We start from the raw sequence: 237,514 nt of genomic DNA, 5'->3' as shown, positions 1-237,514 counted from the left end.
CAAATATAAAGAATTCATCCATTATTTGATATATGGCATCTGTGTGGTGGGGACTTCAGGAAGCACTTCTGATGAAGATGGTTGCAAATGCTTCAGCCTTGTCTTGTACATTCATGTGCTGGGTTCCGTCATCAGTGACAATGGGAATGTTCATGAAGCCTCCTCCTGAAGTCATTTAATTGTTCACTACCATTCATGACTGGATATGACAGGACTACCGAGCTTTGATCTGATACATTGATTGTTGGATTGCTTATATCTATCTATAGCCTACTGCTTCTGCTGTTTAGCATGCAAGTAGTCCTGTGTTGTAGCTTCACATCTCATTTTTAGCTACACCTGGTTCTGCACCTGACATGCTCTTCTACACTCCTTATTGAACCAGGGTTGGTTTCCTGGCTTGATAGTAATGGTAGAGTGAGGGACATTTGGGACCATGAGGTTACAGATTTCGATGGAATACAATTCTGCTGCTGTTGGTGGCCCACAGCGCCTTGTGGATACTCAGTTTCGAGCTGCTAGATCTGTTCTGAATTTATGGTGGTAGTGTAACATAATGGAGGGTCTCCACAAGGACAAGGTCACTCCGACCAATACTGTCATGGATTAATGCATCTGTGATAGGTAGATTAGTGAAGACGAGGTCAAGCAGGTTTTTACCTCATGTTGATTCTCTCACCACCTGCCCCAGGCCTAGTCTGGCAGACACGTCCTTTGGTACTACCGAGCCATTCTTGATGGACATTGAAGTCCTCACCCAGAGTATGTGTTGTGCCTTTGCTTTGCTCAGTGCTCCTTCCAAGTAGTGCTCAACATGAAGGAGAACTGATTTATCAGCTAATGGAGGGCAGTAGGTGATAACAAGCAGGAGGTTTCCTTGCTGATGTTTAATGTGATGCCATGAACCTTCATGGGGTCCAAAATCAATGTTGATGATTCACAGGGCCACACCCTCCCAACTGTATATCACTGCCACCACCTCCATTGAACCTGCTGGTGGGAAAGGACGTACCCGGGGATGGTGATGTGGGTGTCTGGGATATTGGCTGTAAGATCTGATTCTGTGAATATGACTATGTCAGGCTGTTGCTTGACTAGGATGCGGGACAGATCTCTCAATTTCGGCATTACTACCCAGATGGTCGTGAGGACTTTGCAGGGTTGACAGACAGTTGTACTTTTGTCATGACCAAATCCAGCGTCTAGGTCAATGCTGTGAGGTCTGTCTGATTTTAGTTTGCATTGTGGTTTTGACACAACTGAGGGGTTACTCGGTCATTTCAGAGGGTAGTTAAGAGTCAACCAGGATGCTATGGACCTGGAGTCATATATAAGCCAAAGCAGGTATAGTTTCCTTCCCTAAAGAACATTAGTGAACCAGTTGGCTTTTTAGGACAATTTGATGGTTTCACGGTCACAATTAAGGGTTCTAGCTTTTTTATTTCCAGATTTAGTTGATTAACTGCACTTAAATCCCCCAACTGCTGTGGTGAGACTTGAGCTCACGTCTCTGGATTATTGGTCCAAGCCTCTAGATCACCAGTCCAGTAACTTAACTACTATGCTACCCAAGTTACTTGTGAACAGTAAGACCGCTATGGAAGATAATATATACATTTTACTTAGTTACATCCCCATCAAACATACAAAACAGCTGTGATTATATATAAATATTTTTATTTCTTTACGAAAATAAGTAAAACAAATTGCGATTTCAACTCCGGTAGGACTTGGGCACCATGAGAAGTGTTGCAGCGAAATTCTCCTGTAGGAGTCTATCTATAATCAGGGCAACGAAGGTCTCTTCCGATTCTTCAAACTCTTTATCTGTAACATGTGGAGGCCAGATGTTGGGCTGAAATGACCAACCTGTTGAAAGACAAGAAAAAGATCCACATCATTTATGGAATGTAGACATATCAGAACTAAACTTGCAACATCAGCTGTACCTATGACAGGTAATGTGTTATAAAACAACAACTTGCATTTTTATAGCACCTTGAACATCCCAAGGCACTTCACAAGAGCATAATCAGAGAAAATCTGACACCGAGCTAAAGGAGGAGGCATTAGGACAGGTGACCAAATACTTGGTCGAAGAGGTAGATTTTCAGCAGTCTTAAAGGAGGACAGATAGGTGCAGAGCTTTAGGGAGACAATTTCCAGAGCTTAGGGCCTAGATTTCTGGAGGTACAGCTGCTAGCAGTGGGATGAAAGAAGTGGGGAGATGCACAAGAGGTCAGAGTTAGGGAAATGCAGAGATCTTGGAGGTTACAGAAATAGGCCATGGAGGGATTTACGAACATATGAATTAGGAGCAGGAGTAGGCCACTCAACCCCTTGAGCCTGCTCAGCCATTCAATAAGTTCAAGGCTGAACTGATTACTCCACATTTCCACCTACCCCTGATAACCTTCCACCCCCTTGTTCATCAAGAATCTATCTAACTCTGCCTTAAAAATTGAAAATGGGTATGGGAATTCTAAAAATAAAGGGACTGGTGGACTGGAAGCCAATAAGGAATTCAAGAGAGCACAGTGGTGTGGATGAATGGTGCGAGTTAGGGTATGGGCAGCAGAGTTTTGGATCAGCTCAAGTTTACAGAGGGTGAAAGTTGGAGGTCAGCCAGGAGAGTACTGGATAGTCACATCTGGAAGAAACAAAGGTGTGAATTTGATGGGCAATATTAGAGGTGGAAGTAAATGGTCTTGATGAAGAAAAGGATATGGCGTCAGAACTCAGCTCTGAGTCAAACAGGACAATGTTTGCAAACAATCTGGTTCAGCCAGAGACTGGTCAGGGAGGGAGAATTGGAGATTGGGAAAGAGAGTTTGTGGTGGGAGCTGAAGACAATGTTTAATAGATGAACAGTAGGCCATTCAGGCCTCAAGCATGATGATGATAGCTGATTTTATATTTCAACTGCATCTACTCACCCTTGTTTCCTAACCATCATTACCCTTGCCTAACAAAAACCTATTAATCTCAGTTTTAAAATTTTCAATTCACCCCACCCCCCCACCCCACCCCAATGGATTTTGGGGTGGGAGAGAGATCCAGATTTCCACTACCCTTTGTGCGAAGAAATACTTCTCGACATCACCCCTGAAAGGCCAAACTCTAATTTTGTGGTTCTGGGCTCCCCCGACTAGAGGAAATAGTTCCTCACTTTCTACCCTTTCACATCTTTTAATCATCTTTAAATTATAATATAATTGGCCAAAAGCTTAACTAGAACAGCAATATAAATACTTTGGCTATGAGCAGGTCAGAGGCTGGGTATTCTGCAACGGGTGACTCACCTCCTGACTGCCAAAGCCTTTCCACCACCTACAAGGCACAAATAAGGAGTGTGATAAAATTCTCTCCAGCCGCAACTCCAACAATACTCAAGAAACTCAACATCATGCAGGACAAAGCAGCCGGCTTGATCAGCACCCCATCCACCACCTTCAACATTCACTGCCTTTGCCATCGGCACACTGTGGCAGCAGTGTGTACAAGATGCACTGCAGCAACTTGCCAATCCTCCCAAACCCACAACTTCTACCACCTAGAAGGACAAGGGTAGCAGATGCATGGGAACACCACCCCCTGCAAGTTCCCCTCCAAGTCACACACCATCCTGACTTGGAAATATATTGCTGTTCCTTCGTGGTTGCTGGGTCAAAATCCTGGAACTCCCTCCCTATTTAGTACTGTGGGTGTACCTGCACCACATGGACTGCAGCGGTTCAAGAAGGCAGCTCACCACCACCTTCTCAAGGGCAATTAGGGATGGGCAATAAATACCAGTGACACCTATGAATAATATATAAATGCCAATTATAATCACGTTTTATCCAAGTGATATGCACAACTGATTAATTACATATGAAATTGAAAGGACTGCAACACAACTGTACATGTTGATAATGAAACTAACAGACAAACCTAAGTGGCTGTGACACCTGGGACAGGTTGCCACTGTCCACGAGTGTCCAGGGAACCAGGAGAATTGCTCGTCCGCCGGCCAGTGCCTGTGGACAGTGGCTTTCTTGAAAGTGAGCACCTGGAAGCGAAGCCCCTGTGGATTCTGGAAGAGTTGCACCGGGATCCTGCGCTCCCCGATCACCGTGTCGTTCCGCTGAGCTAAAGCCAGGGAGCTGGCCACGAACTTGAGATCCCGGCTGGCGGCCACCTCGAAACCGCACGACCTGCAGAGCAAGAGCTCATCTCGGGAGCCTTCCTCCTCCTGACTGGCGTTGTGGCCGCTCACGACAGAGACTGACACCAGCAACAAAGGCACCAACACCCGCCACATCCTCCAGGCCGCTTCCCTTAAAAACTCTTTAAAATTAAAAAAAGTTATTTCCACCCCCAAAATTATTTCCAACTTTCAATGATTTAAAATAAAGATATAAGCTCCTTCAGCCACTAAGTTTAATCTGAACCTTCCCCCACGTTATTACACAGAATTTTGCCTGAAATATGTATCTTTTTATTCCCCGCCCCTTTAACTGTAGCCTTCTTACAGCTGATATTTAAATATCCTACACAAGTGAGCGAAAGATGGATCACGCTGCATTTAGAGGTTCTTGGGACAGTTTCTACCCCCCTGCTGGCTGGAGGATTCCAATTCACTGAATGGTGCTGGGATAGAAACACGCGGCACAGAGGAAGGCCATTCGGCCCAAACTGAAATGGAGCAGCCATATAAATACTATGGTACAAGAGCAGGTCAGAGACTGGGAGTTCGGTGATGAGTAACTCACCTAACTCCCCAAAACCTGTCTACAAGGCACAAGTCAGGAGTGTGATGAAATACTCTCCACTTGCCTGGATGGGTGCAGCTCCAACAACATTCAAGAAGCTTGACACCATCCAGGACAAAGCAGCCCGCTTGATTGGCACCCCATCCATCACCTTCAACATTTACTCCCTTCACCACAGACGCACAGTGGCAGCAGTGTGTACCATCTACTAGATGCACTGCAGTAACTCACCAAGGCTCCTTAGACAGCACCTTCCAAACCTGCAAACTCTACCACCTAGAAGGACAAGGGCAGCAGATACCTGGGAACACCACCACCTACAAGTTGCCCTCCAAGCCACACACCATCCTGACTTGGAACTATATCGCCGTTCCTTCACCGTCGCTGGCTCAAAATCCTGGAACTCCCTTCCTAACAGCACTGTGGGTGTACCTTCCCCACATGGACTGCAGCAGTTCAAGCACCTCACTTCCACCTTCTCGAGGGCAATTAGGGATGGGCAATAAATGCTGGCCTAGCCAGCGACGCCCACATCCCCCAAGTGAATAAAAAAAACCTTTGTGTTAAAAGTCCCAAACTCCTCCAAGTAGCAATGGGTTGGATCTTCAAGACCTTTTCAAAAATCATTGTCCTCTTCGCTCAATTCTCTGAGAACTTACAAACTGGACGTCCATGAATAAGGCAATTCCTGGTGATCCTGCTGGAGTTCTACTTCTCCTCAAACTTCAACTTTCAAACCAGCTTCAAGTTCTCGCAGCCTTTCGCTGTATCAGGCCTCTGATACAAAATATACTTTATTCATCAAAATATACTTTATTCATAAAAATATGTAAAAATTACATTCCCAAACAGTTTAAAACAGCATCAAGTCAAAAAATACAAACAGTGCAAAGATGATCAGTTTCCTTCAATACAATCATGAGTTGCCTCACAACCCTTCCATTTCATTGTCATGCCATATACATTTTTACATTTACAGCACACAAAATTTTCCCGATACAGTTCGAGGGGTTTCCCATGGATCCAGCCCCTCAGTTCAGCTTGGTGGGGGGACCTTACACCCACTGTGGTCTTTCCCCATTGAGCCTTTGCTGTGGCTGCCCCAAGCTTTAGTGCGTCCCTCAGCACGTAGTCCTGGACCTTGGAATGTGCCAGTCTGCAACATTAGGTCTCTCTTGAGGCTGCAACCACTGGTTGTCTTCCTTACCACCTGCTCTGAGGCTGTAATCGCTGGGTTCCCCTCTGACAGTCTGTCTGCCTTCAGAAAATCTGTTACATTTACCTGACCTCAAAAATCAATAGCTTATTGTTCTGTTCCAATATGCAAAGTCTGGTTTCACAGAGCCACCTGTGCCTTCCATTGTTCCCAGATGTTAACAGCTGCTTGGTACATTTGCATCTTCAGAATCCCTGACCCCCTTGTTTTTTTAAATTCATTCATGGAATGTGGGCTTTGCTGGCCAGGCCAGCATTTATTGCCCATCCCTAATTGCCCTTGAGAAGGTGGTGGTGAGCTGCCTTCTTGAACCGCTGCAGTCCTTTTGGGGTAGGTATACCCACAGTGCTGTTAGGAAGGGAGTTCCAGGATTTTGACCCAGCTACGGTGAAGGAACGGCGATATAGTTCCAAGTCAGGATGGTGTGTGACTTGGAGGGGAACCTGCAGGTGGTGGTGTTCCCACGCATTTGCTGCCCTTGTCCTTCTAGTTGGCAGAGGTCGCGGATTTGGAAGATGCTGTCTAAGGAGCCTTGGTGCGTTGCTGCAGTGCATCTTGTAGGTGGTACACACTGCTGTCACTGTGCATCAGTAATGGAGGAAGTGAATGTTTGTGGATGGGGTGCCAAACGGGCTGCTTTGTCCTGGATGGCGTCGAGCTTCTTGAGTGTTGTTGGAGCTGCACCAATGCAGGCAAGTGGAGAGTATTCTATCACACTCCTGACTTGTGCCTTGAAGATGGTGGACAGACTTTGGGGAGTCAGGAGATGAGTTACTCGCCGCAGGATTCCCAGCCTCTGACCTGCTCTTGTAGCCACGGTATTTATATGGCTACTCCAGTTCAGTTTCTGGTCAATGGTAGCCCTTAGGATGTTAATAGTTTATAAACCGAAAGTATAGGAGGGCAAAACCCATTATTTTTCAGGTGTTACCCCTGAAGTCTCTTTTTTCCCCCCAAAAAAGTCTTTAATCTGTTTTGTCTTTTAGCAGAGTGGATGTGAGGTCACTTGACCTTTCAGACTCCATCTTAAACTTTTAAAAATCACAATTTTTAAAACATAATCATGTTCCAAATTCCAGTGTTCATAACACCTGATTATTGTTTCTAAAACCTCAGTCGCCACTGATGTTAAACTGACTGGACTGTAGTTACTAGGAATGTCCTCACACCCTTTCTTGAACAGGTGTGCCACATTTGCCACTCTCCAATAATCTGGCATCTCCCCTGTAACTAGGGAAGATTGGAAGATTATGGCAAGCCCTTCTGCTAATTTCTACCTCCACATCCCTTATCAACCTGAGATGTAAGCCATCCGGACCAAGTGACCTATCCACTCTAAGTACAGCCAGCTTTTTTAGTACATCCTGCCTATCAAATTTCCATTACCTTCACCATCTCTGCTTCTATCGATATTTTATGAGCATCCTTTTCCTTAGTAAACACCAATACAAAGTACTCATTAAGTATTCTAGCCTTCCCCTGCACCCCTGAGCATGTATCGCCCTCTTTGTCCCGAATAGGTCCCACCCCACCTCCTAATACCCACTTACTATTTACATGCCGGTAGAAGATTTTTGGGTTCCCTTTTATGTTAACTGCCATTTTATTCACATATTCTCGCTTTGCCAAACTTATTTTCCTCTTCACTTCCACTCTCAACTTATTGTATTTGGCCTGGTTGTCACTTGAAGAATTCACCTAACAGGCATCATACACCTTCTTTTTTATTTCATTATATTCTCTATCTCCCTCATCATCTTTCTCAATATGGCCCTAAAGAACTCTGTCCAAGCTAAAGTTGGCAATCCACAAGGAATAATATGAACTCACTGTTTAGGCTTACACATGAAGAATATTAATATTGGCAATATTCTTCTTCTTAGGCAGTCTCTCGGGATCGAGGACGACTTGCTTCCACTCTCTCTCGATGGGTGCTAAGATGGCTGAAAAGTCCAATGCATGATCTGCAGACTCTGCCACATGAGGGGCAGATGGTGCTTGAAGGGTCAGGTAAATGAGTAGCTCGGAGGTTTGTGCGCTCCTTCTGATGCCTCCACTTCGCCTCCACGTGTTCCCTATGAAATCCCTCAAGGTGTATTTGCCTTCCCAAATGAGCTTTCTCCATCTGGGATGGTCATGAGCCAGGGACTCCGACGAGTCAATGGGCCCAGCTTTGTGAACAGGACACATCGTTCGCATGCCTGACACCAGAATCCTGAAGCAGCTGTTCTACTCAGAGCTTGGTTGCAGCAGGAGACTCCCAGGAGGACAGTGGGAACGCTTCAGGGATGTCCTCAAAGCATCTCCATACTGGCAATAAAACAAGAGAGTGGCCAGTGCTCATGTAACTGTACTTAGGAGGAAACCCCAATCTGGGACTTGGGCACACCATCCTCCAACAATGCCACTGCCTCCCAGTATTATCCTGATTTTTCACATCACTGACAGGTTATTTGGATGAGACATTAAACTAAGGTCCTGTCTGTCCATTCAGGTAGATGTAAAAGATCCTAAGGCAGTCGAGTATATGAAGAAGACCAGGGGAGTTCTCCAGTGTCTTGGCCAACGTACCACTTAAACAGATTAATAGGCAATTTATCTCAACAATGTTTGTGGGATCTTGCTGCGTGCAAATTGGCTGCCATATTTGCCTGTGTAACAACAGTGGTAACACGTTAAAGATAACTCACTGGTCATGAAGAACATTAGGACATTATGAGGATGTGAATCATAAAGGTGCTATCTAAATGTAAGTTTCTTCTTTTTAAATGTAATTTGCAAAATTCCCTCCTATGTCAACTCCATTTGTCTTCAAGCTTTGAAAATTTCCTGAAAACCCTTGCACCTTGCTATTTTTCTCCTCACCTTGAAAAGCCTCCTTAAAACCTGCCTCTATGGCTGTGCTTTGGGTAGAACTCCCATCTCTTGACCAACCCCAAGATTTTGTGAAACACCTAGCAGCATTGCATGAGGTTAAGGATGCTCTATAAGTACAACATTGCTCTGTGGATCCAGACACATTTTAATTCCTTGCTCTAGAGAGGGAGAGATGCAACGTCTGGGGGGATGTTTGAGGAATTCTGCAATCTGTGGGCACTTCAGGGACTGAAGAGCATACTGGATGCCAGATGTAATTTTATCACTTAATTTTATGTTTCCATTGTTTTATGATTTAGTTCTCAATTAATTGTACTCCTCTAAAAAGAGGGGACTTCTGTTAGGTATTTCGTTTGATGACACCGGGGAAACCCTGTGTCTCTTGGGTGTTATTAAGAAAAAGCATTTTCGATCCTGGAAATGGGTCAGGACAATGACGTCACATTTCACCCTGAGAGGGGCGGGTGGATGACGTCAGCGCGAGTTGGGGCGATGACATCATCACGCAGCTGTGTCCCGCCTTCCTCATTCCATTGGTTGGCGGTGAGGTGATTGACAACACCCCATGGGGCCTCAATTGTCCAATGGACGGCCAGTTCAAGGTTCAAATCAGGGGCGGGTGCGGTGGCGGTTGTGTCGGTCTGGGTTTAAAAATATTTCAAAGAGCGCCCGCGGGTAAACGGCGAATTCCTGAAGGGAAGAAAGGCGGCGGGAATGACCGGATAACCGACGTCTGGGGGAAAAAAAGTAGCTGAGGGAAGATGGCGGGAGATAGCCAACAGGTCAGGAAAAGTCACCGGGTGGAAAGCGGATCCTTGGAGCGCTTCAGCTCCGGGAGGCGCGACTGGCGGCAGCGGACAGTCCCCGGTGCTCTATCCACACACATAACAGTCTCGGAGTGAGCCCCATTCAAATAAACAGTGGCTCAGTGGGCAGCACTCTCACCGCTCTGAATCAGAAGGTCCTGGGTTCGATGTCCGGCTCCAAACACCTGAGCACAAAATCCAGGTTGACGCTCCCAATGCAGTGCTGGGGGAGCGCCGCGCCGTCGGAGGAGCAGTCATTCAAATCAGACCTTAAACCAAAGTTCTATCTCTCCTCTTGGGTGGATGTTCAAGAAATAGCCACTATTTCAAAGAAGAATTGGGATTATGATAGAAGAGTGGTTATGTAACTGGATTTAGTAATCTAGAAGCCTGAACTAATGATCTGGAGACATAAGTTCAAATTCCATTATAGCAACTGGGGAACTTAAAAGCTAGTATCAGTAATGGTGGCTATGAAACTACTGGATTGTTGTAAAAACCCATCTGGTTTGTTAATGTCCTTTAGGAAAGGAAATCTGCTGTCCTTACCCAGTCTGGCCTATATGTATGACTCCAGACCCACAATGATGTAAGTGCCCTCTGATGTGGTCTAGCAAACTGTTGAGTTGTTGGGGATGGTCTTGCCCGTGACACATGTCCAGTGAATGCATTTTTTTTTTAAAAAGGGGGAGTTTTCCTTGGCCATGTGAGCCGCATGGAAGATGGCAGGATCCCCAAAGACACATTGTACAGCGAGCTCGCCACTGGTATCAGACCCACCGGCCGTCCATGTCTCCGCTATAAAGACGTCTGCAAACGCGACATGAAATCCTGTGACATTGATCACAAGTCGTGGGAGTCAGTTGCCAGCGTTCGCCAGAGCTGGCGGGCAGCCATAAAGACGGGGCTAAAATGTGGCGAGTCGAAGAGACTTAGTAGTTGGCAGGAAAAAAGACAGAGGCGCAAGGGGAGAGCCAACTGCAACAGCCCCGACAAACAAATTTCTCTGCAGCACCTGTGGAAAAGCCTGTCACTCTAGAATTGGCCTTTATAGCCACTCCAGGCGCTGCTTCACAAACCACTGACCACCTCCAGGCGCGTATCCATTGTCTCTCGAGATAAGGAGGCCCAAAAGAATTTATCCTTCAACCAACATCGCATTTTAAAGAATTATCTGGTCATTATCACATTGCTGTTAATGGGACCTTGCTGTGTGGAAATTGGCTGCTGCTATTCCTACATTACAACAGTGACTACAATTCAAAAGTATTTCATAGGCTGTAGAGTGCTTTAGGCTGTCCTGAGTCTCTGAAAGGTGCTAAAGAAATGCAAGTAAAAACAGAAAATGCTGGAAATACTTGGGTTTGGCAGCATCTGTGGAGAGTGAAAGAGTTAATGTTTCAGTTCAGTGACCTTTCAGAAGAAATGCAAGTGTTTGTTTACCCAGGTCTTACTGGGTCTGAGGGAAAAACATCCCAAGCTGCTTCACGATGAGTGTGGTGCTGTGACTGTTTAGGCCAAGTATCCAGATAAGCAAGTGATTTCAGGTGCCTGCTAAATCCTGTTTAGTACTGTGGAAAAAATACTATTGATTCAGTTTGGAAAGTGATTGAAATAATCAAATGTGCTGACCCAGAAAGCCAGCAAAGCTAAGCAAGAAAGGACAACTCACGCAAATACAGGATTAAATGCAGGCTAATATGTGGGAATGAGTTAGCTTGTTACATCAAATTTTAGAAGGGCATATGTTAATGTAACATGTAACAGTAAAGATGCAACAGTAATTGGAGTGTTAGGCTTTCAACAGTGGAATAAACACCAGTAACATTAGGAACATAGAAAAGTTAGGGACAGGAATAGGGCATTTAACCCCTCAGCCTGATCTGCCATTCAATTTGATCATTTACGTTATTCAAGTTGGTATTGAGAGTAAACTATCATGCTGGTTACTTTTAAGATATTAACTGTATAATAAATAGATTGTTGATTAATTGTTGTCAACTTTGGTTCAGTTGATAGCACTCTTGTCTGGGTTAGAAGGTTGTGTAAGAACTACACTGAGGTTGATCAAATAATCTAGCTAGCATTTGGGGCAGTACTGAGGTCATTTAGCTGCATTTTTCAGAGGTGCCCACTTTCAGATCAGATATATTAAATCAAGCCTGTTCAGCCAGATGCTAAAAATGTACTTGAAAGTCCTGCCTTCATTATTATTGTTACAGGTTCTGCAATAATTTACTGGATATGACCATTTGATTTGTTGTAATTATGAAAATCCATAACCATTAATTTCAATTTTTTTTAGAGCAATACTTACCAGCTGTTGATCAGCCAGAGGCTGGACCTGGCAGAGGGAGCTGACCTCTTGGACCCAGACATGCAGCAAAAACTTGATGGAGTGAAAGATCTGATTCGGCATGAAATACAAAAGGAGCTGAAAATCAAAGAGGGAACAGAGAACTTACGTAAGGTAACAGACAAAAAAAATCTGGCGCACGTGGAAAACATTTTGAAAACTTCCAATCGCAAGTTGGAACGCCTGCACTGGGAACTTCAGGAGCTGAATGCACGAATTGTTGTCACAGATAGGGACAATCGGGGAGGTGAGTGCAACTGGCTGCTAAGCCTTGGATAGGAGGATGTAACCCTTTCTGGGTAGTTAAAGCATTAGTTATATTACTGTACAAAACTGTGATTAAAATTCAATTTAGAGTTGGATTTGTTAAGGGCAGGTCATGTCTTGCTAACTTGATTGAATTTTTTGGTGAAGTAACAAGAAGGATTGATGAGGGTAGTGCAGTGGATGTGGTCTACATGGATTTTAGTAAGGCATTTGACAAGGTCCCACATGGCAGACTGATCAGAAAAATAAAAGCCCATGGGATACAGGGGAATGCGGCAAGTTGAATCCAAAATTGGCTCAGTGACAGGAAACAAAGGGTAATGTTTTTGGCGAATGGAAAGCAGTTTCCACTGGTGTTCCACGGGGCTCAGTGTTGGGTCCCTTGCTGTTTGTGGTGTATATATTAACGATTTGGACTTGAATGTGGGAGGCATGATTGGGAAATTTGCTGATGACACAAAGATTGGCCGTGTAGTTGATGATGAAGAGGATAGCTGAGACTCCAGAATGAAATCAATGGTTTGGTTGAGTGGGCGGAAAAGTGGCAAATGGACTTCAATCTGGAGAAGTGTGAGGTAGTGCATTTGGGGAGAGCAAACAAAGCAAGGGAATACACAATAAACGGGAGGATATTGAGAGGGGTAGAAGAAGTGAGACCTTGGCGTACATGTCCACAGGTCTCTGAAGGTGGCAGGACAGGTAGATAGAGTGGTGAAGAAGGCATATGGAATGCTTTCCTTTATTGGCCCAAGTATAGAATACAAAAGCAGGGATGTAATGCTGGAACTGTATAAAATTCTGGTTAGGCCAGAGCTGGAGTATTGCATACAGTTCTGGTCACCACATTACAGGAAGGACATAATTGCTCTGTAGAGAGTACAGAGATTTACAAGAATGTTGCCAGGGCTTGAAAGTTACAGCTATGAGGAAAGATTGGATCGGCTCGGGTTGTTTTCCTTTGAACAGAGGAGGCTGAGGGGTGGCTTAATTGAGTTGTACAAAATTATGAGGGGCCTAGATAGAGTAGACAGGAAGGATCAGTTTCCCCTGGCGGAGAGGTCAATTACCAGGGGGCACAGATTTAAGGTGATTGGTAGAAGGATTGGAGGGGACATGAGGAAAAACCAGAGGGTGGTGGGTGTCTGGAATTCACTGCCCGGATCAGTGGTGGAGGCAAAAACACTCAACTCATTTAAAAGGTACCTGGATGTGCACCTGAATTGCTATAACCTGCAAGGCTATGGACCAGGTGCTGGAAGGTGGGATTAGATTGGGTGGCTACTTTTTTTTGAGCTGGCGCAGCTATGATGGGCTGAATGGTCTCCTTTCTGCCGTAACCTTTCTGTGGTTCTAACTGTATGTTGCTCATGCCCAGTTTCACAGACAACTTGTTCGAATGCTTTTTATGTCCAGTGATGACTTCTTGATTCAATTGTTGATCTTTATGGGGGTTGCGAAATAAACTTTACTCTCTTGATAGCTGAGTGACTCGGTGTACCACCCAATGTGGTAAAGTTATACTGAAGTGTGATTCCTGGCATATGGTAAGTAATATGTTTCAATTGGGGCTTGATAAGGGTGCCACAGTTGGTCTCAGACCTTGAACTGGGAAGCAAAATAAAATTAGCAAGGATTCCTATTCCTGATCACTTTCCAATGCCACTTGCTGACAAGTGCCGACATATGCAGGTTAAAACAGGTTTGACTGTGAAGCCCCCAAGTTTTTTTTTCTGCAAACAACTTTTGACTTTAAGATAAAAAGCAAAATACTGCGGATGATGGAAATCTGAAACCCAAACAAGAAATGCTGGAAATACTCCACAGGTCTGGCAGCATCTGTGGAGAGAGAAGCAGAGTTAACGTTTCACGTCGGTGACCCTTCATCAGGACAGTTCTGATGAAGGGTCACAGACCTGAAACGTTAACTCTGCTTCTCTTGCCACAGATGCTGCCAGACCTGCTGAGTATTTATAGCATTTCTTGTTTGTGTTGCTGACTTTAGGATGTCACTACTCACCTGGGTGAGTTAATGGAGGGTGCCTACAGTTATGAAACTAAAAGCAAGCACCACTGGGAGCAGAGGATTTAAAAAAAAAAGGAGCAGGGAAACTACTCCGATGGCATATCTGACTGAGGTGAAACAGATGGATACTCCCAATAATTGGAGATAATTGTTGGAGATTAGGCTGTCATGAGGAAGAAAAATCACTGGGGTTGATTCGCGATGTTTTTGAAAGTTTGCTCCTCATACCTATCCTTCACTCGACAACATTCTCTGCATAGCTTATGCACCACATGAGATGTGCACTTCACCCCCACCGTATCTTAATTCGTAAAGCTTTAACAGCATAACTGAAACTCTCATGACTGTGATTCAACGGGGAAGGACAAGAGTACCCCTCCAACTTTTCTGCCACCCCCAATGATGGGATACTTGGGAGTGCAATAATGATTTTGAAAATGTAATAGTACGAGGGTAACCTGTGCCATTCCAAGGCCCTTTCAGTATTCCATTATACTGTGTGCTATGAAAGTAACTTATGACCCATGTGTTTGTGTTGTAAGCCCAATACAATTGCAACAAGAGTAATAAATCAGAATCTACTTGGTTCCTGAAATTCTGCAGCAAAAATTAATGAGCTGTTAATAAAAATGATCTTGGGCCCATGGTGCTGCTTAGCTGAGATTTATAAATTTAATTTAATTTTTCTCTGTTGTGCAATGAAGTTGCGCTACTGTGATTGGAAGAAATTTTTTGCTTAGAAGTATGATGGACTGCGAAATTTAAAGGGGCATTCTACGCAGAACGTCTCCTCTTGGGCTATTTCTAATGAGGAATTTTAAAGGAAAGAGCATAGTAATGTAAGGAAGACTACGGTACACTGGGGCACGATTTATGCTGGTGAAAGTTAATAGAGGAGACTTCTATCTAAAGTCTATAAGCTGAAAATGTGTTTTTTCTTTATTGTAAAGTAAGAACTTGCATGACATCTTCTGTGTCAGAAGCACCCCAAAATATTTCCCAGACAATCAGTTGCTTTGAAGTACAATGAAGTGGAACTGACAGTAAAATGAATAACCAATTAATCTGTTTTTGATGTTGGTTGAAGGGATGATGTTACTCGGCTCCAGAAGTACTCCTTGCTCTTCGAAAAGTGGCATGGGATCTTTACCATCCATTTGAACCACTGCAATAGGCAGACAGTGACACAGTTTATTCTCTTATTGAGGTCAGCAACTTTAACAGTGCAGCACCCCCTAAAAATTGTAACTAAAGTTTTTATCTGTGGGATGCAGTGGTATTGGTTGCAACTGGCATTTAGGGGAATGAGAGTTGAATGAGATAGTCAGCTCAGCGGAGGTGAATAAGGTCTCTAGCTTCCTTTTAATTCTGAGTCCTGATGAAGGCCTATTGTAAGTAAACCAAGAACCTAGAGCGTCTATTGCTTAATTTCCACAGATGATGGAATGTCCCCAGATCCCTGTTGCTGGGAGCCATGTCTAACGCCTCCCAACAGTCGAATCACAGCTCTGAAGAAACAGCTAAATATTGAAATAAAGGTGAAACAGGGAGCCCAAAACATGATCCAGATGTACTCAAATGGGCCATCAAAGGTAAGATCTCTGTGCTGCAACTTCAAACATTAAGGATATTAAAGAAATTATATACTGTGTGATGGTGCATTACGACTAACATCACCTTGTACTTAGATATGTTCACTCAGGCTCTTGCATAGTTTTGATTTCTCTTTAGCTCTAGATGTTGAGATTTGGTGGAAGCTTTAATAGAGCAGGACTTGACTAGCAGGGAGTCAGAGCGGGTGCTCAGCACTGGGTATGATTTAGTCAGTGAATTAACATAAAAGACTGAAAAGTCTTAATTTTAAAACTGGGGAGCTGGAAGGAGACTAATATGTAAGATTGTCTATTTCAAGCTTAGAAGGAAGGCAATTGCTGATAAAATGGACTGCAAAGTTTGTGATGGGGAGAGTTTTGAGGTGATTGAGGGTCATCTAATTTTGGGTCCCTTTGAGGAAAGAATAAGGTTGATTTTGAAGTTAACAATTCCTTATTTTTCGTGAATCTTTTGAAAAGTTGGTAACATAAAAGTTAACTTGGTTGCATAGCTACAAAACAATGACATTTAAGGAAGGATATACTTGCACTGGAGGCGGTGCAGTGAAGATTTACTAAATTGGTCCCTGTGATGAGGGGGTTGTCCTATGATGAGATGCTGAGTAAATTAGGCCTATATTCTCTGGAGTTTAGAAGAGTGAGAGGCGATCTAATTGAGACACACAAGATTCTGAGAGAGCTTGATGGGGTAAAAGCTGAGATTGTTTCCACCGATCGAGGAATCTAGAACGCAGGGGGCACAGTCTCAGGCTAAGGGGCCGATCATTCAGCATTGAGATGAGGAGAAATTACTACACTCAAAGTGTTGTGAATCTTTGGAATTCTCTACCCCAGAGGATTGTGGATGTTCCATCACTGAATTTATTTAAGGCTGGGATAGATAGATTTTTGGTCTCACGGGGAATGCAGGGATATGGGGAGCGGGCAGGAAAATGGAATTGAAGCCCAAGATCATCCATGATTGTATTGAATGGTGGAGCAGGCTTGATGGGCCATATGGTCTACTTCTCCTATTTCTTCTGTTCTTGTGGCATAGAAATATTTGACAGGATAAGTAATTCAATGTGTTTAAGGGTTAGGGGTCTTTTGTGCTCAGAAATTCTTTGTTATATTGGCCCAGCCTTGATGTTTACCTTCTGCTGTGAGGAAGCACCTGGATTTTGTTCTGCATTTCCCACAGTGCTTCAGCAGTATGGGAAAGATTTCAGTACTCCATGCTACCAGACATCAGTGCTGCGACACTCTTGTGAATGTATTTTGTTTCTCCTCTTTGAGTCTTGGTGTCAGCCATCAAGCACCTAACTATTCTAGTCCCATTTTCCAGCACTTGGCCCATAGCCTTGTATGTATTCTGCCAAAGTCTGGTCTTGCTAAGATAAGCAGATCTAATGGCTGACAGAAATGGTAGTTTTCTTTCATGCATCTGCCTATTTTTCTCTAAGATGGCCCTAGGGTTACTTTTATGTTGTTTGCCCCATTCCTGTATGGAGGAAGAAGTGCCTGCTGCCTTTTGCACAGCAGCCAACAAGAACTTAATGGTGTAGGGAACTGAGCAACGGTGTTCCACTTCCCTATTGTTACATGACTTCACTGGAAGCTGAAAGGAAGATTCTTTTCTGCTTGTGCTAAAAAATGAGGCTCCAACAGCTGATTAATTTTTATGTCTAATTGGAACACTCTTTTTCTTAATGTTAATGGAACTTTCTTCCTCTTCACTGCAGAGAGTGCTGAAAATAAATCTGTGCTGTGATTTTTTTTTTCCAGGATCGTAAAATGCTAGCAGCAGCACAACAGATGTTACAAGACAGTAAAATAAAGATTGATATAATCCGAATGCAGATTGTTAAAGTCACTCGCGCCATGGGAGCATCTGAGGACAGCAGTGAAACTATAGGTTGGTGCCAGAAGCTGGAAATATCTGCCTATTTCACACAGTTTTTCTTTGACCATTCATTTGAAAGTGTTTTGTGAGGGTGGGGAGAGTTCTGTTTTGTTTTTTTTTCTTCCTGACTGTTGAACCACTTTGGTGGATGTGCCCCTTGCTCAGAAAACTTTGCTAAAACTGCTCTGAACCAGTAGTTGGGAACTGTGCAGCAGTGGCCCAGAACCAAATTCTGATATTTCTTCATTCTGTGAGGATGTGACTGATTACTATCCCCTCACTACATGAGGGAGGCTGTTAACTCTGAGGCATAAGTGACAAAACTGCTCTCTTACTGCAGCATTGCTTGTGTTGTAGCTGCAGTGTTGGAGCATCTGTCACTGCCACTTTGTTTTGTTTTATAATCATCTTCTCCCTTTTTCCAGTATTCTACATTTATTGCCACCAGAGAGAATGGGAAAGTGACTTTCTCACAGGATCTAACTGTCACTTGGACTGTTGATGGGTAGCTTTTAGTATTTTTCGATCCAATTTTTCCTTTTTTACCTGTGGGGAAGTACCTGACCCCTCATTTAGCACCTTTCTTCAGTGGCACAGTAGAGATGCGGACTTGACGGTGTGGGTAATTCCTCGAGCAAATCATAACGTGTCCTTTGGCACAACAGTGCGCTACCATGTCTGGTGTAGCCTTAATCTTGCTGAATTGCATGGTGCATTAATTAGAAGGTATTCCAAATTTCTCTTCATAATGCAAAAGGATGAGGCTCATCAAAAGTCATTTTGGTTAACTTTAAAAAAAAAATCTGGCCATTATATTGTACTAGCCATGTGGTTTGGCTATGGCCTGCCATCCTGAGCAAATATTTTTTTGACAACTAGATTGTTTTTTTTTAAAAAAAGCTTTGATAATCCCAAGAAAACTACATCTTATCACTGAGACTGTTTGATCTTACTTTCTACCTGTTGCGGGTTGAAACAAAGGAACCATCAGCCCCCTGGAGCTGCGAATTGAAGAACTGAGGCATCATCTCTGGGTTGAGTCTGCAATAGCAGAAGGTGCAAAAAATGCAGTGAAGTTGCTGGAAGGAAGGAAGGTGCAGGATAAGAAAGTTCTGATTGAGGTATGATGCTGTTCTAGGACAATTGCACCATTTATACTAAATGGATGAGATTGAGGAAACCTACAAAAAGTAATTTTCGAATTGGTTATGGAAAAACTGATTTAATTAGAATACATTTGGTAAAAACAAAATGCTGCAGATGCTGGAAATCTGGAATTTAAAAACAATATGCTGGAAATAGTCAAAAGCTCAGGCAGTATCTATGAAGGGAGAAACAGAGAGTTAATGTTTCAATTTGGTGACCTTTCATCAGAACTGGAAGAAGTTAAAGATTTAAAAGTTTTTAAGCAAGTGTAGACTCAGAAGAAAAAGGCAGGAGAGGGGAAGAAAGAAAAGGGAAGATTTCCGAAGGAGTGAAGGCAGGAATGAGTAAATAATAAAAGGGATGATTGTGCAAGGCAAAATAGGACACATAAGGAAAGAAAAGGTGGGTCCAGAGGAGGTGAACTAGACAGCAGGTGTTGAGAAAAAAACAGGAACAGTGGATACGATCTGAAGTTGTTGAACTCTATGTTGAATCCAGAGGGCTGTAAAGTGTCTAATTGAAAGATGAGATTCTGTTTCTCAAGCTTCCATTGAACTTTATTGGAACGGTGTAGGAGGCCAAAGATGGAGAGGTTAGAGAGGGAAGAGGGAATTAAAGTGCCATCTACTGGAAGTTCAGGTTCCTGCTTCTAGGCTGAAGAAGGGTAGAGCAAAGTGATCACCCAATCTGCATTTGGTCTCCCCAGTGTAGAGGCCACTTTGTGAGTAATGGATACAGTATACCAAGTTGGGGGAAGCATAAGTAAATCACTGATTCATCTGGAAGGAGTGTTTGGGGCCTTGGATGCTGGGAAGGGAGGAGGTGAAAGGCCAGGTGTTGCATCTCCTATGCTTGCATGGGAGGGTGCCATAGGAAGGGAGGTGGGTATTAGGGGTGATGAAAGAGCAAACCAGTGTGTCGCAGGGGGAACCATCCCTTATTTATACATTTTCGCTCTCGGAAGAAAATTCAGTCTCATTAACGTGGGAAAACAGAAGAGCAAGGCTAATAAATCTTAATTCTTTTAAAAAAAGATTTGCTTTTTTTAATCCTTTTTTATCTCGGTTTGAGAGAAATTTACATGGGGACTGATCTACAATTTGAATTTTGAAAATTTGTCTGTTTGATACATTTTTATAGTTTTCTTTTGTAAAGTTGTCATTTTCATTATTGTATTTCAGGTTCACAATCTATTGTTTTATTGATCTAAATCATGAGTATTTGTGTGGGTAATGTTATGCAAATCTTTGATTAATGCTTATGGTAAGGAAGAATTTGCATTTATATTATCTCCCAGGACATCTCAAAGCCATTAATTACTTTTGCAGTGCTGTTACTATATAGGTAAATGCAGCAGCCAATTTCTGGCAAACTACAATTAGATAATTGATCAGTTGATTTTTTTTTTTGCTGATGTTGATTGAAGGACACTGGAAGAGCTTTCCTGCTTTTTGAGTCATTCCATGAGCTCTTTAATGTCTGCCTGCATAGGTAGATGGCAATCGGTTTAATATCAAGCAAAAGACACCATCTCCCAGTGCTGCTAAATCTCTCATCTCTGCCCTTGTTGCCTTTAGACTCTTCCTGTTTAAACCCAAAAGCTCCCAACTTTTCCAAATATGTGCCTACTAGCAACTTGTTCCATATCAAGCACCACATTCCAATCCTTGACTGTATAAGCTCTCTGTTCCACAATGCATCAGTTTCAAAATCATTGCCTTCATTTATAAATCCCTTCTTAGTTTTGCCTTCCCCATTGAACCCTTTGATTTTCTCCCTGCCCCCCCCTACCAAACTCTGGCTTGCTGTTCCTCCTCTTTACTCCTCCACTTCATAACTGGTGGCAAACATTCAGCTGTCTGGGTCCCATTGTTTTAAGGAATTCTCTCCAACCTCTTGTCACTTCTCACCTGTCTTTAAAAGTCTCAAAACACATCATATGGACCAGGCTTTTGTTTCTCTTGCCATTCAGGTTCTTGCTGTCCCCTATGATATGCCTTAGGATGTCATTTGCATTTGTGGAAAAGCTTATTGACACTTGCTGTCTGTGCTTAAATGAGCAGAATGATACTTGGGCAAAGCACCAGAGAACAATTGGTGATTGTGAAATTGTGTCTCTGCATGAATCTGTGTCTTTAGGAAATGAAGGAGGAAAAAATTAGGGAGGAAAAACCTGTTCACAAACCTCAAAAGACTGCTTCAAAAGTAACGATTTTTACAATGTGCAGCAAGATTTTTTTTTAAGAAAAGAAAATTGGTTTGCATTTGACGCTAGGCGCAGTCACGGCTACAGGAGTCAGCCCAGAAAATGGATCTGCTTCGCATGTCACTAGAGTGCCGCCTAACTGAGCTCCCTAATGGTCACCCCAAGCATGAAGTTATCAAAGAAGAGCTGAAAATGGTGAATTCACCCTCCGTAGCACTAACCCGTGTCGGTGCATCGTACCTCTCACTGGCTTTTATCAAATCAACAGCACTTACAGGTAGATGCTCCTGTTTCTTCTTTCCATTTTATCTTTTTTTCGGTTATTAGGAAATGGTGCTGGCTGTTAAATTAATAGGATTGCAAGCCTCTATTAGTACAGGGTGATGCAAGAAACTGAGGGGTTTTTTTTGTATTCATTCATGGGATGAGAGGTTCGCCGGCAAAGCCAGCATTTGTTGCCCATCCCTAAATTATCATTGAAAAGGTGGTGGTTAGCCATGTTCTTGAACTGCTGTGGTCCATGTGGTGTATCTATACCCGCAGTGCTGATAGCAAGTGAATTCCAGGTTTTTGATCCAATGACAGTGAAGGAAAGACAAAATGGTTCCAAGTCAGGATGGTATGCGGCTTGGAGGGATACTGAAGGGAGTTGGAGGGAGTTCTGAAGAAGGGTCACTGACCTGAAACGTTAATTCTGCTTCTCTCTCCACAGATGCTGCCAGACCTGCTGAGTATTTCCAGCATTCCTTGTTTTTATTGGAGGGATACTTGCTGTGTGTCTGCTGCCCTTGTTCTTCTAGGTGGTTGAGGTCATGGGTTTGGAAGATGTTGCTGATGGAGGCTTGGAGAATTGCTGCAGTGCATCATGCAGATGGTACACACTGCTGCAACTATGTGCCAGTGGTGGAGGGAGTGAATGTTTAAGGTGGTGGATGGGGTGCTGATCAAGTTGGCTGCTTTGTCCTGGACGGTGTTGAGCTTCTTGAGTGTTGGAGCTGTACTGGTTCAGGCAAGTGGAGAGTATTCCACCACACTCCTTATTTGTGCCTGATAGATGGTGGACAGGCTTTGGGGAGTCAGAAGGTGAGTTACTGGCTGCAGAAGTCCCAGCCTCTAACCTGCTCTTGTAGCCACAGTATTTGTATGGCTGGTCCAGTTAAGTTTCTGTTCAATGGTAACCCCCAGGATGGTGGGAGATTCAGCGATGGTAATGCTGTTGAATGTCAAGGGAAGATGGTTAGATTCTCTCTTGTTGGAGATAGTCATTGCCTGCCACTTGTATGGCGTAAATGTAACTTGCCACTTATGTTGTCCAGGCCTGGTTGCATGCGGGCTCGGACTGCTTCAGTATCTAAGGAGTTGCAAATGGTACTGAACACTGTGCAATGTTGCCACTTCTGATATATTTGAGGGCAGGTCATTGAAGCAGCTGAAGATGGTGACTATATGTATGTATCATTTAAACACACCAGCCGCAGCCCCAGGTGGGAAAGTACCTGATCTTTGCAGGGTGCTTACCCAGTGCAACAAAGCTGTGACTGGCACTGTATTGTGTGTAGAGGATTGCAAGCATGAAACAGGCTTGTCATAATCTTGAGTAGCTGTGCTAACGCAGCATTGTCCGTTGCCAGCACAACATGCTAATAAAACTTGTTTTTTTAGTCACATGAAAACATAGTTTGCCACCTAAAACTTATGTTGGTTATTATGGTCTGTGGTTTGTCTTGGGTTTGCCCCTGCTCAAGGAATTTGTAGTCCAGGAAGCAGAACCAAATGTGGAACTATTGCCAAGAAGTGTTACTTTTTTTTTGCCATCTTGGCTTGCAGATGTTTGTGTTTCAGTTATTTGCCCTGATAGGTCAACGATGTTACTGGGTGGAAAGTGCACAGGAAGAGACTAAAAGAGCTTTTCAATCTGGTAATTAAAATGGTTAAGCATTTATCTTGATCCATAAAATCCCAAGTAGGTTGCTTCTCGGTTCTGGTTTGTTCAGATGTCTGAGTTTCTGTTGACTCTTACTTGGCAGATTGCTAGGCAGACTTTTTTTTTATTTGGAGTGCAGTGGAATTGAAGACTGGGGTATAAATCAATAAGGGATGGGCTTTTTATATTTGTATATAATTTTCTATTTAAAGAACAAAAACTTGAGAAAATCCAACTTGCGTTTTTTGAATTGGAATTCACCCTTTTACCAAATTATGCCCATGGTACTGTCCAATCTCTCCCTGATGGCTGGAGGCATGTTGTTTAAGGATTTTCTTAACATTTTCACCCCAGTGGACAAAAACCTTGGTATACAGTCCAACATGTGTCAAATCTGTGCCTGAAAACAGTACACATATTCCCTAACTACTTAATTCCACAGGTACATTGGAAGTAAAGTTGATAGGATGCCAGCACCTTCTTGAAAATGTCCCAGGTCGTTTGTGGATGGCGAATGCATCACCCAGTCTAGGAACTCCTGTATCATCTGTTAAGACACGGGCAGGGATGAATATTCACAGGCGTAATACAGCACGTCGCTACTTGAAATCAGAGGAGCCGAGTAGTGAGTATTTAGTTGTTGACATGTATTTATATATGAAAGCCTTTTTTGGGCTGGGCGTGGAACTTGTGCTCCTGTCTTATCTTGGGTCTGTACGTGCTACCCAGAGTGCAGATAGATGACCAGCTCCCCCACACCTGCCAGTCCATCCTTTTGCCTGGCTGATGGAGGTGCTCAGCACTGTTTAAGCAGGTCACCACTTTCAACTTTTTTTTTTGCAGATATATGAACGAGGAAGGAACATTATTTGAAGGTAGTGAAAGATATCTGGAGCTTGAGTTAACTGTCAGATTCTTTATTTCAGCTGAAGCGAGTGCTGTTCTGAAACTGGACAATCGAATAGTGGGACAAACACACTGGCGTCCAGTGAAGAATCAAGCATGGGACCAGACCTTCAGCATTGAACTTGATAGGGTATATAATTAATGACGCAAACTGTAATTTGCTTTGTTGGTCAGCATGGTTCAAATTCTGAATTTGCGATTCTCAATTTTATAAATGAGCAGAGCACAAAAGCAGAGGCAACAGTAAAACCTCACAACTCATTTGGTTAGGCTGCGGTTAGAATTGTATGCTGTTTTGGACACATTTTAGGAAGAGGGTGCAGCAGAGATTCACTAAGGTGACATCAGCAATGACAGCCTTTAGTTATGCGGCCAGACTAAAGAAACTGGGGCTCTCTTGACTACAACAGAGAAAGTTAAGAGGAGAATTGATTGGGGTCGGGCAGGGTGACAGGTATTCACAGGGAGGATCTTGATGAGGTAGATGGGGTCAAGAGTCAGCAGCTAGAGTGCGGAAACTTGAGATCATCACCTAAAAGGATGAGGGGAGAGGTTAGTTTTTTTTTCTATAGAGGATTTTTGGATGTGGAATGCTCTTACCAGGGGTGGTGAAAGCAGAGTCAGAATAAGTTTTAAAAAAAAAAGAAATGGACAAATATTTGAAGAAGAAAATGTTTTTTTATTCTTTCATGGGATATGGGCATCACTGGCTAGGCCAGCATTTGTTGCCCACACAAATTGCCCTTGACAACTGAGTGATTTGCTAGGCCATTTTAGAGGGCAGTTAAGAGTCAACCACATTGCTGAGGGTCTGGAGTCACATGTAGGCCAGACCAGGTAAAGATGGCAGATTTCCGTCCCTAATGGACAGTAGTGAACCAGATGGGTTTTTACAACAATCGGTGATTAGTTTCATGGCATGATCACTGAGACTAGCTTTCAATTCTAGACTTTTTAAAATTAAATAATTGAATTTAAATTCCACCAGCTACCATGGAGGGATTTGAACCAGTGTCCTCAGGGCATTAACCTGGTCCTCTGAATTACTAGTTCAGTGACACAGTGGGAATGTGATTGACTCTAACATGCCCTCTGAAATGGCTAGCAAGTCACTCAGTTGTATCTAACCACTACAAAGTCAATAAAAAGGAATGAAACTGGACGGACCACCTGGCATCGACCTAGGCACCAGAAACGACAATGGCAAACCCAGCCCTGTCGACCCTGCAAAGTCCTCCTTACTAACATCTGGGGGCTTGTGCCAAAGTTGGGAGAGCTGTCCCACAGACTAGTCAAGCAACAGCCTGACATAGTCATACTCACTGAACCATACCTTACAGACAATGTCCCAGACACTGCCATCACCATCCCCGGGTATGTCCTGTCCCATCGGCAGGACAGATGCACCAGAGGTGGTGGCACAGTGGTATACAGTAGGGAGGGAGTTGCCCTGTGAGTCCTCAACATCAACTCTGGACCCCATGAAGTCTCATGGCATCAGATCAAACATGGACAAGGAAACCTCCTGCTGATTGCCACCAACCGCCCTCCCTCAGCTGATGAGTCAGTACTCCTCCATGTTGAACAGCACTTGGAGGAAGCACAGAGGGTGGCGAGGGCACAAAATGTACTCTGGTTGGGGGACTTCAATGTCCATCACCAAGAGTGGCTCGGTAACAACACTACTGACCGAGCTGGCTGAGTCCTAAAGGACATATCTGCTAGACTGGGTATGCGGCAGGTGGTGAGGGAACCAACAAGAGGGGAAAACATACTTGACCTCGTCCTCACCAATTTGCCTGCCGCAGGTGCATCTGTCCATGATAGTATTGGTAGGAGTGACCACCGCACAGTCCTTGTGGAGACGAAGTCCCGCCTTCACATTGAGGATACCCTCTATCGTGTTGTGTGGCACTACCACCGTGCTAAATGGGATAGATTTCAAACCGATCTAGCAATGCAAAACTGGGCATCCATGAAGCGCTGTGGGCCATCAGCAGTAGCAGAATTGTACTCAACCACAATCTGTAACCTCATGGCCTGGCATATCCACCACTCTACCATTACCACCAAGCCAGGAGTGCAGGAGGGCATGCTAGGAGCAGCACCAGGCATACCTCAAAATATGGTGTCAACCTAGTGAAGCTACAACACAGGACTATCTGCGTGCCAAACTGTGTAAGCAGCATGCGATAGACAGAGCTAAGCGATCCCATAACCAACGGATCAGATCTAAGCTCTGCAGTCCTGCCACATCCAGCCTTGAATGGTGGCGGACAATTAAACAACTAACTGGAGGAGGTGGCTCCACAAATATCCCCATCCTCAATGATGGGGGAGCCCAGCACATCAGTGCAAAAGATAAGGCTGAAGCATTTGCAACAATCTTCAGCCAGAAGTGCCGAGTTGATGATCCACCTCGGCCTCCTCCTGAAGTCCCCAGCATCACAGATGCCAGACTTCAGCCAATTCGATTCACCCCGCGTGATATCGAGAAACGACTGAAGGTACTGGATACTGCAAAGGCTATGGGCCCTGACAATATTCCGGCAATAGTACTGAAGACCTGTGCTCCAGAACTTGCCGCGCCCCTAGCCAAACTGTTCCAGTACAGCTACAACACTGGCATCTACCCTGCAATGTGGAAAATTGCCCAGGTGTGTTCTGTACACAAAAAGCAGGACAAGTCCAACCCAGCCAATTACCGCCCCATCTGCCTGCACTCAATCATCAGTAAAGTGATGGAAGGTGTCATCAACAGTGCCATCAAGCGGCACTTGCTTAGCAATAACCTGCTCAGTGACGCTCAGTTTGGGTTCTGCCATGGCCACTCCGCTCCTGACCTCATTACAGCCTTGGTTCAAACATAGACAAAAGAGCTGAACTGAAGAGGTGAGGTGAGAGTGACTGCCCTTGACATCAAGGCAACATTTGACCGAGTATGGCATCAAGGAGCCCTAGAAAAACTGAGGTCAATGGGAATCAGGGGGAAAACCCTCCGCTGGCTGGAGTCATACCTAGCGCAAAGGAAGATGGTTGTGGTTGTTGGAGGTCAATCATCTGAGCTCCAGGACATCACTGCAGGAGTTCCTCAGGGTGGTGTCCTAGGCCCAACCATCTTCAGCTGCTTCATCAATGACCCTCCTTCAATCATAAGGTCAGAAGTGGGGATGTTCGCTGATTGTGCAATGTTCAGCACCATTCGTGACTTCTCAGATACTGAAGCAGTCTGTGTAGAAATGCAGCAAGACCTGGACAATATCCAGGTGATAAGTGGCGAGTAACATTCGCACCATACAAGTGCCAGGCAATGACCATCTCCAACAAGAGAGAATCTAACCATCTCCCCATGACATTCAACAGCATTACGATTGCTGAATCCCCCACTATCAACATCCTAGGGGCTACCATTGACCAGAAACTGAACTGGAGTAGCCATATAAATACCGTGGTTACAAGAGCAGGTCAGAGGCTAGGAATCCTGAGGCGGGTAACTCACCTCCTGACTCCCCAAAGCCTGTCCACCATCTACAAGGCACAAGTCAGAAGTGTGATGGAATACTCTCCACTTGCCAGGATGGGTGCAGCTCCAACAACACTCAAGAAGCTCGACACCATCCAGGACAAAGCAGCCTGCTTGATTGGTACCCCATCTACAAACATTCACTCCCTCCACCAACGGCGCACAGTGGCAGTAGTGTGTACCATCTACAAGATGCACTGCAGCAATGCACCAAGGCTCCTTAGACAGCACCTTCCAAACCCACGACCTCTACCACCTAGAAGGACAGGGGCAGCAAATGCATGGGAACACCACCACCTGCAAGTTCCCCTCCAAGTCTCACACCATCCTGACTTGGACCTATATCGCCGTTCCTTCACTATCGCTGGGTCAAAATCCTGGAACTCCCTTCCTAACAGCACTGTGGGTATACCTACCCCAAATGGACTGCAGCAGTTCAAGAAGGCAGCACACCACCACCTTCTCAAGGGCAATTAGGGAAGGGCAATAAATGCTGGCCTGGCCAGCGACGCCCACATCCCATGAATGAATTTTTTAAAAAGCCACCGTCTCCCCAAGGTAGGGAGTGAGACTAAATGGTTAGTTATTTTAGAGGGGCAGCATAGGCATGATAGGCCAAATGGTGCTGTAAAATTCATAACTAACGCAAACACACAACCGAAAGAAGCATAGTGAAATATACTTCTGCAAATTTGACATCATGGCTTTCTCCATCAACAAATCTAACTGATCCACCAGAGCTTGCTATTTGACATTGAAATATTACCAGCCCTTCCATTTGAAATGATAATGCCCTGAAGAGTATCATAATGAGGCAGCACCGTCACATAACTGTAAAGATCTAGACACTAATGACTTATCGAAGGATAGATGACTAAATTCTGCTTGCTAAAATTGTGGAATCATTGTTAGATAACTTGCTTTTATGCAGCATCTTATGTGCCTCAAGCATCCCAAAGTGCTTCACATAGGCTAGATTAGCATGCTCCCTGTTGTATAGGTGAATGTGGAAGCCATTTTGTTTGTAGCAAGGTCTCATTGACAACAGTGAGATGAATGGTATTGTTACAAAGAACAAAGAAAATTACAGCACAGGAACAGGCCCTTCGGCCCTCCAAGACTGCGCCGATCCAGATCCTCTATCTAAACCTGTCGCCTATTTTCTAAGGGTCTGTATCTCTTTGCTTCCTGCCCATTCATGTATCTGTCTAGATACATCTTAAAAGACGCTATCGTGCCCGCGTCTACCACCTCCGCTGGCAACGCGTTCCAGGCACCCACCACCCTCTGCGTAAAGAACTTTCCACGCATATCCCCCCTAAACTTTTCCCCTCTCACTTTGAACTCGTGACCCCTAGTAATTGAATCCCCCACTCTGGGAAAAAGCTTCTTGCTATCCACCCTGTCTATACCTCTCATGATTTTGTACACCTCAATCAGGTCCCCCCTCAACCTCCGTCTTTCTAATGAAAATAATCCTAATCTACTCAACCTCTCTTCATAGCTAGCGCCCTCCATACCAGGCAACATCCTGGTGAACCTCCTCTGCACCCTCTCCAAAGCATCCACATCCTTTTGGTAATGTGGCGACCAGAACTGCACGCAGTATTCCAAATGTGGCCGAACCAAAGTCTTATACAACTGTAACATGACCTGCCAACTCTTGTACTCAATACCCCGTCTGATGAAGGAAAGCATGCCGTATGCCTTCTTGACCACTCTATTGACCTGCGTTGCCACCTCCAGGGAACAATGGACCTGAACACCCAAATCTCTCTGTACATCAATTTTCCCCAGGACTTTTCCATTTATTGTATAGTTCACTCTTGAATTGGATCTTCCAAAATGCATCACCTCGCATTTGCCTTGATTGAACTCCATCTGCCATTTCTCTGCCCAACTCTCCAATCTATCTATATTCTGCTGTATTCTCTGACAGTCCCCTTCACTATCTGCTACTCCACCAATCTTAGTGTCGACTGCAAACTTGCTAATCAGACCACCTATACTTTCCTCCAAATCATTTATGCATATCACAAACAACAGTGGTCCCAGCACGGATCCCTGTGGAACACCACTGGTCACACGTCTCCATTTTGAGAAACTCCCTTCCACTGCTACTCTGTTAGTTGAGGGAAGAATATGGACCGGGACACATGGAATAGAGCCATGGGATCTTTAGCTTTATTTGTTCACTAATGCACTGAAGTGTCAAGCTAAGTCCTGAAGTGGAGCTTGAATCAACACCTTCTGATTTGAAGGAAAGAGTGCTACTTGTGGTATAATGTACATTAGCTGTTGCTGACAAGATTATGTATATAGATCTTAAACATCACAGGATGCGATGTCACGAGTCTGAACTGAACCTCCTATAGCTCAGTGTTAATGTAGATGCCTTAGAGATAAGACCCTTGTAAATAAACTCCTGTTACTTTGACCCAAAGTCTACTATCCTCATTCAGTATTAACGGCATACTGACCAGTCTGCGCCCACCGGATCATTTCAGTAAAAAAAAAAATCTTGCAGCTTGTAGATTCCTTCTGTCGTTAGACCGTAAAACTGATATTTGTTGTAGTTCTTATATTTTCCAACTGTACCAATTAAATGTTACAGAGCCACTGAGGGCGACCCATGAACCTTATCGAGATGTTTTTGAGTCTCTTATGCATATATCATCACCACAATGATCCACAGATTGTGAAATGTTTGTACTGAAGTCAACACTATGTATTGCATTTTATCTGCACTTGGCATAATCACCAGGTACACCTTGAGCAAGTAGAAATGCAGAAAGAGCATTCCTTCAGGTTCTTCACTATTAATTTGACATGCAATTCAAATGGTTGGTGTAAGAATGGAGCTGGTCTCATTGAAACATGCAAAATTCTTGAGGGGCTTGACAGGGTAGATACTGGGAGACAGTTTCCCCTGGCTGTGGATTCTGGAACTAGGGGCCATAGTCTCAGAATAAGGGGTCAGCCATTTGGGAGTGAGATTAGGAGAAATTTCTTCACTCAAAGAGTTGCAAAATCCGAAATTCTGTACTTCACAGGGCTGTGAATGCTCAGTCGCTGAATATATTCAAGACTAAGATTGATTTTTTTGACACAAAGGGAATCGAGTGAAATGGGGATAGGGTGGGAAAGTGAAGTTGAGGTAGAAGGTGAGCCATGATTTTGGTGAATAGCGGAGCAAGCTTGAGTAATGGCCTACGCCTGCTCCTATTCCTTATATTCTAACCTCTTTAACTTTAAAAAAAATTTTTGCAGTAAAGTTTTTAGCATACTTGTTTAATTGTGAGAAATTGTTATTTGCCTGATTAATGATGTGTGTCCGTATTAATTATTAACAATCACAGTTTATGTTAGTGTAGCATTTAGACTTACTCTGGGTTTTGGTTTTCTTTCTATGTAGTCTCGTGAATTGGAAATTGCTGTTTACTGGCGGGACTGGCGAGAGCTGTGCGCAGTAAAGTTCCTGCGACTTGAAGATTTCCTGGACAATCAGTGCCATGTGATGAATCTGTGCTTAGAACCACAGGGGGTGCTTTCTGCAGAGGTGAGTCTGTTCTTCCTCCTCTTTGTGCTTGTTGATCACATGCTGTGCTTTCCACTGCTCAATAGTTGACCCACTCAAGCCAATTCATATGCGACAGCATAACCTTCCTCTGAGAGACGTATGAGAGCAGGATGGGGAGATCAATGAATTTCCTCCCTTTCTATGAGTGATACTTGTCCTGCTGTCTGCTCAGGTCCAAAATGGCATGGCTGAGATTAAGAATTGTAGTGTTCAACTACAATATTAACATTCTATGGAATACTGTGCTTGAAACTGCTTTGCCAATGAAGGAGTCTTTTTTTTAAAGACAAAATACAATTTTTCACACGCATACTCCATCCATTCATGAAGGTATTGGGGATATTGTTTCATTTGTATTTTGAATATATTCAGTATGAATGAAAAGTTTTTGTGAACTCAACAATTATGTGTGAATCGTTAACAGGTGATCTTCTGCAACCCTGCCATTGACCGATACCCAAAGCTACGACGGCAGAATCGAATTTTCCCCAAAGAGAAAGGTGGGTTGTATCAATTCTAGTTGCTTGATGATAAAATATTATAGAATTTTCAAATGTAACAGATTTTTTTTATAACGCACAGAACTGTAACTTTTTTTTGTTAAATTTCAAATAGCACAAAATCTTTTTATTTTTTGGATTTTTTTTAATGATTCAAACCTGACTGCATTAAAGGAAGAAAGGTTGGCTGAAAGCTTGGGAAGAGTTGGGGGGTGGGTGGTGGCAGGGGGTTGCTGTGATGCCGTAATTACTTAGTCTGTGCATAAGCATGAGGGATGGTCACTGAAAATATTCTAACTGGAGCACCTTTATCTTTTTCACAGGGAAAAATTTTTTGAGAGCTTCACAGATGAATATTAATATTGCCACTTGGGGGCGTCTAATGATGAGTATGTTGCCTCCTTGTAGTGGCATAACAACAATGAGTCCACCGTTGCCTCCAGCCGATTCCAGTTTCACATCCCCAGCTCGAGCACCATACACTTTCAGCACCTTGTCACCAGAACCCAGGCAAGTTGTGTGATCTAAAAGCTTTTCTGTTCCTTTTGTAATGGCATCCAATGACCCTCTGCTGAAAAGTTTGTGTGGAGATTTTTGTGAGGACAGATTATACATGGCTGTGATACCTGACTCTGGATACAGTAGCATAGTGGCTGTTACTGAACTAGTAATATAGAGGCCTGGACTAATCAGACATGAGTTCAAATCCCACCACATTTAAATTCAAGTAAATAAATCTGGAATAAAAAGCCAGTATTGTTGACCATGATTGTTGTAAAAATCCATCTGGTTCACAAATGTCCTTTAGGGAAGGAAATTGTCATCCTTACCCAGTTTAGTCTGTGTTACTCAACTCTCAACAATGCAGTTGACTATTCACTGCCCTCTGAAATGGCATAGCTAGTCACTCTGATGAGCTGCCTTCTTGAATGCAATTACCTTCAAGGGCATTTAGAGATGGACAATAAATTTTGGCCTTGCCAGTGACACCCACATCCCATGAATTAATTATCCAGATTGTTGTAGGAAAGATGAGATATCGGAATTGGTTGCCATTCAAATAAATTAAAAGCTGTAGTTACAAGAACTATGATTAGCATGTGAACCTGCTGAAAAAATTCAAATTATATTTTCAGTTTCTAAAACATGCACCCTAGACTCCCAAATGTTCTAAGCAATAGTAAACACAGTCTTCCATGTGTGAGATCGTGTTTTGTCTTGGTCTTTTGTTTTGATTATTTGTGTGTGTGTGTGTCTATGTGTAGGGACTTTACACCTATCAACCTAAACTTCAGTCCAGAGCCTCCTTCCAAGCCACCTCTGCTTTTTATACATTGCACTTCAGAGGAAAGGATACTTTCACTTGCTGACAGCCAGGTAAGAAATGCTAGTTATTGGAGAAGGGGCATAGTGGAGGGAAAGGGTAATAACACTGGTGATATAATGGGTTTGGAAAAATTAGAAAATGGCTTCTAACCTTTCTTAAAAGGAAAGGGATACCTAATAAAATGCTGGGAATTTGTGTGATGTGCAGATTTTGAGATAAACATGGGATTTAAGTGGAACACTTTGATTGTAGCTGCACATTAACTTGCTAGAATCCAGGTGGAGATTGGCCAGGTTATCAGGAAAACTCCCTACTCAATATTTCTCAATCAACTAACTACACTTAAGAATAGAATAACCGGTCACTTCATCTCATTGCTGGGTGTAAACTGGCTACTGAGCTGGCCTATGTAAGTGACTCCGCTTCAAAGTACTTCATTATTTGTAAAGTACTTTGGGATGTTTCTGGTACATACGCTACTTTATTTCTTTAGAAGTGTTTGCTTAATATTTAAAAGTTGTTTAACCATAATTTGCTGTACTGTGTGATGGAATGCAAATCCATAATCTTGTTTAAGACCATATCTTGTTCAAGACCATATCTTGTTCATTCATTTCCCTACTGAAATTTTTGGTGTTCTTCAGATTATTCAGTTTTTCTTTTATATATAGCGTGCAATTGGAAATGGAACAGAAGTGATGACTCAACAGAATAACCAAGCCTTGGAGGTATCAAATCAAGCTTGGGTTACACAGAGGTAAGGACTGACCATTATCAATGTTCTGTATATCTGAACAGATAAGCAGCTCAAGTAGGTCAAGTTTAAAAGAAGTTGAACTCCATTTCAGCACTGTAAATGGGACCTCATTAGCTTGGATCTTGATCTTATTTCTTCCTAAGATGGACCTTCATTTGGTTCGTTTTAAATATTTTTATCTTGAGCAGATGTAGGATTGCTCCTCTGCACATTGTAACCTCTTGAGACTTGACACAAAATAAGGCTGGAGTTTGAAGTTAATATTTTTTTCATGAAAGCTGTAACTTGTATTGAGGTGTTATTCCATGGATTCCTGCAATCCTTCATCTCTCCCAAGTTACTATCCTTTGTGTATGAGTTGACACAGCAAATACTTTCAGGCTGTTTCACTTTGCTGGAGGAAGAAACATAGGTTAATGTTCTGAATGAGATTCTTCATCAGAACTACTGCAGTGTTAATCATTCTGTTTTTCCTTTCAGATGTTAACTGGCTTCCTGTGCCTTTCCAGCAGTTTATTTCAAAACTGGTTGATAGTTATTGGTGCAGTCCCTACTAAAATAAATATTCCAATATCTCCTTGCAGAAAGCAGACACTGCATATTGAAGATTTCTGTTGTGTTGCCTTGCTGGGACGAGGTCACTTTGGAAAGGTATGGGGGAACATTGGTGATGAATTGGGAGTTCTGGTCATCTTTCTCAGTCTATGTTTTTCAGTTTCTTGCTACTTGGCTCTTCAAACGCGTTTTACTGCTAGTTGCTTCTGTAAGTTGCAGATAGTACACAGCACTGTCTGGGATGCAAAAGACTATATTTCAAAGGCACTGATATGTGGATGGGGTTTATTTGCTTGCGTTTATGTTCTTGGCATCTCTAGTTTTCTTTCATGGAACAAAAAATGGTTTAATTTGCTGATGTGTATTAACTACAGGGTCTTCGGCACTATTATATCATTAGCATAACTTTTCCAGGTACTTACAAGGTTACGGGCTTTTAGTTTACAAGCTTTAAGATTTAAAAGATTTTCCCTCACCAGCAAATATCTTTTCTAAAACAAAAACTACAATGTCAAATACTAAAGCATCTTGCAAGCCTGAGTTGGACAAATGTTTTGATTTTTTTTTCTTTGTTCTGGAATATATTAAGAGTTATATCTTTGGCTGTATTTCAGAGCTAGACAGCAATAGAACCAACTAGAGATTCAGTGTTGGCTGTTGTAGGTTTTTGTCTGGTATGGATACCTCCTTGGGTTCAAGGATATTAGTCCCTCCTTAAGTGGATTGAGCATCTTACTTTTATGGGAATAAAAGCAAAATACTGCAGATGCTGGAAGTCTGAAATAAAAACAAAGTGCTGGAAATGCTCAGCAGGTCAGGTAGCATCTGTGGAGAGAGAGGCAGAGTTAACGTCTCAGGTCTGTGAACTTTCATCAGAACAGGCAAAGGTAAGAAAAGTATTAGGTTTTAAGCGAGTGAAGTGGGGGTGGGGGGGGTGTCGATTATGGGAAAAGCTGTCATGGGACAAAGACAAAGAGCATGTTAATGGTTATGGTGAAAGACAAAGCATTAGTCCAGAGAGAGTGTCAACGGCAGAATAATGAGCAGCTCTGTCTCAAAGCATGGAAAAACAGGCACACGGTCAAAAAATTAAAATAAAAAAAGAGAAACTTGCTACATCTACCTAAATGTTGGGCAAGTTAAGACGCTTGCAGGTTGTAGTGGCTTTGTGAAGCTGATTCCAAGAAAAATATCTGGCAGATAAAAGTGTAAGGTAAATATATGCCAAAGTAACAAAAGTCTTGAGTCTTGTATAACGATCTTTATCCTGGGCTCCTGTCTGGTTCAGCAAGTTTATCTAGAACATCTGAGCCAGATGGACCAGGAGGCCCAGTTTTATTGCCTGCTCTGTGCTGGGTTAGCTGATCTCCATGAACAGGGAAGGAATGCGACCATTTAGAAGCTGCCCTCGTGTCTGTAGATTCAGGAGGGGAAAATTTATTCGCAGCTGCTGTGCCCCCCTGCTGAAGTGTGCATATGGGTATGTGACACTATGGTAGGGGCAGAAACATGACCTTTGGCATCCTGGGATCCTCTTGTACACCTCTGGGGTTATGGGCCCTCACTTTCAGAAACCTGAGAGTTGTTGTTCTGTTCTAACTAACTTGCTCTATTCTAGGTGCTGCTAGCAGAACATAAGCTGACTAAGAAAATGTTCGCTATTAAAGCCTTGAAGAAAGAAAATGTAGTGTCTCGAGATGAGGTAGACAGGTGGGTGTTTGCTACCTGTGCAACAAGGACAGTATGTTTTTTTCCCAATTTTTTTTCCATTCTCCAACTTTACTGAGGGTATTGACTATTTTCTGCCTGGGGTATGGTGCCATAGGCATTAGGTGGTCTCAATTACCTATTATTCATACGTGAGTGTTGGCTACCATTCTCGCAGATTGACTGACTCTAGTATGTGATCGTTGCTGGAAAATGAACATACATCAGTGTTGGAGTCAGGTTTGATTTTGAAAGATCTTCGATTGCAGGGGGCATCACAGTCAAGCCTGTCAATGCATGTACGCTTTGCAGCAGCGGGTAAGAAAAGTCCTGGCTGAATTTTCTCCTGAATCGGAGGGATCAGCTAAGTCAGCACAGACTGGGAATGGAATCTGCTTGATAAACTCATTGACTCACTGGGGAGTGAGTGAGCAACAGGGAAAGTTACAATTTTTAAAAGGAACTTCTGTGTAACTGTAAACTGTGGGAAGAGTTCACACATCCTGGACCTGGATGAAGAACATGTGCTTTTTTCCCATGTGGTATATCATTGTGGGGGTGAGATCTGACTGAAAATAATTCTCAAACTTGTGAATTTGAGTATGGGACATTCCTGATCGATAATGTGCTTGAGATGTAACTCTTGAAGCTGTTTGATTCATAGCTGCTACTGATTCACATACTTTAATAACTTAGATGCAATAAATCCTCACATGGTGAGTTCTTCTCTGCTGTATCATTGTGCGGAAGCCAAGGAGTAGTGAGCAAGGGTTTTCCCCACAGGAAGGGAGATAGAAGGAGAATATCTGAGAGCTATTTGTTCACCTCTTGGTGTCTAGCTGTATTGTATAGTTGAGGCTCAGCCGAAGACCGAGTTTTCATCTGGCCTCACCAGCTCTGGGAGCTGCTTTACTGGGAGCAGCAGCAGGGGAAAGAAAGAGGGCCGATGGACAACCACTTGCCATGCATATGCTAATCTGCTAGGTAATCTACTAAAGGGGTGTATCAGAGTGAAGTAGTTTCCGAATTTGTGGCGGTCGTTGCTGGAGGATTGCAGTGGTGGCGTTCCCATTCAGTGCCGCAACAATATTTTTTTTATTCATTCGAGGGGTTTGAGCATCGCTGGCAAGGCCAGCATTTATTGCCATTTTTAATTGCCCTTGAAGGTGGTGATGAGTCGCCTTTTGAACCACTGCAGTCCATGTGGCTTCAGTACCACCACAGTGCTGTTGGAGAGGGAGTTCCAGGATTTTGACCCAGTGACAGTGAAGGAATGATATAGTTCCACGTCAGGATGGTATGCAACTTGGAGGGGAACCTGCAGGTGGTGGTGTTCCCATGCATCTGCTGCTCTTGTTCTTCTGAGTGGTAGAGGTTGTGGTTTTGGAAAGTGCTGTCAAAGGAGCCTTGGCAAGTTGCTACATTGCATCTCATAGATGGTACACATTGTGCACTGATGGTGGAGGGAGTGAATGTTTAAGGTGATGAATGGGGTGCTGATCATGCGGAGTGCTTTGTTGTGTATGATGTCTAGCTTCTTGAGTGTTGGAGCTGCACTAGTCCAGGCAAGCGGGGAGTATTCCATCACACTCCTGACTTGTGCCTTGTAGATGAACAGACTTTGGGGAGTCAGGAGGTGAATTACTCACGACAGAATTTCCCAGCTTCTGACCTGTTCTTGTAGCCACAGTATTTAGATGACTGGTCCAGTTAAGTTTCTGCCTCCAAGATGTTCATTGTGTGGGTTTCAGGAATGGTAGTGCTGTTGAACGTCAAGGGGAGGTGGTTAGATTCTCTCATTGGGGATGGTGTTATGAGAGGCTTTTTTTAAAAATCTGTTTTTAAGAACTCTTATTTAAATTGTGGAAATGGATTCATTTGGAAACCTGAAGAAATAATGGACTTTTTTTTTCCACTGGGGTCATTGAAAGGACACTTGACTGAAAACACTTAAGGAGTGCTATAACTAACCTCTGCTGGAGATCACCTACCTTAAGATAAATAAACAACAGGAACCTTGGACTAAGGGGAGATGTTTACAGAGAAGCCACGTGTCGAGGTTTATGGAGGTCAAGAGGTTGACTTTCTGTTTAGGGTTTGGATTGTTTTCAGTCCAGTTGGGGTTTGTGGGCAGTGTTTGAAAAGCAGTTGAAGGTCAGCCTGCTAAGAAAGAAACCGCAGCTCATCTTCCCTGCACCTCTGTCAGAGACCCTGAGAAGTCCAGAGTGTCAGTTCCTCTTTCGTCCTGTCTTTGGAAAAACCCTGCAATTCAAGTGTGTACTGGCTGAAACCCCTAATGCCACATTTCTCCTGGAAGCCTACCAGATGATTTCTCGACATCTCCAGAACGAACTGCTTCAGAAAAGATCCCAGTGATTCGTCACCATATACCCAGTATATGCTGTCGCCAGACCAACCGGGACAACTGACATCTTTCCATATTTTATCTTTCTTTTTCTCCAAGAATTATCAAGTATTTGGCCAAAGTATTTTTTTGTCTTATAACAGACCTCTGCAGAGAGAATTTCTGTATTTTTTTCAGTTTACGTGAGAGTTTGTGTGTGGGGGATTTTAAAAGGGAACTTTCATATTTCAGTGTGTGTGTGTTAATGCTTTGCTTCGTTACTGGATAAGTTTTGTTTTATAAACTGATAATTTTGTTCTATATTAAAGAAACCTGGTTTGTGTAGTTTATTCTGGGATAAAGAGTAGAGCATATGATTGACTGGATCAGTAACTGGGTAAACATTTAAAATATGTGTGACCTAAACTAGAAAAGACAGCGCACTCCTCCCATCTCAGTCATAACAGTGGTCATTGCCTGGCACTTGTGTGGCATGATGGTTATTTGCTATTTATCAGCCGAAGCCTGAATGATGTCCAGGTCTTGCTGCATGCGGACACGGACTGCCTCAGTATCTGAGGCATTGCGAATGGTACTGAACACTACGCAATCATCGAACAACCCACTTCTGCCATTTTGTTGGAGGGAAGATAATTGCTGAAGCAGCTGAAGATGGTTGGGCCTAGGACACTATCCTGAGGAAATCTTGCCGTGATGAACTGGGGTTGAGATGGTTGGCCTCCAACAACCAACCATCTTCTTTTGTGCTAGGTATGACTTCAACCACTGGAGAGTTTTCCCCCTGCTTCCCATTGACTCCAGTTTTGCTAGGGCTCCTTAATGCCGCACTCAGTCAAATGCTGCCTTGATGTCAAGGACAGTCACTCCACCTCACCTCTGGAATTCAGCTCTTTAGTTCATGTTTAGACCAAGGCTGTAATGAGGTCTGGAGCTATGTGGCCCTGGCAGAATCCAAACTTAACATATTGGTGAATAGGTTATTGCTGAGTAAGTACCACTTGCTAGCACTGTTAATGACACCTTCCATCACTTTGCTGATTGAGAGTAGATTGTTGGGGTAGTAATTGGCTGGATTTGTCCTTTTTATGGACAGGACATAAGGACATACCTGGGCAATTTTCCACACTGTCTGATAGATGCCAGTGTTGTAGCGGTACTGGAACAGCTACAAGGATGGAGAATAAGGTGAAGAAAACACAATTTACAAACTATCTGTGAAAGGTTTTATTTATTTTATTTATAAAGGTGTGAGAAGTGTTTCAATCTTTAAAGGCAAAAATGTTAGTGTATATTTTTTATATATGTAAATATATACGTTCATATAAATAGATATACTTGTATCCATGCTAGTGACTTCTTCATGATATCTGTTTAATTTCTTGATGAGACTGGACTAATTATTACATTTAAAATGCTATTTGCTATGCAGAAATGTGTACATACATAAATGAAGATTACTGAACTCAACCCTACTATATTTTTAAGTCTGTTACTGCTTTCTATTTTAGCCTAATGTGTGAGAAGCGAATCTTTGAGACAGCAAGTTCTGCACAGCATCCTTTCCTTGTGAACCTCTTTGCGTGCTTTCAAACCACAAATCACGTTTGCTTTGTGATGGAGTATGCACCCGGAGGAGACCTAATGATGCACATTCGTTCCAATGTCTTCTCTGAACCCCAAGCTCGGTAAGTGGTTCATGAGAATTTGGAACCTGATCCCATGTGTTGCATTGTGATGTGGACATTAGGAGGTAAGTCATTCATTCAGGGAGAAAAGGGGTACAATAGAGTAGTAGTTATACTGGACTTGTAATTCAGAGCCCTGCATTAATAATCCAGTGCATAAGTTCAAAAGGGCAGTTTGAATTTGAATTCAGTTTCTTTAAATCTGGAAATATTTTTTTAAAAACTGATCAATAAGAGTGACCATGAAGCTGCCGGATTGTCATAAAGACCCAACTGGTTTTTTTTTTTTGGTTCATTTATGTCCTTTTTAGGGAAGGAAACCTGCTGTCCTTACTTGACCAGTACTACGACAATATGATCGATTATTAACAGCCTACTGAAGTGACCTAGCAAACCACTCGGCTATTCAGGGCAATAAGGGGTGGGCAACAAATGTAAACCTCACCATCATTGCCCACATCCTCAGCGAATAGTAATTAAAAACAAAAAAAATTCAGCACCCAAGGAGGCTAAAATAAGTATTATTCATACAGAGACAAAAGGGAAAGTGAGGAAAAAGCAAGCGGGCTCATCCACTAATATTAATGTGATCTTGTGCATCAATCACTGGTAATTCTAATTCTAGAGAAAGAAATCAATAAACAGTTTTGGGTGCGATTGCTCCCTGGCGCCATAGCAAGCTGCAGAAGTTAGCTGTGATTCATTATCTAATGCACACTTTGATATGCAGCAATATCTGCTTCTGTCAAGAATGTGCCAAGGCACATTATGGACTATTGCACAACCATTCTTGTTATAGCTGCCAGTGGCTTGTTCTAACGAATGGGAGAAATATTTTCTGGCCTCCACCCTAACTCGTGCTTATGTTTTTTTTAAGCATGTCTTCCAATCACATCATAACCATCCTGTTTATTTTATTTAAATCCAATAATTTTAAAAACCTCACTGACCTAATGGTTAGTAATCAGGTGATAAATGTGTTGGTGGTAGCCAGCACTAGCAAAAATATGTTGCCTTACTGAGAGAGGAAAATAAACTTCATACCATCAATGGGATGAAATTATTTAGCTACCTGAGAGATTAAATACACTTGGGTTATGGTCCACATTAACATGTTATGTTCCCTTCCTAACAGCACTGTGGGTATACCTACACCACACAGCAGCGGTTCAAGAAGGCAGCTCACCACCACCTTCTCGAGGGCAATTATGGATGGGCAATAAATGCTGGCCTTGTCAGCAATGCTCACACTCCAAGAATTAATTTTTAAAAATACATTTATTGGGTTAATTGGTGATCTGATTTGTCATTTTCCTTCATTACTTCAAACACTCATTGTGAATTACAGCTGATCTAGTAGGAGAATCCAGAACTAAGGAACATTAAATTCAAACTTAAGAACAAGAATGTTCAGATAAAAGCTTGTGAATATCTGAGATATATAGATCACAAGGTCTTGGATGTAGAATAAATTGAGATGTTTAAAAGGGAGATATAATCACTCGGAGGTAAGAGAGATAGAAACTGGGTGGAGAGTTAGGATTAAAAAGATAAACTGCAGTGGCGGAGTTGATTGTAATAGACTGAATAACCTCTGATTTTGCTCAATGTTATCTTAATCGTAGGTAAGGTGATGAGTTTAAGAATCTGTGTGCATTTATTATTGTAATCAAATTGTCTTTAGGTTAGTGAGTGATCTTATTTTGTTGCATCTCTCCAGGTTTTATGCAGCCTGTGTTATACTCGGATTGCAATTTCTACATGAGAAAAATATAGTTTACAGGTAACCATGGCTTAAATACACTGTTGGTCTTAGTAACTCTTCACTAGCTCAGTCATTTTTGAAGAGTGTGTACATAAGGGTGAACTTAGAAACTGCCCCATTCTTATTCTACAGGATTGGAAGTTTACTTGCCATCATTGAGTGACTCTTGGCAATTCTCATCCCAGCCACTAGATGGAGGGCTCTGTGTTGTGTTGGAACTCTATGGGCTGAATTTTTCCAGCTCGCCGAAAAACGGAGCAGCGCATGCGCGGGATGCACGCCACGGAGTTGCCATGATATTTAGCACAGTGGCTCATCCACGTGGAGGGGGTGGAATGTCCACCCCGACGATTGATGTAGAGGGGGCGGGCGCTCCGTCCCGGGCAATGGTGTCTGGTGCCACTGCGCTGGTGCCAATTTTTAAAGGGCTTCAAGCCCATCAGGTCCATTTTAAATTTTTAAAGGTGCAGGTCTGTTTAAATTTAAAAAAAACTTTATTAGCATTTTCAATCTCCTCCCTGCCCCCTCCCCATGACTCATTAATTTATAAAGTGCCCTCCCCCGCCCCCCACACACAAAAAAATTTGTGTCTCAATTCCAACCTTGCCCCAACCCCAGAATTTTCTTCTCTTTAACCTTCGGCCCCTTCACAACATCCCCTCCACCAATCGCTTCAGGCTTTGCCGTTTTCTATGCCCCCGCCAACTGCCCTGAAAACTGAACTCCTCCCCTCTCCCCACCATTGTTCTGCCTCAGATCTCCAAATGGAGATCCGAAGACGTGTATTCCGGCCCTTTGCCGGAACTCATTGAAGCGGGATGGCTGTCGCTACAAGGTAGGTATTTATTCATGTTAATTCATGTAAATGATGTTTTAATTGGGCTCCTGTCGCCGAGTGGTGGGGGAGCCGCCACAAGGCCTCTCTGCCACTGGTAATATGAGGCAGGGCCTTCCTGGTGTTGAGGCCCGTGGCGGGCCTCTCCCAGAGGAATTTTCTGTGCCCCCTACCATGACTCCTGACGTCGGGGGGCTGGTAAAATCCAGCCCTATGTCTTGAGCAGGAAAGGGAGGCCAGGGCAAGAGAAGAATTAAGATTACCAGTTCCGCTGTGTCAGTTTCACAAAGATGTATTGATTCTGGATGTGGGAAGCCCAGTGCACCAACTCTCATTCTTCTGGTTGAAGTTGAAAGTGAGATTGAAGAAAACCACTGTTCGAAAGAGAGAAATTTGAGGATTTGTAGGTTTGAATTTGCATTGTACTTCTACTGTCCATTGTAGTATGCTGAGCCTGTATTTTAACAGTATAATATGTTTATTACAAATAAATTCACTTATGTTGTCTTCTGTTGGCATTTTCAACAATTGCAAAGTGCCACACTGCTGGAATCGCTTACAGGGGAAGTGATTGAAGACATGACGATGTATGTGATTTATGTAACTGATTGCATTCAATTCTACCTGCACTGCAATAAATATGACTGTAGATCTGTAACTGATTTTTGCCTTCATCTCTTGCAGGGATCTGAAATTGGACAATTTGTTAATGGATACTGAAGGTTATATTAAAATTGGTGACTTTGGGCTCTGTAAAGAAGGTAAACTTCCTTGTTTCCCTTGAAGTAAGCAAAACCAGGTTATATAATGGATTGTTTAATGCAGAGTTGTAATGAAGGCAACACGCCCAAAACATGATTGTCTTTTCTCTTCACAGATAATGACCTGTGCATTTCCAGCATTTTCTGTTTCTCCTTTTCATTTTAAATAAGCTTTCCCAATTGCCTAGTGGGTAGAGATGCTACACAAACTGGCAATATTGGCAGTTGGTCATCAGCATCTGGAGAGGTGGGGTAGGGAAATCAGTCAGCAGTCCCATTTCTGGCCTGTGACTCCTGCTGGGGTGGTGTCTGTATGTGGATGGGAAAAGCATTGGGCTAAACTCTGATGCCCCAGTGATTTGAACAGCCAAGCACCACTCAACTCTGAAATGAAGAATGGTGTGAGAGTGAGGTACTAGAGGGCTGCAGGATCATACCCCCAGCAAGAGTCAGAATCTTTTAAGAGAAGGAAGGAAAATTGAAGAATACATTGAGAAGGGAAAGAAGTGTTGGTTAATCTTAAAAAGAATGTACTTGGTTAAGAAGGTTGAAAAGTTGCAGGAGAGTGTTACATGGAGAAAGTCAAAATTGTAAGTAGAAAGAGATGATGTTGATATAGACTCAGACCAAAGGCTGATTTCCCCTGTTCTCAGTCATTTACCAGAGGAGGGCTTTCCGGGATGGGGTGTATGGGAGCCTCTTGTCAGATGGTCAGCAGGTGGCAACTGTGGCTCACGTAATCTTGTTTGCTAACCGACAGGACCCAGCAAAGGAGCGACTCCAGCAAAAACTGCTGCCTTCTTAGCAATACTTCCTTTTGGCAGCTGAACACTGCCTGATGCATGCTTTTTTTTTGATGGCTGGGGAGACGGGGGCTCCCAATCACTGGCGTCTCATGAAGCCTGTTTGTCTTCAGGGATCAGAGATGAATTTCAGAGCTTGTATTTCCTAAATAGGCCAAAATTTTGTTTTGTCTTTCCTGGGAGATATCTATCAGACTGTGCATTCCAATTCCTAGTCACTCTATTGCATTGAAGTAGTTTTTTCTCATGAACCAGAGGCAACATTTGCCAATCACCTTAATGATGTGCCGCAGCCCAAATTGAGGTTTATGTCACACTAGAGTGATTCTCAATTTTAAATATATACTCATAGTCATATACAGCATAGGAGGCCACTTGGCCCAGCAAGTCCATGCCGGCTCTTGTGAAGCAATCCAGTCAGTCCCACTCCCCCACTCAATCCCTGCAAGTTTATTTCCTACAAATGTTCATCCAATTTCCTTTTGAAATTATTTTCTCCACTTCCACCACCCTCCTAGGCAGCAATTTCCAGGTCATTGCTACTCGCTGCGTTTTTTAAAAAAAAAAGTTCTTCCTCACATCCGTCTCTTGCATCTCTTGCCCAAAACCTTCAATTTGTGTCCCCTAGTCTTTGTACCATCAGTTAATGGGAACAGTTTTTCCTTGTCTAACTTATCTAAGCCTGTAATAATTTTATATACCTCTATCAAATCTCCCCTCAATCTCCAGGTACTGCCTGTATGGAGTTTGCAAGTTCTCCCTGTGTCTGCGTGGGTTTCCTCTGGGTGCTCCGGTTTCCTCCCACATGCCAAAGACTTGCAGGTTGATAGGTAAATTGGCCATCAGCAATTACCCCTAGTATAGGTAGTTGGTAGGGAAAAATATAGGGACAGGTGGGGATGTGGTAGGAATATGAAATTAGTGTAGGATTAGTATAAAATGGGTGGTTGATGGTCGGCACAGACTCGGTGGGCCAAAGGGCCTGTTTCAGTGCTGTATCTCTAAAAAAAAACTAAAACTCCTTTTGCTCCAGGGAGAACAATTCCAGGTTTTCCAACCTAACCTTGTAACTAAAATCTCCCATCTCTGGAACCATTCTGGTAAATCTCCTGTGCACCCTCAAGGACCCTTGCATCCCCCCTAAAGTGTGGTGACCAGAACTGGACACACTACTCCTGTTGAGGCCCAACCAGAGCTTTATAAAGATTCAACATAACTTCCCTGCTTTTGTACTTAATGCCTGTATTTATGAAGCCCAAGATCCCATATGTTTTACTAACCACTCTCTCTCTCAATATGACCTGCCACCTTCAAAGATCGCTGCACATGCACCCCCAGGCCCCTATGTTCCTGCACACACACTTTTAGAACTGTGCCATTAAGTCTATATTGCCTCACCCTATTCCTTTTGCCAGAATGCATCACCTCACACTTGTCAGTATTAAGTTCCATCAGCTACTTGTCTGCCTATTCTGCTAGCCTATCTGTCCTGTTGCAGGCAGTTCGTATCACCCTCACTGTTTGACACTCCTCCAAGTTTGGTATTGTCGGCAAATTTTGAAATTCTACTCTGTATTGCAAGATCCAAGTCATTTATATATAGCAAATAATATTGAAGGAATTAAACTCTACCAAGGGCTGACTGAGTGACCCTCCTAGGCTGTTGTCTTGTATACATTGTAGCCTACAAGTTTCTTTTTAATACAGTAACTGAAGCATGTCTACTTGCAGGAATGGGTTCTGGTGATCACACAAGCACGTTTTGTGGGACCCCTGAGTTCCTGGCTCCGGAGGTGCTGACTGAGACCTCATACACACGGGCGGTTGACTGGTGGGGTCTGGGTGTCCTTATTTATGAAATGCTGGTGGGAGAGGTGAGACCTTTGACATTTCCTAGAGCAATGTGCTGTGCCGGTTAATGCCTATGATAACCCCTTTCCTGATGACAAATTTTTGATTTCAGCTGTGGGAAGGTGCTGGGGAAATCGGAGTGTCATCTGGTGCCGATTTCTCAAACTTGCACGTTGTTCACAAAACAGAGAACAGGGAGCAAACTTCCTCTGTTCTCCTGTGAATTTAAATTAATTCCAGTGAATATAATTGTCAGGTATAGCAGCATAGTGGTTATGTTACTGGACTAGCAATCAGAGCCATAGACTAACAATCCAGAGACGAGAGTTCAATCCCACCACGGCAGCTGGGGAATTTAAATTCAGTGAATTAAATAAATCTGGAATGAGAAGCTAGTCTCAGTAATGGTGAGTATGAAACTACTGGATTGTTGTAAAAACCCATCTGGTTCACTAATGTCCTTTTAAGAAAGGAAACCCGCTGCCCTTACCTGGTCTGGCCTATATGTGACTCCAGACCCACAGCAATGTGGTTGACTCCTAACTGCCTTCTGAAATGGCCTAGCAAGCTACTCCGTTCTATCAAAAACAGCTATGATGGACTGCAGTGGTTCAAGAAGATGGCTCGCCACCAGCTTCTCGAGGGTAAATAGGGATGAGCAATAAATTGTGACCTTGCCAGTGATGCCCACATCCCATGATTAATTTTTTATAAATGCTTTCTTAAAAACATTAACATTGAGAAGGCAGGTAGATCTGCTCCAGATCTCTGATTGTGCCAGTCTTGAGCCACCTACGATAAGGTTGACTTGCTGTCAATTTTAAAGTAATTATTTTCCTTCCCTTTTGGTACATTTATAAATGAAACTTAACAGCAGTGAAACATGTAGTAAAGAAAATGCAAGAATTAAAAAGATTCCGAATTTCCGTTACACAAATTAGTTTATATACCACTGATCCTTGCCTGGCCACTCTATTTTAATATAATGTGGAAAGTGATTGTGTATTTTGTTGCTTAACAGTGCCCCTTTCCGGGAGATGATGACGACGAGGTGTTTGATAGCATTGTCAATGATGAAGTTCGCTATCCGCGATTCCTTTCAACAGAGGCTATTTCAGCCATAAGAAAGGTCAGTCTGACAAGATTGGACATTTTTTTTTATTACGTGCGTGCAGCCTATTGGAAGAGAAGGAGGCTAACAGAAAAGTAAGTAAACAAGGAGTTTCATGTGACATTTTTATCCACCCTGATTGTTCTAGCTTCTGAGAAAGAATCCAGAAAGTCGCCTGGGAGCTGGTGATCAGGATGCAGAAGAGGTGAAAAAAGAGTTGTTTTTCAGGGTGAGTAATAAATACATGCATTATTGATATGCTGAATGTAATTTGATGCTTTCACTTGCCTTGTGTAGTTTCCATTTTTTATTTTAAATTTTTCATCTAGCACCCAGGCATTCTCACCTGTAACTTTGTTCCACAGGAAGTGGACTGGGCAGCCCTGTTAGCTCGAAAAGCAAAGCCACCATTTGTCCCAAAAATAAGCAGCCTAACCGATGTCCAAAACTTTGATGCAGAGTTCACGTCCCAGACACCGGTCCTTTCATCATTTTGTGACTTACGGCCACTAACTGCACAGGAACAAGCAATGTTTGAAGGGTTTGACTGCATGGCTGATCTTTAACAAGATGACTGACTTGTAGAGCTCAAATGTACTGATATGTTGCACCTTGTGAGAAAGCAGAGTGCTTGCTATAGGACGAATTGAAGCTCTTGTGGCCACAATGTTTGAAACATTTTCTGCGCACTCTCATGGCAATTTGAATGTTGACATTTAGTTTCCAAGGTGATCAGAACACTGGACTGCCAAAGTTTCATTCTATGAATGTATTTTATTTCCTTTTCTAGAATCAATGTGTGAACCTTAATCATTACAGGGAATTGATAGAATTATTCATCAGATAAGAAATGAACTATACACCATATTGGGAAGATGTAGCTCCTATGGCAACAGATGCACTTGAATTGAGATAAACTAAATCATAATGTTAAGGTTGGGGCAAACAAAAGGGTTGCTACGTCAAAGTTTTTATTCAAATGTATACCATTGTTGGTGTCTTTAAAAAGCAAGTCCATTAGTGGCCTCCTGCTTTAAAGGAAGTTCCTGCTGCAAGCACTTTTCCACAATTTTGACACTTTGGGAAATGGTTGCAGTAATAAATTGTACACACCTGTCCCCCAACACCTGTGCCTTATCCAATCCTCTATCTCCTAAAGCTGCCATCATCATTGTTCTATGATCCGGGGATCTTTCTCTGGAGCAAGACTGGCCCCATCAATTTCCCCCCCCCCCCCCCTTCATGTACAGTGCCATGCAGTGACAACTGGGCCACATCACTAATTATTGCAGGCAAATTTGGATGTGAATTGGGAGGATTTGAACTTTGTAACCTTGTAACCACAGTAAAATTCCACATGGTCAGTTATAAAATTTACTGTTTTGACCAGGTGGAGGTTAATTAATTGTAAGGAGTTTGTTCACTTGTCCTCTCTCCGTCCCCCACTCTCAAACTGGCAAGTATATTTTTCTGCCTCCTTTTTCTATTTGTTTCACTCTGATGCCTCTGGATATATTAAGTAGCCTTTTAACTTATTTTGTGAAGGCCTTTTTGTTTTTTTCTCCCTGCATGACACACCAAGGTGATCAGAACACTGGACTGCCAAAGTGGAGAGGACAGGCTGGAAAGCTGCAAGGACAGTTCAGTGTGTGCCCGTGGCTCTCTGACATTCCTTTTCCCTGCCTGCAGGGAATATGTCTTGTCTGTCTCCACAGCAGCACTGTTGAGTCCAGGAATCACATCTGCTCATTGTTCAAGCTCCAGCTCGCTGTCTTGTATGCTTTCTAACTCCAGCTTGGCTTTGTGGGGGAAATAAGTCCTTTTTTAAACAATTGCACTTAACTTTAAACACCTACTGAAATAGCTTCTTCTGTATGTGGCTTTTATTTAGTTCGTAAACATGTTTATAAACTCAGCAAAGGTTAGGAAGAGAAAAGTAGAGCACTGATATTAAATGACCTGAGATGAAGGTGCAGCAGGAATGAAGGATGTGATCTCAAGCTCCCACTACCCCCCCATATCTGTGTTTCCTGATCTTGATCATCTGCGAGTGGGAGGTTGGGTACTTTCCAAGGATGCAAAAAAAAAAAATCTGGGGCAGATTCATCTTTGGGCTGGCGTTAAATACTCCCAGTGGTAGAGGCTTCTGAGCAGGCTGCAGGCCCCACCTTCCAGCCACAGGTGGCATGTAGTCCAGGGGATGGGTAAGTGGAACTATTTGATTGAGCAAGAATTTAAAACATAATTCTGAAATCCAGGAGTACTACTATTATTATGAAGGAAAAATATCCAGCTATTTGCTTAAGCAATGTACTTTATATATAGATATATTTAAGATTAATTTTGTATGAAAAACACTATGCAGATTGATAGGACCTTCCATTTTAAGAAAGCACATTGTTCATATTTATTGCAATTTATGGCTTGTATTTTGATAAATTCACTACTGTAAAATTAAAGAGAATTAAGCACGCATTCCTGAGATACTGTTAAATCCATAGGCTTACAAATAACAATTACCTGCGGCTACACATGTACATAACAGAAGGCAACGAGAGGAAAAAATACTCTGGAAAATTTCTCTAACCCCCTCAAGCGATTGAAACCTGACCAGGTATTATCTATAGAGACGCTTCTATATGATTGTTGATACAAAGCTAGGTGGGAATGTGAGCTGTGAAGAGGACACAAAGAAGCTGCAAAGAGATGTACACAGGTTAAGTGGGTAACAAGGTGGCAGATGGAGTATAATGTGGGGAAGTGTGAGATTATTCGCTATGGTAGTAAGAACAGGATAGAATGCTTTTTAAAAGGTGTGAAACTTCTAAATGTTGTAGAAAGACTTGGATGTACTCGTACAAGGAACACAAAGTTAGCATGCAGGTACAGCAAGCAATTAGGAAGGCAAATGGCATGTTGGGCTTTATTGCAAGGGGATTCGAGTACAAGAACAAAGAAGTCTTGCTATAATTATAAGGGCTTTGGTGAGACAACACCTGTAATACTGTGTACAATTTTGGTCTCCATATTTGAGGAAGGATATACTTGCCTTGGAGGCAGTATAGCGAAGGTTCACTAGATTGGTTCCTGGGATGAGAGGGATGACCTATGATAGGCTGAATATTCTTGTTGAGAAGAATGAGAGGTAATTGAAACAAACCAGATTCTGAAGGGTCTTGACAGGGTAGACACTGAAGTTTTTTCTCTGGCTAGGGATAAGGGATCATTTAGGATTGAGATGAAGGGAAACTTCTTCACTCAAAGGGTTGTGAATCTTTGAAATTCTCTACCCCAGAGAGTTGTGGATGGTCCATTGTTGAGTATATCTAAGGCTGAGATAGACAGATTTCTGGTCTCTTGGGAAATCAAGGGATGTGGGCAACAGGTCGGAAAGTGGAGTTGAGGCAGGTCAGCCATGATTGTATTGAATGACGGAGCAGGCTTGAGGGGCTGTATGGTCTACTCCTGTCATTTCTTATGTTCTACGCCAGGGTTGTCCAACATACAGGCTGCCAAAGGTTTCCATCCGGCCCGTGGCCATTCCTCATCCACACCAGGGCTCCATGAGTGGAGATGGGAAATGTCCCTTTGTCTTCCTGCATGGCAGCCCTTTTAAAACATTGCGCTGTTAATTTCACAGATTTTTTTTAAAACCCGCCGGACAACCCCAAATCTGTTGGGAAGCACGTTCCTGCTTCAGCAGCTGTCATCTGTGAAACTCAGCATGATATTTTTAAACAAACTGATAAACCACAAAGCTGCTGTGCTGAGCACTCCCACTCACTGCAACTACCCTTGTTAAGGTCGAGTTAGCACCCACCACAACACATTTTCAGAGGCTCACTAATCTGGAAAAGAACCACCCAACATATAGTCTATGCCTACTCTTGTCAATTTTAAACTCTTCTCTACATCTTCCCCATTCTGGTAAATTGAAATAATCTCAACAGGATTCTATCTAGCTCTATTATTTTATAGACCTATCTATACATCTGCTGACAGTTGATAGCTAATCAAAATCTGAAGCATGATGTCTGCACTCTTGATCTGCTGGCTTAATGTGAATCAGATTGTGCCATTTTAAATTTCAGACTAAATAAATGGCCAGTGTTTGAAATCATGATAAATTTGAACAATTCGGTCCCTAACTTTTCATGATCCATATTAAGAGATTCAGAGGCATCACTGCTATTTTGAGATTTGGATCTATAGGGACATATTTTGAGGCACATATAATCATTCTTCACCAATTTCCCATTGGACATGTTCAATATTTGAATGTCAACAACGACAAACATTACTAACTGATTGGGACTGAAACTGAGCGGTGACCAAGATGGGCAGAATTAAATACTTGCTGGTGACACACTAATTTCTCATTACTGGGTGAAATGCACTGACCAATTTTCTCTGTTACTACTTGAGTACAATGCAATACTTTGGATTTCACTGCAGACCTTCTGTACTATGTGAACCTGTTTACTTGCACAGCAGGTTGAGGCTAGAGTGGAATGCTTCCTTAAAATAAACTTGTAGGGAGGTGTGGATGAGTAACAGGTACAAATCAAATTCTGAAAGGCAAAGTTAATACATCACAAAAGGATCTATGGTGTTCTACATGGTATAACAGCAACTTGCATTTATACAGTGCCTTTAACATCTTAAAACCTCCCAAGGTGCTTCATGTGAGCATAATAAAATTTGACACCAAGCCATATAGAGCGGTTTCTAAGGAGCATCTTAAAGGAAACGGGAGGATATAAGGGAGTTGCAGAGCTTGGGGTCTGACAGCTGAAGGCATGGCCACCAATGGTGCACCGATGGAAATTGGGGATGCCTAAGAGGTCAGAATTAGAGGAGCAGAGACCTCTGAGGGTTGGAGGGCTGGAGGAAGTTATAGAGGTGGTGAGGGCATGAAGGGATTTAAAAACAAGATTGAGAATTTTAAAGTTGAGTCCTTGTTGGACTCGAAGCTGATGTAGGTCAAAGAGCACAGTGGTGATGGTTGGACAGGACTTGGTGCTGAATCTTGATGTGATGAAAAGGAAAATATTCCTTCAGCAGGCTGAAGAGGATTGTCCTCTTGGAGCAGTCCCTGAGCTGTGGGATACATGGCCTCAAGAAACACCAGGGTATGTAATCTCTGAATTCGAGTCAAGATGATTTGAAAGAAAATATCCAAAGGTATGAGGCAAAGGTGGGTATATGGAGTTAGGTTGCAGATCAGCCATGATAGTGAATGGCGGCACAAGCTTGAGAGGCTAAATGACCTACTCCTGTTCCTATCTTCAAAGAAGTGCAAGAATGCATGTAAATTCACATGTTTAGAAGGGAGGTAGATTTATGGGAAGACAGACAATTAGAAGTAAACATATACAAACTACCACAGCCAATAAAATGACAGAGGAGACTCCTGTACCTATGAATGTAGCAGAAAAAGTGAGTATAAACTTTAGGTTTAAAAGAAATTTTCAACATTTTGAGGGGTTTTGATAAACTAGAGAGAGAAACTGTTTCCAGTAGCAAGAGAGTACCAAGGACAGAGATTTCAAGTAATTAGTAAAATAAGCAGGAGGGAGATGAGAATTTTTTTTTTTTTAAATGCAGTAAAAGTTATCATCTGGCATGCACTGCCTGAAAGCTCTGCTTTCAATGCCCTATGGGGAAAAAAATCGGGAGTGGCACGAGCTGGACTGCTCCTTTTTTAAAACAAGTGGCAGAGGTACGATGGGTTGAATGGCCTCTTTCTGTACCATATGATTCTATGATTAATTAGGAGAGAAAATGACCCTTAAACAAAATAAAAACTAATAAAATATGCTCGGGGCAGATGTGACTGTGCTAATACCAGTACTGCTACAAATACCGTTGTGCCAATTTGGGTAGATTGATATGTTGAGCGTTGTGCTCAGGGCTAGGTGGTTTTGGGTTGAAATTCGAGCAGGGTTCATTCAGCTGTTCATTCTTAGCATGTCATGGTACTGAAGAGACAGCAGGAACTGCACAGTGTGCTTCCTACACAGAGTCTCCTGGCTGGTCAGTAGTCACAATGGGGATTAGTGTTCCATCCATTGTTGAATACCTAATATAGAACAATCTTCATTGATGATCCCTCTTGCCACATTAGCGATCATGAGCTTTTTAAAAGAGTTTCCATTTCTATAGTGCCTTTCACAACCTCAGGAGTCCCAAAGTACTTTACAGTCAAGGAAGTACTTTTGAAGTGTGGTCACTGTTGTAATGTAGGAAAAATGGCAGCTAATTTGCACACAGCAAGCTCCTACAATCAGCAATGTGATAATGACCAGATAATCTGTTTTGATGATATGGGATAAGGGATAAATATTGGCCCACGAGACCAAGGAGAACTCCCTAACTCTTCTTTGAAATACTGCCATGGGATCTTTTATGCCCACCTGAGAGGGTAGACAGAGCCTTGGTTTAACGTCTCATCTGAAAGACGGCACCACTGACTGAATCATTCTAAAGAACAAAGAAAATTACAGCACAGGAACAGGCCCTTTGGCCCTCCAAGTATGCGCCGATCCAGATCCTCTATCTAAACCTGTCGCCTATTTTCTAAGGGTCTGTATCTCTTTGCTTCCTGCCCATTCATGTATCTGTCTAGATACATCTTAAAAGACGCTATCGTGCCCGCGTCTACCACCTCCGCTGGCAACGCGTTCCAGGCACCCACCGCCCTCTGCGTAAAGAACTTTCCACGCATATCCCCCCTAAACTTTTCCCCCCTCACTTTGAACTCGTGACCCCTCAGTACTGCACTAGAGTGTCAGCCTAAATTTTGTGTTCAAGTTTCTGGAGTGGTACTAAACCCACAAACTTCTGATTCAGAGCAGTGAGTACTATCCTCTGAACCATAGCTGATGTAAGTCCGAATTTCTGACTTCAGTTCAAACATCATAATTTATAAGTTTTGCAAATGAGCACAGCATATAAATTCACCTGACTAAAGTGGTCTGGTAGATTTCTGTACATCTAGGTAATTTTTTTCCAAAATTCCTTTAGATTTTTGAACGTTTTTACACCTGGTCAACAGGCATCATACAAATATTTTATAAAGGTTCGGAGATTGATGGTGTTCATTAAATTTTAAGCACATTAAGGTATCAGCAAAGGAGTTCCTGCAGAGAGATATTATTCAATGCAGCTATTGTCAAAATTTCAGATCATTAGGTTAGCGATCACTGTTAAATGATTACTGTTTCAGAGCATCCAAAAGAAACTTAGAGCTACTCTTATTTTTATTAAAGTATCAAAAACTACTGCATTAAAAGTGCGTTTTGTTAGATAACTGAGCAATCAGTGCATATTTTATCAATTTAATTAATAAAGGATGATTTCATAACAGCAATACTTCCTCCCAGAACCAGGGAGGGAGGGGTGGGGAGGAAAAAGGGAAAAAGAGCTGTGGAGGAGGAGAGGGGGGATAATCTATCACCCCTCTCCTTACTCTGTGGGGCATTTTACTGCCATTATGTTTCTGTGGAGAATGTCCAATCATCACCACCACCCCATCCCTCAATGAGGGAAGGATCTCCCACCGCTTCTGAGACTAAGTGGCATGTTGGAGAAAACATGGATGTTATGAGATCACCCACAATAAATACAATTCCAGTAAGGCAGAAAAACAAAATGGGAATTGCAGAGTAGAGTCCACGTTAAAAATGTCCCACTCACTAAACCAGCTCGTCCTCAGCTCGAAAATAAATCCTTTCCCACACAACCGTCTTGCACACGCAGAAAAAGGTCCACAGATTCCCGAATATGCCCTGGTCAAATGGGTTCTCCTCCGAGCCGCAGTGTTTGAGGTAAGAAATGCGATGGCGAGACATGAATTCCCACGTTGTGGTGTTGTTGGACACTAGGTATAAGTGCGACACCAGCAGCAGCATCACTACCACAGTGAAAATGATGATGATGATAAATGCCAACAGTAGTAATGTGTTAACATGGAGCCAGTCTTTCCACGCAGCCTCAGTATGGAACCCTGACCTGAGAGTAAGAACAATAACATTAAAAAATTGTACAGGTATTAGCCACTGCTCAGTGGGTAGCACTCTTGCCTCTTAAGAAGTTGTGAGTTCGAGCCCCACTCGAGACTTGAGCACAAAAATTTAGGCTGATACTGTACTGAGGGAGTGTTGCACTGTTGGAGGGCAATACTGAGGGGGTCTTTTGGATGGGATGTTGAACCAAGACCCTATCTTTCCACTTGAGTAGACATGAAAAAGTTCTCCCTAATGTCCTGGGCCAATATTTATCCCTCAGCCCCATTCCTGTCATTATCTCATTGCCCTTTGCACAAATTGGCTGATGTGGTTCCTACATTACAATAATGACTACACTTCAAAAAGTACTTAAGTACTTTGGGATGGCCCAAGATTATGAAAAGTGTTAGTAAAATAAAAGTTGCATTTCTATAATAGGTGCAATAAAGAGAGGTTATAGGATGGAATTACACAGAAAAGGCCATGTGGCCCATCTGCTTGATGCTGGTGTTTATGGACTACATGAGCCTCCATCCACTTTACTTCATATCACCCCTCCAATATAACCACCTATTCCTTTCCCCTTCATGTGCTAATCTAGCTTCCCCTTAAATGCAACTATGCTATTCACCTCAACCACTCCCTGTGACAGCCAGTTCCACATTCTCACCACTCTCTGGGTAAAGAGTTTTCATCTGAATTCCCGATTGGATTTATTACTGACTATCTTATATCGATGGCCTCCAGTTTTGGACTCTTCCACAAGTGGAAATGGAGATGACAAATGGTGACTTACAGCAGCTGAGAAACCTTTCAGAGGCACCATTGCCACTACTGATTCTGTACAATGTGTAGCATTCATTTTTATTTGGAGAAAAGTTATGATCGTGATTGAGTAATACTGCCTTTTACACGCCTTAATAAGGATGAAAACAAAGGCAAACAGTATCTAGAGGTATACAGTACTAAAGTGAGGAGGGTAATATTGAACTGCGCAAGGCCAGCGCTCTTAGCTAAATCATCTATTTTGCTGGATGTGAAACCATGGGATGATGAAACTGACATGTCCAAATTGGAAGAATGCGTACGTTCAGTGATAATGGATGGCTTAGTTTGGGGTGCCTCCAAACTGGTTCCCGTGGGCTATGGCATCAGGAAGCTATAAATGGGTGGTTGTTGGTCGGCACAGACTCGGTGGGCCAAAGGGCCTGTTTCAGTGCTATATAAAAATCCAAAAAAAAAAGGTTTTAGTCGGGCCACAGCTTGGAGAACTGTATACAGTTTTGTTACAGGAAAGGTAGAAAAGTAATGGGAAAGATGCAGTGTAGACTCATTGGGAGGGTACCAGGGATTGTGGGGTTATAAACAGAAACTTGAGACATTAGGAGTATTTTCCCTCCCACTACAGCTGAGAAGGTTGAGCTGTGACAAAAGACGAGATCTTCAAGATCAGGCTGAGCTACAATAAAGTAAATAATGTTGATCTTGTTTCCACTGGTTAGTGGGACTGTAAGGAGAGAGCACTAATTGAAGATAATTGCAAAACAAATTAAAGGGCGGTTAGACAAAAGATCTTTCCATGATGTGGGTAGAATGTGGAATTTTCTGGCGCAAACTGTTACTGAAACAGAGTCCATAAATAATTTTAAAGAGGAAATTAGATAGTTACATGAAAAAGAGGGATATGAGAGGAAGTAATCAGGAGAGTGGGATTAGACTAAGGTCGCTTGTAGGGAGACACATGGACAGAGGTTTGGTGGGCTTAACATTGGAATGATTACGATATCATACTCTCAGACATTATAGTCATTATGATGCAGAGGTGGCTATTTGGCCCATCAAGTCCATCTCCATCTGCAGTCCACTGGGAAGTGGAAATCTGGAACTCCCTCCCCCAAAAAGCTGTTGATGCCAGGGAGTCAACTGAAATTTTTAAAACTGAGATCGATAGATTTTTTATAAAAGCAAAATACTACAGATACTGGAAATCTGAAATAAAAACAGTACATGCTGGAAATACTCAGCAGGTCTGGCAGCATCTGTGGAGAGAGAAACAGAGTTAACGTTTCAGACCTGAAGCATTAACTCTGTTTCCCTCTCCATAAATATTGATAGATTTTTGTTGGATAAGGGTATTAAGGGTTACAGAACCAAGGTGGGTAGATGGAATTAAGATACAGGTCAGCCATGATTTAACTGAATGGCGGAACAGGCTCGAGGGGCTGAATGGCCTCCTCCAGTTCCTATGTAACTATGTTCCTATGTCCAACAGAAAAATCTCAACCAGCAAAAGGCTTGATGCTTAAAATCGAAAGGGAAGAATCGCAAGATATCCCAGCTCTCTCTCTCATACACTAAAACCCACCCACCTATCATAACCTGCATGGTATAAGTTCACACAGACTCTTACCAGGCAATGTGGAAGGCCCACAACAGGACAGCGAGTTGCGTTGTCAGGTAGAGCACAAAAAAGCGATGGTTCCTCTCCCCCACGCAGTTCTCAATCCAAGGGCAATGGTGGTCGTATCGACGCACACAATGCTGACAGGACTGGCAGTGCTTGGAACGCATGGGCTGCTGCTGGAACAAAGGATTCTCATGACATTTTGTTTTTTTTCACACCCCAATTTTAAAATTCTCATTTTGTTTTCAAATTCCTCCATGCCCTTGCCTCTCCCTCTCTCTCCAGCCCTACAACCCTCAGATCTCTGCGGTCCTCCAATTCTGACCCCTTGAACAACCCCGATTTTAATCGCTGCAGCATTGATAGCTGTGCCTTCAGTTGCCGAGGCCCTAAGCTCTGAAATAGCCTCTCTAAATCTCTCCATCTCTGTCTCCTCCAAGACCCACCTTAAAACCTACCCTTTCCTATTCTTTTATCTCCTTATGTGGCTCGGTGTCAAATTTTGTCTGACTTATGCTCCTGTGAAGCATCCTGAGACGTTATACTACATTAAAGGTGCTATATCAATGCAAATTGTTCTAATTGGCTGCTCTGTAGCAATTGGCAAAGTTTACCTAATGTAGTGTTTCGATTATTAAAATTTTTGTGCCTGGTTCTGGTAAACCCAGAGGTCGCAGGATCAAATCTCACCATGGCAATAATAAATCAAATTTACAACAAAATTGTGAATACTGTAAATTTAAAATAAAATGAGGAAATGCTGGAGATTCACAGCAAGTTAATCAGTGCCAGATAGGAAAATACAAATTAATGATTCTTTGGTATTAAATTAGGAACAGACTACACCTATCTAACCAGATTAAACAAGGTACAATTTCCCATGTCATATCACACTTCCTGTATCATGCTTCGAGCATTGCAGTTTCTTATTGACAGAAGTGAAGAAAAACCGATCACATTTCACCAGGAGCAGCTCTACAAGAGGTCCACTAGAATCAATAAGCAATATTCAGACTGATCATTATTATACAATTTAATGCTGTGCAGTACTAAGAGAACGCTGCACATCTTTCAGATGAGATGTTAAACTGTGGCCCTGTTTACCCTCCCAGGTAGACATAAAAGATCCTATGGCACTATTTCGAAGAAGAGCAGGGGGGCTCAATATTTATCCCTCAACCTAAATCACTAAAACAGATTATCTGGTCATTATTATTATTTTGAGCCTTTCTGGCAGCAGAGTTCAAGTTGATGGAATGCAAGTCTGTGCTCAGGCTTTCCCATGGTAGAAAGTCGTCTGCCTTAACTGTGCCACCAGGGAGCACTGCTGAGGTGTGGATCAAGAGAATGGGGAAATTAAAAGGTTGAGTTTCAAACCCCATCCAAAGCTACTTTCACAAAATTCCTAATGGCCAGTTAATGAAACCATAAAAGCAAAGGTCTGGAAGCAAGCCACCCATTCCTTTGTGTGGAGGATATTGTGCACCAGATCTATGAGACCAGGTGGAAAATAGTACTTTACAAAAACTGGAGCTATTTGCAAAATGAATGGGGTGAGCATCTTATGAAAAACACCTTTTTAATAGATATTTGTTGACAGTTTTGGATCAACTCTACGGGGAAACCATTTCAGATTACTAAGAGGATTTGGATAATGCAGCAACCCATCTTTTTAGGCTCTTTCTTTCCTTTCAATGGGAAACGCCTTTAATGTGTACTTTAAAACATTTTTGAAATGTAAATGTAGTGGTAAATACTGAAAGAAATTTTTTTTCACAACAGAATGTTGTTGAAAGTTTTGATGGCTCAAATAGCTGGCACATGCATGATGGGCCGAATGGCCTCTTTCTGTGCTGTACAATTCTATAATTCTATTATCACTGCTGTTTTTTTGGGAGCTTGCTGTGCGCACATTGGCTGCCGCGTTTCCTACATTACAACAGTGACTCCACTTAAAGTACTTCACTGGCTGTAAAGCATTTTGGGGCTCCCTTGGGTCATGAAAGGCACTATAGAAATGCAAGTCTTTCTCTTCATTCAGATGATGAATTTTCATTTGGTCAAAACACAGAAGCAATTTTTTTTTTTATTAAAAAGCCTAAGGAAAGAAATCCCACCTGGACCATGCAGTAGCCACAGCGCCTCAGTCTCTGTGCTTTCTGTACCACAGGAATCATCTGCTCCTTCTCATCCCCAGTACCCTGATTCCATCGAGCAACCTGGCCCTGTGAGCAACCAGCAAAAAGATCAGGAAATGGAAAACTCAAAATCTTTAAAATATCATTCAGAGCATTTCATTTCTTTTTTAAAAATTTTCATGTCAAACAAGCAAGTGAACATTAGTGAACTCACTATCACAGGGAGTGGTTAAGGCGAATAGTATGGACACAGTTAAGGGGAAGCTAGTTAAGTACAGGAGGGAGAAAGGAATAAGAAGGATACGGTGATATGAAGTGGAGTGGGAGAAGGCTCGTGTGGAGCATTTGGGTTGCATGGTCTGTTTCTGTGCTGTAAATTCTATGTAATGAGTAACATTTTTTCTGGAGAAGACAACTTTCTTTGGCTGCTCTGGGGAATCATGCAGCCCTGCCTACCCCTCGCAGCTTATGTTGGACAGAGACTAATTTACCTTTAGTTCATCATCAAATGTGACGTATCCTGGGTCCATGAGGGAGGTGATGAAGTACAGTAACATCGAACAGAAAACCAGAAGCACAAAGGCAACTGGCTGGAGGAACTCGCCATGCTCCTCACTCCGCCTCAGATCTGTAATCATCAATAAGAAAGATATGCATTTATATAGTACCTTCGAATACCTCAGGACACAAAGTCTTTTACAACCAATGAAGTACTTATAAAGTAGTTGTAGGAAACAGAGCAGCCTAATACCTAGCAGGTCAGGCAGCATCTGTGGAGAGAGAAACTGAATTAACAATGACCTTTCATCAGAGTCTTTCCAGCATTTCCTGTTTTTATAACAACTTGCATTTATATAGCATCTTTAACATAGTACATCAAATTACATCGAGTCTACAGCACAGAAACAGGCCATTCAGCCCATCTGGTCCATGTTGGTGTTCATGCTCCAGATGAGCCTCCCCCCATCAGACCTCATCTCACTCTTTCAGCCATTTTTATTTCAGATTTCTGCAGTATAAGAACATAAGCAATAGGAGGAGTGGGCCATTCAGCCCCACGAGCCAACTACGCCACTCAATATGATCATGGCTGATCTGAACGTAGCCTCAACTCCACTTTCCTGCCTGTCCCCACCCAATAACCGTCTGTGCGGAGTTTGCAAGTTCTCCCTGTGTCTGCGTGGGTTTTCGCCGGGTGCTCCGGTTTCCTCCCACCGCCAAAGACTTGCAGGTGATAGGTAAATTGGCTGTTATAAATTGCCCCTAGTGTAGGTAGGTGGTAGGGCATATGGAATTACTGTAGGGTTAGTATAAATGGGTGGTTGTTGGTCGGCACAGACTCGGTGGGCCGAAGGGCCTGTTTCAGTGCTGTATCTCTAAATAAAAAAATAAAAAAACCCTTGACTCCCTTGTAGATCAAAAATCTGTCTAACTCCGCCTTGAATATATTCAATGACCCAGCCTCCACTGCTCTCTGCGGTAGAGAATTCCAAAGAATAACAACCCCCAGAGAAATTCCTCCTCATTTCTGTCTTAAATGGGCGATCCCTTTTCTGAAACTCTACCCCCTAGTTCTAGATTCCCCCACGAGTGGAAACATCTTCTCAGCATCTACCCTGTCGAGCCCCCTCAGGATCTGAAAATTTCAATTAGATCACCTCATTCTTCTGATGAATGCAGGTCTAACCTGCTCAACCTTTCCTCATAAGACAACCTCTTCATCCCAGGAATCAACTTAATGAACCTTATCTGAACTGCCTCCAATGCAAGTATATCCTTCCTTAAATAAGGAGATCAAAACTGTACACATTCCTCTAGGTGTGGTCTCACAAACGCCCTGTACAGTTGTAGCAAGACTTCCGTACTTTTATACTTCATCCCCCTTGCAATAAAGGCCAACATTCTATTTGCCTTCCGAATTACTTGCTGTATCTGCATGCTAACGTTTTGTGATTCTGTACAAAAACATCCAGATACCTCTGTACTGCAGCTTTCTGTAGTCTTTCTTCATTTACATATGCTGTTTTTCTATTCTTCCTACCAAAGTGGATAAACTCATATTTTCCCACATCCTACTCCATCTGCCAATTTTTTGCCCACTCACTTAACCTATCTATATCCCTTTGCAGACTCTTTGTATCCTCCTCACAACTTGTTTTTCCACCTATCTTTGTATTGTCTGCAACTTTGGCTACGATACACTCAGTCCCTACATCCAAGTCATGAATATAAACTGTAAATAGTTGAGGCTCCAGCACTGATCCCTGTGGCACCCCACTAGGTACAGTTTGCCAACCTGAAAATTAGCCATTTATCACCACTCTGTTTCCTGTTAATTAGCCAATCCTCTATCCATGCTAATATATCACCCCCAACACCATGAGCTCTTATCTTATGTAATAACCTTTTATGTGGTACCTTATCGAATGCCTTTTGGAAATCCAAATACACTACATCTACTGGTTGCCCTTTATTGACCCTGCTTGTTACATCCTCAAAGAACCCTAATAAATTTGTCAAACAAGATTCCCCTTTCACAAAACCATGTTGACTCTGCTTGATTGTATGATGATTTTCTAACTGTCCTGCTACTATTTCATTAATGATGGATTCCATCATTTTCCTAATGACAGATGTTCGGCTAACCGGCCTGTTGTTTCCTGCTTTCTGCCTCCCTTTCTTGAATAGAGGTGTTGCATTTGTGGATATTACCAGAATCTAAGGAATTTTGGAAGATTACGACCAATACATCCACTATCTCTGCAGCCACTTCTTTTAAGACCCTCGTATGCAGGCTATCAGGTCCAGGGGACTTGTCAGCCTTTAGACCCAATCGTCTTCCTAGTACGTTTTCCTCCAGTGATAGTGATTGTTTTAAATTCTTCCCTCCCTTTTGCCTCTTGATTTTCTACTATTATTGGATGCTTTTGGTGTGTTCCACTTTGTTGACCGATACAAAATACCTGTTCAAAGCCTCTGCCATTTCCTTGTTTCCCATTATTAATTCCCCAGTCTCTTCCTCTAAGGGTACAACTTTAGCTACTCTCTTCCTTTTGATATACTTGTAGGAGCTCTTCTTGCCTTTTGCTTTTTGTATAAGTACAAGTTGTTGTTGGGGCACTCTTTGTATTTCGTTATATTTGTTACATTGAAAAAGTTTCACTAATACACGTTGTTGTTGTTGTAGTACTTCACAGGATCTACCACTTTACTAAAAGGAAGAATACACACTTACAGAAATAGAATTACTCTTAGAAAGGCAAACACAGTCCTGTTTATGGTAATTATAGCATCAATGATAAATTTTACAATAATAATAACCAGTAAATCGGATAATTTTATGCTGAACACAATCCCCTTCCTTTTCGGCCCTGACTGTCCTCGTCTCGTCCCTCCAAGAGGTACAGTCCAACCATGACCTCACCCGTTTCAAACAGGAAGAGAACTAACGTCACCGCCCACGTCAGCGCTGCGTGCCCGGCCCGCACCAGGAAGCCGGTGGAGAGAAAGTTCCGGAACATTCCCGAGCCGCTGCCGATCCTCGGTCTTTGCTACCGCATCGTCCCGGCGGCAATGCCGCCGTCACTTCCCGCATCGGCGGAGAGACAGAGAAGGGGGGGAGAGGGCGGGGGGAAATTGAACTAAAAACGGGAGCAGCGCGGCGGCCTTGCTGAGGTCAGGCCCCAGCACCCGCCCATCTCCAGGGAGACAGTAAACCGCCTTCTCATTGGTCAGGGTCCCAGATGTGGTTGGAGGTAAGGTCAGGACTGGATTGCCCTGCTCCTGGGATCTGGAGCTTGGAACATATTTGAAGCTCATGAATGGAAAGGTTGCATTAGTGAATCAATGACATTTATATCCAACCAGGACAAGTGTTATATCACATGGGTGGAAATTAAATTTCATTACTGGGGGTTAATAAAACAGCTTTAAGGTACAGAACTACAAAAAAACTATTTTTCTTGTTTGGCTGCATTTCTAGTTAATGTAGAATGACTCACATAATAAACGCCATGAGTCAAACAAACAGAGGGCTGAGTTCCAGGGAACAATGTCAGTTTTGGCTTGGTTAGTAACACTGTTGTTTCATAGGAATGGGAGGAGGCCATTCAGCCCCTCGACCCCGTTCTGCTATTCAGTTGGACCATGTCTGATCTGTAACAACTTTTTTTTTGTTCTTGGGATGTGGGTATTGCTGGTAAGGTCAGCATTTATTGCCCATCCCTAATTGCCCTTGTGAAGGTGTTAAGTCACCTTGAACCGCTGCAGTCCACAGTGCCAGTAGGGAGGTAGGTCCAAGATTTTGATCCAGTGATAATGAAGGAATGGCGATATAGTTCCAAGTCAGGACAGTGTGTGGCTTGGAGGGGAACTTTCAGGTGATGGTGTTTCCTTGTGTCTTCTGCCCTTCTTCTAGGTGGTAGAGGTCACGGGTTTGGAAAGTTGCTAACATCTACTCCATCTACCCACACCTTAATACCCTTACCCACAAAAAATCCATCAATCTCAATTTTGAAATTTTCAATTGACCCGCAACCTCAGCAGCTTTTTGGGGAGAGAGAGTTCCAGATTTCCACTACCCTTTGTGTGAAGAAGTGTTTCCTGATTTCATCCCTGAATGGCCCAGTTTTAATTATAAGGTTATGCCTCCTTGTTCTGGACTCCCATTCTTACTCCGCCTTCCCACCCCTCCCCTTCACCCCGCCTTCCCACCTCTCCCCTTCACCCCGCCTTCCCACCCCTCCCCTTTACCCCGCCTTCCCACCCCTCCCCTTTACCCCTAACCTCCCCTTCTCCCTCCCCCACCCCCTCGCTCCAACCCCCTCCCTCCCCCAACCCCTCTCACCTCCCCTCCTCCCCCTCCCCCCTCCCCCTATCCTCTCCCCTCCCCCCTATCCTCTCCGCTTTCCTCTCCTCCTCCCCCCGATCCTCTCCTCCTCCCCCTATCCTCTCCCCTTCCCCCCTATCCTCTCCCCGTCCCCCCTATCCTCTCCCCGTCCCCCCCATCTCCCTCCTCCACCCGCCTCCCCCCTCCCTCCTCCATCCCCCCTCCTCCTCCATCCCCCTCCCCCCTCCTCCTCCCCCTCCCCCATCCCCCATCCTCCCTCTTCCCCCATCCTCCCTCCTCCCCCATCCTCCCTCCTCCCCATCCTCTTCCCTCCTCCCCCATCCTCCCTCTTCTCCCATCCTCCCTCCCCTCCTCCCCCATCCTCCCTCCTCCCCCATCCTCCCTCTTCCCTCCTCCCCCATCCTCCCCCCTCTTCCCTCCTCCCCCCTCTTCCCTCCTCCCCATCCTCCCTCTTCCCTCCTCCCCCATCCTCCCTCTTCCCTCCTCCCCCATGCTCCCCCCTCTTCCCTCCTCCCCCATCCTCCCTCTTCCCTCCTCCCCCATCCTCCCCCCATCCCCATCCTCTCCCCTCCTCCTCCCCCCTCCCTCCATCCTCCCCCCTCCTCCTTCCATCCTCCCCCCCTCCCCCCCCATCCTCCCCCCTCCCCCCCCCATCCTCCCACCTCCCCCCACCCATCCTCCCACCTCCCCCTGACCCTGAGCAAATAGTTTATTTCTACCCAATCAAATCCTTAAACACCACAGTAGATCATCCCTTAATCTTCTATACTTGAGGGAAGTTTAGTCTATGCAGCCTGTCCTCATAATTTAACACTCTTTATTTAAGATTCAGGCAGAAGAATTGTAAACCACTACGGTATCTGATCTGATTGCCCGACACAACCCTCACTCCCTGATGGCCATCAATTCATGAAACTAACCCTAGTTCAATGCAGAAAGGTGTGCCAGCAATAGCATCAGGTATACCTTAGAATGAGTTATGAATCTAGTGAAATTGCTACAGAGGTCTACCTGCATGCTAAACACCTAAAGATTCAGACCATGGACAGAGCAATGTAATCCAACAACCAAATAATCTGAGTATAAATCTCCCTAACCATATGCAGTCATGAATGATGGTGGAACAACCAGACAACTAGGGAGCAGGAGGCTCCTTGAACATTTCATCATAAGCCATAGTGGCGAGTGCAAGGCTGAAGTGTTTGCACATGTCTTGGGAACATAGGAATTTTTGGATGAAAAAAGACCAAAGTCCATTGAGTTTGTCTTCTACCATCCTGGTAGTGCAGTGATACGATAACAAAGTTGTTGATTAAGCACAGCGATCAATCTCTAACAATGAGTCGACAACTGACCAAACATGAGGTGAGGAAAACCCCAGTGGTGGAGAGCTTTGGGAACCATAGATCTGAAGTCACCTGTTTCTCCCAAGCACGTTACACTCACCATACATCATGTCTCATACTGTACCCTAAAATATTTTCTGAAAGAAATGTATATCAAACTAAAGAGGTCCCAATGCACATCCCTTTGGGACCCCAGTGGTAGCATCCTCCCAGTCTGCTAGTAATAATTTGTTGCTGATAGTCCCTGTACTATTACTCTCTAGGATCTATTCTGACAACCAATGATGTAACCATTGAAATGACTGGGTATATAAGAGTAATCCACTGCAGCCTGCCAAAGTTGAACATTACCCTTGATGTATTATTCTGCTGCTGAGGAACAACTGTATTAATGTGGCCCTCCCATTTAAGGTCATAAAGTAAGACTCTAGTCAATAGCATTGTGCAGAGGTCAATTAGAGCATAATTGCTCATAGTGAGGGACCTTTATAACCCCTTCCCTGGCTATTATCTCAGGGTGAACCAGATGGTTCACAACTCAGCTGCCCTATTTGACCTTGAGTTGAGCTTCTGACCGCCACCACACATCCCCCTCCCCCCACTTGTATTTGTTCCCTGAATAAAGACTGCCACCCGAACATTGCTCGTTCTCCATTCCTGCTGTAACTGTGGTGGGACTCTATCGAAATCACCATGGCGTTAGGATAGAAGTCCAGTGGAATCTATAAGGAATGTGAGGGCGCTATATACATGGATATATTAGTTGCATTTTTAAATAGCAACAAAGACGTGGTATAAAACTCATCCACAACATACCTTTAATTGAACAATCTACATGTATTGTCTCATTACTGTAAACAGATTTGAGATACAAAGGTTTACATAATAAAGCACAGCATTTAAATGTTTGGTCACAGTATTGTTTTTGGTCAAAATGCCTTTTTTTCTGTCGCAAGATGCATATTGCTATTTTACATCAAAGTACAGGGCAAATCAAACAGGATTTCTTTCACCCATCTAAAAACACCATTTCAGCTCAAAAAAACAAGAGGTCATCCTGGTAAAACCTGCAGCGATTGTGGCAAAACTCAGCAAATGGAAAATTAATGAGAAATTAATTTAGATTATATGACAAAAGTAGTGTGTTCAGGAGTCATCATCGAATCTTGCAACACAGAAGGAGGCCCTTCGGCCCATCGTGCCTGTGCTGGCTCTTTGAAAGAGCTATCCAATTAGTCCCACACCCTTTCCCCACGACCCTGCAAAATTTTCCTTTTCAAGTAATTATCCAACTACCTTTTGAAAGTTATTGAATCTGCTTCCACCGCCTTTCAGGCAGCGCATTCCAGATCATCATAACTCACTGCGTTAAAAAAAAATTCACGTCTTTTCCCCGGCTCTTTTGTCATATTTGCAATCTGTGTCCTCTGGTTACCAACACTCTCTCCAGTGGAAACGGTTAATAAAATCTGGGGCTGTAATCACAGCAACAGTGACTGAACGCTACTTTTCATTGTCATTGGGTTAAATCAAAAAGAAAGAAAGACTTACATTTATATCATGCCTTTCACAACCTCAATTTGACCCAAAGCACTTTACAGCTGATGAAGTACCTTTGAAGTATAGTCATTGTTGTAGTGTACAGCAATGTGGCAGTCAATTTGCGCACAGCAAGCTCCCAGGAACAGCAATGTCATAATGATCAAATAATGTTTTTTTAGTGATGTTGGTCGAGGAATACATATTGGCTTACGACGGTGAGGTGAAGTCCTCTGTTCTTCAAAATAGTGGCCATGGGATCTTTTACACCCACATGACAGGGTAGATGGGATCTCAGTTTAATATCTCACCTGAAAAGACAGCACCTCCAACAGTGCTGCACCCCCTCAGTACTGGCACTGGGAGTGTCAGCCTGGATTACGTGCTCAAGGCTGGAGAGTGGGATTTGAACCCAGAACCTTCTGACTCAGGCAAGAGTCATGGCTAGGGCCCTACCAAATTCACGGTCAAATTTTACAAATTTCATGCGCACTTCATTTTAATAATCATGAATTTCACATATTTAAATTGTAAATTTCTCAGTGTTGCAACAACCAAAAAAGTGATCGATTTAAAGCAAAAAAAAAAGGATAAGGGAGGTTTCTGGTTTAAATTGGCATTTATTGTATACTCAAAAACTATATTAAAAAGCTGACTATAAACAGGTCACATTCGTTACTCACTGAAGTCAGTATACCACCATCAGCATGCAGGATTTGGCTTCCAAATTCTTTCACTCAAGGTGCTGCAGTAATGGTTGTGACTGTTTTTGATTTGCTCAATCTTGCATTCTCATTTGTCTGCTAATACTGGAGACAGCTTCTCTCAAAACTGCACTGGAAGCCCTCCCTCATCAACCAATCAGCGAGTTAAGATTAGATTAGATTAGAGATACAGCACTGAAACAGGCCCTTCGGCCCACCGAGTCTCTGCCGACCATCAACCACCCATTTATACTAATCCTACACTAATCCCATATCCCATATCCCTACCAAACATCCCCACCTGCCCCTGTATTTCCCTACCACCTACCTATACTAGTGACAATTTATAACAGCCAATTTACCTACCAACCTGCAAGTCTTTTTGGCTGTGGGAGGAAACCGGAGCACCCGGAGAAAACCCACGCAGACACAGGGAGAACTTGCAAACTCCACACAGGCAGTACCCAGAATCGAACCCGGGTCCCTGGAGCTGTGAGGCTGCAGTGCTAACCACTGCGCCACTGTGCCGCCCTTGTGTTAACCACTAAAACATGCAAAGTTTGCAAAATGACCTATTTCACAGTCCGTGATGCTTTTTTCATGGCCGTAAATTTGGTAGGGCCCGAATCATAGCTGATACTATAATCAATCAAATGACTATGGGTGACAGTGTAATAGGACTGAGGAGCCCTTCTCGTTAGCACATACTGTACACAGAATAAGAATGGATCCTGGAACCATAGGGTCTGGTGAGAATTGGTGTTTATAACAATGAATCTCGGAAACTCGGAATATTGAACGTTGGGATGCACGAGCAGGAATGCGTCATTAAGACGCCTTGAATCTCGCCCCTTCTCCCCATTTCCAGATCACGGGAAGTCAGGGGCTCAAGGCTTTTAGGCCGTTTGTTACCAGGCGCACGACATCTCAGACGCAGCATCGCTGTTTCTCCGGGTTCTCAACGGGGACCATCCCAACTCCGACCGCATGTCATCCGTGTATGTAGATTTTGGCCAGCGACTGTAGCGCTTGCTGGATTGTTTGTTATTCCAAATCCGGGGCTTTGTGTTCATCTGAAATACAACAACTTATATCAAAAAAACACCAGGCACACAATTCCTGCAAGACCTTTGAAGATAGTCATAAAAAGATATTTATACACTGTATACTCACCGCTTATACATTATAAATACATCACATATATTAACAGGTATGCACATTATACCTACACCATATATACATACCACATACATGATACACGCCCACATTACACATACACCTTATCACCTAAAATCCAAAGGCTGGCTATTCTGATTGTTAGAGCTTACACTTAAATACTGAAGGTATAAAAAGACTTGCATTTATATAGTACCTTTCACAACCACCAGATGTCTCAAAGCGCTTTACAGCCAAGGAAGTACTTTTGAAGTGTAGTCACTGTTGTGATATAGGAAACGCAGCAACCAATTTGCACAAGGTAAGCTCCCACAAACAGCAATGTGATGACCAGATAATCTGTTTTTGTGATGTTGACTGAGGGATAAATATTGGCCCCAGGGCACCGGAGATAACTCCACTGCTCTTTGAAATAGTGCCATGGGTTCTTTTATGTTCACCCGAGAGAGCAGATGGGGCCTCGGTTTGACATCTTATCCAAAAGACAGCACCTCCGACAGGGCAGCATTTCTTCAGTACTATCCCTCTGACAGTGCAGCCCTCTGTCAGTACTGCACTGAGAGTGTCAGCCTGGATTTTTGTGCTCAAGTCCTGAGGTGGGACTTAAACCCAGAACCTTCTGACTCAGAGGCAAAAGTGCTACCCACTGAGCCATGGCTGACAAACGTGAACTATGTTTCTAGCTGCCTAAAAATGGTGCGCATTTACACACTGAAATCTCCACTAACTGGAATCTGGCACACACGTGTTAAACATCTGGATGTGAACTTTGTGGATTGGAATTTCTAACTTTTATAGACAACTTTTATATCTGGGGTGGTGGGTTGGTTCTATAAACCTGGGGACATAGTAACAGGAAATCCAACGGGTCAAGCCTGCCGTAGATTGGTACAATCTGGGGACGGGGAGAGGGCAGGGGCGAATTGTGCTTCAGTGAACTGACCATTCACACTGGATTTCTGACAGTAATTTACAGTGTGTTGTGTAAATACCTCTGTGGGTTTAAATGTTGAGTATCCGAGCCACAGATATAGACATTCAGATCCCAACATGACCTCATCCCTTCCTATCTCTGTAACTCCTCCAGGCCTACAACCTAACAAGATCTCTGCACTACTACAATTACAACCTCCTTGATTTCCATTGCTCCACTATTGGCAGCTGCCTGGGTCCTAAGCTCTGGAATTCTCTCTGTAAACATCTCTATCTCTCTCTCCTCCTTCAGACCCTTTTTAAAACCTAGCTCTTTGACTAAGCTTTTGATTATCTGTTCTAATATCTCCCGATGTAGCTTAGTGTCAAATTTGATTAATGCTTCTGAAAAGCACCTTGGGCCATTTTACAAGGTTAAAGATGCTATATAAATGCAAGTTGTAGGTTCGCTTCCCCTGATATGTGCTGGGTTAATTGGTGGTAAAGGGGCTATCACAGTGGGAGGGGGAAGGAAATCTATTTTTTAATTTGTACCGTGACTAGAAATGATCACAACTCTCACTCACCTGCACAAACACAGCCGTGCTCATCTGAAGCGTCTCCATTCGCTCATTCATTCTTGCCAGCCAGTCCCCGTGATCCATAATCGACAGCTTGAGGTCATCATTGGCGTCCTGGATAAAATCGAACCCAATCTCGCTGCTGGGCGACAGGGCCTGGATCCCAGGAACACACAGCACAGCGCTTTCAAACATATTAAAATGATGGGCAGGAAAAGACCAGTTTCTCCATCAAGCCTGCCCCGACACTCACCATGTCTAGAACATCATGACCAGATACTTCCTATCTTCCCCTCCCCTCCCTCCCCTCCACAGCCATGTAATCTCCTTGGAGAGAAAAATCCTGATCCAACAAATAAAAGGAAACTCTGGAAATCCTCTCTCACGCCAAAAACTGACTAGGAAATCATATGGACCACAGGTTAGTTATCCGTTAATCCACTTACCTTCTATATGATACAATCTCTGTCCCAGTCAGGAACTGGTCCACGTTCTTCCTGAAGATGTACAGAGAGTCAGCAGCCACCATACCAGATCATCTGTTTTTTGGTAATGTTGGTTAAGGGATAAATATTGGCTAGGGCAGTATGGAGAACTCCTCTGCTCTTTTTCGAAATAGTTTTATGGGATCTTTTACAAACACCTGAACAGGCAGATGGTGCCTTGGTTTAACGTCTCATCTGAAAGATGCACCTCTGACAGTGCGGAACTCCCTCAGCGCTGCACTGGGAGTGACAGCCTAGATTATGTGCTCATGTCTTGGTAGTGGGACTTGAGCCCACTATCTTCTGACACAGGGGCAAGAGCGCTACCCACTGAGGCACGGCTGAGAAATTTTAACCAAGGTACAGTCATCTTTGCCCAAAATCTCGGAGAAAAGCACTGACAAAATGTTTATCTTAGTTAAATTAACACCCTCTCCCAACCCACAGAAATACATCCCTAAACATAGGATTGTAGCAATTACAAGTTAAATGATTAATGTGAAAATAAAATGTGCATTACCTCGGCAATGGAAAGTCGCAAGTGTTCCAACTTGTCAATTTGAGCCCTCAGGCGATCCTCCAGATCTTTCATCAGAGACAAGGTTTCATCGGTCTTCAGGCATTCTCTCAGTGACATTGTGAGAAGCCGCAAGACTTGCAACAGGGATTCGGTTGGGGACAAAGTAAAGGAGTTGTGTTTTATTCAACGTGCCTCAGACACTGACAATTGACAGTTTAGCTATGGTTATGTCATCAAACACTCTAGAGCTTAGAATCATGGAACTGTACAGCACAGAAAGGTGATGGAGGCCATTTGGCCCATCGAGCCTGTGCTGGCTCTTTGAAAGAGCTGTCCAATTAGTCCCACTCCCCTGCTCTTTCCCCACAGCCCTGCATATTTTTCCTTTTCAAGTATTTATCCAATTACCTTTTGAAAGTCGCTATTGAATCGGTTTCTACTGCCCTTTCAGGCAGTGCACTTCAGATATTCTGGGCAATAATCTGAGATAAATGGTCAAGGGATTTTCACAGTTCGCTTGCAATAGTGTTTTGGGTTGGGCGGAGGGGATTCACTGGGTCACTTGGAGGGCAGGGAGGGGGGTGGAATTCACTGAGTCCAGGTTGGGGGTGACTGGGCAGGGATTTACTGGGTCCTGGGCTCATTGGTGAAGCTGGAGTCTCGAAGTAACCACTGAGCTAAAGCCGGCGCCAATTTTCTAGAGATTTAAGCCCCAGGCATTTGAACAAAATAAATTCAGTCACCTATCAACAACTTTGACCCAACTTTGTTCCATTTGTTTCTCATATATAAAACATCAACAGTAGCAGGTAAAAAACATCTGTTACTCTGACCACACTCACCTGGTGGGGGTTTATTTGCTCTGCTGACGAGTGGTTGTGGTGGTAGGATAAGATGTCCTTTTGTTTCTTTCTATGTTGTTCTCCAGCCTTTTGTACAAGTTGAGTCTTTGGGGGAATGTGAAGAATTCATCCTCAATTTGGTGTTTGAGAAAAGCCAGACTGGATTCACCTGAACTGGATTGAATTGATTCAGCTGCAGTTTGGATTGATGATGAAATCTTAATTCAGAATCCATGCTGAAAAGTGGATTGGTCAAGGCATTGCCCTGAGGAATGAACCAGCGAATGGCTGTCACTTATTTTGTTTAGCTGAAACAGACGCAATGTGTTATTTTTTATTCATTCTTCTGATGTGGGCATCGCTGGCTGTGTCAGCATTTATTGCCCATCCCTAATTGCCCTTGAGAAGGTGGTGGTGAGCTGCCTTCTTGAACCGCTGCAGTTCATGTGGGGTAGGTACACCCACAGTACTGTTAGGAAGGGAGTTCCAGGATTTTGACCCAGTGACAGTGAAGCAACGGCGATATAGTTCCAGGTCAGGATGATGTGTGTCTTGGAGGGGAACTTGCAGGTGGTGGTTTTCCCATGCAACTGCTGCCCTTGTCCTTCTAGGTGGTAGAGGTCGTGGGTTTGGAAGGTGCTGTCTAAGGAGCCTTGGTGAGTTGCTGCCGTGCATCTTGTAGATGGTACACTCAGCTGCCACTGTGCATCGGTGGTGGAGGGAGTGAATGTTTGTGGATGGGGTGCCAATCAAGCCAGCTGCTTTGTCCTGGATGGTGTTGAGCTTCTTGAGTGTTGTTGGAGCTGCATCCATCCAGGCAAGTGGAGAGTATTCCATCACACTCCTGACTTGTGCCTTGTAGATGGTGGACAGGCTTTGGGGAGTCAGGAGGTGAGTTACTCGCTGCAGGATTCCGAGCCTCTGACCTGCTCTTGTAGCCACGGTATTTATATGGCTACTCCAGTTCAGTTTCTGGTCAATGGTAACCCCCAGGATGTTGGTAGTGTACATGTTCTTTCTGTCTGCAAAGAACAGGGCCCTGTGCATTAATATATGTAGGTTCCAGTATGCGCAAGTGCGCCACAGTGCGAGCCCAACTGACAATCTTAAATTGGTTGTCAGCGTAATTCTTAGCACACTGAGGATTATTTAGCAAATGTTGTCCAATCGCAGAATCACATCTAATGTTGGACACTGTGTTTTGAGTTTTGCAAGCATGGGCTGTTGAGTACGGCCTGTACCTTGCCCGTTGCAAACAGCAGAAGGGACATGTTGTTTGATACGATCCATCAGTCTTTGGGACATACGACCTATATAACTAGCATCACACTAGCACTGAAAGGGTAATGTATCCCAAAGATTTGAGCAACAGGTGAAACTAGCTGTTTCACGCTGCTACTATGCAGTAGCAACACACGTGTTCGCCACTAACAGGATGCTGCCGACAAGCCAAAAAGATGTTCTGCCTATCACACAAATGAGTAATGTGATAGATGAATTTCAATGCCAGTGCATTAAACAGGGTTCTTGAAAACGTACCTCCTCTCTATCAGGATCGGCAGGGTTTCATTTCAAATTTCCAGCATTCACAGTTACCTCTTTTTTGAGTCCCAAGTCTTCCTCTCCATCCCAGCCAGAGGTTTTGTAATGTGAAAGAGCAAATGCAGGCTTGCTGTCCAATACCAACTCTCTGCTCATCTGTGGTCATAGTTCCTCTCTCAACAGGGCACTGAGTTCAGACAGTTCAAGGGACAGACTGGACTCTGAAGACTGAGGCTAAGGGGCACTGTTTTCCTTTAGTATGTCTGTAGCAGGCTTTATTTGCACTATGGGTCTGTACAATCCTGACAAGGCACTTACCCAGCTTTTACATAAATCATAATATCATTAGTAGCATCCGCAATACTGAACATCTGTTCCTGCTGGGGGACTTTAGTGCCAGGGTTGGGGCCGACCATGACTCATGGCCCTCCTGCCTTGGGCGCTATGGCATTGGAAGGATGAATGAGAATGGACAGAGGCTGCTTGAGTTGTGTACCTATCATAACCTCTGCATCACCAACTCGTTCTTTCATACTAAACCCTATCACCAGGTTTCTTGGAGGCATCCTAGATCACATCGTTGGCACCAGCTGGAACTCATCGTCATAAGGTGAGCCTCCCTAAGCTGTGTTCAAATCACACGCAGCTTCCACAGTGCGGAATGCGACACTGACCACTCCCTGGTGTGCAGCAAGGTTAGACTCAAACCAAAGAAGCTGCATCACTCCAAGCAGAAGGGACACCCGCGCATCAACACGAGCAGAATTTCTTATCCACAGCTGTTACAAAAATTTCTAAATTCACTTGAAAAGGCCCTTCAAAACACTCCCACAGGGGATGCAGAGACCAAGTGGACCCACATCAGAGAGGCCATCTATGAGTCAGCCATGACCACCTATGGCAAACGTGTGAAGCGGAATGCAGACTGGTTTCAATTTCATTTTGAAGAGCTGGAACCTGTCATAGCCGCTAAGCGCATTGCACTGCTGAACTACAAGAAAGCCCCCAGCGAGTTAACATCCGTAGCACTTAAAACAACCAGAAGTGCTGCACAAAGAACAACCAGGCACTGCGCAAATGACTACTGGCAACACCTATGCAGTCATATTCAGCTGGCCTCAGACACTGGAAACATCAGAGGAATGTATGATGGCATTAAGAGAGCTTTTGGGCCAATCATCAAGAAGATCGCCCCCCTCAAATCTAAATCAGGGGACACAATCACTGACCAACGTAAGCAAATGGACCGCTGAGTTGAGCACTACATAGAACTGTACTCCAGGGAGAATGTTGTCACTGAGACCGCCCTCAATGCAGCCCAGTCTCTGCCAGTCATGGATGAGCTGGACGTACAGCCAACAAAATCAGAACTCAGTGATGCCATTGATTCTCTAGCCAGCGGAAAAGCCCCTGGGAAGGACGGCATTACCCCTGAAATAATCAAGAGTGCTAAGCCTGCCATACGCCCAGCACTCTACGAACTGCTTTGCCTGTGCTGGGACGAGGGAGCAGTACCACAGGACATGCGCGATGCCAATATCATCACCCTCTATAAAAACAAAGGTGACCGTGGTGACTGCAACAACAACCGTGGAATCTCCCTGCTCAGCATAGTGAGGAAAGTCTTCACTCGAGTCGCTTTAAGCAGGCTCCAGAAGCTGGCCGAGCGTGTCTAACCTGAGGCACAGTGTGGCTTTCGAGCAGAGATCGACCATTGACATGCTGTTCTCCTTCGTCAGCTACAGGAGAAATGCCGCGAACACCAGATGCCCCTCTACATTGCTTTCATTGATCTCACCAAAGCCTTTGACCTCGTCAGCAGACGTGGTCTCTTCAGACTACTAGAAAAGATCGGATGTCCACCAAAGCTACTAAGTATCATCACCTCATTCCATGACAATATGAAAGGCACAATTCAACATAGCGGCACCTCATCAGACCCCTTTCCTATCCTGAGTGGCGTGAAACAGGGCTGTGTTCTCGCACCCACACTTTTTGGGATTTTCTTCTCCCTGCTGCTCTCTCATACGTTCAAGTCTTCAGAAGAAGGAATTTTCCTCCACACAAGATCAGGTGGCAGGTTGTTCAACCTTGCCCGCCTAAGAGCGAAGAACAAAGTACGGAAAGTCCTCATCAGGGAACTCCTCTTTGCTGATGATGCTGCATTAACATCTCACACTGAAGAGTGTCTGCAGAGACTCTTCGACAGGATTGCAGCTGCCTGCAACGAATTTGGCCTAACCATCAGCCTCAAGTAAACGAACATCATGGGACAGGACATCAGAAATGCTCCATCCATCAATATTGGCGACCATGCTCTGGAAGTGGTTCAAGAGTTCACCTACCTCGGCTCAACTATCACCAGTAACCTGTCTCTCGATGCAGAAATCAACAAGCGCATGGGAAAGGCTTCCACTGCTATGTCCAGACTGGCTAAGAGAGTGTGGGAAAATGGCGCACTGACATGGAACACAAAAGTCCGAGTGTATCAAGCCTGTGTCCTCAGTACCTTGCTCTACGGCAGCGAGGCCTGGACAACGTATGTCAGCCAAGAGCGACGTCTCAATTCATTCCATCTTCGCTGCCTCCGGAGAATCCTTGGCATCAGGTGGCAGGACTGCATCTCCAACACAGAAGTCCTCGAGGCAGCCAACATCCCCAGCTTATACACACTACTGAGTCAGCAGCGCTTGAGATGGCTTGGCCATGTGAGCCGCATGGAAGATGGCAGGATCCCCAAGGACACATTGTACAGCGAGCTCGCCACTGGTATCAGACCTACCGGCCTTCCATGTCTCCACTTTAAAGACGTCTGCAAACGCGACATGAAATCCTGTGACATTGATCACAAGTCGTGGGAGTCAGTTGCCAGTGATCGTCAGAGCTGGCGGGCAGCCATAAAGGCGGGGCTAAAGTGTGGCGAGTTGAAGAGACTTAGCAGTTGGCAGGAAAAAAGACAGAGGCGCAAGGGGAGAGCCAACTGTGTAACAGCCCCGACAACCAATTTTTTCTGCAGCATCTGTGGAAGAGTTTGTCACTCTAGAATTGGCCTTTATAGCCACTCCAGGTGCTGCTCCACACACCACTGACCACCTCCAGGCGCTTACCCATTGTCTCCTGAGACAAGGAGGACAAAGAAGAAAAAGAAGACATAAATCGAGGGCAGCAGCATCAGGTGAGACTGGAAGGGTAGAGGGAGAGGGTGAAGGTCAGATTCCGTTTGACAGTGAGCTGGGGTGGGCTGAGATGGAGTGGAGGAGCCTTGAGTAGAGATCACATAACTGGGTCTGAGAATAACCTGCGGAGTGAAATTACGATGGGGTAGAAAATGAACGAAGATAGGGAGAAGAGTGCGAATAGAAGTCAAACTCTGAATCAGTGTGTCTGTCCTGGGGACGAGTGTGACAACCCACAGACAAAATAAAATTAAGAGGGAGCTGCTGTGGTTTTATCACCCACACAATCGTTTGTCAGTGATCCTTACAATCACCCCCTGGACCTCAATCACCCTCTCAGAATCAGTTCTTTTAACCGATGGGCTGAGCCAGGACGAGGTGCTGAAGAGGCTTTCCCTGACCTGCAGGAACTGCAGCAGATCTTATTCACACTGTTCTTTAAAACTCGCTAGTGCATCCTGTCGCCCGTGTGCTAAGAAAAACACACGTAAAATAGAGGGAAGGATTTCGCTGCTGGATGCAAAGTGCAGCGGGGTTCAGTCCCAATTCTGTACTGAGTTAGCTGATTGTCCAGCTGTTTCCTAGTGATAGGGACAAGCTCTGATGCTGAGCTTCCCCTACTCTGCCTCAGACCTGCCCTTTGTAGTTCCAAAAGTCCCTGTTAAATGTTTGATCTTTTTTTTAGAAAAAAGCAAACTTACTTTCAATCTTAAGGCTGATTTTTTTTTGGTCCTGATTATTGTTGAAGAATTTGACTTTTGTCCTTTTTGCAGCAAGTTTAGGTGCTGTGGAGAGGGCATCACCTCAGTTTGCAGCTGTTGCTGAGTTGGAGAGAGCAGAACGTGGGAGTCCAGCATTCAGAGCTGCAAATCACACCTTACTTCAGGACACAAAATTAAAAGCGTGTGTTTACTGCAACGCTCAAACATGTAAGGACACAATCCTTCCGTTTCTATCTCCATTTAATACAATGAGATGTATATACATAGAGGCACACGACCGGAGTTCTCCCTCGATCTGTCTCACATCCTTTCCTCTATTGTTCAGACGCATAAAAACATTACATATACTCTAAAATACTTTTAGAATGAAACCTATTCTTCTGCAATTATCTCCTTCAGCAGCTCAGAAATGTCCCGGTTTGAGCTCTTCCTACAGCTGCCAGATAGCCCTATGGCTTCGAGCATTGGCCAGTGTCAAGTACAGCTATCCTGGCGTGTGCTGAGTTAGCTGATCTCAGCTGGAGTACCACAATTAGTTTCAGTGCGTCTGGGCCGGGATAGGCGAGGAGAGGGGAGGGGGAGAGCAGAGGGAATCGAGCCATGGTCTCTGCACATAATCCCTAAAGAGCTTCTGCATGTAGACTGGGTGACGACAGTGAGCTCTGCAAAGCTAACTAGCCTGCTAACTCTAGGTTGAAGATTAGCCTCTGGATAGGGTGGGGTACCACGGGGCTGAGGATACCCGTGAATCTGTCCTCCAGCAAGAGTCAGAGCCTCCAGATAGGAGGAGAGGAGACGCAGCACCTCCGAACTATAGCATCCAACCCCTTCAATTCTTGTGCTCCTGCTGCTCATTAGCTGTTCTACATCTGCAACGTGCTGTTCAGCCCTACTCCCACTGACTACAGTATGGAGACACACTGACCCATTTTATTCTCAGTCCTTTCCTTGGCTGTTAAGAAAGGACGATCTTGTATTTCTATAGTGCCTTCACAACCTCAGGGTGTCCCCAAAGCGCTTCATAGTCAATAAAGTAGAAAATTCTATTTGCTGGGCCCAAAAGTAGCCCCACTCCTCCCCACCCTGGGTATTCCCGTCAGGGTGGGAGTAGTGGACAGTTTTTCGAGCACAGCTGGGGTTTGCACTGGTCAGATCCTCCGTGTAGCCCCCCAGGCCCCCAATTTGACCGAGAGCTGGGACCATATTATCAGGGTGTATCCTGTCAGCCCAAAGCCTGCTTTGGAAATGGCCCATTGGATTAGTTATTTTGGCAAAGGGAAGTTGAATAGGATTTCCCCATCTCACCCTAGCAAGTCAGACTCCAGATATAAAAGGGATTGGCTGGGGACTCTCCATTAGTGTAAGGTGCACTGATGGCAAAACCCCATAGCGGGAGTGCAACTGATGGCCCCCATGACCTACAGCAGCCTCCACCACTGGGATACCGGTTCCCCCTTACTCTAAAAGAGTGTAACCAGTAGTTTCCTGTCTACTTACACAAGGCTCATCAGACTGCAGCAGTCCATATGCTCCATGTTGACAATTGCCTTCTCGGGTGTGTTTAGAATAGGTAATCTCGGGATACACTGTGCAAAAACAGAGCAAGCCTTAAAATAAGAAACTACCAGGTCACTCAGTTAGACAAGGAGACAGTCGGTCCAGTGAATAGGCATCGCAGGAGTGGTACAACTGAACCTGTTTTGAGACTGGTATTTGCTGATATGGACATGAACCAGCAGGAGCAGCACTGACTGTGCACCTCTAGTGCCTTGGAAAGGCGTAAAACCCAGAAGCTGTGGCTCCACAGAAAGTGTAAAGTGCAACTGCAGCAGCTCCACGGTGTGAGTTGGAGAGCAACAGAAAACATGGCTGTGGGACCTGTGCCGGCAAGTGAAGGAAACACAATTGGTACTGAGGCTGGACCTACCCTCATGTTGTCAAACTTGACAACTGGTTCACTGACTCATCAAGTTGGATCAAGAAGATAGTGAAAAGACTTGGGGTTAGAGAAATTGTGGGGTAAAGGGAGGGCAGGTGATTAAGGACTGACAAAAAGATCAAAGAGGTAAAAACAACAATTTCCAGACAATAGATCAATCAGCTAAGTGTCAGCAGAATGTAGCTTCAGTCAAACACAGGTCTAAACCAAGTCATTGACAATTACTTGCACAACACTGCAACAGCCGCACACTCGAAGGAGTCAGTTTAAGTCTGCCTGAGCGGCATCTTAGTTTCTCAGTGGAATTACTCAGTTCGTTTGGGGCCATGCCAATGTATTATTTCTGTAATCAAATCTATTGAATTAATATTGCAGATCGATTTACAGCTGGAGTGCTTTCAGCGAGATGTTGATCTATAAATAACGTCGAGTGTAAAAAATCCTATACAAGGAATTGAACACATTCTGTACATCCAGCTGCCCTGCAGATCTAGCCCACATGCTGGGCTTCTTATTGCATCACCAGCAGCACATCAAGAACTGACACCAGCCCCCCACAACACCCCCAGTGCGTGTATACTAACAGGTACCTCAACAACAAATCATTTATTAATTATTCTGTTTGTTTTTCTCCTAAAAGTTTATAACCGTTGACATTTGAGTAACTGGCACAGCCCGAGACATTTCACAATCAAAATGATTCAAGACAAACCATGGAAGCACAATTTACAGAGGGACAGAAAGAAAGGAAGGAAGGAGGGTCATCGACAGAAAGAGAAAGCGAGAGAGAGATAGACAGAATAATGGAATGAGAAAGACAGGGATGGTGAGAATACCACAGCTAGAGATGGAAAGCAAGGGAGGGAAAGTGAGAGAAATAGAAAATGAAATTGAGAAAGCATGGAGAGAAGGAAAGTATGACAGAGAATAAAGAAAGTCAAATGGGTCAGAGGAATAGAGAGAAAAGAGCAAGAGAGAGAAAACGCTAATGCCTCATTCAATAAAAATGATGTGAATTAACATTTTCTTGTGCAACACCAATGTTTCCCCTGCGTGTCATCTGATACAGTGTGTCACGCACAGAGGCTCCTTCCTACGATGCATCTGATGCATTGTTGTGTCGCAGGTCAGAAGGTTGCTCGGTATTTACACAGATGCCACGCATGACAGGAAGTAGTGAGGGTTGGTGACAGCTCATCCTCAGCCTTTTATCTGGATGTGTCCATCCGCTCCTCTCTAAAGTTCTCGCAGAAACTGATGACCTGGCTGTTGAATGAGGATAAATTTAAGAATAATGATCAGCTTAAAACAGATTAGTAAACAGTCTCAATCGTACATTGACATTCTTTGGTTTAATAAAAGGCTGAATAATATATGGTGAGTGCATTGGAATGTTTCTGCTCATCAAAAGGTGTTTTATTTCCCCTCTACATATTGTAAGCAGAGTCAGCATTAAACAGTCCCAGGTCAAATCAAGTCAACTCAACACACACACACACACACACAGACACACACACAATGTGTTCTTTTGTTCTGACTCACCCCCCACGATGCATGAACAACATTTCCATTTCTCTCACTGGTTATCTAGTCCAGGGATATCCCGTCTTATATTATTAGGCCTGAATATGTACATATGATGGAGCTTTTGCTTGGCAGGGGGCACACTTTAAGTTTAAATCCTTGTCCCCATTAAACTGCAGAAATCTCGAGCTGCCGATACTCACAGATTTTGGTGGGTGTTCTGATTAAGGATTTATCTGCCAATGGGGCAACAGTGATAGGAACAGCCCTTTCCAAACCCACAGGCCCAGGAAATTCAGATGGTAGTGAGTAAGAAATATTCAACACAAACAGGACTGAGTTGCCTGGGATTCGAGGAAGGGAATTCTAAGGACTGGGAGGCTGTTCTAGCCCTCTGGATGCAGCTTCAACTGGATTCTACTGTAAATGGGACTGTCATTTTGGCAGTTCTGATGAAAGGTCTTCGACCTGAAACGTTAACTCTGTTTCTCTCTCCACAGATGATGCCAGACCTGTTGTGTATTTCCAGCATTTTCTGTTCTTATTACTGTCAGTTTGGGGGTGGTTTTATGTGCTTTGCCTCACAAGGAGTTTGGATTTGAGTTTGGATCTTAGGGAGAGATTCATCCCGTGAATCTGGGCCGGACTGAAACCTAGATGTCAGAGGTAAAAGGATTGGACTGAAACCCTGCCCGCCCCCCTGCTGCCCTATAAACCCCTGGCTTAACACTCCCCGAATGAGACACATTGTGAGTTTGAATGCTTTATGTACCTTGCCATTGCTTTGGTCTCTGGTCGAGCTGCATCGCTCTCGATCACTCCCTTCAGCAGTTCAATTCCATTCTCTTTTATCAGCAGTGGGCAGTATTTCTCAGCTAAGGATTCAAAACATTAAACGCAGGTTCACAAATTGCTTCAGCTCAGATGCAACACTTGAAACAGGGCTGAATTTTACAACGCAACATTTTACTTCCAACGGCAATTTCTAAAGTTTGTGCAAACCTGGTGCTTGAAATTCAACACCAGGGGTCAGACTGCAGGAGAGTGAAATATTTTTCCCTCTTCTTCACAATAATGTATCATAGAAAGGTAGAAAATTTAAGGCACAGAAGGAGGCCATTTGGCCATCGTGTCTGTGTCAGGGTTGGCAAGAGCACAAACTACATTGCCAAGCACAAGGTACTCTAGCGTTGGTGGGTGTAGTACTGAGCTGGCTACCCAGAGGCTGTGAGTTCAAATCCCTGCCATATCAAGTTGTGAAATTGCCATGAAAACCCACTAGTTTACTAATGCTGGCACAGGCATGATGGGATGAATGGCCTCCTTCTGTGCTATCATTCTGTCATTCTATGAATGTCTTTCAGGGTAGGGACTCTGCCACCCCAACCTGATCTGGCTTAGTGGCTCCAGTCCAGACTATGTGGTTAATTCTTAAACCATTCCAAACTGCTTCATAGGAGGAAAAATCTGACACGAAGCCCCATCAGGAGATATTAGAACAGGTGACCAAAATCTTGGTCAAAGAGGTAGCTTTTAAGGAACATCTTAAATGAGGAGAGAGAGATAGACAGGCTGAGTTAGGGAGAGAATCCCAGAGCTTAGGGTCTAGGAGGCTGAAGAACTTTTTTCTCTCAGAGGGTTGTGTGAATTTGGAACTCTGCCTCAGAGGGTGGTGGAGGCAGGAACATTGAATGTTTTTAAGGTGGAGGTAGACAGATTCTTGTTCGGCAAGAGAATCACCGGCTTTGGGGGGGTAGATGGGAGTGTGGAATTCGAAACACAAACATTTCAGCCATGATCTTATTGAATAGCAGAGCAGGCCTGAGGGACCGAATGGCCGAATTTCTGCTCCGAATTCGTATGTTCTTATGAAAACGCAGCCACCAATGATGCAGCAATAGAAATAGGGGATGACCGAGAGGGCTAGAATGGGAGGAGTGCAGAATCTCAGAGGGTTGTAGGGCTGGTGGAGGTTACAGAGATAGGTAGGGGTGAGGCCATGGAGGGATTCAAAAACAAGGATGAGAATTAAAGCTCTCCGAAGTTATAATAATGCACTAGCAATCTATAGGCCTGGAATAACAATCTAGAAAAGGTGAGTGTTTAAATCTCACCATGAGTGAGAGTTTTAGAATCTGAATTCTGTGAAAAATAATCTGGCAAGTAAAAGCTGTGACCAGTGAAAGTGACCATGAAATGCAGTCTGCTTTTCCACCAGGGTCAGGAGTTTGAATGGTAGCTGATTATTTTCCACCCTTGCCCAGCCTAAGGGTGTTGAGGCCAATTATAGAACCCTTGCCACTACTCGGCCTGAAGACAGCCACGCAGCCCGATCAGGGGTGTTGAATCTGGAATCCTCCTGGTTCGTAGGACTCAGTACCACACAGAGAGCCTCAGGGAAAGATTCTTCAGTCAGACATTCATGAAGCGACACAGAGGGTGAATGGGCAGGAGTCTGTACAAGGAAGGGAATAAGAGAAATTGAAATGACAAAACATTGGAGGCAATGATCTGGGTTAAAGGCCAGTTATTATTGAACAGGATTAACCGACTGAAGCACTGTCCTGTCAATCACAGGCACACAGAAACAGCGACAGGCTTGGCCTGTATGTTCCTTGATCTACCTGTCCTCTGTTTGCCAGGACCATGCACTGAATGTTACAGATTAAGAGGGACATCACTATCCAGTACTTACGATAGACAGATGTGAGGTTAAACAGTGCCCATGTTGCCCAGTGCTGGCTGACTGGAGCTACTCGCTGAGGGAGAAGGCGCAAAATTGGCTCAAACGACCTGCAGAGAGGAAGGAATCGCAGCTCAAACTGTTCACGGTGCTCAGAATATTTGGCCAAGATACCCCGCCACTGGCCAAATCTCCCCGTCACTGGCCAAAACAATTCATAGGGTCATAGAGTTATACAGCACAGAAACAGGCTCTTCAGCCCACCCTGTCCTTGCCAGCCATCAAGCACCTAACTATTCTAATCCCATTTTCCAGCACTTGGCCCGTAGCCTTGTATGCTATGGCGTTTCAAGTGCTCATCTAAATACTTCTTAAATGTTGTGAGGGTTCCTGCCTCTACCACCCCCTCAGGCAGTGTGTTCCAGATTCCAACCACCCTCTGAGTGAAAACATTTTTCCTCAAATCCCCTCTAAACCTCCTTCCCCTTACCTTAAATCTATGCCCCCTGGTTATTGACGCCTTCGCTAAGGGAAAAAGATTCTTCCTATCTACCCTATCTATGCCCCTCATAATTTTGTATACCTCAATCAGGTCTCCCTTCAGCCATCTCTGCTCTAAGGAAAACAACCCTAGCCTATCCCGTCTCTCTTCATAGCTGAAATGCTCCATCCCAGGCAACATCCTGGTGAATCGCCTCTGCACCCTCTCCAGTGCAATCACATCCTTCCTATAGTGTGGTGACCAGAACTGTGCACAGTACTCCAGCTGTGGCCTAACTAGCGTTTTATACAGCTCCATCATAATCTCCCTGCTCTTATATTCTATGCCTCGGCTAATAAAGGCAACTATCCCACATGCCTTCCTAACCACCTTATCTACCTGTGCTGCTGTCTTCAGTGATCTATGGACAAGTACACCAAGGTCCCTCTGTACTTCCTATAGTCCTACCATCCATTGTATATTCCCTTGCCTTGTTAGTCCTCCCAAAATGTATCACCTCACATTTCTCAGGATTAAATTCCATTTGCCATTGTTCCGCCCATCTTACCAGCCCAACTATATTGTCCTGTAATCTAAGGCTTTCCTCCTCACTATTTACGGCACCACCAATTTTCGTGTCACCTGCGAACTTACTGATCCTACCTCCTATATTCACGTCTAAATAATTAATGTACAGTACAAAAAATTCAAATCTCAAAACACACCTGTCACAGCCCAGAGCACCCTGTCACCGTGAGTGATTCCACTTCTCACCTGTAATTAATGTTTCTTCTTGAATTTTCATCCCAGCTGGAGATCGCTCGCCACATTCGATCCATCACTTCCACGCGCCGCGGTTCTGCAATGGCCCAGGCCTCGTCCCCATCGAATATGATGTGAGATAGAACCCCACAGGCATTGTACGACACCTCAATCCCATCCGCGTTGCTTTCTAAGAGACGGCTGCAAGAGAAACATGCGATAAAACACTGGGGGGTGGGCTGGGAATGGTGGACTTGCTGTTATAAATATGGACGCTTGTTACTATAAGATGTAGTCATGAGGTGATAGACTTTGTAGATCCATGGCCAAATGTAACAGAGCATTTTCAATGCACTTTATAAGAAGAGTAAAATGATGCAGAATAAGCCACCGCTGGGCACAGTGTCGCAGTTTAATGAAAGCCATGGTTAGTAGCGACTGGAACACAAGATTGCTTTAAGAGGAAGGTAGATCTAAGGGATACTTTTTGTTCAATATCTTCTCTTTTATAGAAAATAATATCCTTACTAAAGATTTCATCGAATCATACAGCACCAAAGCAAGCCATTTGGCGCTTCATGTCTGTGCCGCCTCTTTGAAAGAGCTGAACAATTAATCCCACTCCCCTTGCTCTTCCCCCATAGCCCTGCTATTTTCTCCCCTTCAAGTATTTATCCAATTCCCTTTTGAAAGTTATGATTGCATTTGCTTCCACCGCCCTTTCAAGCAGCGCATTCCAGGTAACAACAAATCGACACATAAAAAAAATTCTTATCTCACTCCTGGATTTTTTTTGCCAATTATCTTAAATCAGTGTCCTCTGGTTAACAACCTTCCCGACAGTGGAAACAGTTTCTCCGTATTTACTCTATCAAAACCTCTCATCATTTTGAACACCTCTATTAACCTTCTCTGCTCCAAGTAGAGTTTCCCTAGTCTCTTCATCTCTCCAGTCCCGCATTCCTGCCACCATCCTACTAAATCTCCTCTCCAAGGCCTTCATATCCTTCCTGAAGTGTGGCGCTCAGAATTTCTTTGACATTTTTCTTTGGCGATAATTTTGATTTTTTTTTGTGTCATCGTGTGAAATGGGAGACAGTGAATCAGCTGCCCATTTCACATTTCACATTTCACCCCAGTTTCATTTCCATTGCGACAGGGATGTGGAAATGATGTGAAACAGGTTTGAAGTAATTAAATGATTCATCCAGAGCTTGTGGTTCACCATATGCCTAACACAATCCGCACAGCGTTTCCCATGTTTAGTGGTACAGATGTGGTTGATCTTCACTGGGAGGTTTTGAGGTAGTTGTAACATTAATTGGCACTTACAACTGGGTATTTTCCTTGCCTCCAAGATGGTTTACACAAGATCGTGATACCAAGTTGGCAATCTGCACTTGATTAAGTGTAAGAAATGTAGGAACAAGTGTAGGCCTCTCGAGCATGTTCTGCCATTCAATTAGATCATACCTAAAATCTATCTAAACTCCATTTACTCGCTTTGTTTCCGTACATCATAATACCCAACAAAAATCTATCAGTTTGGACATTTTCAATTGAGCCCCAGCCTCTACAATTTTAGTGGGGGGAGAGTTCCAGATTTCCACTACCCTTTGTGTGTTTCCTGACATCACCCTTAAACAGCCCAGCTCTAATTTTAAGCTTATTCCCCCCCGATCTGGACTCCCCCTTTCCCCCCCACCAGAGGAAATTGCTTCTTTCTACCTACCCTAACAACTCCTTTAATGATCTGAAATACCTCAATTAGATCACCACTTAATCTTTCTATGCTTGAGGGAATACAAGACTAGTCTATGCAATCTGTCCTCATAATTTAACCCTTTTAGCCCTGGTATCACTCTGGTGAATCTGCACTCTACTCTTTCCAAGGTTAATATATCCTTGGGTCATTTTAACCTAACCCACCGGGTAGTTTAGTTTAGAGATACTGAAACAGGCCCTTCGGCCCACCGAGTCTGTGCCGACCATCAACCATCCATTTTATACTAATCCTACACTAATCCCATATTCCTACCACATCCCCACCTGTCCCTATATTTCCCTACCACCTACCTATACTAGGGGCAATTTATAATGGCCAATTTACCTACCAACCTGCAAGTCTTTTGGCTTGTGGGAGGAAACCGGAGCACCCGGAGAAAACCCACGCAGACACAGGGAGAACTTGCAAACTCCACACAGGCAGTACCCAGAATTGAATCCGGGTCGCTGGAGCTGTGAGGCTGCGGTGCTAACCACTGTGCCGCCCTTTTTTTTTAAACAATAGTGGTAGGGATTGGATTGGCAATGGAAAGTCAGGTGGGGCAGAGTATAATATGGGTGGGTGATTTCCTCCCTCGAATATCCACAAGACTCTAAAAGATGGTGTCACACTGAGAATCAATGGTCTGTATTCAAATTCACCTTTTGTGCAGGAGAGGTGTTGGGATTGACAGTTTTCACATACAGTTACCACATTCCTGTGTCTGTTAGTGTGAACTCATTGTTTTTGCATTAGTTAGGAGATGGGCCTTGCCCTATCCACTCACTACTTATATAAAATAATTTACATAGGATAGGAAAACCAGGACAGAAGGTCAGAGGTTAACCATATTTATTTATTTTTAATTTTTATTTTATTTAGAGATACAGCACTGAAACAGGCCCTTCGCTCCACCGAGTCTGTGCCGACCAAGAACCACCCATTTTATACTAACCCTACAGTAATCCCATATTCCCTACCACATACCTACACTAGGGGCAATTTATAATGGCCAATTTACCTATCACCTGCAAGTCTTTGGCGGTGGGAGGAAACCGGAGCACCCGGCGAAAACCCACACGGTCACAGGGAGAACTTGCAGTACCCAGAATTGAACCCGGGTCCCTGGAGCTGTGAGGCTGCGGTGCTAACCACTGCGCCACTGTGCCGCCCAATGTATCCTAACACATTGCAGTAGTGAGTGGGTAGGGCAAGGCCTGTCTCTTAATTAATGCTAAAACAATGAGTTCACAATAACAGACACAGGAATGTGGCAGCTGTATGTGAAAACTGTCAATCTCAACACCTCTCCTGCACAAAAGGTGAATTTGAATATACAGCAGTTGTGTGGAGCGACTGAGGAAGCCAGGATTGTTCTCCTTAAAGCACAGACAGGTAAGGGGAGATTTAATACAGATGTTCAAAATCATGAAGGGTTTTGACACAGTAAATAAGGAGAAACTGTTTACACCTGCAGGAAGGTCAGTAACCAGAGACACAGAAGGTAGTTGGCAAAACAACCAGATGGGAGAAGAGAATTTGTTACAGTGAGCTGTTACGATCTGGAATACTTTTCCTGAAAGGGCAGTAGAAGCAGATTCAATAGTAACTTTCAAAAAGGAATTGGATAAATAGTTGAAAAGAAAAAATCTGTAGGACTCTGGGGAAAGAGCAGGAGAGTGGGACTAATTAGATAGCTCTTTCAATGAGGTGGCATAGTCACGATGGGCCAAATGGCCTCCTGCTGCGCTGTAAGATTCTATGTTTCTACCTAGGAGAGATCAGCTGAGTGACTGCTCAGCTGGGGAATGATGTATTAAATGTGGAGAGGAGTGTCAAAGGAGAAGAGGAAATATTTTACACAACTGGGTGAAATATAATAAAATAAAGGAAATAGTTTGGTGATAATCCGACTATAGCATAAACAGTGATCGGAACTCAGTGTGAGGGTGCGGGCGAGGTGGAAGGGTGAAACATTATAATAACTTTATGCATCACGCACAGGTAATTTGTTCCACCTATTCCCCAGAGGTTTTAAAAAACTGACCTGAAGACACTGATGAACTGTGTGGTCATCAGGTGTGGCCGTAGATGTTTGACCTCAGCAACATTTCCCAGCAGTCCCAGCATGTTCCGGTGTAATTCTTGCTTTCCTTGGAATTCCTAGGATTAAGGGAGGATAAAGATTTGATGGAAGCGAAAAGAAAAATAGGATACAGAGTACGGATAATGAGTGTTCAGGGGAACTCTAACCTACTCCCACATCCTCCACCAATCCCAGCTGGGGTCTAACATCCGGCACCAATCACAGCTGGGGTCGAACATCCGGCACCAATTCCAGCTGGGGTCGAACATTCGGCACCAATCACAGCTGGGGTCGAACATCCGGCACCAATCACAACTGGGGTGGAATATTCGGCACCAATCACAGCTGGGGTCGAACATCCGGCACCAATCACAGCTGGGGTGGAACATCCGGCACCAATCACAGCTGGGGTGGAACATCCGGCACCAATCACAGCTGGGCTCCCACATGCTGCATCAGCCACAGCTGGGATCCTATAGCCAATCACAGCTGGGATCCTATAGCCAATCACAGCTGGGATCCTATAGCCAATCACAGCTGGGCTCCCAAAGCCAATCACAGCTGGGCTCCCAAAGCCAATCACAGCTGGGCTCCCAAAGCCAATCACAGCTGGGCTTCCACATCCTGCTCCAATTACAGATGGGCTCCAACAGTTTGCAGGTAAATGAAATTGTATAAGACACCACCACCACCAGAGGCGCAAGGGGAGAGCCAACTGTGCAACAGCCCCAACAAACAAATTTCTCTGCAGCACCTGTGGAAGAGCCTGTCACTCCAGAATTGGCCTTTATAGCCACTCCAGGCGCTGCTTCACAAACCACTGACCACCTCCAGGCGCGTATCCATTGTCTCTCGAGATAAGGAGGCCCAAAAGAAAAAGAATAAGACACCACCAGTCACATCCGTCTATCCAACTAACTGTGATACCAGCCATGACAAAACCGAGAGACAATTAAATGAATTTTCTTTCCTAAATGCATATTGCATACATAAGAGGAGAGGCGGTGGCATAGTGGTAATGGCACTGGATTAGTAATCCAGAGGCCCAGCTGGGACATGGGTTCGAATCCCACCACGGCAGATGATGAAATGAATTCAATTAATAAATCTGGAATTAAAAAGCTAGTCTAATGATGGCCATGAAACCATTGTCGGTTGTTATAAAAACCCATCTGGTTCACTAATTCCCTTTAGGGAAGGAAAACCGCCGTCCTTACCTGGTCTGGCCTACATGTGACTCCAGACCTACACCAATGTGATTGACTCTGAAATGGCCTAGCAAGCCACTCAGTTCAAGGGCAATTAGGGATGGGCAATAAATGCTGGCCTAGCCAGTGACGCCCACATCCCAGGAACAAATATTTTAAAAAAAAGCAGGGACACATGCTCAGAATATAAACTTACATTCAAACACTCAAGGAACAGCTTCATTCCATTGCAGTTTAGGAACATCTCACAGTTATCGGGAGTCTCGTCTGTAATATTCCACAGCGGAGTCTCGTCTGTAATATTCCACAGCGCACTCCATGAAAACTCCATAACCTGGTCGCACTGCCCAGACAAAGAAAGAAGGGGACAGAGGATATGGTAGAAATGTTTCTCACTCAAGTTCTAGCTCACAGATGCCCTGAACAATGCGTTAGATGGACCAGTATACAGCAGAAATTAAAGAAAAATACTGCGGCTGCTGGAAATCTTCAATTAAAAACTATTGGAAACAGCGCACAGGTCAAGCAGCATCTAAGGAGAGAGAAATAGAATTAATGTTTCAGGCCGGCGACCTTTCATCAGAACTATTGATGAAACGTTAACTGTTTTTCTCTCTCTACAGATGCTACCAGACCTGGTTCCAGCATTTTCAACTTTTAGGACAGGAGCAAACAGGTTATTCACAATTTGAGTACTGGACTTGGGAGATGAAAGCAAAATAAGTTCATAGAAAAACACACAGGAAACCGTCATTTTGCCCCCAGATTTCTCCAGAACTTGTGACTGAGTACCATGCCAAAGTGGCACGTGCTCCTGGACAGTAAGTGTCAACTGTGGGGAGGGGATAATAGCTGAGCCTCCTCGTCTTCATCCAAAGTTTGCCCCAAAATGTGTATTTTTCAGCAGGAATCAGGAGTAGGGATGCCGGACAATTTTCTATCCAGTTCTCACCAGCTCTGGATCAACTGCAGCATTTGAACTACTGGTCCTGGCTCAGGTCAGCTAGCGCCATGCAACCTGAGAAACAAACTTGTGGTTTTCTGGTCTGCCTGGCTTACAGCTGAGTTCAATGTGCCTTCACCCATGAGGCCAGTGCTAGGTAATCCATCCACACTCACTATCTGTGCTGACAGGTGAAGAACAGTTACTTGGAGTGAAATACTGGTGGACTGGCAGTGCCCACAGAACCCCAGGTTAATTGCCAGGACCTTCTGGAGAGAAGGTGGGAACACAGCGGGGAGAAGGCGCAGAACTTTCAGCTGTGGCTCAGTGGGTAGCTCTCTCTCACCTGCGAGTCAGATGGTTGTGGCTGCAAGCCCCACTCCACAGACAAAAGCCAGGCTGATACTTCAGTGCGGTACTGAGGGAGCGCCGCACTGTTGGAGGTACCATTTTTTGGATGAAGTGTTAAACCGAGATGGACATTAAAAAAATTCCATGCCCACTATCGTGAAGAAGAGCAAGGGGGTTCTACCCAGTGTCCTGGACAATATTGACCCCTCAACCAACATCACATAAACAGATTATCTGGTTGTAAACTGTTTGTGGGACCTTGCTGTGCGCAAATTGATGGCTGCATTTCCTACATTACAACAGTGGTTATGCTTCATAAGTACTTCATTATCTGTAAAGCATTTTGAGACATACTGAGGTCTTGAAAGCAGCTATATAAATGCAAGTTCTTTCTTTTCTTTTACTTACCACTTTGTCCGCCAATTTTTTCTGTATCAACTTCAACATTGTCTGGAACAAGACACAGATTAAAACAGGTCAACAGCATAGTCTGGAAGGCACATCTACACACGTGCATCTTACTCGATTGAGAAGCAGGTATTATTGCAGATGTTCTACAATGAAACCCACCACCCACGTCCTCCCACACCCCAACTGTTCAACAGGTTTGACCACTGGGAGCAGAGATTGGAATTTAGCAAATGTAACACCGCTATTCAAGAAAGGAGGGAGAGAGAAAACAGGGATGTGCAGGCCAATTAGCCTGACATCAGTCATCGGGAAAGTGTTGGAATCTGTTATAAAGGAAGTATTAACAATGTACTGAGAAAATCATAGCATGATCAGACAAAGTTAACATGGTTTTACAAAAGGAAAACTGTGTTTGACAAAGTTATTAGAGCTTTTTCAGAATTTAACTAGCAGGGTGGATAAAGAGAAACCAGTAGATGTAGTATACTTGGATTTCCAAAAGGCATTCGATAAGGTGCCACACAAAAGGTTAATAGGCAAGATAAGGGCTCATGGTGTTAGGGGTATTGGATAGAGGATTGGCTAACCAACAGAAGACAGAGAGTTGGGATAAATAGGTCCTTTTCTGGTTGGCAAGATGTAACTAGTGGGGTGCCGCAGGGTTCAGTCCTCGGGCCCCAACTATTTACAATCTATATTAATGACTTGGATGCAGGGATAGAAGGTACTATAGCCAAATTTGCAGATGATGCTAAAATAGGTGGGATAGTACGTTGCAATAAAGAAATAAGAAATTTACAAATGGATATGGATAGGTTAGGTGAATGGGCCAAAATTTGGCAGATGGAGTTTAACGTGGATAAGTGTGAGGTTATCCATTTTGGTGAAAGACTAGAAAGGCAAATTATTATCTAAATGGAGAGAAACTTCACAGTGCTTCGGTGCAGAGGGATCTGGGTGTCCCCGTGCATGAATCGCAGAAAACTAGTATGCAGGTACAGCAGGTAATAAGGAAGGCAAATGGAATTTTTGCAGTTATTGTTAAAGGAATAGAGTATAAAAGTAGGGAAATGTTGCTGCAACTATACAAGGCATTAATGAGACCGCACCTGGAGTATTGCGTACAGTTTTGGTCCCCTTACTTGAGGAGGGATGTAGTTACATTGGAGGCAGTTCAGAGGAGGTTCACTAGATTGATTCCAGAGATGAGGGGTTTGTCTTATGAAGAGAGATTGAGCAGTTTAGGCCTTTACTCTTTAGAGTTTAGAAGAATGAGAGGAGATCTAATTGAGGTCTATAAGGTGATTAAGGGGATTGACAAAGTAGACATAGAGAGGATGTTTCCTCTGGTGGGGCAATATAGAACGAGAGGTCATAGTTTTAGAATAAAGAGTAGCAGATTTAAAACCGAGATGAGGAGAAATTACTTCTCTCAAAGGGTTGTGAGTCTGTGGAATTCACTACCTCAGAGTGCGGTGGATACCGGGACATTGAGAGTAAATTTGAGGAGGAGATAGACAGATTTTTAATTAGTAATGGGTTGAAGGGTTATGAAGAATGGGCAGGAAAGTGGAGTTGAGGCCAAGATGAGATCAGCCATGATCGTATTGAATGGTGGAGCAGGCTTGAGGGGCTGAATTTCCTACTCCTGCTCCTAGTTCTTATGCAATATATTAGCATGGATAGAGGATTGGTTAACAGATGGGAATAGGTATAAATGGGGCAGGCTGTAACTAGTGCAGTGCCGCAAGGATCAGTGCTGGGGCCTCAGCTATTTACAATCTATATTAATGATTGAGGCGAAGAGACAGAGAGTAATGTATCTAAGTTTGCTGATGATACAAAGGTAAGTGGAAATGTAAGCTGTGAGGAGGACACAGAGAGGCTGCAAAGAGATACAGATAGGTTAAGTCAGTGGGCAACAAGGTGGCAGATGGAGTATAATGTGGGGAAGTGTGAGGTTATTCATTTGGTTGTAATAATAGATGAGCAGACTATTTTTAAAAGGTGTGAAACTTGTAAATGGTTCAGAGAGACTTGGGTGTGCTTGTACAAGGTACATAACATGTTCACATGCAGGTACAGCAAGCAATTAGAAGGCAGATGGCATGTTGACCTTTATTGTTAGGGGATTGGAGTACAAGAATAAAGGAGTCTTGCTACAATTGTTCAGGGCTTTGGTCTCCATATATAAGGAAGGATATATCTGCATTGGAGGCAGTACAAAGAAGATTCACTAGATTGGTTCCTGGGATGAGAGTAAATAGGGCCTATATTCTCTGGAGTTTAGAAGAATGAAAGGTGATTTCATTGAAACTTACAAGATTCTGAAGGGACTTGACAGGGTAGACACTGAGAGATTGCTTGCACTGGCTGGGGAAATCTAAAACACGGAGCACAGTCTCAGGATAAGGAGCTGATCATTTAGGACTGAGATGAGGAGAAATTTCTTCACTCAAAGCATTGCAAACCTTTGGAACTCTCTACCCCAGAGGGTAGCGGATGCTCCAGTGTTGAATATATTTAAGGCTGTGATAGACAGATTTTTGATCTACAAGGGAATCAAGGGTTATTGGGGGCAGGCAGGAAAGTGGAGTTCAGACTACAATCAGATCAGCCATGATCTTATTAAACAGCAGAGCAGGTTCGAGCAGCCAAATGGCCTGTTCCTATTTCTTATGTTATAATTACTACTCAAAAGCTTGTGGGTAAAGGACAGGCTGCAGAAAACAATGGAAAGCTGCTTCAAAGGAGGCTGATCCCTTGCGAGTGAGTTATGAGAAAAGTCTTAAGAAGCTTTTAGCTATTTTGCCGAACAAACAGATAAAAAGAAAGGTAAGATAAGACCAGCAGGGCCATTCACACTCGCTCTCTCCATTAGGTCCTACGATCTCAAGTACCAACTGTTAGCAGAGGCAACTAAGAGGTGACCTGGTAGAAGTATATAAGATAGTAAAGCATGTGGAAAACTAGACTGTGACTGAAGGATAAGGGGACACAGGTTCAAAGTAGTAAAAGGCAAATGTAGGATTGATGTCAGGAGGTTTGTCGCATGAAGAATGATCAACATGTGGAGGGTAGGCGAGGGAGCACAAAAAATCTTGGAGTCGTTTCAGAAACAGTTCGATGATGTGTAGTTTTTCAGGATGGATGAGCTAGAATTGGCAAAGTTAACTTTCTCGTCCTGGTCAAGGATGTGAGCTTCATCTCACACCAGGATCTTGAGCACAACATTCAGGCTGATATTCCCAGTGTAGTACTCAGGGAGCTATGCACTGTCAGAGGTACCATCTTTTGGATGAGATGTTAAAGCGAGGCTGCTTCTGCCCTCTCAGGTGGAAGTAAAATATCCTGTGGCAGTTTTGGAAGAAGAGCAGGGGAGTTATCCCAGTGTACTTGTCAAAGTTTAACCTTCAATCAATATTATTAAAACAGATTATCCGGACATTATGCTATTGCTGTTTGTGTGAGCTTGCTGTGTGCAAATTGGCTGCGGTGTTTCCTACAGTAAAACAGTGACTATATTTCAAAAGGTTCTTCATTGGCTTTAGAATCATAGAATGGTTACAGCACAGGAGGCCATTCAGCCCATCATGTCTGTGCCAGCTCTCTGTAACAGCAACTGACCTAGTCCCACTCCTTTGCCTTTCCCCCAAAGCCCTGAAAATATTTTCTCTTCAGATAATTATCCAATTCCCTTTTGAAAGCCACGATTGAATCTGTCTCCACCATACTCTCAGGCAGTGCATTCCAGATCCTAAACACTCGCTGCATAAAAGAGATTTTCCTCGTGTCGCCTTTTGTTCTTTTGCTATTCACCTTAAATTGGTGTCCTCTGGTTCTCGATGCTTCTGCCAATGGGAACAGTTTCTTCCTATCTACTCTGTCCAGACCCATGATTTTGAACACCTCTATCAAATCTCCTCTCAACTTTCTCTTCTCTAAGGAGAACAGGCCCAGCTTCTCCAATCAATCCATGTAACTGAAATTCCTCATCCCTGGAACCAATCTCAAAAATCTTTTCTGCACCCTCTCTAAAGCCTTCACGTCCTTCCTAAAGTGAGATGTCCAGAATTGGACACAATACAGGGAGGTTCTGAGGTTGTGACAGGCTCTATATAACGAGTCGTTTGGTCGTACAGAACTTGAGTATTGCTGAAAATAGAGACATGTTGTCGAAGCTTTTCGTCTTGCACTCATCAGGACAATTCGCAAGAATAACAATGTAAGGGAAAACAACGACTTTATACTGTATGAGAAGATTGGTAGAGGCGTTGCCATGGAGAATGCACCAGTTTACGGTGACTGACAGTTAACTGCCAAGCTTGGTTTGAAATTTAAACCAGACAGCTTGACTCTGATTGGTCAAGGCATTGCCCTGAGGAATGAACCATCGAATGGCTGTCACTTATTTTGTTTAGCCGAAACAGTCGCAATGTTTGCACCAGTTCTTTCTGTCTGCAAAGAACAGGGCCCCGTGTATTAATAATATAGCTTCCAGTATGTGCAAATGCGAGCCCTACTGACAATTTTAAATTGGTTGGCAGCGTAATTCTTAGCACACTGAGGATCATTTAGCAAATGTTGTCCAATCGCGGAATCATGTCTAATGTTGGACACTGCATTTTGAGTTTTGCAAGCACAGGCTGGTTGGGTACGACCTGTACCTTGCCCTTTGCGAACAGCTGAAGGGACATGTTGTTTGATATGATCCACCAGTCTTTGGGAAGTACGGCCTATATACCAAGCATCACACTGGCATTGAAATTCATATATCACATTACTCATTTGTGTGATAAGCAGGCCGTCGTTTTGGTTCAACAGCAGCATCCTGTTAGTGGCGTTCTGCTTGGAGCATGTTACAATAACAATGATACAATAGCACAGTGTTCTGCCCAGTTCTAAACATCACCATACTTACTGTGACAAATCCCATTTTCCCGACTGCTTCCTTGTGATCATTGTCAACTTGACAGACTAGTGCATTGCAAAGATGCACCGCTATGCGCTGGATCGACTCATCCTGCCGTGTCTGGTTGAGGATACTTAGAAGCAGCTCATTGACCCGCCGGTACTGGAACTCCAGCTCCTCGGGAATACTGAAGTTACAGAGTGTCAAACAGCAGTTCCGTTGCACCTGTGTTGCCAGGACGGAACCAAGGGTGAGAGTCAGGAGGAGTATTACTGAGCACACAGTAAAAAATCAAATGCTGAGGAGATGGTCAGTGTTAGAGGAAGGGTGGGAATGAAGGGAGGGGGTGGGGGGGGAGGGGGGAGTGAAGAGGGGAGAGAGTGAGGGATGAGAGAGAGAGAGTGAGGGATGAAGAGGGAAGAGTGAGGAGGGGTGAGAGTGAGGGATGAGAAGGAGGGGAGAGAGTGAGGGATGAGAGAGAGAGAGTGAGGGATGAAGAGGGAAGAGTGAGGAGGGGTGAGAGTGAGGGAAGAGTGAGGAGGGGTGAGAGTGAGGGAAGAGTGAGGAGGGGTGAGAGTGAGGGATGAGAAGGAGGGGAGAGAGTGAGGGATGAGAGAGGAGGGGAGAGAGTGAGGGATGAGAGAGGAGGGGAGAGAGTGAGGGATGAGAAGGAGGGGAGAGAGTGAGGGATGAGAAGGAGGGGAGAGAGTGAGGGATGAGAAGGAGGGGAGAGAGTGAGGGATGAGAAGGAGGGGAGAGAGTGAGGGATGAGAAGGAGGGGAGAGAGTGAGGGATGAGAAGGAGGGGAGAGAGTGAGGGATGAGAAGGAGGGGAGAGAGTGAGGGATGAGAAGGAGGGGAGAGAGTGAGGGATGAGAAGGAGGGGAGAGAGTGAGGGATGAGAAGGAGGGGAGAGAGTGAGGGATGAGAAGGAGGGGAGAGAGTGAGGGATGAGAGTGAGGGATGAGAGGGAGGGGAGAGAGTGAGGGGAGAGAGTGAGGGGAGAGAGGGAGGGGAGAGAGGGAGGGGAGAGAGGGAGGGGAGAGAAGGAGGGGAGAGAGTGAGGGATGAGAGTGAGGGATGAGAGGGAGGGGAGAGAGTGAGGGGAGAGAGTGAGGGGAGAGAGTGAGGGATGAGAGTGAGGGATGAGAGTGAGGGATGAGAGGGAGGGGAGAGAGGGAGGGGAGAGAGGGAGGGGAGAGAGGGAGGGGAGAGAGGGAGGGATGAGAGGGAGGGGAGAGAGGGAGGGGAGAGAGGGAGGGGAGAGAGGGAGGGGAGAGAGGGAGGGGAGAGAGGGAGGGGAGAGAGGGAGGGGAGAGAGGGAGGGGAGAGAGGGAGGGGAGAGAGGGAGGGGAGAGAGGGAGGGGAGAGAGGGAGGGGAGAGAGGGAGGGATGAGAGGGAGGGATGAGAGGGAGGGATGAGAGGGAGGGGAGAGAGGGAGGGGAGAGAGGGAGGGGAGAGAGGGAGGGGAGAGAGGGAGGGGAGAGAGGGAGGGATGAGAGGGAGGGGAGAGAGGGAGGGGAGAGAGGGAGGGGAGAGAGGGAGGGGAGAGAGGGAGGGGAGAGAGGGAGGGGAGAGAGGGAGGGGAGAGAGGGAGGGGAGAGAGGGAGGGGAGAGAGGGAGGGGAGAGAGGGAGGGGAGAGAGGGAGGGGAGAGAGGGAGGGGAGAGAGGGAGGGGAGAGAGGGAGGGGAGAGAGGGAGGGGAGAGAGGGAGGGGAGAGAGGGAGGGGAGAGAGGGAGGGGAGAGAGGGAGGGGAGAGAGGGAGGGATGAGAGGGAGGGGAGAGAGGGAGGGGAGAGAGGGAGGGGAGAGAGGGGGGGGAGAGAGGGGGGGGAGAGAGGGGGGGGAGAGAGGGGGGGGAGAGAGGGGGGGGAGAGAGGGGGGGGAGAGAGGGGGGGGAGAGAGGGGGGGGAGAGAGGGGGGGGAGAGAGCGGGGGGGAGAGAGCGGGGGGGAGAGAGCGGGGGGGAGAGAGCGGGGGGGAGAGAGCGGGGGGGAGAGAGCGGGGGGGAGAGAGCGGGGGGGAGAGAGCGGGGGGGAGAGAGCGGGGGGGAGAGAGCGGGGGGGAGAGAGCGGGGGGGAGAGAGCGGGGGGGAGAGAGCGGGGGGGAGAGAGCGGGGGGGAGAGAGCGGGGGGGAGAGAGCGGGGGGGAGAGAGCGGGGGGGAGAGAGCGGGGGGGAGAGAGCGGGGGGGAGAGAGCGGGGGGGAGAGAGCGGGGGGGAGAGAGCGGGGGGGAGAGAGCGGGGGGGAGAGAGCGGGGGGGAGAGAGCGGGGGGGAGAGAGCGGGGGGGAGAGAGCGGGGGGGAGAGAGCGGGGGGGAGAGAGCGGGGGGGAGAGAGCGGGGGGGAGAGAGCGGGGGGGAGAGAGCGGGGGGAGAGAGCGGGGGGGAGAGAGCGGGGCGGAGAGAGCGGGGCGGAGAGAGCGGGGCGGAGAGAGCGGGGCGGAGAGAGCGGGGGGGAGAGAGCGGGGGGGAGAGAGCGGGGGGGAGAGAGCGGGGGGGAGAGAGCGGGGGGGAGAGAGCGGGGGGAGAGAGCGGGGGGAGAGAGCGGGGGGAGAGAGCGGGGGGAGAGAGCGGGGGGAGAGAGCGGGGGGAGAGAGCGGGGGGAGAGAGCGGGGGGAGAGAGCGGGGGGAGAGAGCGGGGGGAGAGAGCGGGGGGAGAGAGGGGGGGGAGAGAGGGGGGGGAGAGAGGGGGGGGAGAGAGGGGGGGGAGAGAGGGGGGGGAGAGAGGGGGGGGAGAGAGGGGGGGGAGAGAGGGAGGGGAGAGAGGGAGGGGAGAGAGGGAGGGGAGAGAGGGAGGGGAGAGAGGGAGGGGAGAGAGGGAGGGGAGAGAGGGAGGGGAGAGAGGGAGGGGAGAGAAGGAGGGGAGAGAGTGAGGGATGAGAAGGAGGGGAGAGAGTGAGGGATGAGAAGGAGGGGAGAGAGTGAGGGATGAGGAGGGGAGAGAGTGAGGGATGAGGAGGGGAGAGAGTGAGGGATGAGGAGGGGAGAGAGTGAGGGATGAGGAGGGGAGAGAGTGAGGGATGAGGAGGGGAGAGAGTGAGGGATGAGGAGGGGAGAGAGTGAGGGATGAGGAGGGGAGAGAGTGAGGGATGAGGAGGGGAGAGAGTGAGGGATGAGGAGGGGAGAGAGTGAGGCAGGGAGTGAGGGGAGAGAGTGAGGCAGGGAGTGAGGGGAGAGAGTGAGGCAGGGAGTGAGGGGGAAGAGGGAAGGGAGTGAGGGATGAGGAGGGGAGACAGTGAGGGATGAGGGGAGAGAGTGAGGGTGGGAGTGAGGGGTGACGACAGGAGTGAGTGAGGAATGAGGAGGGGAGGGAGTGAGGAATGAGGAGGGGAGGGAGTGAGGGGGAGGAGGGGAGGGAGTGAAAGGGAGGAGGGGAGGGAGCGAGGGGGAGGAGGGGAGGGAGCGAGGGGGAGGAGGGGAGGGAGCGAGGGGGAGGAGGGGAGGGAGTGAGGAATGAGGAGGGGAGGGAGTGAGGAATGAGGAGGGGAGGGAGTGAGGAATGAGGAGGGGAGGGAGTGAGGAATGAGGAGGGGAGGGAGTGAAAGGGAGGAGGGGAGGGAGTGAGGGGGAGGAGGGGAGGGAGTGAGGAATGAGGAGGGGAGGGAGTGAGGAATGAGGAGGGGAGGGAGTGAAAGGGAGGAGGGGAGGGAGTGAGGGGGAGGAGGGGAGGGAGCGAGGGGGAGGAGGGGAGGGAGCGAGGGGGAGGAGGGGAGGGAGCGAGGGGGAGGAGGGGAGGGAGCGAGGGGGAGGAGGGGAGGGAGCGAGGGGGAGGAGGGGAGGGAGTGAGGGGGAGGAGGAGGCCAGTATTCGAGGGTGTGAGGCAAGAGATTACTCATGTAGGGTAATCAGGTTTTCAGGGAACTGACACAAGGATGGTGATTTTGAAATTAAGATGTGTTATGATGATGCTCACAGAGGACATGATGTTGGGATGTAGCTGAGGATACTGACTGCAGCTTGAATCAACTGAAGCTGGTGGGGGAAGGAGCAGGGAAAGGGGTTGAGGCACAGATGCCACTAGGAGAGTGTCACAGCGGCCACCAATGTGCTGTATACTTCCTGTATAAATCTTCAGCAACTGATAAACTAAACATGTAAGTGTATTTATTCTGAACAGAGTAGTGATATCTGGCCTTTAAAAACCAAACTGTTCAAGTGGACCACGGTTAAATAAAGGTAGACACTTATGGGTTGAATGGGTATATTCGTACCGTCACCTCCTGGTAGGACTCCATACCATTCAGCACCACCTGAATGACTTGCCGGCGGAGTTTGATGCTCTGCTCGTGCCGGTAGTCCGAGCCAGTCAGGTAGAAAAGAGCCGCACTGCCTGTCACCTGAACACTTTTGTCAAATTTGTGATACTTCAGTGCGGAGATCACCAGCTACAACGAAGAAACAGGAAAGATTTTTAAACAAATGTGGTCCCCTTCTCTCTATTTTATCAACAACACTGAGGTCAGCAAATCTTGAAATGCTCCTTTCTGCAAATAATCATCCCTTTACTGTCTTCCTCTCTACACCACATCTGTATTAAGATCAGATTATCACTGTAGTCTCCCACAATTTGTTTGCTAACCTTTGAGGGTTGGAAAGAAACTTCGTAAAGTTTTTCTCCCCCCTAAGTTGAAGTAAGGTAGTTTCTCCGATCCTGTGTCTCTCCCAGGTGATAGCTTGACTGTGTTAGGGCTGGGGGTTAGGGGTGTGCATGCATCTGTGATCATGCTGGCACAGGATAGGGTGATGGACCAGCTGCTCTTTTCCTGTCCTTTTCCTCCAACTCTAACTCATTCTTTCCTTGAATTTAAAACTCCTGGAACACATTACCTTCCTCAGTCTCCCCTCCCTCCTGTATCCAAAATCAATAACTTGCAGTTATATTAAAGCGTGGCTACCCGACCCGAACCCGACCAGACTCGATGACATGTGTCGGGTTCGGGTCGGGTCTCTCTTCCAGGTCCAGCATTTGGGTTCAGGTCGGGTCGGACTGGACGTGGACAGTGCTGCCTTGCTCCGGGAAGTAATCTTCAAATGAACATTCAAGACATCAAGGTGGGAAACATACAGTCCGGACTCCGCACTCTGCAGTAAACCCTGGCTACCCGACTAAACCAACTACATGTGTCGGGTTAGGGTCAGGTTGGGCATTTAAAGAAATTAAAGGACTTGGGTTGGGGTCGGATTTGCTGCTGTCGGGTTGGGCCGAGGTTGGGGTCGGGTTTGTTGTTGTCGGGTTGGGCCCGGGTCGGGTTTTAATTTTATTCCTGAGCCAGGCTTTAATTTATATAGTGCCTTTAACATAGTAAAACATCCCAAGGTGCTTCACAACACTATTATCAAATAAAATTGGACATACAAGGCTATATTAGGACAGGTGATGAAAAACTTGGTTAAAGAGTGGTTTTAAGGAGTGCCATAAAGGAGGAGAAGAGGAGGGAATTCCAGAACATCCTATAACAGATTTAAATTTAATTCAGTTTTTTAAAATTTGCTTCATTCTTTCTGAGATGAACCCATATATCTTCAGGTCAACATTCTTCAGCATCTGGAAGCCACTTTCCACTCAAGTTAAATCACAGGATGCTAAAAGCTTTGCTGGGTGTCACCTAATCACTACTTCCCGAATCACCATGCCTCTTTTCAAGCTTTGATGCGGTCACAAACCTGGGTTCCTCAGTTTAAAAAAAATATTATTTTGGAAGATTGCAAAGCCCGTTTTGTGCGTAGGATTTGCTCGGGTCCTTCCAGAACACTAATTACATCATCTTCCCTTTACAACATCAGGCTGTTTCTAGTTTTTTTGAAGGGGGAGGGGAGTTTTTTTTACTTCATCAGACCAACTTTCTCCTTGCAACCAGCTTGTGTTTTTACTGAAAACTCTCCAGAAGGAATATTGGCTTACTTAAGGAAGTTCTAACAAAGAAATTATAGATTGTTATGCTCAGAGGCCAAATTTCTTGCTATTTGCAAAAAACAGCTGCAATTCTGTATAGGGCAATGTCATTCTACCCTGAATGTACTGTGTGAAGGGAAGATCCCTGGTGCTGAAAAGGGAAACGTCACAAAGTGGATCGAGTAACAAAGTTTAGTATCAGAGCAGGCTCGAGGGGCTGAATGGCCTACTCCTGCTCCCATTTCCTATCTCGCCTTTAGGAAGCAGTGATCTCTCTACATTCAACTATTATAGCAGGCTTCAGTACCATTCTAAAACTGTCATGCCCCAGTCAACTGGACTGAACCGTTGAACCTTACCTGTAGAGCACGCAATGGTTGGTCACACTGTTCGATCCGTGCAATATCGAAGAGGTGGTTTATAGCGCGTGAGGCAATCTCTGGTCGATATTCAGTGTAAGCTTCTATGGCATTCAGGATTTGATCCTCATTTGCTTCACCAGTTATCTAGCAACAGGAGCACAATTGGTAGCTCAGTCAGCAGATCAACAAAATAAAAACCCAAACTATGCACACAGGCTCTAAAATTCTCACTATGGTCCTCTTCTATCACTAAGCAATTATATTATTAAACACACATACGCATGTGCATGGGGACACACACACTCGCACTCACACACATGGTCCAGGGTTGCAGTTGTGATTGGAAGCCTGTGACCAGTGGTGTACCACAGGGATCGGTGCTGGGACCCTTGCTGTTTGTAATGTACATTAATGATTTAGAAGTGAATATAGGAGGTCTGATCAGTAAGTTTGCAGATGACATGAAAATTGGTGGTGTCGTAAATAGTGAGGAGGAAAGCCTTAGATTACAGGACGATATAGATGGGCTGGTAGGATGGGCAGAGCAGTGGCAAATGGGATTTAATCCTGAGAAGTGCGAGGTGATGCATTTTGGGAGCACTAACAAGGCAAGGGAAATATACAATGGATGGTAGGACCCTAGGAAGTACAGAGGGACCTTGGTGTACTTGTCCATAGATCACTGAAGGCAGCAGCACAGGTAGATAAGGTGGTTAGGAAGGCATATGGGATACTTGCCTTTATTAGCTGAGGCATAGAATATAAGAGCAGGGAGGTTATATGGAGCTGTACAAAACACTAGTTAGGCCACAGCTGGAGTACTGTGTACAGTTCTGGTTGCCACACTATAGGAAGGATGTGATTGCACTGGAGAGGGTCAGAGGAGATTCACCAGGATGTTGCCTGGGCTGGAGCATTTCAGCTATGAAGAGACACTGGATAGGCTAGGGTTGTTTTCCTTAGAGCAGAGGAGGCTGAGGGGGGACCTGATTGAGGTATACAAAATTATGAGGGGCACAGATAGGGTAGATAGGAAGATACTTTTTCCCTTACAGGAGGTGTCAATAACTGGGGGCATAGATTTAAGGTAAGGAGCAGGAGGTTTAGAGGGGATTTGAGGAAAAATGTTTTCAATGTGGTTGGAATCTGGAACGCACTGCCTGAGGGGGTGGTAGAGGCAGGAACCCTCACAACATTTAAGAAGTATTTAGATGAGCACTTGAAACGCCATAGCATACAAGGCTACGGGCCAAGTTCTGGAAAATGGGATTAGAATAGATAGGTGCTTGATGGCTGGCGCGGACATGGTGGGCCGAAGGGCTTGTTTCTGTGCGTATAACTCTATCACACGCATGGCAAAATGCACACACACACATGACAGATGCACGCATGCGCACTCGCACAGACATACACGCTTACAGGGACACACATATACACGTCCTAAGTGATCTTATAAGTGAGGAACGGCCAGCCTCACTTACCTTGTAGGCAGGAATATGAGTTAGATTACATAACGTGGTGTCAAACAGTCCCAGGAACTGAAAGGATCTCTTCAGTGCACGGAATGGTTCAATGCTGCTCTTCTGTGGCTCATTACTGAATACAAAAAGCAAGCATGAGGCATATTAATGGAGTAACTGGTCCAGAGCCCCATCACATCTCAGAGAAACATCTCCAGGCCTTCACATACAATAAAATACGTTGCGCCCTGTCATTAGTAGCAATGCCTTCAGCCATCTAGACCCTAAACTCTGGAATTCCCTCCCTAAAACTATATACATCTCTACTTCTTTCTCCTCCTTTAAGGTGCTCCTTCAAATCTACCTCTTTGACCCAGCTTTTGGGTCATTGGTCCTAATATCTCTTTCTTCGGCTTGGTGTCAATTTTTGTCTGATTATACTCCTGTGAAACACCTTGAGATGTTTTACTATGATAAAGGCGCTGTATAAATGCAAGTTCTTGTTGTTTTAAAGTCCCACAGAGAGATGGATGACCGATTAAAAGATGAATGTTGGCTGGGAAACTGGAAGAACTCCCCTGCTCTTCTTCCAATAGTATCATGAGATCTTCAACATCCATTTAAACCATTAAAACTGGGCCCTGGGTTTAACCCTGTATCTAAAGGACGGCATCTCTGTCAATAGAACAATCCTTCAGTACTGGACTGGAGCGTCAGCCTACATTATGCACTCACCTCCTGGAGTGGCCTTGAACCCATGACCTTCTGACTCAGAGGAGGGAGTCTTGTATAATAACACGACCTGTGACACTATTCAAAAAAGGACAAAAAGTTTGCCCAGTGCCTTGGACCAACATTTCTCCCTAAAGCAATGCCATCAAAAGCAGATCAACTGGTCATTCATCTCATTGGTGTTTGTGGGATCTGCCTGTGCATAAATTGGCCACTGTGCTTGATTACATAACAACACTTCAAAACAATTCATTGGCTGTGAAACATTCTGAAAACTTGGTAAGGCGCAAAATGAATGAAAGTCAAAGATTTGTAAGCAGCCCTGGAAAATAGGATCAGTAAAGGTACTTTGATGTTTAGATATTTGGCTAGGCCTCAGGCCTTACCTCGCAGGGCCCAGGGCCTCATCATGACATGAGATTGCAGAATTATCCAGCATCAAGTGCCCTGAGATGTCCAATGAGACGAGGTTTTTAAGGTTCTGTACGAAGGCAGTGAGGACTTTCCGAGTCAGCTTGAATTTGTAAAAACTGGAAGTTCTGTCACGGGAAATGTCCAAATGTCTGTGAAAGTAAAATACTTTTTACATATAGCGCAAGAGTGCAGCAGGATTTTGAGCTGGGTGTATTCAGATTGCATCAAAAACTACAGTAGATTTGGTTCATTCTCCCCCTAGCCTGTCCAAGCCAAGCTTTGGTCTACCTCACAGAATTCTCCTCGGTGTCCTGGCTAATATTTATCCCTTAACCAACATCACTAAAAGACAGATGATCTGGTCATTATCACAATGGTGTTTGTGGGACCTTGCTGTGTGAATATAGGCAGTTGTGATTCTCAGCATCACTATGTACCTATTGTCAATGTTACAATACAGGAATTCTGGAAAGCTTTGAGGTTGTGAAAGGCACCATACAAATTTAAGTCTTTCTTTCAAAACGTACACTTCATAAATCTGTAAACATCTATGTTGTAAATCCTGTCATGCTGAGCAGTAAATCCTCCTCTAGGGAGTGAGGAAACTCCCAGCAAAGGCAGGGATGCAGTGAAACTGGGTCTCCCTCACTTTCCTAGGGAATTATAGCACCAGATCAGCAGAAACCCTGTGGAATTCCAATGACATTGTCATCAGGAGCGAACTTGCACTGACTTGCATTCACCCTCGTGCTTGCTGACCTATGCTGGCTCCCAGTCTGGCAAAGTCTTGATTCTAAAATTCACATCCTTATTTTCAAATTCCTACATGGCCTTGCCTCTCCCCATCTCTGTAATCTCTTCCAGCTCTATGATCCTCTGAGATACCTGCGTTCCTCTAATATTGGCCTCTTGTGAAACCCAGATTTTAAATCACTCCACCATCAATGGCTGTGCCTTCAGCTGCTGAGGCCCTAAGCTCTGGAATTCCTTCCCTAAACCTCTCTACCTCTCTCTCTTCCTTTAAGATGTGCCATAAAACCTACCCCTTTGACCAATCTTTCGGTCACCTGACATAATATCTCCCTATGTAGCTCAGTGGCAAATTTTGTCTGGTTACACTCCTGTGAAGGACCTTGGGATGTTTTCCAATGTTAAAAGTGCTATTTAAATGCAAGTAGTTGCTGCTGAGACACGGTGGTGGGGGTGGGGGTGGGGCAGGTGTGGGGAAGGAGGAATTAACATTATGAACCTCGAGCTGCCACATGACCCTGACCTGGAAGCACGTACCCCCTACCTGAGGTTAGTGAGCTGCAGGAGGACCCAGATGTGCTCCTCGGAGAGATCCATGTTGTACAGCACCAATGACCCAAGCCGCTTCTGCCACTGCAGCAGGAACTGGATGTCATTCAGCTGGATCCCAGAGAGGTCGAGTGAACTGAGAGAGGTCAGCGGCCGCAGGAGCCGGTCCACATTCACTCCGTCGGTCAAGTGACCCAAGTTGAGGAAGCGGAGTCGGTGGAAGCCGGTGAAGGTGAAGTCTCTGACAAGGACCTGCCGTGTGGGGTTCACCAGGCTTTCGTTGTCCCCCTCGCAGCCACCTGGGTTCTCCTCCTCATAAAAAATGTTCTTGCAACCAAACAGGCTGAGGGAAACCAAGGTGCTGCGGAAGTTATTCAGAGTCTGCAGGCTCTTGGCCGAAAGCTTCTCGCAGTTAACTAGGCGCAGCTCAACCAGATCCTGAAGAACAAGCAGAATTGGTAGTCACCATGGAAACAAAGTCAACGGGCAGTGAGTTACCAAGCAATAAGACACATTATGATATCTGACCTTATAACTTCTAAACACCAAAGTACTGTGGTGTAGTGCTTATGTTATTGAACTAGTAATTCAGAGACTGAGAGTTCAAATCCAGGGGGCAGTTTGAGAATCTGAATTCAGTTTAAAAGGAAATCTGGAAATAAAAAGCTGGGATCAGTAAAAGTGACCACGACGCTGTGGGATTGTCATAAAAATGTCCTTTAGGGAAGGAAACCTGCCGTCCTTATCCAGTTTGGGCTGATATGTGACTCCAGTCCCACACTAAAATGGTAGCCTCTTAACTGCACTCAGAAGTGGTCTCTCGTACGCTACTCAGTTTAGGGCAGCTAGAGATGGGCAATAAATGCCAGCGAGGCTTGTGTCCTGAAAATAACTTAAAAATAGAACTGGTCACAAAGCTCGATTAAAACCACTTGCCAATGTATTTATAGAGTTGTCTCATATTTAATGTTGTCAGAATATTTTACTCTTTCCACGTGATTTTACCAGCAACAGGAGTGGTATACACTGAAATCTTTCTGAAGTTCTTCCCCATCTTTTTGTTGAATATTTGTCTCAGTACTGGAAGGATATAGAAGCACTGGAGAATGTGCAGAAAAGATTGACAAGGATAGACCAGAATTAAGAGGATGCAACTATTAGCAAAGTTTAAGCAGGCTGGGGTTCATTTCTCTAAAAAAGACTAAGAGGAGAATCTGAGAGAGGTCTTTAAAATTCAGGGGAAGGGGTTCGATAGGGGTCATGTGGAGAAACTGTTTCCACTTGTGGGGCAGTCCAGAACAAGGAGCCGTAAATATAAGATATACAAACTATATACTGTAAATAACAGCTCAAATAAAGAATTTAGGAGGAATTTCTAGAGAGTGGTGGGAATGTGGAGCTTGTTGCCACATGGAGTGGGTTAAGAGAGCATTGACGCATTTAAGGAGATGCTTGATGCACACGAGGGAAAAAGGAATAGAGGGATACGGGGGCAGGGTGGGCTGCTAGTCAAGTACCACAACCACTTCACTACCATTTGTGTCCAAATCCCAGCATCTTCCTATTCACGATCCCTTACAATAGTACATGCTTCCCTGTGTGATGCTAAGCCAGACAAACAGGAATGTCCCAGCTTCGATCCCTGGTCTGTGCTGATTTCAACCAAGGAAGCATTGGGAATATCACAATTGGGCTCAGTGACCCCAGATTAGGGAAGGGAGAATTGGCTTTAGCTCCCAGTCCTGACCGCTACTTAGTAACATGGGTGTGTGTAAGGGATTGGGCTCAGTTTCGAGCCCCTCCCATTGCTGAATAGCCCATCGACAGTCACTGTCCCACCGTCACATATGAATAATAGCCAGGTCAGCAGGATGACTTGGGCCTTGTCAAACTGTACCCTTAACAAGGGATTAGCACCTTCATGAGGGGAAGGGATATGATCAATCATGGGAGGGTGTTTAAAAATGTAATGGCACTCATACCTGCTTAGAAAAGGCCACCAAGTCTTGATCCTGCACGATATCCTCCTGAATCCCCCTCAGATGTATGTGAGTCAGTCGGGTGCTCCGATGGTCTGAGAACAAGCTGAAGAAGCTCTCGTGTGGCTGGAAGCTGTTATCTGTGTTCACCAGGTCCATGTACCTAGAACAATCACACGTGGAGGGATAGGTCATTTTAAACTGACACAGATTGAAAGCCTGGAAAAAATGAACTGCAAGGGGAATGAGGTGACGGAAGAGAACAAAAACAAGAATTTCAGATTTCCACTACCCTTTATGGGAATAAGTGCTTCTTGATTTTGCTCCTGAATGTTGAAGCTCTAATTTTCTGGGCTCCCTCCCCCAGAGGAAATAGTTTTTTTGTATCTACCAATCAAGGACTTTTAACATTTTAAATACCCCAATCAGATCAACTCTAAATCTTGCAAACTCAAGCGAACACAAGCCAAGTTACAGCCCTCCCTGCCTGTAATTATCTTGTGAACCCTCGGCCACTTGCACTGTTGAACCATTTCCAATTTCTAAAACCATATTAACAGCAAGAGGCCATTCAGCCCCTTGTTCCTGTTCCACTATTCAGTCAAGTCATGGCTGATCTGTACCTTAACTCCATCCAGCTGCCTTGGTTCCATAACCCTTAATGCCCTTACTTAACCAAGACCTATCAATCACAGTTTTGAAATTAACAATTGAGCGTTAGCCTTAACAACTTTTTGCAGGAGAGAAAAAGAAAAAAAGGCTTGCATTTATATAGCATCTTTCACAACCTCAGGACACCCCAAAGCATTTTACAGCCTATGAAGTAGTTTTGAAGTGCAGTCACTGTTGTATTGTAGGCAACATGGCAGCCAATTTATGCACTACAAGCTCCCACATACCGCAACAGAGAGTTCCAAATTTCCATTGCCTTTTGCGCCAAGATATGTTTCCTGAAATCACCCCCTGAATGGCCTTTTCATCACTTTGCCTCCCCCTCTCTCCCCACCCTGATACTGTGCTTGGGACTCACATGTTAACGAGACGGTCACAGATCTCACTGGGAAGGAAGACGTCGGGGTGGAGTCTCAGTGTTTCGTTGTCTTGCACATAGCACAGGGTTCCCTCCAGGTTATGCAGGCAGTACTTGGTGCAAAGAGTCATCAGCGATTCGGGGCTGTACGACGCCATGTCTGGGAGCCCCCCTCACCTCCTTCAGTGCTGGCGGAGCGGTGAGACGCCGCCCGGAGCTACACGGACATCGAGAGAGCTGAGGAGATGAGGGAAAACCAACCACAGTTACCAGTCTTGTTGATTATTAATTTTAAATCAAATGAAAATCATAGAATATACAGCACAGAAGACGGCCATTCGGCCCAGTGTGCTGCCTTTTGAAAGGGCTACCCAGTTAGTCCCATTCCCCCAGCTCTTTCCCTGTAGCCCTGCAAATTTTTCTTTTTCAAGTACAACCCCAGCTTCTCTTGTCTCTCCACAGAACTGAAGTCCCTCGTTCCCGGCACCATACCAGTAAATCTCCTCTGCATCCTCCCCAAGGCTTTGGCATCCTTCCTAAAGTGTGATGCCCAAAATTGGACACAATCCTCCAGCTGACGCTTAACCAGTGATTTATAAAGGTTTAGCATAACTTTCTTGCTTTTGTACTCTGTGCCTCTATTTATAAAAGCGAGGATCCCATATGCTTTTTTAGCAGCCTTCTCAACTTGAGCTGCGACTTTCAAAGATTTGGTGTATGTGAACTCCCTGGTGTCTGTTCCTCCACCCCCTTTAAAACTGTACCAATTAGTTTATGTTGTATGGTGCAATAAGCTCAGTGACGTTCTGAGCCCTAGAGTAAACCTCAGGTTTGATTCCCAGTCTGTGTTGGGTTCACTGGGCAGCACTTAGGAGCCATTAAAATTGATCCTGGATCTAGGAAGGGGCAAATCAGCCAGGGTTTCTACCCTGAGCACTATCCAGTGGCACCTGCTGGTGGAAACTGTGTCTGCACATTGGATGAGGGTGATCTTGACACTCTCCACAGTTTCAATAGCCTGTCAATGCTCACTGTCTGCATGAATCTTGGCCACTGGGCTGAGGGAACCCAATGAGCAGCTGCTGTTCATGGAACCAACACCAGCAAAGATCCAGAACTTCAGGGAAGGTGTGGAGAAGAGATGCCATTCGGCCCATCAAATCTCATCCCTCTTCCCTGTCCCTTGGCTCAATTAGTGGAATAGAATTGGCAAAGGAATTCTCAGAAAGGGTCCTGGGTCTGATGGACGTGTCATCAATTTCTCTCCAGATTCACTCTCCCAACTAATCACTGCTTCCTCCTGACTCTCCCAACCAATCGTTGCCGACATGGTCTCCCGACCAATCACTGCCTTCTGACACTTCTGATCAATCACTACACCCCCAACTCTCCTGAGCAATCACTGCCCCCCTCCCACTGACTCTCCTGACCAATCATTGGTTCCTTGACTCTGATAAACCACTACTATCCCCAGACCTGACTTTCCCAATCTGAGCAATGAACTCTATGATGTTAGTATAGCTGGGCAGACTAAATAGCAGAAATTAAACTGAAGAAAAATGCTGCCTTAATTCAAAGTTGAACAGCATTGGGTCCAGAGGAGGTGTGGGGCAGGAGGCAGCAGCAGGTGGAAGATCACAGCTATGGGGAGAGTGGGGGACTCACTGTCTAGGCAATTCAACATTCAAACAGCTTGGAAAGTGCTGAGTGAAATTTGTTGCAACATTTAATTTGTTTAATCTGGGTGTTCATTTACCAAGTGTTCATGAGATGGGCTTGCTCGAATTGGCTTTCATTATTTACAATTAGGACAACTTCAAACCACTCACCGAGCTGTAACAGACAAAGTGAACAAGCTGAAACTTCAGGTTCAAGGAAACACTACTATACAGTGCAGTACCGAGCATTATTCAACAACACATGTTTCAACTGGAACCACCTTCTGATAAATACTGCCAGATACCCTGGGATTGTTCACCTTACAGCAGAGAAGGTTAAGGGGCAATTTAATCGAGGTTCAAAATTATGACAGAGTAAGTAAGGAAAAGCTTTCTACGGGCAGGGGGTTGTTAACCAGAGGATACAGATTTAAAATAATTTTAAAAAAGGGGAGATGGACATGTTTTTTTTAAAAACACAGCTGGTTGCATTTAAGGGGAAGCTAGATAAAAGCATGAGGGAGAAAAGAATAGAAGGTTATGCTGAAAAGGTGACATGAAGTCGGGTGGGAGGAGGCTCATGTGGAGCATAAACACTGGCACAGCTCAAATGGGCCGAATGGGCTATTTCTGTGTTGTACGCTCTGTGAATAATAATCTGGAATGCATGGCCTGAAAGGGCGGTGGACGCAAGTTCAATAGTAACTTTCAAAAGGAAACTGTATATACAATTGAAAAGGGAAAAAAATAGAGTTATGTGGAGTAATACTAATGGGGCAGGGGGAATAGCTCTTTCAACGAGCTGGAACAGCCTTCCCCTCCTCCCAAAAACCTCAACAATTCTACAAAGCAAGCCTGATATCACCTCACCATGATCCCCGATTTACCTCAACTTGTCTCCTACATCATGTCCTGCACTATGGGCCTGGCCTCTCGCCAAGGTTTCTCAAGTCGTAATACAGGGAACAGGGCCAGCCAATTTGTGCAAAGTAAAATTCCACAAACAGCAATGAAATAAATGCCCAGATCAGCTTTTTAGGCATTGGTTGAGGAATTAATATTGGCCAGAACACTGTCAAGGACTCCCCTGCTCTTTGAAATGTGCTCATAAGATCATATGTAATAGGAGCAGCAATAGGCCATTCGCAGCCCCCCTTCCCCCCGGGTCTGCTCTGCCATTCAATAAGATCATGGCTGATCTGATTGTGGCCTTAACTCCACTTTCCTGCCTGCCCCCTTTACTCCCTTGTAGATCAAAAATCTGTCTAACTCAGCCTTGAATATATTTAATGGGATCCTTTACGTCTATGGTGGGGATAGGGGTAGGAGATGGTGGTGTAGATGGAGCGAGATAGTGCAGTGATGGGGGGAGATTGGGGGGAGGGGGTTGCTAGGGTCAGAATCACATCAGGTGATGGCCCCCACAGTCGAATGGCCCACTGACTGTTTTCCCCCCTCCACAAGTCCTGGCCCTCAGGCCACCACCACCTTCTCTCTCTCTCTCTCTCTCTCTAACCACCCCGTCCCCCAAGTCTCTCATTCTACCCCAGGCCCTGCTCCCTCTCCACCCCCCACTCCTCGAGGCCCTTCACCTATTCCCGGCCCCCGGCTCCGGTCTCTTCGATCTCGATTGCCGGGCAGCCCGTGGTTCGCCCCCCACGGGGGGTGGGAAACATGCCGACCGCCCACCTGCTCCCGCCGCCGCTCCGATTCTTTTAAATTTTTCCCCCAAATGGAACTCGGTCCGTGGCTGTCAACAAACCCCAGTTCCACTTCCGGGTCACTGCACCCGGCCTGTCAATCAATAACCACTTCCGGTGTCAAACCTGTCCGTCCGCAGAAAGATCCGCTAGAAACAAATAATGATAGAAATTATAAATTCACGGTCACAACGTGCTTCTAATGAGCTATAACTGTAATTAATGAATATTGTGATTTATTCGCTTACTATACTATGCTTTAGTGGTTGTTATTTGTAACGGAGACCAAATGTTAATTAGTAAATGTCACTTTAATTTAGCCAGATTACTGACTCGAAAGGAAAAAGTATTTAACCATTAATAAACTAATATTAATACAGGGATTTTATTAAGGTCTTGTTATTTTACAGCGTGAATCCCACTGTGGACGGATAATAATTTGATCCTTTGTTTCTGGTCGGATCCCTTTCTTGTGGGACCGGTTTCCGGTAGCGCGCTGCCTGCCGGAAGATAGGAAGTCAACATGTCGACTCTCTACAAGAACAGGTGAGGAGACAAAAACATGGATCCGGGATTCTGGTCGCCAGTGGGGCTTCCCCACGGATAACAGGCCTTGTGGAAGCGGGGGCAGCGCCTGGAGGTTTCTCCTTCCCGTCCTTAATAGCTGGACAAAATATGGAAGCACATTCAGGGTAGGGGCACTGGCCCGGGCGGGGAGTGTGTGTGTGAGTGGGGTTGGGGGGTGTGAGTGGGGTTGGGGGGGGTGAGTGTGTGTCAGTGGGGTTGGGGGGGGTGAGTGTGTGTCAGTGGGGTTGGGGGGGGTGAGTGTGTGTCAGTGGGGTTGGGGGGGGGGGGTGAGTGTGTGTCAGTGGGGTTGGGGGGGGGGGGTGAGTGTGTGTCAGTGGGGTTGGGGGGGGGGGTGAGTGTGTGTCAGTGGGGTTGGGGGGGGGGGTGTGTTTGTGTCAGTGGGGTTGGGGGGGTGGGTGTGTGTGAGTGGGGTTGGGGGGGGGGTGTGTGTCAGTGGGGTTGGGGGGGGTGAGTGTGTGTCAGTGGGGTTGGGGGGGGTGAGTGTGTGTCAGTGGGGTTAGGGGGGGTGAGTGTGTGTCAGTGGGGTTAGGGGGGGTGAGTGTGTGTCAGTGGGGTTAGGGGGGGTGAGTGTGTGTCAGTGGGGTTGGGGGGGGGGGTGTGTTTGTGTCAGTGGGGTTGGGGGGGGGGTGTGTTTGTGTCAGTGGGGTTGGGGGGGTTGTGTGTGTCAGTGGGGTTGGGGGGGGTGAGTGTGTGTCAGTGGGGTTGGGGGGGGTGAGTGTGTGTCAGTGGGGTTAGGGGGGGTGAGTGTGTGTCAGTGGGGTTAGGGGGGGTGAGTGTGTGTCAGTGGGGTTAGGGGGGGTGAGTGTGTGTCAGTGGGGTTGGGGGGGGGGTGAGTGTGTGTCAGTGGGGTTGGGGGGGGGGTGTGTTTGTGTCAGTGGGGTTGGGGGGGGGTGTGTTTGTGTCAGTGGGGTTGGGGGGGTTGTGTGTGTCAGTGGGGTTGGGGGGGGGTTGTGTGTGTCAGTGGGGTTGGGGGGGGGGTTGTGTGTGTCAGTGGGGTTGGGGGGGGGTTGTGTGTGTCAGTGGGGTTGGGGGGGGTGTGTTTGTGTCAGTGGGGTTGGGGGGGGTGTGTTTGTGTCAGTGGGGTTGGGGGGGGGTGTGTTTGTGTCAGTGGGGTTGGGGGGGGGGTTGTGTGTGTCAGTGGGGTTGGGGGGGGGGTTGTGTGTGTCAGTGGGGTTGGGGGGGGTTGGTTTGTGTGTGTCAGTGGGGTTGGGGGGGGTTGGTTTGTGTGTGTCAGTGGGGGGGGGTTTGTTTGTGTGTGTCGCAGTGGGGGGGGGGTTTGTTTGTGTGTGTCGCAGTGGGGGGGGGGTTTGTTTGTGTGTGTCGCAGTGGGGGGGGGGGTTTGTTTGTGTGTGTCGCAGTGGGGGGGGGGGTTTGTTTGTGTGTGTCGCAGTGGGGGGGGGGGTTTGTTTGTGTGTGTCGCAGTGGGGGGGGGGGTTTGTTTGTGTGTGTCGCAGTGGGGGGGGGTTTGTTTGTGTGTGTCGCAGTGGGGGGGGGGGGTTTGTTTGTGTGTGTCGCAGTGGGGGGGGGGTTTGTTTGTGTGTGTCGCAGTGGGGGGGGGGGTTTGTTTGTGTGTGTCGCAGTGGGGGGGGGGGTTTGTTTGTGTGTGTCGCAGTGGGGGGGGGGTTTGTTTGTGTGTGTCGCAGTGGGGGGGGGGGGTTTGTTTGTGTGTGTCGCAGTGGGGGGGGGGGGGTTGTTGTGTGTGTCGCAGGGGGGGGGGGTTTGTTTGTGTGTGTCGCAGTGGGGGGGGGGGGGGTTGTTTGTGTGTGTCGCAGTGGGGGGGGGGGTTTGTTTGTGTGTGTCGCAGTGGGGGGGGGGGTTTGTTTGTGTGTGTCGCAGTGGGGGGGGGGTTTGTTTGTGTGTGTCGCAGTGGGGGGGGGGGTTTGTTTGTGTGTGTCGCAGTGGGGGGGGGGGTTTGTTTGTGTGTGTCGCAGTGGGGGGGGGGTTGTTTGTGTGTGTCGCAGTGGGGGGGGGGGTTGTTTGTGTGTGTCGCAGTGGGGGGGGGGGGTTGTTTGTGTGTGTCGCAGTGGGGGGGGGGGTTGTTTGTGTGTGTCGCAGTGGGGGGGGGGGTTTGTTTGTGTGTGTCGCAGTGGGGGGGGGGTTTGTTTGTGTGTGTCGCAGTGGGGGGGGGGTTTGTTTGTGTGTGTCGCAGTGGGGGGGGGGGTTTGTTTGTGTGTGTCGCAGTGGGGGGGGGGGTTTGTTTGTGTGTGTCGCAGTGGGGGGGGGGGGGTTTGTTTGTGTGTGTCGCAGTGGGGGGGGGGGTTTGTTTGTGTGTGTCGCAGTGGGGTGGGGTTTGTTTGTGTGTGTCGCAGTGGGGGGGGGTTTGTTTGTGTGTGTCGCAGTGGGGGGGGGTTTGTTTGTGTGTGTCGCAGTGGGGGGGGGGGTTTGTTTGTGTGTGTCGCAGTGGGGGGGGGTTTGTTTGTGTGTGTCGCAGTGGGGGGGGGGTTTGTTTGTGTGTGTCGCAGTGGGGGGGGGGTTTGTTTGTGTGTGTCGCAGTGGGGGGGGGGGTTTGTTTGTGTGTGTCGCAGTGGGGGGGGGGGTTTGTTTGTGTGTGTCGCAGTGGGGGGGGGGTTTGTTTGTGTGTGTCGCAGTGAGGGGGGGGCGTGCGTGCGAAACTGTTTTCAGAACACAGTGATGGGGTTGATCAGCATGTTCAAAGCTATTACAATAAGTAATTGTATTCAGCCAAAACTAAAAATTACATTGTGGGTGACCATTAGATTTACAGTTAAAGGATTGTGTTGCTGTATTTTTTTTGTATTGTCGAGATGCTGTAAAGTTGCTCCCAAACTGAATCTCCAAGAAGATTTAGAAAATAAAACTTCAAGGAGGTGATTCAGTTAGGTTATGACTGATCTGTACTTTAACTCCATTTATTCACCTTGGTTCTGTAACCCTTAATACTCGTATCCAACAAAAATCTATCTATCTCAGTTTTAAAATTTTCAGTCAGAGAATCGGTATGAGTGCTCCAATCAGCCAGGGTTTTCCTGGTTGTGGTGTGAAGAGGGAGGTGGGAACAGCATGGTGATTGGATGTAATGCCCAATTGTTACCCCATCCCACTGCTTGCTGACAGGCACCTGAAGAATGCTCACTTGGGTGAGGTACTTGAGATCTGCCATTGCCATCAGGAGAGGAAGGAAGAAAATGTAATGCCAAACAACAATTTACATTTCTGTAGCCCCTCTAACGTAGTAAAACATCCCGAGGTGCTTCACAGGAACATTGCCAAACAAAATTTGGCACCAAGCCACATAAGGAGACATTCGGATAGGTGATCAAAAGCTTAGCTGAGGTAAGTTTTCAGGAGCACCTTAAAGGGAGGGAGAGCGGCAGATAGGTTGAGGGAGGGAATTCTGGAGCTTAGGGCCTAGGCAGTTGAAGGCATGGCTGCCAATGGTGGAGCGATTAAAATTGGGGATGCACAAGAGGCCAGAATTGGAGGAGCGCAGAGATCTTGGAGAAGGTTACAGGGATCGGGAAGAGGTGAGGCCATGGAGGAATTTGAACATAAGGATGAAAAATTTAAAATTGGGGCAGAACAGCGAACATCAACTGGACATGGTGTGGGTTAGGAAGCTATGTGTTGAGTATTAGAATTAGAACATTACAGCGCAGTACAGGCCCTTCGGCCCTCGATGTTGCGCCGACCTGTGAAACCATCTGACCTACACTATTCCATTTTCATCCATATGTCTATCCAATGACCACTTAAATGCCCTTAAAGTTGGCGAGTCTACTACTGTTGCAGGCAGGGCGTTCCACGCCCCTACTACTCTCTGAGTAAAGAAACTACCTCTGACATCTGTCCTATATCTATCACCCCTCAACTTAAAGCTATGTCCCCTCGTGTTTGCCATCACCATCCGAGGAAGCTGTTTCGATGGACCAGATGTCTTTGGACCTTGAACACGAGGCGAATCATGTTGCAGACAGTGCCAGTATTGCAGGTCTCTGTTTGAAAGGACCTTTACTTATAGAATGGTATTTTCTGTTGATAGGATTGCAGAGTTCAGAGTTGCTCTGAATGAACCAGAGATCAGCCTCACCAAACTACAGGAACTCTGCTTCAGTGGTAAGGAGAATGGTCTCTCATTTCAGTATCAGATTCAGCAGAGTCGGTGGCAAGGTGCCTGTACACATTTGTAGCATGTTTCTCCTGAAGGTATAGAACCAACAATATATAATCGGTCTTCATTTTTAAAAGGAACTTTCTTCGCCTCCAATTTAAAACTGTTTGGTGCAGTGAGGTGCCGATTTACATTGAGTTCTGAAAGCCCTTTCTGGGTTATTTATAGAAATATCTTGTCTCTGATCCTCTCAACACTTCAAAGGTTGACCAGTGTGTCCCTTTAACTTGTAAACTGTAACATGTGAAGAGTCTGCCCCCGCAGAGTTGTGTGGTTCGAGCATTAACTATCACCCTTCTTCCAACAATCTGCTTTGCCACCCACAAGCTCTAATCATTGATCTGATAATTAGATAGAAATGTGAAGCACAACTCTTACTGAAAAGTACAATAAAATACAGTATATAAACCAATCAGCAAAGACTATAATGGATCAGCTACCCTTCCAAAAAAAACTAATCGGACTCTTTTATTTCCCACCTTTACTCTCTTGTGTAACTTGTAGTATTTGTTTGCATTGTAATGTGAAAAGCACAATGTGTCCCACACAAGCGCGAAGGAGATAGTTGGTCTGCGTGAGTACAATTGTAACTGCAAGTCTGTCATCTGGGACTGGGGAGGACTCCAATCAGTGATTCCCAGGAGGCGGCATGATCTCTGACAGACCTGCCGTGTATACAGACCTTTCCCTAAGTTGGGCTATTAATAGAAGCACAACAAATCTTCCAATATAATTGCAGAATGAATGTGACGATTCTCTTTGTGTTTCGCAATGCTCTTTACTGCGAGTGAGTCTGAGCTTCTCCCCGTTTCTCCTCACAGGGATTCCATCTGAAGGGGGGCTGCGCTCGCTTTGTTGGAAGGTGGGTTTTCGTTTGAGACAAAATTGAGGGTTGCCAACTCTGGCTGGATGTATTCCTGGAAGTTTCGTTACATGACCTCCCTGCTGGGTCAAAAAGCTTTTCTTCTGATCTCCAATGTATTTATAACAAATGGAAGTATTCAAAGAAAATAAATATAAAACACACTTTCCCTTCAACGTTCCAATGACTTTTCTCTCTCGTTGCTCACAGCGGTTTCTGAGGGATTAATCTTTCATTCCTGGAGGGTTGGCAACTGCACTGGGTACACAAAAAGGAAGTTTGTAAACTGAGTGTCCAAGGGGATTGGGCTGTGCAAAAACCTGTTACATGGAATCATACTTGGGGCTCGAGTTTGACTGTGTGGATTGAAATAGCTTTTCCAATTTACCTAGGAGATGTGAATGCCATGCGGGAACATTTAAAAAAAAAAAAGATATTCGACATTGTATGCAATAAATAGTACAATTTTAAAGAAGGTGCAGGAGCAGAGACCTGGGGGTTTACCTGTACGAGCCTTTGGTGGGAGGAGAAGTTGAGATGACTGTTAAAAAGGCAGTTGGGTTCCTTTTGCTTTATAAATAGAAGCAGAGAATACAAAAGCAAGGAAGTTATGCTAAATTGTAATTGATAAGTCACTGATAAAGTTATAGATTTATGAATCTCATGCAACATCTGTCAAAGTGGCATGAAAGGAATTTATGCTAACCCTTTATAAAGCTCTGGTTAGGTCTCAGTTGGAGGATTGTGTCCATTCCTGAAGGCCATACTTTAGGAAGGCTGTCAAGGCCTTGAGGGTGTAGAAGAGATTTACTGGAATGGTACCAGGATTGAGAGATTTCAGTTAATTGGAGAGACTGGGGATGTTCTTAAAGCAGAGAAGATTAATGGGAGATTTAGTAGTGATGTTTAAAATTATGAGGGGTTTTGATAGAGACTATGAGAAACTGTTTCTAGTGATAGGAAGGTTGGTAACCAAAGGACAGGGTTAAGATAATTGGCAAAAAAGCCATAAGTGGGGGGGGGGGTTGTTGAGACACTTGTGTTTTTTTTTTTGCACAGTGAGTTTTGAGCTGGAATGCATGGTCTGCAAGGGTCGAAGCAGATTCAATGGTAACTTGCAAAAGGGAATTGGATAAATACTTGAAGGTGAGTAAGTTTGCAGGGCTATAGTGAAAGAGCAGGTGGACTGGAATTAATTGGATAGCTCTTTCAGGCACAATAGCAAAATGGCCTTGTGTGCTGTATGATGCTATCATCTAAAGTAGATAGTGGCAACTCTCCTGGAGATCTGGTGAGCATCCAGCAAGGAGCTAAGCTGTGCGGACCGATAGCTCCCAGACTGATGCCACAAATCCCACCCCAACTCCCCTATTTCAGCTCAGGTGGCAGGCAGTGTTTCTGCACTGGGTCTGGGTTGAATGGGTGGAGGGAAATCGTCCAGGGTTCCCATCCCTGATCACCATAAGACCCCCCTGGCTGGAGAATGTGGTTGTTCAGATATGGTTGGGCCTGGAGGTGAGACCAGTTCTAATCGGATAGACTGTCCCATACCTGCTGTGAGGGCTCCTGTGACTGATGGCCAGTTGTATGAGGCACCAAAGGGGGTGTGTATCCAGGGGATCCATTCTTTCACCCAAGCTTCTTGACTCCTTCCCTTTCAATGCAAAAAAAAGACAGAAGAGCTATGAATTTCAATATAAATAAGTCATTAAAAGAAGTGCTGCAGGTTATTAAGGCCATAAAAAAGCAAACAAAACATTGGGATTCATTTCTGGAAGGATAGAATTCAAAAGTGGACAAGTTATGCTAAACCTGTATAGAACCTTGGTTAGACGACGCTTGGAGCACTATGCACAGTTGTGGTCTCCATGTTACAAGAAAGGTACTGGAGAAGGTGCAAAAAAGATTTGCAAAGATGATGCCAGAGCTGAGAGGTTATAACTATCAGGAAAGACTGAACAGCTTGGGGGTCTTTTCTCTAGAAAAGAGAAGGCTGAGGGGTGATGTCTTTAGAATAATGAGAGTTTCATAAGGTAGACTTAAAGTAGTTGTTCCTACTTGTGGGGTAGACCAGAACTAGGGGGCATTAATATCAGATAGTTGCTAATAAAAATCCAATGGGGAATTCAGGAGAAACCTCTTTGTGTGGAGAGTGGTGAGAATGTGGAACTCGCTACTGCAGGGAGTGGTTGAGGTGAATAGTACAGTGCATTTAAGGGGAAGCTGGACAAACATGAGTGAGAAAGGAATAGAAGCATATGCTGATAGGGTGAGATGGAGGGGTGGGAGGAGGCTTGGGCGGAGAATAAACACCAGCATAGAACAGATGGGCTGAATGGCCTGTTTCTGTGCGTTAGATTTGCTATAACAAGTCCTTGCTTGGCTGGTTCTGCCTTGTTAACATTGTTTTTTAATCATGATTTCTTGTCTCCTCCCAGATCCTCCTCAATTATCTTCCTACGGAGCAGGCCCAGTGGGGCTCCTTCCTGAAGAAACAGAGGTGAGAAGACTCTTCTCCATCAGTGCGCTTGGGTGACTCCTCCTCCTGAAACCATCAGGGCCATCCCTGTGTATTGGGGAGAGTAGCAGGGTGGGGAGGAGGAAAATTAATTGGGGCTGAACAGTCTCAGCTCTGAAATGTTAGATTCCATTCTTCTTTTAGGGGGATGAGGGGAAAGGGAGCCTTAAACTATTCTCTATGTATCCTCAGAGCTCCACCTGCGAGCCCCCACCTGCGCGCGAGGTTTGCACTTGATTTCCAGCGACTATCAGCAACAATATTCCCGTCTACACCGTCCAAAACAATACTAACTCTCTCATAAGGAAACGGTTTAGTATTTGGGGGAACAGGGGTGCTGATTCAGTACTGATCTGCTGTAAGAATTTAAAATATTGTTTCCTAATATTCATCTTGTAAAATCATTTGGGGGGGGTTTCTGTCATATCAGATATTTACAATGGATCTTTGACTAATCGAGCAGTATTTATTAAGCAGACTCAATAGACTATGGTCTCCTCCCTCTGCTGTGCTCATCTATGAAGTCTGCTTTAACAGAAAGTATATTAGGTATTACATGGTACTAAAGTGCACCATCCCACCTTTAGCGGGATGTTTTATACACCTGTCTGCAACGAGAGGATGGATGGGAGGCAGAGCAGTCATTGGGATGGTTTTTGGTATCAGGAGTCCATAAGCAGTGTGTTCTGTCGGAGCTCGTAGAATAAGGGTCTATCTGGGTTTAGCCTCATTCCGAGTGGTTTATTCAATTGCAGGGAGATTTATGCACAGTTCTTGAAGGAGATGATTATTCAGCCTGGAATCGCCAAGGCAAATCTGGGCTTCTTCCGAGAGGATGTCACACTGGAAGATCACGTGAGTCTCCTTCACAAGGGGCAAAAGGTTTAATTAGGGACTGGTTACAGGTGCTGACTACAAGTACTAGACCTTTGTGTTTGTTTCAGACTGGTAGTAAGATTGTTTAAAATTCCCTTTATATATCTTGTTCCTATTTCATAAATTTTTGCTACCCAATTCTTCCTTTTCATAAGCAGTCCCAGTAACAAGGTAAGTAGCAATGTGCTTTGCTTGAAGCATGCTCCCATCCCTCAGCAATGTTGATTCAATCCACTGGATAATGTTGGACTGTTGGCATGGTAAATCAGCCTTTTTAAACTGGCTTTCACAATGTTTAAAACAAAAGCAAGATGCTGGAAATCTAAAATAAGAACCGAAAATGCTGGAAAACACTCCACAGGTCAGGCAGCATCAGTGGAGAGAGAACCGGAGTTTTTAAGTTTCAGGTCAATGACCTTTTACCAGAACTAGAAGATGTTAGAGATGAAGTAGTTTAAGTTGGTACAGAGTCAGAGAAGAGCAGTTGGGAAGTGGGCAGGAAAGTACGAAAGGGAAGGTCTGTGATAGGTGGCGGGCAGGAGTGATCAAATATGAGAAGGGAAACAGAAAGTAATAATGAACCAGATTTCACTATAGTTCTTTATTGTGCACATAATGCAAATTAATGGATCTATTCTTTACCTGCCTGTATCCTAACTTGCAGCAAGTCTTGTTAACCCATTAGCCCCCTAGCTTGCTAACCTACATTGGCTTCTGGTCTGACAACACCGTGATATTTTAAAGTCTTGTCCTTGCTTTCAAATCCCTCCACGGCCTCTCCAATCCCTGTCTCTAACATCCTACAGCTCTCCAAGTTCTCTCTTATATTCCAGAAAGCCAGTTGGTGAAGGTTGATACTGGAGCCAAACTTTACTCAGTCTTGTATTTATTTACAGACTGAAACATTACAAGCATATACCTCCTAACTCAACCCACACAGTTTCAGTAAGTGTCTCTTTATATGTGAGACCCCAATTAATGCCCTCCACCTGCATATAATGAAACACAACTGAAATACAATTAACACTCTGCTCCTCCTGTTCTGGTTTCCTGTGCATTCCCTAATTTAATCATTCCACAGTTGGCAGCTGTGCCTTCAGCTACCTGGGTCCTAAACTCTGGAATTCCCTCCCTAAATCTCTGTCTCTCTCCCTCCCTCTCTTTAAGATGCTCCTTAAAGCCAAGCTTTTGGTCACCTGTCCTAATCGCTCCTTACATGTCTATCAAATTTTGTTTGATAAGTGCTCCTGTGAAGCACCTTGGGATGTTTTACCATGTTAAAGGTACTATGTAAATGCAAGTTATTATTGAAAAGAGATTATGAACAAAGGAACAGCAAGGGGCCATTTAGCCCCTTGAGCCTGCTCCGCCATTCAATGAACTCATTGCTGATCTGCAACCCCGCCTTTGCCCCGTATTCCTTAATACTTTTAATGAACAAAAATCTGTCAATCTCAGTTTTAAAATTAGATTGAGCAGTGGGATTTTGCTTCTACGAGTTTGGTGAACGGTTACTGGTGAAGTCTTCCTTGTGTGATTCCCATTGTGTATTTTCTCCGTGAAATTTTCCCTTTTCCTGATTTAAAAAAAAAAATCTTTTTCCCAAACAGCCCTTGAATCCAAACCCCGACAGTCGATGGAACACATACTTTAAGGACAATGAGGTTCTCCTGCAAGTAGACAAAGATGTTCGGTAAGTAGGAGAAGAAAGCGTGTAATGATGTAGCTTTCATCTCCTTGGGCCATCCACCAAAGCACCTTGCTTTTGAATTACTTTTGAAGTGTGATTGTTTTGTAGGCAAAATTTGGCAGCCAGTTTGTGCAGAACGAAGGTCCCTCAAACAGCAATGAGTTAGGAAAAGGAACAGGAGGAGGCCAGTCAATCTCCAGGCAGCTCCACCATTTCTTTAGATTCTAGCTGATCTGCACCTCAACTCCATTTACCTGCCTTTGCTCTGTGTCCTTTGGTACCCTTGCCCAACAAAAATATATCAACCTCCGTATTGATGGCTTCAATTGACCCCTGGCATCCACAACCTTTTGGGGGAGAGAATTCCACATTTTCAGTATTAATGTGGAAAATGTGGATTTGTTTCCTCAATGGTCAAGTTCTAATTTTAAGATTATGTCCCCTGATTCTTGAATTCCCCCCCGCCAGCCGACCAGAGGAAATAGTTTCTCCATATCAACCCTATTGAATCCTTTTTAACATTTTAAACTTGATTAGATCAGCACTCGTCCCCGACTCTCTTCTCCACCACCCCCAACCCCCACCCCCCACAAAGCTTCTAAACTCTAGGGAATGCAAGCCAAGTTTGTGCAACCTGTCCTCATAATTTAACCCATCTGGTGAAAATGAACTGCATCCCCTGTTTTAGTGGTGCAGACTGCCTGCTCTTTGCAGTGGTGCCATGGGATGTTTTACGTCCACTCAAGGAGGCAGACTTGACCTCCGTTTAGCATCTCGTATGAAAGGTACACACCTGACAACCTCTAGCGTTCCCTAGAGTGGAATTTCAACCCAAGATGACTTAACTCCAAAGCAGGAGAGCTGCCACTGAGCCATGCAGCTCAAGCAACACATTTTATGGTGCTATTTAAAGCTTTAAGGCATCCCTCTGCCCTGTTACACGTGCACACAGGAAGATAGCAGGCAGGGTCTGTGCATTTCCCCACAATTACAAGTAAAGCTGTTTATAATACTTCCTCTAGGATCTGGCTTTGAGGAAGGGTGAAAGCAAAGTCATTGACTCCTCCAACACTTGCAATGCTACATCACTGGTTCATTCTGCCTTTGGGAGAAGGACTGTAAAAGTGATGAGATGTTTGCTTGCGAGACTTGTGCTTGTTTTTTTTTCTCTGGATGTGGATGTTGTTGACAAGGCTGACGTTCCCAGTTGTCCTGCGAAAGTGATGGAGATGGACCTTAACCTTTACCGTCTGTGTGTATTGGTATCAATACACTAGATGGGAGTTATAAAACCATACAGCACAGAAGGAGGCCATTGGACCCATCATCTCTGAAAGAGCTGTCCAATTAATCCCACTTCTCTGCACTTTCCCCATAGCCCCACCAACCTTTCTTGTAATGCACTGTGTATTTCTTGTGTTATCACCTTAATTCGTCTCCTCCCAATTGTTTGCACCATTCTTGCTGCCTGTACCAGACCAGCACTAGTCCTTCACCAGTCTTACCTCTCCACTTTTGGATGGTTGAAATCTCTTAAGTACAAGTGGACTGAGTTTGAAAGTTTCACCTGGATGCCATTGTACTTTAAAGAAATCCCAATCCAGGATTGAGTAGCATAAATAAATGGCTGGATTTAACTGAAACTCTAATGAGGAAATCGGGTCCCCAAGCTTGTCTGGGGAGTCTCGTGTGGTGTGCTTGCAGGAGAGGGAGGAAAGCGAGCAAAAGGAGGAATTGAAAATGATTGTTGTAGGAAACTGCCTTTCTTTCTGCTATTGAAACTGCCTCTGTCCCTACCCTCAATCCCATCTCGTTTCTCTCTCCTAGGCGGCTGTACCCAGACATGGCATTTTTCCAGCGTCCCACTGACTACCCATGCCTTCTGATCATGGACCCCCAGAATGAGTTTGAAACACTTCGCAGGCGGGTAGAGCAGACCACCCTGAAGTCTCAGACTGTTGCTCACAATCGGAGTGGTGTTACAAACGTAAGGTCCTCAGTGCGGGATAATCCTTATACCTTTAATAACTGAATGGTAGTGATTTGCCAGTCTGGCCACAGTTACATTGTCTAACTCTTGCTGAGTTTAATGTTGGGCATTTTCTTACCTTTTAGGTTGTCAAACAGCTGAAGTTGCACAACCATGGAGTCCTCAACTTTATCAATCTCTTGTTCATTATATGAAGTTTCATTCTTCAATGTTATGATCAAAAGATGAGATCTGCTAGCATGCTGTCCAATACCAATACTGCCTTCATTAGTTATATGGAACACAGAAACTGGCCTTTTGGCCCAACTGGTTTATTATGCTGGTGTTTTCTTCCACATGAGCCTCCTCCCACCTTACTTCATCTCACTCAATTAGCATATCCTTCTGTTCATCTATGCTATTGGCCTCAACTACTCCGTGGTATTGAGCTCCATGTTCTCTCTCCACTTTGGATAAAGAGGTTTGTCCTGAATTCCCTATTGGATTTACTGGTGACAATCTTACATTTATACACCTCCTAACCCTCCTTCCTCCTGCCCCCAACCTCTGCAGTTTTGGTCTCCCCATAAGTAGAAACATCTTCTGTATATCTAGTCTACCAAACTCCTTTTGTAATATTAAAGACCTCTATCCGGTCACCCCTCAGCCTTTTCTTTTCTAAGGATAAGAGCCCCAACCTGTTCACCCTTTCCTGTTAAGAAGATCCGCTGAGTTCTGGTATCATCCTTGTAAATCATCTTTGCACCTCTCCAGCCTCTAACTTTTTTGTAATATGGAGACTAGGGCTGGGCAGAGCACTCTAGTGTGGTCTGACCAAGGTGTCCATACAAATTTAACGTAACTTCTGTGCTTTTCAATGTTTTCCCTCTAGAAATGAACTCCAGTGCTTTGTTTGCGTTTTATGGCATGCATCACTACTTCTAGTGATTTGTGTATCTGTACCTCCAATCTCTTTGCTCCTCTACTCCATTTATAGTTTTCCAAGGAGTATGTGGCTACGGGCCAAGTGCTGGAATATGGGATTAGAATAGATAGGCTTGATGGCTGGCATGGACGCGGTGGGCCGAAGGGCCTGTTTCTGTGCTGTATGACTGACTCCTCGTTCCTCCGACCAGAATGTACCACCTCACACCCTTTTATAAAATAAAACCTATCTATATTCTTACACCAAGTACATAAAGCTGATTAAAAATACTCTTTCGACAATACACAGGATCTTTGCAGCAGCTATTGTCAGAGTTTTGTGAATTTCCTTGCAAGCAATCCGCCTATTCTGTACATTTCTATAGTAAAATGTGTTATTTGGCCGCCCGCCAGCTGCTTCTCTCACTTTCCCCCCTCTTTTTTTTTTCCCCCATAGGTTTCCTCTCCTCGCAAAACTACCTCAGCCAATGAATACGAAGTGCTTCCTAATGGCTGTGAGGCTCACTGGGAGGTGGTCGAGAGAATCCTATTCATCTACGCCAAGCTGAACCCAGGAATTGCTTATGTTCAGGGCATGAACGAGATTGTGGGGCCTGTTTACTATACCTTTGCTACGGACCCTAACACTGAGTGGAAAGGTGAAGTTCTGAGATTGTGTCGCACAATGAAAGCCTCTAAGCTGCAAGGGCCACACTAGCTTAGAGAATGATGTATCTCTCTCTCTCCCCTCCCTCCCTCTCTTGCACACTCCACCTCCACATCAACGTGTTCTATTCCTTTCGAGCTCCCCTTAAATGCATCAATGCTATTCACATCATGTGGTAGTGAGTTCTAATCACTCTCTGGGTAAAGAAGTTTCTTAGGAATTATTCGTACTATCTGGTATTTATTTTATTTTTATTTTTTTTTAGAGATACAGCACTGAAACAGGCCCTTCGGCCCACCGAGTCCGTGCCGACCATCAACCACCCATTTTATACTAATCCTATACTAATTCCATATTCCTACCACATCCCCACCAGTCCCTATATTTCCCTACCACCTACCTATCCTAGGGGTAATTTATAATGGCCAATTTACCTATCAACCTGCAAGTCTTTGGCATGTGGGAGGAAACCGGAGCACCCGGAGGAAACCCACGCAGACACAGGGAGAACTTGCAAACTCCACACAGGCAGTACCCATAATTGAACCCGGGTCGCTGGAGCTGTGAGGCTGCGGTGCTAACCACTGCGCCACTGTGCCGCCCCTAGTTTGACTCTTTCTCCCTCCCCCAGCCCCTGCCACAAGTTTGTTTGTGTGTGTTTGACTGGTGAGTGTTGCAGCTGTTTTACTACAGTGGGGTTACCATATATATGCGAGCCTGCGCCCCCTCATTGACCATCGACCACACGGGTGTGCCTCTTATAAAAGGGGTCACTGGGTATCTAACAGGGGAACACCCCAACTGATTTTTACCCCACCCACCCAAACTAGGGGGTGCTGAGGCCAATGGTAGCACCCCACCTGCTGCCCCGGATCAAACTAGCTAACTGAGCACCTAGTTGCGATTTGAACTTGGGGCATTCCTTGTCCGTGTGGCTACTTCAGCCTTCAAGGGATTAATAAATTTTCAGAGTTTCCCATTCCCTTACTGATTTGAATAGTGCTTGGTACCTATCCTGAAGCTATTGCTTCTGTTAGAAATTTGGAAAAAATGCATCATGCCTTTTTTTTGTGTTTTGTTTCTTTCCCTGAATTATCCAGAGCATGCAGAGGCAGACACATTTTTCTGCTTCACGAACCTGATGTCAGAAATCAGGGACAATTTCATCAAGAGCCTGGATGACTCTCCGTGCGGGATCAGTTATAAAATGGAGAAGGTTTACTCCACGCTGAAGGAGAAAGACATGGATCTGTATCTCAAACTGGTAAGAATTGGTATATCGGTGGGCGGAGGTCAAACACTGGGGAGTGCTGCAAATCCCGTTCAACCAGCACTCCTGTGCTCGCTGACCTACACACTAGCTCCTGGTCCAGCAACACCTCGATTTTTAAAATTCTGATCCTGGAGTTCAAATCCCTCCATGGCCTCAACCCTCCCTATCTCTGTAACCTCCTCCAGCCCCACAACCCTCAGATCCTGCACTCCTCCAATTCTGGCTCTTGCACATCCCCAATTTTAATCGCGGTCATGCCTTCAGCTGCCTTGACTTGAAGCTCTGGAATTTCCTTCCGAAACCCCTCTGCTTCTTTCTCCTCCTTTTGAGATGCTCCTTAAAACGTCCCTCTTTGACCAAGTGTCTTCTGTGGCTTGGTGTCAAATTTTGTTTGATCGCTCCTCTGAAGCACCTTGGGATGTTTTACTACATTAAAGGCGCTATATAAATGCAAGTTGTTATATGAAGTGAGCAGAAAAATGGAACCCCCATTAATCTGTTCAGGATTGCCACAAACTGGACGCAGGCTCAAGCTTAGAAAAGAGAAGATGCACTGACTGTTTAGAGTTAACTACTTTACCCAGGGAGGTTAACATATGGAATGGATTTTTAAAATTTGTTCTTGGGATGTCTGCGTTGCTGGCAAGGCCAGCATTTATTGCTCATCCCTAGTTGCCCTTGAGAAGGTGGTGGTGAGCTGCCATCGTGAACCACTGCAGTCCTTGTGGCGTAGGAACACCCACAGTGCTGTTAGGGAGGGAGTTCCAGGATTTTGACCCAGTAACAGTGAAGGAATGGCAATGTAGTTCCAAGTCAGGATGGTGAGTTGGAGGGGAACCTGCAGGTGATGGTGCTCCCATGCATCTGCTGCCTTGTCCTTCTAGATGGTAAGAGGTCGCGTGTCTTGAAGGTGCTGTCGAAGGAGCCTTGGCAAGTTGCTGCAATCCCTCTTGGTTCTCTCATCACCTGATGCAGGCCCAGTCTGGCAGATATGTCCTTCAGGACTTGGCTAGCTCGATCAGTAGTGGTGCTACCGAGCCGCTCTTAATGATGGACATCGAAGTCCGCACCTAGAGTACATTCTGTGCCCTTGCTACCTTCAGAAGTGCTTCTTCCAAGTGGTGTTCAACATGGTGGAGTACTGATTCATCAGCTGAGGGAGGTTGGTAAGTGGTAATCAGGATGTTTCCTTACTCTTTTCAGGGAGCATTGAATAGATATTTGCAGGAGTGAACAATTTGAGGTGTCTTAATTTCCTGTGTTACAACAGTGACTACACTTCAAAAGTACTTCATTAGCTGTAAAGTGCTTTGGGACGTCTGGTGGTTGTGGAAGGCACTATATAGAATGCAAGTTTTTTTTTAGTTCATAAAGTCATATATGCATTTATATAGCGCCTATCACAACCTCAGAACATCTCAATACTGTCAATTTTTGAAGTGGTGTAATGTAGGAATGTGGCAGCCAGTTTGCGTATGTCAAGGCTCCGCAAACATTAGCGATAATGAACAGATCATCTGTTTTAGTGATAATGTTTGAGGGATAAGTATTGCCACCTAGTGGCAACAACCTGTAATTACACAGACTGTTGACATGGGAAAATTAAATGGGAAATATTGACATGCTAATTTAATAATGAGGGGGAAAATTGTCACAAAGGTGTTACCAAAAAATAGTTACAACAGGAAGTAAAGTTTGTGGATAGAAAATGCTTGTGTCACTTCAAACCTTATAAAACTGCATGATCTGACCTAACTTGAGCAAACCCATGGGAGATTTATTAGTAACAGCAACTTGCATTTATATAGTGCCTTTAAAATAGAATAGAACCAGAGAATGGTTACAGCACAGAGGGAGGTCAGTCAGCCCATCGTATCCATGCGGCTCTGCAAGAGCAGCTCACCTAATCCCACTTCCCTGCCTTTTCCCCATAACCCGGCAATTTTTTTCTCTTCAGGTAATTATCTAGTTCTCTTTTGAAGGCCTCAATTGAATCTGCCTCCATCACTCTCTTGGGCAGTGCATTTAAGACCCTAACCCTTGCTGTGTTTATTTTTTTTTAAAAAGTTTTTCCTCGTGCCACTATTGCTTTTGCCAGACACCTTAAATCGGAGTCCAAGGTTCTGAATGCTTTGGCCAATGGGAACATTTTCTCCCTATCTATTCTGTCCAGAACCCTCATGATTTTGAACACCTCTATCAAATCTCCTCCTCCTCTTCTCTTCTCCAAGGATAACAGCCCCAGCTTCTCCAATCTATCCACGTACTGAAGTTCCACCTCCCTGGAATCTCACTCATGAATCTTTTCTGCACTCTAATGCCTTAACATCCTCCTGTAAGTGTGGTGTCTAGAACTGGATACAATACTCCAGTTGAGACCAAACCAGTGTTTTGTACAGGTTTATCATCTCTTCCTTGTTTTTGTACTCTATGCACCTATTTATTAACCCTAAGGATCTCATGTGCTTTATTAACCGCTTTCTTAACCTGCGCTGTCACCTTCAATGGTTTGTACACATATACCCCCAGGTCCCTCTGCTCCTGCACTTCCTTTAGAATTGTATAGTTTATATTTCCTCCCAAAGTTTATCACTTCTCACTTTTCTGCATTAAATTTCATCAGCCACTTGTCCGCCCATAGTAAAACATCCGAAGATGCTTCACAGGAAGGTGATCAGTCAAAAATTGACACTGAGCCAAAGAAGGAGACATTGGGGTAGGTGACCAAAAGCTTGGTCAAAGAACTCAGTTTTATGGAGTAACTTAAAGGAGGAGAGAGATGGAGAGGTTTAGGGAGGGAATTTGAGTTTAGGGCCAAGAGAGCTGAAAGAATGACCACCTGAAGGAGGTGAGGTAGGTGGGGGGGGGGGGGGGTGCGGGGGATGCACAAGAGGCCAGAATTGAAAGATGCAGAGATCTCCAAGGGTTGTGGAGGCTAAAGGAGCTTCAGAAATCAAAGGGGTGAGGCCATAAAGAGTTTTTAAAAGCTAGGATGAGTGTTTTCAAACAAAGATGTTCAGGGACTGGAGCCATTGTAGGTCAGTGAGCATAGCGAGTGATGGGTGAACAGAATTGGATGCAAGTTAGGATATGGGTAGCAGAGTTTAGGATGAGCTCAAATTTACGGATGGAGGTGGGAAGTGGGGTGAAGATAAGAGACTGGCCAGGAATGCTGAATTAGTTGAGTCTAGAGGTAGCAAAAGCATGGATGAGGGTTTAAACGGCAGCTGGGCTGAGACAGAGTAGAGCCAGGCAATGTTAAGGAGGTGCAAGTAAGCAGTCTTAAATATTTTTTTACATGTAGCCAATTGGATGAATTGACTGTGTATTGATTTTCAGAGCTGATATGAATGGGATTGTTTGAGGACATGGGTGGGGTGGATGTAGAGAACATGTTTGCACTTGTGGAGGTGTCTAAAACTAGAACATAAATGTCAAGTATTTACTAATCTAGGAACGGGTTCAGGAGAAATTTCTTTGCTCAGTGTGGTTGCTCGCTGCCACGTGGAGTGGTTGAGGTTTTTAAAGAGTTGCTAAACAAACACACGAAGGAGATGGGGAATAAGGATTTGTCGCTGGGGTTGAGTGAAGTAGGGTGAGAGGAGGCCTGTGTGGAGCATAAACGCTAGCATGTCGCAACTGGGCCGAATGGCCTGTTTCTATTCTATGTAATATTTAATAACAATTCCGGCTGGGTGCCTCAGGATTGATGTGTGTCCGTACATTTTATGCTTCAGCAAGAACAGAACATCAAGCCTCAGTTTTTTGCCTTCCGCTGGCTCACGTTGCTACTGTCCCAGGAGTTCCTCCTTCCCGATGTCATTCGAATATGGGATTCCCTCTTTTCAGATGTTGACCGATTTGATTTCCTCATCCTGGTCTGTTGCGCCATGCTGATGTAAGTAGCAAACCCATGGCTTTTTTTTTGTCGGTGAAAAATCGAGGGTGAGTTCTTCCTTTTTCTAACCAGAGAAGTGACATTTTTGTGGTTGAAGTGAGGGCAGTGCCACATTTGGCTGTTAGTCAAATTCATCAGCATTGTCTGGCCTGTTTCATCAGCAGCTCCCACATGTCACCTGCTGGGCCAGGGTTCTGGCAAGAATAGACTGAGGAAACTGAGTCTCAGCTGGCAGCTTAAATAAAAGGTTAATGGCAGCCTAGTTACACGTTTGACTTTCCCCCAAGTCCTTGTTCTTCCCCCATTGACTCCCTCTGGGCAACTTCCTCCCTTTAAACCACAATTGATCCAATCAACTGTTAGACTTCCAGATTTTTTACTGCAACTAATTTAATCTGTTGTCCAGTTAACTCACTCGAACCTTCGTCCTGTCTTCCATGTTTCTATACATTTGTAACAGATGAAATAGTGTGTTACTTTAAGGCTGTGCATTAAGTGGAAGACATTGTAGAACTGGTATACTCTCGGAGAGACAGAGCTGTAACACTGCATTTGAAGAGTGGTTTTTTTTTCTGTAAGAAATAAGAGTGAAATGCTGGGGTAGAAATTGTAAATTATCCTAACCTTAAGAATCAATCATAGAAATCATAGTAATTTTAAGGCACAGAAAGAGGCCACTTGGCCCATCGTGTCTGTGCTGGCCAAAAAACAATCCACCTATTCTAATCCCACCTTCCAGCATTTGGTCGTAGCCCTGCAGATTATGGTACATGAGGTGCATATCCAGACTCCTTTTGAACGAGTTGAGGGTCTCTGCCTCAACTACCCTTTCAGGCAGAGAGTTCCAGACCCCCACCACCCTCTGGGTGAAAAAGAATTTCCTCATTTCCCCTCTAATCTTTCTACCAATCGCTTTAAATCTATGCCCCCTCATCACTGACCGCTCTGCTAAGGTGAATAGACCTTTCACCTCCACTCTATCCAGGCCCCTCAAAATTTTCTACATTTCAATCAGATCTCCCCTCAGCCTTTTTTCCAAGGAGAACAACCCCAGCCTATCCAATCTTTCCTCATAGCTCCATTTTTCCAGTCCTGGCAACATCCTCGTAAATGTCCCCTGTACCCTGTCTAGTATAATTACATCCTTTTTGTAATGAGGTGACCAGAACTGCACACAGTACTCAAGTTGTGGCTTAACCAATGAGTTATTCAGTTCCAGCACAACCTCCCTGTTATATTCTATACCTCGGCTAATAAAGGAAAGGATTCCATATGCCGCCTTAACCACCTTATCGACCTGTCCTGCTACCTTCAGGGATCTGTGGACATTCACTCCAAGGTCCCTCACTTCCTCTACACTTCTCAGTATTCTCCCATTAATCGTGTATTCCTTTGCCATGTTTGACCTCCTCAAATACATCACCTCACACTTCTTTGGATTGAATTCCATTTGCCACTTTTCTGCCCATCTAACCAGACCATCAATATCTTCTGCAGCCTACAGCTATCCTTCTCGCTATCTACCACACGGCCAATCTTTGTGTCATCTGCAAACTTCCTGATCATGCCTCCTACATTTGCATCCAAATTGTTAATAAATACCACAAAAAGTAGGGGACCCAGTACTGAGCCCTGTGGAACGCCACTGGAAACAGCCCTCCAGTTGCAAAAACACCAGTCAACAATTACCCTTTGTTTCCTGTCACTGAGCCAATTTTGTTTGTGATGTTTGTAAGGTTCAAACTGTCCTACATTTGCAGTTTGTTTGGAGCTGCTCGTTTACTTTAATTTATTTTGAGTCCCAGTCCCCTCTTTCTCAGTTGATAAAACCCACAGTAAATTAATCTGGGTAAATTTCTTTAAGCGTTTATCACGTTAATTGCATTTGTCTGTTTTGCTTGTAGTTTGATTCGGGATCAGTTGCTTGCTGGAGACTTCACTACAAACATGAGGCTGCTACAGGTGAGGGAATTCTCTCCTTTTAAAAATATAATCACTTTCTAAAATTGCATTTGAGATTCTCTAGGTTTACCACGATGCTGCAAATTAATTTGCAGCCAGAGTGTATCCTGCTTCCTTAGTTGTCGTACCTTCACGCTCCTTTCTAAGAGAAGGATCTGCAGGCTGATTAACAGACTGGCGGGGTGGTATTGTAATTGTTTTTCTATCCTCACAGTCTTCTCTTGGTGTGGAAGGATTCATAGAGTAAATAACAATCTGATGAGCTGTGACCTGAACACTCCATCCACGGCCATCTCGTTATACCAGCCGACTGGGGGGAGGGCACTTAGTCATACGAGTGGGATCCACAACCCATAAGATGAGGGGCGAGGGATCACCCACACTCACTGAATGTGAGTATCCTGTTGGATGTCAACCCAGAGCCGATGCTATGGTCTCCATTCACTGGGATTTCTGAAGTCGGGTTTGAACCCTGCTCCTTCTCACTCGGGTGGGAATGCTACCACTGAGTTAAAGGCTTGCTTTGATACCTTAGTGAGGAAGGTACGAGCATTTGCCACTACATTTTGTAGTGTTTAATGAGCTGTTGCAGCTGGCAGTCCTGACCTTCGTGGCAGAGTTAACTGCCCTCTCCAAAGGCCCAGCGTTTCACTAGCAGAGGTAGTTTCCTCAGGTGAAGGAGCCTGCCGTTTCAGGCTAGAGCACCACAAGGCCTGACCTCGCTACTCTTTGTGGCCTCCGGGGACAGTGTGAATTGCAGCATCCCTGCTACTGCAAAATGTTTTCACAGCACTGAAAGGGCAGTGGAAGCAGATTCAATAGTAACTTTCAAAAGGGAATTGGATAAATACTTGAAAAGGAGAAATGTGCAGGGCTCTAGGGAACAAGCAGAGAAGTGGGACTAGTTGGAGAGCTCTTTCAAAGAGCTGGCACAGACGCTAAGCTCTATTAATGAGGGGCATTTGCTTCTTGCTAACTCTTTCACCAGCACACAGGCTCCTGCTTGTGGGCCTGCCTCTCGTCTGCAGCTCATTCAGTACTATTTTTAAAAATTAATTCCTGGGATGTGGGCGTCACTGGCCAGGCCAGCATTTATTGCCCATTCCTAATTGCTCTTGAGAAGGTGGTGATGAGCTGCCTTCTTGAACCGCTGAAGTCCATTTGGGGTAGTTATACCCATCCTGCTTGTTGGCAGACATTTCTCTGGGTGGATTTGGTCCTGTTAGTGCCTGCCACCTGCCCCTATATTGTCTCTGCAATACTCTGTAAAACACTCCTCACTGCAACGGTTGAGGGTGAGTTGCAATGAGAGTTGCACCCATAGTTTTCTAGCTTTGAAGCCCTACCTTCTAACCCAGATATTAAAGCTATGAGCCTGCCGGTTGAAGGAGTTCCTTTGAAAGAGCTATCCAATTAGTCCCACTCCTCTGCTCTTTCCCTAAAGCCTTGCCAGTGTTCCCTTTTCAAGTATCTATCGGATTCCCTTTTGAAAGTTACTATTGAACCTGCTTCCACCACCTTCTCAGGCAGGGTGTTCCAGATCACAATTCGCTGCATTTTAAAAAAAAAAAAAGTGTCTTCCCCATCTCCCTCCGCAGCTTTTTGTTAATTACCTTAAATCTGTGTCATCTGGTTACCAACCCTCCTGCCAGTGGAAACTGTTTCTCCCTATTTGTTATTTTGGACACCTTCATTATATCTCTAAGGAGAAAAGTCCCAGTTTCTCCAGTCTGTCCAAATAACTGAAGTCCCTCATCCCTGATATCGTTCTAGTAAATCTCTTCTGCACCCTCTCTGACCTCCTCCTTAAAGTGAGGTGGCCAGAATTATACACTGCTCCACCTGAGGTCTGATCAGTGATTTATAAAGGCAAAACTTTCTTGCTTTTGTACTCTGTGCCTCTGTTTGTAAAGCCGAGCATCCCACATGTTTTTTTGCACTGCTTTATCAACTTGTCCTGTCAGCTTCAAAAATTTGTGTATGTTATATTAGCTTTGCTTGATTTTCCACCCCCCACCCCAGAGGACTTTAGGGAAAGGAATTTTTCAATCCTGTATTTTAAGGAACACTGGTGATTTGTGTGGGGAATCGGGCTGCAGGCTGCGACGGAATAGTTACAGGAAAGATGAAAATAGACCAGGGTCCATCTCGTTTGCCTTCTACCGTCCTGGTAGTTAAATGATGCAATGATAATGGAGTTGTCGTCTAATCAGCTATCAATCTTATTCAAATCGTTTCTTTTTAAACTGAATTCAAACGCTCAAACTGCAACCGTGGGATTTGTCCTCCCATTCTCTGGATAATTAAACCAGGTCGCTGGATTACTGGTCCAGTAACACAAACTCTAGCCTATTGCACCCCAAAGGTGATTGCAGGATTGAACTGAGTGGCTTTTCCTTCCTCTGATGTGTTAAATTCACTGAGGGACTGTGCTAATGAATTGTGCAAACCAGGGAGACTCATTTCCCAGTCTGCGGTGAATTAGCTGTTGGCCAGGATAGCAGCAGCATTTGAACCCCTGGCACAGGGAGGAGGAAATAACAGCCAGGATTCTCCTATCTGACTGCCTGACCTCCGCAGTCCCTCTCCCTCCCAGTGGCACAGTTGCTGTATTGAACTTACTGCAGGGAGATTGCGATTGCAAACGGGTGCCCTATCACTGTCACAGGTGGTACTGAAATTCTGGAATGTGGCATCTCGCCATCTTTCTTTACTACTTTAACTTTCACTTTACATTCCTTTCAGCCGTATCAAACTCGATTCGGCAACTTTATCTTGTAGAAACACAATCTGAGCTGGCAGATTTTTAAAATTCATGTAAAACTTTAGAAATACAAAATGTATTAATACCAGTCATGTTTGATGTCCAGGTGCAGTATAAGACTGGATTGTCTAAGTTCCTGCCATTAACATGTCCCACAGGAGATTTTGGTTCCATTTCAATTCACTGGAGAAAATTGGAAATGGTTTGATCTCGAGTGACACAGTGATGTTGGTGCAAAGCGTTGTGATTTTTGCCACTGGATGTGAACAGTGACTGGATTTCCATCCCATACTGGAGATGTCTAGGGCCAGTGAAACTGGTGTAGTTCTGCAGCACCGTTGTCGGTGCTGTAAGGAGTGACACCACGGTTAGTGAAAAATGAGCGGGTGCCACAGTCGGGATTCTGAGGAGTGGCGTTGCTGCGGAATTGTGCTAAAACCTGGAGTTGCCAAAATAGCTAGCCTGCAACACCAAAGGAAGATAATTGACCAGAGAGCAGTTGCTCAGGCCCAAGGGAGGCAATGGATACTCTGAAGGCAAGCTATCCCAAGTCTTGCCTTGAACACTGGCTGGCTGGAAAGCACGCTTTGATGGAGGAGGCTTCAGTGTGGGTTGGTGTGAGATTATTTTCTTGGGATGTGGGCAGCCCCTTGAAAAGGTGATGGTGAGCTGCCGCCTTGAATTTTGCACTGCATGTGGTGTAAGTACACCCACAGTGCTGTTGGGGAGGGAGTTCCAGGATTTTGAGCCCGCGACCGTGATATATAGGAACGATGATATAGTTCCAAGTCAGGATGGTATGTGGCTTGGAGGGGAACTTGCAGGTGGTGATCTTGATGTCCTTGTCCTTCTAGGTGGTAGAGGTCTGAGATTAGGCGAGGCAGATAAACCAGAGAAAAGAAGGAAACTGAGATACCTTTTTTAAAAAAAAGTTGGAATTAGAACAAAGAATGATGTGGGTTGGTGGGGGTAGAGACTAGGTTCACCGTTAATTAACGGTGCTATTGGGTGAAGTCTAAAAGTGACTGTCAACAGTGAGCTGAAATTCTGCTCTGAAGTTTGTATCTTGAATGATAGTGTCCTATGACGAGAGATTGAGTAGACTAGTCCGATATTCCCTAGAGTTTAGAAGCATGTCAGGTAATCTCATTGAAACATATCAAATTCTTAGAGCTTGACATAGACGCTGAGAGGCTGTTTCCCCTGGCTGAGGAGTCGAGCACACAGGGCCACTGTCTCAGCGTAAGGGATCAGTCATTTAGGACTAAGATGAGAAATTTCTTCAGTTAGAGGGTTGCGAATCTTTGGAATTTTCTACCCCAGAGAGCTGTGGATGCTCAGTCATTGTATATGTTCAAGACCAAGATCGGAAGATGAAAATAAGACTGGCAAAGAAAGAATCTGAGAATAGAATGGCAGTGAACACAAAAGGGAACCAAAAAATCATCTAGCATGTAAATAGTAAGCGCATAGGAAGAGGTGGGTCAAAGAAGGTGATGTATGCTTAGAGGCGCAGGTTGATGGTAGAATACTTACTTTGTATCTGTGTTTACTAAGGAAGAGGATGCTGACAAAATATCGGTAGAAGCGCAGATGTTAAAGGTAATGGATAGGGTGATAATTGCTGGGCGGGATGTACTGGAAAGGCATGGAATGGATAAGTTGCCTGGTCCGGATGGCTTGCATCCCAGGTAGCTAAAGGAAGTAGGGTTGGAGAAAGCAGGCTTGCCATAATCTTCCAAACTTCCCTAGATAAGGGGGAAGGTACCAGAGAATTGAAGAATGGCACATGTAACACCCTTGTTCAAGAAAGCATGTAAGGGCGTTCCTAGTAACTACAGGCCAGTCAGTTTAACATCAGTGGTGGGTAAGGTTTTAGAAATCAGGGGAAAAAAATCAGACACTTGGAAAGGGCGCAGTTTTAGACTTTGTTTTAGGAAATGAAGATGGGCAGGTGGAAAGAGTGACAGTGGGAGAGCATTTTGGTGGTAGTGATCATAATTCAATCAGTTTTAACATAATTATGGAAAAGGGCAGAGATAGAACAGGATTTAGAGTTCTCAATTGGGGCAAGGCCAATTTTACTAAACTGAGGACTGATTCAGCGAAAGCGGACTGGAAACAGTTACTTGAAGGTAAATCAGTGTCAGAACAGTGGGAGGCATTCAAAGGAGAGATTCAAGGGATTCAGAGTTCCCACAAAGAAAAAGGGTGAGGCGGCCAAATCTAGAGCCCCACGGATGTCAAGGAGCTTACAGGGTAAGATAAGGCAGAAAAGGAAAGCTCATGTCTGCCAAGAATTCAATACTACAGAAAGCTGAGAGGAGTATAGAAAGTGGAGGGGTGAAATCAAAAAGGAAATTAGGAAAGCAAAGAGAGGGCATGAAAGAATATTAGCAAGCAATATTCAGGTGAACCCAAAGATGTTTTATCTCCAAACAGATCGAATTGGTTCCCCGAGAACATTTTACTGGTTAACTACCCTATTTGCCAGAGGGCAACAGCAGCTCCAATGCAGTCTTCATTTATAATCCGTAAACAATCCATACAATCAGAGTTTATGGGGTTGGGGGAGGTGGTTGGTTGCCAGAGGAGGTTTTTATGGATTTAATTTCGGGGGGTGTCTGGGTGGTGGAGGGGTTGAAATCTTGATATTATTTTGGCTTTACAACTTGTCAGAGTAGAAAGTGGACATAGCAAGTCACACAGCAAATCCATTCCCTATGAAGGGAAACCTACTCGTTAACAATTGGAAATGTTAGTATAATTTTTCTCCTCATTTCTTCCCTTTTTTTTTAAGTTAAATTCCCTTCCATTGCATCTTCCCTCAAACACTTTGTATTTTCTTTCTTTTTCTGGCCTCTACTGCCTGGAGGTGGTGACTTGTTTTGAAACTGCCAATCTGTCCAGTCTTTACCAGTCACCTCAACAGTTCAAAAATGTGTTGTCAGACATTTAGTGACCTGCTGTCCTCGGACCTGTTTAATGTGAACTTGCCAAGATCTCTGACCTATTTCTGCATAACTTAATGTCATATTGGATTATATTTCAAAACCATAGCCTAAAACTTCCTTTCATCAAAAGTGGATGTAGTTTTTGCTGGAGTCTGCCTGTGTCTCGGCGTGCATGTGTATGTGTGTCTGCCTGGGTCCCCCTCCCTGTGTGATCCTGTTTCCCTCTCCTTCCTGCCCCACCAAACTCCCTGTGTGGGTTGTGCCCCCCCCTCCCCCACTCACAGTAGGCATAAATGGGTCATTTTCTGGTTGGCAAGATGTAACGAGTGGTGTGCCACAGGGATCTGTGCTAAAGGCCTGCCCGGGTCTGCAAATGAAACCTGGTCCGAGTCCTTTCATTTTTTTTCCCGCGCCCGACCCCACCACCGGAATGTTCAGTTAACCTAGCTTCTGTTTTTCACTTTTTAAGCTTGTGCAGATAAGCAACAAAAACTGTAACTGGATTTGAAACGTTGTTTTAAAAGTACACTAAGATTGGAGTCACGTACCGGAGGTGGGGGTAGTGTGTCCGACCCGGCCCAAGCCCAAATGCTGGGTCCAGACGAACGACCCGACTCGAACCTGACGTGTCTGTGCTGGGGCCTCAACATTTTACAATTTATAGAAATGACTTGGATGAAGAACCGAAGGTACGGTTGCTAAATTTGCTGATGACACAAAGTTAGGTAGGAAAGTAGAGTCAGAGTTATACAGCACAGAAACAGGCCCTTTGGTACTTGTAACTTGTGAAGAGGACATAAGGGGGCTACAAAGATTGGTTAAGTGAGTGGGCACAGACCTGGCAAATGGAGTACAATGTGGGAAATTGGCCACTTTGACAGAATAAAAAAAGCATATTATCTAAATGGTGAGATTACAAAGCTCTGAGATGCAGAGGAATCTGGGTATCCTAGTGCATGAATTGCAAAAGGTTAATATGCATGTAATTAGGAAAGTTAATAGAATGTTATTTATCACAAGGGGAATGGAATACTAGGGAGGTTATGCTTGTTCAGGGCATTGGTGAGATCACATCTGGAGTACTGTGTACAGTACTGGTCTTATTTAAGGAAGGATGTAAATGCGTTGGAGGCAGTACAGAGAAGGTTTACTAGACTAATACCTGGAATGGGCGGGCTGTCTTATGAGGAAAGATTGGACAGGCTAGGCTTGTATCCACTGGAGTTTAGAAGAGTAAGAGGCGACTTGATTGAAACATATAAGATCCTGAGGGGTCTTGACAGGGTGGATGTGGAAAGGATGTTTCCCGTTGTGGAAGAATCTCGAACTAGGGGGTCACTGTTTAAAAATAAGGGGTTGCCCATTTAAGACCGAGATGAGAAACTTTTTCTCTGAGGGTCGTGAGTCTTTGGAATTATCTTTCTCAAAAGGTGGTGGAAGCTGAGTCTTTGAATATTTTTAAGGCAGAGGTAAATGGATTCTTGATGAGCAAGGCGGTGGAAGGTTATCAGGGATAGGCGGAAATATGGAGTTATTAAAGTAATTAGGAGAGCGAAGAGGGGGCATGATAAAACACTGGCAGGCAAGATGAAGGAAAATCCCAAGGCGTTTTGTAAGTATATTCAGTGAAAGAGAAGGGCCCATTAGGGACCAAAGTGGTAATCTGTGTGTGGAGCTGGAGGGCATTGGTGAGGTTTTAAATGATTACTTTTCATCTGTGTTCACGATGGAGAAGGACAATGTAGGTGTTGAGATCAGGGAGGGGGATTGTCATATACTTGAACAAATTAGTATTGAAAGGGAGGAGGTTTTATCGGGTGTAAAAGTGGATATATCCCCAGGTCCAGATGAGATGTATCCCAGACTGTTATGTGAGGCAAGGGAGGAGGTAGCAGGGGCTCTGACACAAATTTTCAAATCCTCTCTGGCCACTGGAGAGGTGCCAGAAGACAGGAGGACAGTAAATGTGGTACCATTATTCAAGAAGGATAGCAGGGATAAACCAGATAATTACAGGTCAGTGAGTCTAACATCTAACTATTAGAAAAAATTCTGAGGGACAGTATTAATCTCCACTTGGAGAGGCAGGGATTAATCATGGATAGTCAGCATGGCTTTGTCAGGGGGAGATCATGTCTAACAAACTTGATTAAATTTTTCGAGGAGGTGACTAGATGTGTAGGTGAGGGTAAAGCAGTTGATGTAGTCTACATGGACTTCAGTAAAGCTTTTGATAAGATCCCGCATGGGAGATTGGTTAAGAAGGTAAGAGCCAATGGGATCCAGGGCAATTTGGCAAATTGGATCCAAAATTGGCTGAGTGGCAGATGGTGATGGTGGAGGGTTGTTTTTGCGAGTGAAGCCTGCGACCAGTGGTGTACCGCAGGGATCGGTGCTGGGACCTTTGCTGTTTGTAGTGTACATTAATGATTTAGACATGAATATAGGAGGTTTGATCAGTAAGTTCGCAGAGGACACGAAAATTGGTGGTGTCGTAAATAGTGAGGAGGAAAGCCTTAGATTACAGGACAATATAGATGGACTGTTAAAATGGCAGAGCAGTGGCAAATGGAATTTAATCCTGAGAAGTGTGAAGTGATGCATTTTGGGAGGACTAACAAGGCAAAGGTTTATATAATGGATGGTAGGATCCTAGGAAGTACAGAGGGTCTGAGGGACCTTAGTGTACTTGTCCATAGATCACTGAAGGCAGCAGCACAGGTAGATAAGTTGGTTAGGAAGGCATATGGGATACTTGCCTTTATTAGCCGAGGCATAGAATATAAGAGCAGGGAGGTTATGATGGAGCTGTTTAAAAAGCTAGTCAGGTCACAGCTGGAGTACTGTGTACAGTTCTGGGCACCACACTATAGGAAGGATGTGATTGCAGTGGAGAGGGTGCAGAGGAGATTCACCAGGATGTTGCCTAAGCTGTAGCATTTTAGCTATGGAGAGAGACTGGATAGGCTGGGGTTGTTTTCCTTAGAGCAGAGAAGGCTGAGGGGGGACCTGATTGAGGTATACAAAATTATGAGGGGCATAGATAGGGTAGGTAGGAACAATTTTTTTCCCTTAGCGGAGGTGTCAGTAACCAGGGGACATAGATTTAAGGTAAGGGGAAGGAGATTTAGAGGGGATTTGAGGAAAATAATTTCACGCAGAGAGTGTTTGGAATCTGGAACACACTGCCTGAAGAGGTGGTAGAGGCAGGAACCCTCACAACATTTAAGAAGTATTTAGATGAGCACTTGAAATGCCATAGCATACAAGGCTACGGGCCAAGTGCTGGAAAATGTAACTAGAATAGATAAGTGTTTGATGGCAGGCACAGACACGATGGGCCGACGGGCCTGTTTCTGTGCTGTATAATTCTGACTAATCAGTTCAGCCATGAACTTATTGAATAGCGGAGTAGGCTCGAGGGGCCAAGTGGCCTAATCCTGCTCCTAATTCGTATGTTCACTCCCTATGCGGGTCGTCGTTCTCTTTCCCTCCCTCCCTCCCCCCCCCCTCCCCCCCCGCCCCCCTGCCTCTGCGCAAGTGTGGCCTCTGCTCTCTGCCTGGGTCTCCCCCTCTTTCTCTCTCTCTTTCCCTGGCTCCGTCTGTGCATACTCCTGTAACTAAATGTCCAACTTGTCACCTCAGTAAGTTTCTTTTCTCATGAACAATATGCTTCTATTTTCATCAAACTTGATAAGTGACTTCCTCTCATCAGACAGTCGGTTCCTTTCGAAAAGCAGCGCACTGGGAAGTGTCTTTGTGTCCCATCTCCAAAGATCAGGTGGGGGATTTCACTGTCCAAAAGCACCAGTATTTGGTGAGTATTAGAAATCTCAATAATGTGACTTTTGTAAAAGGCCATGAGAGAGATCTCGAGCATTTTATAACTTGATTGGACAAGGGTGGAAGAGATATGTATTTCACAGCGAAAGGGCATTGATAGTTTCTTTTGTGTAATGTCCATCGGTGTCACTCACTCATTTGGCTGAATTTTAAAAAGAAATATAGACTTGGCAAACTTTAATAAACTGAACACAAACAAAAACAAAATACCACAGATGCAGGAAACCTGAAATAAAAACAGAAAATACTGGAAACGCTCCAGGTCAAGCAGCATCTAAAGGAGGAAAAGAAAGACTTGCATTTCTATAGTGCCTTTCACAACCTCAGGATGTTCCAAAGCGCTTTACAGCCAAATGTATACTTTTTGAACTCTAGACCCTGTTGTGACATAGGAAATATGGTGGCCAATTTGTGCACAGCAAGCTCCCACTAACCAGAAAATGATAATGACCTGATGATCTGTTTTTTTATTGATGCCGAGTGAGGGCTAAATATTGGCCAGGATGCTGGGGAGAACACTCCTGTTATTGAAAATAGTGGGATCTTTTACATCCACCTAAGAGGACAGATGGGACCTCAGTTTAATGTCTGCTCCAAAGGATGCACCTCCAACAGTGCAGCACACCTGCGTCACTGCACTAGGAGTATCAGCCTAGATTTTGTGCTCAGGCCCCCCCCCCCCCCCCCCACTGCTGCCACCACGTAATAAGAAACTTTTTATGTTGTCTGAGGCCTGGAGTTCAGTTGATTGAAGATCTCAAAACAGGTTTATTAACAGGTAACTGTTGTATTATTTACAGAAGCTGCCTCTTAGTGTTACAGTTACAGAGTGAGACTGGCATGTAGTCACATGACTGCATCCTGGCATTCAGCTCATTAGCATATTAAGATCTTAAAAGGTCATCACTTTTAAAGGCAATCACACAACAGCCCTGGAGTGGGACTTGAAAGCATGGCCTGACTCCAAGGAAAAAGTGCGACCGACTGATGCTTGGAGCGATACTGTTTTGTTTTTCTGGTAACTGTGGGAGTTGGTGGACTAATAATAGTAATTGATGAACAGCCTGTCTCCAGAAATGGAGACAGAGAATTTGGGGAAGGAAAGGAGAGAATCTAAAACGGATCATAGGAAAGCAAGAAGCAAAGCTGACCATTTTCACGTTCTGGGTGGGAGTAGGAAGCGACACAGATAGTTATCAGTGTATTGGAAGTTGAGATGAGGAAGTGGAATCCGAGTAGAACTGGAACAAAGAATGTTCCATGTATCCCACGGAAAGGCAGGCATAGCTAGGACCCATACAGGTTCTCATAGCCACACCTTTAATTTGGAGGAAATGAGTTAAAGGAAAAGTTGTTCAATGTGAGAACAAGTTCAGCCAGGTGGAGGAGAGTAGTGGCAGATAGAGACAGGTTGAACCTCTGTTCAAGGAAGAAGGACCAACTTTTGTGTCTCTCTCTTCACATGCTGTCTGACCTGTTGTGTTTCCAGCATTTTTGGTTATTACTGATAAAAGTTATTACCAATAATATCAATCACAGCTTCTGACAGGTACCTCGCCAGTAGATCTAAGATCCTGAATTGTGTGCTATTGTGACTTGAGTGTCTTTAACACCATTTTCTAGTTCTTGTTGTCAGTCCAGATATGTTAACACATAACTGGTGTTTACACAGGGAATGGAATTGGGATAGTTACACACTTTACCTGAGCGAGCCCCTGCCCTGTGGAGCCACACAAAGCTTTGGCAAAGAAACGGCTCAAAAGACAGCAGCATGCCCATGGCCATTTATAGCCTGTGGAGTGAAAGTGTTCTGGGGGAAAACTGTTTGAAAGAAACAAAATATTTTCTTTTAAAATCACTTATTAACTTGTCGCCTCAGTGACTTTAAAGAGAGATTTTCATTGTTTCCTCTTTAGAAGCATCACATTTTCTCTCGGGCTGAAGTGTCCAACTTTTTAGTACCTGTCTTTCCATCTATACAGATACATAGAGCATCCGACATCCAGCACATTTCCTATTATGTATTCCTGTCTCAGCATTTATAATGGTAACTGTGTATGTAAAGGCCATGCTATAATTGCACACTCCTGCCAGTGGAGATGTTGTGGTGCTACTACAGGTGGGTTGTTGTAATTACAGTGTGACATGTTTACATAGCATTTTACATAGAATTACATTGAATATTAGAATATGCAGTAAAGAAGCAGTACAGTTGGTCCATTTAGTCTTTTGGTATTAATACCCCAGACAAGTTGTTGGCCTTTATAAGTAGAGAGCTAGAATATAAAAGGGGGAGACTTTTTTTGTTGCAGCTATACAAAACCCTTGTTAGACCACATCTAGAGTGCTGTGTATAGTTCTGGGCACCACACCTTAGAATATATTGTCCATGGAAGGAGTGCATCCCAGATTCACCAGAATATTACCACGGCTTAGATTATGAGGGAAGAATATATAAATTTGGTTTGCATTCCCTGGAATATAGATGGGTAAGGGGTGATTTGATTGAGCATTTTTAGGATTTTGAAAGGAATTGATAGGCTAGATAGAGAAACTTTTTGTGGACATCGGAATTTCTAACTGTATAAAAATAAGGACAGTGTGTATGACTCAAATGGGGGCTCAGTTATATCTACTTATCCCTGACTCTAAGTCCACTGTGCCTGAAGACTTCACATGGTCTCGAATCCCAAAATGAAATGCATGGGGTTCAACAAATATTTTTAAAATCTTAAGCCTGCGCAGACATCTGTCAATTTTTTTCCATTATTAAATCCTCTGTTCACATTTATGATGGAAACAGCCTATCTATAGAATCATAGAATGGTAACAGCACAGAATGAGGCCATTCAGCCCATCGTGTCCATGCCAGCTGCCTAAGAACTACATAGCTAGTCCCCTGCCTTTTCCCCATAGCTCTGCAATTTTTTTCTCTTTAGATAATTATCCAATTCCCTTTTGAAAGCCACGATTGAATCTGCCTCCACCACACTCACGGGCAGTGCATTTCAGATCCTAACCACTTGCCATGTAAAAATGTTTTTCTTCATGTCGCCTCTGGTTCTTTTGTCATTCACTTTAATTCGGTGTCCTCTGGTTCTCAACCCTTCCGCTAATGGGAACAGTTTCTCTATATACTCTGTCCAGACCCCTCATGATTTTGAACACCTGTCAAATCTCCTTTCTCCTTCTGTGCTGTAAGGAGAACAGCCCTAGCTTCTCCAGTCTGTCCTCGTAACTGAAGTCCCTCTTTCCTGGAAGCATTCTCATTGAATCTTTTCTGCACCCTCTCTAAAAGCCTTAACATCCTGAAAGCGTGCCCGTAGTGATATTCCATAGTGATACTAATGCACTCTGAGGGAAATGTGCTTTATCTTGAGTTTCTGTGAGCAATACTAGGAGAGATCCACTAGCTTCCACAATCAGTAGCACATTTAGTACTTCAGCACCATTTGAACATCTTTGTCCTAATCTAAATCCATAATCATCAAACATTCCCATGTGCAATTTGGTTTGTGTTTCCTACATTAAAGGGAAAGCATTTACAGGGCTAAGGAGAAAGAGCAGGGGACTGCAATTAATTGGATAGCTCTACCAAAGAGCTAGCACAGACATGATGGACCAAATGGCCTCTTGTGCTGTACCATTCTATGATTCCAGCAGTGACTACACTTCACAAGTATTTAATTGGCTGTAAAAGGCTTTGGGGCATCCTGGGATGATGCAATCCACTTTATAATTGGCACTTTTCTTTTTTCATTATGTCCTCTCCTTTCACTGCCTGCATCGCCCCCCCCCCCACCCGCCAAATATTGATGCACTCCCAAGGGTCCTCTGTCCCACCTTTTTGTGAGGCAATGCTAGCTACCCAAAATACAAACAATACCCTCATTGCTGAAAATGCTCTTTATTGTTCTTCCCAGAATGGTGGGACTGTCCTACGAAGAGAGATTGGGGAAACTGGGCCTGTATTCTCTGGAGTTTTGAAAAATGAGAGGTGATCTCATTGAAACTTACAAAATACGTAAAGGGATAGACAGGGTAGATGCAGCTAAGATGTTTTCCCTGGTTGGGGAGTCTAGAACCAGGGGACACAATTTCAAAATAAGGGGGAAGCCACTTGGGACCGAGATGAGGAGAAATTTCTTTACTCGGAGAGTTGTGAATCTTTGGAATTCTCTACCCCAGAGGGCTGTGGAAGCTCAGTCATTGAGTATGTTTAAAGCAGAGGTTTATAGATTTCTAAATACCAGTGACAAAGGGATATGAGGATAGTGTGAGGAAAAAAGCATTGAAGTGGATGATCAGCCATGATCATATTGAATGATGGAGCAGGCTTGATGGGCTGAATGGCCTACTCCTGCTTCTATGTTCCTGTTAATTAGTCCATACCAACAGAAACAATGTTCGTAAGTTGTTGAATAGAGAAAAAATGCTGAATTCTTGAGCTTCCAGAATGGTCAATTTATTTTCCTGTTTTCAGGATATGAGTCTTGCTGGCAAACTTGCATTTATTTCTCCTCCTGAGTTGGTTGACTCCGCCCTACACCGACACAGAATCCAATGTCCTCGAAATTCCCACTTTAAATAGTCTGTGCCCGGATTGAGGGGCAAGTCTGTTTAGTCTGGTTTTACCTCGAGCATTTTTCTCAGTTTGCCTTTCATTTGTATCTCTTCCTTTTTAATATTTCTCCAAAATATTTCTCTCTGGTTTTATGGGTTTTTATTTTTACTGTTTTCTTAGTTTGGTGTAGGGTTGTTAGTGAGGGGGCGGCAATATTGATGAAGGATAAAGGGTTCTATCACAGTACCAGAATGTTCTACGTAGAATCGTGTAGAACTGGAAAACGCTAGTGTTTATGCTCCACATGAGCCTCCTCCCACTCTACTCCATCTCACCCTATCAGCATAACCTTCTATTCCTTTCTCCCTCATGTTTATCTAGCTTGCCCTTATATCTATCTACGCTATTGGCTTCAACTACTCCATGTAGTAGCGAGTTTCACATTCTCTGCACTCTCCGGGAAAAGAAGTTTCTCTTCAATTCCCTGTTTGATTAGTGACTATCTTATATTTATGGCCCCTAATTCTGGTCTCACCTGCAAGTGGAAACCTCTTCTCCACATCTACCCTATCAAACCCTTTCATAATTCTAAAGACCTCTATCAGGTTTTATTTTATTCAACTCTGATCCTATCACAGTAATAGATTGTTCTGGGGAGTTGTGTTAAGATAGAATCCATATGGTTAGAGTTAAGGAATATGGTGCTTTATAGGCCACCGAACATCAGAGTTGAGATAGAGGGGGAGATCTGTAGATGGTTCAGAGAGATAATAGATGATTTAGTTATCCCATGATTGTGATTTAAAAAAAAATGTGGCAAAAGTAGGTTACGCTTTATATAATACACTCTGGATTATTTCCTAGAATTTTCACTCTGGTACTTAGCATGTGAAATTCTTGTATTTGGGCTGGAAGCCCACATGCGCTAAGCATGGAAAATGTCTTGGGAGGATCTCTATTCTGTGCTTCCCATTTGGGGAGGTTTTTTCCAGGTTGTGGATGATGTGATGTGGGGGGAGGTGGTGGCAGAAGGCCACATGGATTCAGCTCCTTAAGGGTGGGGTGACCTGCAAATTAAGAGAGTGAGGATTGCTTGACTGAGAGATGAGGGATCTTGCTTTCTGCTTTTCCTATCTTTAAGAAGAAAAACCACTCCATCCTGAAATCCTCCTCTGAAAATGGTGTCTGAATTATCTAAAAGCTCGGAGTGAGATGTGGCGGATGGCACAATGTGACATCCCAGTTGTGCGCTGGTACATGGGATGGAGAATTTATTCCACATGCGTGCGATCCCACCCAACTCGAGCTGCAAGCCAGACAACAAATAGAAGGCAAGATGAGGGGAATTTTGTTTACGCAGCAAGTTATGGTTAGAATGCGCAGCATGACAGGGTGGTGGAAACCGGTTCAATAGTAACTTTCAAAAGGGAATTGGTTAAATACTTTGCAGGGCTATGGAGAAAAGAGCAGGGGAGCGGGACTAATTGGATAGCTCTTTCAAAGAGCCAGCACAGTCATGATGGGCCAAATGGCTGTCTTCTGTGCTGAAGGATTGTATGATCCAGTCAGACCCGCTCTACTGGTTAAGTCGCCAGCTGCTCAAGCAATGTTCAAATAGCTGCATCCTGGATTACGGTCAGCATCGGTTGTAACCATAGCAATTTTCCTGCATTAACTGCAGCATTGTACAGGCAAAGGAGACCTGGTTATGCTCTGAGCACCATAGCTAAAGGATAAGTTTATTTCAACACTAGCAGAAAATGAAACTGGGCCAATATCAGCATCAATGGAATGCTGTTGTTCAAATCAATGCCTGTTTGACCCAGAATGGTTCACTTGCAAGATTTGGTGTGTGAGTTGTGCACTTAAGTGTCAGCCATGGCTCAGTGGGTAGCATTCTTGTCTCTGAGTTAGAATGTTTGTAGGTTCGAATCCCACTCCAGAGACTTGAGGCCATAATCCAGACTGACACTCAGAGGTGCTGTCTTTCAGCTGTTAAACTGAGGATTCATCTGCCCTCTTCGGTGGGCGTAAAAGATCCCATAGCCACTATTTTGAAGAGGAGCAATGGGAGTTTTCCCCAGAATCCTGGGTAATATGTATCACTCCAGCAACATCACAAAATATTTATCTGGTCGTCATCACATTGCTGTTTGTGGGAGCTTGCTGTGTGTAAATTGGCTGCTGTGTTTCCTACATTACAGTGACTGCAACTTCAAAAACAGTACTTTGTTAAAGCAATTTGGGACATTCTGAAAGATTTAATGTAAATGCAAGTCATTTTAAAGGTATAGACATTGTTCTGATCAATGGAGGCATCGAACTGGGTCATTAACAGCATATATTTGATTGTTTTTCTCTTTTCTCCATCAACCCATGACCAGGATTATCCAATTTCTGATGTCGACCTGATCCTAAAGAAAGCAAAAGAACTCCAGGATGCTGCGTAGCAACAGTCCAAATCCAGTTGATATTCTAGGAAATGCCACCCGTGCGCGCGCATACACACACACACTTTGACATACATACACACTGACATGCGATCACTCTGATCCCCACAAACACACACACACTTTGACATACATACACACTGACATACATACACACTGACATGCGATCACTCTGATCCCCACAAACACACACACACACTTTGACATACATACACACTGACATGCGATCACTCTGATCCCCACAAACACACACACACACTTTGACATACATACACACTGACATGCGATCACTCTGATCCCCACAAACACACACACACACACTTTGACATACATACACACTGACATGCGATCACTCTGATCCCCACAAACACACACACACACTTTGACATACATACACACTGACATGCGATCACTCTGATCCCCACAAACACACACACACACTTTGACATACATACACACTGACATGCGATCACTCTGATCCACGCGCGCGCACTCACTCTGATCCCCACACACACACACACACACACACACACACACACACACACACACACACACACACTATCATGTATGTATGGTGGGAGTGACCAAACCTGCCTCTGCAGTGCCTTCCGGGAAAACCTCTCCACATCACAGTGAAGTGTGTGGCTAAAGGAGGTCTTTAACTCTGTACTGTGCAATCCTGTGACTCCTCACCCCCTCCCAATTATCTCCCACTGTCCAATGTCAATGGATATGTACAAATGGTGATGAGCAAGACATTTTTAATTGCACTCTGAATGAAGACAATGACCTTTCCTCTAATGAAAGAGTATGGTAGCAAAATGTTAGTAATAATTCCTTATCACAGAACTAAAGAAAGGAAAAGCACAGTGCTGCAACTCCCCATTGCTGCTAAAGGTTTAATTTCTGTAGTGCTGTGATGGAGATGGCTGGAATTGGCTTGTGACGGTTTAACCTTGAAAATAAGTGGGTGAGAGCTCAGTAACGGTCCAGTAGTAGCCAAAAACATTCAACTTAGTGTTGCTTTGAAATGCAGACAGTAAACTTCTCACTGCCTAGAGTATTGCAGGATGCAGTAAGGTTTCCTGGACCTTCAGTATCTGCAGCAATATGGCCACAAGGATTGAAAGTTGTGTGTTTTTGGAGACCAGGAGTCTCGGGAACATTTTACAGGTCTGCCCTGCTTCCTGCAGTACTTGGGTCTGCCACCATGTGCCACTACAGACTGACGCAGAAGCTTTTTGCAGCCCCAAGGAGTATTTGAATGAGTTTTCATATTCACTAAAATCTGATAAACGCTGCTGATGCGGGCAAAGTGCAGAATGCCTCGTTTCTTGAAATTTCAGCTGCTGTATTAGAGCTAATGATTGATACTGAGCACAGATACTGAGATTCAGTAAACCTCATTTGAGTCAGAAATGACATCGCTACAGTTGAACTTCAAATAAGCTTTCTACTACACTCCAATCTCTCATGTGAAGTCCTTTTATAATTTTTTTTAAATGCATGTTTTAGTGTCTGTGCAGAGGAGGGGTTAAACCCAGGGGCTTTGGATTACATTGCCCAAATTGGTCACGTGAAATCAGTCAACAATCCCAATTCTATTAAATCCGCAACCCCCCCTCTTTCCCCCCACCCCGCCCCCCCCACACTCCTTATTTTATGTTGGTTTAAATACCAGGATTGTTGGAGAATTCCCAGTTCTGTTTAAATGCCTGTGGGGAAATGTTTACAAATTAAGAAGGGCTCCCACCAGGTTCTGATACACAACATCTGTAGAGGAGCAGTATGTATAGGTAGTGAAATGTTGTCTGAAATTATCAGGTTTGATCTTTAAACACCTGTCCCCAAACTGCAAGTGACAGGTTCGGTAGTTAATACATAGCTCGTCAGTGATATTAGCTAAGTGTAATGCAGCTGTCTTAAACCACCTGGACCCCTGGGTTTTTATTGCTGTCCTTTATTTTGCCACCCAAACATTTCTATTAAGAGTCAACCTTCCTTTCTGACTGATGTGATGGTGACACTTAACACATCTGGGGAACACTCCTCTGCTGCCTATTTCCACCCTGGCATTAACCCCTTTATTTTAAATGGATTAACGAGCTAAACATCAACCGAGTGTACTCTGCATTCACCCATCACCAACAGTGATTTCTAGGCTGTTTATGATCTCCTACCAGGGCGACATCTGATTTGAGGATTTTAGTTGCCCTGACGCTGATAATTGTCTATGTAAAACAAAAATTAACATTTTAACTGTGCAGGACCGAACCTTCAGCACTTCATTCCCATTCTTGGTATTTCTGCTGATTGAAGCTACAATCGCAGTAGTGCTTGGGGCAGATCACATTCCATAATGGTGTGAGTTTATTGTACAATCTGATATAATAGGTAGTCAATAATTAGCTGTGTTTGTGATATGTGTACAAGTCCAGGAAATGTCATTGTTTCTATTTTTAATGTTTGCATGCAATTACCATTATCTTGAGGGTTAAATCCGTATCCAGTGTGTGTAATTTCAAGGTTTATCTTTCGATAATTGGGGCGATTGATTTATAACGGTGCATAGTCCTGCAAATTTTCCCCTGGCAACGCAACTTTACAGGTTAGACGCACCCCACCTCTCTCTGCCCATTGCCAATCAGTGCTGTGTTTTAAGGTGCCAAGGTTTCTGCCCCTCTCCACCCACCTAACATTGAAGGATTTTTCCAGCCGGTTACTATGCCAGTTAGTCTGCTTGCAATCAGCCAATGCTCCAAGTCCCTCCCAGCACTCTTTAAAGTTGAGAATCTGAATAGAAGAGCCAGTGTGCTGCAAGGTCAGTCAGAAACTTTCTTCAGTGTTAAATGGGCAAGAGGGACAGAAGACTGGCAACTTTAATTCTGGTTAGTGCTGTGCTTTTAAAGTGCTGGTGATGGGGGAGAAACTCTGATGGATCCACAACCTGCAGTTAAAGTACCCACAGTCTTTTCTTCCATAACTGCCCAGTGATGTTTTGTCTTAGGTCACTAACCTTGATGGTTACATCAGGATCTGTTGTTGAATGTGATGTCAAGGTTTGGAGTGTTCTGTGTCTTGATATTCTGAGACCCCCTACTTCCTGCTTCTGGCCCCTGTTTGCACCTTTTTCTTACTGCCCAGCCTCATTCCCCAGCAAAGGGCTTGTCTTTTCATGGGAAAATGGGAACCCTTTTTGGTTTGCTGAGCATGCCAAAAATAAAGCCTTTTTATTGCTAACCAGTGTCACAACGCAAACCAATTTCACCAGGGATTGTTCAAACATTTGCCTCCAAGGGCTGCACAGGAGTCTGAGGTGGGTGGGCCAGGTTTAGAGTTTTAATCCTTGCACCAATAAATCCCCATTTATCCCATGTTTCTGAAAAATAACCGATCCTGGGATTTAGATTCAGGATATATCAATTAATGAAGTGAAACAAAACCCCTTTCCAGTCCCACAAATCATAGGAACAGGAGGAGGCTATTCAGCCCCTCGAGCCTGTTTCACCATTCGTTAAATCATGGCTGATCTGTATCTTGACTCCATTGACCCGCCTTAAGGGTTCTGTATCCCAGAACACCGTACCTAATATTAAAAAAAATCTATCTCACTGTCAGCTTTGAAAGCTCCGAATGACCCTGAGCCATTAGCTTTTTGAGGAGTGAGTTCCAGATTGCCACTCCCTTTATGCAAAGAAAAGTTTCCTGACCGCCCTGAATGGCCTAGCTCTGATTTTAAGATTATTTCCCTCTTTGCCTGGGCTCTGGAAGTTGGGTTGCTTGGATCTCGGGCTGCCCATGGGATAGAGTTTGGACGACTCTGCTGTACACTGTGGGACGTTGTCCTCTCCCAGCAGCAAAATGGTAAACTCCAGGACCAAGCCATCATACTCTCTCGCCTCATCATTCCCCCACCCCCCCCCCCCCCCACCCCCACTTCAAGGGACCATTCCAATTTATTATTGCTTTTAAGTCGCATTTCAAGTCACAAGAGTTTTTGTACTTGGTAAGCCCATTTTAATTTTCTTTCTTTGACTGCATGTTAGCCCAGCTTTCGCCCACTCCAGTTTTAACCTTGCCCGCCTCTCCCTCCCATTCACTCTGACCATGAGTGCACAGCAGTCTGGAACCCCACAGGCTTTGGGTGAAATAGGAAGTCTTAAAGCCCCAATTTGTTGGGAAATGGCTAAAGGGGTAATTTTGTGGTGTGGCTGGCTGGCTGGTTTTAAGATCAGCATTTCTGCACTGTTGCCCCACTTCACTCGTGCTTGAGGGCAAAGGTCATTCACCATTAACATGGTACAGATACTGCTCCCATACCCTCCTGATTCTTGCTTGTGTGCTTGAGTGTGAATTCACACCTGCAGTTGTGTGGATTGTGTTAAAAGGGTGAAACCTTCCAGATTATGAGTTGAGAATACAACGATGCTTTTTTGTATTCAATGTTGAAAATTGTGGTATTTTGTGGGGTCAGTGTTAGTCAGACCAGTGTCGATTCAGTGAATTACACAACTTAATAGATATCTTAGTGGCTAATAGTACATAGGACACAGTAAATTTACTTGTTTAGAAGTCAATGAATGGAAAGGTTTTTTTTCTTTAACTGGAAGGTATAATTTTAATGTGGATTTGAGATTTTGGTTTCAAAAGGCTGTTATTTTTATATAGTTACCCTGCTGATCTCTGGCAGAAGTACTGAATGCTCCCAACTCGGGTAAATGGTCAACAGCCCTGCAGAGTAGATCAGCATTCAGTGGCCTTGCAAAGCAAACTGACAGTGCTCTAAGGCTGCAGTATTGATCCCAGTTTCAGAACATTCTCCTTGAGTTTCTATGCACTCTGTATCTCTTTCTTTCACCTTCTGTCTATCTGCATCTCTTGCACTCACAAAGTTGCACTGTATCTGCCTGTCTCTCTCCCACCTTGTATGAGACATAACTAATTGATTGTCTCTCGTGCACACACTGTATCAGTCTACCTGCTTTCACTCATTGTCGCTGTCTCTCAGATATACTGCTTCACTATACTGGGCGGGTGAAGAGTGATAGTGGTGGTCAGTGTTGGAGTAAACTTGCAGCTGAAGATGCTGTTTCTGCCATATGCAGTATTATTTGAGTTGATTGAAATAAGTTGAATTGTGTCCATTTATAACAAGATATGAAGTGAGCATCGTCTTAATTGTGTTATGTTGATGTCACAGACCCCTGCAGACCATGACATTATATCCATTGAGCTGTTTCACCCAACTACAGTTTTTGTGGTGAATATTGATTGCTTTTCTTAGCATGGTGTTGGTTTTAACAGAGGGGATTAGAGCACAGGAGGCTTACAGCACAGTGTATCTGAATGTAACCCATAGTTACTGTGCTTGTGGTGGAGGAGGGGGGAATGTGCAGATTAGACTCTCAGCTGGAAGACTCTAGTTCAATGTTTCTTTTCCTGTGACACTTGCACTCCGCTTCCCACTGGGCAGGGACAGTTTTTGGCCAAGTGGTCCCAGCCAGTGGAAAGAAAAGCATTGGTAAACTTCCCACTGCTTGCAGGTGCGAGGTGCTGAAGAATTATAGCCTTTAACAGGAGGGGGCTGGTCTCGGGTTGGCAGCCAGTAATCCAGTTGTGGAGTATTGCACACGTACCTGGCTCAGATGTGGGATCGTCCAGACTAGCAGAGAGCCAGTGTGGCTCTGTGCTGTCAGAATGGACAGAGGCCTAACCACATTCTCCACGCCTTGTTTTTCTCCCCCACCCCCCACCCACCATGTTTCTTTGCTGAAAGGTCGGGCTGTGCGTATGTGTGTGAGGGAGATGCAGTTGGTAGGCAGGGGGGGAAAAGAGGTGGTGCAGCAACTAATAATTTTTTCCTCCCGAGCGAGTTGGAATATCTGCCCTCTGAGTACCCAACCACCCAGTTAAATGACAACTGTTGCATTCACTTGTCATCATTTGTAATGTAGACACGAGCATTTGTGGTTGAAGTGGGAGTGAGGGCAAAGTGAGGTGTGGAGTTCAGCAATCACTATAACCAGAGCTAATCCCTTCAAAACCGAACGACCAAAGTTAGTGATGTCCCGCTCACAAGCACTGAGGTGTTACCGTGACTGCCCTAAGATCCCAGATGCAATAAAACTATTATGTTTGTGATACTTTATGTAATTTGTACCAAATCATATGCCATCAGTGACAGCAACACTGGGGGTAGATCACCTGTTGTGGTCCTGTAGAACTGATTATGTCTCTTGATTAAATTATTCGGGAAAGGGCAATTAAGGGAGCAACAAAACTGATTTTGACACTAAGTTACGGTGCAGGAAGAAATGAATGTCTATTCCTAGTGCATGATGTATAGAAACTGGAATATTGCATGTAAGAGCTAGAACTTATTTTTGCATTGCTGATAATGTAGGCTCTAATTTCATGGCAGAGGCTGGTCATTTTAATCAAGTGGCAGGTTTATAGTTTGTTGTATTTTGTCAAAAACACCAACCTGATCAACTCAATACATCAGAAATGCAACAAAACGAGGAAAAAAAATAGTTATCTGCTATAGTGAAAATTATTTTAACTGGCCAGAAACATATAAATTATTTAAATGGAGCACTTTTTTTTGCTGTGATTGTGACCTTGAATTAGTATCTTTTCCCCCATTCCCTCCTGTCATCACCTGACCAATGGCATTGTTACTGTTAAAAAGTGGGGTGCACTACCCACGTTCTACCAAACTTTAACAAACCTCGGCATCTTCTACAAACCATAAGTCCTTCTGAAGGTTTTGGAGGCCAGTTTGTTGGGGTTTCTTCCTTAATAAGCTCCAGATTGTGTGTCTGTTTCAATGAAGGTTTGTTTACTTTGTGATATTTCAATGACTGTTAGTACTGTTTCCCAAAAGATGTGCACTTGTATTTAAAAGAATTTTACAAATTGCGCTTAATGTCGACACCTGAATTTTAGAATTGAAGAAAATTTGATAGCCTATTCTGTTCAAAGCGCAAATTGTTGATTGTTATGTTTGAAATAAAATTAATTTAAAAAAGTATCAAACATTATCAAGTTGGTTGCTGTTTGCTCTACCCCTCCTTCAAAGGCCTTTTGTTGTCATCTTGGTGTCTCATTTGACCTTGAGTTGAGCTTCTGACCCCATATCCTCTTCAAGTCTGTCTACTTCCACCTCTGTAACATTGCCCATCTTTGTCCCTGCCTCAGCTCATCTGCTAAAACCCTTATTCATGCCTTTTGTTATCTTTTAGACCTGACTACTCCAATGCTGCCCTGGTTGGCACCACCCCCCCCCCCCCCCCCCCCCACAACCTTGCACCCTCCATAAGCATGAGCTCATCCAAAACTCTGCTGCCTGTATCCTAACTCTCACCAAGTCTCATTCACCCATCACCCCTAGGCCTGCTGGTCTACATTGACACTCGCTACAGCAACACCTCAATATTAAATTTTTGATCTTGTTCTCAAACCCCTCCATGACCTTGTCTCTCCCTATCTATGTAACCTCCTCCAGCTGTGTAACCCTCCAAGTTCTCTCTGCTCCTTCACATCTGGCCACTTGCACCTCCTCAATTTTCATCCTTCTACCATTGGCAGCCATGCTTTCAGCTGTCTAGACCCTAAGCTCTGGAATTCCCTCCCTAAACCCCTCTGCCTTTCTAGCTCCTTCCTCCTTTTAAAATTCTCCTTAAAACCTATAACTTTGACCAAGCTTTTCGTCACCTGTCCCAATATCTCCTGTGGCTCAGTGTCAAATTTTCTTTGCTAACGCTCCTGTGAAGTGCCTTGGGATGTTTAACTAAGTGCTATATAAATGCAAATTGTTGTTGTTCCTCTCCTGTTAGTGGTGCAGCCTGATCTGGGCCCTACTTCCATGAGTATTGTGCCTAATTTCTTTCAACCTGTAAGACACTGGATTGCTTCAGTGCCATTAAAAGAAAAAAGGCTCTGCAAATGTCCTCCTTATGTTCAGAAGGCACAACTGATGGAATAATTTAGACATCCGTCTAGTTTGAACTAAAAAGGAAACATAATTTAAATCCTAATATTGCCCATGGCTACCAGACACTCTTCATTTGTGGAGCCTACTGATTGCAGAAGGCCCCCTAGGTGTACTGGCAGATACCATGTGCTGCTGCTCCAGGGCCACTTGGGCACAGACCCTTACAGAAGAGAGAGGGGCAGGCAGCCAGATTGACCCTCCCCACAGACGGTACTCATCCTGGACCAATGAATGGTGGTTGTGTTTGCCAGGCCCTGGCTGGATTGGATCTACAAGTAGGTCCCTCCGACTTGTCTAAAATAAAAGCAAAATACTGCAGATGCTGGATATCTGAAATAAAAACAAGAAATGCTGGAAATACTCAGACTCCGTGGAGAGAGAAGCAGAGTTAACGTTTCAGGTCAGTGACCCTTCTTCAGAACTATCTTCCTCTAACTTGTCCCTACCCGTACTAACTGTCAGAAGCTCAGGTGCTTAGAACTAAAATGAAATATCCATTTATCACCATGCCCTGCTCCATCCCCAGATAACTTGGCCTATGATATTCTGTGTCTATACTACTAGTTTTGATCTCCTCATCACTTAAAATAGAGTTGCATGCTGTCTTCCTCCTCCCTACATCCTCACTATACGGAAACCAACATTTCTTACTCCAACTCTTTCTTTTCAAGGACTTCATACATGTGGAACTCCTCACCTCTTCTCCCTCCAGGTACAAAAAGTAATCAAAAAGGTTAATGGGATGTCTGCCTTTATCTCGAGGATTAGAACACAAAAATGAGGATGTGATGCTTCATTTGTACAGAACTTGGTCAGACCCCAACTGGAGTCCTGCATTCAGTTTTGGGCAGCAGCACAAGAAGGATATAATGGTCTTAGAAGTCATGCAGTGCAGATTCACCAAAATAGTACCAGGGCTGAATGGCCTACTTCTGTTACTATATTAATTCTCCAGTCTTTTAAAACTCCCTGATTTATGATTTATCTATCTACTCTCCTATTTTCAATTGTGAAGATGTCCTATAAACATGAGTTTTGGTCCTTAATCTGGATTTCTCTTTTTTTTTTTTTGTCTAAAGAATCAGACCTCAACTCTCAAAAATGAAGATTTATCTACACGAAGCAAATTTAGCATTGGGTAAGGCCAGGAGGGTAGAAACACAACATTCTGTGGAGAGAACAGACAGTGTTTCAAACTATTAGCTGAAAAGGAACACAACGCTGTCTGTTACCCCCCCCCCCCCCCCCCCCAGATAGTCTTTTTTGGTACATTACAGTACAATTGAAATGTGGTAGTTCACACACTGCCATGCAGAACAATTTGGTTAAATGCAGCACATGGAACTCTAGGGTGCCTCACTCCATTTACAATGCGGATTGCATCTATTTTTTATTATGTTAAACGTTTCCTGATGTATACAGCCCGAGGGGTTTTACATGTGTTCCAGCCCCTCAGTGTACTATGTTAGAGCCCTAAACAGTGGTCTTTCCCCATTAAACCTTTGCAGTGGCTGCCCCAAGCTTCAGGTGTGTCCCTCAGCACATCGTCCTGGACCCTGGAACGTGTGATGCTCAGTTGTGGGTGGCACTCAGTGATGGACATCTCCTTGCATTGGAAGACCAAGGCGCATCTTTCGCCGAGTTGACGGCTTTCCAGCAGCAGTTAATGTTTGACTTACCCTATGTCCCTGGCAACGGTATGTAGAGCGCAGAGTCCTGAGTTATAGAGCTACTCTGAATGAACCTCAGTTTGAGGCCTTCTGCGACCAGTGGCCATTAGAGGGACTGGAGTACATCAATAATCAGAAGTGAATTTTAATTTGATTTGCTAGGTTTCCTTTAATTTTTTTTTTTGTTACAGTTCATGAGTGGTGCCCCTTTAAGAAAGGGGGGTACTTATCAGAACATAAGAGATGGGAGCAGGAGTAGACCATATGGCTGTTGAGCCTGCTCCATCATTCAATACAATCAGGCTGATCTTTAGCTTCAACTCCCCTTTCCCACCTGCTCCCCATATCACTTGATTGTCTGAAATCAAAAATCGATCTATTCCAGCCTTAAATGTATTCAATGATGGAGCATCCACAACCCTCTGGGTAGAGGATTCCAAAGATTCACAATCCTTTGAGTGAATAAATTTCTCTTCATCGCAGTCCTAAATGATTGACCCTTTATCCTTATTACCCTAATTTAATTGATTAAGAAACCTGGCAATCATGGTTAAACAAAATCATGAGGGGTCTGGACAGAGTAAATAATGAAAAACTGTTCCCATTGGTGGAAAGATCAGGAATTGGGGCACAGATTTAAGGTAATTGAAGCAATGGTGACATGAGGAAAAACCTTTCTGTGCAGCGAGTGGTTAGGATCTGGAATGCACTGCCTGAGCGTGTTGTGGAGGCAGGTTCAATCAAGGCATTCATTTGAGGTGTTACGACCAAGGTGGGAGGAGTGCACTGTCTTCTAGTGTCATTAAAACCCTATATGCCAAATGAGAAATATTAATTTAATTGGTTAGACCTTTACATTAGACTTATACTGGAACTTCTTACAAGTAACCTTTTTAAAGTAAACTGGCAGCCAAGGTGGCTACTGCAATTTACATTTGAAACACCAAAAGATCAGATTGGAGATGATCAGTCTGATTCAACCTAGCTAGAACGATGGGGTGCTCTCGGTGATTAAATTACCTGGAATGGCCTTATCAACACAGCTGTCCGGGCCTTCTACACCCGTTGACTTTGAAAGAGCCAACCCCCCACCCCCCCTTTCCATGTGTGACTGGACAGCTTGAGGTGTAGCACCCTGAATCTCAGAAGATTCCAGAAAGACCTCATTAAAACAACAAAGGGGCTTGATGGTGTCATGTGACTGCCTACGCAGCTCTGGAAAGACTGTAAGCTTTGTCACACAGAAAGCAGACAAGAGTAACTGAAAAGCCCTCAATGAAGCAGGTCTCTCTCCCCAGTAAAGATCAAAAGAATACCTGGCGCCAACTTGGAAAGCCCCTCGAGCTACAGCCTGCCACAGCCAGCAACCAGGCGACAAGAATCAAACCCCTCTTCTGCCTTCAGGAGCCCTGAGAGGAGCAAGCCCACAACCGTGCACGTGGCCCAGTGAGGCCTTCAGGAATACAACTTCAGCTGAGGACTTGCAACTTAAAACTGTAATTAAATTCCATTTATTCCGGACTTTACTCCAACCACCAAATCTGTGTTGCCTCTGTAATCTATTTGTGTGTGTGTGACTCTTATGTGAATGGGTGCGTGAATGTGTAGTGTATTTTAGCAATTTTAACCAGGGTAGTGTGTTAAGTGTAATAAACTTGCATCTTTCTTGTGTAACTCCAGAAAATCTGTCTGATTTGTAATTACATTAGGGGAACAGGAGCAAGCGCTCACTGAGGTGGTAAGTTCAACCACTGTGTTAAAAAAGGATAAACCCTGTGGCGGTCAAACCAGAGAAGGGCGAAGGAGGAGCCTGAGACCCCTTCCTCACCCAGCCGTAACACGAGTCCCACTTCTCCGCAGGTCACAACATATATCTTAATGTTTACCCAGTTACCGATTCGGCCAATCATATACTCTACTCTTTATCCCAGAATAAAATACACCAACCAGGTTTCTTTAATACACAACAAAATTATCAATTTATTATCAAATAAGACTTGCCTATTATCAAAGCAAAGTATTAACATACAGATTGAAATATGCAAGTTTCCCTTTTAAATTCCCCATACACACACACATACTCTGAAAAAAATACAGAAATTCTCTCTGCAGAGGTCTGGTACAAAAAGGATACTTAGGCCAAATACTTGCTAATTCTTGAAGAAAGAAAGAGAAGATATGGATGTAAGTCAGTTGTCTCTTTTGGTCTGGTGTCCGGGTGTGCAGAGATGGATCATTGGGATCTTTTCTAAAGCTGTTCTTTTCAGGTGGCTTTGAGAATTAATCTGGCAGGTTATTCCAGGTTTTCAGGACAGATGCAGCACCAGGGATTTTAGCTCTCCTACACTGAACCTTTGCAGGGTTTCTTCAAAGAGGTGAGCTGGATGGCTTCTTTTTCCTTGGCAGGCAAAACACCATCTGTCTTCAAAACAACTTACACCCCAACCAGAAATTCAACCTCCTGACCTCCATACCTGACAAACATATGAATTAGGCGCGGTAGTAGGCCATTCGTCCCCTCTAGCCTGCTCCTGATCTGTTTGTCTCGAATTTCACACACTCGTCTACCCCCGATAAGCTTTGATTCCCTTGCCTAACAAGAATCTATCTACTCCCGCGTTAAAATATTCAATGACCCTGCCTGCACCACCTTCTGTGGCAGTGTTCCAAAGTCGCACAACCCACAGAGAAAATATTTCTCCTCATCTCTGTCCTAAAAGGGCGACCTCTAATTTTAAAACAGTGCTCCCTAGTTCTGGACTCTCCCACAAGAGGAAACATCCTTTCCCATCCACCTTGTCAAGACTGTTCAGGATCTTATATACTTCGATTAAGTCTCCCCTCACTCATCTAAACTCCAGTGAAAACTAGCCCAGTCTGTCCAGCCTTTCCTTATAAGACAACCCGCTCATTCAGGTATCAATCTAGTAAACCTCCTCTGAACCGCCTCCAACATTCACATCCTTCCTTAAATAAGGAGACCAAAACTGCGCACAGTATTCAAGATGTGGTCTCACCAATGCCCTGTATAACTGAAGCATAACATCCTTTTATTTCCAATTCCTCTCATAATAAATGATAGCATTCCATTAGCCTGCTTTATTACTTGCTGTACCTGCATACTAACTTTTTGAGACTCATGCACACTAAAACACCTAGATCCTGTTGCACCTTGGAGGTCTGCAGTCCTTCTCTGTTTAAGTAATACTCTGCTTTTTTATTCTTCCTGCCAAAGTGAACAACTTCACATTTTCCCAGATTATACTCCATCTGCCAGATTTTTTCCCACTCACTCACCCTATCTGTATTGGTCTGTAACCTCCTTATGTCCTCTTCACAACATACTTTCCTACCTATTTTTGCGTCATCTGCAAATTTAGCTACCATGTTATCGCTCCCTTCATCAGTCATTTATATAAATTGTAAAAAGTTGAGGCCCCAGCACAGACTCCTGCGGGACTCCATTTGTCACATCCTGCCAATCAGAAAATGACCCATTTATGCTTACTCTCTGTTTTCTGCCAGCCAACCAATCTTCTATCCCTGCTAATATGTTACCCCCTATACCATGAGCTCCTACTTTGCACAATAACCTTTTATGTGGCACCTTGTCAAATGCCTTCTGGAAATCCAAGTACAGTACATCAACGGACTCCCCTTTATCCATAGTGCATGTCACTCCTTCAAAGAACTCCAATAAATTGATGGTGTCTTCCCCATGATAGACATCATGCTAACTGGCCTATAGGTATCTGTTATCTGCCTTCCCCCCCACCCCCCCTTCTTGAATAGAGGGATTATATTTTCTATTTTCCAGTCTGATGGAACCTTTCCAGAATCTAGTGAATTTTGAAAAATTATCACCAACGCATCTACTACCTCATTAGCCACCTCTTTTAAGACCCTAGGATGAAGCCCATCAGGACCCGGGGACCTGTCAGCCTGCAGCTCCATCAGTTTGGTCAGTACCGCTTCCCTGGTGATTGTAATTTCACCAAGTTCCATTCTTCCTTCCACCTCCTGATTTACAGCTATTACTGGAATGTTTTTGTATCCTCTATAGTGAAGACAGAAGCAAAATATTTGTTAATTTCATTCGCCATTTCCTTATTGTTTACTATTAACTCCCCATTCTCACTCTCTAGAGGACCAACATTCACTTGCTCTTCCTTTTCAAATACCTATAGAAACTCTTGCTATCCGTTTTTACATTTATAGTCATTCGCTGCTGTTCTTTATATTCTGACCAATCATCTGACCTGCCACTCATCTTTGTGCAATTATATGCCTTTTCCTTAAGTTTGATGCTTTCTTTAACTTCTTTAGTTAACCACAGATGGTGGGTCCTCCCCTTAGAATTTTTCTTTATAGTAGGAATATACTTATCCTGAGTAGTCTGAAATATCCCCTTGAATGTCTGCCACTGCTTCCCTATTGATCTATCTCCTAGCCTAGTAACTTGGTTCACTTCAGCTAGCTCAGCTTTCATGCCCACATAGTTGCCCTTATTTAAGTTTAAAATACTAGTCTTAGACCCACTCTTTTCTCTTTCAAACTGGATGTAAAATTCAATCATATTGTGGTCGCTGCTACCTAGAGGTACCTTTACTCTGAGGTCAATAAATAATCCTGTCATATTGCACAATACCAAGTCTAATATAACCTGCTCTCTGGTTGGTTCCAGAACGTGCTGCTCTAAGAAACTATCTCGAGAGCATTCTATGAACTCCTCATCCAGGCTACTATTGCCAATCTGATTTTTCCAGTTTATATGTTGATTAAAATCACCCATGATTACTACTGTCCCTTTATCACAAGCACCCAATATTTCTTGTATACTTTGTCCTACATTATGGTTACTGATGGGAGCCTGTAGACCACTCCCACTAGTGACTTCTTTCCCCTACTATTCCTTATCTCCACCCAAACCGATTCTACATCCTGATCTCCTGAACCATGGTTATCTCTAACTATTGCACCAATGCCATCCTTGATTAACAGTGCTACCCCTCCACCTTTACCTAGCATCCTATTCTTCTTGAATGTCATATACCCCTCAATATTCAGGACCCAATCCTTGTCATCGTGCAGCCACGTCTCCGTAATGGCTTTCAGATCATATTTATTTACTTCAATGTGCACTATCACTTTGTCTACTTCGTTATGAATACTACGTGCATTCAGATACAGAGACTTTAATTTTGTCTTTTTGTTATCTTTGTAACATCTAGTCTTGACTGCTGGTGTGTTATTCATTCTTTTCTCTCTGTCCCTTACTGCCATTCTCTGACCTTCATTTTCCATATTACTATTCTGCTCTCCTGCCTTGACTCTACCCCTTGATTTGCTACATCTACTCAAGCTTGATCCCTCACCCCCTTGTTTAGTTTAAATCCCTTTCTAAATTTCCTAGTTATACGGTTTGCTAGAACACTGGTACCAGCACGGTTCAGGTGCAGACCATCCCAACGGTGCAGCCACCACTTTCCGCAGTATTGGTACTAGTGCCCCATGAACCGAAACCCAGTTCTCGCACACCATTCTTTCAGCCATGTATTCATTTCTCTAATCTTATCTGCCCTCTGCCAATTGGCACGTGGCTCAGGTAATAGTCCAGAGATTATTACCTTTGAGGTTCTGCACTTCAGTTTGTTGCCTAACTCCTCATACTGTCTAAGCATAACCTCTTTCCCAGTCCTACCTATGTCATTGGTACCTACATGGGCCACGACAACTGGATCCTCCCCCTCCCACTCCATGTTCCTGTCCATCCCTGAGCAGATGTCCTGAACCCTGGCACCGGGGAGGCAACACAGCTTTCTGGACTCACGCTCTCGGCTGCACAGAACAGTGTCAACCCCCCTCACTATACTATCCCCTACTACATTCCTTTTTGCTCCCCCCACTTGAATGGCTTCCTGTACTACAGTGCCATGGCCAGTCTGCTCATCCACCTTGCAGACCTTGCTTTCATCCACACAGGTTGAGAGCACTGCAAACCTGTTTGACAATTGCAAAGTCTGAGGGTCCTCCACCACTGTCTGCTTTACCTTTACCTGCCTCACTCACGGTCACATCCTCCTGTCCCTCACTGCAGACCAAAACAGATGACCCTGTTCTAAGAGGTGTGACCGTCTTCTGGAACAAAATGTCCAGGTATTTCTCCCCCTCCCTTATGTTGCTCAGTGTTTGCAGTTTGGCTTCCAGATCAATAATCCTGATCCGAAATTCCTCTAGCTACTTACACTTTCTGCAGATGTGTTTGCAAAAGCTCCCATTGACCACAGCTGCAACATAACACCTGTCCTGTCATTGTTACTTATGCTATTGGTTAATTCACTTTAATTACTTAATCACTTTTTAATTAACTCTCACTATTTCCCAATCTACTCAGCTTGACTAATATTACCAAATTACAACCTTACAATTTCAAAAATTACCTGAATTTTGAAAGATAAATGATAAAACACTCACCAACCAATCACCTACCTTGGAGTCAAAGGAAGAAGACTCACCAGCTGCTGGAGGCTAAAAATGATGGGAAAAGGAGCCCCCCTCTCCCTCTCTGCACCAAATTCCCACATGCACCAAATTCCAGCTTCACTCTGCCAATGTCTCTCACTCAGGCAAATGTCAGCTCACACTGCGTTCCCCTCACTGACATGTGGCTTCTCTGTAAACATCTTCCCCAGGTCACCCAGGTTTCTGTTGTTTACGGAGCTTAAAGCTCATTCTTTCCAACACAGGTTGTTTTCAAACAACATCTCAGTGTCCTTCCAGTGAATTGTCAACAACAAAGCAAAGTCCAGCAATTTGTGAAATCTCCAGTCTTCCAATGAATCCGTCTCCACAGTTTAAATACGAGTGCACAAAAAAAAAAGCATCTTCATAACAGAGGGAATTGGATTGTTACCTGAAAAGGAAGAATGTGCAGGGCTACAGGGAAGTGGCACTAGGTGAATTGCTCTTTCAGACACGATGAGCTAAATGGCCTCCTTCTATGCTGTAACCACTCTATGATTCTAAAAGATTTAAAAATCCGGAAAGAAAATCCCTGCCTCTCTTTTTGACCTTTGAAAGCAGAAGGGTGACTGCGGGGAAGAGTCTGATTTTGGGGGAAGGAGGCATTGCCCTTTTAAGACGAGGTTAAGACGTCAATTTCCCGCGCCAGCTGTCGATTTGGTTACATTCGGGCTGTAGCGCGCGAGGCAATGTCAAAGTAACAAGTTTCCATTCACAAAATACAAAGAGATACATTTGCTGGGTCGGTTCCCGCAATGCGGCGGGTGCTGGGCTCACGCTGGCTGCTGGCCGGAGCCTCCCTGGCCGCCGGAGCCGGGCTGGGGCTCGGATTCAGGACCCACCGGGAGCGGGAGGCTCCCGACACCCTGACCCGCTTCCCGGTGATCCCGATCCCGGCGGTGGCGGCGGCGGCGGACGCCATCGGCCGGGGCGGTAGCGGGTCGCTGCTGCCCTCCAGCCCGGCTCCGCCGGCCCCCAGCCGGGCGGCCGAGATCATGAAGTTCGGCTTCCCGGCTCTGTCCCAGGTCAAGACCCGCGAGTCCTACGTGCTGGCCTACGACCCCCGCACCCGGAACGCCGTGTGGGTGCTGGAGCAGCTGGACGCCGCCAGGCTGGGCCGGCCCTGCTCCGACCGCAGTCTCAGTGAGTTCAGGGAGGATGAGTCGGTCCACGAGTTTCACCGAGCCCGGAACAGCGACTTCAAGGGCAGCGGCTTCGACCGGGGCCACCTAGCAGCGGCCGCCAACCACAGGCACAGCCAGAACTGCATGGATGACACCTTCTACCTGAGCAACGTGGTCCCGCAGGTAAGATGGGGAGTCGCTCAGCCCACTGAGGGAGTGCTGCACTGTCGGAGGTACCATCTTTTGGATGAGATGTCAAACCGAGGCCCCGTCTGCCCCCTCAGGTGGACGTAAAGAATCCCACCACACTATTTCAAAGAAGAGCTGTGTCCTGGCTAATATTTATCTCTCAATCAACATCACAGGGGGTGAAAGGTTATTAGGGGTAGGCGGGAATGGAGTTGAGGTTACAAAGAACAGTACAGCATAGGAACAGGCCATTCGGCCCTCCAAGCCTGCGCCGATCTTGATGCCTGCCTAAACTAAAACCTTCTGCACTTCCGGGGACCGTATCCCTCTATTCCCATCCTATTCATGTATTTGTCAAGATGCCTCTTAAACATTGCTATCATACCTGCTTCCACCATCTCCCCCGGCAGCAAGTTCCAGGCACTCACCACCCTCTGTGTAAAGAGGGTTACCCATCAGATCAGCCATGATCTTGTTGAATGGCGGGGTAGGCTCGAGGGGCCGAGTGGCCTGCTCCTAATTTGTATGTTTAAGAAATAGATTATCCAGTCTTTATAGAAGCATAGAAAGTTTAAGCACAGAAAGAGGCCACTTGGCCCATCGTGTCTGTGCCGGCTGAAAAACAATGCACCTATTCTAATCCCAGCTTCCAGCATTTGGTCCATAGCCCTGCAGGTTACGGCACTTGAGGTGCATATCCAGACTCCTTTTGAAGGAGTTGAGGGTTTCTGCCTCAACTACCCTTTCAGGCAGTGAGTTCCAGACCCCCACCACCCTCTGGGTGAAAATTTTTTTCCTTAACTCCCCTCTAATTTTTCTACCAATCACTTTAAATCTATGCCCCCCTCGTCACTGACCTCTCTGCTAAGGTAAATAGACCCTTCATCTCCACTCTATCCAGGCCCCTCAAAATTTTGTACATTTCAATCCGCTCGGCCTTCTCTGTTCCAAGGAGAACAACCCCAGCCTATCCAATCTTTCCTCACATTGCTGATTGTGGGAGCTTGCTGTGCACAAATTGGTTGCTGCATTTCCTACATTACAACAGTGACTTCACTTCATAAGTACTTCATTGGCTGTAAAGCACTTTGGGACATCCTGAGGTGAAAGGCGCTACAGAAATGCAAGTCTTTTTGTCCTCTCCGTTCTTTCCCCATAGCCCTGCAAATTCTGGTCCGTCTTTATTTTTGGCAAGGTTTATTGATGTAATTATCATCTGTCATCATGGAGAACTACAGTGGACAATGATGACCTTCACGAGTGAAGCAAATAAGTTTTACACTGGAACATGGGAATTGATAGATGAATAAAGACCAAGTGGCATTAGTCCATCTTCTACCATCCTGGTAGTCCCATGTTACAATGATAATGGAGTTGGTAACGAATCACAGCGATCAATCTCTGTCAGTTAGTTTATAAAAGACTCCACACCATGAGGTGAGGAAACCCCCCCCCCCCCCCCCCTCAGTGGTTAAAAACATTTGGGAACCACAGGTTCACAGTCACCTGTTCTCCCAAGGACTCACCCACATGTCATGTATCAAATTATTCACACACTGCAATCCTACATTGACATAAGGATTCATTGGCTTCATGTTATGGAGGAATTTTTTTTTTAATTCATTCATGGGATGTGGGCGTCACTGGCCAGGCCAGCATTTATTGCCCATCCCTAATTGCCCTTGAGAAGGTGGTGGTGAGCTGCCTTCTTGAACTGCTGCAGTCCATTTGGGGTAGGTATACCCACAGTGCTGTTAGGAAGGGAGTGCCAGGATTTTGACCCAGCGACAGTGAAGGAATGGCGATATAGTTCCAAGTCAGGATGGTGTGTGGCTTGGACGGGCACTTGCAGGTGGTGGTGTTCCCATGCATTTGCTGCCCTTGTCCTTCTAGATGGTATGTGTACAAGAAAACAATGTGTGAATATTAACCTTGTTTGTGTTAGGAATAGTTTGTACTTTCTCTGTTTATCTTCATCTCTCCAACCCTAGAATCCTAATTTGAATCAAAATGCCTGGAACAACTTAGAGAAGTATTGCCGGAACCTGACCAAGTACAACAAGAATGTGTACGTCTGCACTGGACCCCTCTACCTGCCGAGGTATGATCCACCTATTCATCGAGTTACATAGAACAGAAGAGAATTCATTATTAAAACCCACTGTAATTCAGGCAATTAAAAAAAAAATTCACAAGGCTTAGAGGTGAAGGTATTTCTCTGGCATACGCTGAGCAGGAAGGTATTAGTGTTGATTCCTGGTCTATCCTGTGTTAGCCGATCGCAGGCTGAGTAACATATTTCCCCATAGCGTAGGGAAGTTTTTTTTTTCATTGCTCCTCATTGTTATTCAGAGACCCTTGCTGCAAAGTACACGTATACGGATAGTGGCCGAGGACAGGATTAGACTTGGCTTTGACGCCCCTCCCTAGTCAAATAGCCTTACTGTCGAGATTCAGGTGTTCATAATGGCCAACTTAGGTGAGGTACCATCTCTGCAACTGTTACCTAAAGAGGTGAGTCAACACCCACAGGAAGGGAGGGCAAGGAAGAAAATAGGTGAGACATGAATACAGACTTTCCAGCACAGGACGGCAAAGTACATCACCATAGCTTGTGCTGCTGAGTTCCCAACTTCAGCAGCTGCAGCTACTACTGCCTCCAAATCCACTCTCTGACCCCCCACCCCACCCCACTCTACCCCACCGAGCCATCGAGGAAGTGAGGGGATATTAGGAGGAGACTCCCTGTAGACTTGATGGAATCCCAGGAGCTGGTGAGACACCCAGCCTCAGACACAGAGACAACAAGAAGGGGGTGGGGAGAGAATGAGTGAAGAGCAACATTGCGCACCACGCACCAGTCACAGTACAAAGTCACACAGAAGCAGCTCCCAGTTCTGATGAACGGTCATCGACCAGACGCATTAATGCTGTTCCTGCTGAGGATTTCCAGCATTTTCTGTCTTTATTTCAGTTCCCGCAAATTCATCAACCCCTTAAACATTTAACAAAGTTGATGTACGCAGCTATGGAACACTGTAAAACTTATTTAGGAACATATGAAGAGGAGGAGGCCATTCAGCACCTTGCGTCTGCTTCACCATTCAAGTAGACCATAGCTGATCTGTACTTTAGCTCCATTTACCCACCTTAGCTCCATATCCCTTGATACCCTTACCTCACGAAAGACTCACTGCTCAGACATCAAAATCTTAATGGACTCTCAGTATCCACTGCTTTTTGGGGCAGAATGTTCCAGATTTCCACTACTCTTTGTGTGAAGAAGTGCATCCTGCTTTCCCTTCTAAATGGTCTAGCTCTAATTTTAACGTTATCCCCCTTGTCCCACCAGAGGAAATAGTTTCTGTGTAGCTACCTTATCAACTTCTTCTAACATGTTAAACACCTTGATCAGATCACCCCTCAGTCTTCTATAATCAAGGGAATGCAGCCAAGTTTGCATTTGTTTATTCTGCAGCAATTAAGTGTCAGCTTGGCTCAGTGTTTAACACTTTCACCTCTTGAGTAGACGGTTGTGGGTTCGAGTCCCACTACAGGACTTGAGCACAGAATCTACACTGACGTATCAGCACAGTACTGAGGGAGGACTGCGCTGGCAGAAGTGCTGTTTTTCAGGTGTGATGTTAAACCAAGGCCTTGTTTGCTTGGCTGCATGTAAAAGATCCCAGGGCACTGTTTTGCAGAAGAGTGGGGGAGTTCTCCCTGGTGTCCTGGCCAATATTTATCCCTCAATTGACATGAAAAAGAAATAAACTGGTTATTTATTTAATTGCTGTTTGTGGGATAGTGCTGTGCGAAAACTGACTCTGGTGTTTGCCTACAAAATAACAGTGACTGGACTTCAAACAGCACTTCATTGGCTGTGAGGTTATTCACTTTGGTAGTCAGAACAGAAAAGCGGAATATTTTTTAAAAGGCATGAAACTTCTAAATGTTGATGTTCAGAGGGATTTTGCTGTATGCGAATAAGGAGCACAAAATTAGCATGCACCTACAGCAAGCAATTAGGAAGGCAAATGACATGTTGTCCTTTATTACAAGGGGTTTGGAGTACAAGAATAAGGGAGTGCTGCGACAGTTGTGCAGGGCTTTGGTGAAACCACACCTGGAATACTGTGTGCAGTTTTGGTCTCCATATTTAAGAAAGAATATACTTGCCTTGGAGGCAGTACAGTGAAGGTTCACTAGATTGGTCCCTGGGATGAGGGGGTTGAGCTTTGATGAGAAGCTGAGTAAATTGGGCTTACGCTCTCTGGAGTTTAGAAGAATGAGAGGTGATCTCATTGAAACATGCAAGTTTCTAAAGGGGGTTGGATAGGGTAGACACTGGGAGATTGTTTCCGCTGGTCGGGAATCTAAAACACGGGGGTCACAGTCTCAGGATAAAGGGCCGATCATTTAGGACTGAGATGAGGAGAAATTTCTTCAAAGGATTGTGAATCTTTGGAATTCTCTGTCCCAGAGGGTTGTGGATGCTCCATCATTGAATATATTTAAGGCTGAGATAGACAGATTTTTGGTGTCTCAGGGAATCAAGGGATATGGGGGAGCGGGCGCGAAAGTGGAATTGAGGCAGAAGTTCAGCCATGATCGTATTGAATGGTGGAGCAGGCTTGAGGGCCGAATGGCCGACTTATGTTCTCATAAAGCGTTCGGGATGTCTTAAGGACACGAAAGGCGTGACGGAAATGAAAGTTCTTTTAAAATAGGCTTTTTTTTTTTAAAAAGCAGGGCGGAACCAGATGGGAAACTTTACGTGAAGTATCAGGTCATTGGGAAGAATAATGTTGCTGTCCCGACGCACATCTTTAAAGTGGTGATACTGGAGAAGCACAGTGGAGAAATCGAACTGCGGTCGTACGTGATGCCTAATCAGCCAGTAGTGGAGAATATCCCCCTCGAGCGCTTCCTGGTGCCGATTGAAAGCATTGAGCGGGCTTCTGGCCTGCTGTTTGTCAGTAATATTCTAAAAAGAACCAATAACCTAAAGGCCATTACTGCCAGCAGCAAATAAACAGCACGTCGGGCAGTGACCGAGGTCTGAATTTTCCCAGCCAGGGGAAAAAAAAACTACTGTCGTTTAATGAATTGCTTGAAATAGTTAGTAAACTTTATTCCTAATTCCCAAGTCACTTCATTCAAATTATCTGATCATTTGAATGTTTTAAGTACCAAATATTCCCATTGATAAGTTAGTTACGTTGCCTAACTGGCATTATTATTGGATAATTTAAAACATTTAAGTGCAGAGAAAGCTCTGTTGAATTATTGGGAGTGGATTATTATCCATGTTTTAAGATTTCTCCTAATTGGTAGGAAAAGTTACTTTGGGCTGTCTTGCCGCAGCTTCCAGAGATCAGATGGTTCAGGTTTTTAAATTCATTCTCAGGATGTGGGCTCCCTCGCAAGGTTGGCATTGATTGTTCGTTCTCAGTTGCCCCTTCAGAAGGTGGGGTGAGCCTGCTTTCTGAACTGCTGCAGTCTGTGGTGAAAGTGCTCCCACAGTGCTTTTAAGGAAGGAGTTCCAGGATTTTGACCCAGCAACAGTGAAGAAACGATGATGTACTTCCAAGTCAAGATGGGTGTGACTTGTAAATGATGGTGTTTCTGTGCACTCGCTGCCCTTGTACTTGTGGAGGCTGCGGGTGTGGAAGGTGCTGCCAGGTGATGGCCAACAGCGAGGCATCGTTTGAAGTGCGCATGTCTTCTCTTTAAAGTCTTGTTTCCCCCAAGGCAATCTCCCACCTGTGATGTTGCGAGTGGGCAAAGTGGGAGTCGAGTTTCGCCTAGCCCCATGATTCCAGTTTGAGATTTGTCACTTCATCGGCTACTGTGACGCAATATCATCAAACCGAGAACCTGTGGAATGTATGTATCACTCCGTGTTGGGATGTCTCGTCTGGGTTTGAGCTGAGAGGTAGTAATAACCACCCACTCCCAGTCAGTGGGAGTTTGACCCTGTCAGGTGGGCACTGGCAGGAAAAGTGGGTGCAGCTGGAGCCCTGCTGTGGTGCTGCATTTAGACATTCCCACGTGAGATAAAGGCTTTAGTTCAATGATTAATCCAGTTTTAACTTTTCTATGGGGTAGGGAGAGATCATGTTTATAACTAACGTTTAACTTTATTTTTGTGTGGGAAAATAAAGATTAATGTCACAATATTTGGAGGGTATATTTAAATAATGCAGTGGCTGTGCTTGGGGTATTGATCAGACCAGGTTTGAACTGTTACTGTGATGTATTAAAAACAGAAAATGCTGGAAATACTCAGGTCAGGTAGCATCTGTGGAGAGAGAAACAGAGTTAACGTTTCAGGTCAATGACCTTTTATCAGAACAGTTCAAAAGTACTTCAATTGGGTTTTGGGACCTCCTGAAGTTGTGAAAAGCATTATATAAATGCATGTCATTTTTCTTTAAACCATCCCAAGAAGCTTCTCGAGCAGTAACCAAGCACCAAGCCGCAGAAAGGTTAGGAGACACCAAAAGGTGCGGTCAAAGATTGATTTTTGAAGAGTTTTTTTTTAAGGAAGAAATGCAGAGCTATCAGGGAAAAGGGGGCTCGTAGCCAGTTTGTCACTGAGTAGATCTATTTACATCGGATTATAAGGCACAGAAACAGGTGGTTAGGCCCAACAAATCCATACCTGTCACACTTACCGATAGTAAATGCAGTACGAGCTTGTTAAGAAAAGGATGTCTTTTTTTTAAAATCAGTACCGCTTCTTTTGTTAAAGTTGTTACGACCCACCACTCCAGTCAAAGCCCCCAATCAAAATATACGATTCTGATTGTGGTGGGAGAAACGCACTGTTAATTCAATCCCGTCGCTCCACAGATCGCCTAACATATCATTTAAAACTTTCCAAATTAAAGAAAGACCTAGCCAAATTGTACCATCTAATAACCCTCGAATGAGGCTAACCAAACCAGGTGTCGTTAAATTAATAAATTAACTGTTTAATTAAAACAACTAAATTCTTAAACACTATGAAGATATAAACAACATTTAAAATAGAAAAAAAAGAGTCCTTGCAAATTTACAGTCCAATCAATGTTGCTTGAAGTCCTCACAGCCGTCCGATGGGGGGAAAAAGGTTCTTCCACAGTAGAACAGTCCGTAGTCTAATTCCAGCAGTAAGTGATGCTTCCTTCTCCAGCGAATTTCAACAATTAACAACTTGCAAACACTTTTTAAATGAATCAGTTTGACTTTAGAGTTGTTGAGGGATAAAAGATTGTCACAGTCTAACTTCCCTTCCCTCAGTTCAAATTATCAGAGATCTCCGTTTTGGCTTGATTTGTTTTTTAGAATTTTGAGAGATAATAAGTAAACAGACTAAAATTCTGTTCCTTCAGTTTAAATGGCTGAGAGCTCTTTTTTCAGGTCTAACCCCAGCTGCCTGCTTGTGTTCTGTTAGAACAAACTGTCTTCAACTAAAAAGCCAGTTCAAAATTGAATTGTAACAAATGTATCGCATGATGCTGACTCCCAGTGGTTATATCAATGGTAACGAGAATGCACCCTTTGAATCGCAGTCTCCAAATGGCTGTATCCAAGGCAACGAAAACGCACCTTCCTATAACTCCTGAAACTTGCTGGTTCTTAAAGCAGTACTGATCCTTTGCAAGCCTTAAAGGCAAATTGCATATTCCCCAGAGAAAAAAATACTACAGGACCATGACAAAATACATTGCTAATTGTGACATGTAAAACCCAGGGTCATTACAGTTTACTTATCTTTATTGATATTAAATTAAACAAAGTTCTGATCGTGAAGGCGTCATTCCTCTATTTTGCAGTATGAGCCATTCTCAATAGGGGTACATGATCTTAGTTTGAACTCTAAAAGTCAAGTTTAGGCAAATTAGCAAGATGTGCTTTATTTAGAGTACATTCTGCAATTTTAAAACAATTACAACTATATTATTGATAAATTTTCAGTCAAAAACGATTGTGTAATGTTACTTAATTTTAAATGTTATTTTTCCTTTCCATTTTTGATCGGTCCTGAAAATATTATTACATAATTAAAAAAAAAAGTTTAAATCATGTAGTGGAAGAGAAATAGTACTGAAAAGAAGACAGAAATGGTTATAATTGGTTACTATTATTTTCTCAGCTCCCTGTTGACTTTGTTTAAGTCAGTGAGTAGCTGAACCATCAGACAAGGAAGGGTTCCAGTTTAGTTCCCAGGTGTGCACTGAGTTAGTTGATCATAGCTGGTGTTGTGGAGTTTGTCGGGATGCTACACTCAGACTTAAGAACATAAGAAATAGGAGCAGGAGTACCGATATGGCCCCTCGAGCCTGCTCCACCACTCAGTGCTATCATGGCCGAACTTCTACATCAACTCTACTTTCCTGTCCTTTCCTCATATCCTTTGATTCCCTTAGTCTCCAAAAATCAATCTCTCTCAGTCTCGTATGCACTCGATGACTGAGCATCCACAGCTCTCTGGGTTAAAGAGGAGAAAAATGGGTAAAGAGTTCCCACTTCTGATAGCATTGACTCCCGCTGGCAATGCTCATACGTGGAGGTTGGATGAGGGCAGGATTGGGCCTGAAAACAGACACTGACTATTTTCCAGGCCAATAGCCCTCTCCCTGGGTGACCAGGAGCCAGCTGGCACTGGCTGGGAAGGTCCACGCCAGAATAATGGTGACGTGGACAAGGTGCTGGGAGTGTTCAGCATCTCTGGTCTCAAACCCAACGAGGAATCAAGGGTTGGGTAAATGGATATTTTTTTGAATAAAATGAACTGATTATTCTAATAATTTTACAGCAATTTGGCCCATTTGAAAGAGCTATCCGATTAATCCCACTCTCCTGCTCTTTCCCCATAATAACCCTGCAAAGTTTCCCTTTTCAAGTATTTATCCAATTCCTTTTTGAAAGTTATTACTGAATCTTCATCCAACCCCCTTTCAGGCAGCGCGTTCCTGATCACAATTCACTGTGTAAAAATAAATAAATTGGTCTCACCTTTCCCCTGCTGATAAAGCAGGTGTAAACTTTGCTGGGACAGAGTGACACAGACACCGGTGGCGCCTCCTCCACCTGGGGACACCGGCTGGGGGCGGGGCCTGGCACTGACGTCAGCCCCGCCGGCTGATTGGAACTGTTACTGGGGGAGGACCAATCAGAGCGGAGCTTGCGGGCCGCGCACAGCGTCCAATCGGAGCGGCTGTTGCTGCGAGCCTTTGGCGACTGAGCGGCAAACATGGCGGAGCCGGAGCGGCGGCGGGAGAAGCGTTGGAAGGGGCAGCAGGTGGGTCAGGCCGGGGCCGCCCACCTCACCGGGGCCGGGATAAAAGAGGAGGAAGGGGATGGAGAGAATGCGTAGGGACGGGGCTCCCCCCCCAAAAAGGCGCTGTGGGAAGAAGCATGGGTCCAGCAGTCCCTTTAAGCAGCTTTTAGCCGACACATATTGCTGGCTGCGAGTTGATTGAATTTGTTGCTGATGAAAGTTTCCTCCTCGCCAGATCCACCCTCAGACCAGCGGCATAAAGGCTCAGTTAGTCGCAGTCTGAGTCACAAGGTTCCTAGTTCAAGTCCCACGCCAGAGACTTGAGCCCATAATCAAGGCTGACTCTCAGTGGAGTGCTGCACTGTCGGGTGTGCCGTCTTTTGGCTACGATATTAAACCAAGGTCCCGTCCACCCTTTTAGGTGGACGTAAAAGATCCCACGGCCACTATTCCAAGAAGATCAGGGGCGTTCTGCTGTCACTCAACCAATATCACTTAGAAATTTTTTTAGCTGGTTGTTTATCACCTTGCCGTTTGTGGGAGCTTGCTGTGCACAAGTTAGCTGGCACATTTCCCTACATTATAACCGTGACTACATTTCAAAAGTACATCTTCAGCTTGTGAAAAGTGCTTTATAAATACACGTTTGTTGTTTCTTTACCTGGACTTTAAACCTGTTACTCTCTTCTGACCTCTTTTCTCTGTCCCCCTGCTATTCACGATTGATCACTTGGAAAGCATTCTTGGATGTGTCTGCATATGATGGATATGTATTATCCCTCCACTTGGATCCCTGCCTCTGACCTCTTATCCTCTCTAGATCTTTTCATTGAGAACCACCAGCGTCACATTGTCCGCCTCAATTTCTCTGCTTCCCTCATTCACACGAACCTATCGTCCTCGGAGCATGCTGCACTCCGTTCTCTAAAGTCCAACCCTACTATTGTCATCAAACCTGCTCACGTGGGTGGTGCTGTTGTTGTCTGGTGAACTGATCTCTACAGAGGCTGAACGCCAGCTCTCTGACACTTTCTGCTACCTCCCCCGGACATGACATCCCCACTGTACGTCAAGAAATCATCTGCAGGACTGGCACTGACTTCATCTCCTCTGGAGATCTTCCCCCACAGTCTCTAACCCCATAGTCCCCCAACCCCAAACAGCTTGCTTCTACCTCATTCCCAATCTCCACAAACAGGACTGCACTGGTGAATCTATTGTTTCAGCCTGCTAATTGCCTTACTTAACTAATTTCTTCCTGTCTTGACTCTGTGCTTTCTCCTGTTGTCCAGTCTCATCCCTCCTACATCTACGACTCTTCTGATGTCGTCCTTCACTTTAACAGTTTCCTGTTTCCTGGCTCGAACCGTCTCCTTTCCACCGTGGACGTCCGATCTCTCTACACCTCCATCTCCCACCAGAACAGTCTGAGGGCTCTCCGCTTCTTTGAATGGAGGCCCGAGCAGTCTCCATCCATCACCACCCTGCTCCGCCTGGCTGAACCTGTTCTCACATTGAACAACTTCTTCAACACCACTCACTTCCTTCAAATAAAAGGTGTTGCTATGGGTACCCGCTTGGATCCTAGCTATTCCTGCCTTTTTGTGGGATATTTGGAACATTCCTTGTTCCACTCCTAGTCAGGGGCCTCCTCCCTCACAGGGTCAGTGCTATTTCCTGCTCTCACCCTGAACTGAAAAATTTCATTAACTTTGCTTCCAATTTCCACCCTTCTCTCACCTCACGTAGTCCATCTCCGACTCTTCCCTTCCTCGAATTTTCTGTCTCCATTCCTGGGGATAGGCTGTCAATCAATATTCACTTTAAGCCCACTGACTCCCACAGCTACCTTAACTACTGTTCTTCACTCTCGGCTTCCTGTAAGGACTTCATTTCATTCTCCCTGTTTCTCCGTCTCGGTTGCATCTGTTCCAATGATGCAGCCTTCCACACCAGCACTTCCCATATGTCTTCCATTTTCATCAGCCAAGGATTCCCATGCCATAGTTGACACGGCCTCGACTGTTTCCATCCCATTTCCCGCACTTCTGCTCTCAACCCTTCCAGAACAATGATAGGGTTCCCCTTGTCCTCACTTTTTACTCCACCAGCCTCCTTATTCAATGCATTATCCTTCGACATTTCCGCCTCCTCTAGTGTGAAGCCACCATCAAATGTATCCTCCCTCCCCTCCCCTTTCAGCATTCAAACTGGACCGTTGCCTCCATGACACCCTGGTCCAGTCCTCAATCATTCCCAACACCCCCTCCACTTCCCACGGCACCTTTCCATGCAAGTGCAGGAGATGTAACACCTGCCTTTTTACCTCCTCACTCCCTCCCAAGGCCCCAAACACTCCTTCCAGGTGAAACAGCAATTTACATGTACTTTCAAATTAGTATATTGTATTCACTGCTCACAGTGTGGTCTGCTGTACATTGGAGAGATCAAATACAGATTGGGTGACCGCTCTGCGGAACATCTCTGTTCAGTATGCGAGCATAACCTCAAGCTTCTGCTTCCCTGCCTTTTTAATTCACCACCTTGCTCTCACGCCGACTTCTTTGTCCTCGGCCTCCTGCAGTGTTCCAATGAAGCTCAATGCAAGCTCAAGGAATAGCACCTCATCTTTCAGTTAGGCACTTTACAGCCTTCCGGACTCAACATTGAGTTCAACAATTTTGGATCATAACCTCTGCCCCCGTTTTGTTTCCTTTTGTCTATGCAGGCTTCGGTTTTACTGTCTTGTTTTTCTCTTTCTTTGTTTAGGACAGCAGCTGTTCTTTCTGCCATTCACACGTCCTCTAGACACATTTCTTGTTCCTTTACTTGACTCAAGGCCTTTGGCCTTGCACCACCAACTTTTTTGTCATTTAATCTCTCCTATATTCCACCCTGTCACAGACCTTCTCTTTTGATCTTTTTCCAACTTCCATTTCACTTGCTTAAAATCTATTACATTTCAAACTATTCCCAGTTCTGATGAAAGGTCATTGACCTGAGATGTTAACTCTGTTTCTCTCTCACAGATGTCGCCAGACCTGCATTTCTGTTTTTATTTTATTTATGATGCATATGTAAATTGTTTATTTTAAATGCATTAATAACTTGATTTTAAAATAGTGAATGGAAGAATTTCATATGAATGGATTAAGCAATGCTTTACAGATACTGCACTGACCAATGCACCCCACTCCTATAGAGTCCAACCAATGGGCCACTAATACTGTAAAAAAATTAATATTGTAAGAACACTGAGACAGTGAGGCCCTGATGCTGCCACCTTTCATCACTGTCAATAACCCTTACTGTAGAATACAATTAATGTTTGTCCTTATATTATTTACATATTCAAAAAGTCTTTATTGGTTCACAGTTTTTAAAAAGTCAGATTCACAGAAAAAGTAAATCACCTGAGTCAAGAAGTGGCCTAATACTTCCTTCTACAAATCAACAGTTACTATCAAGTATCCTTCACTCTTGCAATATTAAAGCATTTCTTTCATACGATATATGTAACGAATAGTAAGGGTTATTGATTTGTTTTTTTGGAATAAGCTCAAAGTCTTGCAACTTAAAAGTGCAAATGTATCTTTCATTGATGCAGTATGTGTATTAGTAAATTGCTTTCTTGAACTTCTGTGTGAGCTCCAGTATTCAGTGCACATGGTACATGTTTGTATAATTTACTGATTTGATCCTCTTTTAAGGATGAAATGACTAGATCTGACTGGAGGAAATCGAAAGAAGCCAGTAAGTGTTTAATTTTTATGTTATATTTTGTATTTGTGCTTGTCCAGTCTTCGTTCTAATTTTAAATAAAAAGAAATGCTGGAAATACTCAGCTGGTCTGGCAGCATCTGTGGAGAGAGAAGCAGAGTTAACGTTTCAGGTCAGTGACCATTCTTCAGAACTGACAAATATTAGAAATGTAAAAGGTTTTAAGCAAGTAAAGCGGGGATGGGGAAAGAGATAACAAAAGAGAAGGTGTTGCTAGGACAAGGTCACAGAGAATAACTGACCCACTGTTTTTTTTCATGTTTGTGCTTGGGGCCAGGGCTGTTCATTTTACTGTCAATTGACACCCTCTTGGTACTATCGCTTTGTCACCACACCATTAACATACCGTTTGCTTTTGTTTCATGACCTTCTGGTCAGTTATTCTCTGTGACTTTATCCTGTCAGCACCTATTTTGTTATCTCTTGCCCCAGCCCCGCTTTACTTGCTTAAAACCTTTTACATTTCTAATATTTGTCAGTTCTGAAGAAGGGTCACTGACCTGAAACGGTAACTCTGCTTCTCTCTCCACAGATGCTGCCAGAACTGCTGAGTATTTCCAGCATTTCTTGTTTTTATTTCAGATTTCCAGCATCTGCGGTATTTTGCTTTTATTCATTCTAGTTTTAACTGATTTGTCCCTCTTGCATTTGTTTTGCTGATCACCCTGCATCCCCCTATAGCCAAGAGGATGGGATAGTTTCTCTCTCTACAGCATCTTAATGCAGTGCTCCATGTCTAATAGGTCCCTGATCTCATTTGTGAGAGACATTGAGAAGAGACCAGCTAATTCCCCAGTGTTGAAGGGGGGGAAAAGAGTCTGAGGAAGCGACCTCCTAGGTTGCTCTTGCACGCTTCCTCCCAGTCCTGGGGTGGCATTGGCAAATAACCTGTCAGCAAGTTACCAGTCTACGGAGTTATGGAAAATGGTATACTATCAGTTGACCAGCAACAAGAGATCTTGCAGGCAGCATTCTCGCTAGTGTGCTAATTTGTCAAGTGGTATTAAAGGCACAAAGCTGACTGGTGGTGGAGAAGCATGCAATTTCTCTGCAGCTCAAAGCCTGTTAAAATAGAATTTAAATGCAAGAATAGAAAGCCAGACAGGCAAACTCCAGTCTTGTAAGTTATATGATGGGTTGAACAGTGTGGCCTGTGGTGTAAAAAGATCTGTTAACTCTAGAATTTCCTCTTGTCTCCAGGGAAACAGGAGCTAAAACGACTGAAAGAACTTAAACTCTTGAAGAAACTTGAGAAACAAAGGGCTGAGAAAGAGAAAGTACAGAAGGATCTAGAGGAAAAAAAAGAACAGAAAGGTTAAAAAAATCTTTTAAAACGTCATTGTAAACATGGGGATAAAACTCTAAAACCTGAGGTATTCTCCTGTCTTTGCATTATTCTTTCCTGCCTGGTTTGGATTTCGCATGCCACGCACCGTGTCACAGCTGAGTGGGTGGCCAGGCAACTTACTTCTCTTCGCTCGCTACGCAGCTAGAAGAGGTGCCCCTACTCGGGACCAACTTCTTCTCTTCACCTCATAGGGGAAATTGAGCGTGCACTGGTGACCCACACAGTGCCTTCTGCTGCTGCATCAATAGTGTTTATATGAATAAAGTTAAAGACCACAAAAATGTGGTTTAGAAAGAACTTGCATTCATTTTTAACCTCATTAGTTAAAAGCACCATTAATAAGATGACACTTGATGTTTTGTAAGAAAGCTGGGTTCATGTTCCATCACGTAGTAGTTGGATCTTGCCTTCAATGTAAGGGCAGAAAATCCTGTGGATAACCTGCCGGTGAGACATTAAAACAAGGCCCTTTCTCTGTCCTGGTAATTCAAGTCGATCTTAAAGATCCATGGCAGCATTCAGAAAAGAACAAGGCATTCCCCTGGTGTCCTGGTCAACATTCCTCCCTCAACACTGCCAAAAATACTCCGTAGCTTTCTGCATTGCTCATTGTGGGATCTTACTGTGTGGAAAAACAGCTGCTGTGCATGCTTACATTACATGACTGCACTTCAGAAGTAATTATTTGTATGCAAAACGCTTTGAGACTTTTGAGAAGACATAAGGTGGTGGGTAAATGCAAGTTTTAATTTTTGGTGGGACGAGCAGTTAAGGGTAACAGTGATGAACTCTTTGCAGCAGATTTGACCTGTTTCCCAGACAGTGTGTGGCACAGGGAGAGCAGCAATAAGATCTCTCCCTTATTAATGGAGGCCAGCAGTACTTGATTAGAGGACACTGAAAAAACAAAATGGAAAACTTTACAAAAATCCAATAACTATTTAAAACATTTACCTGAAGGAGTGATGGTTGGAAATTTTATATTCAAAACAAATCAACACTGGAAATTTGACTTTGCTCCTTAGTCAGTGCCACAGGGGATCAAATCTGCACTTCATTGCTCACTAATTGTTAAATGTTACTGTATGCTAGTCCAGCTTTGATATGTACTAACCATATAATTTATATTTTCTAGGTCGGCTGTACACTGTTACTGTGGCATTACCAGGGTCAGTACTGGACAATGCCCAATCTCCAGAGCTCAGGACATACTTGGCTGGACAGATAGCACGTGCCTGCACGGTGTTCTGTGTCGATGAAATTGTGGTCTTTGACGAACAAGGAGAAGATGCAAAGTAAGGTCACCATAAGTGTTAGTTATTCATACCCTGTTACAAATAGATCTGGCGCTTCAATTAAATACTAAAGTTCCTTGGAGCATTGAATAGTCTGTAGTTGTTAATTCCAATTTAACCTGCACTACCTTTGGAGTCCTGGCCAATAAGCAAGCTCCGCTTCTGTTTCTTGTGCACTTGGAAGAATGGCAGTGGTAGCTCTGGTTTTTTAAAAAAAATTTTATTTAGAGATACAGCACTGAAACAGGCCCTTCGGCCCACTGAGTCTGTGCTGACCAACAACCACCCATTTATACTAATCCTACATGAATCCCATATTCCTACCACATCCCCTCAATTCCCCTACCACCTACCTACCCTGGGGGCAATTTACAATGGCCAATTTACCTATCAACCTACAAGTCTTTGGCTGTGGGAGGAAACCGGAGCACCCGACGGAAACCCACACGGTCACAGGGAGAACTTGCAAACTCCACACAGGCAGTACCCAGAACCGAACCTGGGTCGCTGGAGCTGTGAGGCTGTGGTGCTAACCACTGCGCCGCCCATACGGGTTGCTCCAGTTCTCCTCCTGTATACATTAAGAAGGAACAGAAGGAGGCCATTCAGCCCCTCAAGCCTGTCCTGCCACCCAATTAGATCTGTACCTCGACTCCACTTAACGTGTCGTTGCTCCATTTCTCTTTGATACCCTTACCCAACAAAAGTCTGTTGATCTCCGTCTTGAAAGCTCCAATCATCCCAGTATCCACAGCCTTTTTGGGGAGAGAATTTCAAATTTCTAGATTTGTTTGAAAGAGTGCTTCCTGATTTCCCTCCTTAAATGGCCTAGATCTAATTTTAATCTTTGTCTAGACTCCACCCCCCCCCCACCCCCAGAGGACGTAGTTTCTCTATATCTACTCTTATCAAATCCTTTTAATATTTTAAACAGCACAATCAGATCACACCTCAATCTTTTAAACTTGACAGGGACCCTGGGAGTTTGCCAGGATTTGTAATGGGGGATGGGAGGGGGTGCATCCCACACAAGAATTTGAAAGACGCATGTTAGTGGAATCTGGGTCAGAGCTGGTCTATAATGTGGGGAAACTTTTGTAGAGAAGGAATGAAATGGCAGGGAGGAGGTGGGGATGTTACTGGGTATATCAGAAATCAGTCTTGTCTCAAGTGTTCCCCTGAACTTAAGATATTTTTTGCCGGTTGAAATCCAAAGCAGGTCCAAGAACAATGGAATTTTAACACCTTCACCACTGGGAGCCAGCCAATGTTAATATAGTAACAGAAACTTCCATTTATATAGCACCTTTACCAAATGATAGTCATTTGGGTGGCATGTAGAATAGGGAAACGCTGGATTGATCTAGAGTGCTGGATTGGAACTTATGATGTGTATTTGTAACTCCAGGAGTGTAGAAGGTGAATTCCGAGGAATTGGAAGAAAAGGACATGCCAGTGTGCAACTTGCGCGGATCCTGCAATACCTCGAGTGTCCACAGTAAGTAATGTACCATTAGTTCTTTAAAAACTGAGCACGATAACAGTAGAAACATACATTTATATAGCACCTTTAACGTTGCAAAACATCCCAAGGGCACTTCACAAAAGCGGAATCAGACAGAAATTGACACTGAGCCAAAGGAGGCGATATGCAGAGGGGAGGCTACAAGCTTGGTCAGGATTTTAAGAAACGTCTTAAAGGATGCAGAGAGAGACAGATGTTTAAGGAGGGAATCCCACAGCTTAGGGCCTTGACGGCTACAAGGAGTTGGTTGGAAAGTGCCCAAAACTCATTTAACTAAAGATTCTTATAGTCAGTGATGGAGGCTTTCACCTCAGATGATTGTCAAAATCCTATTCTTAAAATTTTAAGGCATTAGGACCAGTTTTCTCAGTGGATTCCCCCTGTTGCAGCACCTCGCTCACAGGTAGAGCCCATCAATTCTCTGCCCATTCAATGGATTTCTTAATATAGCCTCCCGTTTGGTGAGACTCCGTGCTAGGAGTGCACATTTGGAGAATCCACCCTATCTCTACCACCACTGCTCCTTGCCCTGTGTTGCCACTCCTTTGGTTTGCTTGTAAAATGTGCAGAAGCTCTGGTTTGGTTAGAAAAAAAGCTTGGTTTCTAATGTATATGTTAATTGTCAACATCTCTATGACTAAGACCTACAGCTGTACAGTGATATCTCCTTTGTGTAACCAGGTACCTGAGAAAATCCTTCTTTCCAAAACATCAGGATCTGCAGTTTGCAGGTAAGCTGGTCTGGAAAGCCCCACACGTACACAAAAGCTGCGATTTGTCCATTTCAAAACGCAATGGTTCAGACTAATGTTTAAGGTGATTGGCAAAAAAAAAGGTGACATGAAGGGAAGGGCCTGTTTCAGTGCTGTATCTCTCTATGACTCTATGAAATACTTTTTACACAGCGACCTGGAATGCAGGGCGGTGGAAGCTGATTCAATAATTTTCTAAAGGGAATTGGATAAATGCTTGAAGGGAACAGATTTGTAAGGCTGTGGGGAAAGAGCAGGGGGAGTGGGACTAATTGGGTCGCTCTTTCAAAGAGCCAGCGCAAGTGCAATGGGCTGAATGGCCTCTTTCTGTGCTGTATGATTCTAACGTCTACAGAGATGTTCATTATTGTACGTCAGATGGCACTGAATTCCTGTCGCTAGATGGCACTTGTGTGTTTTTGTTCCTCTACCAACAATATCGAATGGCAGAGTTGAGTGCCAGAGCTGTATTTCTCCACTTGAGGATTATTGTAAGATTAGTATAATTGCAAGATAGCAGAGGCTGGATTGCGCAGCTGGAGGATCAAGAGTGAGCAAGGGCTACGGATCAGTCCTCCTTCTCAGTAAGAATCCCTGCCTGAAATTAGATGCCTTGCTTTGCCTGAGATGGGTGGAGCCAGTTAAAAATGCATCAGGCAGAATGGAGCTAGGCATTTACCCTGACTTGAACCCATGACTGCAGGAATGTGAAGTGGAAGTCCAGTTTACTCTGCTGCTATTGTGTCCTGCTGCTTTCTGAGTTCAGACTTCTTGTGTTGTCACCCTTAGCTCGAGTCAAAAGGTTGTGGGTTCAAACCTGACACGAGAGTTTGAGCATATAATCCAGGGTGATGCTTCACTGTAGGTCTGAGAGAGTGCTACAGTGTCAGGGGCATCTTTTAGATGACATGCCCTCTTGGGTGAAAATAAAAGATCCCATGGCACTATTCTAAGAGGAAGGGCGTTCTGCCTGTGTCCTGATCAACGTTTGTCACACCAGGCCATCAAAACCAGATTAACTGGTCATTTATCTCCTCGCTGTTTACGTGACCTTGCTGTAAGCAAATTGGCTGCCATATTACCTACATAACAGCAGAAGCACTTTGAGACATTATCAGGATGCAAAGGTGCTTTATAAATTGTTAATAAATCCAAGAAGGAATTCAGAGAAGCTTATTTACCCAGAGAGTGGTTAGAATATGGAACTTGCTACCACAGGGAGTAGCATAGATGCATTTTAAGGGGAAACTAGATAAGAACATGAGGGAGAAAGGAATAGAAGGATATGTTGATGGGGTTAGTTGAAGAGGCTTGTGTAAGGCATAAACCTGTGGGGCTGAGTGGCCTGTTCCTGTGCTGTAAATTCTGTATTATGTTCTAGGCCTCCTGAATCCACTCGACAGCCCACACCACATGCGGATAAGTGAAGAATCTGAGTACCGTGAGGGAGTGGTTGTTGAACGGCCATCTAAACCCAAGAACGGATCATTCGTAAACTGTGGCATGAGAAAGGTTTGTGCACAACGATCCAAGTCCATTAACAATGCTGGCTTGGAGTTTGAATCATTGAAAAGCATTCAGTCGCAGCTCTGTAGGTTGTCTTTTAGTAGTTGTAGTGCACACCATTCATAGATAATGCTGGTAGGATGTGATTGGCAGGAGAGCTGAATATGTTTCTGAACCAAGTGTGAATCAGTCACACTGATGAAAGCAAAGCTGATGCCATCATAGAAGGATACAGTAATACAGCACAGAAGGAGGCCGTTCAGCCCAATGTGCCTGTGCCAGCTCTTTGAAAGAGCTTTCCAATTAGTCCCACTCCCTGCCCTACAAATTGTTCCCTTTGTAAACTGTACTGAGTGGAACTCTTCCATTTCCATTTTTCTACTCATTTTTGTTTTAATTTAAATTAGGAAGTACAGATTGACAGAAAACTTCAAGCTGGTCTCCGGGTTACGGTTCAACTACACAAGAGTGAAAACTCAGGTAAAAATGAACAGAACCCACTGGTTTTGTAACATTAAAATAGATTCTAAAATAATGGTGGGAAAAATCTGATTTTGTGGAGTTTGGTCTGTATAGGATCTGTAGTGGCAGAGGGAACCGTAACTTTGTAAATTGCTCCAATGTTTTCCTAGATCGCTCAAACATCGTAGTCAGGTATACAAAAAAAAAATCAAAAAGGTTAATGGAATGTTACCTTTTATAATGAGAGGACTAGAATATAATGGTGAGGAAGTTTTGCTACAACTATACAAACAGAGCTCCAAAGGTTAGATTGCGAGGAGAATTTACATGAAATAGGCTGGTATTCTCTGGAATATAGAAGTTAAAGGGTGATTTGTTTGAGGTTTTTTAGGATTTTGAAAAGAATTCATAGGGCAGATAGAGAGAGCTTTTACTGCTGGTGGAGGAAAATTAGGGCCCGGCTGTTTAGGAATGAAGTTAGCAAACGCTTCTTCACGCAAAGGGTGGTAGAAGTGTGGAACGCTCTCCCACACAAAGCAGTAGATGCTAGCTCAATTTTTAATTCTAAATCCAAGATTGATAGATTTGTCTAGCAAAAACCTATCATTGAAGGTGGCAGGACATATTGAGAGAGTGGTTAGCAAAGCTTATGGAATCTTGGGCTTGAGAAATAGAGGCATTGAATACAAAAGCGGGGAAGTTGTGCTGAACCATTATAGAGCTCTGGTTAGACCACAACTAGAGTATTGCACCCAATTCTGGTCACCACACTTTAAGAAAGATGTGAGGGTCCTTGAGAGGAGGCAGAGGAGTTTTACCAGAATGGGTCCAGAGATGGGGTATTTTAGTTACAAGATTAAGTTGGAAAAGCTGGGGTTATTCTCTTTGCAGCAAAGGAGATTTGATAGAGGTGTACAAGATTATGACAGGCTGAGGCAGTTAAACAAGGAAAAGCTGTTCCCATTAACTGATGGTACAAGGACAAGGGGACACAGATTGAAGGTTTTGGACACGAGATGCGGGGGGAATGTGAGGAAGAACCTTTTTACACAGTGAGTGGTAATGACCTGGAACTCGCTGCCCACGGAGGTGGTGGAAGCAGAGACAATCAGTAATTTCAAAAGGAAATTGGACGGGCGCTCGAAGGAAATAAACTTGTGGGGCTCGAGTGGGGGAGTGGAACTGACTGGATTGCTCTGCAGAGAGCCAGCATGGGCTTGATAGGCTGATTGGCTCCCTTCTGTGCCGTAAATGACTACAACAAGGGTATAAAGGGACATGGAGCCAAGGCGGGTGGATGCGGCACAGTGGCGCAGTGGTTAGCACCGCAGCCTCACAGCTCCAGCGACCCGGGTTCAATTCTGGGTACTGCCTGTGTGGAGTTTGCAAGTTCTCCCTGTGTCTGCGTGGGTTTCCTCCGGGTGCTCCGGTTTCCTCCCAAATGCCAAAGACTTGCAGGTTGATAGGTAAATTGGCCATTAGCAATTGCCCCTAGTATAGGTAGGTGGTAGGGAAATATAGGGACAGGTGGGGATGTGGTAGGAATATGGAATTAGTGTAGGATTGGTATAAATGGGTGGTTGATGGTCGGCACAGACTCGGTGGGCCGAAGGGCCTGTTTCAGTGCTGTATCTCTAAACTAAACTAAAACTAATACCGATCAGCAGTGATCTCATTAAATGGGAGAACAGGCTCAAGGGGCTGAATGGCCTACTGATGTTCCTATGTTAAATCCCTTTCCCATTGGTGGCTTATTTTATAAACTAAGATTTGGTGCAAGATTTGTCCAATTGGTTTCAATTATTTGTTTCCTCTGACAGAATTTGTTCAGTTTTGGTTCACTGGCAACTTTTGAGTTTCCCTATTGGAAATATACCTGCACCTGAATTGAATTAGCTTCCAGCCTGATTATATAAAACAGGGTTCTTTGCTTCGGATGCACAATCCTCCTGCAAGAGAGGTGCCATTAACCCTGTCTGTAATCCTGATGCGGTTCTTTTTTATACTTTCAGAGAGCAAAGTTGTGAAGGGTACAGTTGTCACACCTCATGCTCCCCGGACGGAGTCTGGTCTGTACTGGGGTTACATGGTGCGACTTGCTTCGTGCCTCAGTGAGTTCTAAATCTTTCTCTTGGTATATTAATGCTATTGGGATTCAAAGGTTAAGGAAACGTTTAAAAGGGGAGATTTTAATTTTAAATTAAAAAACCTTACTGTTTCTGTTTCGTAGGTGCTGTATTTACAGAATGCCCTTTCAAGGATGGCTATGATCTCTCAATTGGCACATCTGAGCAAGGGTCAAATATTGACAATGCTACACTCCCCTCATTCAGGTAAGGTTTGTTGTCTGTGTTCCTTCTCTTGGGGCAATTGGGATCACAGACATTCAGTAAGAACTACAGAGTCTCAAGTGCATTTTCTGATTGCTGGTAATGCCAGTGCTGATCACCAGTTATTGCAGAAAGTGCTTTTGTGACCACATTTTTGTTATAGTTTATTTCATTTGTTTTCTGTTCTGTTGAGTTTTTCTCCATTCCTTTAGCCTTGCTTTTCCCTTTTCTTCCTTCCTTGCTCCTCCCATAAACAGTAATACGACTTTACCTCGGCATCACTTCCTCTGAGATGAATTGTCATATTTCAAGCATGACATAAACATTTCACCCACCCGTTTGAAATTTTAGTAAAACAATGAGTGCTGACATTACACTGCAGATACCATACATTGTTTTGAGAAAAGCCAGTGACTAATACTCGAAACTGACTTAACCCTTTGCAATCTGCAAGATTCCCTGACCTAAAAACAATTAACTCTCATTTGCCTCAGCCTTTGTATTGCCTTTTGCTTACTTTGTCTCAAGGCCGCAATCATTTCCAATCTACTGAGAAACATCTATAGCACTAAAAATTGTACAGTAATTAGACCTTGTGGCTTTAAAGGTATAAGCTGTCTTATGGCTAAGCAGCCTTCAGCAGCAGGACACCACTGCGAGTTACTTGGTATAATGCTCCCGTCCTTATAAAAACATACATCTTAACTGTGAGCAATGGCACAGGAGATTTGTTCATCATTTAAAAAATTGAATAACCTCCAGATACCAGAAGGTTTCCAGTCCCTTTCTGAAACCCTTCAGAGTTTTCTATTACACTCCGTACATAGGAACATAGAGCTGGCGCAGGCACGATGGGCTGAATGGCCTCATTCTGAGCTGTAACAATTCTGTGATTTACATAGATGGTTGGGACAAATGCTGTAACCTTTTTTATCTCCCTGCTTTAGGCACTTGTTGGTGGTTTTTGGTGGTCTTCAGGGGCTCGAGGCCAGTGTAGACGCTGACCAAAACCTCAGTCTTACAGATCCTAGTGTCCTCTTTCACCACTATCTGAACACCTGTCCTAGTCAAGGCAGCCGTACCATCCGCACTGAGGTATGTAACACGGAATGTTTTGCCCCAGATTTCTTTGATACATTAGTAGATAAATCAATGTATCAAGTGTGTAAGTTTCAGAATTGCAGGCCTACACGGTGTACTCAGCATTTACAGCAAAGGCTATCCCAGTATCCCTCCCCATTTCTCCTTCCAGCCAGCCTTGTGTACCCACGTAATATAGTTAGGCGTGTATGATGGTCCAGACCATGACCGTGAACTGCTTCGCAGTATCATGACAAACACATATTTGTGTTGGGGAGCGAGTCAAAGCTTTAATGCGTTTGGTGCTGTTTGTACTTGTATATTGCTGTAAATTAAAGTGCTTTGGAGGCACTCGGAATCACTGACGTAATTCAAAGCAGACGCACAAAAATCTCAGTCGTCATTCTGCTATAATTTGTGTAGTGCAGTCCCGATGAGATCTGCCTTTTCTCTCTGGAAGTTAAGGGGAGAACAATTAAGCAAAAGACAACACTGAGTACCTGCGAGTACGGTTTGACCATCGTCTCCTGCAGCGATTGACATCCTTCCATCTGCGAAAGATGATGGACATGCAGCAAACAATCTATTTAGGTGGGGTGTCTTCTCTTGGTGCACTTTTGCTGATGGCTGTGAAGGCCAATCCTCAGGAGGCAGATTCTATCACAAGTGCTCCATGTAAAGCTGCCAAGTGACGCTGTGAGTTGTTGTTTTTGATGTTGGTGCCTGTTGCCAAGCCGCTGTAGCAACTGGTCATCGTGGTAGTGCACACCAGTCCACAGGGTGTGTCGTCATTTCCCACTTTCGCCAGCTAGTGACTCCCAGGTGCAATAGTCGACATTTAAGGCCTTTATGTCACACTTGCAAGAGTCCTTGAAGCTGAACTTTGGTGCCCCACTGGTCGTCTGGCCCCGGCTACCCCGCCATACAGAAGGACCTTGGATATGCAACTGTCTTCCATCCTGTGGACGTGTCAGATCCACCAAATCTGCCTCTGTTTGATTAGTGCCAACACACTTGCGAGCTCTGCCTTTGAGAGGACTGCTGCATTTGTGATTTTGTCCTGCCAGGATGTACCCATAATGTGCCGCAGACAGTGAAGATGGAAATTATTGAGCTCCTGCAGTAATATGTTGCAAAAAGTGGCCTTTAGATTTTTCAGTCTGGTCTCACGCCGTTGGTCAGCTCGCTGTTGTGTGGGTTCTACAGCCAGAATCCCTTCAAACCACCTCCTTGTATCCCCTCAGGCTGTGACTGACAAACTCATTTCACAGCAGTACAGCCACATGCAGACCTCAGATGCAAGCTCTGGTGTTTACCTCTTGAGTCTGCCAGTTACTGGGCCAATTTGCTGCATCTGAGTAAATTCTACCAAATGAGTTGAAATGAGTGTGGAATTATGGTTTTAATGCATCGTAACTTCAGGCCATGCAAAATATGATTTTTTTGTTTGTTGCTTTTCCAGAGAATATAGGATTTAGTGAGCTTTATATGCTGTATCAGATAATGGAAACTTTTGAAAATTGATAATTTAATTTCTTTTTTCAAATGGAAAATTCTCCCACCGTCCACAGCTGGGCAAGGGATCTACTTCAAAGACTTAGCCACTGCTCCCCTTAAATTGGGAGTTAGGATGACTCTCGCTCCAACTTTCCCTGCGGGGATGGTTATTTTTGGGGTTGAATTTTACAGTGATTGGTGTTTTTGCCCTCTTCTAGGAAGCTATTCTCATTACCCTATCTGCTTTACGACCAAAGATTGACATGGCAGTCAGAAGAACCACTTCACATTGAAAAGGGTAACTGTTCTGTGGCGTGCCGACTCTGAACCTGCCCGTGACGTGGAGGACCATCATTCACCAGCCATTGCTTATGCATCTGACTGACATTGGAGCCTAAACTCTAGATTGCAGAAATGCAACCCTGGCTTGTGATGCAGTTGAAGAATATGCTGGAATGCTTGTGTTGAGAGTCTGCAGTGGGATCCCTGTTTAAAGGAAGGGCTGGGGGAAGATTTGTAACACGTGCTTTCCAACAGTAAAGCTGCAGTAAGGATTTAATAATATGATTCATCCTCGAGCAGTCCAGTAATTATTTAGATCAGGACCCGGATTAATATTGCTGGCATTAGTCTGACACAAATATCCACTTCTGTGGTTTTCTGTCAGTTCCAGAATCAGTGGCATGTTTGCTGTTAGCGTCTGTCTGGATGTTTGGCCAGGAGCATTCCTCACTGCTGTTCTTGGGATCACTACACAGTGTTGTATTTCAGGTCTGTAGGCTGGCTGTTGACTGCAGCGCAAAATCCTGTTAGGGTGTATTATTGATGAATCATGCCATTTATATATCGAGTAAGGTTTTATTTTTAAAACAATGCTTCTGTTTTGTTGTGTTTTCAGTTGCAAATGTTTTCTTTTTTTGAGAACTGGTCACATGTCAGGTGTAGGCTATTGGCTGTTCTGTAGAAAACCATGATTCTGTGCTTGATACAGGTCAGAATTGCTGGGCTGAGGTCACATCTTGCTGAATTTCATCTTTTTCGGAGTAACTGATCCATTGCTTCAAATCCCAATCTTGCATACTCCAAAATCCGCAGAATGCCTTTTCTAATTTTCCTAGGCAGCCTCTTCAACCCAAAGCATTTCAGCTCAGCTTGTCATCTCCCTTCAAGATTTCAAATTCAGTGTGCAGAAATTTCAGATGAATATTATTGGTCTTTACACCCATGTTACTAGACTGCTTTACATTAAAGTATATCTGAGAACAGGTTATTGATAGTCTGGTTTTAGCCTCAAATCATTTTCAACTCTGCGTTTTTGATATTTTGTGAAGAATGTTTGGGCCGGAGGAACAAGCCAGAATGTCAGGGTATAGAACTCAACTGTTTATAATTATCCAGAGATTTCCTTAACTCTGCCAAGCCATCTAAGAGGCACTTACTGAAAACAGAAGAAATAAAAATAATGTAGCAGTGTTTCTCAAACTGGGGTCCATAGAGACTTTCCAGGGGGTCTGCAGAATATGGTGAAAGGGGAGAAGGGAGTGGAGTGCAGCCGGTACATGTGCAGCACTGAGTGGGCTGTCTTTCTTGCCTAGGAGGTGTGTGCGCAAGGAAAGACAGACTCTGCAGTGCGATACAGACACACCCATCTCACTGTTATCTGTAAGTAAATAACTGTTTTCGTAAAAGTATTATTAAAACACTCTTTACATGCAACACTTACATATTAGGGGTATTATATAGTATTCTACATTAGTTGTGGGGGGGGGGGGGTCCATTTGACTCCATTTAAAAAGCAAGGAAGTTTGAGCAGTGCTGATGTAAAATTGCTACAACGACAAAGTATCCCAGGGGTGTGACCGCCGAACATTCTGATTAGCTTTCATTTTCATGGACCCTCTGGAGGCACATTGAGTTTAACTTCCTGTTCCTGTTAATTTGCATATATGCCAAACTGCTGAAACTAACATCTCCGTATTCTGATTTAGGAACAGTTTTCAAACCAGCAACTAAGAAATTTAAACACAAGTAGGATGGAATTGTCAGGGCCCTGATGTTGGACTTTCAAAGTCGCTGATTCCAGGATTCAGAGTTCAGAAAACATTCAGTAAGGATATCCTGTCCCTAGGTCTCTCTAGTGTAAGCACAAGTAGGATGGAATTGTCAGGGCCCTGATGTTGGACTTTCAAAGTCGCTGATTCCAGGATTCAGAGTTCAGAAAACATTCAGTAAGGATATCCTGTCCCTAGGTCTCTCTAGTGTAAGTATGGTTCAGAATTGTGTTTACTAAATGTACAGTTCATTGAACACTTTATATCAATATGCATCCTCAATGCAGCTCTTTTTTTAATGCACTGATAACTGGACACCTTGGATCATTGGGAACTTCAACACAGTCATCAGGAATTTCCTTGGATGCTTGACAGTCATAACTTTGGCACACACCCTTTTTATGGGGATGTATATGGGCTTTCCACTGAAGGCACCTGGCTGATCAGGGGACTCCCTTTCCAGAGGAAATCCGGGCAATGGTTGAATGGAGCAATGCTGCTCTGGGGCCTGTCATTTTTTTTGAGGTTCTCAGGCCGTGGGTGAAACCAACAAGATTGCAATTATAGCCCATCCCTAGTTGCCCTGAAGCCTGCCGGTGGTGGGTTTTTGATGAAGAGCAGGGGAGTTTTCCCCAGTGTCCTGGTCAATGTCTCTCAATCAACATAACGAGAGCAGAAATTATCTGACGATTCTCACATTGCTGTTTGTGTGACCTTGCTGTGCGCAAATTGGCTGCTGCGTTTCCTACATTACAACATTGACTACACTTCAAAAGTTCTTTGGCTGCAAAACTCTTTGGGACATCCTGAGGTCAGTATAGAAATGAAAGCTCTTGTTTTTTATTCCTCCTTGAACCCCTGCCGTCCTTGAGGTGATGTTGCTTTTCTAAAGGGGAAACACAACACACAGCAACCAATTATTTCCATCTCCTACTAGGCACGATCACAGCATAATCACTGGCGGAATTGGGTATCCATCCCTTCATAGTTATAATAAGACAATCCTTTGGTCAGCTTGGAGGGGCTAATGGTACAGATCTTGGATTTAAAAACTTTATTGGGGTTGGGTGAGAAAAAAGAAAATCTCTGATTCCACACACCTGCCAGTCCAGTTCCATCATGAATGCAGTCAGCTCACCCTAACCAGTCAGACCAAGTTAAACATCAACAAGAACAAACCTTTTTTTAGAAATGAAAACAAGGTTTATTTCAGAGTTGCTCACTGATTAAACTTATCCCCACAGGGTTAAGGCGCCACTTCTATAGTAGTATATGTCTGGTTCCAGAAGTTGACAGCGTCACTGCGAAGCCTCTGCTTGACAGAGTTCATGTTGATGTCCTTGTTAATTTCCAGGTATTGGGTGTATATTGATGTGTAAGGGATCCATGAAGTGGGCACTTCGGATTCACCCATACTTGGATCACTGAAAGACAAAACAGATTCAGTCACTGCTGGTTACATTCTGTCTGAGCTACTTGTATTTCTACAGCACCTTGCTGCATCTCTGAAAGCACTTCAATGTTTACATTGTGCAGTTCCTGTTGTGTGGGCAAATCCAGTGGCTATTCTCTGAACAGCAAGATCCCACAGCTAATGTTTTTGGTTGAGGGTGGAGGATTGGCCAGGAGAATGCCCTGCTCCCCTTTAAATAAAGCCTTATCTGAGAGACCCTTCCAGAGGTTTAGGTGGTGCTAAATGTTGCATCTGAAGGCCAGCAACTCTCAGCAGTGCAGCATTCCTTCAATACTGCATTGACATGTTGGCCTAGGTCTTGAAACCACAACCTTCTGACACACAATGTGCAACCAATTAAGAACATAAGAAATAGAGCAAGAGGCCATTCAGCCCCTCAAGCCTGCCCTGCCATTCAATAAGATCATGGCTGATCTGCCCAGGCCTGAAGCTGAACCCAAACTAGGAAGGAAGATCTTCTTGGACTGGCCCTACCTAATTCTCAGTGGTCAGTGACAAGATGCCTGGGGACTACCCTCACTGCTGGGAATGCTGTGTGTACTGGATGTGACCTGCAAATCGAGAACTAGAAACAAGAGGAGACCAATCAACCCCTTGAGCCGATTCTGCTATTCTATTAGATCATGGTTGAACTGTACCTCATCCACGTGAGTAAAAGCCAGTCCAAAGCAAGGGGAAACAATCAAAAAAACACCTGGGCCTGTCTGTTTAGAAATACCAACTGTTGGATCAACTCATGGTGAGTGTTTCTCTCTCTCTTCCCCCCCACCACCCCCCCCCCACTCCTCCCCTCTCTCTCTCCCTCCCCCCCCCCTCTCTCTCTCTCTCTCCCCCCCCTCTCTCTCTTCCACCCCCAACTCCTCCCCCCTCTCTCTCTCTCCCTCCCCCCCCTCTCTCTCTACCCTCCCCCCCCCTCTCTCTCTCTCCCTCCCCCCCTCTCTCCTCTCCCTCCCCCCCTCTCTCCCCCACTCTCTCTCTCCCTCCCCCCCTCTCTCTTCCACCCCCAACTCCTCCCCCCCTCTCTCCCTCCCCCCCTCTCTCTCCCTCCCCCCTCGCTCTCCCTCCCACCCCTCTCTCTCCTCCCCCCCCTCTCTCTCCCTCCCCCCCTCTCTCTCCCTCCCCACTCTCTCTCCCTCCCCACTCTCTCTCCCTCCTCCCCCACTCTCTCCTCCTCCCCTCCCCACTCTCTCTCCCTCCCTCCCCACTCTCTCTCCCTCCCTCCCCCCACTCTCTCTCCCTCCCTCCCCCCACTCTCCTCCCTCCCTCCCCCACTCTCCTCCCTCCCCCCTCTCTCTCTCTCTCCCCCCCCTCTCTCTCTTCCACCCCAACTCCTCCCCCCTCTCTCTCTCCCTCCCCCCCTCTCTCTCTCTCCCTCCCCCCCTCTCTCTCTCCTCCCCCCCCTCTCTCCCCCACTCTCTCTCTCCCTCCCCCCCTCTCTCTTCCACCCCCAACTCCTCCCCCCCCTCTCTCTCCCTCCCCCCCTCTCTCTCCCGTCCCCCCCTCTCTCTCCCTCCCCCCCTCTCTCTCCTCCCCCCCTCTCCTCCCTCCCCCCCTCTCTCTCCCTCCCCCCTCTCTCTCCCTCCCCCCCTCTCTCTCCCTCCCCCCCCTCTCTCTCCCTCCCCCACTCCTCCCTCCCCCACTCTCTCTCCTCCCTCCCCCACTCTCTCTCCCTCCTCCCCACTCTCTCTCCCTCCTCCCCACTCTCTCCCTCCCTCCCCCACTCTCTCTCCCTCCCTCCCCCACTCTCTCTCCCTCCCTCCCCCACTCCTCTCTCCCTCCCTCCCCCCACTCTCTCTCCCTCCCCCCACTCTCTCTCCCTCCCCCCTCTCTCTCTCCCTCCCCCCCTCTCTCTCCCTCCCCCCTCTCTCTCTCCCTCCCCCCTCTCTCTCTCCCTCCCCCCTCTCTCTCTCCCTCCCCCTCTCTCTCTCCTCCCCCCCTCTCTCTCTCTCCTCCCACCCCCTCTCTCTCTCCCTCCCCCCCTCTCTCTCTCTCCCTCCCCCCCCTCTCTCTCTCTCCCTCCCCCCCCTCTCTCTCCCTCCCCCCCTCTCTCTCCCTCCCCCTCTCTCCCTCCCCCCTCTCTCTCTCCCTCCCCCTCTCTCTCCTCCCCCCTCTCTCTCTCCCTCCCCCTCTCTCTCCCCTCCCCCTCTCTCCCTCCCCCCCTCTCTCTCTCCCTCCCCCCCCCTCTCTCTCCCTCCCCCCCTCTCTCTCTTCCTGCCCCCCTCTCTCTCTTCCTCCCCCCTCTCTCTCTCTTCCTCCCCCCTCTCTCTCTCTCTTCCTCCCCCCTCTCTCTCTCTTCCTCCCCCTCTCTCTCTCTTCCTCCCCCCTCTCTCTTCCTCCCCCCTCTCTCTCTTCCTCCCCCCTCTTCCTCCCTCTCTCTATCCTCCCCCCCCTCTCTCTTCCTCCCCCCCTCTCTCTTCCACCCCCCCTCTCTCTTCCACCCCCCTCTCTCTTCCACCCCCCTCTCTCTTCCACCCCCCCTCTCTCTTCCACCCCCCCCTCTCTCTTCCACCCCCCCCTCTCTCTTCCACCCCCCCTCTCTCTTCCACCCCCCTCTCTCTTCCACCCCCCCTCTCTCTTCCACCCCCCTCTCTCTTCCACCCCCCTCTCTCTTCCACCCCCCCTCTCTCTTCCACCCCCCCTCTCTCTTCCACCCCCCTCTCTCTTCCACCCCCCCTCTCTCTTCCACCCCCCCTCTCTCTTCCACCCCCCCTCTCTCTTCCACCCCCCCTCTCTCTTCCACCCCCCCCTCTCTCCCACCCCCCCCCTCTCTCTTCCACCCCCCCCTCTCTCTCTCCACCCCCCCCTCTCTCTTCCACCCCCCCCTCTCTCTTCCGACCCCCCCCCTCTCTCCTTCACCCCCCCCTCTCTCATCCACCCCCCCCTCTCTCCCACCCCCCCCCTCTCTCTCTTCCCCCCCTCTCTCTCTTCCCCCCCCCTCTCTCTCTTACACCCCCCCTCTCTCTTCCAACCGCCCCCCTCTCTCTTACACCCCCCCTCTCTCTTACACCCCCCCTCTCTCTTCCACCCCCCCTCTCTCTCCACCCCCCTCTCTCTTCACCCCCCCCTCTCTCTTCCACCCCCCCCCTCTCTCTCTTCCACTCCCCCTCTCTCTTCCACTCCCCCTCTCTCTTCCACTCCCCCTCTCTCTTCCACCCCCCCTCTCTCTTCCACCCCCCCCTCTCTCTTCCACCCCCCCTCTCTCTTCACCCCCCCCTCTCTCTTCCACCCCCCCCCTCTCTCTTCCACCCCCCCCTCTCTGTTCCACCCCCCCTCTCTGTTCCACCCCCCCTCTCTCTTCCACCCCCCCTCTCTCTTCCACCCCCCCTCTCTCTTCCACCCCCCCTCTCTCTTCCACCCCCCCTCTCTCTTCCACCCCCCCTCTCTCTTCCACCCCACCCTCTCTCTTCCACCCCCCCTCTCTCTTCACCCCCCCCCTCTCTCTTCCACCCCCCCCTCTCTCTCCACCCCCCCTCTCTTCCACCCCCCCCTCTCTCTTCCACCCCCCCTCTCTCTTCACCCCCCCTCACTCTCCACCCCCCCTCTCTCTTCCACCCCCCCCTCTCTCTCCACCCCCCCCTCTCTCTTCCACCCCCCCCTCTCTCTTCCACCCCCCCTCTCTCTTCCCCCCCTCTCCTTCACCCCCCCCTCTCTCTTCCACCCCCCTCTCTCTTCCACCCCCCCTCTCTCTTCCACCCCCCCTCTCTCTTCCACCCCCCCTCTCTCTTCCACCCCCCCTCTCTCTTCCACCCCCCCCTCTCTTCCACCCCCTCTCTCTTCCACCCCCCCTCTCTCTTCCACCCCCCCTCTCTCTTCCACCCCCCCTCGCTCTCACCCCCCCGCTCTCTTCCACCCCCCCTCTCTCTTCCACCCCCCCCTCTCTCTTCCACCCCCCCCTCTCTCTTCCACCCCCCCCTCTCTCTTCCACCCCCCCTCTCTTCCACCCCCCCCTCTCTCTTCCACCCCCCCCTCTCTCTTCACCCCCCCCTCTCTCTTCACCCCCCCCCTCTCTTCCACCCCCCCCTCTCTCTTCCACCCCCCCCTCTCTCTTCCACCCCCCCTCTCTCTTCCACCCCCCCCTCTCTCTCCACCCCCCCCTCTCTCTTCCACCCCCCCTCTCTCTTCCACCCCCCCCTCTCTCTTCACCCCCCCTCTCTCTTCCACCCCCCTCTCTCTTCCACCCCCCCCTCTCTCTTCCACCCCCACTCTCTTCCACCCCCCCTCTCTCTTCCACCCCCCCCCTCTCTCTTCCACCCCCCCCTCTCTCTTCCACCCCCCCCTCTCTCTTCCACCCCCCTCTCTTCCACCCCCCTCTCTCTTCCACCCCCCTCTCTCTCTTCCACCCCCCCTCTCTCTTCCACCCCCCCCTCTCTCTTCCACCCCCCCCCTCTCTTCCACCCCCCCCCCTCTCTCTTCCACCCCCCCTCTCTTCCACCCCCCCTCTCTCTTCCACCCCCCCTCTCTCTTCCACCCCCCCTCTCTCTTCCACCCCCCTCTCTCTTCCACCCCCCCTCTCTCTTCCACCCCCCCTCTCTCTTCCACCCCCCTCTCTCTTCCACCCCCCCTCTCTCTTCCACCCCCCCTCTCTCTTCCACCCCCCCTCTCTCTACACCCCCCCTCTCTCTTCCACCCCCCCTCTCTCTTCCACCCCCCCTCTCTCTTCCACCCCCCCTCTCTCTTCCACCCCCCCCTCTCTCCCACCCCCCCCCTCTCTCTTCCACCCCCCCTCTCTCTTCCACCCCCCTCTCTCTTCCACCCCCCCTTCTCTCTTCCACCCCCCTTCTCTCTCCACCCCCCCCTCTCTCATCCACCCCCCCCCTCTCTCCCACCCCCCCCCTCTCTCTCTTCCCCCCCCTCTCTCTCTCTCCCCCCTCTCTCTTACACCCCCCCTCTCTCTTACACCCCCCCTCTCTCTTACACCCCCCTCTCTCTTACACCCCCCCTCTCTTCCACCCCCCCTCTCTCTTCCACCCCCCCCCCTCTCTCTTCCACCCCCCCCTCTCTCTTCCACCCCCCCTCTCTCTTCCACCCCCCCTCTCTCTTCCACCCCCCCCTCTCTCTTCCACCCCCCCCTCTCTCTTCCACCCCCCCCTCTCTCTTCCACCCCCCCTCTCTCTTCCACCCCCCCTCTCTCTTCACCCCCCCTCTCTCTTCCACCCCCCCTCTCTCTTCACCCCCCCTCTCTCTTCCACCCCCCCTCTCTCTTCCACCCCCCCTCTCTCTTCCACCCCCCCCTCTCTCTTCCACCCCCCCCTCTCTCTTCACCCCCCCTCTCTCTTCCACCCCCCCTCTCTCTTCCACCCCCCTCTCTCTTCCACCCCCCTCTCTCTTCCACCCCCCCTCTCTCTTCCACCCCCCCTCTCTCTTCCACCCCCCCTCTCTCTTCCACCCCCCCTCTCTCTTCCACCCCCCCTCTCTCTTCCACCCCCCCTCTCTCTTCCACCCCCCTCTCTCTTCCACCCCCCCTCTCTCTTCCACCCCCCCTCTCTCTTCCACCCCCCCCTCTCTCTTCCACCCCCCCCTCTCTCTTCCACCCCCCCTCTCTCTTCCACCCCCCCTCTCTCTTCCACCCCCCCCTCTCTCTTCCACCCCCCCTCTCTCTTCCACCCCCCCTCTCTCTTCCACCCCCCCTCTCTCTTCCACCCCCCTCTCTCTTCCACCCCCCCTCTCTCTTCCACCCCCCCTCTCTCTTCCACCCCCCCTCTCTCTTCCACCCCCCTCTCTCTTCCACCCCCCCCTCTCTCTTCCACCCCCCCCCTCTCTCTTCCACCCCCCACTCTCTCTTCCACCCCCCCCTCTCTCTTCCACCCCCCCCCTCTCTCTTCCACCCCCCCCTCTCTCTTCCACCCCCCCCTCTCTCTTCCACCCCCCCCTCTCTCTTCCACCCCCCCCCTCTCTCTTCCACCCCCCCTCTCTCTCCACCCCCCCCCTCTCTCTTCCACCCCCCCCTCTCTCTTCCACCCCCCCTCTCTCTTCCACCCCCCCCTCTCTCTTCCACCCCCCCCTCTCTCTTCCACCCCCCCCCTCTCTCTTCCACCCCCCCCTCTCTCTTCCACCCCCCCTCTCTTCCACCCCCCCCTCTCTCTTCCACCCCCCCCTCTCTCTTCCACCCCCCCACTCTCTTCCACCCCCCCACTCTCTTCCACCCCCCCTCTCTCTTCCACCCCCCCCTCTCTCTTCACCCCCCCTCTCTCTTCCACCCCCCCCTCTCTCTTCCACCCCCCCCCTCTCTCTTCACCCCCCCCCTCTCTCTTCCACCCCCCCCCCTCTCTCTTCACCCCCCCTCTCTCTTCCACCCCCCCCCTCTCTCTTCCACCCCCCCTCTCTCTTCCACCCCCCCCCTCTCTCTTCCACCCCCCCCTCTCTCTTCCACCCCCCCCTCTCTCTTCCACCCCCCCCTCTCTCTTCCACCCCCCCTCTCTCTTCCCCCCCCCCTCTCTCTTCCACCCCCCCCCTCTCTCTTCCACCCCCCCCCTCTCTCTTCCACCCCCCCCTCTCTTCCACCCCCCCCTCTCTTCCACCCCCCCCCTCTCTTCCACCCCCCCCTCTCTTCCACCCCCCCTCTCTTCCACCCCCCCCTCTCTTCCACCCCCCCCTCTCTTCCACCCCCCCCCTCTCTTCCACCCCCCCTCTCTCTTCCACCCCCCCCTCTCTCTTCCACCCCCCCCTCTCTCTTCCACCCCCCCTCTCTCTTCCACCCCCCCCTCTCTCTTCCACCCCCCCCTCTCTCTTCCACCCCCCCTCTCTCTTCCACCCCCCCTCTCTCTTCCACCCCCCCTCTCTCTTCCACCCCCCCTCTCTCTTCACCCCCCCTCTCTCTTCCACCCCCCCTCTCTCTCCACCCCCCCTCTCTCTTCACCCCCCCTCTCTTCCACCCCCTCTCTCTCTCTTCCACCCCCCTCTCTCTCTCTTCACCCCCCTCTCTCTCTCTCCACCCCCCCTCTCTCTCTCCCTCCCCCTCTCTCTCTCTTCCACCCCCTCTCTCTCTCTTCCACCCCCTCTCTCTCTCTTCCACCCCCCTCTCTCTCTCTTCCACCCCCCTCTCTCTCTCTTCCACCCCCCTCTCATCTCTCTTCCACCCCCCTCTCTCTCTCTTCCACCCCCTCTCTCTCTCTTCACCCCCCTCTCTCCTCTTCCACCCCCCTCTCTCTCTCTTCACCCCCCTCTCTCTCTCTTCCACCCCCTCTCTCTCTCTTCCACCCCCTCTCTCTCTCTTCCACCCCCCTCTCTCTCTCTTCCACCCCCCTCTCTCTCTCTTCCACCCCCCTCTCTCTCTCTTCCACCCCCCTCTCTCTCTCTCCACCCCCCTCTCACTCTCTCCCTCCCCCCTCTCTCTCTCTCTTCCACCCACCCCTTCTCTCTTCCACCCCCCCCTTCCTCTTCCACCCCCCCCTTCTCTCTCCACCCCCCCCTTCTCTCTTCCACCCCCCTCTCTCTCTCTTTCACCCCCCTCTCTCTCTCTTCCACCCCCCTCTCTCTCTCTTCCACCCCCCTCTCTCTCTCTTCCACCCCCCTCTCTCTCTCTTCCACCCCCTCTCTCTCTCTTCCACCCCCCTCTCTCTTTCTTACCACCTCTTCACCCCCCCCCTCTCTCTCTTCCACCCCCCTCTCTCTCTCTTCACCCCCCTCTCTCTCTCTTCCACCCCCTCTCTCTCTCTCCCTCCCCCCTCTCTCTCTCTCCTCCCCCCTCTCTCTCTCTCCCTCTCCCCTCTCTCTCTCTCCCTCTCCCTCTCTCTCTCTCTCTCCCCCCTCTCTCTCTCCCTTCCCCCCCTCTCTCTCTCCCTTCCCCCCCTCTCTCTCTCCCTTCCCCCCCCTCTCTCTCTCCCTTCCCCCCCTCTCTCTCTCCCTTCCCCCCTCTCTCTCTCCCTTCCCCCCCTCTCTCTCTTCCTTCCCCCCCTCTCTCTCTCCCTTCCCCCCCTCTCTCTCTCCCTTCCCCCCTCTCTCCCTTCCCCCCCTCTCTCTCTCCCTTTCCCCCTCTCTCTCCCTTCCCCCCTCTCTCTCTCCCTTCCCCCCTCTCTCTCTCCCTTCCCCCCTCTCTCTCTCCCTTCCCCCCTCTCTCTCTCCCTTCCCCCCTCTCTCTCTCCCTTCCCCCCCCTCTCTCTCTCCCTTCCCCCCTCTCTCTCTCCCTTCCCCCCCTCTCTCTCCCTTCCCCCCCTCTCTCTCTCCCTTCCCCCCCTCTCTCTCTCCCTTCCCCCCCCTCTCTCTCTCCCTTCCCCCCCTCTCTCTCTCCCTTCTCCCCCCTCTCTCTCTCCCTTCCCCCCTCTCTCTCTCCCTTCCCCCCTCTCTCTCTCCCTTCCCCCCCTCTCTCTCTCTCCCTTCCCCCCCTCTCTCTCTCCCTTCCCCCCCTCTCTCTCTCCCTTCCCCCCCTCTCTCTCTCCCTTCCCCCCCTCTCTCTCTCCTTCCCCCCCTCTCTCTCTCCCTTCCCCCCCTCTCTCTCTCCCTTCCCCCCTCTCTCTCTCCCTTCCCCCCCTCTCTCTCTCCCTTCCCCCCCTCTCTCTCTCCCTTCCCCCCCTCTCTCTCTCCCTTCCCCCCCTCTCTCTCTCCCTTCCCCCCCTCTCTCTCTCTCCCTTCCCCCCCTCTCTCTCTCCCTTCCCCCCCCTCTCTCTCTCCCTTCCCCCCTCTCTCTCTCCCTTCCCCCCTCTCTCTCTCCCTTCCCCCCTCTCTCTCTCCCTTCCCCCCCTCTCTCTCTCCCTTCCCCCCTCTCTCTCTCCCTTCCCCCCTCTCTCTCTCCCTTCCCCCCCTCTCTCTCTCCCTTCCCCCCTCTCTCTCTCCCTTCCCCCCCTCTCTCTCTCCCTTCCCCCCCTCTCTCTCTCCCTTCCCCCCTCTCTCTCTCCCTTCCCCCCCTCTCTCTCTCCCTTCCCCCCCTCTCTCTCTCCCTTCCCCCCTCTCTCTCTCCCTTCCCCTCTCTCTCTCTCCCTTCCCCCCCTCTCTCTCTCTCTCCCTTCCCCCCCTCTCTCTCCCTCCCTTCCCCCTCTTTCTCTCTCTCTCCCTCCCTTCCCCCTCTTTCTCTCTCTCTCCCTCCCTTCCCCCTCTTTCTCTCTCTCTCCCTCCCTTCCCCCTCTCTTTCTCTCCCTTCCCTCTCTCTCTCTCTCCCTTCCCCCCCTCTCTCTCTCCTTCCCCCCTCTCTCTCTCCCTTCCCCCCCTCTCTCTCTCCCTTCCCCCCTCTCTCTCTCCCTTCCCCTCTCTCTCTCTCCCTTCCCCCCCTCTCTCTCTCTCTCCCTTCCCCCCCTCTCTCTCCCTCCCTTCCCCCTCTTTCTCTCTCTCTCCCTCCCTTCCCCCTCTTTCTCTCTCTCTCCCTCCCTTCCCCCTCTTTCTCTCTCTCTCCCTCCCTTCCCCCTCTTTCTCTCTCTCTCCCTCCCTTCCCCCTCTCTTTCTCTCCCTTCCCTCTCTCTCTCTCTCTCCCTTCCCCCTCTCTCTCTCCCTTCCCCCTTTCTCTCTCTCTCTCTCCCTTCCCCCTCTCTCTCTCTCTCCCTTCCCCCTCTCTCTCTCCCCCTCTCTCTCTCTCCCCCCCACTCCCTGTCTCTCTCTCTCCTCTCTCTCATCGCTGAGAGCAACAACTATAATTTTACATTTAGGTGGTTAAGCCACATAATTGAGTCAGGAGTAGCGGAGTATATTGCTGTGATGCCTCCTTAGTATTTCTTAATTGGACATTGAGTTGCTACTTGTTTCACTGTCTGTTCTGGGTGACCATGATCGCACACTGGAGAATTTTTAATTTTCCATTTGCACGTCAAGTATCCATATCTGCCACGGTTTGTGCCGATGCGGTTCAAGGTTTCCCATGAGCTCCGGGGAAGATCAACGCCAGAGATCTTCTGCATTGTATCTTTCACAAGGTGTTGGGACTTCTTATGAACTACATTCAGCTTTCCAAGCTTCTTCAGGGTTAAAATTGCAATGTTGAAGGTTAAGTGTGTGGGTCCAAACACTCATGCTGATTTAGTTCAACTGTGCTCACTGAATAACACACTTGCCTCTGAGTCAGCTGATAATGGGTTCAAGTCTCACTTGTGTACAACAGTCCAGGCTGACACTCCCAGTGCAGTACTGAGAGAGTGCTGCAATGTCTTTTGGCTGAGATACTAAACTGAGGCCCTGTCTGTTTTCTCAGATGGATGGAAAGGATCCCATGACACTATTTTGACAAAGAACAGGGGAGCTGTCCCTCTTTCCTGGACCAATATTTATCCCTTAACCAACCTCGCAAAAACAGGTTGTCTGGTCATTATCACATTGCTGTTTGTGGGAGCTTGCTGTGCACAAATTGGCTGCCACATTTCTGACATTACAACAATAACTACGCTTCAAAAGTACCTCACTGGCTGTAAAGTGCTTCGGAACATCCTAAATCTGTGGAAGGTGCTATAGAAATGCAAGTTTTTTAAAACTCTGTTTCCTTACCCAGTGTGAGCAAAATTGGTCCAGTAGGCGATCATATTTCTCGAGATATCTCTGTCCCTTGGCCGGTATCCGAGCGGAGTGGCAAATGGTTTTCCAAAGACGTACTGGAGGTCATCAGCATGATCAGCACCCATCCATCTGGGATATATAGGAGCCCGGGAAGGGTAGGAAAACAGGTAGCTGAATGTCTGTGCTCCCCTGCAAGAGAAGGAACACAGAAAGGAAGAAGAAATGACACGATGAGAAAATGTAAGCACAGATCAAAAATGTGGAAGGAAAACCTCATGGTAAACACAGGTTTTAAAAACACAATATTACATAAGATTTACACAGAAACAGACTGTTCGGTCCCACTAACCTATGCTGGTGTTTACGCTCCATGTGAGCCTCTTTCCGCCAGTTCATCTCAACCCATCCTTTTATTCCTCACTCCCTCATGTACTTATCTACCTTTCCTTGAATGAACAGCTGCTGTAGGGGCTGCAAACTCTTAAACACTCATCCCCTATTTCCTATCGCCAACTATGGGGAGGTATCCAGTGACGACCAGGCACTTAGCTGGTGAAGATGGAAAAGATCAGAGAGTGACAGTCCCTTAGCTGTATTTAGGTTGTGCTTAGAGCAGCACTGCTGAGAGAAAAGAACCCTATCCGTTCAACTGAACAGTACAGGGAGACCCAGGTAGGAAAAGAGTGGAGAATCACTTCTTTAAAAAAGCAATGTAGCTTTCATATAAAATGTAGTCTTCCAGTGGAAGTATGTAAATATGATATTGATCCAAGAATGGGCTGTGTTACTGGATGAATGTGTTGGGTAGATCTCACGCCCAGTGTGGCAGGTTAATCATCAGCAGGGGAGGATTTGTGGAAACGATGCCTGCTCTTTGTATTGAATTTTAACAATAGTACAATGTTAAGAACAAAACAGAGCCCAGTTTAAATGCTGTCCCTTTTTTCTCAGTTGGATTGTCTACTCAGTGAACCAGGACTCCAACTTCATCAATACATATCATTCATTGCTGTCTTTACAAATTGAAGGGTGGGTATATCCTCCTCTCCCTCACATGGTGGTACAGTCTGATATTCCCCACTACTAGCCAACATCTCACCACTTGCTTGAACACACGAGATATGACAATAAATGGAAATGCCTGTCAGGTAACTTACTGAGCATGTTGATAATGAAGATCCAGTGCCAGTTGTGTGGGGACCAAGAAGAGGACATCCGTCTCTAGGTCCACTATTGTCCTTTTAATGGTTTCTTGACTCGGATTGGTAGGCCAGTCCTTGGTGTATTGTATGTAGGCACTGTTGGCACCTTTCTCCCCTGTGTCTATGGTCAGACCTCGAACGAGATCATACAGATTGCTCCTGTAGATATCAACAAACATCCAAGCTCACAAGGATATTATGCGGGCACTTCATTTTCACAAGTATACGGCTAAATTAGTCATTTTCAGTGGTTGGCATTGCAATCATGGGATTTTTAAAAATTCAAACATAGGTTAACACATTGGGTACATTGTCCATTCCGCAATCATCTACATCCACCTGTAGAATCCCTTTCTGTATTCTTTGGCTGCAATATGGAATGGATGTGTCCATCAAAAGTGTACAGTGGTTCAGCATAACTCTCCTGCTTTTGTACTCAATACCTCTTTTTTCTAATTAAGTCCAAGATCCCATATGCTTTGCTAACTACTCTCAAAGATCTATACACATGAACCCCCAGGTCCCTCTGTTCCTGCACACTCTTTCGAACAGTGCCATTAAGTATATATTGTCTCTCCCTATTCCTTCTGTCAAAATGCATCACCTCACACTTGTCAGTATTAAATTCCATCTGCCACTTGTCTGCCCATTCTGCTAGCTTATCTATGTCCTGTTGCATCCTCACTGTTTGCCACACCTCCAAGATTGGTATCATTGGCAAATTGTGGAATTTTACTCTGTATTCCAAATTCCAGGTCATTTATATATATTTTAAAAAGCAGTGGTCCTCTCACTGACCCTTATGGAACACCACTGTCTACCATCATCCAGTCTGAAAAATGACAATTTATCATGACTTTCTGTTTTCGATCCTTAAGCCAATTTTTTTTATCCTAGCTGACACTGACCTTTCTATTCCATGAGACTCAATTTTGTTAATCAGTCTTTTATGTGGTACTTTGTCAAACACTTTCTTAAAATACATACTGACAACTGCATTCCCTTTATTAAACTTCTGTTACTTCATAAAAAATTCAGTTGGATTAGTCTTCTACAAATTCGTGCTGGTTCTCCGTACTTAACTCAAACCTCTTCAAGTGCCTGTTAATTTTTTCCCTGATTATTGTTTCTGAAACCTTACCCACCGCTGATATTAAACTGACTGGCCTGTAGCTACTAGGAATGTCCTTACACTCTTTCTTGAGCAAGGGTGTCATATTTGTCACTTTCCAATCCTATGTCATCTCCCACCTGTCTGGGAAAGATTATGGAAAGCCCTTCCATTATCTCCACCCCCACTTCCCTTAGCAACCTGGGATGCAAGCCATCTGGACCAGGCAACTTATCTTTTCAGTCAGTGACTCCCCTAGTTAAAGGAAAGGAGACCATGTCCATCGACTGTTAGCTCTCCATCCCCTTCCTCTGCTGGTCAGAGGCAGCTGTCTGGTGATACCCCACTTTCATGATATAACGGGAAAGGAGCTTCACATTATCAATGATGCAACTACAAGAAGTGATGGAATGTGCACTTAAGTGTCCCAATTTCCAACACCACTGAGATCTGAGAGATACGACTACTACTTTTATATGATGGGAAAAGTATGACAAAGTGCAGTTGTGGCCATGTGTCTCAGACTATGGGGCACATCTCAACAACCTGCCCTCTAGTTTCTTTTGTGGAGGGCATCTCATTTCTCGATTCGGCATTTCAGGAAGGCACTGAGTGGATAGCCATGGAGGGATGATGGACAGCAGCGAGTTGCTTCTTCGCAAAGGTTTGAAAGGAGGTGGGGGGTCACCTCCAGCAAACTTGCAGCGCTCCAATCATCTAGTCCAATAGAAACCCTGAACAAGAATTGTGTGATGTAGAGACTCGGAAGGGAAAGAAGTGCCTTAAGAAGAGGGAGCCTCACCCTCAACAACAACAATAAAAAGCAACACATTCAGTTAAATAAGCTGTGTCCGTACGGGTAGGTGTTTCCTAGTCCAGCTTGATTGATTGAGTGAACATCGAAGCCAGCAAAAAGATGTCCATCCATATTGTTAACACCGGCGATGTAATCGATACCAGCAGTGTTGTGATAGAGCTTCTTTGGCTCATCAGGAATAAAGTCTCCATCGATGACAGGAGCCCATATCAGGTAGAATACAAGCGGGGCTACGAGACAAGAAAAGGAGTAAATCGGTCAGCTCCCCTGTCCCGCTTCAGTGCAAAATAATATTGATCTCATTCCCTGCTTAATAAGGGACTGCTGCCATATCAAGAGTTTTTCAGGCAATCTCGTTTCCTCTCCTTTTCCTGTCCTGACAACTTGCTTTAAATGGCACCACATTGCCTGCTAGAGGAAGCCCAACAAAACTTTCCCTTTCCATGCAGAGCGAGGTCTCAAAAGCATTTTACAGGGTAGTGGAACCAGTCAATGCTGAGCAGGAGGGGTAGGGGAGGAGGGTCAAAGTACTTGTTTACCTTGAGAGGTGAGAATGCGGAACCCGTTGACCATCTGGAGTAGTCGAGGAGATGCATTTAAGGGGAAACTAGATAAACACGAGGGAGAAAGGAATACATGGATATACTGATAGGGTGAGAGGAGGCTTGTGTGGAGCATAAACACTGGCAGAGACCAGTTGGGCTGAATGGCCTGTTTCTGTGCTGTAAAATTTTATGTAGAAGGAACTGGACAATTAGAGCTTTTGAAGACAGTGGGGAGGGGGCAATTTCCAGAGCGGTGAGGCAAAGTTCGCATTGCAGCAGGTCCTCTGCAGCAAACTCCTACAAAAACAGCTTTTCTGGTTGGGTGGGGGGCGCTGCTTTTTGCTCAACAAGAATGAGGATGTAGGGGTAGATTGTGATTGGACAAGGGACAACTCATTGAGTTGCCAATTCCATTTCTTTTTGCAGTTCTCTGATTAGGTTACCAGGAACTCTCAACGTGTCACCATCAACATGGCTCTATGGAATGAGATCAGTGTGTTTATGGTTTATATCATGGACATCAAGAAAATTGCAGTTGTAGTCAACCTCCTCCATTTTATTGACTCGGACTGGTTGCACCCCACAAACAGGGTCTCACCCACACACCCATCGCTGCTTAGGAGAGACAATGGGACAGCCTGAGGCACAGGTGACTCCACCAAACTTGGGCTGACCATGCAATTTATGTCCTGTTACAAGTTAGGGTCTTGCCTCAGATATTCTCTTGGGCACTGCAGTACTAGTCACTCCTGTAAGTGATCTGAGCATCTTATGTTCAAGAGTGTTCCCATACTGCCTAATATCTAACTACATGACAGTGTAGCCCAGAGATGTAACAGTAAGACCCCTTTATGTTCTGAACTGGCTATTATGTCTTTCACACGTACCCCAATGTGAGCCTCTCCATCCTTTTCAAAGGTGGACCTAGAACTGGGTCCAGGGATGTTAAACTGCTTTATTGCACAGCAAGTGAACATAGAAAGCAGTTGTTCTGACAGATACAACTTTTTCTCACATACTTATACAAATAATGAACATGCAACACTTCCCCAAATCAGTGGGTTATCTTGCTTGACTCCAATAAAATAACTTCCACTTGTGTTTCTCAGTTCCAATCTTGAATTTGGTGATGCTTGCCCCCTTGCAGCTATCCGTTAAGAAAAAACTCTGCCTGTCAGTGACTGTTTTTCTTTCTGTTTTTAATCTCCCTGAGCAGGAGAATGTATTGATCACTGAGACAGGCTAATGAATTGCTTATAGTTCTCAGTCTTGGGTGAAGGAAGTTCAATAGTCTGCCCATTCCCAGTTTAATAACCTTTCATTTCAATACTATTCTTTATGAACTTGGTGAATCCATTTTGCTTTGAAGACCCAAAAGTTTAATTGCAAAACGTTTCCAAATCTTTTCTATGGAATTATATTCAAATGTTTTCAAACTGGACAGGAACATTCACATCATCCTTTCACGAATCTTACTTTCCAAGTTTGTAAACTTCATGGGAATAGCCAGGGTTACAGCATTGGGGTCTGTGATCTTCAGACAGGCCATCATGGCAGCAGGGTCATCTCTTAGACAGCCAACTTTCTGAGCAACCTGAAAGATACCCAATCAGGTATTAGTACCTTCAGTCACAAAGATTCAGCCAATTCGATTCACTCTGCATGATATCAAGAAACGACTGAAGACACTGGATACTGCAAAGGCTCTGGGCCCTGACAATATTCCAGCAATCGTACTGAAGACCTGTGCTCCAGAACTTGTCGCGCCCCTAGCCAAGCTGTTCCAGTACAGCTACAACACTGGCGTCTACCCGGCCATATGGAATATTGCCCAGGTATGTCCTGTACACAAAAGGCAGGACAAGTCCAATCAGGCCAATTAACCGCCCCATCAGTCGACTCTCAATCGTCAGTAAAGTGATGGAAGGTATCATCAACAGTGCCATCAAACGGCACTTGCTTAGCAGCAACCTGCTCAGTTTGGGTTCCACCAGGGCCACTCAGCTCCTGACCTCATTACAGCCTTGGTTCATACATGGGCAAAAGAGCTGAACTCAAGAGGTGAGGTGAAAGTGATTGCCCATGACATCAAGGCAGCATTTGACTGAATATGGCATCAAGGAGCCCTAGCAAAACTGGAGTCAATGGGAATCAGGGGAAAACACTCTGCTGGTTGGAGTCACACCTAGTGCAAAGGAAGATGGTTGTGATTGTTGGAGGTCAATCATCTCAGCTCAGGGTAGTGTTCTAGGCCCAACCATCTTCAGCTGCTTCATCAATGACCTTCCTTCAATCATAAGGTCAGAAGTGGGGATGTTCGCTGATGATTACACAATGGTCAGCACCATTCGCCTTTAGATACTGAAGCAGTCCGTGTAGAAATGTAACAAGACCTGGACAATATCCAGGCTTGGGCTGATAAGTGGCAAGTAACATTCGCCCTACACAAGTGCCAGGCAATGACCATCTCCAACAAGAGAGAATCTAACTATCTTCTCTTGGCATTCAATGGCATTACCATCGCTGAATCCCCCACTATCAACATCCTAGGGGTCACTATTGACCAGAAACTGAACTGGAGTAGCCATATAAATACCGTGGCTACAACAGCAGGTCAGTGGCTAGGAATCCTGTGGCGAGTAACTCACCTCCTGACTCCCCAAAGCCTGTCCACCATCTACAAGGCACAAGTCAGGAGTGTGATGGAATACTCTCCATTTGCCTGGATGAGTGCAGCTCCAACAACACTCAAGAAGCTCAACACCATCCAGGACAAAGCAGCCCACTTGATTGGCACCCCATCCACAAACATTCACTCCCTCCACCACCGACACACAGTGGCAGCAGTGTGTACCACCTACAAGATGCAGTGCAGCAACACACCAAGGCTCCTTCGACAGCACCTTCCAAACCCGCGGCCTCTACCAACTAGAAGGATAAGGGCAGCAAATGCATGGGAACACCACCACCTGCAAGTTCCCCTCCAAGTCATACACCATCCTGACCTGGAACTATATTGCTGTTCCTTCACTGTCATTGAGTCATAGGGAGATACAGCACTGAAACAGGCCCTTCGGCCCACCAAGTCTGTGCCAACCAACAACCACCCATTTACACTAATCCTACATCAGTCATCCTGGAGGTTGCCAAGATTGACACTTTCTGTAGTGTTATGGCCATAGAGAGACTGGTGTCGACACCCCAACAGTGTGGGCTGTGTTTGAATCCTGGTTTGAGAGGTGAACAGAAACTTTCCCAATTTACAGTGCCACCCAAACCCCCTCCCCAGTTTGATGTGAGTTTCCTCTTTCTGTAGAGCTGACCCTTGCCAGACAGCATCTGCTGTTGAAAGGCCAGAGAGGCAAGCTGCTCCTAGATGTTCAAGAACATTCCTGGGGTGACTCCACCTTGATCCGTTCTCTCTCATTATGAAGCCCTTAGCCTTTGAAACAAGCCCCTCCACCCACTCTCCCCAAGCCCAGCCTTAATCGAGATCACCCTGTTGAAAATCATGGGCACGAGCCCATGTTCTCCCTCAGTGTTTTGAGGCAATAACATTCTGCACCATATTAACTAAAACAGATAATCCGACATTGAAAACTGGCTCACCCCAATCCAACTCGGCCTGGATCAATTTGGCATTTACTCAATTCTTAACTTCTGAGGGAGAATTTATTGAGTTGCATCTCTATTTATGCAGCTGCACTGACCTGCTGTGCCCAGTGCAAGGGGTTCCTCTGAACTGCCCAGGTACATGTAGCGACCCCACTCTGTGAAATTGCTCGCTTTATTAGTCCTTTGTTGTACGGTGTCAAGGTCTGTGAAAGAAAGTGGAAACATTCTCCGAAAGATATAAATTGGTTCAACTTGTAGGATACATTCATTGAAGATTTTTTTAAATGTGGGAGAGAGTTTGGAGTTTGTCTTTGCAATTTGTACACAGGATCCACATTAAGCATCTCTAACAGTACAGTGGCTTAGATACAGTATACAACTCAGGTACTTCAGCCTTGGAAAAGTGCAATAGTATCATTGTGGGATTTCCTCGTTTGCATGTATCAGCTGTAGCTCAGTTGGTAGCACTCTTGACTTTGAGTTAGGAGGTTCCTGGATTATGTCCCACTAGAGGACTTAAGTACTAAATTCAAAGTTGATACTCCAGTGCAGTACTGAGGGAATGCTGCACTGTTGGAGCTGCTGTCTTTCAGATGAGGTATTAAACCAAGCCACTGGCTGTCCGCTCAGGCGGATGTAAAAATCCCATGATGCTATTTTGAAGAAGAGCAGGGGAGTTCCCCCTGCCCGATATCTACCCCTCAATCAAGATCACAAAAAGTGACTATCTGGTCATTATCACATTGCTGTTTGTGGGATCTTGCTGTGCACAAATTGGCTGCCACGTTTCCTACGTTACAATAGTGACTACACTTCACTGGCTGTAAAGTACTTTGGGCGTCCAGTGTTGTGAAATTTAAGTATTTATTTCCTACATCGTGGAGTTCATTATTTGCCTGATGCTAGTGCCACATTTACTGATATTGATACAGGTGTTAAAAATGATCACATGAATAGACAGGAATAAACAGATTATTTCCCCTAGCTGGTAAATCAAAGACATAAAAGACAATGATCTCAAAAAAAAGGACCAGATATATGAAGTGAGAAAATTCTTTCTTTGAAAAAGTTTCAACAGAAAATAAAATGCTTTGGCACAACCAGTGAGCGATGCAATATCAGTTACAACTTTCAGAGAGGCCCTGGATATAAAAGGGTTTTGGGGAGAAAAAAAGAAAAATAAGACTGTGTAAAATCAACATCCAAGTTGGGCCTACAGCCAACACAAGCAGAAAGGACGAGCAATCTCTTATGCTCAAATAATTCTGTTCCTGAAGATACAGCATTATTTTCTCCTGGAGGTTCACTGACTCACCCTGCAGGTACAGTTTCATGACCTCCAGTTGTCCTCTAATATCCTGCTTAATTAGCCATTCACTTTGAACCTTATCAGTGAGTATCAGTTGGCTATTTGACTGTGTGAACCATCAAATGCAAGCCTGATCCTATCCAACAAGGATAATGATGAGGAATAGCAACCTTGACCAACGTTATTTCCTCTCTCCAGCCCAGGGTCACTGAGCCTAATTGAAACAGACTCACTGTTGCTCCACCTCGGATGAGCTAACTCAGTATAGATCGCAACTGAATCGCAGAACCTGCTCTGCTCCACCACATCACCCATCAACATCATACTTGAGTTACCTGGAGGGAGACACTAGCGCCTCCTGCTGACTCTCCAAAGAGGGTGATTTTATTTGGGTCTCCACCAAACGCAGCAATATTCCTCTTCACCCAACTGATGGCCATGTGCTGGTCCCACAAACCTTGGTTACCTGTTTATCACAACAAATAGCACTGATAAACAACACAGCACACAGAAAGACTGAAGTATGGCAAAGAGCATGGTATAACATGGATGCCAGAGGAGCGGTGTAAATTGACCAGCAATTTCTGGCTGCCAGCGTACCTCTTAATCCCCAGAACTTGCTGGTCAATTTGCACATTAATAATGGGTGTGTCATTAATATGCCAGTATTTTTCGAGGGATATTTGGGCCATCATCATCTCCATCTTTTTGGTTAAGAACAACGGATTGGCAGCTGGGAGTTCTGGTGTGTGGTCCCACCTGAAAAATTAACCTCAGATGTTGGCCAAGCTGCTCTCTGCTTCCAGCATTTTGTGTTTTTATTTCACATTCTCAGTCTTCCCACGATTGTCATCTGTTGATATCCCCACACATTCGGGGACCTGTACATATGTCCCACACAGGAACTGCTCCAGTTGCAGTCACATACAGTGGTATTAAGTGGCACTAACACACACTGACCATGTGCCATCTACAACAACTTGCGTTTATATTGCATCTTTAATGTCCCAAAGTGCTTCAAAGGAACGATTAGCAAACAAAATTTGACAGAGCTACATAAGAAGATATTAGGACAGGTGGCCAAAAACTTGGTCAAAGAGGCAGATTTTAAGGGTTATCTTAAAGGTGAAGAGGTTTGGTGGGGGGGTGAATTTCAGAGCTTAGCCTCAAGGCAGCTAAAGCCGCGGCTGACAATGGTGGAATGATTAAAATTGGGAATGCTCAAGAGGCCAGATTTGGAGGATTGCTGATATCTCAGAAAGTCGTAGGGCTGCAAAAGTTTAGAGATAGGGAGCTGCAAGACCATGGAGGGATTTGGAAATGAAAGTGAGAATTTTCTTTTAAATCGAGGCACCGCCAGATCGGGTGCCAGTGTCAGTCAGCGAGCACAGGGGGTTGGGGGGGTGGGGGCGGAGGTGATGGGTGAATGGGACTTGACAATAACCTGGTGCACTGGCATCTCCTGTGCTCAGGAAGCCCAATGGACCGACCCGGTAGTTGAAGGTGACGACGATCACCTTGCCGCGGGACGCGATCTCCAGACCATCGTACAGGTAGTTCTTCAGGAAATTGGCTCCTTGTCCCGCTCCTGCCAAGAAACCTCCTCCATAGATCCAGATCATGACGGGCAGATTAGTGGAGACTAAGGGGAGGACAGGCAGACACGTTATTCATTCCTACTACAAAAGCAAAATATAATGGATGCTGGAAATTGATCTGAAACATTAACTCTGTTTCTTTCTCCACAGATGCTGCCTGATTTGATGAGTATTTTCAGCACTTTCTGTTTTTACTTTAGTTTATTTGTTCCATCTGATCAATCAGGTTAAAACCAGTATAACAGCAGATGATAAAAATGTGCAGCTTGTCAGTCTTGATGTTTACAAATAAACTCAAAGATCCCTTTTAACATCACTTTATTTGCACTCTGAAAATCTTTGTTTTATTTTGTCTTCAGCGAGTTTTCTGCTGATCAGGATGAGCTATGTTAGTGGCACTCAGTCTTACACTTTCGCCAGTCTGTATCAACATCAAACACTCCCAGAGCAGGTACAACACACGTTAGATACAGAGTAAAGCTGCCTCTACACTGTCCCCATCAAACACTCCCAGGACAGGTACAGCACTGGGTTAGATAGAAAAAAAAAACGGGGGTTAGATACAGAGTAAAGCTCCGTCTACACTGTCCCATCAAACACTCCCAGGGCAGGTACAGCATTAATTAGATATAAACTGAAGTTAAATAGGCCTTGTGACACAATACCTTCAGAGTTGAGGTTACAACAATGAGGCATATTGGGATTCAGACAGCTCCAGCCTCGTTCCGCATGGATGCAGATCCACTATATAAATGTACCTGTTAATTGTCATAAAATATATGCATTCTCTTCAGGTAGGGCACAGGAATGCCTGAGGCAACAAGTGGAACTGTGAGAGATTTACGATTGGGTTAAAAACACATTATTGTGATGGTGTGGGAAGTGGTTAACTCTGTAACTATCCTGTGATGTACTGGGTGTGGCAATGCTTAATGCCATCCCGAACTGCAGAAAGTGTAAAAGGCACCACTTCTCAACACTGACATAACTTGTATTGACAAGCACAAAACTTAGCAAAGTATATATATTCTTCTTTTGGGCCTCCTTATCTTGAGAGACAATGGATACGCGCCTGGAGGTGGTCAGTGGTTTGTGAAGCAGCGCCTGGAGTGGCTATAAAGGCCAATTCTGGAGTGACAGGCTCTTCCACAGGTGCTGCAGAGAAATTTGTTTGTTGGGGCTGTTGCACAGTTGGCTCTCCCCTTGCGCCTCTGTCTTTTTTCCTGCCAACTACTAAGTCTCTTCGACTCGCCACAATTTAGCCCTGTCTTTATGGCTGCCCGCCAGCTCTGGCGAATGCTGGCAACTGACTCCCACGACTTGTGATCAATGTCACACGATTTCATGTCGCGTTTGCAGACGTCTTTATAACGGAGACATGGACGGCCGGTGGGTCTGATACCAGTGGCGAGCTCGCTGTACAATGTGTCTTTGGGGATCCTGCCATCTTCCATGCGGCTCACATGGCCAAGCCATCTCAAGCGCCGCTGACTCAGTAGTGTGTATAAGCTGGGGATGTTGGCCGCTTCAAGGACTTCTGTGTTGGAGATATAGTCCTGCCACCTGATGCCAAGTATTCTCCGAAGGCAGCGAAGATGGAATGAATTGAGACGTCGCTCTTGGCTGGCATACGTTGTCCAGGCCTCGCTGCCGTAGAGCAAGGTACTGAGGACACAGGCCTGATACACTCGGACTTTTGTGTTCCGTGTCAGTGCGCCATTTTCCCACACTCTCTTGGCCAGTCTGAACATAGCAGTGGAAGCCTTACCCATGCGCTTGTTGATTTCTGCATCTAGAGACAGGTTACTGGTGATAGTTGAGCCTAGGTAGGTGAACTCTTGAACCACTTCCAGAGCGTGGTCGCCAATATTGATGGATGGAGCATTTCTGACATCCTGCCCCATGATGTTCGTTTTCTTGAGGCTGATGGTTAGGCCAAATTCATTGCAGGCAGACGCAAACCTGTCGATGAGACTCTGCAGGCATTCTTCAGTGTGAGATGTTAAAGCAGCATCGTCAGCAAAGAGGAGTTCTCAGATGAGGACTTTCCGTACTTTGGACTTCGCTCTTAGACGGGCAAGGTTGAACAACCTGCCCCCTGATCTTGTGTGGAGGAAAATTCCTTCTTCAGAGGATTTGAACGCATGTGAAAGCAGCAGGGAGAAGAAAATCCCAAAAAGTGTGGGTGCGAGAACACAGCCCTGTTTCACACCACTCAGGATAGGAAAGGGCTCTGATGAGGAGCCACCATGTTGAATTGTGCCTTTCATATTGTCATGGAATGAGGTGATGATACTTAGTAGCTTTGGTGGACATCCGATCTTTTCTAGTAGTCTGAAGAGACCACGTCTGCTGACGAGGTCAAAGGCTTTGGTGAGATCAATGAAAGCAATGTAGAGGGGCATCTGTTGTTCACGGCATTTCTCCTGTATCTGACGAAGGGAGAACAGCATGTCAATAGTCGATCTCTCTGCACGAGAGCCACACTGTGCCTCAGGGTAGACGCGCTCGGCCAGCTTCTGGAGCCTGTTCAGAGCGACTCGAGCAAAGACTTTCCCCACTATGCTGAGCAGGGAGATTCACACTCCTGTGAAGTGCCTCGGGATGCTTTACTATGTTAAAGGCACTATAGAAATGCAAGTTGTTGTTGTAGATCAAAATAAAAAAACTTAGCAAAGTATATATATATATGTATGTTAAAGGAGCAACGGAGGATAGAACAATGAAGCATGTTCCTAAATTTGATGCAAATTTATAATCTAGGAAAAGTCAGGACGTTACACAGTTGGGTACAGTTTTAAGGTGTGTTTTATTTTTTGCTGTGTTTTGTACCTTTTTTCCGGTGAGGGACCCAGATGTTCAGGTAGAGACAGTCTTCACTCCCAAAGACAACGTCCTCTGACAAGATGGTCTGTAAACATCTGAGTTTGAAATCTTTGGCTTTCAGAACATCTAGTAGTAAACGCAAGCACCACAAGTTAGCAGAAAGAAAGACTTGCATTTACATATCACCTTTCACAACCCTCAGGATGTCCCAAAGTGCTTTACAGCCAATGAAGTACTTTTGAAGCACTGTTGTAATGTAGGGAAAGGTAACTGCACAGCATTAATTTAACTCAGTCCGTAACAAATGCAGGAAGACTGCACATAACAGCAGGTTTGATTCGAGCAACTCTGATGACAGGTCATTGACCTGAAACGTTAACTCTGTTTCTCTCTCCACAGATGCTGCCAGATCTGCTGAGTATTTCCAGCACTTACTGTTTTTATTTCATAATTCCAGCATCTGTAGTATTTTGCTTTTGGTTGGAGCAACTTATACCACTAAAAGGGTCAAATTTTGTCAGATTGACACTCCTGTGAAGTGCCTCGGGATGCTTTACTATGTTAAAGGCACTATAGAAATGCAAGTTGTTGTTGTAGATCAAAATAAAAAAAATCCTGCTGCTCACTGATCTGTTATCCGGGTAAGGTTAGGAAATTTTTTGATTTAATCTGTAGAGCGTTGTTACAACATGGAATTCTGGACAAGAAACAAATCTTCTAAAAGGGCTGTGGACAAATACAACATCAATTTGCATTTATATAGTAACTTTAATGTAATAAAATGCCCCAAGGTGCTTCACAGGGTCATTAGACACCAAGCCACATAAGGCGATATTAGGGCAGATGGCCAAAAAGTTTTGGTCAAAGACATAGGTTTTAAGGAGCATCTTTTAAGGAGCAGCCAAAGACTTGCAGGTTGATAGGTAAATTGGCCATTATAAATTGCCCCTAGTATAGGTAGGTGGTAGGGGAACTGGGGATGGGATGGGATAGGAATATGGAATTAATGTAGGATTAGTATAAATGGGTGGTTGATGGTCGGCACAGACTCGGCGGGCCGAAGGGCCTGTTTTAGTGTTGTATCTCTAAATACATTTTTTAAAAAGGGAGATGGAGAGGCTTAGGGAGGGTATTCCAAAGCTTAAGGCCTAGAAGACAGTGACCAATAGTGCAGCAATTAAAAGCAGAGATTGCGGGACAGTTCAGTAACGCCGAATACAGACCTGATCCGACCCTGAACCTGACACGTGTGGTCAGGCTTTATCGAGTTTTAAGTGAAAACAAAGGCGTTACAAATGAGGAAAAGGAAACTAGTTACCAGACCATCCAGGGTGGGGTTCAGCTTTCTCAAAACGCTTCGGTGGTGCAGCAAAAGGAATCCCTTTGAAAATATCCACAAATGTGAAAAACCCATCTCTTTTATTCGTTCCTTCCACACGACCACCTTCAGTTTCCACCACACCCAGCTACAGGGAAGGAGAGAGAAACAGGATTGTGAAAGTCATTGAAGGAGAGAGAATCAGGAGGGACAGAATCTGTGAAGAGACGGAGAATCGGTGAAGGAGAGACCAGGAGAATGAGGAGAGAGAGAATTAGAGAAGGAGAGAAGATCAGAGAAAAAGTCAAGCTCCGCAGTGATTGGCTCAACCAGTTACCGCAGAACTGCTACCCACCAGCACTCTGAACATCTTCAACATCTCCTTGTTTTTACATTCAGTGTCCCATATGTCAAACCGAAAACCCATGGTCTTTTATTCCTGCACTCATACCCTATGCATCTCTATCTCTAGATTTTTCTGTTTCTCATCTCAATAATTTTACCATTCCATGGATATATCATTTCACTGATCTACTAACCAAGGAGAATATGCATCCCAGTTTAGATACAGAGTAAAGCTCCCTCTACAATGTCCCCATCAAACACTCCCAGGACAGGTACAGCACGGGGTTAGATACAGAGTAAAGCTCCCTCTACAATGTCCCCATCAAACACTCCCAGGACAGGTACAGCACAGGGTGAGATACAAAATAAAGCTCCCTCTACACTGTCCCCATCAAACACAGAGAAGGCTGATGGAGGTATACAAAATTATGAGGGGCATAGATAGGGTAGATAGGAAGAAACCTTTACCCTTAGCGGAGGTGTCAATAACCAGGAGGCATAGACTTAAGGTAAAGGGCAGGAGGTTTAGAGGGGATTTGAGTCTACCCGCCTGGGCTGCTCCTCAAATTCTGGCTGCACTTCAGTCCCACGCTCCTGATCTTTGGGCACCCGGTGCAGAGGGGCACGGTCCCGGGCCAGTCCATCCAGGATAACATCCACCTGGTCCGGGACCAGATCCATCTTTCCCAGAGGACTGGTCTGTCGGTCGCCTTTCTCTCCCTCGATCAGAAGAAGGTGTTCGACAGGGTGGATCACGAATATCTTTCCGGGACTCTGCGCGCATTCGGACTCGGGCTGCATTTTGTGGCCCGGGTACGACATCTGGAGGTTGGCGGGTCTGGCTCTGCACGAGCCGGCCATGCAGGTCTTCCTCTCGGCTTACGCTGACGACGTGCTCCTCATGGTCATCGATCCCATTGAGTTGCGGAGGATGCACAACTGCCAGCAGACATTATCTTCCACGTCCTCCGCGAGGATCAATTGGGAGAAATGTTCCGGACTCCTGGTGGGTCAGTGGCAGGTGGACTCCCTGCCGGAGGAGTTAACACCTTTTGCGTGGAGCACCACGCACCTCCTCTATCTGGGAGTCCACCTTAGCTCCACTGAGGAGGCCTGGCTGGCAAACTGGCAGGAGCTGGAGGCGAAAGTCACCGCTTGGCTGGGGCGCTGGACAGGACTGCTCCGAGTGCTTTCCTACAGGGGCCGAGCGTTGGTCATAAACCAACTGGTGGCCTCCATGCTGTGGTACCGGTTGGTCACTTTGGCCCCGCCCCCTGCATTCGCCACCAAGATCCAGAAGAAACTCGTCGATTTCTTCTGGGGCAGGAGGAAATACTGGGTCTCTGCCATGGTCCTGAGTCTCCCGATTGAGGAGGGCAGCCAGTCGCTGGTGTGCATCCGCACCCAGGCTGCGACTCTCTGCCTTCGGACCCTGCAGAGATACCCGTACATCACGCGTCCTCCCAGACAGTGTGCGCTGGCGACGTATTTTTTCTGCCAGTGTCACTGCCTCCAAGATGACACGCAGCTCCCGGCAGAGACCGTTAGCCATGTCCCTCTGAGGGAGTTGCCTGTCTTTTACCGGGATCTATTCAGAGTCTGGAACATGGTCGTCTCCAGTCAGGGCGCTCCCCCGCCGGTGGAGGAGAGCGCCTTGGCTGTCTGGGCGGCCAACTTCGGGGACGGACTGACGGGCGGAGGAGTAGCCGAAGCCCCCGGGACACCCCTCACTGCAGGTGACGAGGGGGCCCGGGAAAGCGGAGCACTCCCGGCCGAACTGACCCCTTCTTGGCCGGAACTGCTCATCGAATCCAGGGCCCGAAACCCTCTTCGGGAGCCAGTCCCACACAACCTGAGCCACCTCTCGGAAATGGCCTCCACCCCATTCTACACGGCATGGAGGGGTTTCCTGTACGGGCTACTCTTACACACTCTCCACTTCCTTGTCTTTATCAGCTGGCTGGACACACCCTGGCGGTCCGTGTTGCCATCCTGCGGCGAGGGAAACCCCGGTGGAGGTCTCTCTATGCGGGAATGCTCCCCCTTTACATTGGGGACCTGGGGTGGAGGGTGTTGCACCGGGCAGTCCCGTGCAATAGACTTTTAAGTAGGTACACAGACTCCCAGGCCGCCTGTAACTCTGCAACCTGGGCGAGTCCGTGTATATACGGAGTGTACGAGGTTGCAGCCCCTCTTTGAGTATTTGAAGGGGCTGCTCCTTAAATTTTGGTTGCACTTCAGTCCCATGCTCCTGATCTTTGGGTACCCAGTGCGGAGGGGAGTAGGCCGGGAGGAGGATCTCCTCCTGGGCCTGGCCAAGGTAGCAATTCACAGGTCCAGGCTGTGGGCCATCGGGTGGTCCGTCCTCCCTGATTGCCTGCCCCTCTTCCAAGGTTACGTTCGCGCCAGGGTGTCTACCCATTTGCTTGAGGCCTTCCACGACCGGTGGGCACCGCAGGGGTTGGAGTGCATCATCGATGCCGAGAATTGCATTTTAATTTGATTTTTGTTCTATTTATCTGTTTTTAATAAAGTTATTTTATAAAATTCAAATAAAGGGCCTGAGGAATAAATGGCACCTTGAGAAAAAATATATAAAAGGGGCCTAGGGTATCAAGGCCATCTTCAAAACAAATGGGCTTAGATACAGAGTAAAGCTCCCTCTTATGTGTCTGAATATGCTTTAACACAATAGAGGAGACACTCGACAATAGCAGTGTGGTATTGGGACTTTCCAACTGTTCCTGCGCTTTCCCGGAGCACTAATTTGTGCTGAATGACAGGTTGTTTTATATGCGAGTAACCAGGGAATTTATAATCAGACTGTTCCTGCCCCAAACCTGTTACACGATGCACCTTTAGTTACAACAGGACTTTCATCCATCACTGTAAGCTGTGAGCCAAACCTAAATCAGCTTGGGAAAGGGACAACGTACCAACTGATCCCACACCCACCTCCAAATCACCGAATAACGAACAGTGCACCAAGTCTCACCGTGACTCTTGCTGCAACACCAAGGAAGCAACTGCCCAACACAAGGCACAGAAACTGCCAACAAGCCATCTCAGAGATCTGCATTCAGGCTCTGAGCTCCCCACAGATATATATCCGTAACCTGCAGCCAACCATGCTGAGGTTAGTCTGTTTATTCTAGCAGACAAGCATAACTTATTATTTAACATGGTTAGGCATTCATCTCATTCATCTCATGAAAAGGCAAACTGGTTTTCAAGGTCAGCTTAACAATACATGGCCAATAAACAGAAGTTCAGTAAACAGCCTGATTACTGCAGGAAAATGTTTCATAAAAACAACCTCCTCAGTGCAATTGTGTAAAAAATCAATATACAAAGGTAGAAATATTTTGGTTTGCTCAATAACCCAATAGGTAAATGCACTGACGGCACAGTCTGAGTTATACATAGCCAAGGGGGAGTCCGACAAGTGACAGGCATGCAAGACAGTAATTGAGATGGGGAAAGGTCACTTGGAAAATTACTTTAAATTAAATCATTAGATAGGGACACAGGGTCAAAGTAGCAAAAGGCAAATTTAGCACTGATTTTCAGGTTGGCAGGCTGTAACTAGTGGGGTACCGCAAGGATCAGTGCTTGGGCCCCAGCTGTTCTCAATCTATATCAATGATTTGGATGTAGGTTAAATGTAATATTTCCAAGTTTGCAGATGTAACAAAATTAGGTGGAACTGTGAGTTGTGAGGAGGATGCAAAGACGCTTCAAGGGAATTTGAGAGGTTAAGTGAGTGGGCAGAAATTTGGCAGATAGAATACAATGTGGAGAAATGTGAGATTGTCCACGTTGGTAGGAAAAACAGAAATACAGAGTATTTCTTAAATGGTGAGAGGCTGGGAAGTGTTGAACTTCAAAGAGAATTGGGTGTCCTTGTTCATGAGTCACTGAAAGCTAACATGCAAGTACATCGAGCAATTAAGAAGGCAAATGGTATGCTGGCCTTCATTAAAAGAGGATTTGAGTACAGGAGTAAAGATGTCTTACTGTAATTATATAGAGCCTTGGTGAGACCGCACCTGGAGTATTGTGTGCAGTTTTGGTCTCCTTACCTAAGATATACTTGCCATAGAGGGAGTGCAACAAAGATTCACCAAACCAATTCCTGGGATGGAGAGATTGTCCTATGAGGAAAGATTAAATAGTCTGGGCCTATATTCTCTGGAGTTTAGAAGAATGAGAGGTGATCTCATTCAAACATAGCAAATTCTAACAGGGTTTGACAGGGTCGATGTGGATAGGATGTTTCTACCCGGCTGGAGAGTCTAGAACCAGGGGACACAGTCTCAGGATAAGTGACAGGTCATTTAGGACTGAGATGAGGAGGAATTTCTTCACTCAGAGGGTGGTGAATCTTTGGAATTCTCTTCCCAGAAGCTGTGGAGGCTCTGTTTTTGAGCATGTTCAAGACCGTTCATGTTCATGCCAAAGACTTGCAGGTTGATAGGTTAATTGGCCATTATAAATTGCCCCTAGTATAGGTAGGTGGTAGGAAAATATAGGGACAGGTGGGGATGTGGTAGGAATATGGAATTAGTGTAGGATTAGTATAAATGGGTGGTTGATGGTCGGCACAGACTCGGTGGGCCGAAGGGCCTGTTTCAGTGCTGTATCTCTAAACTAAACTAAACCAAGATTGATAGATCTCTACATATTAAAAACATCAAGGGATGGGAGGAGAGTGCAGGAAAATGGTGTTGAAGTAAATGATCAGCTATGATCTCAGTGAATGGCGGAGCAGGCTCGAAGGGCGTACTCTGTTGTGTGATTGCCTTTAAGAGTGATGTCCTTTTAAGAACTTAGTATGCTAATGAGCAAATGCCAGGATGTAGCCATGTAACTACAAGCAAGGCTCACTCTGCTACTGTAACACCTAAAGGCAGGTATTGTAAATAGCTCTATACTATAGAATAGTTTAGCTGTAATAAACCTGTTTGAAATCTTCAACCCACTGGACTCCACGCATCGCATGTATGTTACACAAGACAACACAAAAAGCCTCTTATGCTCTTATGTTATCAGGCAGTTCCTCATCAGATACCAGATCGATCGACGCATGGAGTGGACGTCCAGAGTTGAGGTGAAGCCTGGAATCATTTAAAAACCAGTGGTACAATTGTCTGTGTGATGTTCTCGGGACTGGAGCCAGGTTTAGCTGAGTTTAGTAAGAAATATAAGGCAGATACTGAGACAAAGGCAGCACGCTGTTGAACGTACTGGAGTCTTCTTTATTCTGTTTTACTTTTGGTTCCCTCAGCTGGCTCATGTGTGCACAGTAACCTCAAGTAAACAATATGTACAATGCAATTCTCAAAAAATTATGAATGGGTTTCGATAGGATAGACGTAGAGAGGATCAAGTGATGGATGAGCAAAAATGTCCTCCAGTTAAAAATTGGGAAGACGGAAACCATTGTCTTTGGCCACAAACTTTATTTCCTACCCATCAATTCCACCCCCTCTTTGGCTACTGTCTGAGGCTGAGCCAGACCCTTCATCCCCTCAGTGTCCTGTTTGATCCTGAGCTGAGCTTCCGACCCCATGTCCTCTCCGTCACCAAGACTACCTAATTACACCTGATGTTGTAACATCATCTGTGTCTGCCCACCTCAACCCTTGTCCACGCTTTTGTTACCTCTAAATTCGACAATTCCAACGCTCTCTTGGCCAGCCTCATCTTTCATCCTTTGCAAACTTGAGTTCATCCAAAACACTGCTACCCATTTCCTAAGCTGAGTCAGGTCCTGTACACCCATTGCTTACTGACCGACAAATTTCTCATATGTGTTCGAATCCCTCAATGGCCTTGCCCCTCCTTCTTTCTGTAACCTCCTACATAGAGTCATAGAGAGATACAGCACTGAAACAGGCCCTTCGGCCCACCAAGTCTGTGCCGCCCGTCAACCACCATTTATAACCAATCCTACATTAATCCCATATTCCCTACCACATCCCCACAATTCTCCTACCACCTACCTACACTAGGGGCAATTTACAATGGCCAATTTACCTATCAACCTGCAAGTGGGCGGCACAGTGGCGCAGTGGTTAGCACCGCAGCCTCACAGCTCCAGCGACCTGGGTTCAATTCTGGGTACTGCCTGTGTGGAGTTTGCAAGTTCTCCCTGTGTCTGCGTGGGTTTCCTCCGGGTGCTCCGGTTTCCTCCCACATGCCAAAGACTTGCAGGTTGATAGGTTAATTGGCCATTATAAATTGCCCCTCGTATAGGTAGGTGGTAGGGAAATATAGGGACAGGTGGGGATGTGGTAGGAATGTGGGATTAGTGTAGGATTAGTATAAATGGGTGGTTGATGGTCGGCACAGACTCGATGGGCCGAAGGGCCTGTTTCAGTGCTGTATCTCTAAACTAAACTAAACTAAACTAAACAAGTCTTTGGCTGTGGGAGGAAACTGGAGCACCCGGCGGAAACCCACAGTCACAGGGAGAACTTACAAACTCTGCACAGGCAGTACCCAGAACTGAACTCAGGTTGCTGGAGCTGTGAGACTGCGATACTAACCACTGCGCCACCATACAGCCCAACAACCTCTGAGAACTCTGCTTCTTTCAATTGTGACCTATTACATATCCCTGATTTTCATTGCTCCACCATTGGCAATCATGCCTTCAACTGCCTAAGCCCTAAGATCTGGAATATATTTAATGAGAAAGGTCAGGAAAAATGGATGGGTTCTGAGGAGGAAAAGGCTAACATTCCATACTCAAAGGTGTTGTGGAATTCTACTGCCAACCATCTCATTAAATTATAACATTCTACATCAAGTTCATGGCCACCTGTTGATAGCCTGACCCCATTCCCCAAGTAGAGCGTGAGATAGAACCAGACTCAGAGTCTTATCAGCTTGAGACTCAGGCATTAGGGAGAAGGATTTTCCTAAGTCAGAGCCAATCCTATTTGGCATCGCGACAGCGTTGAAGTTCAGTCAAAATCAACTGTGACGGTTCGGCATCAGCTATAACAGTGTCAGCCGTGGCTCTGAATCGGAAGTGCTGTCTTTCACATGAGTTGTTAAACTACGTCTGCATCTGCAGAGCAGATCTGAAGAGCAGGGGAGTTTCTCCCTGTTGCACTGGCCAATATTTATTGCTCAACAAACTTTACTAAACAGATTATCTGTTCATTATCGCATTCCTGTTTATGGAAACTTGCTGTGTGCAAATCTTCTGCCCTGTTTCCTACAACAGTGACTACACCTCTAAAGTACTTCATTGGCTGTAAAGCATCTTGGCACATCCTGAGGCTATGAAAGGCACTACAAAAAATGCCAGGTCTTTCTTTCTACCAGAGGGGCTCTGACTGGTAGCCTCGGCTCTCAATTTTCTTTTCATTCATGGGATGTGAGCATCGCTGGCTAAGATCTGGCTGTTCCAGATCTTAGGGCTTAGGCAGTTGAAGGCATGATCGCCAATGGTGGAGCGATGAAAATCAGGGATATGTAATAGGTCACAATTGAAAGAAGCAGAGTTCTCAGAGGTTGTTGGGCTGTAGGAGGTTACAGAGATATGGAGGGGCAAGGCCATTGAGGGATTCGAACACAAATGAGAAATTTAAAATCCAGGCATTGCCAGACTGGAAGCCAATGTCAGTCAGCAAGCAATGGGTGTAAAGGACATGTTGCCCATCCCGAATTGCCCTTGGGAAGGTGGTGGTGAGCCGCCTTCTTGAACCGCTGCAGTTTGTATGGCGTAGGTACGCCCACAGTGCTGTTAGGGAGTTAGTTCAATTAAAGCTACAGGTTTCAGTAAAAAGTGTTGACTAAAATTTATTTGTGCCCTAGTAGTTCTCTTACCCTGGAATCTTACAGTGCCAGACGCCGTTTAGCCTATCATGCTTACACTGTTTCTCTGAAGAGCTATCCATTTAATCCCATTTCCTGTGATTTTCCCAAATCCTCTTTTCCAATTTTTTCTTTTAATATTTATCCACGTCCTTTTTAAAAGCTATTATGGATTCTGAACAGCCTGATACTGCCAATCAATATCACTGCACTGTTACATTTCCTGATGTATGAGTGGGTCACTGCTGGCTGACAGGTCCTGTACATATTACAATGGTTTCATGGATGTATCCCTTAAAAGTTGGCAAATGTATCAGGCTTTCCACTGTAAGTTGCAGCTTGAATGTGAGCCTTGCTCAGGTACTCACAAGATACAATGAAAGAGCTGCAAGTTTGGCATGGATGAGCAGTAATTTGGGACAGGCAATTTTTTGTGACATGGAGTCTTCCACTAGCTACTTGATGCATGGAACTGTCAGGTAGTCTTACCTGGCCAGGTTCATTTCAACATATCCTCACCTGCATATTTTTGGGTCCTGTCCATACTCTACGCAGCTACATTCGGCAACGCATGATGCCCTGCCACCTTGGGACTGCTGCCACACTCATCTCATAGAACTGTGCATCCGTGTTTCCAGTTATCAAACGGGATGGGGGTCAGAACCTGTGCTGTTCCCCCTCTTGCCAACAGACTCAGTTTCATGGCCCAACATAGAGTTGCTTATGGTCTCCTACTTTCTTTGCCCTATGCACCTTTTGGACAGCTTGATAAAATAGGGAAAGGCTGAACAGGCTGCAGCTCTTATCTCTAAAGGGGAGGCGGTGGCATAGTGGTAATGTCACTGGACTAGTAACCCAGAGTCCCAGGCTAATGCTGCAATGGGTTCGAATCCCTCCATGGCAAATGGTGGAATTTGAATTCAATTAATAAATCTGGAATTAAAAGCTAGTCTAATGATGGCCATGAAACCATTGTCGATTGTTGTAAAAACCCATCTGGTTCACTAATGTCCTTTAGGGAAGGAACTCTGCTGTCCTTACCTGGTCTGGCCTACATGTGACTCCAGACCCACAACAATGTGGTTGACTCTTAACTGCCTCTGAAATGGCCTAGCAAGCCACTCAGTTGTATCAAACCGCTATAAAGTCTCAGAAAAGGAATGAAACTGGACGGACCACCCAGCATCGACCTAGGCACCGGAAATGACAAAGGCAAACCCAGCCCTGTTGACCCTGCAAAGTCCTCCTTACTAACATCTGGGGGCTTGTGCCAAAGTTGGGAGAGCTGTCCCACAGATTAGTCAAGCAACAGCCTGACATAGTCATAATCACGGAATCATACCTTACAATGTCCCAGACACCGCCATCACTATCCCTGGGTATATTCTGTCCCACCGGCAGGACAGACCCAGCAGAGGTGGCGGCACAGTGGTATACAGTAGGGAGGGAGTTACCCTGGGAGTTCTCAACATCGACTTCAGACCCCATGAAATCTCATGGCATCAGGTCAAACATGGGCAAGGAAACCTCCGCTGATTACCACCTACTGCCCTCCCTCAGCTAATGATTCAGTACTCCTCCATGTTGAACACCAGTTGGAGGAGGCACTGAGGGTAGTAAGGGCACAAAATGTATTCTAGGTGGGGGACTTCAATATCCATCACCAAGAGTGGCTCGGTAGCACCACTACTGACTGAGCTAGCTGAGTTCTGAAGGATATAGCTGCTAGACTGGATCTGCGGCAGGTGGTGAGAGAAAAACCTACTTGACCTCGTCCTCACCAACCTACCTGTCACAGATGCATCTGTCCATGATAGTATTGGTAGACGTGACCACCACAGTCCTTGTGGAGACAAAGTCCCATCTTCACATTGAGGATACCCACCATCGTGTTGTGTGGCACTAACCACCGTGCTAAATGGGATAGATTTCAAACAGACCTAGCAATGCAAAACTGGGCATCCATGAGGCGCTGTGGGCCATCAGCAGCAGCAGAATTGTATTCAACCACAATCTGTAACCTCATGGCCCGGCATATCCCCCACTCTACCATTGCCATCAAGCCAGGGGACCAACCTGGTTCAAAAAAAGAGTGCAGGAGGGCATGCCAGGAGCAGCACCAAGCATACCTAAAAATGAGGTGTCAACCTGGTGAAGCTACAACACAGGACTACTTGCATGCCAAACAGCGGAAGCAGCATGCAATAGACAGAGCTAAGTAATCCCACAACCAACAGATCAAAGTTCTGCCACATCCAGTCGTGAGCGGTGGTGGACAATTAAACAACTGACAGGAGGAGGCGGCTCCACAAATATCCCCATTGTCAACAATGGGGGAGCCCAGAACATCAGTGTAAAAGATAAGGCTGAATCATTTGCATCCATTTTCAGTCAGAAGTGCCGAGTGGATGATCCATCTCAGCCTCCTCCTAAGGTCCCCAGCATCATAAATGCCAGTCTTCAGCCAATACGATTCACTCTACGTGATATCAAGAAATGGTTGAAGGCACCGGATACTGCAAAGGCTATGGGCCCTGACAACATTTTGGCAATAGTACTGAAGACCTGTGCTCCAGACCTTGCCGCGCCCCTAGCCAAGCTGTTCCAGTACAGCTACAACACTGGCATCTACCCAGCCATGTGGAAAATTGCCCAGGTATGTCCTGTACACAAAAAGCAGGACAAATCCAACCTGGTCAATTACTGCCCTGTCAGTCTACTGCAAATCATCAGCAAAGTGATGGAAGGGGTTGTTGACAGTAGTATCAAGCAGCACTTGCACAGCAATAACCTGCTGACTGACGCTCAGTTTGGGTTCCACTAGGGTACTCAGCTCCTGACCTCATAGCCTTGGTTCAAACATGGACAAAAGAGCTGAACTCCACAGGTGAGGTGAGAGTGACTGCCCTTGACATGAAGGCAGCATTTGACAGAGTATGGCAGCAAGGAGCCCGAGCAAAACTGGAGTCAATGGGAATCAGGGGGAAAACTCTCTGCTGGTTGGAGTCACACCTAGCAAAGGAAGATGGTTGTGGCTGTTGGATGTCAATCATCTCAGTCCTAGGACATCACTGCAGGAGTTCCTCAGGGTAGCGTCCTAGGCGCAACCATCTTCAGCTGCTTCATTAATGACCTTCCTGCAATCATAACATCAGAAGTGGGGATGTTCGCAGATGATTGCACAATGTTCAGCACCATTTGTGACTCCTCAGATACTGAAACATTCCATATCCATATGCAGCAAGACCTGGACAGCATCTAGACTTGGGCTGATAAGTGGCAATAATATTTGCACCACACAAGTGCCAGGCAATGACCAGGCATTGAGAATCTAACCATCTGCCCTTGACTTTCAATGGCATTACCATTGCTGAATCCCTATCAATATCCTGGGAGTCACCATTGACTAGAAACTGAACTGGATCAGCCACATAAATCAAAGAGCAGGTTAGAAGATGGGAATTCTGTGGCAAGTAACTCACCTCCTGTCTCTCCAATGCCTGTCTACTATCTACAAGGCACAAATCAAGAGTGTGTTGGAATACGCTCCACTTGCCTGGATGGGCGCAGTGCCAACAACACTCAAGAAGCTCGATACCATCCAGGACAAAGCAGCCTGCTTGATTGGCACCCCATTCACCACCCTCAACATTCACTCCCTCCACCATCGACGCACAGTGGCAGTAGTGTGTACCATCTACAAGATGCACTGCAGCAACGCACCAAGGCTCCTCAGACAGCACCTTCCAAACCCGCAACCACTTCCACCTAGGACAAGGGCAGCTGACGCATGGGAACACCACCACCTGCAAGTTCCCCTCCAAGCCACACACCATCCAGACTTGGAACTATATTGCCATTCCTTCACTGTTGCTGGGTCAAAATCCTGGAACTCCCTTCCTAACAGCACTGTGGGTGTACCTACCCCACATGGACTGCAGCGGTTCAAGAAGGTGGCTCACCACCACCCTCTCAAGGGCAATTTGGAATGGGCGATAAATGCTGGCCTGGCCAGCGACACCCACGTCCCCCGAATGAATAAAAATAAAGGGAAGGCTGAGGGGTGACCGGATAGTGGTGTTTAAAATTATGAAGGGGTTTGATAGGGTAGATGTAGAGAGGTTTCCACTTTCCAAAGCTAGGGGCCATAAATATTACTTAGTTAATAATAAATTCAAGAGGGGATTGTCCTATGAGATTGAGGAGACTGGGTGTACATTCTCTAGACTTTAGAAGAATGAGAGGTGATCTCATTGAAGCATAAAAAATTTGTACAGGGCATGACAAGATAGAACCAGGGGACACAGTCTGAGAATAAGGGGGAGGCCATTTAGGACTGAGATGAAGAGGAATTTCTTCACTCATAGAATGGTGAATCTTTGGAATTCTCTACCCCAGAGGACTGTGGAAGCTCAGTTATTGAGTATATTCAAGACAGAGATCAATAGATTTCTAGATATTAAAGCTATCGAGGGATATGGGGATAGCGTGGGAAACTGGCATTGAGCTAGATCAGCCAGGATCTAGTTGAATGGCGGAGTAGGCTCAAGGGGCCGAATGGCCTACTCCTGCTCCTATTTCTTATGAATGTGGTATTCACTCCCACAGGGAGTGGTTGAGGCAAATAGCACAGATGCATTTAAAGGGAAACTGGATAAACACATGAGGGTAAAGGAATAGGATACAATGATGACGTGAGGTGAAGTAGGGTGGGAGGGGGCTTGTGTGGAGAACAAACACCGAATTAAACCATTTGGGCCGATGGTCAGTTTCTGTGCTGTATGTTCCATGTAATTTAGAAAGACAGGCTAGAAGATTTCTCCTCTGCTGCGTGGCTGCAGCCCATTAATTATTCCCAGCAACCCACAGGGCTGCACCCCAGAGCATCAATCCCTCCCTCCAGAGGTCAGGTAGAGGTTGTTTAAATTAGCAGTCATCATATGATATGGCTTGCTATCCCACCAAGCATAGCCAGCATCATGAGACCCAGTGGATGCTTCCTACAAAGTCAATGTGCAGCAGGCTTGGGGACAAAATGGCTTAGGTTGTGCACCAGGATTTTGGTTCCAATAAGGACTGGGCCAGTAGTAGTTTTTTAAAATATTTCAATGAAATGTTTCCAGGGGGCAGGTAGGCCGAGTGCTCTTGGGGAGTCTATAGATTTGGACAATACCCAACAGAAGTATTATCTCATAGGCACCTGGCAGCAGCGTTCACCACTAGTTGGCATGAGAGGTTAAACCCAGGCCCTCTCTCCCAGCTGTTGGGAACGTAAAAAATTCCCACCGAGCTAGCCAAACAGTAGGAGAGCTCTCTCCGGCATTCTGGGCTAAGATTTACCAATCAGCCAGCATCACCAAATACAGATTAACTGGGCATTTATCTCTGCTGTCTGCTGTGTGTAATCAGCTACTGCATTTGCCTACAGGACAACAGTGGCTGCACTTCAAAACTAATTCAGTGGCTGTGAAGTCTTCATGGTCACTCTGAGCATGTGAAGGGTAGACACATAGAATCTTTGAACCCAGGAGGAGGTCAGTCAGCCAGTCATACCTGTGCCAACTCTTTGAAAATGCTGTCCGAGTCCCACACCCAAGCTTTTTCCCCAAAACCCTGAAAATTAGTCATCTTCATGCGCATGTCCAATTGCTTCTTTCGGTACTGTTATAAATTTAAGTTCTTTCTTTCGTGTATGAGTGCCGTTGAAGTTGAGCCCAGCACCTCACCAATCACAGCTAGTGGAATGTGTTCATTTTATCAGATCCAGTTTACGAGGCAGGCACAAAGTAACAGGGCTGCAGATCTCAGTGGACAAGGATTACTTGCATTCTCATTTGATGTTAGAAAGAGTCTCAAAAAACACGCAGCAACAAAAGGAAATCATTTGCACAGCTCTCAGAATAAAAGCAGCTCCCTACTCCTGCCATCAGTGGTCACTGTTTACTGTAGGTACACAGCTCCACAAATCAGTCTTATTTGTCCCAATAATTGTTTTCACAGCTGAGAGTTTCTCAGGCTTGAGATTAGTTTGAGTTCTGAGATGCAGTCACCTGCTACCTACATGTTTCCTCAGACAGTATTTGTCATCTTGGAATAGCAACACTTTTAGGGGATGAGGTGGAAGAATGGTGGAGTGAAAAAAAATTTAAAGGGCCCTCCCCTACTCAAATGTCATGCCACTTCTCCCCCAACCCAGGTAACAATACTTGCCCACCCATTTCCTTCTCTCCACAAGTCATGCCACATGCCTCTTCCTCCCTATTTTCCACCACTGGCCATTGTGGGACCAACCCTTTTGCTTCCAATGCTGTATGGTTATTTTGTCCTAACAGTCAGAATCAGACCGAGTCAGCCCATAACGAAGATATAATTATACATCAAGTCAAGGCTAACCGTACGTCACCTCACAGATAAACAATCCCCTCAAAGCTTGCAGCCGATCACAGTGTGGTCTGTGACTGTGTAGGGCAGGTGGGCTCTCTGAGCCACACCCAACCCTGTCCCCATACTTGAGAATTTCCAAACCAAACTACTGAGAAATGCACATCAGTAATTGCCGTGTGCAGGTATCAGATCTGTTATTACATGACTGTGGGGAGGTGGGGGGGCAAGAAAGTCTGGTCACGCAGCTCCAGGCATCATGAATGTGAGGCAGACTTGATGAATCAGTTGAAGTTTTCCTGCCCATCGCTTCTGTACATTTGTGAGTGTTCTCGCCCGAGCAACACAGTCAGAGAGTTTAAGCACAGGTTGGCAGAACCAAGGCCCGTTGAATGTCAAATGTGAACTGGAGCATTGCTGGTGAAGACTGCATAGAGCACCGAGAAGGTTCTGGGACTGTCCTACCCACTGCTTTGCAGCATTACTGCAGGCCAGTGGGAAGAATCCCAGTACCCAGCAGCAGCTCTGTTCCTGCAGGCTCTGTTAAAGAGCCAGGCTGGCAGGTCAGTCCCCTGCAGGGCCACCAGAGGGAGCGAGGCAGTTTGTAAATCCCTCGTCACCAGACAGGTCATTCTGCAACTGGAGATACCCTGCTTCCTCTGCGCCCCCACCCCCCGAATATAATCACAATAAAGTTAAGAGTATCAAACTACAAATTATATTTAACAAAAGCAGATTATGTTTAAAAACCACCCTTTATGGGACTT

The 237,514-nt window shown here is 45.6% G+C and overlaps 8 protein-coding genes across 17 annotated transcripts; 4 read left to right on the top strand and 4 right to left on the bottom strand.

Annotated features, from left to right (window-relative positions):
- Positions 1 to 1,660: 1,660 nt before the first annotated feature.
- On the bottom strand, positions 1,661 to 4,528 carry si:ch211-51h9.7 (uncharacterized protein LOC558400 homolog). Its single transcript, XM_068011843.1, has 2 exons — positions 3,934 to 4,528; positions 1,661 to 1,869 (listed from the first exon to the last, which is right to left on the bottom strand). The coding sequence occupies exons 1-2, from the start codon at positions 4,301 to 4,303 to the stop codon at positions 1,715 to 1,717; spliced, it is 525 nt and encodes a 174-aa protein (XP_067867944.1). The 5' UTR covers positions 4,304 to 4,528; the 3' UTR covers positions 1,661 to 1,714.
- Positions 4,529 to 9,471: 4,943 nt separating this feature from the next.
- On the top strand, positions 9,472 to 49,570 carry LOC137347587 (serine/threonine-protein kinase N2-like). 4 transcript variants are annotated; one of them, XM_068012110.1, is made up of 23 exons: positions 9,472 to 9,629; positions 10,180 to 10,242; positions 11,959 to 12,256; positions 15,737 to 15,891; positions 17,677 to 17,806; positions 18,776 to 18,915; positions 21,216 to 21,423; positions 23,513 to 23,695; positions 23,997 to 24,106; positions 30,915 to 31,058; positions 31,504 to 31,579; positions 31,903 to 32,089; positions 32,845 to 32,956; positions 33,578 to 33,663; positions 34,248 to 34,314; positions 35,837 to 35,928; positions 39,799 to 39,975; positions 41,696 to 41,758; positions 43,260 to 43,336; positions 45,871 to 46,013; positions 47,012 to 47,119; positions 47,250 to 47,330; positions 47,467 to 49,570. In XM_068012110.1, the coding sequence occupies exons 3-23, from the start codon at positions 12,031 to 12,033 to the stop codon at positions 47,665 to 47,667; spliced, it is 2,766 nt and encodes a 921-aa protein (XP_067868211.1). In that variant the 5' UTR covers positions 9,472 to 9,629; positions 10,180 to 10,242; positions 11,959 to 12,030; the 3' UTR covers positions 47,668 to 49,570. The 4 variants fall into 4 exon arrangements, with proteins under 4 accessions (XP_067868211.1, XP_067868210.1, XP_067868212.1 ...); XM_068012109.1 differs by lacking the exon at positions 10,180 to 10,242; XM_068012111.1 differs by lacking the exons at positions 9,472 to 9,629; positions 10,180 to 10,242 and adding an exon at positions 11,165 to 11,200.
- A 1,641-nt stretch (positions 49,571 to 51,211) lies between these two features.
- Positions 51,212 to 63,363, bottom strand: zdhhc12a (zinc finger DHHC-type palmitoyltransferase 12a). The gene is made up of 5 exons (XM_068012113.1): positions 63,077 to 63,363; positions 60,144 to 60,280; positions 59,632 to 59,739; positions 57,521 to 57,687; positions 51,212 to 55,114 (listed from the first exon to the last, which is right to left on the bottom strand). Exons 1-5 carry the CDS (start codon positions 63,171 to 63,173, stop codon positions 54,799 to 54,801), a joined length of 825 nt encoding a protein of 274 aa, XP_067868214.1. The 5' UTR covers positions 63,174 to 63,363; the 3' UTR covers positions 51,212 to 54,798.
- A 14,905-nt stretch (positions 63,364 to 78,268) lies between these two features.
- zer1 (zyg-11 related, cell cycle regulator) lies at positions 78,269 to 113,722 on the bottom strand. Of its 3 annotated transcripts, none has more exons than XM_068012105.1 (16): positions 113,530 to 113,722; positions 110,280 to 110,516; positions 109,253 to 109,412; positions 107,266 to 107,708; positions 105,944 to 106,120; positions 104,847 to 104,961; positions 103,363 to 103,509; positions 101,322 to 101,495; positions 97,121 to 97,336; positions 92,197 to 92,238; positions 90,691 to 90,837; positions 89,248 to 89,363; positions 85,448 to 85,636; positions 84,205 to 84,302; positions 82,282 to 82,384; positions 78,269 to 81,251 (listed from the first exon to the last, which is right to left on the bottom strand). In XM_068012105.1, the coding sequence occupies exons 2-16, from the start codon at positions 110,435 to 110,437 to the stop codon at positions 81,194 to 81,196; spliced, it is 2,343 nt and encodes a 780-aa protein (XP_067868206.1). In that variant the 5' UTR covers positions 110,438 to 110,516; positions 113,530 to 113,722; the 3' UTR covers positions 78,269 to 81,193. The 3 variants fall into 3 exon arrangements, with proteins under 3 accessions (XP_067868206.1, XP_067868208.1, XP_067868209.1); XM_068012107.1 differs by having other exon boundaries at positions 113,627 to 113,722; XM_068012108.1 differs by lacking the exons at positions 78,269 to 81,251; positions 84,205 to 84,302 and having other exon boundaries at positions 82,307 to 82,384.
- A 391-nt stretch (positions 113,723 to 114,113) lies between these two features.
- Positions 114,114 to 152,108, top strand: tbc1d13 (TBC1 domain family, member 13). 3 transcript variants are annotated; one of them, XM_068012102.1, is made up of 13 exons: positions 114,114 to 114,183; positions 118,226 to 118,299; positions 119,176 to 119,216; positions 121,655 to 121,716; positions 122,490 to 122,589; positions 124,221 to 124,303; positions 126,128 to 126,287; positions 127,651 to 127,852; positions 128,961 to 129,124; positions 132,871 to 133,031; positions 134,936 to 134,993; positions 144,427 to 144,528; positions 151,503 to 152,108. In XM_068012102.1, exons 1-13 carry the CDS (start codon positions 114,161 to 114,163, stop codon positions 151,566 to 151,568), a joined length of 1,296 nt encoding a protein of 431 aa, XP_067868203.1. In that variant the 5' UTR covers positions 114,114 to 114,160; the 3' UTR covers positions 151,569 to 152,108. The 3 variants fall into 3 exon arrangements, with proteins under 3 accessions (XP_067868203.1, XP_067868205.1, XP_067868204.1); XM_068012103.1 differs by lacking the exon at positions 114,114 to 114,183 and adding an exon at positions 114,190 to 114,329; XM_068012104.1 differs by lacking the exon at positions 144,427 to 144,528.
- Positions 152,109 to 168,387: 16,279 nt separating this feature from the next.
- endog (endonuclease G) lies at positions 168,388 to 176,869 on the top strand. 2 transcript variants are annotated; one of them, XM_068012101.1, is made up of 3 exons: positions 168,388 to 169,063; positions 171,061 to 171,170; positions 173,822 to 176,869. In XM_068012101.1, exons 1-3 carry the CDS (start codon positions 168,512 to 168,514, stop codon positions 174,102 to 174,104), a joined length of 945 nt encoding a protein of 314 aa, XP_067868202.1. In that variant the 5' UTR covers positions 168,388 to 168,511; the 3' UTR covers positions 174,105 to 176,869. The 2 variants fall into 2 exon arrangements, with proteins under 2 accessions (XP_067868202.1, XP_067868201.1); XM_068012100.1 differs by having other exon boundaries at positions 173,819 to 176,869.
- spout1 (SPOUT domain containing methyltransferase 1) lies at positions 174,889 to 195,191 on the top strand. 2 transcript variants are annotated; one of them, XM_068012099.1, is made up of 12 exons: positions 174,889 to 174,958; positions 182,051 to 182,093; positions 183,321 to 183,434; positions 184,604 to 184,763; positions 186,172 to 186,261; positions 186,970 to 187,019; positions 188,422 to 188,552; positions 188,954 to 189,026; positions 191,021 to 191,119; positions 191,239 to 191,341; positions 192,286 to 192,433; positions 194,134 to 195,191. In XM_068012099.1, the coding sequence occupies exons 2-12, from the start codon at positions 182,057 to 182,059 to the stop codon at positions 194,206 to 194,208; spliced, it is 1,080 nt and encodes a 359-aa protein (XP_067868200.1). In that variant the 5' UTR covers positions 174,889 to 174,958; positions 182,051 to 182,056; the 3' UTR covers positions 194,209 to 195,191. The 2 variants fall into 2 exon arrangements, with proteins under 2 accessions (XP_067868200.1, XP_067868199.1); XM_068012098.1 differs by lacking the exon at positions 174,889 to 174,958 and adding an exon at positions 178,288 to 178,361.
- Positions 195,192 to 197,178: 1,987 nt separating this feature from the next.
- On the bottom strand, positions 197,179 to 225,646 carry cel.2 (carboxyl ester lipase, tandem duplicate 2). Its single transcript, XM_068011842.1, has 11 exons — positions 225,532 to 225,646; positions 222,192 to 222,339; positions 220,880 to 220,999; positions 217,894 to 218,091; positions 216,785 to 216,915; positions 215,236 to 215,343; positions 213,002 to 213,119; positions 211,021 to 211,210; positions 209,008 to 209,211; positions 207,842 to 208,039; positions 197,179 to 197,390 (listed from the first exon to the last, which is right to left on the bottom strand). Exons 1-11 carry the CDS (start codon positions 225,613 to 225,615, stop codon positions 197,213 to 197,215), a joined length of 1,677 nt encoding a protein of 558 aa, XP_067867943.1. The 5' UTR covers positions 225,616 to 225,646; the 3' UTR covers positions 197,179 to 197,212.
- Positions 225,647 to 237,514: the final 11,868 nt, after the last annotated feature.

Source organism: Heterodontus francisci, chromosome 32 (assembly GCF_036365525.1).
Source record: "Heterodontus francisci isolate sHetFra1 chromosome 32, sHetFra1.hap1, whole genome shotgun sequence".
NCBI classification, from domain to species: Eukaryota; Metazoa; Chordata; class Chondrichthyes; order Heterodontiformes; family Heterodontidae; genus Heterodontus; species Heterodontus francisci.
This window is presented reverse-complemented; position numbering and strand designations above follow the sequence as displayed.

What these genes read in the sequence shown, in the direction of transcription:
- cel.2 (XM_068011842.1), bottom strand. Translation starts at nt 225,615, where the DNA reads ATGCAGATCTCTGAGATGGCTTGTTGGCAGTTTCTGTGCCTTGTGTTG. An exon ending in AGGAGATGCCAGTGCACCAG is followed by an intron (nt 216,916 to 217,893) that starts GTTATTGTCAAG and finishes TGTGATAAACAG; the next exon opens with GTAACCAAGGTTTGTGGGAC. An exon ending in ACCAATTTTGCTCACACTGG is followed by an intron (nt 197,391 to 207,841) that starts GTAAGGAAACAG and finishes TTTGTCTTTCAG; the next exon opens with TGATCCAAGTATGGGTGAAT.
- endog (XM_068012100.1), top strand. Translation starts at nt 168,512, where the DNA reads ATGCGGCGGGTGCTGGGCTCACGCTGGCTGCTGGCCGGAGCCTCCCTG. An exon ending in TGAGCAACGTGGTCCCGCAG is followed by an intron (nt 169,064 to 171,060) that starts GTAAGATGGGGA and finishes CTCCAACCCTAG; the next exon opens with AATCCTAATTTGAATCAAAA. An exon ending in GGACCCCTCTACCTGCCGAG is followed by an intron (nt 171,171 to 173,818) that starts GTATGATCCACC and finishes TTTTTTAAAAAG; the next exon opens with CAGGGCGGAACCAGATGGGA.
- zdhhc12a (XM_068012113.1), bottom strand. Translation starts at nt 63,173, where the DNA reads ATGTTCCGGAACTTTCTCTCCACCGGCTTCCTGGTGCGGGCCGGGCAC. An exon ending in TCTCTTCCTGTTTGAAACGG is followed by an intron (nt 60,281 to 63,076) that starts GTGAGGTCATGG and finishes TGATGATTACAG; the next exon opens with ATCTGAGGCGGAGTGAGGAG. An exon ending in GTGGCTACTGCATGGTCCAG is followed by an intron (nt 57,688 to 59,631) that starts GTGGGATTTCTT and finishes TTGTTCCAGCAG; the next exon opens with CAGCCCATGCGTTCCAAGCA.
- spout1 (XM_068012098.1), top strand. Translation starts at nt 178,314, where the DNA reads ATGGCGGAGCCGGAGCGGCGGCGGGAGAAGCGTTGGAAGGGGCAGCAG. An exon ending in GAGGAAATCGAAAGAAGCCA is followed by an intron (nt 182,094 to 183,320) that starts GTAAGTGTTTAA and finishes TCTTGTCTCCAG; the next exon opens with GGAAACAGGAGCTAAAACGA. An exon ending in GCTACACTCCCCTCATTCAG is followed by an intron (nt 191,342 to 192,285) that starts GTAAGGTTTGTT and finishes TCCCTGCTTTAG; the next exon opens with GCACTTGTTGGTGGTTTTTG.
- LOC137347587 (XM_068012109.1), top strand. Translation starts at nt 9,609, where the DNA reads ATGGCGGGAGATAGCCAACAG. An exon ending in TCAGCATTGAACTTGATAGG is followed by an intron (nt 24,107 to 30,914) that starts GTATATAATTAA and finishes CTTTCTATGTAG; the next exon opens with TCTCGTGAATTGGAAATTGC. An exon ending in CTTTGGGCTCTGTAAAGAAG is followed by an intron (nt 43,337 to 45,870) that starts GTAAACTTCCTT and finishes GTCTACTTGCAG; the next exon opens with GAATGGGTTCTGGTGATCAC.
- zer1 (XM_068012105.1), bottom strand. Translation starts at nt 110,437, where the DNA reads ATGGCGTCGTACAGCCCCGAATCGCTGATGACTCTTTGCACCAAGTAC. An exon ending in CTGCAGCTCACTAACCTCAG is followed by an intron (nt 106,121 to 107,265) that starts GTAGGGGGTACG and finishes TTACTTTCACAG; the next exon opens with ACATTTGGACATTTCCCGTG. An exon ending in GAGACCAAAGCAATGGCAAG is followed by an intron (nt 81,252 to 82,281) that starts GTACATAAAGCA and finishes CTCATTCAACAG; the next exon opens with CCAGGTCATCAGTTTCTGCG.
- si:ch211-51h9.7 (XM_068011843.1), bottom strand. Translation starts at nt 4,303, where the DNA reads ATGTGGCGGGTGTTGGTGCCTTTGTTGCTGGTGTCAGTCTCTGTCGTG. An exon ending in CAGGTGTCACAGCCACTTAG is followed by an intron (nt 1,870 to 3,933) that starts GTTTGTCTGTTA and finishes GTCTTTCAACAG; the next exon opens with GTTGGTCATTTCAGCCCAAC.
- tbc1d13 (XM_068012102.1), top strand. Translation starts at nt 114,161, where the DNA reads ATGTCGACTCTCTACAAGAACAG. An exon ending in ACAGGAACTCTGCTTCAGTG is followed by an intron (nt 118,300 to 119,175) that starts GTAAGGAGAATG and finishes TTCTCCTCACAG; the next exon opens with GGATTCCATCTGAAGGGGGG. An exon ending in TCCTTCCTGAAGAAACAGAG is followed by an intron (nt 121,717 to 122,489) that starts GTGAGAAGACTC and finishes ATTCAATTGCAG; the next exon opens with GGAGATTTATGCACAGTTCT.